The sequence below is a fragment of the Hippocampus bargibanti genome, linkage group LG04 (genome assembly GCF_051943395.1).
Source record: "Hippocampus bargibanti isolate YZ-2025 linkage group LG04, ASM5194339v1, whole genome shotgun sequence".
Classification (NCBI taxonomy): Eukaryota; Metazoa; Chordata; class Actinopteri; order Syngnathiformes; family Syngnathidae; genus Hippocampus; species Hippocampus bargibanti.
The window spans coordinates 15,241,542-15,527,128 of NC_142737.1; the positions used below are offsets into that span (position 1 = coordinate 15,241,542).

At 41.8% G+C, this 285,587-nt stretch overlaps 18 protein-coding genes across 24 annotated transcripts; 12 read left to right on the forward strand and 6 right to left on the reverse strand.

Moving 5' to 3' along the window:
• Positions 1-33,479: 33,479 nt before the first annotated feature.
• On the forward strand, positions 33,480-38,057 carry riok2 (RIO kinase 2 (yeast)). The gene is made up of 10 exons (XM_088994274.1): positions 33,480-33,680; positions 33,962-34,100; positions 34,694-34,810; positions 35,225-35,400; positions 35,526-35,614; positions 35,699-35,890; positions 35,995-36,087; positions 36,711-37,160; positions 37,289-37,388; positions 37,522-38,057. Exons 1-10 carry the CDS (start codon positions 33,615-33,617, stop codon positions 37,681-37,683), a joined length of 1,584 nt encoding a protein of 527 aa, XP_088850400.1. The 5' UTR covers positions 33,480-33,614; the 3' UTR covers positions 37,684-38,057.
• A 144-nt stretch (positions 38,058-38,201) lies between these two features.
• LOC148899196 (protein limb expression 1-like) lies at positions 38,202-43,856 on the forward strand. Its single transcript, XM_088994275.1, has 6 exons — positions 38,202-38,847; positions 40,618-40,829; positions 41,887-42,027; positions 42,142-42,237; positions 43,100-43,177; positions 43,250-43,856. The coding sequence occupies exons 1-6, from the start codon at positions 38,772-38,774 to the stop codon at positions 43,721-43,723; spliced, it is 1,077 nt and encodes a 358-aa protein (XP_088850401.1). The 5' UTR covers positions 38,202-38,771; the 3' UTR covers positions 43,724-43,856.
• Positions 43,857-51,398: 7,542 nt separating this feature from the next.
• Positions 51,399-52,232, forward strand: LOC148899197 (protein limb expression 1 homolog). The gene is made up of 2 exons (XM_088994276.1): positions 51,399-51,539; positions 51,612-52,232. The coding sequence occupies exons 1-2, from the start codon at positions 51,465-51,467 to the stop codon at positions 52,083-52,085; spliced, it is 549 nt and encodes a 182-aa protein (XP_088850402.1). The 5' UTR covers positions 51,399-51,464; the 3' UTR covers positions 52,086-52,232.
• A 2,188-nt stretch (positions 52,233-54,420) lies between these two features.
• On the forward strand, positions 54,421-80,761 carry epg5 (ectopic P-granules 5 autophagy tethering factor). Its single transcript, XM_088994277.1, has 45 exons — positions 54,421-54,958; positions 55,598-56,215; positions 57,573-57,833; positions 57,931-58,129; positions 59,016-59,152; positions 59,251-59,358; positions 59,432-59,505; positions 60,173-60,281; positions 60,619-60,733; positions 60,834-60,984; positions 61,094-61,255; positions 61,338-61,495; positions 61,956-62,107; positions 63,206-63,346; positions 63,433-63,594; positions 63,670-63,792; positions 63,876-64,138; positions 64,215-64,355; positions 64,448-64,592; positions 65,438-65,635; positions 65,722-65,829; positions 65,898-66,020; positions 66,112-66,278; positions 66,887-67,114; positions 67,192-67,315; positions 67,416-67,560; positions 68,404-68,575; positions 68,651-68,813; positions 69,950-70,092; positions 70,186-70,342; positions 70,580-70,774; positions 70,859-71,072; positions 71,585-71,769; positions 71,903-72,110; positions 72,183-72,258; positions 73,706-73,809; positions 73,893-74,068; positions 74,364-74,591; positions 74,675-74,884; positions 76,390-76,534; positions 76,612-76,854; positions 76,933-77,146; positions 78,919-79,137; positions 79,210-79,324; positions 79,403-80,761. The coding sequence occupies exons 1-45, from the start codon at positions 54,911-54,913 to the stop codon at positions 79,583-79,585; spliced, it is 7,710 nt and encodes a 2,569-aa protein (XP_088850403.1). The 5' UTR covers positions 54,421-54,910; the 3' UTR covers positions 79,586-80,761.
• Positions 80,762-85,085: 4,324 nt separating this feature from the next.
• dnajb5 (DnaJ heat shock protein family (Hsp40) member B5) lies at positions 85,086-98,735 on the forward strand. The gene is made up of 5 exons (XM_088995499.1): positions 85,086-85,179; positions 85,453-85,579; positions 87,553-87,798; positions 88,591-89,240; positions 95,099-98,735. The coding sequence occupies exons 3-5, from the start codon at positions 87,588-87,590 to the stop codon at positions 95,330-95,332; spliced, it is 1,095 nt and encodes a 364-aa protein (XP_088851625.1). The 5' UTR covers positions 85,086-85,179; positions 85,453-85,579; positions 87,553-87,587; the 3' UTR covers positions 95,333-98,735.
• A 1,951-nt stretch (positions 98,736-100,686) lies between these two features.
• akr1a1a (aldo-keto reductase family 1, member A1a (aldehyde reductase)) lies at positions 100,687-110,115 on the forward strand. Of its 2 annotated transcripts, XM_088994279.1 has the most exons (9): positions 100,687-100,773; positions 102,212-102,301; positions 102,415-102,534; positions 105,008-105,159; positions 105,230-105,425; positions 105,728-105,777; positions 108,328-108,477; positions 109,066-109,225; positions 109,308-110,115. In XM_088994279.1, exons 2-9 carry the CDS (start codon positions 102,221-102,223, stop codon positions 109,371-109,373), a joined length of 975 nt encoding a protein of 324 aa, XP_088850405.1. In that variant the 5' UTR covers positions 100,687-100,773; positions 102,212-102,220; the 3' UTR covers positions 109,374-110,115. The 2 variants fall into 2 exon arrangements, with proteins under 2 accessions (XP_088850405.1, XP_088850406.1); XM_088994280.1 differs by lacking the exon at positions 105,728-105,777.
• A 536-nt stretch (positions 110,116-110,651) lies between these two features.
• On the reverse strand, positions 110,652-118,693 carry vcp (valosin containing protein). The gene is made up of 17 exons (XM_088994278.1): positions 118,542-118,693; positions 117,228-117,339; positions 116,973-117,145; positions 116,757-116,899; positions 116,538-116,668; positions 116,346-116,477; positions 115,660-115,762; positions 115,246-115,379; positions 114,965-115,100; positions 114,757-114,869; positions 114,491-114,655; positions 114,285-114,407; positions 113,970-114,182; positions 113,571-113,879; positions 112,263-112,418; positions 112,024-112,178; positions 110,652-111,013 (listed from the first exon to the last, which is right to left on the reverse strand). Exons 1-17 carry the CDS (start codon positions 118,556-118,558, stop codon positions 110,908-110,910), a joined length of 2,421 nt encoding a protein of 806 aa, XP_088850404.1. The 5' UTR covers positions 118,559-118,693; the 3' UTR covers positions 110,652-110,907.
• A 513-nt stretch (positions 118,694-119,206) lies between these two features.
• fancg (FA complementation group G) lies at positions 119,207-126,314 on the reverse strand. 2 transcript variants are annotated; one of them, XM_088995500.1, is made up of 14 exons: positions 126,177-126,314; positions 125,564-125,642; positions 125,355-125,480; positions 125,118-125,290; positions 124,901-125,039; positions 123,393-123,523; positions 123,156-123,302; positions 122,920-123,080; positions 122,677-122,740; positions 121,575-121,888; positions 121,468-121,508; positions 121,225-121,398; positions 120,166-120,277; positions 119,207-119,871 (listed from the first exon to the last, which is right to left on the reverse strand). In XM_088995500.1, the coding sequence occupies exons 1-14, from the start codon at positions 126,258-126,260 to the stop codon at positions 119,769-119,771; spliced, it is 1,848 nt and encodes a 615-aa protein (XP_088851626.1). In that variant the 5' UTR covers positions 126,261-126,314; the 3' UTR covers positions 119,207-119,768. The 2 variants fall into 2 exon arrangements, with proteins under 2 accessions (XP_088851626.1, XP_088851628.1); XM_088995502.1 differs by having other exon boundaries at positions 126,183-126,304.
• A 5,134-nt stretch (positions 126,315-131,448) lies between these two features.
• LOC148899203 (neurofilament medium polypeptide-like) lies at positions 131,449-136,845 on the forward strand. Its single transcript, XM_088995503.1, has 6 exons — positions 131,449-131,729; positions 132,181-132,821; positions 134,275-134,395; positions 134,973-135,172; positions 135,267-135,391; positions 135,475-136,845. The coding sequence occupies exons 2-6, from the start codon at positions 132,189-132,191 to the stop codon at positions 136,397-136,399; spliced, it is 2,004 nt and encodes a 667-aa protein (XP_088851629.1). The 5' UTR covers positions 131,449-131,729; positions 132,181-132,188; the 3' UTR covers positions 136,400-136,845.
• Positions 136,846-138,737: 1,892 nt separating this feature from the next.
• thoc5 (THO complex 5) lies at positions 138,738-147,901 on the reverse strand. The gene is made up of 20 exons (XM_088994281.1): positions 147,869-147,901; positions 147,550-147,670; positions 146,727-146,870; positions 145,363-145,476; positions 145,170-145,267; positions 144,893-145,039; positions 144,684-144,798; positions 144,410-144,542; positions 144,238-144,315; positions 142,218-142,261; positions 141,866-141,965; positions 141,225-141,333; positions 141,050-141,151; positions 140,850-140,964; positions 140,044-140,155; positions 139,866-139,969; positions 139,501-139,588; positions 139,302-139,417; positions 139,032-139,222; positions 138,738-138,934 (listed from the first exon to the last, which is right to left on the reverse strand). The coding sequence occupies exons 2-20, from the start codon at positions 147,646-147,648 to the stop codon at positions 138,871-138,873; spliced, it is 2,073 nt and encodes a 690-aa protein (XP_088850407.1). The 5' UTR covers positions 147,649-147,670; positions 147,869-147,901; the 3' UTR covers positions 138,738-138,870.
• Positions 147,902-149,145: 1,244 nt separating this feature from the next.
• On the reverse strand, positions 149,146-155,741 carry tfip11 (tuftelin interacting protein 11). The gene is made up of 15 exons (XM_088994282.1): positions 155,584-155,741; positions 155,118-155,324; positions 154,840-155,005; positions 154,181-154,337; positions 153,965-154,092; positions 153,698-153,859; positions 153,400-153,591; positions 153,099-153,278; positions 152,189-152,323; positions 152,009-152,112; positions 151,755-151,923; positions 151,258-151,501; positions 150,211-150,353; positions 149,951-150,116; positions 149,146-149,829 (listed from the first exon to the last, which is right to left on the reverse strand). The coding sequence occupies exons 2-15, from the start codon at positions 155,321-155,323 to the stop codon at positions 149,483-149,485; spliced, it is 2,499 nt and encodes an 832-aa protein (XP_088850408.1). The 5' UTR covers position 155,324; positions 155,584-155,741; the 3' UTR covers positions 149,146-149,482.
• Positions 155,742-155,941: 200 nt separating this feature from the next.
• On the forward strand, positions 155,942-157,557 carry srrd (SRR1 domain containing). The gene is made up of 6 exons (XM_088994291.1): positions 155,942-156,178; positions 156,269-156,309; positions 156,492-156,658; positions 156,751-156,849; positions 156,941-157,092; positions 157,164-157,557. The coding sequence occupies exons 1-6, from the start codon at positions 156,036-156,038 to the stop codon at positions 157,414-157,416; spliced, it is 855 nt and encodes a 284-aa protein (XP_088850417.1). The 5' UTR covers positions 155,942-156,035; the 3' UTR covers positions 157,417-157,557.
• Positions 157,558-158,869: 1,312 nt separating this feature from the next.
• LOC148899207 (clustered mitochondria protein homolog) lies at positions 158,870-182,609 on the reverse strand. The gene is made up of 30 exons (XM_088994283.1): positions 182,593-182,609; positions 182,371-182,501; positions 181,493-181,622; positions 178,938-179,047; positions 177,311-177,482; positions 170,291-170,428; positions 170,036-170,190; positions 169,800-169,954; positions 169,601-169,717; positions 168,400-168,532; positions 168,217-168,309; positions 167,983-168,149; positions 167,695-167,874; positions 165,609-166,040; positions 165,448-165,521; positions 165,264-165,368; positions 165,081-165,181; positions 164,788-164,940; positions 164,637-164,699; positions 164,315-164,547; positions 164,136-164,220; positions 163,428-163,581; positions 163,206-163,345; positions 162,506-162,586; positions 160,797-160,922; positions 160,610-160,719; positions 160,434-160,527; positions 160,236-160,361; positions 160,086-160,159; positions 158,870-159,971 (listed from the first exon to the last, which is right to left on the reverse strand). The coding sequence occupies exons 3-30, from the start codon at positions 181,545-181,547 to the stop codon at positions 159,422-159,424; spliced, it is 4,176 nt and encodes a 1,391-aa protein (XP_088850409.1). The 5' UTR covers positions 181,548-181,622; positions 182,371-182,501; positions 182,593-182,609; the 3' UTR covers positions 158,870-159,421.
• A 16-nt stretch (positions 182,610-182,625) lies between these two features.
• On the forward strand, positions 182,626-195,363 carry ddhd2 (DDHD domain containing 2). 4 transcript variants are annotated; one of them, XM_088994284.1, is made up of 20 exons: positions 182,626-182,752; positions 183,123-183,275; positions 185,564-185,759; positions 187,907-188,094; positions 188,174-188,263; positions 188,348-188,468; positions 188,981-189,070; positions 189,157-189,298; positions 189,410-189,618; positions 189,695-189,762; positions 189,845-189,964; positions 190,050-190,145; positions 190,560-190,724; positions 190,817-190,843; positions 191,240-191,395; positions 191,680-191,782; positions 191,929-192,090; positions 192,292-192,396; positions 193,514-193,691; positions 193,787-195,363. In XM_088994284.1, the coding sequence occupies exons 2-20, from the start codon at positions 183,156-183,158 to the stop codon at positions 193,866-193,868; spliced, it is 2,418 nt and encodes an 805-aa protein (XP_088850410.1). In that variant the 5' UTR covers positions 182,626-182,752; positions 183,123-183,155; the 3' UTR covers positions 193,869-195,363. The 4 variants fall into 4 exon arrangements, with proteins under 4 accessions (XP_088850410.1, XP_088850412.1, XP_088850413.1 ...); XM_088994286.1 differs by lacking the exon at positions 190,817-190,843 and having other exon boundaries at positions 182,627-182,752; XM_088994287.1 differs by lacking the exon at positions 192,292-192,396 and having other exon boundaries at positions 182,628-182,752.
• Positions 195,364-195,922: 559 nt separating this feature from the next.
• Positions 195,923-220,371, forward strand: LOC148899209 (transforming acidic coiled-coil-containing protein 1-like). Of its 2 annotated transcripts, XM_088994290.1 has the most exons (14): positions 195,923-196,041; positions 198,440-198,554; positions 207,264-207,355; positions 211,040-211,400; positions 214,427-214,481; positions 214,566-214,644; positions 216,948-217,000; positions 217,668-217,802; positions 217,867-217,943; positions 218,007-218,050; positions 218,216-218,376; positions 219,306-219,412; positions 219,512-219,632; positions 219,706-220,371. In XM_088994290.1, exons 2-14 carry the CDS (start codon positions 198,499-198,501, stop codon positions 219,772-219,774), a joined length of 1,410 nt encoding a protein of 469 aa, XP_088850416.1. In that variant the 5' UTR covers positions 195,923-196,041; positions 198,440-198,498; the 3' UTR covers positions 219,775-220,371. The 2 variants fall into 2 exon arrangements, with proteins under 2 accessions (XP_088850416.1, XP_088850415.1); XM_088994289.1 differs by lacking the exons at positions 195,923-196,041; positions 198,440-198,554 and adding an exon at positions 204,443-204,909.
• Positions 220,372-221,229: 858 nt separating this feature from the next.
• Positions 221,230-229,467, forward strand: LOC148899210 (uncharacterized). The gene is made up of 3 exons (XM_088994292.1): positions 221,230-221,601; positions 224,584-224,724; positions 226,285-229,467. The coding sequence occupies exons 1-3, from the start codon at positions 221,445-221,447 to the stop codon at positions 226,503-226,505; spliced, it is 519 nt and encodes a 172-aa protein (XP_088850418.1). The 5' UTR covers positions 221,230-221,444; the 3' UTR covers positions 226,506-229,467.
• Positions 229,468-237,781: 8,314 nt separating this feature from the next.
• On the forward strand, positions 237,782-256,645 carry plekha2 (pleckstrin homology domain containing A2). The gene is made up of 12 exons (XM_088994293.1): positions 237,782-238,033; positions 243,387-243,547; positions 243,665-243,721; positions 247,926-247,974; positions 248,116-248,213; positions 251,943-252,074; positions 252,212-252,271; positions 252,361-252,429; positions 252,515-252,585; positions 252,927-252,990; positions 253,516-253,593; positions 255,335-256,645. Exons 2-12 carry the CDS (start codon positions 243,407-243,409, stop codon positions 255,770-255,772), a joined length of 1,257 nt encoding a protein of 418 aa, XP_088850419.1. The 5' UTR covers positions 237,782-238,033; positions 243,387-243,406; the 3' UTR covers positions 255,773-256,645.
• Positions 256,646-259,552: 2,907 nt separating this feature from the next.
• LOC148899212 (decapping and exoribonuclease protein-like) lies at positions 259,553-264,550 on the reverse strand. Its single transcript, XM_088994295.1, has 7 exons — positions 262,941-264,550; positions 262,600-262,654; positions 260,915-261,086; positions 260,448-260,664; positions 260,220-260,355; positions 260,052-260,146; positions 259,553-259,853 (listed from the first exon to the last, which is right to left on the reverse strand). The coding sequence occupies exons 1-7, from the start codon at positions 263,237-263,239 to the stop codon at positions 259,745-259,747; spliced, it is 1,083 nt and encodes a 360-aa protein (XP_088850421.1). The 5' UTR covers positions 263,240-264,550; the 3' UTR covers positions 259,553-259,744.
• Positions 264,551-285,587: the final 21,037 nt, after the last annotated feature.

Below are 285,587 nucleotides of genomic sequence, written 5' to 3' on the forward strand. Positions count from 1 at the left end.
ATATAATCTTGGCATACAAACTAGTTTTCGGGAAACACACGGAGCGCAACAATGGCTGGTGGACTAGTTTTCCACACCTCCTTTGAGTGCAGACGTGGTTTGCTAGCAAGTGGAGTACTTTTGCTATTATGGGACCGAAAAAGACCCTACCACAGGCTAGTGTTAAGACGAAGAGGACACAAGAAAATTACGGTCGAGCAGAAGAAGGAGATAATCGAAAAACACGAACGAGGTGTGCGTTTGTGTGACTTAGTGTCCCAGTATCAGTATGCTAAGTTGACCATTGCTACGTGTGGTTAAGGGTGTTTCTGTGTTGTCTAAGCAACGGTCTCAGGCAATTGAAATTCTGTTGATTTGGATTAACGAAAAGCAGCTAGCAGGGGACAGTGTGTGAGGGTATTATTGCTGAGAAAGCACGGCAACTTCACTCAGATATCATCAAGAGGCAACTACATCAACGTCCATCACAATGGTAAATAAAACCACATGATTATACAGTACAGCTTATTTCTTTAATTACAATACAATAGTACATTTATAATACATAAAATAAGGTATATTGTGTGTAGTTTTAAGGCTTATTTAGTGGAAAATTATGTTTTATGGGGACCTGGAAACGGATTATTGTCATTTTTAATGGTGTCTTATGGGAAATAAATGTTTGGCAGACGAACTTTTCGCCTTACACACACTTTCTGGGAATCAATTAAGTTTGTAAGCTGAGGTATCACTGTCATTTGAATCAGAATGCCATGGGTAGTTTCGTCGGACTGTAAAGAATTTATGTTAAAGAATATTTAGAGGTCGACCTCTTCAAGAAAAAGTGAAAAAAAGAGAAAATATGACACAAACAGCTTGCATATTCAAAATGAGTGAATTGTTTATAGGTTTTAATAACATCAGGGGTTCATTATTTTTAACACTATGACAGTATGACATGATAATGCTTGTAATGTTCAAACTGGGGAAATTGTGAAGGCATAGTTTCCTTTTTATGAGTCAAAGTTCCAAATAGTGTAACAACTCCAGAAATGTGGTACTGCATGTGCTTACTACATTCATCCACAGTTTAAAAAAAAAGTAATTTTATTTCCCAGATGTGCACATTTTGCCCCGCGGGTTGTTCACGCAATGAATGTTTGTGCGAGCAGACAGCAAATGTTGAAGTAACACCTCGGTCTCAGCCTGGTCGTTGTTTATTGCTAATCAATTTAAAGATAGGGACCTATAATTTTTTTACTACTACTTCTACTGTCAGATCACGCTGATATGTGACAAATAAAATAAAAAGTGCAAATTTTCAAAGCTGCAAACTACCCCCCTTAAAACCAAGAGGGTTTTTCACCATGATCCACAGTATGTTTTATGGACTGTGAACATGAGTTTAATCACAGAGTTCGAACCGAAAAAAGCTCCTTTTGTTTCTCAGACACTTGTTGTTTTCCACACATTATCTTACAATGTGAAACAGAGCAATTTCGTGGAATATTCTTTGCATTCTGTTATGACTACTTTATTGTTTCCAGGAGTCTTACACAATCGTTGTGCAATTTACTAGTTGCTCAAAAATAAAAACATGCACAGGGCTACAATTGAAATGAAATCAGATCTGTGGCCCTACAGTGTCTGGCTGGATTCTTTACCACAGCTGCATTTTATTACATTTTGGAAATATCTCCAGCCCGCCACTCATCCTTACTAAAAGTGTAAAAGAGAAAACCTGCAAAGATAGTGTGTGTTAGTTGTGTGCAGTTGTGTGTTGCTTTCCTCCTGTTGTGGTGCTCCCTGATGTGTGTTTTCGTATTTAAGCATTTAACCAGTCAGCCATCATTTGTTACCAGGGTCAGAAATCTGCCTGGACGCATTCACAATCACTTCTGTAGGCACTGGAGTATAAATAAATGTTGATGAAACTGTTGCTTTAACCAATCAGAGTTTGAGTTGGTAACCCAAGGGCTGCTGGAAGGAGCTGGAAACATCAGAGTTTTCACAAACCATGATTGGCTAGCTAGTAGTGAGAGCATACTGGCCAGAGCTAGCACACTGGATTGTAACGAGCTGCATAAGCCTATATATTGTTGTGTTGATTTAATAGCGCTTTTTCACCCACAATGGCTGAAGGAGGGGAAGAAATGGATTTAGTTGCAGATTTACTGTTAACGCCATTTTCAAAACAAACGTTGCAAGAATATATGGACATCATTAAGAAAGGTTGGACAACTCGGAAGCTAGCAAAAATAGCAAATAATATAGCAATTTTATGAGGTTGTCATGAATCCACACGTCCATAGAAAAAATTCTAACAATTTAATGACAGTATTTCTTAAGTCACAAGTTATTTTCTGGCATATGATACCCTCTAGTGGACGTGTTGTAAATCACACCACACTCGCAGTTGTGTATTGATTCAGACGTAGCACTCTTGAAGGCCTAGGAGTGACATGCACGGCCCGCCACTGGTTGTGTGTGTGTTTGACTCATCTGGGTAAATTGTTGCCTTTCTGTTACCTCATTTCATTTGCAAGCATATAAATGAAGCCCATGCATACCACAAACACACGTAAACACACACACACACACACACACACACACACACGCACACACACACACACACACTCACGCATACGCACACACGCGCACATACATGTAGACCAGGGGTGGGCAAACTTTTTGACTCGCGGGCCGCATTGGGTTCTAAAATTTGACAGAGGGGCCGGGCCAGGAGCATTTGGAGGGAGTGTTTGGGCCGGAAATACTCTGAACAAGTTATGTCCATAATTTATAAAATCACTTCAAATGACTTCGACTGAGCGTATTTTACAAAGATTCCACAGCATATAGCTATAGTTTACGTTTTAAGACTTGCGGCGAATATTCATGACGTTTGGACCGCCCCTGACCGAGAAAGCGACATACAATGCATTTTGGGTACTTTGTTTGGTCTGAAAACTTCATGTTGATCCGTGTTGATGGTGAAATTAGAAGGAAAACACATAAATAACGCCATGGTGAATCATTGTGTGTTGCACCAACACAACTATTTGATATTCGCTGACACAAATTCCCAGCAGACAAATCAGCCCATTTCCAACGGAGCTTGGGCGCAATCTTCTGTATTTTCTGGGTGCTACATTGCTGTCATTGACGGGTCGAATTGATATGGGAGGACTCCTTGAATCAATTGCAAACATTTATGCTTTCCTCTTCAGAACTATTTGAATCATATTCATAACTGGATGAGTAACAAGAAAACATCTTCTCCGAATCTGAAGCAATTGTTTTGATTCTCGATCAAAGGCAAGACGTCTTGGCGTGACGTCACGAACAGGGGGGTGGGACCTTCTGAAACTGACCATTTCCGGATTTATTTTGAAGTCATTTTTATTGGTGTTTTTCATTTCACTAAAAATATCAGCCTGCCTGATTTGGGTATTTTAGATGCTATAAAACGTTTTTCTCATGTCAGTGGGAAACAAAAAAAATGGTGCCGGTTGTCCTTTAAATGTAGTATGTACAAACCTCATAGCACAGTAAGAACACTACAACCCAATTTATTAACTGTCTTTCAAATGTGAAAAATATCCCTGATCAGTTAATAAATTTGTCTCAATGAATATGGCGTTTACATACTATTTCGCAGATACTTGGAGGAGGAAATGGAAATAGATTAAAATAACATATGCACTGTGATTTATCAAGATTGCGTCTGTTTTTAATAAGTTTCCATCGAAGGGGCAAAGTTAAAGAAATCAACATTTATTGAAAAATGGAATCACTTTCAACATTCAAAACATATTATTACACAACGAAATATTCAAGCTCAATAATACCTACTTGTGTTAAATTCCGCCAAATCATAGATGGTTTGTCCTGACCGCGCGCTCAACAAACTCCTCATAGACGCCCTCGCCTTCACGCGCAAACAATACACGTGTACCGTCGCCGAGCACACAAACATAGACAACCTGCAGTGAAATTTGCATACTCGGCACGGCAGCCAATCAGAAGCATGCTTCTTTCTTCCGGACTTTCGCAAGCGTTATAAAGTCGTGCAATTGCATGTCATTTTCCAAAATAGATGCACAGAACCTCAGCCCAGAAGAAAGATTCAAAAGAAGCTAACAAGATATGTGACGCTACAAAACGTAAATTTACATTAAACCGTGACTGTAAAGTGTACGTGAGACTTATGAAAGGGGCTTAGTGGCTAGTAGGAAGCAATGCAAACGTTGCATTGTGCACCTCAATGACAATCAACTACTGCAGCAAAATCTACAGCCATGCACATTTACCGTAAATTAAGCAAGGTAGCAATTATAGTAGGTTCATTCTTGATTTAAAAAAAAACTTTATGCTTTGTGACAATGTTTTTTAATGTGATTAGTTGTCTCATTGTGCTTCAAGTTGTGAAAAATGGGGCAGGCAACTTTTCAGTTATCTGCCCTGTTGTTCGCTAACTTTTTGTAATGAGTTTTAGACACTGTTTGTACTATAATTTGGGCAAGTTCGGCGGGCCGGATTAGAAAGCCTAACGGGCCGTATGTGGCCCGCGGGCCGTAGTTTGCCCATGTCTGATGTAGACAGTCAAAAAGTGAAGGGTACAGCAGAGTTCATAAGCTAGTGAATAATACAAGCCCCGTATCGGACACTGTAAAATGGCCTGTGTGTGACATGCATACGATGTTATGCATGTGCGCATACATGTGTGTGTGTGTGTGAGTGTGTGGAGTGTATTTGCTGCAGTAACAAGATGAATTATTCAAAGTTTACTGATGAGGAGGCATTTTAGGCTCCCAGGAGTGGCGCGCAGACACGGGCTTCACCTCTCTGCTCTTTCGCCGTCATCTTTTATTCACCTTTTGCCTTCTTCACCGCTCGCAAAGGTTCTGGTTTGAATTGTTCTAATCAGATGCCTTTGCGAATGGCAATAAGAGTTATGAAAATATATACAGTAACTAGATAAGACTCGTGTAAAAATGTGCTCCTCTAATCTCAATCCTGTTGACGTAGTTGAGAAACAGGCCTCTGATGTAAAATGTTTGATTGTACTCTGGTAGAATATATTTGCATCTTTTATGTCAAGAAAGGGTGGCTTCTTTGGAGCTGGCTAGACGCCTCACCTTTATTTGATATTTGGCACCCAAAAATGTCTTGAATTACAGGTACTTGTGAAACAGTGTAAGACTGTTTCAAAAAAGAATTGAGCTATGGTGTATTATGGCTCCATCTCTCTCACTCTCTCTCTCTCTCTCTCTCTCTCTCTCTCTCTCTCTCTCTCTCTCTCTCTCTCTCTCTCTTTCTTTCTTTCTTTCTTCTCTTGTCATGGAAAACATTGATTCAATATTCAAACAAATCAGAGGTCAAGCATAAGCTTCTTGGGAACAGATTGTATTGGACCGCAAAGCTTACATTTGGAGAACCAATAATCAAGCTTCTTATACCAGAAGGGGGATTACACACCTGAGGACCACACGACTCCTTCATCTAATTGGTCTGCTGAGAAAAGTCTGATTATTTTCAGATTTAGAGGAGCAGAAATTCACATCTGCGCACACAAATGCAGACACACACACACACACACACACACACGCACACACGCGCACGCACACACACACACACACGCGCACACACACACAAACTTGGAATGAGCCTATCAGTGCAGACATCCTGTATTCCCTGATTCATCCCTCACTTTCGGGTCCATCAGTCCCAATTACCAGGGCCAAGAAACCTAGTCAAACACACGCATAGTTCACTTAGCCTCTGACTTAGTTCAGTCCAGCTTCGACCGTAACAAAACCACAGCTCCGGGTCCTTTGGCCCAGTGTGCTAGTGTGCGTGTGTGTGTGTGTGTGTGTGTGTGTGTGTGTGTGTGTGTGTGTGTGTGTGTGTGTGTGTGTGTGTGTGTGTGTGTGTGTGTGTGTGTGTGTGTGTGTGTGTGATTGTGTGTGTGTGTGTGTGTGTGTGTGTGTGTGTGTGTGTGTGTGTGTGTGTGTGTGTGTGTGTGTGTGTGTGTGTGTGTGTGTGTGTGTGTGTGTGTGTGCGTACTTGCGCGTATTTGTGCGTTCCCTCGCCCGTGTATGTGTGTTTTTGGAGTTTCCCATCCGGTACAGCCGTTGTGCTGCTTATTAAATAAAGCCTGTCTAAAGCCATCCTAATCCTTTCCCATGGCTATCACTCAATGCACATATAAGGCACATGCACATTTCTGCACGCTTGGGTTTGAAAGCTGAGCAACGCTCTTTTTTTGTGTGTGTTTTGTCAACATGAGCAAATAGAGACTGAATGACAATTGGAGAAAATAGGGATAGTTGTACAAACACGTGCACTCTATGGATTTGGCTTTGTGTACCCCTGGTACAGAATGTTAGCCTGCAGTTCATTTTCTCTACACTACAAATCACAGGCAAATATGACATTTAAAATCTGCTACAGAGCTACGCTTTTTCTTTATGCAATTTAATTCATTCACTGCCAGACGTGCAAAAACGTGTCCACCCCAGTGCCAGGGTCATTTCATTGTCACTTGAATTCCAGGATCCACAGAATATTGAGTTTTAGGATTACATAAACATTCAGTGCAGCGTTGGAAAGCTTAGACTCTCTTCTTTCATCAGAAAAAAAGAGTTAATTTCTAAATTATATGGGGCTGGAGTTATATGAGGTTGAAATGAGGGTGGCTGTCCAAAATACAATGCAACCATACATATTGCATATATGTATGTATGTATGTATGTATGTATGTATGTATGTATGTATGTATGTATGTATGTATGTATGTATGTATGTATGTATATTGTACATATACACCTTTTCCAGCTACTCCCCTCAGGCAGGCGCTACCGATCCATGCGCACCAAATCCAGCAGACATTTAAACAGCTTCTTCCCCCAAGCCATTAACTCTTTGAACTCTTTCAACAGTAGCCAAAATGGAACTGTATAGTGCCACTTAGCAGTTTTTTTTTTTGACAACGATACTAGTGCAGCGTGTTCTACCGGAAACAAATTCCTTGTGTGTTCTACATACTTGGCAATAAAGATGATTCTGATTCTGATTCTGATTCTGATATTGGTTTATATAGCACTCTAACAACAGCTGAAGCTGGAATAAAGCACAAACATGGAAAAAAGGGAAATACTGCACCCTTGTGGAAAAGAAAAAATATTGCCAGAGGTCATGGTCAGCACTTTATCGGCACCCAAGCATGAAAAAACAAAACACAAACAAATTCGGGAATGGTTCTCTATGTCATATTTTGAATTCCCAAATAAATTTGTGAATGGCAGTGAATGAGTTAAAGCTGTATAAAAAATGCATTATATTTGCATCAACTGGATTTTCTGTTGTTTTCTTTTCTTTCTTTTGTATTGTGTGTTGTAAGTGTAAATGGAAAATTAGGACTGAAAGGTCTTTGTCTGTATGAGTTGGGGTAACACGTCAAATATATTCTATAATTACACCTCAATGTTTCTGCTCTACAAAATTATGACTTTTGATTACCTCCATGCATATGCAAGAGAACACTCCTGCACCTGACACATCATCACGTAGACACGCACACATACGTGACCCCCACACACATTCTAAACCAGGCAATTAGAGGGTAGGTTGGAGGTGTGAAGAGCCTCTTGAGACACACGTCACCAAAAAATTCATTCGCATTTCAATGAAGGGTCCTCAAAATGCATGCAGCTTGTAGAGAGATGTGCGCGTCACGTACGTTCAGACACACACCTCACTGAATGTGTTTGTGACAATGAAGAAGTATTTCTTGGTTTCAGGACAAAGAACAGGTCACAATATCATTACTGTTGTTCATGTCTGCAGGATACACCCCTATGACTTACCCACACACAAACACGCACACACCCACGCACACACACACACATATGCACATACACACACATACACAGACACACACACACGGAGATGCTAATAGATTTGCTTGTAGGGCTTCTGGGCCCCAGTGAGACTCTGCAGGCAATCATCACTGTGAGTACAAGCTGGTCTCTCTGGCTCAGGCACATGAAAGTACAATACATTACACCCCCCGGTGACCGAAAAACTGGCATTTATGGGGGTGTAAGGAGAGAATGTAATACAGGTAATTTGTCTACAAAAGCGAAATGTTCCATTTTTTGTTGTCATGTACTGTTGGGTACCAAATCTGTTTTCTATGCCTTTACATTAACTTGTCGATATAGCTTTTTACCATTTGGGATGACTCAGCCTGGCAAATTTGTTGTCGTGTGTACATGACATAATTTTACTTGTAGATTCACGTCCAGTCGATAAGAAAAACATGCAGAGCTCCAAAAAAATAGATGATTTTAGTTGACCTGGTGCAAAAAAAAAAAAAAAAAAAAAAAAAAACACATCGGGCATAGGTGTGCTGTTCTGAAAAAAAGCCATTAGGTTGTAAATTAATTGACTTCTACCTGGCTCCCATCACATTACCGTCAACTAAAAAATAAAATAAAATTAATTAATTACGACATTTCTACACGGCAGTCATCAAATCAATCATGTGTTCTTCCATCACGGTTTGGTTCGGGGCCCCCACAAAAATGGACAAAATCCGACTTCGACGGACAGTTAGGATGGCAGAAAAAAAACATTAGCACCGGCCTACCCACTCCCACACTGCAGGAATCAAAACAAGAGCGCGGAAAATCTTATTGGACCGTCCGTACCCTGCCCGCCACCTTTTCCAGCGACTCCCCTCGGACAAGCGCTACCGATCCATGCACACCAAAACCAGCAGACATTTAAACAGCTTCTTCCCCCCTCGCCATTAACTCTCTAAACATTGACCATAAACAAGTGTATAGTGCCTCTTTGCAATTTTGCACAACCCTGCGGAGCAGCATCCCGTAATAATCATTGTAGCTCCAGCTCTGTATTCACTTGAAACACTGTCTGCTTGATACTTTGCACGTTGTCTCACAGTTGTTCCTGAGAGGTACCACTTGTATTAAGGAATTCAATTAGATTAGATTAGATTAGATTAGATTAGCCTTTATTAGTGTCCTCCATACTTATTTGTCATGTATTTTATATGATGATACTAGTGCAGCGTGTTCTACTGGAGACAAATTCATTGTGTGTTCTACATACTTGGCCAAAAAAGATGATTCTGAATCTGAATGATTATTCAAACACTACTTAACCTATATAGCCATCCATTTTCCGTACCGCTTATTCCTCATGAGGATCGCGGGGTTGCTGGGGTCTATCCCAGCCGTCTTTGGGCACGAGGCTGGGGCACCCTGAATTGGTTGCTAGCCAATCACAGGGCACACAAAGACATACAACAGTCACTTTCACATCCACACCTAGGGACAATTTGGAGTGTTCAATCTGCCTGCCATGCATGTTTTTGGAATATGGGAGGAAATCGGAGGACCCGGAGAAACCCCACGTGGGCCCGAGGGGAATATGCAAACTCCACACAGGGAGGCCGGAGCGGGACGCGAAACGGCGACCTCTGCACTGTGAAGCCGGTGTGCTAACCACTCGACTACTGGACTTAATGTAAATTAAATAAAAATAAAATGTCTTCTTTTTATTATTATTAAATTAGAGACACCCGCCAATTAATATTATTAAATTAGAGACACCAGCCAACAGTGCTTTTTTTCTGAGCATGATGCAGCTTTTGTCAGTAGTGTCACAAGCCATAATGGCGGGGGGATGGCGCCTGTGAAAAAGGAGCTCACATGTCCATCCGTAGATGCATTGTCAGCAATTAGTGCCCTCCGACAAGTATTTTCTTTCACAATGACATTGTCCTGTCAAATTATCTGACTGCACACGGTCGCTCAATGCTCCTGCCTTTGTTCTCTTATAAAGGTATCGGTGGCTTTGTGCTGTATCTACTGTTAAGTCACAATGAGTTGTAGCCAGGACTTTCAAGGCTTGCCCAAATCTTGCCCACTACCCTTATGAGGATAAGTGAAATAGAAAGTGGATGATTTAAATGGTAAGAATTTATTGCCTTCGCCTCATCATATGTGTCTTCCAGTCATTTGTGTCTTTTTTTTATCCAATCAGATTTTGGCTTTGATGTATTCCCCTAACACACACACACACACACACACACACACACACACACACACACACACACACACGCAAACACACACACACACACACACACACACACACACACACACACACACACACACACACACACACACGCACACACACACACACACACACACACACACACACACACACACACACACACACACACACACACACACACACACACACACACACACACACACACACAATTTATTTATTTTATTCATTTATTGAAACCAAGCATATTTTAGATTTCCTATCCCATGCCTTTGCAAAGGCTCATAGTGACATCAGCATATTTACATCTTCTAAAATATTTCACCAAAAAAATCGGCTATGTTTATACTCTGATTATTGGTGCTTAATAAGTGTGCCGAAAATTGATTTACAGAGTAAGACAGCATCGTATATGATTGAAACTGTATTTCCAAGATGTGCTTTTGAAGGAAAGATGCACTTTATGAGGCTGGATTGAGCAACATTTGTTGCCGACCGTCTGGTTTCAATTTTGAAATGTATTTTTGAGCACTTTTAGAGTAAGCAGAAAAAGACATATATCGTCTTCTTTTCCTTTTGGCTTTTCCCTTCAAGGGGTCGCCACAGCAAATCAGTGTCCTCCATCTTTAGAGGTTTGATCCGCATATTTGTTTTGGCATAAATACGTAGAAAAAAGATCTGCATCAACATCTCTCGTGAGTAGGATGCATTTTATTTTAGGTTTTTATAATGATTGTGAACTGCTATATTGCAGTGTAACAGTTAGCAGTGCTTTTTAAGGGAAATGATGTATTGGAAGATTGATATAATGAAACTGTATAACTACACATTTCTTGATTTTCACACACAAATGTGTAAAATAATGATTTCTCCCTTCATTTTGGCTCGATAATGTCACGCATATTTATTAACATTTTTGTGCATTATTTTGCAACACGGCGGTGTTATAAAAAGGTGGATAATGAGTCAGAACCGTTTAGTCCCCACCAAAGACCCAAGTCTTTGACTCACCATCCTCCTCAGCACTGTTTAAGCTCAAATGGTGTAATTTTACTAGATCTCTGTGTCTTTTGTAAAGCTATAAAACCAGTCTCATAAACACAGATTAAAAAATAATAATAAAAGTGACTTTATTCAATCAGGATAATTAATTTCACTACCTTTTCATTTTACCATGGCGTTTTTGACCTTGGCGCTCTGCATGACTGTGTTGTGTAACTTCAGGTCAGATGAGAGGAATGCTCTGGTGTTGTTCTGGTGTCTGAGCCTGGACAAAGCAAAGAGCAGGGCTCAGACTCATACACATAAGCACACACAGAGGAAACGATGTGTGACTATAATTCCCGCAGGGTGGTGCGTGTCGGACCGAGCGAGGTAGGTCGATTAGCCAAAAAGTAGAGTGCTGTTACTTTAGAATATTGGATCAGATTGGATTGGATTTGCCTTTATTAGTCTCGCAGTGGAGAAATTTACATTTCACAGCAGCAAAGTGATAACAGGAATGAAAGTAGAAAAACAAAATACATGAGCTGCTGGAAAGGCAGCCACTCTCGCGGCGCCGTCTTGAAGTCAAAAAAAAAAACAAAAAAAAAAAAACAAATAATATGACAACACAAAGACAATATAACACACAAAGACACAGAGAGTCATTCATTCTTTAGCACTGTCTGTACCCTATTTGTTACATAAAGCAGTTCGAGATGAAAGAGGAGAGGTTCCATACATACATACATACATACATACATACATACATACATACATACATACATACATACATACATACATACATACATACATACATACATACATAAATACATAAAAACAATAATCACTAATCTAGTCAGTATTTTTTATGCCTTGGGTTTTGTTCTTGTTGTTTGTTTGGTGATGTTATTTAAAAGAATAATCTGTACATTAATGAACATGTAAATATGCCAGACTGTAACCGTTGATTTTACGTATTAAGTCCCTTTATGTTAAAAAAAAAAACACATTTAAAAATATAATCCTGTACCGGCCATCTTGAATCTAAAACTGTAAAGATTGTGTTAGGTCATGTTGCCGCATGACTCTGTTCTATTGGTGACATGGAGTTAGATGTGATTACTCGTGATGACATTTGAATGGTGTGCTACAGTACATCATGGCAAGAAGAACTCCTCCCACCCCCACCCCAAAAAAAATAAAGCACCAGCTATAGATGAAAGAAATAAAATAAAAATAAGAGTATCGATGAGAAGGTTTCTTCAGCCGTCATCTGTACAAAAGTGAAGGTTTCGGACGTTTCGCCTCCTATCCAAGAGGCTTCGTCAGCGAACTAAAGTCTGACTGGTCGTATCGGCCCCATTTATATATCCCTAATGTCCAGACCTGGTGGCGCCGGACACAGCTATGATAGGTCCCTACTCTCAGGTTGGGGGAGGCGCGGGACCCCCCCCTGTGGCCCCACTGATTGTTCCTACATTCCTGACTAACGAACTTCCTCCGTCCAACATAACATTAGAAGAGAGAAAGGCGTTAACTACTCTACAAAAAGACAAAAATATTACTATTTTGCCAGCAGACAAGAGCAGATGCACAGTGCTGCTCAACACATTGGATTATGAAGACAAAATAAATAGGTTAATCAGTGATTCTAACACGTATGAGCAACTAAAAAGGGACCCTTCCAATAGATACAAGAAAGAAATGATTGACTGTCTCCAAAAGCTAGAGAAAGGAAAACATATAGACAAACAGATGTATTTTAGATTATACCCGGGAGAGGCCACGCCATGTATCTATGGCCTGCCAAAAATACATAAAGAAGGGTTCCCCCTCCGACCCATTGTTTGTAGCATTGACTCCTCTACATACAATGTAGCCAAATATTTAAAAACTATTTTAGCTCCGTTGGTTGGTAACACAGAATACCACGTAGAGAACACCACAGGGTTTGTAGAGAGGATCAAAGACCTCATATTGGAACCTGAGGAAACTTTGGCATCATACGATGTGACTTCTCTCTTTACATCTGTCCCAACCCCAGCAGCAGTCTCAGTGGTGAGGACGAGGCTGCTGGCGGATGTTTCTCTGCATGAAAGAACCAAACTGAAACCGGATCACATCTGCCAATTATTAGAAATCTGCCTTAATACTACGTATTTTCAATTTCGGGAAAATTTTTATAAACAAATCCATGGTTGTGCTATGGGCTCACCAGTTTCACCCATAGTGGCTAATCTTTACATGGAAGAGATGGAGAAACAGGCCCTCGCATCCTTCCCAGGGACAAAACCTAGACACTGGTTTAGATATGTGGACGATACTTTTGTCATAATTAAGAAACAAGAAATTCAATCCTTCACACATCATCTCAACTCTGTAGACTTCAACATTAAATTTACTCGTGAGGACATTCAAGAGAACCAACTAGCCTTCTTGGATTGTAAAGTAATTATAAAAGAGGACAGAGCGCTAAAAACAGAAGTCTTTAGGAAGGCTACGCACACTGACCAATACTTACCTTTTGACTCTAACCACCCTTTACAACATAAACTAGGAGTTATCAGAACCCTCCAGCATAGGGCTAAACTAATACCAACTAGCACTGAAGGTAGAGAAAAGGAGTCAAAACATATCAGGAGAGCACTCACTAACTGTGGGTACCCTCAGTGGTCATTCAACAAATGTCAGAAAGAAAGAATAGCGAACGAAACCAACAATTCTCAAGATTCTAAAAGGAGAGGAGTAGCAGTACCGTACATTGCAGGAGTTTCTGAAAAATTACAAAGAGTCCTTTGGCAACATAAAATTCCTACTTATTTCAAACCGATAAACACGTTAAGGCAAAAATTAGTGCATCCAAAAGATAGGCTACCAAATGAAAAACAAAGTAATGTAGTTTATTCCATACATTGTAAGAATGAAAATTGTAAAGAGCAGTACATTGGGGAGACTCAACAAATTCTCAAAAAAAGACTTTATCAACATCGCAGGGATAATACTAGTGGGCCTCAATCGGCAGTACATTTGCACCTAAAAGCTAGCAACCACTCATTTGACGACAATGAGGTTAAAATCTTAGCGAAAGAACATAGATGGTTTGAAAGGGGGGTAAAAGAGGCGATTCTTATAAAACAACAAAATCCTTCATTAAACCGGTCTGGTGGTGTGAGGTTCAATTTGGATCGTTCATACAATAGCCTGCTCAGGCAAAACAGGTTAGGCAACTTTCGCAATGCTGATGAGGGTCGTTATGCTGATGAGGTGATACCGGGGGGAGTGGGTGTAATAGGCCAATCGTTAGTCAGGAATGTAGGAACAATCAGTGGGGCCACAGGGGGGGGTCCCGCGCCTCCCCCAACCTGAGAGTAGGGACCTATCATAGCTGTGTCCGGCGCCACCAGGTCTGGACATTAGGGATATATAAATGGGGCCGATACGACCAGTCAGACTTTAGTTCGCTGACGAAGCCTCTTGGATAGGAGGCGAAACGTCCGAAACCTTCACTTTTGTACAGATGACGGCTGAAGAAACCTTCTCATCGATGGACCACTCCTGTACGACTGAGAGCTTACACAAAAATAAGAGTAGTAAACAGAATGTAGCTCAACACAATGACATAAAAGTACAGTTTCTTCTTCTTAGCATACAGCCTACATTCCAGTAAAAGAAAAGTGTGCATATAAACTAATTTGACAGTTTGAGTAAATGTAACAGAGGAAATGTAGTGTCTTACCCACCAGTGGAAAACCACTGGAGAAAAGTGATGACAAAGAGATGTTCTACCTCCTCAAACCTCCCATGACTCCCTCCCCCATCATTCATTCCAGCGCAGCATAGTCAGACTGGGTTACAAATGGGAGACTTCTCTGGTCTCTCTCAACTCAGTATCCACACACACACACATTTCTGCCTCTGTTTCTGCCCCACATTGTGACAACTTTTCCGATTCTCAAACCCAGACAGGAGAGCCCACAAATAAACACAAATTGTGAGTGTCATGGTTGATGGCATGCAGTGATTGGAAGATGGATTCTGAATAATTACGGAGATAATTGTGAAGACTCGGGGGAAAGGTCAGATCAATGGCTGATCATTTGTTTGTGAGTGGGGAGGGATAGAAGTGGGAGGAGAAAGGCATGTATCGACTGCCTGTGAGATCAACATCATTAATACTTTTGATGTAATGTCACATTGACAAATGTGCAAATGAATTGTGTTTTTTGTTCACAGACAAGAGACAAACCCTCAATAAATACTTGCACAGCTGCAGCGTATGATATTTACACTTACTGCAGTGCCACATAGCATGACATATGCTAAGTTATCACTGTACAACGTAGACGCATGTCGTCGTTTTTTGCATCACATGACAATCTAATTGGATCCATTCGAAACGTGTCAAAAAATGATGTTTTGCAAAGAACACTTAACTGCATCATTTGGAAAAAGACACCAAATTAGCCATGTTTCGTGAAATAGCACTGGGTAATAGTGGTTAGCATGACTCATTTATGGTTTCATCTCCCGGGCATCCTAAAAATGATACGTGGAAGAAGAAATGCAGGGACAGAATGAAAAATTGTACATCCCCAATATCATTTTGTGACTACATACGACCAGACATTTTGTGGTTGTTTCACTTCTATTAAATGTGACACCTTGGGAGACCTCTGCATTAGGCCAATGATCTTTGATACATTTCCTATCCTGGATTTCATTCGATTGCACAGGTGTACTAAATGAAATGCCAAGTAGGTGTTTCCAGAGGCAGTTAAAACAATGGCAGTGATGTCATAGAAATAAAAGTGAAATGTGTTTTGAAGTCATGCACACATAATAGGCAATACCGAACCAGAGGAACATTTCATCCGGTGTCGTGCTCTGGTCTGACATCAGCAGTAGGTCACTTGCTTGCCTTTGTTTGGTCGAGCGGAGAGTGAAGCGAAAAGAAATAATGGAGGTGTGGGCGTGGAGTGCATGCTGGGTCAGATTGCACCTGCAGGGCTGCCAATATTTGTATGGTGAGCGTTTGTACCCTCATTCTATCTCCATTTGACACACATTTATTCACACACAAATCTCCCACAAAAGCATTCTCTTCAACATCTACTTTTAAATGTCTATTCTTTGTCTCGTACACATTCCTATCAGCTTGGACTTCAAATACACACAACATACACCCACAAACCAAGGTCCAAGATGGGTTGACTACACCTGCCCAGGCAGCCAAACAATGGGATCCACTGACATTCATTGCACATCACACTTATCTCTCAGCAGACAAGCAAAACACCGCCGTCCTGCTATCTGGAAGCCCTTTTATGCTCATTTTATCTGCAGGATGCATTTACATTTCAGGCCTGTCGCCGCATGCCATTTTCACACTCTCTGAATTGTAAATAATTAGTCTCTAGGCTACCAACAAAGACAAACAGTGTCAATATCGCCACTCTCATAAAGAGACAAAAAGGCATAATAGCGTATTTATGCCGCACAACTGGTTTACAAACACTAAAAATGCCTTATTATTAATAGGTGCTGAAGATCCAACACAATGCACATTAAGGTGATAATAACTAAAAACGGAGACTAGTCGAAAACATCTCCATATGAAAGGAGCTCTGTGCCATTCTCCACAACGATATGCATTGGTAATACTGTTCAAACAAAGGTGAGGGAATTCTTCCATGCATGTTGGGATTGTGAAAGCAGATGTTTACAGAGTAAACAGGAATCAATAAGAATTCAACTGGCCCTGATTCCACCTGGCACTTCCTTACACATCAATGAATGTTACATCCCTGAGGAGGAGGATGGTCAATTATTGGCTGACGGGAGGAGGGGGGCTGTATCATGCAGCAGTATGAGCTTTGATGATTACCAAATGCGTCAACCCCCTTCGTTACAGCAGCTAAATGAATGTCAAGCAGTGACAGTGTGATGTCAGATTTAACGTTTCCTATCATACCATGTCCCTGTGTTGTCACTAATACAAGGGCTCATCTCTTGCAGTCTGAGCCTGACTGACAGTTTATCAACCATTTTGATGTGGAACATTGAAGACCAGATGAAAACTGTCAGATAATTGACAGCTGGGGTTAAAATGGTGAAACATTTCATGTTTGGGTATATCCTGAAAGACAACAACAAGGGGAAAGGGGAAATTAATTTGGACTCTCCTTTACTCTGTTTTGGCTTGGACACACGCCATGTCAGAGTGCTTAGAAGTGTCGCAGTATCATGAGGTATTGTGACTTCCTGCATAATTAATTGCATTTTCTCGTTTCACTGTATGTCAACTTTCAAATCAAAAGTGTGAATGTGAAGTATTTTTTTTTTCAGGTTCCCTCCGATTGTTGGCCTCTTACCCGAAGTTACCTGAGAAAAGCTCAAGTTACCCCATAACCCCGAACAAAGGAAAGCAGTACAGAAAATGGAAAAATGTCCTGAAGCTTTTCTGGAACACCTCATATCAAAGTATGCACATGCTCAAATTGAGAAATATCTTCAGGGTCCATAACAATATACAGTCAACACAGACAAATGGCTCACTTCAGAGCGTCAGAAATTGTGTTAGTCAAGAGTTGCAAACTTTCTCCTGGGGGTGATTTATTGCTTCACTGCCAAATACATTTACATACATTTTCCAGTCATACGTTTTTTGCACATATATGCACCGTGGCCACTTTCACCAGCGGCTCAGTTTTACTTGTCTGGAAAATGATATTTACGGCAGAGTAATGCACACAAGTAGACTGTGCACATAAGTAGGAAAGATTGTGACCGCAGTGACAAAAAAGAGAAATATTCTAATGCAATTATGTATTCTCTGCAAAACGCAGACCACCATAATAAAATCATCAGCCAGACATATTTACGAAATTATCCATTAAGTCAAGATTTCACTGTCACAGAGTGGTTTATCTCCAACTGCTGTCAATTCTTCCTAGTACAGTCATTTTGAAGACGCACTTTCGTTGAGATGATTACGTGTTTGCATTTTTGCGAACTCTGCTTGACTAAATCTGTCAAAACAACAAAGCATAACAGAGGAGTAAATCCAGTAACTTTGCATCCGCACGGGGAATGACCTGCATTTGATCATGTGCAAGTTGAGTGCATGTGTGCATGTTTAGATCGGGAGTACAGAATCGGGTGCGGTTAAAGCGAACAGAGAATTCAGTGATCGGGCATTATTCATGAGGATGAATCAAAACATGTTCAAAAATTCGACAAAAGATGGGGCACAACAGTGCAAGAGAGTGAGTGAGGTCAAAGTAAAGTATGACTTCACTGAGGCGGTTTAAACCATTTTGGTTCGAACGTTTTGGTTTTTACATGTTGTTTTTGCTCAGGCATCATGGTTTCAGTAATGTTACAGGCAACCCAAGGAAGAAGACAAAATAAAATTGACTTTAACTATCATATTGTGTGGACAATTCCAAAACCCCGAGCGCCGTTAGACCACCCATGACTCAAATGGTGACGTATAATGCAAAATTGTTCAGTTTTCCATCACTGCACACTATTTTTTTAATCTCATAATGCATTGGTTTTGACAAGCTATGAGTTCATAGATTTTAGAATTTCAGCAGGTACCTGCAATGGCACAACATGTAGGTTTAACACATTTAACTGTGCACACAACTGCTAATACATACAGCATCTATGCATGGTTGAGTCAAAACAAACAGACATCAGACTCCAACAACTATTGCCCGCAAATATGATATTGGTCTGCCTAAATCCTCTGTGATCCCAAAAACAAAAACTGGCACTTGAGATGAAGTCAGATGTTGTCTGACTTGAAGGGAAAACCAGAACCGTTATTTACCTTAAGAGATATTTACACCATTCATAAACCCACTGAGGTAGAAGCTCCAGACTCCAGATGTCTGTCTGATTAAGATGATACTTTGTTATGCTGCTTTACTCTGCCAGGGGGATCTGGTGAAGACGCGTCTTCTCGACTCTCATTGGTTGGCCTCTGGGTGACCCGGACCAGAGAGGAGGCTTGAGATGTCACACTGGTTGAAATGCAGAGTGATTGGTTGAAAGAAATGTTTTTGGAAAGGATTTTTATGTCATGGCGAGAGAAAGTGGGTCAAGGGTCTCATGATCATCATCATAGTCCCTTGCATATCTTCATTGCATTCAGGTGGACCAGGCTGCATCCCCCCAAACAAATTTTGCCAGACTTTATTCATCACCAAAAAGCATGGTGTCTGGTCAATTTCAAACGCAAGCAGGAAGCTCTCATCTCAAGTGTCTCTGCAGAGCCGGAAGCAATCAGTAAATCACAACAGAGAATGCATCAGCAGCAATCTGACAACACAGACACAGATGTCAAACAGTGAGAGGGGGTGGCAGTTAATGGCATCAATATGTCACTACAAACAACATCATTATCAGTGCCAATCCGACTCGTTGGATGTGAGTGGGTGTAGGTGAATGACTGCTTCAGCGGATCTCTGGATTATAGCTGGAAAGATAAACCTCCATATCCAAGAACACGTTTACTCTTTCCGGTATAGATATAAACCAGGTGATTTATGAACTAATTGCTTGTCAAAGCCAATGCATTATGAGATATGTAATAGTGAACCCCAACTGGTCACCAAAGCAACAGTCTTCGCTGGAAGGCCCTGAAAACCATGTCAAATCGAAGAGGCAATCCCGGACAAGCTAAACAGGCCACCATACCCCCTTCATCGGATGTTTTTTCATAATGATTCCCTCCTTTTCCTGCTCAAGGTCCTTTTGTTTCGCATTTATTCTATCCGTTATCATTTCCTACTGTTTGTAGCCGCCGTGTGATTATGTCTGACAGCACTTTGTGTGTGACACAGAACACAACAGGGAAGAAAAAGTCTGCTGTGACCAGGACAGATGGAACAACACCTGCTCTGTAATTGGGTTTTCAAATCCTTTGTCTCTCTCCTGTCCTAAGAGAACCTTGTCCATATGCACGGACACACACACACACACACACACACGCAAACGCACTCGCACACATCCGTGCATGTGTGCATTTAGTTCAGAGGCAAACTTGGGCATGACATGAAGGGATTCCCCTCCTTCCATTGTCCACAATAGATCTAGGACACAGGTGTCAAAGTCAAGGCCCGCGGGCCAAATCCGGCCCGCCACATCATTTTTATTCGGCCCGCGAAAGCAAATCAAACTTGTTAAATTCCATGATTGCTAAAATCTGAGCCAAAATTTCATATTTTTGGATGTCAACCACAATAAAAGTAATTATTCTTGACTTCAGATTTGAAAATGAGTTATTCATTAATTTGCTGTGTGCTCTATATGTAATATTTGAAGGGATTTAAACATTCTAATGGGTTCCCCAAATTCATAACGGCCCTCGAGAGGAAACCATAACTACAATGTGGCCCGCGGCAAAAAATGACTTTGACACCCCTGATCTAGGATAATGATAGAATGGAATGAAAACTGGCCACAGATTTAAAAAAAAAAGTATATGATATGGTGCCATGGTGTTGTGCCCGAAAGAGGAGCTGGAGGAGACGACACAAGGAGTGGATCACATGACATCACATGATTCCTGTGACATCACGCAATTCCTGTGTGAAAGTAGATGTGATAAATCCAGATGAGCGGCCTCATGAGTGTTCACCTGTGGGCCTATTCATCACAGACAGCTGTCTGTGATGAATTTTTATCCTGTGGGTGTGGACATATATTTCAGAAAACATGTGGGAAAGTGACACCCCATTTGGTAGACTTGCACAATGAAATAAGAGCCATTGAAGCGGTTCTCCCTTTACAAAGAAAGTAATAGGACATTTTAAATGATATTAATCTTGTTTATCACTGCCGTTGGGATGAAACCTTTTTCCTCTTAAATAGTCACTTTTCAGGAAACCTCCAACTCGCTATTTTCGTTCAGTCATTAACTCATTCACTGCCAGTCGTGCAAAAATGTGTCCACTCCAGTGCCAGGATTTTAATCATTTTCACTGAAATTCCAGGAATCACAGAATATTGAGTTTTAGGACATAAACATTCAATGCAGCGTAAGAAACCTTAGACTCTCTTCTTTCATCAGAAAAAAAGAATTCATTCGTAAATTATATGGGTCTGGAGTTATCTGAGCTAAAAATGGGGGCGGCTGTAAAAAAGGCAAATGCTTCCCCCTCGTGGAACCTTACCAGCACTAGAAAAACCAAAACCTGATCAAATTCGGGAATGGCGCTCCACGTAATATTTTCAATTCCTGAATAAATTCGGGAATGGCTGGGATTGAGTTAAAATTAAATAAATACAGTGAGACCTTGGCTTATGAACTTAATTAGTTCCCAGACAGTGTGTAAGGCGAAAAGTGTGTATCCCAAAAAAATTGTTCTCATAGGAAACCATTGAAATGAGAATAATCCATTCCCAGGTTTCCATAAAGTATAATTGTCAAGTAAATAAGCCTTAAAACTACACACAACTTACCTTATTCTATGTATAATAAATGTTCTATTGTATTGCAATGAAAGAAATACACTGCACTGAATAATAAAGTCACTTTATTTACATTTGTGGTGGTCATTGATGGCTTGATGGAATGGCGTTGGAGGTCGTATGTCAGAGGGAATTGCTGTTTGGAAAGAGAGTCACATTCCATAAGGACTGTAATTAAAGAAATATGTTCTATTACAGGATACATTCAGTGCTGAATTTGAATAGTGGATTTGCTTTGGGAAATGAATCCCAGACATGAGAAGGTGTGGATAAAAATATATATTGTTACCTTCTGTGATATCTCTCAGATAAATCATTGTGAATAGATAAATCCTATTTTATTCCTGTCATTTGTTGAGATGTTTATCGCTGTACTCCTGATCTGTCTATGCAAGCTCTCAGTCGTACAGGAGTGGTCCATCGATGAAAAGGTTTCTTCGGCCGTCATAAATGAAGCCTCTTGGATGAGAAGCGAAACGTCCGACACCTTCAAAGAAGTACAGATGACAGCTGAAGAGACCTTTTCATCCATGTACTCCTGATCCTTTTTCCTGTCCTTTCTATGCTGTGTGATGGCGCACAGTGCTCTTAACCACGTTTCCAAGGTAACGGCATTGCGACAGGGGTCCACTGAATTTTGATTGGGTTTTAGAGCAAAAAAAAGACGGTGCCCCATGAGGTTAATTGTAATGCTTTATCATAAATCACAGTGACTTTTTGTGACCTGATCTGTTTTTTGTATTGCAGTTGGAGGAATTAGAATTAATATGTGCTCCAGGTATATGCAGTCTAAATAGATGGTTGATTTTTTTAAGCACTTTTTGAATCAGAAAAAAAACACAACTAGTTCATTACATTGTTTTTTTACTAGAGGAAGAGCAAACCAGGGCTGTAAACTGAATATGAAAAAAAATTTGAGTTCATTCAATGGAGCGTGGCACATCATGGCAGACAAAGACAGCAAAGCCATTAACAGGAGTTAAAATTAAGTTTCTGCACGGTTCATGGTGTTGACGGAAAGCAATAAAGCAATAGACTGCACACTCCATAATAAAAAACAGATTAGATTCACATAGCACTGTGCCACTTATTCTCTCACTGGGCAAAAACAATACATGTATAGCCTACAAGTGTCATTAAAATCAAATAATACAAATGTGCGTCCATGCGGTGCTGGTTTTCCATTCCTGGTGTTATACAAACAGAACGAGACATATTTTGCCTTGTAGCAAGCACGGAGACAACAAATGGCATCCAATAATCTTAGCTTCTATTATTTTTTTTTTCTGAGCCCGTGTGTTCACTGGCCAACCGTGATAACCGAAAGGCTCTTACATCATCAAAATCAATTCTTCAGGTGACGTAATCACAAGGCGTGGATGTTTCTTTGGAGACAAATGTCTCGATCACACCCAGAGGAGAACGATGTGTACGGTGTTTGTAGCGGGAATATGAGGTCATCAATCAGATCACGCCTGAGATCAGGGCCGCATTGATCTGATCTCAGCTTTGACAAAAAACCTATAACCTGGATAAATTCACTTGGACTCCCTAGAAAATATTGTTGAATTGTCCACCTCGCATGCCCGCCCAGGAGTATGCGAGGTATGGAGTATGCGAATATGACTATTTACTGAAAACCCTACACTGTGACACAGAGTGGCCCCTAAACAGCTGGCTTTCAAGATGCAATGCTATTCCAAGCTGATCATTTGAGTGCTTCTTTCACCTTCTTCACCTGCCTCTCATGCTTTGTTCAATAAATGATACACATTTTGTCTGTGAGTACATCAAAAGGTCAAAGGTTTTGCATTCACATCAAGATGTTTGTTGCAAATTGATGGTTGAACTAGCTCCGGGTGAACCAGTGGTTGCTCTTCAGTCACCATTAAGAAGTAATTGGCCAACAACATGACCTTCGTATCCATGAGTACGGAAGCAATTGGAAAAATATTGTGGAATCAAACTACACATGTCAGAATGACGGAAGCTGGAAGTGTACCTTGAAAGTGATGCACTTATAATGTCATCGTTAGCACTCCTCTCACAATGAGTGGTGGTGTGATGGAGTTTGTGTTTGAAGAACTCCAGCTGTGTGCCATGCAGTGTAACAGAAAAAAATCAGGGCCTTAAAATCTGTGGCTCTATTTTCATGACTGGTGTAAATCCTGCACAGTACGTGGCATAACGGAGTGAAAGTGCTTTGGAGCCGATCGTGGTGGTTTTGCAGATCAGTGCAGGTTAGCAGATTTGCTAGGTTCCATAGCTGCTGGAGGGCTCAGGGTTAACAGTCATGGCCAATCGAAGCATCTCCTGATTTGACAGCTATACTACACTTATCCAAAGTGTAATGAATCAAAATGAAATCCTAGATGGCGCCCGAGTAAGTAGCTGTCAGCAAGTGCTCTCACGAGCCTTGCTTTTTGTGTTGTTTTTCTGTTTTCTTTTGTCAGTTTGTGTTATTGTGTGTCATGTGGAACAGATGTGGATTGTTTTTCAACATTTTTGGCCACGACACTCAACAAGAAGTAGACTATACTGAGCTGTTGCACCTTTTCAGCAGCACGAATATGCCAGCACCGATTTTGATTGGGAGGCATGTCAGAGCCATTTGACTGTAATCGCTGGACAACTCTGGGGTGATTGTGCTTTTTTGCACCTGTCATGGGCAGCATTTTCACAGCCACTGTGAAAAGGTCGGTGCTGTTGGACACTCTGCGGTTGAATGGATGCCTGCCTTGAGGAGCCCGCCATGAGAAGAAAGGAGCGTCAGCACAGAGCGCCGATGCGTGTATGGAACTGTTGTGGCTTGGAATTGAAGCGGATTTACGTGGGACAGGAGATTGAGACAATCTCTTTCGTCAATAGCCGCGTGTTTGCTGTCAACATTTTGCTTGTAGCAGACATGCACATTTCACCATACCTTGCCTGATTCACTGGTGAAAAGTATGTTTTAATCATCTCCTCTTTCATCTAGAACTGCTTCATACGACAAAGTTGGTGCAGAAAGAGTTTAAGATTGAATGTCTGTCTTTCGTGTGTGTTTTACTTCAAGATGGCGCCGCAAGAGTAGCTGCCTTTCCAGCAGCTTCTGTATTTGGTTGTTGTACTTCTTCCTTTCCTCTTCCTTCCATAACTTTGCTGGTGTAAAAATAAATGTCTCCACTGTGAGGCTAATTAAGGCTGATCCAATCCAATCCAAAGAATCTGATGCTTCAAGTTCGCATATTTATGAATAAAACACATTGCGTTAGTCCTGCTGCCTACCTTGTGTTAGACATGGTCTGCGCAGATGTAAGGTTTAGGTCAACTTTTTGCCACCAAATTGTTGTTTTTATTGATTTGAATGTTTGTTTTTGTTTCAAATCTACGATTATTCCTGTAGATTCTACACATCTACATACATACATCTTATTGTTTGAACAGTCAGTTACATTCAGAAAGCATTCTCTACATGGAAACTTTACAACATCCACTTCGCTATTCTAACTAGCAAGACGAGAGCGAGCGTAATGCGGGAAGAACTGCTTAGTAACAGGCAGGCACAGGCAGTCAGGATGATAAGGAACTATTGAAACACTTGGAGCAGGAAAATGAGCCAATGAAAAAACAGGGCTGATGGAAGGTGATTTACGCTCTTGACATTTTTAACCGAATTACCCAGTATCCTTTGCGGTGTGATTACTGTGATACAGTCTTGTTGCATGAGTGTTTCATTTCTCCTCTGTCCCTGCCAACTCAGAGGTCAAGAGAGAATTTTAGAACAAAGAAGATGATATCAAAATACCAGAAAGGAAAATGTTGCTTTTATTCCCCCCCACTTTCTATCGTATTGTGCAATCCGTTTTCCCCGAGTCGTGTTGACAGTCACGATGCTAACTGCAGGTGAGCCTTAAAAAACAAGTTTCAACCGCCAGAGCAAACAGGGAGGATCATTTTTTTTTGTGCTGATTCAAATAAATTTAAAACAGCTGTTACAGGAAAATATTATACATTCTGTATGTGCAAGCATGCATGTTTTATCGACTCCCCCACTGCCAGAGCAAAGGCATTAACTATTCCCAGAATCTTAAATGAAATATCACACACATTTATTCTTTGTGCACATTAAGACTGATATCACAATCAAACATGTCGAGCCTCGCCCCACTTATTCAGCTCAACGTCAAGCAGTGTGAAAGGCTTAAACCGCATATTGGCTTCGTTTCACTCAGCTCCTAAAAAGAGATTGAGGGGGACGGTCTCATTTCACGCTTACGGGAGTTAATGTTATTGAAGCGAAAAACAGACACACACACACACACACACGTGTGCGGTGATTTCGACACACACAAACACATCAACACCAATGAGTATGCATGCACGACATACCTACACACACACACACACGCACACACACACCCTATCAGATAGGGGCTATATGATTATCTTCAGTCTTGAAATGGTTTGTGTGTGTCCACATGAAGTGCGGGTTCATGAGTGTGTTTTGGGATGGTTGTGCACAGTTGCAGCTGTAGTGTGACTGATGCACGACCAATCACTCACTGATCCCATTCCCATTATGCTTGTGTGTGTTGACTGTTCACTATACTCAATCACTCTGACATGATATACAGTAAAGTCTCATTATATCGATACCCAATGGAGTCCGAAAAAATATCGATATAACCGGGACTATCGATATATCCGACCCTGTTTGCATGTAATTTTCTCCGTGCGTGCATAGAAATAGTATCGATATAACCGGGACTATCGATATATCCGATATCGATATAACGAGACTTTACTGTAGTATTATCTATAAGGTGCTGCTACATCACTTGCTCTTAAAACACACCTGCACAAATTTTAGAATTTTTTTCTTCTTCAAAAACCTTCCCTTGCATTTAGTCCATCATTTTTGTCAACAGTCAAGGGCAACAAAACATGGGAAGATAATAGAACTTGACAAATGTTTTGAACAATTTGAAAGTATGTGTAACATCACTAAAACAGGAACCAAAAGCATCTCTCTGTGTGATCATATATGAGGCTATACATTTGGGTACAGTAATTCCCTGTTTTTCTTGAGGAATATGGACAACCCGCAATAGTCGAACATCTGCGAACTACAGTTATATAATAGCAGTGTCTGAAACTCATGACAAAAAGTTACCGGACACCAGGGCAGACAACTCAGAAAAGTTGCCTGCCTGGCCATAAAGTTGCCTGCCCCATTTTTCACAACTTGAAACAAAAACAACAACAGCAACTGTACACTTGTAAATATGGGTTGATGCAATATATCAATATGCCTTTCTTGATACTTGCACTATGTAGTTTTTTTTATGAAACGGTTTTGCACATTTACATTTTCACAGTAGACAGTTGAGATTTTTATTTTGTTATGCTTCGAATATCTTGTTTTCTATCCTTTTACCCCCCACACCCCATCCCCTTTCAAATTGCTGCTGTGGACTGCAAATTTCCCCACTGTGGTACGAATAAAGGTTTTCTGATTTCTGATTTTCTAATAAGACGACTAATCGCAAAAAAAAAAAACACGTACCTACCACAAATGCTCCCTTGCTTAATTTACGGTAAATATCCCTTGCTGATGATTTTGCTCCAGTTGTCGTTTGTCCATACACTTTTCGTCATGTTGCACAATGCAATGTTTGCGTTGACTGCTAAAAGCCACATGAACTCCTCTTTCCACGATGCTTTTAATAATAATAATAATAATAATAATACATTTAATTTCTAAGCGCATTTCAAAACTCTCAAGCACACTTTACAGTCACAGGATAATGTACGTTTATGTTTTGTAGCGTAATACATTTTGTTAGCTTCTTTTGAACCTTTCTTCTAGGGCTGTGCATCTACTTTGGAAAATGATATGCAAATGCACGACCTTAAAATGCTCGGGAAAGTCTGAAGCACAAAGCAGGCTTCTGATTGGCTGCCGTGCCGAGTATGCAAATTGACAAATGAACCGGTTTGTTTTCTTCCTTCAGCGATCGGTATTCGGTGAAATTTTAACCCGGATCCTTTCACAAAATGGTTTGTACAGCCAACAACCACACACGATAACACCATCATACTAAAACGCGACAATTTTCATTCATCATAACTGAAAATGAAACGCATAAGCTTACAAAACAATGATCGCAGTCGCTGACAACTGTTGTTTCCTTGGCTTTCTGCCTACCGGTGTCATGATCTGGTTGACGACCAACGGGGGGCGCTGTCGCCCCCGCCTACACCTCACAGGTGCTGGTCGTCCCGATCAGATTGGCGACCAGCGGGTAGCGACGTCAGCCCTGCCTGCAGCCTCGCAGGTGCTGGTCATTATAATCAATGGCACTTAAAAGGACACCGGGCACGATCATCCGGTGCCGATTCATTGTTTGTTTGCTGCTTGGTTGCAGCATGCATCGTGTACGTGTTTGTTTAACCTTGGCGGGCTTTTACTTTTGGTCTTCTTTTGCTACTTTGTAATTTTTCCATTCAGATCATTTTGATGTTTTACATTTTGTTCCTGCTGACTTTATTTTAATACAATTTGTCAAACAACCTCCTGCTCCCTCCTGCCTGCTTTTTGGGATCCGAACCCGCCATCACCACCTCGCAAAACCGTGACAGAATGAATCGGCCAACCATCGGATCCCGCAGGTACATCGGACCCGTCTCATTTCCACCCTGTGCCTGGCAATGCTACGTCCACGTTAGCGAAAGCCTCGGCGCGTTTGAATCGCCCTCTCCACCGACCGTTCCCTGGCGAGTGGACCTTTTTGGGAGACTGTTGGGACTTCTGGAAGCAGCCCCTTGAAGGGGGGGTACTGTCATGATCTGGTTGACGACCAACGGGGGGCGCTGTCGCCCCCGCCTACACCTCACAGGTGCTGGTCGTCCCGATCAGATTGGCGACCAGCGGGTAGCGACGTCAGCCCTGCCTGCAGCCTCGCAGGTGCTGGTCATTATAATCAATTGGCATCCGTGCCGAGTATGCAAATTAACAAACGAACCGAAATTCCGAAATTTCCAAAACAAACAAAGAATTTGAAATTGGAACAATTTATTACGATTTCGAAATCTTTGTTCAAACGTTTGCTTTTGAATAAAGCAAACGTTTCATTTGAAAAAAAAAAGTTTTTTTTTTTGTCTTGAAGAAGTTGTCGGCCACCCGTTTTGTAAGTTGTACACCCGACGTAAAAGTTTCACGCCCCAGGCTTCTGGGCAGATGTTATTTCAGACACTGATCATAGTAACCCATGTGCACCCCCTCTGCCATGTGGCAGAGGGGGTGCTGGGCGGGACTGAGAAGCTGCACAGCCAATCCACATGGCTGTAAACCATGAGATATCGTGCTGTCATTGGGTGATGTCAGCACTGGGAACCAATCAAGCTATAGCCAGGAGGCATTCAGCATTTTTTTGTGAACATTGTTTTTTTTTCCGTGAACCGTGAAGTAGTGAGGGATCTCTGTATTCCAATTTGATAGCGGAGTTGGATGGAGAATTTTAGCCAGTCTAAAACGTTGGTTGACTCTTACTCATGGATTTGAATCAAAAACACATATGAATGTCATTTTGGATAACCTAGAAAATATCCTCTTTGTCATTACCATGGAAACGTTGCCCATCTTAACTCATTCACTGGAATTCACAAATTTATTCGTGAATTGAAAAACATGATGTGGAGCGCCATTCCCGAATTTGTGTTTTGGTTTTTCTTGCGGGGGGTGCCTATAAAGCACTGGTCAGACCTCTGTCAATGTTTTTCCCTCCTACAAGGGGGCAGCATTTGCCTTTTGTTGAGTCGCTCCCACTTGCACCTCATATTACTCCAGATCCATATTACAGCAATTACATTTGTGAGTGGAAGGTTTCTTACGCTGCATTGAATGTTATGTAGTCCTAAAACTCAATATTTTGTGGGTCCTGGAATTTGAGTGAAAATGACATAACCGCGGGCACTGGAGTGGATACATTTTTGCACATGTCTGACAGTGAATGGGCCAATGGAAAAAAATGAGTTAAAGGTGACAATGTGCTTTTGCCCAAATAACCCAAATGTTACATCACACAATTCACCCGTTTTTCTGACAAGCCTATTTTCAATGGGCAGTTCAGTTTTGTGCACACGCGCCACAGTTCACCATGATTCTCCCTCGAAGAAAAGTGTGCATTAACTCATTCACTGCCATTCACTAATTTTTTGGGGGAATTGAAAATATGACATGGAGCGCCATTTCTGAATTTGTTCGGGTCTCTACTGCAAAATGTGCCAACATTAAAAAAAAGTATTTTGTTACCATGGTGATGAGTGGTAATGCTTGGAGCTAGCAACGAGTGCTACAAGTTATAAAGGTGAGTGCAATGTGTAACATGTTTCCCCAGAAAGGGCATTTGTTGTACTTTGTCATCAAGCTGCTGACTGCATTTCGTGATTTAAATGCAAAAATGAAATGTATTATGAGGCATTCCCCCTCATTTTTCACATCAAACTCCTTGTTTACTAGCTTCTGCTTTGTCACTCGTGACAGTAGAATGTTGTTTCAGGAAGGGGGTTTCCATCAGAACAAAACAGCATAAGTGGATCTGCTATCCTGAGCTCTAATCTAATCATATGTAATGTTTCCAAACACAGGCACACACACAAACACGCACAGCCGCTGGACAATGACAACAGCAGTGATACCATTAAGAAAGAAAGCCTACTCTTGTTGGTCAAGACTTACCTGAGCTTCTCCAGTGTCCTCCATTTAGTATTCTTCCAGCATTTCTCACTGCTCGAAGACAAAAAACAATTTAATGGATCATCCCCACAAATGAGTCAATATGTGTATACTAGCCTTCAAATTGCTCATACGTGTCTATAAATGGTGAAAACTTCCTCTGTAATGTAGGGATGAGACACATAAAAAGACATTCATTCATCATTTGTAAAATATTTAATAAATAATACTAATCCTATAAATATTAACTCATTCACTGTGAGACATGTAAAAATAATAATTAAAAAATAATAATAATAATAATAATAATAATAATAATACTTTCCATTTATAAGCGCCTTTCAAAACGCCCAAGGTCACTTTAATGTGCCCACTCCAGTGCCAGGGTTTTTGTCATTGTGACTTGAATTCCAGGACCCCCAGAATATTTTTAGGAGTTTTAGGATTACATAAACATTAAGTACAGCGTTAGAAACCTTAGACTCTCTCCTCACATCACAAAACAAAGAGTTAATTCCTAAATTATATGGGTCTGGAGTTATATGAGCTTGAAATGAGGGCTGCTGTCCAAAATACAATGCAATACATACATATTGGTTTAAATAGTGCTTGAACAACAGCTGAAGCTGGAACAGAGCGCTAATATGGAAAAAAGGAGAATGATGCGCCCTTGTGGAAAAGGAAAAAAACATCGCCAGCGGCCATGGCCAGCGCTTTATTGGCACCCAAGCATAAAAAAAACAAAACCCGAACAAATTCAGAAATGGCGCTCCATGTCATATTTTCAATTCCCCCAAAAAATTAGTGAATGGCAGTGAATGAGTTAATGCACACTTTTCTTCGAGGGAGAATCAGAATCAGAATACCTTTATTCGTCTCACAATTCGTCATCATAAAGATGGAGCGCAGAGCTCCAAATAACAGTCAATTTGGGCCAAGAACCTTAAGCTAAAGTTCACCTTTAGGCATGACAAATATCCCAAACACACCAGCGAATCAACAAATCAATAACTTCACCAGACTGAAGTAACTATGAGGTCAGTATTCAAGAGATGTCCCTGCAATCTGAAAGATTTTGCTCGGGAGAATGGCCACTCACTAGTTTGGAATGCTATATCATGACCATATTTTTACATTGGAGGACTTGGAGCATTACATACATACATTGGAGGACTAAATAACCCACACTGGTTGCATTTTGACGCTTGAGTGGCACTAAAATGAAGAGACATGTTCAGCAAATTACAGAACGTCATTCAAAGCATATATGTGTACGGTTGATTTAGGATTCAGCAGAGTTCATGCATTATGAACATCGTATGCCCACATATCCCTTTCATGGTTTGAATGAAATGACATGGGGAAAGGTTCCGTCGTTCATCTACATGAAAAAAAAATCGTGATCACTTGACTTCAGTTGGATCACTAAAGACTCTTTCATCACTTTGACCTATCTAGCTTACACTTTCATCCACAGCTAACGAGAGGCTCATTAATTTTTCATCAAAGACCACTGGAGGTGCACGGTGGATTTTCACCCTCCCCCACTTCCCCCTGTGGACCAAAAATGGATAGGGGTCAAGCACATTTTAAACAATAAACGTAGGATGAAAGGTCACAGATGACTGCATAAATACATGAATACATCTCAGGCTGATCTACAATTGGATGGATTATATTTTAACATCAGAGACAAAAGAAAAAAACAAAGAAATGGAGGAAGATGACGAAATTGTGAGTGAAAGGCAACTACTTTATGTGCACGGTGGATTTTCCACCATTTTCACTTCCCTATGCCTGCTGTCCTTTCCTTAATCAACGAAAAACATTTTGCCACTCAATGTTGAGCTGAATAAAAATCATGACATTTATTTATCAGTATCGTATCTTCAGTCAAAAGATAAAAATATCTTAACAAGTGTATTTGTAACAGAAATCTTAACTGACTTCCTGTGGCATTTGAGAATTTAATCAGGAATCAGCACCAGACCAAATTGAATCAAACAGTGATCATGCGCTCTCATTTCTGCACCAAAAGAGTGAATGTGAAGATTATGTAAAAAATAAAAATTATGGAAGAGAAAAAACAGGGACTCATAGATTGTAAATAGCACAGCCACCGTATGTAGAGTAAATACAGTTACATCTATCATATATGTTTTATGTTGTATTTTTATACTTTGCACTATGTACATTCCTTTTTATGAAACATGTTTGTGCAGTTGTACAAGACAGTCATTTTGGTGTACATGCAATATTTCGTTTTCTCCCTCGCACCCACCCAGTTTTGCTGCTGTAGATTGCAAATTTCTCCACTGTGGGATGATTAAAGGTTTTCCGATTCTGTTAGCATAATGAATGAAGCCTGATGAGCAACATGAAAATCCACATGTGGAATACTATAGATTAAGTACATTCAAATCAACATGTTTGATGAAAAGGCTTAAGAATTTATTTTGATTCCACCCCAAACATTATACTGAAATTTCCACCACTTATAGGGTGTTTTTTAAACAGTTTCAATTAGTATATTTGTCGGTGATGCTTCTCACTGCCAAATATCAAAAAGACCATCTGGAATATTAATCAAACAACAGGCCACCCAGCAGGTATATGAGCACAAATTATTTTCTAAATTTCGAATATAAATTGCGGCAATAATGTAACAAAGGCAGTAGTTTTGGATTCACTCAACCTGTGTCGCATCGCCATCTAGCATCCGTATGGCTTCCTACAAGAAACATATCGGAACAAAGAAACACATACAGTACAGTATAAGGAACAATAAGGAAATGAATATATTAGGTACACATACACATAACACATGTTAAAATAGATAGGTTGACTTACTGTTTATTTTGTATTTGGAGGACATTATTTTTGTATGTCTAACACGATGACGTAGGGAACTTTCTATTTCCGGCCTGTTTGCGTGAAAATTGCATGTTCCTCCCTTTACGCCCGTGGATTTTCTCCAGTTTCTTTCCACATTCCAAAAATAAGCAAACTCCAGCTCACCAAATAGTAGCAATAGCACATGTGAGGGAGCCAAAGTTGTTCAAAATGGACCGGTTGGACGTGTCAGGTTAAACTATCTTTGCAGCACCAGGCAAATCACATCCGATCAAAACGGCGAATGCCACAAGGGGGTGCTCGATTTTTTTTCTTACCTACTCACCACTTCACCATAAAAAACGTTGTTTCCGCTTCTCGACTTCCGATACGTCCATGTGTTTACAAAAAAATGTATCTTATTTTGGCATTCATCCATCCATGATCCGAGCTGCTTGTCCTCACGAGGATAATATTTTGAATAATTATTCGACACAGACTCACCGTTTAAAACATGGGAAAGCTTAATGTGGTGGTGTTGAGATACTTGTCTCGGGATGACTTTCGGGTTCTCACGGCGGTAAAGTATATTTATCATGTTCAAGCTACGTGCTATTTCCAGCTGAGTTAGCATTGTCGAGGCGGATTTTTTTTCAGGAAAACCGTTCTTAGACTTCGAAACGTAATAATATAAAGAACAAAATACATTACTTTGAATTTCGTTAAAATGTTTGAAATAATCACAATTGACACTGACTCAACCTTTTATTTGACAGTGGCAAACTGTTTTGCACTGACTAACAAATGTAACTTTTGAATATTTTGATAAATGTGAACATATTGTCACATCTGTGCTTTTAGGTTGAGATGGGAATGAAGAACCATGAGATTGTTCCAGTGAGTCTCCTCTCATCCATTGCCAGCCTCAAACACGGTGGCTGCAACAAGATCCTCCGAGAGCTGGTCAAACACAAACTTGTGGCCTACGAACGCACAAAGAGTAATCTCATTTTTTTATATTTCTTTGTTCACCTTTTTGAACAAACGAAAAGACTGAAATAACAAAGGAAAGCCATCTTGCAAAAAAAGTACATTCAATTCTTAGAATTTCCAGTTGCGAAAATATCGACCAATCCTAGTGTTTTTTGTTTTTTAAACACTTTGGGGGGGGGGGGGAATGTAGTCTTGGATTCCTAAGGGGAAAAAAAAGTTAATTTCTCCATAACCTAATGTCTGGTTGTGGTTTCGTAGTAAGAACTATGGATACTCGACTGAGCTGCCTATAGTCCAGACCCGTCTCCCATTAAAAATGTGTGAGGCATTCTGAAGAATAAAAATGACAACTGTACATTTAGGGTCCTCACTTCGCAAATAATTCTTGAATGTTGTCAAAAGAAGTGTTGATATAACACAGAGGTAAATCGAACATGTTACAGCCAAAATATTCTAAGTTCGTGATTAGCATTCCTAACCAGTGAGTGGCCATTCTCCCGAGCAAAATCTTTCGTGATTTGGTAATCATTTTGTACATTAAATATTTTGTCTTTGTAGTATATTCAGGTTTTTTTCTAATGTGTGTGTTTTATTTTTCAGCTGTGCAAGGCTACAGATTGAACTTTGGTGGATATGACTACTTAGCTCTCAAGACATTGTCTTCCAGAGATGTAATTGCTTCAGTTGGAAACCAAATGGGTGTTGGAAAAGAGTCAGGTTAAGTTTTCATAGTGTACAATGATGTGCTCAAAGTCAACGTTGATTAATTAATGCAGTTTCGAACTATTTGTGTGGTTTTAAATGAAGACATGTTTTGAAATTTGTGCAATTAATATTTGGGGCCATATCATGTCACAAGGCAAACAAAAAGATAAAACAGTTCTCATTATGGCGTAGTGCAGTGGTACGCCGATACAAACACCAGGCATAATAATGAACACAAACGCATTGCTCAACAGTATCCATAAGAATTGCAAATCGTTGTATTTGTTTATTCTTTCACGTGTTGTATTGGATCTCATCAAATTGTAGATTTCAACCTCATGAAACATCCATTGACAGTATGCCGGCAGTGATTTGTCTTGTGCACCTATGCAGTGTTTGAAACAGATCTATTTGTGATTCCTTCAGATATTTATATTGTGGCAAATCAAGATGGGGACCAGTACGCTCTGAAGCTTCACAGATTGGGTCGCACCTCCTTCAGAAACCTCAAGAATAAGAGAGATTACCATAAACACAGGAAGAACATGTCCTGGCTCTATCTCTCACGCCTCTCTGCCATGAAGGAGTTTGCCTACATGAAGGTAATGAAAACTATGTCACACTCTCAGTCTTGTTATCCAACTTATGTGGAATATAATTGCTCATCGGATTGCAGTCGAAGTTCAGCTGATTTTGTTGCATTGTGTATATGAATGTATTCTTCCAGGCACTCTACGATCGAGGCTTCCCCGTACCTAAACCTGTGGACTACAACAGACATGCAGTCGTAATGGAACTCATCAATGGATATCCCCTGTAAGAAAAAAAACTGCTGTCTTTCTGTAATCACTTCTGTTTGCAGCGCTTATCATGAATTGACTCCATTCTCACTCATATCAGGTGTCAGGTGCATGAGCTGCAAGATCCACCCAGCCTGTACAACGAGTTTATGGAGCTCATCGTCAAACTGGCCAACCACGGCTTGATTCATGGAGATTTCAACGAGTTCAACCTGATGCTAGATGACCAAGACCACATCACGATGATTGACTTCCCTCAGATGATATCCACCTCACACACGAATGCTGAATGGCAAGTACCAGTGCTTGCAAACGCTTCATCTCACAGCTTTTTCAGGTTTTTTTAACAATTACAAACCCTTGACATTTCACTCATCTCTCTGATCTTTGATTCAGGTACTTTGATCGAGATGTCAAATGCATACGAGATTTCTTTGCAAGACGGTATAATTACGAGAGCGAGCTGTTCCCAACCTTCAAAGATATCAGGTATTGTCTCACTGGCAACTTGAATACAACTGCACTGTTATTAAAAATAAAATGTGTGTCATATTTTTGTTCGTTATTTATCGTTTATATATTTTTGTCATTTTCACCCAAATTTCAGGACTCCCAGAATATTGATTTTTAGGGCTACATAAACATTCAATGCAGCATAAGAAACCTTATACTTCTTTCATCAGAAAAAAAGACTTAATTCCCAAGTTATACGGATCTGGAGTAATATGAGGTGCAAGTGCCAGCGGCTGTACAAAAGGCAAATGCTGCCCTCTTGTGGAAGGGACAAAATAATACCAGAGGTCTGGCCAGCGCTATATCGGCACCCACGCAAGAAAAACCAAAACCCAAACAAATTCGGGAATGGAGCTCCACATGTTTTCAATTTCCGAATTAGTTTGGGAATAGCAGTGAATGAGTTAACACTTAATTCCCTTTACGAACACATAACTTTTTCATGTTAAGCTTCAGATTTGTTCAATCAACATATTTGATTGAGGTTTCCTCTGCCTATTACTTTGCTATTACTTTTCCACATTACTTTGCATTTTTATGTGTTTTTATCTTGTGATGAAGTGACCTCTGTGTATCCAACCCTATTTTTTTTCTTCTAGGCGCTCGTGTTCTCTCGACGTTGAAGTCTCAGCGAGTGGTTTCACCAAAGATCTGGAGGAAGATGCTGCAGTCTTCCATCCAGCTGGACCCGAGGGAGAGCCAAACGATGACGACGAGGAGAGTGACATAGAGGAGACGGGCGAGGAATTTGAAATTGAAGAGCCAAATGTGGATGTGACCGACTACAATAATGCACTTCTGGAACTCGAGGGCCTAAAGCTGAGCGACACAAATGGTGACATGCGGGAAGAAGTAGACATTGACAAAAAAGAAGAGGATGAGTGTGACAAAAAAGAAGATGAAGAGTGTGACAAAAAAGAAAAGGAAGAAAGAAATCCTGAGGGTATATGCACTGACAAGGCTATGAATGACCTGGCAGAAGAACTGCAGGACGAATTCACTGAACTCGCAGACCTTTCTGCATCAAACAAAGAGTTCATACCTTTCAGGTACTGAGAGCATAAAGCCGTGATGTCATTATTTGTGTATTATTAGCATCGTATAGACCTACCAGTGTTCTTTCATCAGTCTCTCAGCAAAATGACTCATAATGTAATTATTGTTTCATGTCTTGCAGAGACTCTGAAAGCCTTCTACAAATGACTGAATACAGGAGAAGGAGAACAGACAGTGAAGCTACATCAGGCAGCATGAGAAGCTGCTCAACCATCCCATCCGTAAGTAAGAAATAAAGCTGATGTCCAGACACCATCAGTTGTGAGTTGGTTTTGCCAAATAACCGTTCCACAGCGAAGTCTGGTGTCTGGTTAGGTTGCGTAAGTAACCAACTGTTGCTATTGTGTGTTGCAGGACGTGGTCCGTCAGAAGGTGCGTCGACAGCTCACCAAACAACAAAAGGCGGCTCAGAGGAGACGTCTGCAGAAGGGGGAAGCCAACTTGGTGACAAAATCTAGACGAGAGAATGAAAACAACATTAAGTCTAGTTTGGAGAGTGCCACCTTTTGGGGCTGAATGCTCGTCTGTTGAAAGAAGCTCAATAGGATCACGTGTTCAACAATCTGGAACAGATCCCATTAAGTCCAAGGATGGACCATCCCCAGTTTGGTCAACTGTCTGCCGACAATTCCATGGAAATATGGACTCCTCCAACAAGGATGTGATCAGCAATATTGACATTCAAAAAACGATTTAATGTGTATTTCTCTGGCTTTTTGATACAACGAAAATGGAGGGAAATATGATCATTTTGTTGTGATTTTTTTTTTTTCATTTTGTTTTATATTCCATGTCAGGAATTCGATATGGTGCAAGCTAATCAACTGTTCTAGCTTGTATTTGAGTCAAATCACGAATTGCGAAACAAAATAAATTCCAATTGAAGGATATGAACGACGTCCAAAAAGATGTCGGAAATGGTCACTGATCTCAGCCAAAACGGAGTGAATCTGGCACTCCAATGAGAATTTGGTCCATTTTTGTTCGAGGTATTCAGAAAGCGAATGAATTCCTACTTGAACAAAGGCTATTCATTTCCAAGAGGATGAATGGAGCTCAAACCCCAAGCTCAGTAGGCTCAAAAACGTGGGACAAATGTTTTGTTACTCCCCTTCCCACACTTGGCGGACTAAATTAGCATGATGATGATAGGGCGTGGTGAAAACGTTAACGCAAATATACACACCCTCGATAACATGAGCTTTGTTGAGTTGTCTTATGTTAATGATTTTGCAAGAATGTAAATGAAACTTTTCAAGTGAGTGCTTAGGGATTACCAACTGCACAGCTTGATGGGAGGGGCTCAGCATTCCAGGGCTGCACCTCTGAGTGTGGACAGAGTGAGGGGGCCTCTCGGCTAATTGGCAGCAAGAGTGACAAAGGTGGTCTGCTTCAAACAACAACTAGAGTGAAACTGAGTGGACTCACAGATGGAGGAGGGGGAAAGGCAAAATGAGGTTTAGTAGGTGGAGAAAAAAAGGGGCTCGACATGAGATTTTGTGTTATTTCCATGTGTTGCTCCAGGCTGCATTGGCATGGCAGTGGAGCCTGAGACAGGTGAATGAGACAAGTGGACTGTTTTTTTTTAAGGACTCTGAACAAAGATGAATAACGTGGGCGATGAGGACAGCATCATGTCTCACTTGTCAATGAGCTACATCAATCTCAGCCCTAAAGACCGTAAGTAAACTTCATTTATAGTTCACACTTTACAGTGTGTGTATTAAGACTATATTCTGTATCCACTTTCTTTATTTGTTAATATTTAAGATTTACTGAAACCCATATTCAGCTCTTTGTGATGTAGTATTGAATTGGACTAGATTAGCCTTTATGAGTCTTGCAGTGGAGAAATGTACATTCACAGCAGCAACGTTATGGAAGGAAAGGAAGAAGTATAAAAACTGCATGAGCTGCTGGAAAGGCAGCCACTCTCGCAGCTCCATCTTGAATTCAAAAGAACATAGGAACAAAATAATATGACAACACAAAGAAGCAGTCATTCAATCTTAAGCATTTTCTTCACCCACTTTGTTGTATGAAGGAGTTGTAGATGAAAGAGGAGAGGATCAAAGTGTCCTTTTCACCAGTGGATCAGGGACGTCATGGTGAAATGTACACATCTGCTACAAGCTGAATGTTGAAAGCCAACACAAAGCTGCAGCATCCAATAACGACAGAGATTGTTTGACATCTGTACCATGTAAATTCCCTTCAATACCAAGCCGCGACAGTTCCACATTGGCATCGGTGTCATAAACCCATGCCCAATACGAATTTAATACAAGTTATTATGATGGAAAGTTCATAACATGCGTTCTTACTTTTCATCTTGCTACATTAGCCGGTCCAATGTCAGCGATGCTTGTTCAGTTACCTGATTGTCAGGGCTAGTTGTAATTCTGTTGCACAGAAGCCTGCAAACAACAATGGTCAGTTTTAATCAGAAGTGGCTTTGTATGTACCTGAATGGCACTGATGACTTTTATTTAAAAAGTATCATTTTTTTCTGTCACATCAGGTTAGTCAGGTGTTTTCATGGTTTGTTTTTATCAAATGTAGCCATCTTGTGTGCAGTGAGCTGCCTTCAGTATTTCAGGCTGACCCATTCCGTCGGCGTCTGAACAAATTTAACCGGTACAACGTCGCAATCAAGTGCAACACACCTGACATGCAGCCAAATACAGAAAAAAGAAAATAAAACCACATTGCATCCCTTTCAGTCACTTAGATTTCAATGACATATGTATGTGCATGTGTCCGACATTTTGTTTTTTCCAGCAATTTTCCCGGTGTGTATTTATATCTGTTGTGTTTAATTTTATTTGGTTGTATATCTGCTTTCCTGAAATACTGACGCAGAGAGTGACACACTTCTGTCATTCTGGTGGAATGATGTTTAACTCATTTACTCCCATTCCCAAATGTATTCGGGAATTGAAAAGCATGACATGAATTTGTTCGGGTTTTGTTTTTTATTGTGGGGGCGTGCAAATAAAGCTGCGCTCAGACCTCTGGCAATGCCTTTCCCTCCCGCAAGGGGGCAGCATTTGCTTTTGTACAGCTGCCTCCATTTCCATAACAGATACTAACTGTAGAGCCAAATAAAATCGACAAACTATTTTTTCTGATGAAAGAACCAAGTCTCAGATTTTCTTACACTGCATTGAATGTTTATGTAGTCCTAAAACTCAATATTATGTAGGTGCTGCAATTTGAGTGAAAATGACCAAAACCCTGGCACCAGAGTGGACACATTTTTGCACATCGTCTGGCAGTGAATGATATCAATTTGGTCTGTCAAGTGTTACTCACTCTGGATTTTTACCGTGTGTTGTAATGTATAGCTATGGCATTTCATTAAAAAAAAAATAAGAGCGGGAAATCGGCAGGAACAAAAATACTTTTTCTTTTCTCAGTTTGTAATGACTCGTCATTTTGTGTGTCCAGTCCAAGTCAATGTAGTCGCCATGCTCCATAACTTCTGGGAGCAGAAGGCGACGGGTCAAATGGATGGCTCCTCCACTGGATCAGATACTTCTGGAGCAGATGCAGCAGGCCAGATGGAGACCCTGATCCTGTATGAATCTGCTGCTTCCCCGGGCCCACCGTTTGTCTGCTTTGTTACACTGCCAGGAGGAAGTTGCTTTGGGAACTATAAGGTGTGTCATGACAACAAAACATATCCCTCTTGTGTAGCAAACTGACTGTATTTCATGACACCGTGAGTTCCTTTTTGTGGGCTTCTATAGATACTTATAGCATGTATTAATGAGCTGAGCATCTGGGTATATCCTGTATAAACATGTATTTTAGTTTAATATTACAATAAGTATAATACAATATTCTAAATGGAAATATTTTTTTATAAGATTTTCATTAAAGTTTAAATTACACATCTTTACTTTGGCTGAATCAGAGTATTGCATTGTTTTACACTGAAAGTGTAAGTAGAGATATATACGTATATTTTGCTGATGATTCACTGCAATTTTAGGCCATACAAGCCATACATATTCAACGATGTAGACGGCGGGTGTGAAAAATATAGGCTCAGGGTCCAAATCTGGCCCACCACATCATTTTATTTGGCCCACGAAAGCAAATCAAACCTGTGAAATTCCTTAATACTGTATTTGCTAAAGTCCAAACCAATATTTCAAATTGTCCCATGTAAACCATATTAACTCATTATTTTCTACTTAAAATTTAAAAAATAGCCATCCATTAATTTTTCCTGCGCTCTACATGTAATATTTGGAGGAGATGAAACATTCTAATGGGCTTCCCCAAATTCATAACGGCCCCCGAGAGGAAACCGTAACCACAATGTGGCCTTCGGCAAAAAAATAAGTTTGACACCCTTGATGGAGACTGTACACATTCTGTCCAGTTTCTCCACTGACCTCAGACCAAGATATGTCCAATGGAAGGGGTATATCCAAAGTTCAAAAGAAAAAAATGTCCAAGATGAGATTTTTATAAATTCCCTCCAAACTCATCTAATTGAAAATGAAAGCAGGTTTCATTTTCCTGGTTAAGGGGGTGTGGGTGACAAATAGGCCACCCTCGCCAAATTGTTCTTAAATGTTATTAAAGTGACTTTAATCCCGTGGTGTGTCTCACGACTGCATTGTGACTAAGACTGTAGCTGCCAGCGCCATGTGATTGCAGCGTGCCTGTTGGACTTGAGAAAGACACTTCCCTTTTCCTCCCCAGCTGTGCAACACTCAAGCAGAGGCTCGTCGAGACGCTGCCCGAGTAGCCCTGATGAACTCACTTGTCAATGAGCTGCCTTGTCGATGCATCTGCCCTCAGTTCATTGCTGAAAGTCTGCAACAAGCCACCCAAGACAGTGATGTGAGCTTTAACGAATCTGATAATTAACACTTTACAGTCATTCGGGCAACAGGAGAATAATATTTGCTTAGGTTGATAAGATTTGTGTAAACCTTCCATGTTGTCGCTGACCAGGTTTCTATAGAAGATGCAAAAGATTCAAGCACGCATATAGGAACATACAGTCTGCTTCTCCACTCTTACATGGGAAGGACCATGCTGGAATTCCAGGTGAAATATCTCTACGAAAAAGTCACTGGTGTACCTACCTGATTTGTGTGTGACTAGCGTGGAATCGGTGACAGTGTGGATGTGAGTGTGAATGGTTGTTTGTTTCTATTTGTTCACTGCGACGTGTGCAAGGTGTCATCTGCCTTCCGCCTGAAATCATCTTGCACAGGCTCCAGCAAAACTCACAAGCATTGAGTTGATGATGTTCTATTGAACAACATCACCCGATAGTATCAACGTAGAGCGCCGATGCATATGTGAAACTGTCGCGGTTCCGAATTGAAGCGGATGTACGTCAATGGATGCTACAGCTTCGTGTTTGCTTTTAACATTTAGCTTGTAGCAGACGTGCACATTCCACAATGACATCTCTGATCCACTGGTGAAAATGAAGATTTGATCCTCTCCTCTTTCATCTCTAACTGCTTCATACAACAAACAGGGTGCAGAAAGTCCTGAGGATTGAATGACTCTATGTGTCTTTGTGTTGTCATATTATTTGTTATTTTGTTTTTTGTTCTTTTGACCTCAAGATGGCGCCGCGAGAGTGGCTGCCTTTACAGCAGCTCCTGTATATTGTTTTCCTACTTCTTCTTTTCCCCTTTCCTTTCATCTCTTTGCTGCTGTGAATTGTAACATTTTCCAGTGTGAGACTAATTAAGGTTTATCTAATCTAATTACACATCAGTCATGCATGATCTATTTTACCTACGATCAGCACTACACCTTCACTCTCTTGTTGAGAGAGGTTGTTTGTTTACTTAAACACATATGCGGATGTCTTGAATAAAAAGCTACTCTTAAATAATGACATAAGAAATGGAACAGCCTTGCATGTGTAACTTGTGTTGCCCAACTCCAGGAGATGATGACAGTTTTTCAGTTGCTGCACTGGAATGGAACACTAAAAGCTCTGCGACAGAGACAGTTCTCTCGTCAGGTAGGGACAAAAGACAACTTATTTTTCTTCAAAGTAATATTTACTGCAAAAAAACATGTTTCTCTCATTCAGAGCGTGATTGAGTATTACACCCAGCGAGGTCTTGATGAGTATATGCGGAGCAGCATGGCTCTGGATTGGCTTAGGCGGGAACAGAGGTCACCGGGCCAACTGGGGCAGGAGCTGCACGCAGCGGAAAGGGAGCTGCTGCTTGCTCGACGGCGAGGCATCGAGCTGCGTTTCTACAAAGAGAAGACGGGCATCCTCACCTTGGCTCTCAGTCAAGCATATATTCCCCACACACCTGAGATCCACAGCCACACACATGATTGCAAGAAGGAAGAACTCCCATTGCAAATAATGTGCTCCCATGATAGAGAACTGTCAATAACGCCATCCTGCAGTCCTTCACCACCCTTCTATGAAAACACAAATCCATCAATTTGTGAAAATAGTAGCAGGAACATTGCCACTGATTGCTACCCAACTTACTCACTTTTCACTCACATGCACGCAGTAAACAAGAATTTACCAGAGGACACATGAAATGTAATTTCAACAGCCTCTTGGATATTTCTGTTGGTATAATAATGTCATCATGCAGTACTAAAACGGTATTATACATGTATATGAATAGCACTGTATGCAATCACAGTTTAAGTGCTTCCGGTCTTTCATTTAAGGTAAAGTGAGGGAACAAATCTAACGTTTTGATAGCTCAATAAGATTCAGAATGAATATGGCTTAAAAACGGCATTCTTTGTAAAATATTGTATCATTTTAGCTGAATATCGAAATTATACATACAAGCTTGTAGCACTCTATAAGCAACTAACTGTAATTTTTTGCATTTCTTTTGATGTCAATTTACATGTTAGAAGTTTATTATGAATCCCAAGTGTAACTGTGAAATATGGTTCAAGGCAGGTCATTTATTTTCCATAGATATTAGAGTTGTTAATCTAAATAATGTGATTGTGTCATTTTTGAACATCAGGCCATATGATTCCTCTTATTATATCGAGGAAAGGGAAAGTGTATGTGTATAGATTTTGTCACTCAGCCGGTCTCTGTTTAAAACATCATTATTGTGGATACATACATTTATGTGTTTGGTATTTCATTCAAAATATTGAATAAAGAAAACTGGATCAATATTTGTATGTCATATTAATTAGTTAAAGCATTGACTGATGCTGTGAACGTTATGTTGACTGTACTGCCAACAACAATCCTACGGAAAATGACAAGGCAAGGGATTTAGTTTTCACCAATATTGACATTATAATATATTGTACAGTGTATCCCAATAAATTAGAACATTTTAGAAACAGTTGGGTTTGCTTGGAACAATGGGATTGTTTATGCATGCAGTAAAGTTCAGGTTTTATTTTGTGCAATGTTCTTGCACAAATGTCTTCTCTTATACATTGTCATATATTTTTTCAAATTTAATGTACCCATTGTTATTGCTGAAACGACGAAAATGTCCTCATTGGAGGCTAATATATGTTATCTTATTTTAGAAAAATTAAAAAGTTAAAAAAAAACGGAAAATATTTACTTCAGTATGTGGTGTTCAGCGTGATTTTGGTTAATTTCATAATAAGAGTACAGTAACAGTATAAACACACACATTTCCCAAATTCATCGTCTGGACAGTAACTGTACGCTTCGTAACAAAATACAATTTAGGAAACAATATATATATATATATATATATATATATATATATATATATATATATATATATGTGACGGGTGTCACAACAGTGACTGTCTTCATCTCCACGATGCTGCCGTATTAATGAAGACGAGACGCGTGGATGTGTCTTTTTATTTCTTTTATTTCTGCAACACAGTATGGCAGAAGGGATGGGTGAAGTCGCATGGGTTTCGTCTTGTGATTAACCTGAATCTCCTCGAGATTGTTCTCAAATGCAAAACATTGTAGATAACAAAACAGAATTAACAACGTGTGATCGTATAGTGGTTATTTACAGAAAAAGAGAATACAACACAAGTTCACTGTTATTTACAAGATGTCCCTGAACGCATCATGGGCGGAGACTCAGCAGAACACGCGGTGCGCTTGTAATGGCTGGCGCACAGTTCAACCAGCCACGGACACTCACGGGCAAATGAGACACGACACAAGAAACTAAATATTGTTCAATAAAAACGAAATGAAACAATTATTACCTGCAACACAGTATGGCAGAAGGGATGGGTGAAGTCGCATGGGTTTCGTCTTGTGATTAACTGCGATAGAAAAGCGCATATTCCTAAATTCCACTCGACAAAACGTGAAGTAAATAATGACACAAAAAGTAATCTGGACTCGAAATGAATAAGGGAACTAATTAGATAACACTAGACAGTACAAAAGGGGAAACAAAATAAGATATTGTCATGAAAATGCGCGTTAATCAAGACCAACAGAAAATTGCGACTCACCCTGAATCTCCTCGAGATTGTTCTGGAAACTATGGGCGGGACATAGTGCCACACTGTGCGCCGTTGCGTCACTTCCTTCATAATTTAATAACCTAAGTGTACAACTCCGTTACATACACCCCCCGTAAATTATGCAGAAGTGAGGCAACATACACACGGAAGACAACAGAAAGACCAACAGGCAAAATAGACAAGGTTATCGGGCAAGGATGTACAAGGAAGTCAATCATAGGAATTCTTCTTTCAGAAGTGTGAAGGAATAGGGTGGTTCAAAACCCATCCTATCACAGACTAGTAGAAATGCCATTTACATTTCACAAAACAGCACATAACAACACCCGTTACTGAGAAGCCATAAAGATAATGGCGACAATTGGCACACAGCACAAACCCAAAAAAAAAAATCAAATGGTCATATTAAACCCACATTAATGTTGGCATCCCGACTCTCTGATAGGACATTTCACATATCAGCCTGTCAGGGGGTTTAACTGTCCTACCACATCTCGTGAAATTGATGGGGCCCTGTGTGTCTTGTGGTTGTGTGCAAATTACCGCCTCAAGTTCAGTCTCATCTGGGGGTGAGTCAGGGGTCGAGCGTGCTATGTCAAACACCGGGTCTGTGGAAAGTTCAGTCTGTGTGTGGATATCATGGCCTGCTGACAGACTTCTCTCACTGACATCCCCTCGACATGCATCGGCGGAATCATGCTCTGAAGAGAAGTGCTCATGTTCCTCTGTCTGAGCTGGAGACTGCATGACCCAGTTCTCAGTGCGCAGCTGAGTGTCCTCCTGATCATCAGGGACTGAGCTTTTGTCACTCCCACAATGTGCGTCCATCTCTGACCCCTCTGAACACGAACCAGGCTCCACCTGCCCCGAGAATGTCAAGAAGTCAACCGGGAGCAGTAAGTTCCTGTGTACGACCTTCTCTCTGCCTGTGGCATCATCTCGGATCCTGTACACATTGATCAACGGCTTCACAGACACCACGTCATAAGGGGTTGACTCCCAACGATCCGCAACCTTCCGCTTGCCCTTCTCGCCTCGATTGGCTAGTAGCACCTTGTCACCAACAGCCAATGGCGACCCCTTGACTTTGCGGTTGTAGATCTGGGCGTGGCGGGTCTGTTCCTTGGCTGCATGCTGTTGAGCAATTTGCACGGCTTCAGAAAGGTCTCTCTTCAAGGTGCTCACAAACTCATTGTGACTGACAACATTGGCGTTCTCCAAGACATGATGGAACATGATGTCAATGGGCAAGCGAGGGACACGTCCAAACATCAAATAGAATGGCGCAAAGCCCGTCGTCTCATGTACTGTGCAGTTGTAGCAGAAAGTCAACATATTCAACATTTGTGGCCATTTGGACCTAGACTTTAGGGGAAGTGTTCTGATCATCCCTCCAAGGGTCCGGTTGAATCTTTCTGCGATGCCATTACCCATGGGATGATACGGTGTTGTGTGGGACTTATGCACCCCTGCCATCTCAAGAAGATCCTTGATGAGTCTACTCTCAAAGTTGGCTCCCTGATCCGAATGGATCCTTTTGGGGAACCCATAAATGCAGAAGAACTTGTCCCACAGGCAGCGGGCAACTTGCTTTGCTGATTGGTTCCTGCAGGGGAAGGCGAGAGCCAACTTTGAGAAGTGGTCGGTGACGACGAGGACATCGGTGGTTTTCTTGTCGCCGGACTCTGCTGTCCAAAAATCAATGCATACCAGTTCCATTGGAGCCGAAGTGCGGATGTTCTCCAGGGGTGCCCGGGCGTCTGGCTCGGGAGTCTTACCCAAGATGCACCTCTGGCACTGCCTTACATGTTTTGTAATGTCTTTCTCCATCCCTGTCCAAAAGAACCGTTCACTAGCCAAGGAGAGTGTCCGAGAACAGCCCTGATGACCAGCCGCGTCATGCACACCATGTAGGACTTGGTGTTTCAGAGACCCAGGTATGACGAACTGAAAGACTCTTCTGTTCATGTGGCGATCTTTCCTTACTCTGTAAAGAGTCCCGTCACGAACTTTCAGCTTCTTCCAGTGCCTCAGCAACAAAAGAACACAGCTCGTCTCAGCTGCTCTTTCATGTTTGGTAGGTCTCATATGTCGCTGCACATAGAACATGACTCGGCTGACTGTTGAATCTTGGTGCTGCAGGTCACGTAACTGACTATGGGGAATGACAATGGAAGGGTCTTCTTCAGGTAGCTGTAGTGACAATGGGGTTGCTCCAGGGAGTCGAGAGGTCCCGCCAGTCTGATGGACGTCTAAAACTGCAGACACCTCCTGCGCATCAATTGCACTTCCAGAAGACTGATCAGGAGCTTCTCCCTGGGAAACTTCTCCATCATGATCACCAGCCATGTGGACAGCCTGACAGTTGGTGGTGAAACGGAAAGCATCCTGTACAGTCTCATTCACGACCCCTTGGACTCCATTGAGTAGGTATTGGTAGGGTTCTTTCACCAGGCGATGGCTCACGCAAGACTGAACGAAGGGTTCTCGACTCAGTGCATCAGCCACTATGTTCTTGGGCCCTGGGACGTACTTCAAGTCAAAGTCATATGCTGCCAGCTTCGACACCCACCTCTGCTCGCAGGCATCTAGTTTGGGCTTCGTCAGGATATATGTCAAGGGGTTGTTGTCAGACCATGCAGTAAAATGTCTGCCTTTTAGCCAGTGGGAAAACTTGTCACATACGGCCCACTTTAAAGCAAGAAATTCGAGCCGATGTGCAGGGTAGTTCAATTGGGCTCGTGACAGCGTTTTACTCGCAAATGCCACTGGTCTCGCAACCTTGTCATCAGGCTGAAGCTGGGAGAGGACAGCTCCAATGCCGTCAAACGATGCATCGACTGCCAGGATGAAAGGTTTCTCAAAGTCAGGGTGGGCCAACGTTACACTGTTTGACAGATCGTGCTTCAGAGTCTCGAAGGCAGTTTGACATTCAGTGGTCCAGTCCGCCGGTGTCAACTTCACATGACTTGATGCATCCGATGTGGGTTTCGACCTGCGTCTGGCCTTACCACGGGTTTTCTGGCCTGAAAGGAGCTTGAAAAGGGGCTTGGCCTTGATGGAGCAGTCCTCAATGAAGTGCTGATAATACAACACCATTCCCAAGAAAGATCTAATTTTCTTCTGCGAGGGAGTGAGGCCATCACTGTCCATTAGGTCTGGTACCTGTACACTGTTTATCGCTTCCACCTTTTCAGGGTCTGTCCGTACCCCTGACTCTGAGACAACATGGCCAAGGAACTTCACAGATCTCCGAAGAAAGTGACACTTCTTCGGAGCAAGCCTCAGATTATGGTTCTTCAAGCGGGAGAAAACCATCTCCAATCGCTCAAGCGCAATCTCTTCTGTCGGACCAAAGACCATGAGATCGTCAAGATAGCACAGGAGGCTGGTGAAGTTCTTGTCCCCGAAAATGGAAAGCATCATCCGCATGAATGTAGCCGGGCTGTTCGAAAGGCCTTGTGGCATCCGGTTATATTCATGTAGGCCAAATGGGGACGAGAAGGCGGTGTACTTCTTATGGTCCTCAAACAGGGGCACATTATAAAATCCCGAGGTGAGGTCCATGGTGGAGAAGAAGACATTTCCTCCAAGTGCGGCAAGAGCGTCAGCCTGATGGGGCAATGGGTGAGCATCGCGCTGTGTCCTCGCATTTAGCCATCTGAAATCCGTGCAGATGCGCAACTCCCCATTCTTCTTCCACACTAAGACCAATGGAGATGCATATTCACTCGTGGATTTCCGAATAATGCCTTTTTCTTCCATCTCATTGAGAGTCATTCTCAGCTTTTCATATTGACTTGGTGGCACTCTTCGATAAGGCAGGCGGAATGGTCTCTCATCCACGAGGTGTATCTTGTGCACAAATTCAGAGGCCTCTCCACAGTCCATCCTGTTCCGTGAAAATACTGCTTCATATCTCTCAATGAGTTGGAAAAGTCTGTCCCTCCACGTATCGGAGACAGCACATGCATCCAAGTCCAGATCATGTAGTCCAAGCTTGTCCAGTGCTATTTTGATGTCTTCTTTGGACCTTGGCCTTGCGGTGGCATTCTGAACAGATTGGGACATAATTTGGATGTTGTCAGGTTCAGACAAGTCTTCTGTCGCAATGCAGGGAAATACATCTGCCAGCTTTGTGTTTCTTCTCAACACCACTTTTTCAGTCGAGGGGTTGATGACCCTCACTGGGAGCCATCCATCGCCCCACATCGGTGTGATAATCCGGCCAACCAGAATCTTCCTGGATCTGCACTTTGCTTGAGTTGGTTCAACTATGACCGTGCTGCCAACTGACATTGGCGCGCAGGCGGGAAGCTTAGCCCAAACAAGATGTTCACTCTCTGGTTGCAACATCACACATTGCTGCAACTTCAGCGTGCCAACTTTGTCAGGAATCGTTCCACCCCTCCATTTCTCTGTGTTGGAAAGCAGTGAGAAAAAGTGGTGGGAGTCATCATCAATCGAACTACCGGGCTCTGACATGAGCCGCCAATAGCCTTCAGTCTTCCGCATCAGGTGAAGGATTTTCTTAATGGCATTGCTGCCAAGAATTATGTCGTCGGTTTGTCCAGGCACCACAAACATGGGCACAGCTAGCTTGCAATTGTACACGATTATTTCCAAATCACATATGGCCGAAGGCGTCACCTGATGACCACCACATCCTACAATGACAACGTCATCTGCAGAGTAACGTTTGATGTTAGGGTTGCACACTAACAATCGTGCCATAGCCGACTCACTCAATGTGCAACCAGTAGAGCCGCTGTCAATCATTGCGGTCAGGGAAATGCCTGCGACAGTGGCAGTGGTGTAGAACAAGCTATCTGACTTCAGGACCTTGTGTGTGCCTTGGAAGATAACAGTCTTCTCCGTGGGGACACTGGAAGTGAGGGACTCTAATATCGAATCAAGATCATCTGTCGAACTGTTGGGAGGGTCATGAACTTCATCCGCATCATACTCCCTTGGATGCGGAGACATTAGTTTCCCGACAGTAGTGATCTTGTGGGCTGCACTTGTGTGGGGCAGTTGCGTCTGGAGTGATCAGGTGAAAAGCACAGAAAACAAAGTCTTTTTTCGCGGCAGTGAATAAGCGCAGAATGGTCAGCGCTAGCACAGACAGCACATGGTAGCTTATTCAAACCGTCCACCATTGGAAGCCTTGACTTGCGTCTACCAGAGGCAGAGGGATTGTTAGCTCCTTGCAGCAAAACTCTTTCCAGCATGGAAATGACACGCTCAAGATTTGCGGAGTCGGGTGGCCTGGCTGAGTGGGATATTTTATCGTTGTCCTGACATGCTGTATTCTGAAGCATTTCACTTTTATTTACATGAATGGGTTGACTGTTCGCCGCAGCTGGAGTGGCAGTCCTGGGACTCATTTCTGTCTGGTACTCATCCAGGATGGCTTGGACCTCAACTGCCGACCATTTATCCACTGTTTTTGACCTAAATGTCATGGAAAGATCTTTGGATGGACAATTTTTAATAAACATCCGTGTTACGTCGAGGGAAGAACAGTCGAAATCTCTGCCCTGTTCTTTGAGACGATTGGTGGCAACTTCAGCTGCGTTGTTAAGCCTCAACCAGTAGTCATATGGGGCCTCCTTATCCCTGGGCAGCGTGGTGTAAAAGTCTGCTAGAGGGAGAGGTGAACAAGGGGCAGTAGAAAAATGCTTGCGAAGAAGGCTATAGATGGCATTTGGGTTCTGGGTTACATCAACTCCACTGTTGAATAAAAAGCTACTCTTAAATAATGACATAAGAAATGGAACAGCCTTGCATGTGTAACTTGTGTTGCCCAACTCCAGGAGATGATGACAGTTTTTCAGTTGCTGCACTGGAATGGAACACTAAAAGCTCTGCGACAGAGACAGTTCTCTCGTCAGGTAGGGACAAAAGACAACTTCTTTTTCTTCAAAGTAATATTTACTGCAAAAAAACATGTTTCTCTCATTCAGAGCGTGATTGAGTATTACACCCAGCGAGGTCTTGATGAGTATATGCGGAGCAGCATGGCTCTGGATTGGCTTAGGCGGGAACAGAGGTCACCGGGCCAACTGGGGCAGGAGCTGCACGCAGCGGAAAGGGAGCTGCTGCTTGCTCGACGGCGAGGCATCGAGCTGCGTTTCTACAAAGAGAAGACGGGCATCCTCACCTTGGCTCTCAGTCAAGCATATATTCCCCACACACCTGAGATCCACAGCCACACACATGATTGCAAGAAGGAAGAACTCCCATTGCAAATAATGTGCTCCCATGATAGAGAACTGTCAATAACGCCATCCTGCAGTCCTTCACCACCCTTCTATGAAAACACAAATCCATCAATTTGTGAAAATAGTAGCAGGAACATTGCCACTGATTGCTACCCAACTTACTCACTTTTCACTCACATGCACGCAGTAAACAAGAATTTACCAGAGGACACATGAAATGTAATTTCAACAGCCTCTTGGATATTTCTGTTGGTATAATAATGTCATCATGCAGTACTAAAACGGTATTATACATGTATATGAATAGCACTGTATGCAATCACAGTTTAAGCGCTTCCGGTCTTTCATTTAAGGTAAAGTGAGGGAACAAATCTAACGTTTTGATAGCTCAATAAGATTCAGAATGAATATGGCTTAAAAACGGCATTCTTTGTAAAATATTGTATCATTTTAGCTGAATGTCGAAATTATACATACAAGCTTGTAGCACTCTATAAGCAACTAACTGTAATTTTTTGCATTTCTTTTGATGTCAATTTACATGTTAGAAGTTTATTATGAATCCCAAGTGTAACTGTGAAATATGGTTCAAGGCAGGTCATTTATTTTCAATAGATATTAGAGTTGTTAATCTAAATAATGTGATTGTGTCATTTTTGAACATCAGGCCATATGATTCCTCTTATTATATCGAGGAAAGGGAAAGTGTATGTGTATAGATTTTGTCTCTCAGTCGGTCTCTGTTTAAAACATCATTATTGTGGATACATACATTTATGTGTTTGGTATTTCATTCAAAATATTGAATAAAGAAAACTGGATCAATATTTGTATGTCATATTAATTAGTTAAAGCATTGACTGATGCTGTGAACGTTATGTTGACTGTACTGCCAACAACAATCCTACGGAAAATGACAAGGCAAGGGATTTAGTTTTCACCAATATTGACATTATAATATATTGTACAGTGTATCCCAATAAATTAGAACATTTTAGAAACAGTTGGGTTTGCTTGGAACAATGGGATTGTTTATGCATGCAGTAAAGTTCAGGTTTTATTTTGTGCAATGTTCTTGCACAAATGTCTTCTCTTATACATTGTCATATATTTTTTCAAATTTAATGTACCCATTGTTATTGCTGAAACGACGAAAATGTCCTCATTGGAGGCTAATATATGTTATCTTATTTTAGAAAAATTAAAAAGTTAAAAAAAACGGAAAATATTTACTTCAGTATGTGGTGTTCAGCGTGATTTTGGTTAATTTCATAATAAGAGTACAGTAACAGTATAAACACACACATTTCCCAAATTCATCGTCTGGACAGTAACTGTACGCTTCGTAACAAAATACAATTTAGGAAACAATATATATATATATATATATATATATATATATATATATATATATATATATATATATATATATATATATATATATATATATATATATATATATATATATATATATATATATATATATATATGTAACGGAGTTGTGCGCTTAGATTATTAAATTATGAAGGAAGTGACGCAACGGCGCACAGTGTGGCACTATGTCCCGCCCCTAGTTTCCAGAACAATCTCGAGGAGATTCAGGGTGAGTCGCAATTTTCTGTTGGTCTCGATTAACGCGCATTTTCATGACAATATCTTATTTTGTTTCCCCTTTTGTACTGTCTAGTGTTATCTAATTAGTTCCCTTATTCATTTCGAGTCCAGATTACTTTTTGTGTCATTATTTACTTCACGTTTTGTCGAGTGGAACTTTGGAGCGCATGTGCTTCATAGTGCTTTTCTATTGCTCAGTTAATCACAAGACGAAACCCATGCGACTTCACCCATCCCTTCTGCCATACTGTGTTGCAGGTAATAATTGTTTCATTTCGTTTTTATTGAACAATATTTAGTTTCTTGTGTCGTGTCTCATTTGCCCGTGAGTGTCCGTGGCTGGTTGAACTGTGCGCCAGCCATTACAAGCGCACCGCGTGTTCTGCTGAGTCTCCGCCCATGATGCGTTCAGGGACATCTTGTAAATAACAGTGAACTTGTGTTGTATTCTCTTTTTCTGTAAATAACCACTATACGATCACACGTTGTTAATTCTGTTTTGTTATCTACAATGTTTTGCATTTGAGAACAATCTCGAGGAGATTCAGGTTAATCACAAGACGAAACCCATGCGACTTCACCCATCCCTTCTGCCATACTGTGTTGCAGAAATAAAAGAAATAAAAAGACACATCCACGAGTCTCGTCTTCATTAATACGGCAGCATCGTGAGGATGAAGACAGTCACTGTTGTGACACCCGTCACATATATATATATATATATATATATATATATATATATATATATATATATATATATATATATATATATATATATATATATATATATATAGGACTCGTACTTATTGATACACTATTGATTAAATGTCACCACCTGTATTTGACTCTAAGTCTATTACGATAAAACGCGGAGGTTTGTTTAAATAAAGTTTGACTTCTCTCGACTTCCGTTGTAAGGTGGAGTTACCACGTGATTCAGTCCGGTTCTGAGAAAACAAAACCAATGACAACTGAAACCAAATGAGACTACCGGAACATGTCATTCGTACTTGATCGTGTTTTCTTATTTCAATGACACGTAGTACAAAACATTAATATCGAGTTAGACTGCGCGACAAACAAACAAGACGATTCACGTTAGCATTATAGCTTAGCCTTGTCTACTTTTTTTCTGGGAGGCTTTTCTTTTTTTATGTCAACTTTCATGTCTACGTTGTGAAGTAAACACGTCTGTAATAGGCTTCTTGAATGTGGTCAACGAGCTTCTAAATGTTTGTGTTGAAACGTTCTGTCAGTATTTTATCTTGTCAGCACAGCATGCCTCTTGCTGCTTATCAAGAATAACGTCGCTTGCTCCTTTGACCCATGGGCTGATATCGATTCTTTGAGCATAACATCACTTCCAAGACCGTCTCCGTTGGTAAATTGTTTACTGCAGGAATTGTTATGTGAAAAACGGCTGAACGATGGAGGCTGTGCGACCCAAGAAGACAAAGGCAAAAGTCGGTGGAAAGGTGACTACTGCTTGTTTTATTTCGCATTCTTTTTTGGGTGGTAAAATAAGTCATAACATTGTCACGGTATGCAAGTTGCAAACGTACTGGTGCGTGGATACCTTGTCTTGCGCTTTATAATTTGGCTGTGCTGGTGGGCCATGGTATTTGACTGGATAGCTGTTAGCATGTCAACTTCATGACACAGAGTTCGTGGGTTTGAATCCAGCAGGTGTGGGTTTTGCTTTTCTCGTACCAGTGTGGGTTTTGTCCACTTACCCCGGTTGCCTCACAACCATGCATGACAAGTTAATGTAACACAAAATTGTCCCTAAGTGTGATTGTGTGCACAAATGGTTGTTGTGCCATGCCTACATTGTTTTTCTTCTGATTTGCTCCCACATTCCAAAAACATGCATGGTAGCTTCACTGAATGCTCTAAATAGTCCTTAGGTGTGATTGAGTGTGAATGGTTGTTTGTCTTTGTGCGCCTTGCCATTATCTGGCAACCAGTACAGAGTATACTCTGGCTTCTGCCCAAAGACATCTGGGATGGAAGACCCTCATAAGGATAAGCACATACACAAATGGCTAAACTGACTTGATCAGACCTATCATCTATTTTCTGAGGAGATCATTCTCTTTTCTTTCTATTCCTAGCTGGCCAGGAAGCATAAAACAACAGAAGACAAGCGAGATATTGCCCCTTCAACTGAGTGTGTTGATGCTTCCACCTCTGAATTCACCAGTATCCCCCTATGCCTTCCACCTCACAAGCCACAACAAGAAAAGCATGAGCCCACTGTACTCGCTGAAACCAAAGCCCCGCCTTCAGATCATCCTGCAAAGGCACACGAGACCTCCTTGTCACAAACTGGATTAACAGCAGCGTTAACTGAAACTTTACAACCCCCTCCAGATTTGTCACAGATTTCGCAAGCCACAGTACAACGGACTCCGAAAGAAGAAACAGAGGGAGCAAACGTTATAGTGTCTGAGCTTCAGGGCACATCAAAAGTGTCATGTGTCTCAACGCATTTTGACATCAAACATATCCCCAGCGCTCCTTCACTATACCCATCGGTCCCGACACTGGAGGAGGGATCCTTGCTTGAATTTCATAGAGAAGCTGTGAAGAATTTGGGAAAGGGACCTGCAGTTTTAACCATTGCTGAGCAGGAATCTTCTCCTCCAAGTTTGCAGTCTGTGGAGTCTTTAGCTGAACTTTCCAAGAACAAATTGTATCCTGAATTACCAAGAATCACAACAGAGATTCAGGTATTGTTACACACGAATTAACACTGGTGTATTTAATAATCTTCTAAAAATCTGTTTTTAACTCATTTGCTGCCATTCTCAGATTTATTTGGGAATTGAAAAGTGTGAGAGTGAGCGCCCTTCCCAAATTTGTTCAGGTTTTTTTTTTCTTGCGGGGGTGCCGTAAAGTGCTGGTTAGACCTCTGGCAATGTTTTTTTTCCCTTCCACAAGGGGGCAGCGCTTACCTTTTGTCCATGTTAGTGGTTTGTTACAGCTTCAGTTGTTGTAAAAGCGCTACACATATGAATATGTATGTATTGTCTTGTACTTTGTATAGCCGCCCCCTTTTCAAGCTTGGATACCTCAAAACCCATATAACTTAGGAATTAATTTTTTTCTGATGAAAGAAGAGAGTCTAAGGTTTTTAATGCGGTATTAATTTTTTTTATGTAGTCCTAAAGTCCTTCAAGTCCCATCTCAAAACCCACCTATTTAAAATTGTATTTTCTGTGTAGCTCTCTCTATTGTTTCTATTTATAATTGTATTTTATTTATTGCATTCTATTTGTGATTATATTTTATTTATTATAGTACCTATGCTTGTCTGTGACTGTAAAGTGTCCTTGAGAGCTTTGAAAGGCGTTTAAAATGTAATGTATTATCTCATCTCATCTCATTTTCCGTACCGCTTATTCCTCATTAGGGTCGCGGGGGTTGCTGGAGCCTATCTCAGCTGTCTTCGGGCACGAGGTGGGGGACGCCCTGAATTGGTTGCCAGCCAATCGCAGGGCACACAAAGACATACAACAGTCACTCTCACACTCACACCTAGGGACAATTTGGAGTGGTCAATCTGCCTGCCATGCATGTTTTTGGAGTGTGGGAGGAAACCGGAGGACCCGGAGAAAACCCACGCGGGCCCGGGGAGAACATGCAAACCACACAGGGAGGCCAAACCGGGACGCGAACCGGCGACCTCTGCACTGTGAAGCCGGTGTGCTAACCACTCGACTACTGGGCCGCCCCGTAATGTATTATTATTATTATTATTATTATTATTATTATTATTATTATTATTATTATTATTATTATTATTATTATTATTATAAAATTCAACATTCTCTGGGTCCTGCAATTTGAGTAAAAATAACAAAATCCCTGCCACTGGAGTGGACACATTTTTGCACATCGTCTGGCAGTGAATGAGTGAAAGTCTGTTTTTGTTCATCTCTCTCTCTCTCTCTCTCTCTCTCTCTCTCTCTCTCTCTCTCTCTCTCTCTCTCTCTCTCTCTCTCTCTCTCTCTCTCTCTCTCTCTCTCTCTCTTGCTCTCTGGGATAATACTGTGATACCATCTTCATATTTTTTTTCTTTTGCAGCCATTTTCATTGGAGCAGTTGAACTTTTGGGAGCCTGGAGGAGGGTTACAAGCTTGGCTAGAAGGCGTAGAAGTATGCACGACCCAGTTCTGTGCACTGGCTCGACAGGAGGGCCACGAATTAGCCGAACTTCTGCAGAATTACTGGCGCTGTCGCAGACAGCTGACCCAATCTCATACCCAGTTGCACACGCAGTCGTCCGACTGTAAAAGCACTCAAAATCGTCTGTGGGGCTTCAGAGATGAACAGCTAACACGCCAGGTTCAGGTTTTTCTAACCTACAACAAATACACATATGCAGTAAAGTCAATGATTTTTTTTTTGAAAAATGTCATGATTTTGAATTTCCCCCTTTTAGGGCGTGTGTGCAGATCAATCCAAAGTGTGTGGATATCATCGCTTCCAACAGGCAGAGTTCAGTCAGAGCGTGCTGGCTGAGCTTACCAAACTTTTCGAAATACGCAGTGAACTGCTCCATCAGAAGGTGGCCTTGCATGCATATACTACTTCGCTGTCACGCCTCCAGGTGGAATCATACTTGTACTGCCTCTTAAAAGGTGATATACTGTATGCTTACACTGTGAGCCAAAGCACAGTACTGTACATAGCACGTTGTGAACAGACACTCCCCACCTTATGAACGAAATATGTTCCGAGCGGTCATTCATAAGGTGAATTTGTTTGTAAATTGCTTCAGTGCTATATTTTGTATGGATTGTATGTTTAAGTCAAACACTGAACGGGGAAGTATAAAACACAGACGGTCTAACAGTCATAAAATAAATTCACACCTACTATAGTACGACGACACATATCCTTGGGTCTTCAGTAAGCCATTACTGAAGCTACTGGCAGATAATTACTGAATTGCTTGCCAGCAGCCATTACTTTTTGTTATGCCTCGCGTCCTCCTGGAGCGACAACTGGGAAGAGGGATTTCCTCCCCGCCCACATCCTCTACACAGCGAATTGTAAGCCAGCTCGGTGGATCGGGTCCTGAACTTGTTGGCAACACTTCAGCATAGCCGAGCGCTGACTGGTCAGCCTTGGTGTCCGTCGAATAAACATCCAGCCCTTGAAACCTCCAATGTGTATGTGTGCGTGAAGCACAGTACGGAGCCAATCGCAAGCGAGCTCGGCCGTAAAAAGGGGCGCAATACAAAATCTAACTTGCGCCATCTCTGTCCAAACATTTTTCGACATACTGTCCCCCAAAAATGTTCGTATGTACCGTTATTGGTAACTCAAATGTTCGTAAGTTGGGAAGTGTCTTTATTGTACTGCATATTTGATCCTAAATATGAAGATTTTGTCATACAATGCATATTGAAGCAGACTCGCAAGGAAGCAACTGTACTTGCCATTGATGGGGTGTGCAAACAGTGACTGTGCCCCTGATCTGATTTATTTTTCTTTCTAATGTATGTGTCTTGTTCTCATCAGATATTTCAGTTGTCCAAAGGCAGCCTTGTTCCATTCAGCCATTGAAAGATGCCATTAGTGTCCTTTTTAGTTTCACTAGAAGAGTCCTCGATGACACGCAGTTCCAGGGAGATATCCGTCACTGGTTGGAAACATTGGTAATAATTTAGACCACATACACATCCAAAAAAAGCACAAGCATACACAAAACACACACATTCCATCTTCACTGCTCAATCCACATGTGACTCTTCAGGTGGCAGTGCTGCTGCATGTCGAAGGGTCAGGCGAGCACCTGTTCGTGCTGTGTCATCTGCTGTGCTGTCCAGCTGGGGTGGGAAAGTGGGCTGCTCCTTTTCTTCAGGTTGGCTTCGAAAACATTCTTCTATCAGTTGTCATATATATACAGTCTTGTAACTACATTATTATCTGCCCAGATTGAAGTATTAGGTAACACCTGTGGAGTGCAGGACTTCATGCAAGCGTTGGCCATTCTAATGTCACCTGCTCGGTAAGTTAAGAAAGACATCCCGTGCCCCTGACATTCGGTTCGCCTTTGCATGAAAATATGGTTTTAAGTAGTCTTTCCGTCCAAGATATGGAGACTCCGCAATTGTGCGAGGTTAGATAACTTATTATTAACTAATTCACTGCCAGACGATGTGTAAAAATGTGTCCACTCCAGTGCCTGGGCTTTTTGTCATTTTCACTCAAATTGCAGGACCCACAAAATATTGATTTTTAGGACTACATAGACATTCAATGCAGTGTAAGAAACCTCAGACTCTCTTCTTTCATTTAAAAAGTTCATTCCTAAGCTATATAGGTCTGGAGTTATCTGAGCTTGAAATAGGGGTGGCTGTACAAAAGGCAAATGCTGCCCCTCATGAAATGGAAAAAACATTGCCAGAGGTCTGACCAGCGCTTTTCGCCACACAAGATAAATCAAAACCCAAACAAATTCGGGAATGATGCTCCACGTCATGCTTTTCAATAACCGAATAAATTCGGGAATGGCAGTGAATGAGTTAAGGGGGAGCAGACTGCATCTGCTCTGATATAGTTCTTGTAATGAACTGATACAGGTGTAATGTTCTTGGCAATTTATTGAATTACTAAATGATGCTGTCAAATTAAAAGCAACACATTTCGATTACTTGATTATGTTTGTGTTCTAGACACCGTGCAGAGTTTTTGGGTCATATGAAACCATGTGAGAGTCTTAATTCGGCTTCATCCGGACCTGAGTCAGGCAACTGGACTTTGGTTGATGAAGGAGGGGAAGAGGTACCAGTAGCTAGCCTGTTTGATCTTTCACACAAGTTTTTTCCCTACATTGCTGCCTCAAAGCCGGAGCAGCAGATCCAAATTTCTCTCAACTCAGAATGGTGGATGATATTTATGACTGTATGCTTCCTCCACTCAGATAATTAAAAACAAACATGTTAAATTATATTTTAATCTTCGTTCACGTAGACTAAATCACACTCAAAGCTAATCAAAAAAATACTAAATGTTTTATGTTTGTCTCGTATACCGTAAATTTCAGTCTGTTCACTTAGCACTCCATCTGCTGCTGTATTTTCAATAAACTGTAAACCAAATACTTGGGCTTCATTCTTAGGATGAGGACCCAGAGAGCAATTGGTTCCTGCTGTGTGAGGACGACCTTGTCTCCTTTATGTCCCAGTTTCCGTTCCAGCAGCTCTTTTCACACATGCTGGGGATGAACAAGAACGGTAAATGTTTGTAATTTTCCTTTGTCTCGTAACCTAGTAGTTATGAAAACCGCCTGTCACCGCAATGAGTAAAACATACTCTCACTAATTTTATTTGCAGGTGTCTATGAACCTCAAGGGTACTCAAGTCAGAAGATGATGCGCGTGTTTGCTTTTGCTTCCTCTGTGATTGAAATTCTCGCCCTTGGCTTACAAACCTACAACAGGGCCCGATACAGACAGCTAGTGAAACGAATAGGACACATCATACGGTCAGTACACCAAGGGGCTCATGTGCTCGATACGCCCACACTTGTTTTGCCACATTGCACACAATTATTGGCAGAAATTGCGGTCATTTCATTTTTTTTTCTCTCGCAGGATGACACTGTGTTATGTCAGTGATCACTGGGCACAATATGCCAGTGTGACCGGTATCAGTGGATCCAGCTCTCATGTCCACTCTCTGCCTCTGGAAAAGCTGCAGGTGGAATATGACCATTTTTTTCTCAGGGCCGTACTTCATGTTCTCAGAAACAAGAGGTGTGGTACTATTCTAAAGATTTTCTCTGAAGAGAAAGGGAAAAAAGCAATTCTTCTTATTCCTCTGCTATTTCTTTTAAAGGTTAGGAATTTGGTTGTTCATGTCTGAAATGCCATACGGGACGCTATCCAGCTCCATGCTTTGGAGGATCCTTTACGCGATGCAATGTGCCGAAACCGCAGGATTGGAAGCGCTTAATAATTCGAGCGACACGCTGTCCTGCATTCAGGCTCTAAGAGGTAAAAAAAACAACAACAAATCAAGCCAAAAAATTGGTCTCAATCTCTTGACTCTACCTGGTGTCAATATATGTATATAAAACACAATCAGAATCACAAAGCCTTTATAGTCCCACAGTGGGAAAATTTGCATTCCACAGCAGCAAAATTGAAAGGGGTGAGAGAGGGTTGAAAAGAGAAAAACAAAGTATTCTATGCATAATAGAAATGTCAGAAGATTAAAATGTATAACTGCGCAAAATGTTTTATTAAAAGAACTGTACTTAGTGCAAGTATAAAAATACAGGATAAAAACATATTTGATATATGTAACCGTATTGACTCCACATAAGGTGGCTCTGCTATTTAAAATGTGTGAGTCCAGGTTTTTTTTGTTGCCATTTGTAAATCAATCACTATACAATGAGAGATCCTTCAATGAGATCCACTGGTACTCATGGGCTGCACATCTTTGTCACAGAATCAGAACACCAAGACAGGTTTGAGCTGTGGTTGTGTGAAGTGAACAGTTCTGATGGTATCTCCCTGCTCACTGCGCTCGCCCACATGGCTACTTCCTCTCAATACTCTGATCCCGCCTTTGTCACCACCATCGCTCTCCTGATTTACCAGGTATAATAAGAATATGCACAGGGATGACATATCTGTTCATCTGGGATGACATGAGGCAACACCAGCACAATCCAGTGAGATGCGGCACAAGACCCACAGTTATAATTTTGCCTTTGTGAGGATTATAATGCCAGTTCTGGACACTTCAAAAAGCTTTTTATTTGTATTCAAGATGAGTAAGAATGGATAGTGTTGTTTGGGATTGAATAGTATAGAGCAAGGGTGTCAAACTCATTTTTTGCCAAGGGCCACATTGTAGTTACGCTTTCCTCTCGGGGGCCGTTATGAATTAGGTGAAGCCATTGGAATGTTTAATCCCCTCCACATATTACATCTGGAGCGCACAACAAATGAATGAATAACTAGTTTTCAAATTTGAAGTAAAAAATGACTTATTGTGGTTTACATGGGAAAATGTGAAATGCAAGCATCATGGCACTTGACATGCTTGATTTGCTTTTGTGGACCGAATGAAATTAAGTGGCGGGCCAGATTTGGCCCCCGGGCCTTGACTTTGACACTTGTAGTATAGAACAAGCTTGCCTCATTTTCTGAAGTATTGATCATATCATGGTGACCCCCTATTGTTCATATATACAGTCTGCAGTGCACATATTAGAAGTCCATTTCAATTTGACACAGTCCATATTGACCCAAACTGCACCTGCATAATCTTACTCACAGTATATTAACCCTTTCACTGCCATTCCCGAAGTTGATTGGGGGGGCATTTACCTTTTGTACAGCCGACTCCACTATCAATGCAGATAACTCTACAGCCAAGTATGTTTGAAATAAACTTATTTTTTCTGATGAAATAAGAGAATTTAAGGTTTCTTACGCTGCATTGAATGTTTATGCCGTCCTAAAACTCAATATTCTGTGGGTCTTGCAATTTTTGAGTGAAAATGACAAAAACACTGCCACTGGAGTGGACACAGATTTGCACATTGTCTGGCAGTAAATGAGTTAAAACGTGAAAGTCATTGTCTCGGCATAATTTTGCTACTGCTCATGCATCAGATCTCATATGACTGACTGTAAATGTATCGAAAGTTATAAAACTGTGTCACATCATTTTTTTATTTTGTTTTACAGGTGTCTTATGTAAGCATGTCCACTAGAGAAATTTACTCAAAGGTTGGAAGAGAGTTGTTGTCTACGATAGCATCAGCCCATCCCTACATTATCTCTGTGCTTCTGGAGAGGCTGAGAGAAACCATACAAGATGTTGGCATGGTTAGTTTTATTGTGTCCTGAAGTTTCACCAAAGAACAATATGTAAAGTTTACGTCTCAAACCCAAACTAAGCTGGTTTTTTTTAGGTGGCACTGTACTTGTGTAAAGAGCTTCCTCTGAGCCTGTGGCATCCACAACCAGAGGAGATATGTGTGATCGGAGCGTGGTTGCTCCAGCATCCTCTACCTGCTGTGGAGAATCGACTGGCCTGTGTTATACTGGAGGGTCTGAACTGGGGCTATTCACAGGTGGTTTCCAAGGTTTCCCGTATTGTCTCACGTCGACTTCAGTTCTAAAATGACATGGCCAGTATGGTTTTTCAGGGTGGATCTTTGGCCTTGCCGTCATCACTCCACAGTAAAGTGGCTCTTCTGGTGGCTGAGGCCTATCAAAAGTACCTGACTGACAAACCCTATAGTGGTCTCATTTCAGAAGGCATTAAACAGGTTACTCACAGGCAGACTTTTGTTCTACTTTATTTTGACAGACTTACACTGAGAGGTTCTGTTTTCCTTTTTTTCTCCTTTAGGTGTCTTATCTTGCAAGTGTCCTTCGCTTAGGCGTGTCCCCAGAAGCGTCTTTTAGTCAATGGGCGTGGCAGCTCTTACTAAGGCTGAAGCTTCATGCCAATGTACAGAACCCAAAAGGGTCCTGGGCGGTACCTGCGTTAGTGTCCGTTCCACCTGCAGAACTTACGCATTCTCCCAGCATGCACTCTGTTCTCCGGGCTGTTAAAGCAGGCATCCCTATCGGAGCATACCTGTCGATTGCCATGACAACAGTGGGGCATAGGTATGGAGTTATGCATTTCATGCCATTTTTATGGATGCGAATGAGATACATTTATGTGTCTGATTTTCTTCATCAGCCTAGAGCACTTTTGTACTGATGGAGTCGGCTTGTTAAAAAGTCTGATTCAGTCTCACCACCTGCGAGCTGCTGTCCATCTTCTAGATGCCATCCTTCCTCAAACCTACCCGCTCAGTTTCTACCTTCTCAATAACTCTCAGTAAACATTTTTGACCAACATTGATGTACTCTCTCTTTTCATTAGCTGCATCGTTTACACTTTATATATGTTTGTTTGTCTGTTCTTGCCAGGTTTGTAAGTTGCATTCAGTTGTTCTTGCAGTACGACAGTGTATGTCCTCAGGGTGTGACGCAGCAAGTGACGCACCGGGTAGCACCGCTCCTCACTCGAACAACCTATGGAGACAATGTCCGATTGCTGAACAGTGTCATTCAGGTAAATTAAGTACAATAAAGACGCTCCCGTACTTACGAACATTTAAGTTACGAACGGAACAGAGGAACATTTTTGTAGTAACATTTGTAGTCTTCTCTCCAGTTGTTGTACATATCTTTCTAGAGCATATGTTTTATAAAATATTTATTTTTCAGTTCAACCAATACAGGTTACTTATGCATGCCTTAAACATACTTTTTTTACTTTTTACTTTATGTTACTTCCGGGTTGAGTGAACGCTGGCGCGTGTGGGTGCCGCAGCTCGCCCGCAGAAAAAATATCCTGTGACTAAAGTGTACTTGAGAGTTTTGAAAGCCATTTATAAATGAAATGTATTATTATTATTATATAAACCTTAAACATACTTATATAATTCTTAGAAATACATTCCATACAAAATATAGCATTGAACCAATTTACAAACTAATTCACCTTACGAACAACCATTAGGAAACGTATCTCGTTCGGAAATTGGGGAACATCTGTACTAATTGCTTTTAACGGGGACATGTCTACAATTGACTTTTCAATTCATTGTACATTATAGAAACAATTTGAAGCCTATTTAGGTGTCTTATCTTGCAAGTGTCCTTCGCTTAGGCGTGTCCCCAGAAGCGTCTTTTAGTCAATGGGTGTGGCAGCTCTTACTAAGGCTGAAGCTTCATGCCAATGTACAGAACCCAAAAGGGTCCTTTCCTTCAAAATGTGCCCATGAGCCAGCTCTTCTTTATTTAGGGTCTACTGTCAGGCATGAGTAGTGCTAATTTACATAATACAGTCACTGCCTCCACGCAGTGTTTCACCAACCACGATTCATAAAAACGCATGTATATTTTGTCCATCAGAATCATGTGGCTGAGAGTTCACTGCCCGGTCATGTTGGTGCTGCAGCCGTGCTGGAGTTTTGGGTGGGGATTTTGACACAGCAGAATTTATGGTACAGGGACAAAACAGTGTTGTTCCTCATGGATCAGCTCTGCTGTGCGGCATTCATACATCAGCAAGAGGAATGTCTGCTTAAGCTTCTGCGCCAACAACATAAGGTATCAGCGACTGTTTGAATTCTGTGGCTGATCCACCTGGGAAAGGATTGAAAGAAGTAATGCTGTGGTTTGAATGTCAAATGTAGAATGCTTTGGGTTACCATGGAGATCGAGGTCTGCTCTCCTCTCTGGTAGGCTGGATCGCTGGAAATGCCACACCTTCTTTCATAGAGGGCCAATCACTGAGTGCGGAGGTAAGGGTCTCTAAGCCCAAACTAAATTTGTTGATTTCACTTGTTTACAAGATTAGTGTTGTTGATAGGTTTGGTTTGCCTGGCTGGTGCTTAATATGGAAGGCACATTTGAGGAAGACTCTCAGCTCAGACGATGTGTTGAAAATGAGCTCCTATCAGAGCCTAATGTTTCTCCAGAGCAAGCCTTGAAGGTACAGAAGTGAATTACTTTATCTGAAGAGGTACAATATACAGTATGTATGACCTTTACTTAACATTATGTCAATATTGTGCTTGCGCCAGAGGGCCCAGCAGAGGCTGAAGTTGCCAGTCACTCCATCTTCGCAGCGGCTCCAAATTTATCGTTGGGCTTGGCAGGCATTAGCCACACCCCCCGACCATCCCCTTTTGCCTCTAGTTTGGCAGAATTTCCTCCAGCTTTACCTCAGACAACCTGGTCCGGATTATGGGTATGATACTCACATCTTTTATTCAGAAACATTTTCAGCAATCTATGCAATAACAACAAAAAAGACTCTCACTGTCAAAATAATGTCACAATCTCACAGTGTCAAGTCAAAATACAATGAATCCAGTATTTTTGTGTTTATCCATGTGGTTAAACATGTTGAACACAACTAGGAGATAATATGATCCCACTCCCGCTGCAGTACAATATGGCTCATCACTGTGCCATTTAGGACTGACAACTATAAAAAAAATCATACCAGAACAGCAGAGTGTCATTTAATTTGTAAATTTGAAGTGAGCAAAAATATTTCAAATGTACTCTTTACTCAGAAATCCACAGTATTTTTTAAATTGTGCTCTTTGCGTTCCTGCTACTGTGTTCTTGTTCCTTGACAACTAATCAAGACGCTTGCTAATATGTGGGATCGACATTAGCATTCTGGTCATGTGCCTCCATGGTTGTACAGTCTGTGGTTTTTGTGATACCCTTTAAGACTTGTTTCCCCCAGTAAAAATGTCTGTTGACTATAATATATATGTACCTGACTATAATGGTTTGTGGAAAATAAACTCAAGGAAATGACAGATGACCTCCCCCACTTCCCAGACTGGCTGCAGGTGGATGCATTGGCCGACGATTCTTCCAAGCTTCCTCTCAAGCCACTTTGCTGCGAGACTTGAGGCAGAGAATACAAACTGTTTCTCATTTCCACCATGCTGCTAGCCAGGCTTTGAAGGTGCCCCCAACCCTCACCACCTCAGGTGACCACCAACGTCCCCATAGCCTCTGTCGCTCCTACTTCACATCACCTCAGCTACATACAGAGTTAGTCAGGTAAGTCACCTTCTGTACTACAAACAACATCACAGCGATATTCAGTTTAAAAAATAAGATCATTTCTTGTCTCGCAGGTTGTTTAGCGTTTTTGCTGTGTGGTTGGATGATGAAACTCTGCAGAAGCAGGAAGTTTACCTTCCCTCACTTCCTCCCGAATATTGGCCACACAGACTTGCACAGGTTATGCAGCAGCAACAGGTCTGTCTCATACTTCTTGAAGAAGGAGTTGAATATTTTAATTTTATTCGTCACACATTTAAACACGATCAATTTAAAAATCAAATACATTTCTGTTTAGGAACTGTGGCTGGAGTATGTAGACCAAGAGCGTCTTCAGTGTGACAAGAAAGAGGTACTGTCTCTGTGGGAGAAGGTGCAGAGTGAGCCAGCCTTCCTTCAAACTCAAAACTCCAGCTTCACGGACTATACAAGCCTTAGCAATGGTACAAAAGAACACCACAAATCATTTCATTGAAGTAGACTCCGTTGTGACTTCTGAGCATTATTTCTCACAAATGACCAGTTTAATCTGTGCTTTTCACCAAATTCATTCTTGAAAATGGAATCATTGAATAATTTTCCTCACCTTGAAATTAAAAGGTTTGCATTGTGATATAGCAACTAAATAATACTAAAACAAAATTTCAAACTCAGATCAACTTTTTACTCATTCACTGTCATTCCCGAATTTATTTGGGAATTGAAAAGCATGACATGGAGCACCATTCCCATATTATTTCAGGTTTTGTTCTTTCTTGCGGTAGGGGGATCAAGGTCCGGCCCGACCTCTGGCAATGTTTTTGCTGTTCCACGAGGGGGCAGCATTTACCTTTTGTACAGACATCCCCTCTTTCAAAGCACATAACTCTACAAACAACTAAGCTCGAAATAGACCTTTTCTTTCTGATGAAAGAAGAGAGTCTAAGGTTTCTTACGCTGCATTGAATGTTTATTCAGTCCTAAAACTCAATATTCTGTGGGTCCTACAATTTGAGTGAAAATTACAAAAACCCTGACACTGGAGTGGACACATATTTGCACGTTGTCTGGCAGTGAATGAGTTAAAGTTGACGCAAAACATTTTTAATGAATATCTCGTTGCATGAATTCTCCTTGAAATGTTTAAAATATTTATTTGTGGTGTATAATTTGATCATAGCAAATCAAAGTTGATATCTAGATTGTACATAAAATGGCCACACAAGAAAATGTACTCATGCCTTTTTGAATGAAGTAATTTTTTTTGTGTTGGCAATTAAAATGGGGGCGTTTCCCTTATTCCGCAGCAAAGGAGCGAATCCAATCCAACTTGCAGAAACATCCAGTTCCACATCCACCTCCTGAACTGCACCACTTAAAGAATCCAGTGGCAGAAGTTCCCAGCGTATGTCTCTCTGACTCCAAAGCCGCTGCTGAACTACTGCAATGGGATCTTAGTATCCTGCAGAACCATGCCAGGTATCTTGAAACCATAAAATTCCTGACCATTCCTGCAGCGGAATGGTCAAACCAAAGGTCTTGATATGCTGTCAGGATTGCAGTGTCACGAGAAGCCCAGCAGGTAGCGATGGAACAGGAGCTTCTTGAGTCTCTCCCTCAGCTTTACAAAAACCGACCAGAGCAAGTGACCATGAGCCTGGAATGTAAAGGGAGAGGAGGGCAGCCATGTCAGGGTCCTGCTAATATCACCGTCACGGTATGACGGCAGTTATCACACTCCAAAAACAGTGTTGGGAATGACTATGCATGCAATGACAAGTCGCAATCGCGCAAGTTCAAATAAATGCCAAATGTTATTAGTGGCGGGCCGTGGATTTCATTGCTTGGCCTTCAGTAGTTCTATGTCTGAATCAATCCAGATTGAAAAAAGTGTAGTGTGATTTACTACAAGTCCACTAGAGGGTACCATTAGCCAATAAATAACTGACCAACCTTTCTTAATGATGTCCATTTTTTTCTTGAAAAGTCCATCTTGAAAATGGCTTTAACAGTAAATCTCCAACCCAATCCATTTATTCTCCTTCTTTAGATATTAAGGGTTGACAAAACTGCTATTAAATCAACACAATATATTTGCTTATGCGGCTCGCTACTGATACAGTGTGCTAGCTCGAGCCAGTATGCTCTTGTCACTCGCGGCATGTGATCAGAGCAGTTTTCGCAAACTATGTGACTGGCCAATCATAGTTTGCGAAAACTCTGAAATTAACCAGCACTTTCAAGAAAGCATTGTTACCCCTTCTGGGTTGCCAACCTGAAATCTGATTGGTTGAAGCAACAGTTTCATTGAAGCTTATTTTATGCTCCAGGACCTGCAGAACTGATTGTGAAGGCGTCCAGGTAGATTTCTGACCCTGGTAACAAATGATGGCTGAAATGTGATTCATTAAATGCTTAAATGCAAAAACACATGACTGGAAGCAGCGCAACAGGGGAAAAGTAATGAAAGGAAACTGAAAGACAAATTGGAATTATTTAATCAGAATTCATGGGCAAAATATAATTAACGTCAGTCCGTGAATCTGATATTTTTAGGCCAGCAGAGAAGGCTTTGTAGGCCTTGACGGTCCGCCACTGTTTATGTATATTGTTTTTATAAGTCATTCATTACAAACTTGAGGTACGACCTAATAGAAAAAAAGTTCATTACTTTGCTGAGTAAGTAATTACTTGTAAATGTTTGTGACAAATTAGTTTTTTGGAAGAGCTAAATTGTAACTACAGCTAATTACGTTCTTAAAGTGCCCAACCCCATGCAGATGCTTTCTGAGATGCATTGGCCTTGCTTTTAATACGTCACCCGTATGAGTTTGTGTGTTTTGAATTGTGCAGTGTGAGAGTGTCCAGCGACAGGAGGCAACACAGACTCAGATAACATCCCTACGAAGGGACATCAAGAACCTTCAAACTGATGCCATGGCTCCACCTCCTCAAAGCCTGGCAGATGCTGCTGTCCACACAGAGAACTTTATCACGTACATCTAAACAAATACCCCTATGTCTTCTGAAACTATAAAGTTAAAGCAAAAGTGTAGAAATGTTTTTTATTGTGTCTATTATGTGTGCAGAGCTCTGGTGAACTTGTACAAATCGCAAAAATCCCCTTCAGTGCACCAAGTTGGCGTGTCAGCCTTCTACCAGGTGGTCTCCTTTGTGTGTGAAGACACACTACGTCATCCACCAACACGCCAGTATTTCTCCTCGTGTGTGGAGATACTGGGACAGGTACGCACACAGGAACATTGTTGAAGCTGCCCATTTACAATAATGCTGTACTCATGAAGAATAGCATTGAGTAGAATACAAACCTCTGCCAACAATTGTAATACAACCCACGTCCATATGCTGAAAGAATTTAAGATTCATGCTTTTGTAACAGATACGTTAAAAGTGATGAAACCAAAAGTTAATAAAAAGTGAAAATAGTTCCACTCAATGCATTTTGTCTTCTTTGATCTCAAGGTGTTCATCCAGGGGAATGCCGAAGAGTGTAGCCGTGTCCTGAAGACCATTTTGGAGCAGAGACGTCTTTGCCATCTCATTTCTCCTTTTTTCACGCCTAATGCAGCGCCTGCCAAGCTGGTCTTCCTTTACCAAGACGTGGCGACATCACTTCACTTTGATAGTGCAGATGTCATTTTCATGCTGCTCACCAAGGTTAGTTTCAACTTGTGGGTCAATCTCAAGTCCCGCCACAGCCGTTCTATTACAGTTTCCTTTTTCATCCTTTTTTTCCCCCAGTTTGATTTGTCCACCTGGTTGAATGAAGCGCATCCCGTCTTTTCGGAGAGGACACATTTACTGGAATTAATCCATGGAGGTCTATGTGTCTGTGGCCGAGATCCCGATCCAGAACTACTCACCCCTTTTCACCTTTTCACCAAACATTGGACCTTACTTTTATGCCACCACTTCCCTGACCACTACAGTGACTGTCTGCGTCTGCTTATGACCAGTAAGTGTGTCTCTTTTGTCGTGTTACAAAACGCAGTGGTGAGTCAACGTCAGGTACTCAGACTGGATTTTTTTAAAATATATTTGTCAGCTATTATTTTGAATTTAATTGGTTGCAACATGGATGGATGAAAATATTTTTATTATTCATAAAAGAAAACTGCTTGTTTTTCCCTTTTCTCGCTTATTTGCATGGAAACGTTCTTTGGAGTAGGCAGAGCACACATCATCCATGAACGGCTGCCATCCACTCACAATTCATTCTTGCAAAATCGTAAAATGTGTGGAATATTGCCGCGGCGGTGTGAAGGGATGTCTTTCTCTAAATGCATCTGCGACTGACTGCTGACAAGTTCAGGATTTCATAGATTGTACGCTAGTGATGACTTTCCACCTCTTACAACCATCACATTAAACGAAGAAAGCTCATGTCAACGATTGTAACATCAGTCTTATTTCTTTTTCTAAAATTTAGTAATTGTTCTAAAAATCTTTTTTTATTATGATGAACAGGCTCCTCAAACCAGTTACTGAGTCCAGATTGCTGGAAGGTGACTATGCGAGTTCTCGGTTGCTCACCTCCATCTCGCAGCAGCAAAAACAAATGTGAACAAGGTTTCACCTCTGACATCTCGGTACATGCATCGGCATCTCAAGGGTCTCCCTACAGGTCACCCATCACCCTTTCTCCTCAGCAGGTGACCACTGAAACTGTTATGTTGATCATCGAATCAAATCTCATCTGTAAAAACTCAAACGGTAGCTAAATTCTGATTCTTTCCTTGTATTGATCGACATTTTTTTATATTTTTCGTTATATGTTCCTAACAGGTGGATGAGACAATAGACTGGCTAAGTGATTACTTCCTCCGCAGTCGTCTCAGCAAACCTGATCTTCGCAGTTTTGGCCTTTATTCTGCCTGGTCCCCTTACATCAATGATGTTGTTTCTTTCTGGGACTATTTGGTCAGCTGTCGAAGTACTGTGTCACTTAACAGCTGTGCCAGAGACTCTGTGGGCAGCAATAGAATCATGAAAGGTAAATTACAATCACACGTCATTCAACGTCATGCTTTGTTCTCATCCTAACACGAATGTAGCACTCTTGCAGCTCTTCAGGACCTGCACAGTAAGATTGTGAAGTTATTTAAGCCTTGGATCTTTCCGCTGAACATTGAAGACGGAAGGTATGTCGACCTAATTTTCACCACTTGGTCCTTCAGTTCAACTAACTGGTGGGAGTGTGTCGGTGGTATTTTATAGCTGTATAATTCATACTGTTCCATCTATTCATTATTTGTTTTTAGTAGTTATTTGAAGGGTGGGGTTGTTGTCATGGATATGCCATATTTTCCAGTGTATAAGGCTGACTCAAAATCCTTGATTTTCTTCAACAAATAACCCTGCGCCTTATATGCCACTGCACCTTATATGTGAAGTACCATATTTTCAGGTGTATAAGGCGCACCCCCAATGAATGGTTTATTTTCAAACTTTTTCCATATATAAGGCGCACCGGACTATAAGGCACATCTTCAATGAATGAAAAAGGTTTTCCCAAATATTAAATATAAACATAGAAAAGTTTTCCAAATATCAGACACACCACATTATAAGACGCTACAGTGGAGACTGGAGTGACGCACTACTTCTTCAACAGTGGGAAATGGAGTCGTGGCTGCTGAAATTAGTTGTGCGACCTGTTGTGGCTCAATATGCAGTAAAGTCTCGTTATATTGATATTCAAGAGAGTCCGGAAAAATATCGATATAACCGGGACTATCGATATATCCGACCCTGTTTGCATGTAATTTTCTCCGTGCGTGCATAGAAATAGTATCGATATAACCTGGACTATCGATATATCCGATATCGATATAACGAGACTTTACTGTACTTCACATATAAGGCACACCTGCATACAAGGCGCAGAATCATCTTTTGAAACCAAATCCAAACTAGGGCGCGGAAAATCCTACTGGACCCTCCGCACCCTGCCCACCACCTTTTCCAGCTACTCCCCTCATCCATGCGCACCAAATCCAGCAGACATTTAAACAGCTTCTTCCCCCAAGCCATTAACTCTTTGAACTCTTTGAACTCTTTCAACAGTAGCAAAAATGGAACTGTATAGTGCCACTTAGCAGTTTTTTTAACGACGATACTAGTGCAGCGTGTTCTACCGGAAACAAATTCCTTATGTGTTCTACATACTTGGCAATAAAGATGATTCAGAATCTGATTCTGAAGAAAATCAACGCTTTTGGGCGCGCTTTATACAGCGGAAAATAGGGTCATATTGAGCCACAAAAGGTCAGACAACTACTGTCAGAGGCCATTGACTCCATTTCCCCCTGTCGAATAAGAAGTGCGCGGTCCATGCTGGAATCAATAAAACATAACCCCAGCCTCTACAGTAGCGCCTTATAATGTGGCGTGCCTTATATTTGGAAAATGTTTAGATATTTCTTTATTATATTTGGAAAACCTTTTTCATTCATTGAAGGTGAGCCTCATAGTCCAGTGAGCCTAATATATGGAAAACTTTTGAAAATACACCATTCATTAGAGGTGCCCCTTATAGTCCGGAAAATACCGTAGTCCTTTTATGAAACATCACATTTTTGATCATAGCAATCTCAAGTGCTACCCGTGGCTGGAGACAGATGCGAGTGAGGCAGGCCGTCTGGTCACCCTCTATGCTCAACTCACCGACAGATTGCATCAGAGATTCAAAGGTAGGCCTTTGGGTGCTCATTCTTCCATTTGGATCTGTTGTGTGGGATATCCAACAGCATTGTGCTTACGCATACGTTTGCAGACCGCCTACTCCCTGGCCAGAGAGGAGCCCTGTGGCTTTGTGTGATGCAGTACTGTGAAAGCTGCACCTCTCCACGTACACCAGAGTACCTGTTGTACCTGTACCACTCTCATCTGCGCAACTTGCCATGGAGATATTTGCAACCTGACACACTGCTTATGGAGCACTTCTTTAATGTGAGACAATAATGTCACCTTCAGTAACCATGCTATTACTTCGAGCCTGTATTGATCATCTCCAAAGTAATTTCTCATGGTCTCCTTTGTTTCTGGCTACAACAGTAGAGATTTGGCGCATTTTCTTTAGCTTTCAAGAAAATTCATCATGAGTTATTTGACATATTTTATATGCTTGCGCGTTATCGATACATTCCCGAGATTAAACGTTTTATGCAAGTCATCCGCGGGTGAAACGTCTTGTTTGTTTTTCCCCGTCATATTTGTATGTTCTCATTCGTCAACGTGCATTCAGGTGGAGAGAGGAAGTCCCAAGAGCTGCTTCCTGTTTATGGGGGAGATTTTATGTGAAGTCAACTGGATCAGTGTCCTAAGTAATCACTTACAGCCACCTCCAGAAACCCGAACAGGCCCACTTCAGGCCAATGTTGAACTTCAGAAGAAGGAATCGCACACCATGCTGGTGTATCTATTATACTTGCTGGTCTTTCTGGCAAAAGAGGAGCAGCTCCTCAGCCAAAAGGTGGTCCAGAACCTCTAATAATGTTCGACAACTACATTCTCCATGGTACAACACTCACTTATATTTTGTCCCTCTTTACACAGGACTCCGCGCTTCTCAATCTCTTGATTCAATGCACATCTCTGCCTTGGCACCAGCTCGATCTGTCATCCTACCAAGGGGTTTTGGGATATGTCGACACTCACTACGCTCCCTCCCTTTTGCTTAGCACTGATTCAGCATTGGAGTTGTTGTTTAAATCACTGCGTAGTGCTGCTGGACTTCACCCCCGCCCCTATGGAGCTGCTCACATTGTAAGTCCGTTTCTGTATGTATTGTGCACATTTTTCTTCAATGCCAAAGAGTCTCATTAACTCATTCACTGCCAGATGATGTGCAAAAATATGTCTGTCACTTTTTGGATTGCGACCAACGGGTGGCACTGTCAGGCCCCGCCTTCAGCTGCACTGGTGTTGGTCATTTTAATCAGCGGCAGATTAAAGAACTCCCGGCACGACCGTTTGTTTCACCTTGTCATGTTTTACTCATGGTTTTGTTTGCTACTTTGGACCCTTTTGTTCCGATGACTTTGTTTTTTGAGTTTTTGTTCCTGCCGACTTTAATACAATTTGTCAAAAGCACCCTGCTCCTCCCTCTTGCCTGCTTTTTGGGGGTTCACCAACACTACCACCTTGCAAAGCGTGACAGTGTCCACTCCAGGGTTTTTGTCACTTTCACTCAAATTGGAGGACCCCCACGATATTGAGTTTTAGGACGACATAAATATTCAATCCAGCCTTATAAACCTTAAACTCTCTTCTTTCATCAGAAAAAAAAAGTTAATTAGTAAATCATATGGGTTATCTGAGCTTGAAATGGGGGCGGCTGTCCAAAATACAATGGATTACATACATATTGATTCATATATATAGCACTTTAACAACAGCTGAAGCTGTAAATCAGTGCTAACATGGCCAAAAGGCAAATGCTGCCCCCTCATGGAAGGGAAAACATTGCCAGAGGTCTGACCAGCGCTATATCGGCACACCCGCAAGAAAAACCAAAACCCGAACAAATTCGTGAATGGTGCTCCACGTCACACTTTTCAATTCCCGAATAAATTCTGGAATGGCAGCGAATGAGTTAAATATGTGTGTTTATATACAATGTATACCTTGATGGGCAATTTATTTTGGAATGTTGCAAACGATTTAATATTTGAGTACGGCTAAAGCTTTTATTTTTTTGTTGATAACAAACAGATTACTATGCTCTGGTGTTTTCTTCTTTTTCCTCTCAAACACCAATATCATAAATTGCATGTTTTTAGAATATCATGCAACCCCAATTCACAGAAAATGTTGGTAACTAAGAGGGGGAAACACCCCAAAAACACATAAAAATCTATTTTTAAAATACCTGGGAATCACTCGGTGCTGAATCACAAATATGCAGAGATCATTTCATAACTTTGCTGCTGTGAAATGTACATTTCTCCACTGCGTGACTAATAAAGGCAAATCCAATCCAGTCTGCTGTATTGCTATTTACTGTACACTTTGAATTAATCCTCCGCCACCTCTCCAAACGGATGCGCCTTCTGACGTCACACTGGAAATTAATGAGAGGGAAGTGTGCTCTGCAATGCTGTACGGTGCCTAAAATTATGTCTTTTTTAAGAATCCTATTTTCACCATACCTTTTGTGCACTTTGCTCAAAACCAAGACAAGTGACATTTGTGTTTCTTTTTTCCTTCAGAAGCCTCTGTAACAAGTTGTATAAATCAGTCACCACAAAGTGTGATGTCGTTTGTGCCAGGAGGAGACGCTGAAAGCAGCCGCGTACGTGTGCTGGTGTGCGCGCTGTTTAGTGGCTCTGGAGCAAGCAGGCAGCATTAGTTTGAGCATCCTGGAGACACAGCTGGAGACGCTGTTGGAAAGCATTGTCACATTCACCCCACCGGGTGAGCGCAACTTCTTCCACAAATGTCTCCGTCGCACGTTATTACTTAAGGCACCATCTGGATCGTCTTCTCCACAGAAACGGATTTGGAGCAGAGGCACATGGCGTTCTGCAGCCTTTTCAGCGGCGCACTTGCTGTGCTCAATGGCGTCGGCGTGTCTACCGGCGAGGCCCTCGCAGTGCGTGTCATCACCTGGCTGGACAAGAAAGGGAGGGGCTTTCCGATTCTGCCTCTGCTCACTGCTTGCTCCCGCTGTCTGGCTTCAGTCAATCACATGACGCGTATCATGGAGGCCTGCATCACCGCCCACTTTAACCATGGTAAGTGAGCAACCTTGCACTTGCACACCCGTTCGCTTTAATTGTCAATCTAATATAACGTCACGTTTCGTTGCTCAGCTGAGGATGAATGTGTTGGCTGGGGTCCCGTGTTGGCATCACTGCAAGTGCCCGAGCTCACAGTGCAAGACTTTCTGTCTGAGAGCCAATCGGGCGGCAGCTTCCTCACACTCTATGCCTTCATCCTGCAACGCCTGAACTCTGAACACACAGCCGTCAATGAGAGGAGGACTCTGGCTCTCATCAACACCTGGACCAATCAGGTTTTCCCCAGGTTGTTTCCTCTCTTTCGAATATGGTGTGGTCAGACAAAATGTCTGCACAGAAATGCATGAAAGCAATTATGTCCCAAAACTGAAAAACAATCTCACAAACAAGGAATCGCGACAAAGCCGGTGGAACAATACCTCACCCTCTTAATAATTATATATTATAATCAGAATCACACTTCTTATTATTTTCCTTTTGGCTTTTTTCCCTTCAAGGGAATCTTCAAAGGTTTTATTGGCATGTTTGTTTTGGCCAAGCTTTTATGTCAGATGCCCTTCCTGATACAACGCTCTGTATTTATCTGGGCTTGGGACCGGCACAAGAAGACTTATGTCCCCTTGTGGCTACAAAACAAGCAACTCTCTGAACTTAATAAAGATGAAGATCCTCAGTAAAAGGCTCCCAAATACAAAATGGCCATCGGCACAGCAACATTCAAAACAGTAAAACTATACTCACCATTTGATGACAATCCTCTGATCTTACCGTGAAATGGGCATCTCTTTCCCTTTGATGTGAAATCAGAATCACACAATGGGGAAATTTTTAAGGCGCACCCAAAAGCCTTAATTTTCTTCAAAAGATGGCCATGCGTCTTATACGCTGGTGTGCCTTATATGTGAAGTAATATTGAGCCACAACAGGTCTTGCAACTGCTGTCAGCAACCACCGACTCTATTTCCCTCTGTAGAATGAATAGTGCGTCACTCCAGTAGTCTCCACTGTAGAGCCTTATAATGTGGTGTGCCTTAGATTTGGAAAACTTGTATATATTTCTATATTATATTTGGAAAACTTTTGTCATTCATTGAAGGTGCACCTCATACTCTGGTGCGCCTTATATATGGAAATAGTTTGAAAATACACCATTCATTGGAGGTGTGCCTTATACACCGGAAAATATGGTACCCCTAAAATGAAATATTTGCAATCAGAATCAGAAAGCCTTTAATGGCTGGCTATCTATTAGCTAGCTATCTAGTTGGGTATCTATGATCCATCTAGCTGGCAATCTATTAGCTAGCTATCAAGCTTTCTATCTATTTGAGTTACTTCCTGGTTAAGTGAACGCTGGCGCATGTGGCTTCCGCTGCTCACCCACAGATAAACCTATCCTGTGACCTTGAGAGTTTTGAAAGGCGCTTATAAATGAATTTTATTATTATTATTATTATTACAATGGGGATATTTGCAATGTAGAACAGCAAAATTGAAAGGGGAAGAGGGTTAAAGATAAAACAAAGTATTCTTTGCACAAAAGAAAATGTCAGGAGACTGAAATGTACAACTGCACAAAAAATGTTTCATCAAAAGAACTGTAAATAGTGAAAAGTATAAAAAGCATATTAGATACAGTAAAGTCTCGTTATATCGATATTCAAGGGAGTCCGAAAAAATATCGATATAACCGGGACTATCGATATATCCGACCCTGTTTGCATGTAATTTTCTCCGTGCGTGCATAGAAATAGTATCGATATAACCGGGACTATCGATATATCCGATATCGATATAACGAGACTTTACTGTATATGAAACAGTATTAACTCGACATAAGGTGGCTGAGACCAGTTATTTTTATACCTAAGCATGAAACATATAACAAACGTCTCTTTATTTATATATCAACATATACTTCCTCTACCATTCACTCGTGTGTTGCCTCTATTTTAAATCAATCTTTTTGTCCACATTTTTTCACAAATGTATCCGATGTTCCAAAGCAAGATCTATAAAACGAATAAACGTGATTGTGTCTGTCATATGTCTCAACAGCGGACCAGGCAATGAAGCCAAGCTGTTTCTGTGGTGGCACAAAGCTTTGAATCTGTCACTGGAGCAGCTGCGGCCTCAAGCGGGCCTCGGTGAATTATCAGGGGTGGTCGCAGGTCTGTTGAGATTGCAAAGCAGGCTGCTTCACTTGGGAGAAGAAAGACTCAATTCTGGACTACTCGGGGCCATCGGTCTCGGGAAGAAATCCCCCGTTTCCAACAAGTAAGCTCCCCCCATTGTTCTGATGATTAAATTAGCGAAGTCTACGATAAAGCGGTCATACTCTACATCCAGATTTAGGGTGGTCGTTCGCAGCCTGGCAACATTCCTCGCAGTGCAGATACCAACTGAAAGTGAACTCCGCCTGCAGCCCACCGCTGACTTGCAGCCCTCCGCAAAAGCACAGCAAGTAGGAAGCTCATACAGTCACCAACCCTTTCAAATTCTTTCATCATCTCCTTCTTATGTCTATTTTGTTTGTGCACAGTCACTCGGGATGCTTGAAGCCATGACCAGCAATAAGCAGTACGCCGAATTGGAAGACCCCTTGAAAAAAGCCCTCCAGTTCATCCGCTACCCAGGCCACTGTATTAAAGATGGACCTCGACTGCTGGTCCTGCTTACAAATATGCTCTACCCTGACCTCAGATATTTTCAGATTATGCATTGATATTGATTTACCTTGACTCGAATGCTGCCTGGTGGAGCCACAATGATCCGGAAATTGGGACGACTGTGAAGTGACCATGATCAAGAAACGTCTCAACAGAAAGCTGTCGATGGAAGAAGCGCTCCTCCTGTGTTGCACTTTGTTCGTCCTCATATCAGCAAGACTTTTTCCATTTTGAAATGACTCATCTATTGATCGTCCCGGAGTATTCATTGAATTGAATATCTCACCTCAAGTCTGTGGTACGGACCGTTCCAAAAGGAAAATTTACCAAGAAAAGACATGACGTTGAAAGACATACGGAACGAAAAGTTCTAAAGAATTGTGTGAAGAATACCCACAAAGTAGAGCCTTTGTACTTTTCACAACAAGATCGCTGCCTTCCAGATTAACTCGGAACCGATTTTTCATACATTCATGTTGAACCAAAAGTGCATTCTAAGAGACAATATTTAGGGCCACACTAAAAAGAACCATAATAGCGTTGTATTACAAGAGTAAAGTGTCTTCATTAATATATATGGAGGAATAAACAGAACTTATTGAAATCTGAACCGATAAGGATATTGTACTTCAACTTGTTCTCATATATTATAAAGCACAATCATTTTATTATAATTGCGGGAACCATATATTGGCACCTGAGAATGAACAAGTCATTATAGAATTTTTTTTTCAGTTTGGCTGTAACATTCCTTGGTCGCTTTCCTTTTTTTGCCAAAGACATTTTTTCCTCCTTTTGCGCACGATTATTCAAATTGTGTCATGTGGCACAAAAACCTACATTACGGCACTTGTATGGTACATGAAGTGCCACTTCCTCCCTCGGAAAAACTATACTCATGTGCACAAGAAACTGTGTTATGTAATAGTCTTATGTTAAGATTCACATGCCCCCTCACACTTTCTCACTGTTTATCATACAGTGCCTGTTTATGTTAAAGCATTTCTTTCTATGACTCAATGCTCCGAAACGAGTTTAGAGAGGACCGAACGTCTGACACGTTTGTTACAACATTGGGTATAGAGAAAGCACGGACAATCTTTCCAAGAGGAAAAATGCAGCCCCCACTGTGTCCTAAGATTCCCTGCAAACAAAGCCTCACGTTGTTTTCTCCAGGAACATCACTACTGGAGGTGTCTGAACTGCAAAATAAATCATCTCTGTGTAAGAAATGGTGATTCACTGTGTCTTTGTGTGAGAGAGAGAGAGAGACAGAGAAGGAGGGAGGGAGAGAGAGAGAAAAAGAGAGGGAGGGAGGGAGAAAAAGAGAGCGAGAAAGCAAAGGCTCACATGTGCATACATTGAATGTCCTCGTCTGACACAACTTCAGGTCACAGCTGGTCACTATGGTTACACAAATTGTGTAAGTGAGAGAGGAGGTGTAGAGAATGAATTTCTCTAAAACAGATGTAGGGGGAGAGGGGGCTGCACATGCTCTCATTTCAGCATCTTTCCCATGCGTGCATTCGCGGAAAGGGACTGTGGTCTGATCGCCCTTCTGTTTGCTTGTCTTTCAGATCAGGTGGCAGATGAGATGATGAAGCATGCGCAAATTATGTAATTTGCCCATGCTGGGAAGCACATACTGTATTATCATCCAAACACAAAACAAGCACTCCTGGCAGACACATTGCCGTCTGGCACATCATCATCATGGAAACCCAGCATCGGGTCAGGAATTGTTGGTCCTAGACTCATGTGACGCAAAAAGGTGTACTTTCAGAAAAAAAATATTTATCTACTATACAGCCTTTGTCCTGAACACAATCTGACACGTGTATTATTCAACACTTATAAGGACATTTATTGGAATGCTTACAAACTCAAAATGTAATACAACCCAATGGGAGCAGGTACAGTGAGAACGGCATCGGCCCCAAAATTGAGCCCTGAGGAACACCATTTGACCGAGGGGCAGTACTTGACTCAGAGCAGCCAAGGTGAACACAAAAGGTTCTGTCAGAAAGGTAGGACCTAAAACAGTAAGCAATACACTGCTGATGCTCCCCAATTACGAATGAGATACGTTCCGAATGGTCGTTCGTGTGGTGAATTTGTTCATAAGTTGCTTCAGTGCTATATTTTGTATGGAATATATGTTTAAAGCTTATATAAGTATGTTTAAGATATGTACATGTACAACTACATAGAATACTACTTATGTTACTACAAAAATGTTCATGTTTGCAAATTTGCAAATTTGCAAATTTCCCCATTGCGGGACGAATAAAGGTATTCTGATTCTGATTCTGATGTGTACCTTTGTTCGTAACTTGAATGTTCATAAGTAGTGTCTCTACTACTTTCCTATACTCATATACAGTGAGACCTCAACTTACAAACACCTTATCTTACAAACTTTTCATCTTACAAACGTCAAATTTATGAAAATTAAACCTTATAATAAGCACTATTTTCATAATACACACCCACCACGGCTGGCGGGGTGATCTTCGGCGGAAGCACACGACCGAACAGCACCAGAGGTTAAGTTACCAACAGTCCCTATGGAAGGTGACTCTCCTTCCATAAGCCATCAATGACCAACAAAAAGGTAAATAAAACTTTATTTTACAGCACAGTTTATTTCTTTAATTACGGTCCTCATGTAATGCGCCTCTCTTTCCAAACAGCAACTCCCTTTGACCTTCGATCTCCAACGCCATTCCATCAAGCCATCAATGACCATCACAAATGTAAATAAAGTGACTTTATGATACAATGCAGTGTATTTCTTTCATTACAATACAATAGCACATTTATTATACATAGAATAAGGTATGTTGTGTGTAGTTTTAAGGCTTATTTAGTTGAAAAGTATATTTTATTGAAACCCGGGAACAGATTATTCCCATTTTAATGGTTTCCTATGGGAAATTCATTTTTGAGATACACACTTTTCGCCTTACACACTCTGTCTGGGAACCAATTAAGTTCGTAAATTGAGGTCTCACTGTATCTGTTTTTGCCACTTAGTTGAGGACAATCAATTCTGATCTAAAGCAAATTGAACATCTCTATAATACTTTTTGGGTGGTATTATTATCAGCATTTGTTTTCTTAACTTTAGCCCTTTTTTACAATGTGGCAAAATTGGTACGGTAACATAATTGGTAAATCTGGAATCTTCATCAAAAATATCTGTTTTTGTGGTTTAAATACTGCATTAAATAATTGTACTTGGTCGCAATATGGGGCTTAGTACTACACAACATATGTCATTTGCCAGTTTTTTGAAGCCCATTACCAACGTCGTGCACACACTGGTTGCGTGTGTGTGTGTGTGTGTGTGTGTGTGTGTGTGTGTGTGTGTGTGTGTGTGTGTGTGTGTGTGTGTGTGTGTGTGTGTGTGTGTGTGTGTGTGTGTGTGTGTGTGTGTGTGTGTGTGTGTGTGTGTGTGTGTGTGTGTGTGTGTGTGTGTGTGTGTGTGTGTGTGTGTGTGTGTGTGTGTGTGTGTGCACAAGTCAAATAGATGAAGAGGTGAAAAGGTGCCCAAATGACTCAAGCTTGCACTTGCGTCAAAGTGACCCATCAGGACACTTTGCCCTGCTGAGAGCGCCTTCTTGTTCACTTGACACTTAAAAGTCACCAGTAATGACTCAGACCTCTAACGGTGTTGCATTCTGAGTTCATGTTTAGAAAAGAGTGGGCTGCTTGTTGATCTGCATCACAATATACATACAACGCTGTACCGTATGTGTTTATCGTGATATTATTTCTTACCGCTTGACAGTTAAAAGCGCAGAAAAGCAGAAACAATAACACATCCATTAGAACGTTCCATTAGATTAGTCATACGTAGCTATATCATAAAACTACACCCACCATGATGGGGTATGCTTCGCATCAGAGAATCAGAGTCATTTTTATTGCCGAGTATGTAGAACACAAGGAATTTGTTTCCGGTCGAACACGCTGCACTAGTATCATCAAAAAATTGCAAAAGGCACTATACACTTAGTTCCATTTGGGCTACTGTTCAAAGAGTTCATGGCTTGGGGGAAGAAGCTGTTTAAATGTCTGCTGGATTTGGTGCGCATGGATCGGTAGCGCCTGCCTGAGGGGAGTAGCTGGAAAAGGTGGTGGGCAGGGTGCGGAGGGTCCAGTAGGATTTTCCACACCCTCGTTTTGATTTTTGCAGTGTGCAAGTCCTCGAGAGTGGATGATTTTTTCCGCCGTCCTAACTGTCCGTTGAAGTCGGATTGTGTCCATTTTCGTGGCGACCCCGAACCAAACGGTGATGGAAGAACACAGGATGAATTCGATGACAGCCGTGTAGAAATGTTGCAGCACCTCCTGTGGCAGGCCATGCTTCTTTCGCAGCCTCAGGAAGTACATTCTCTGTTGCATGCAGTGTTCCTTTTCCCTAATGTCCTTCATTCCAATTATTCAACACAAGCTACAATTTGACCTTAGTTTCTTCTGTCCAAAGTTGGATTTGACAAAAAAGACCTTTTTTTTTCCTGTTCTTCAATATCACTTGTGAGTAATTTCCACTTTGTAGCAAATTTCTTTCACTGAAATGCTGTCAGACTACTGAAATGTTCATATGCCATAGGTACATTAAATAAGAACATTATAGCAGAATGTTTTGAGAACATTTCAGAGTGTTATATGAGTTATTGACGTTGTTGTTACTTTCCGGGTTTCACCACAGCAATTCACTTGCATGATTTCAATTGAGCGGACCAGTGGTTAGCGCGTCAACTTCACTGTGCAGAGGTCGTGGGTTTTGATCCTGGCTCCAGCCTTTCTGTGTTGAGTTTGCATGTTCTCCCCGGACCTGCGTGGTTTTATTTTGTTCCCGCGGTTTCCTCCCACGTTCCAAAATCATGCATGGCAGGCGGATTGAACACTCTATTTTTAATTGTTCCTATAGGATGAGCATGGATATTCTTATCTCTCTGTGCCCTGCGATTGGCTGGCAACCCATTCAGGGTGTCCCTTAGCTAATGGATGGATGAATTGCAATTAAACGTTTTTGTAGGGGCACTTCTGTAGAGTGGGAGTGAGAGCGAGAGAGAGTGAGAGAGAGAGAGGCAGAGAGACGAGAGAAAGAGACAGAAAGAGGGGGATTAAGGGAGGGAGGAGGAGAGAAAGAGAGAGAGGGGAAAGGGGGAGGAAGAGGGAAAGAAAGAGAAAGAGGGAGAAGTAGGGAGAGGGAGAGGCAGAGGGTGAGAGAGATAGAGAGATGATGAGGGGGAGAGAGAGATAGGGAGCGATAGAGGATGATAGAGTTAGAAAGAGAGAGAGTTAGAGAGAGAGAGTGAATGAGTGAGTGAGTGAATGAGAGAGAGAGAGAGAGAGAGAGAGAGAGAGAGAGAGAGAGAGAGAGAGAGAGAGAGAGAGAGAGAGAGAGAGAGAGAGAGAGAGAGAGAGAGAGAGAGAGAGAGAGAGAGAGAGAGAGAGAGAGAGAGAGAGAGAGAGAGAGAGAGAGAGAGACTTAATCCTGAATTGTGCTCCTTACGTCCTTTTAATTCACATGAGAGGACACAGACACGATGTGGGCAGAACCTGGGGGATGAGATTGCACATAATTGACACGACATTGTCACACTTCGTCAGAAGCAGGTTTTGAACAACAGACAAGGTAAGTAAATTAATCAGTAATATTTATTGCAAAAAAATCTCGTTTTAAAGTTTTTTTCAACACCTGGGAGACGGTGGGGTTATTTGAGGGAGGGGAACTTGGATAGCTGTCGTGGGATTCACTGCGGATTAATCACGCTGTGAGTTATTTTAAAATAAATCGCCGGTAGTGTGTGTTGTTGTGCCCGGAGGAATGAGAGGAAAAGAGTTGCTATGTGGAGGTATTCCACCCGGCTCGCCTCACACGTTATTTTCTCTCCTGACGTCACGGAAGACGGAACCGGCGGTTCGTCAAAGCACACACCGGGAAGGAGCAACACGGAACCGGACTGGAGCAAAAGGAGCAACCGGGAAAGCCGAAGCAGGGTGATGTGAAGATCACTAACCTCGTCTTTTTTTCGGTACAATTTTCATATAGCCTTCTTTTAATGTATCTCTTTTTATTTAATCGCATACTGTGTATAGATGAACGCTGCATTCACGATATTAGCTCATTTACACTAACGAGTGCGGCATAAAAATCCTTTTTACCAACCCTTTTTTTATAATTCTGTATCTACCGATTTGCATTTACTGGATCGTTTGTGCTTTTTGTGCCTACTGCCTGTACACTAAGTGGAGGCGATAACTGCAATTCCGCCGGTGTTGTGTATATTTACTACTATTTACGAAAATCATTCATGTGCTGTAAATGCTGAGCAGGTTGGGAGAAGCCCTTTGACAATGCAGGTAATGGGAATTCCTCCTCTGTGTATTATACCTGACTTCAGGAACACTGAAGCAGCATCACCATGGCAACACTATGAGGGTTGTCTCTTTGGCCACTCTATTGACTTGGATTGGAAAGTCCTTGAGTGAACTCCCTGCAACTGAATATTTTCTGAGTCGCTCCACACATTTACCTTGTAAGGAAATATGAGGAGTGGGGATAAGAAAATTGCACACAAAAAAATCTAAAAACTACTAAATATTACGTCAAATATTTAAAAGTGAAGCAAAGTTAACATTTGTAGTGATTCACAGACACTTTATAAACACCCGCCATTTCGCGCAACAATTAATTTATTGGTGGTGGTTTCATCGTTGTGTGTTGTAAATCAATGTTTCACTTGCTAATTTTTTTTGCCACAGCTGCTTTGTGATGGTCAAGATCAATTACTATCAAAATTACCCTCATATGCACTGCCAACAAATTTGGAGACAATTATAAAAACAACTATGTAAAATTATCTATTTTGAGGTGGATTTGTGTTTGCTTGTCATTCATTCGTCTCCTGACTTCCCTTCTGGCAGCTTTGGTCCATTGGCCATGAAATTTGACCTTGGATTTTTGCAGTGGCGGGCCGTGGATTTCATCATATGCCTTCAGCCGTGCAACGTCTGAAGCAATCCAGCCTGAAAAAATGTGGTGTGATTTACGACTAAGTCCACTATAGGGTACCATTAGCCAGGAAATAACTGGCCGACCTTTCTTAATTATGCCCAGCTATTCTTGTAAAGTCCGTCTTGAAAATGGCTTTAACAGTAAATCTCCAACCAAGTCCATTTCTTCTCCTTCTTCAGCCATTGTGGATTGACAAAACTGCTATTAAATCAACACAATATATTTGCTAATGCAGTTCGCTACCAATACAATGTGCTAGCTCTGGCTAGTATGATCTTGTCACTAGCGACTTGTGATCAGTGCAGTTTTCGCAAACTATGATTGGCTAGGGACTAGCCAATCATATTTTGTGAAAACTCTGGCGTTGACCAGCGCCTGCAAGAAGGCGTTGATACCCCTTTTGTGTTGCCAACTTGAAATCCGATTGGTTAAAACAACAGTTTGATCAACACATTTGATGCGACAGGGCCCGCAGAACTGATTGTGAAGGCGTCCAGGTAGATTTCTGACTCTGGTAACAAATGATGGCTATAATGTGATTGGTTAAATGCTTAAATACGAAAACACACACCTGGAAGCAGAACAACAGGGGGAAATTAATGTCAGGAAACTGAAAGACATTTTGGAATTATTTAATAAGAATTCATGGACAAAATATAATTAACATCAGTCCATGATTCAGATATTTTTAGGCCAGCAGAGAAGGCTTTGCTGGCCTTGACGGTCTGCCACTAGAGATTTGACTGGTGATGATCTCTGAAACAAACAAAACAAACTATGATGGATATCTTGTGTTTTTGTGAAAGAGTGGAAACACTTATAGAAAAATAATGGATGCTTAGAGACGTGAGAAATCCAAACTCAATCCATCCATTGTCAAAATCAGATAATGGATGGATGTTCAAAAATTATCGGTCAAGAATGGGAGAGAATAATCCTAAACCTGCAGAGTCAAACGTGACAATTGTGTCTGCACCTCCACATCCACAGAGAAGGTGGAGAAAGGCTTCTAAGTGCATGCAGCAATGGGGAAAGACTACTACAAGATCCTGGGCATCCCCAAAGGCTCCAGTGAGGAAGACATCAAGAAGGCTTATCGACGCATGGCCTTGCGCTTCCACCCTGACAAGAACACCGAGGCCAATGCTGAGGAAAAGTTCAAAGAGATTGCTGAAGCCTACGAGGTGCTTAGCCATCCCAAGAAGAGGCTCGTCTATGACCAGCTCGGGGAGGAAGGTAAGCGGAGGCTTTATGGCTTGGAGAAGGACATACAGGGTGCCCGAATGGAAAGACTGTGAAAGAGAGTTTATGATGGATTGAACAGGTAGTGATATACATGTACAATCGAATGAGTTCCAATAGAAAAGCAGTTCTGACATTAGCTCATCTGTTTTGGACAGTGTCCCTCGTCAATGCCTCATGTTAATAGTGGGGAGTAAAAGAGTATAATTCCAAAAATTGCTACATAGAGTAAAATAGTTTAAATATTATAACATGGAAACATGTATGTCTGTGTAGGCTCTCAGTCGTACAGGAGTGGTCCATCAATGAAAAGTTTTCTTCAGCCACGATCTGTACTTCTTGGAAGGTGTCGGATGTTTCGCTCCTCATTCGAAGAGCTTCGTCAGTGAACTAAAGTTGTGCTGGTAACTCTGGCTCTATATATATCCTTACTGTCCAGAGGTGGCAATGCCAGACCTTTGCTCTGATAGGTCCCTGCTCTAAGGTTGGCGGAGCAGCACTTTAGTTCGCTGACGAAGCTCTTTGGATGAGGAGTGAAACGTCTGACACCTTCAAAGAAGTAAAGATGATGGGTGAAGAAACCTCGATGGAAACGTATTCTATCTTTTGGAGAAGAAGGCAGTGTCACGTTGGTTTTTTGGGGTCCACTACTACCATGCATTCTGGACACCTTGAGTCAATAGTTGGACTTGGAGAAAGGAAATGCTACTCTGCTATTGCATTGGAAGTGCATCATTAAAATTACCCACGGCCAGTTTATCAAAATCTTGTATGACATTGTCACAGGTTTCAAGACAGGAAACAGCAGCTCGTCCGGTGCCCCTGGTACCTCAACGCATCACTACACTTTCCATGGAGATCCCCACGCCACCTTTGCTTCCTTCTTTGGTGGATCCAATCCCTTTGATATGTTTTTCAGCGCGAACCGCAGCCATGGCCGCGCCAACGGTTTCCACAACGACCACAACAACGATGCTGAGCAGGACATGGAGGAAGACGACCACTTTGTTCACTTCGGGAGGCAATTCGGCTTTGGCGGAGGGATGAAAAACGGCTTCGCAGGAGAAGGCCGGAGACGGAGCGGTGGGCTTTCAGATTGCCCGGGGGGAGCTCGAAGACAACAGGACCCGCCAGTGATCCACGAGCTGAAGGTGTCTCTGGAGGAAATCTTCCACGGCTGCACCAAGCGCATGAAGATTACGCGCCGCAGGCTGAACCCGGATGGGAGGAGCTTGAGGACTGAGGACAAGATTCTGAACATCGTGATCAAGAAAGGCTGGAAGGAGGGCACTAAGATCACCTTCCCCAAGGAGGGCGACCACACCCCTGAGAATATTCCTGCCGACATTGCCTTTGTCCTCAAAGACAAGGACCACGCCCACTTCAAGAGAGACGGTTCCAATATCATTTATAACTGCAAGATCAGCCTGAAAGAGGTAAGTCGCTCAATTTTCAGTTTCATCTTATTCATTCCTTTCATTGTTTATTTTTCAATCTCAAAGAAGATCCTATATCAAATAAATATCTTTATTTTATGCAGAAATGATATGCGCTCATTCTGCAATGCCTCAAGATTCCGCTCAAACGGTCAGATGTTAGTTTTCATGCTGGCGTGAGCCTCATTTTCTCATTTGAGAATTGGGCAATAGAAATCTGTTCAGTGAATTAAGTATTACTGTCAGTTTACTGACAAAATCGACCACAGTACAGCGATGACTCCAGCAAATCAATTGATTCTTTCACCTCGTTGAGGGCAATGTCTCAATTTTAAAGGGAATGAGAGTAGCTGCTTTAATTGGCGGGGGAATCAAGTCGTCGTTGTTCACGCCCACAACGCAGCATCATGCCAGTTTTTAACCAAACCAAGGTTTGTGCATCCTTAAAAAAATAAGCAGATTTGAAAAATGGTCATGTACCAGCCATGTGTCACTTAGTCAAAATGTAAATGGCCGAATGGTCGAATGGACGGTGTGAATCGGTACTTTTGTGAATTGCAAAGCGCCAATTTATACATCAGTGTCCTCACACGACTGCTGCCTTTTTCCCGAAATCAAATACAGTAATCTGTAACTATCACGTTGTGGTTTGCGATGGGTGGCACTTTTGGGACCCGACTGCAGCTGCACAGGTGTTGGTCATTTTAATCAGTGGCAGTTAAAAGGACTCCCGGGATGACCATTCAGTGTCGGGTTATTGTTTGTTTCACCCTGTCAGGTTTGTTTCATCTTGTCATGCTTTACTCATGGTTTTGTTTGCTACTTTGCACCTTTTTGTTGTTGACTTTGTTGTTTGGGATTTTGTTCCTGCTGACTTTATTTAATACAATTTGTCAAATACACCCTGCTTTTCCCTCCTGCCTGCTTTTTTTTGTGGGGTCCACCACCACTACCTTGCAAATCGTGACAGTAACCAATTTATTTCTCAATGGTCATGTTGCAAGAGGAGTTTGTCATAATATTTCAATGTTTGGTGGTCATATTTAAGGTATATTTAGGGTTGAAGCATAAATGGTAAGGGCTTGATTGTCTTGTTGAATGGCGTGGTGTCAATCACCACTGTAAAAAGTAGAATGAACGTGTGGCATCCAAATAGACTCAGTACCTAATGTTATGAACACAGGGTGTATTTTTAGATCCACTTAAAAAAATTGAGGGGTGACTGACTGTCTGTCTGTATGTTTGTGTGTTTGAGTGTGTATCGAATCAGCCTTGCCGAGATCCTCTGCCACAATATTGTGGGGAATGTGACGTCCTTGTATGACCGATGCGGAACCGCCTCGCTTCTCTTGCTCAGAAACGCATAGCAGTCAACACCGTAGAAATGTGCGCATGCCCGATGTAAACATGCATTCGAGCAGCCTCTGGGTTTTGTGTGTGTGAACCTTATTTCAAAGTCAAAGACAGATTGTGGTGTGCGCTTGTCTGATATTACTGACTAGCAGCACTTTTAATTAAGTGATCTCACAAGTTCAAGGAGGGCAGCGTGACTCTGACTGCTTCATATGTGAACTACACACATTGAGTCTTTCAAATAGCCTTGCGATTTCATGGGCCAAAGTGGAAGAGGCTCTCAAATATGTCGGAGGAGTTATTTGGACTAGAGTCAAGATATCATTGTACCACTTCCTTTTGGCAAAAAGGGTGTTTGGGTGATGATTCGACTGCTCACATCCCATAGCCAAAGTAGGCAGCTCATGAAGGGATTTGGAGGATGTGGGATGGAAGGATGGCAGCTGTAACTGGGAATAGAGGGGAAGTGGGTCCAATGCTTGAATATCCAAAGCAAAGAGAAGTTCTTAATCCTTCCCTGAAGATGTGATGATAATAATAATAATAATAATAATAATATTACATTTTTTAAGGGCCTTTCAAAGCTCTCAAGGAGACTTTACAGTCACAGACAAGCATAGGTGCTAAAATAAATAAAATACCATCACAAATAGAATGCAATAAATAAAATACAATTATAAATAGAAACAAGAGAGAGAGCTACACAGAAAATGCAATTTTAAATAGGTGGGTTTTGAGATGGGACTTGAAGGTGGGAAGATAATTGATGTTACGAATGTTGGGAGGAAGTGAGTTCCAAAGTTTGGAGGCAGAGCAGCTGAAGGCTCTGTCACCCATCGTGCTGAGACGGGCAGGGGGGGCACACAGAGGCTGGGGGAGGAAGAGGATCTGAGGGAACCAGAGGGAATAGAGATTTGAAGAAGGTCAGATAGGTATGGGGGGCAAGGTTATCAATGCCTTTAAATGTATAAAGAAGAATTTTAAAGTTGATTCGATAAATAACTGGGAGCCAGTGGAGCTCTTGGAGGACGGGGCTGAAGGTGATGATCCGGGCTGAAGAATTCTGGACGAGTTGAAGTTTGTGGAGAAGTTTCTGAGGAACACCAAAGAGAAGTGAGGTACAAAACAAGCACCCCATTCCGTATTAAATCTTGGAATACCATCAATGGAAATTGCCATCAAAGTCAAACGCAACGAAGAGTGCACTCAACCTCAATTGTTTACCACATTGCAAGCAGCAGTGATTGAAAAAAGTGTTTGCTATGTCTACTTCACAGCATGTCAAAATAGAAGGAAAAGTTGACCGATCATTTAAATTCATTAGTAAAAACAATAGTTTGTATACACACACCCGACTAAATAATACTATGACTAAATACTGTGCAACGGGAATGCAGTAAGGAAAGAAGGTTGCTTAAAATTTCCTAACTTTTATGGAGCCACAGTGTTGTCAGTGGATCAGAATCAGAATCAGAAAACCTTTATTCGTCCCACAATGGGGAAATTTGCAGTCCACATTCTCAGATCTCATTAGATGGCACAGATGCACCCAAAGGTCGTCATATTGTGCTGCTCAGCTTGTGACCGCCGTCTCGGGCACTCAGAGATAGAGGAGTGAAACACATTGATTTCACTTTCGCACGCTCTGTCCCTTGTCTACAGTTTTGACATCCATGAATAGGATTGAAATGGACAGACAATGTACGAATCAGGTCAAGTGTGACTGCTGTGTTTCGTACCTGTCAGCTTGGAAAATGAGGCAACTGACAATAAACCAGAACTGAAGTGCTAAAACCTACTGATTTATGAACTTCAAAATAGAATGCTTAATCAGTCGTGGATAAACTGCAATGATAAAGGGCTTTTGATATTCGTCACAGTCACACACACTTACTCTACTATAGCATCGTAGATAAAAAAGTGTCTGATGTCATGTTTGGAAAAATCAGCGTGTGCTCTGGTGGGCAAGCAGCCGCTTTACTGACTTGAACCTCAGCGCAAGATCACAAGTCTGACCTTGGTTGTTAAAATTCCCACCAGACCAGACATTAAAATCCCCTTAAAGTAGCACCACATTGTGTGAGTGTAATGACAGTGACTGGTTTAACTTGGAACATAAGCAAGTGTCAGAATAGCCCAAATCACTATTAGATCATAACATGACACAATGTCTGGTTGCCTTGGATGAAATGGCCTTAAATATAAACCCGAACTAACATAAACATTTTTGACAGTGTGTACAAGAGCAAGAAACCTCATTTCAACCTTCATATTTACTTTAAATTGTGTCAGCTGAAAACGTCTCCATTCGAATCTTGGTTTCCGTCTTCCTATGTGGAATTTATATGCATTATTACATGTATCACCATCACAATGCTGCAGTCGCTTTGAAGACATCCATGTCGTCAAAGTACAACACAAAGCTATACTATGCTAAAAGCGCATGCAAAAAAAATGCAATAAAAGCAACAGTGGGAAATATTGAGAAATAAAGTTTTTGGGAGCCAGCATGGCTGTAATGTCACACCTACTTGGTACCATTATCCTGGTGAGCTGTATTTTGATGGTTAAAGGATCTTTCTATGCTTGTGTGTTGAAATGTGTCCTCTTGTGAAACGGATCTGCGACACAAAGAAGGTCAAAGTGTCAAGGACCGCTATAAAAATTATGACCCGTGTGATCACTGAAATCATGTGAAACTCAACTTTCGCAATCGCGTCAACTCTCCCTCCAGAAATCTTAACTTGTTCGACCCCGCATGTATTTAATACAACTAACTTCATTTATGGTACATAATTTGATGAATTTCCAAAGGCAGATAGGAGCCTTAAATTCTCATGTTTGTGTTTTACTATGGTCCTTGGGAACTTTCAACTGCGTTAGCATTGTACTTTTACATTTTGGCGAGTTTGTATTGACTTCTGCATTTTTGTGACATTTTTCTCCTTAACCCTCATATTATGTTGAAAAAAAAATACAGTACGTAAAAATCCACACAAAACAGTGAAATAATAGGTGACATCAGCAACAACTGTTTCTGAGATATTATAAACATGCTTGACAACAGAGGCAACATATTATCTATCCCATTGGGATATTTTAGAACTGTTTTGAGGAAAGGAAAAGATATCCGGTGCTTCAGTAAACACCTAAAGGGAAACGGGTAAAATTGACCCCTTAACATAATATGAGTGGTAAATGGGAGTTGGATAGAAAAGTATGTCTACAATTTCATTTTTGGGGAAGTTTGTTCATCTTATAACATGCTGAGGGATCTTCACTGAGGGATAAGCGAAATCCTAATAAGCAACATTGTAATCACTTGAAGTCAAATATTGAATTTATCAAGCATTCTGATAAGGTGACAAAGCTTTAAGTGTGTGTGTGTGTGTGTGTGTGTGTGTGTGTGTGTGTGTGTGTGTGTGTGTGTGTGTGTGTGTGTGTGTGTGTGTGTGCGTGCATGCATGTGTGTGTGTGTGCACATATGTGCGTGTGTATGTGTGCGTGTGTGTGTGTGTGTGTGTGTGTGTGTGTGTGTGTGTGTGTGTGCGTGCATGCGTGTGTGTGTGTGCGCATATGTGCGTGTGTGTGCGTGTGCGTGTGTGTGTGTGTGTGCGCATGTGTGTCCATGCTGCCATACCGTGTGACAAGTCCTCCGACTATTTGCGAACTCAGCCGATTCATGCCTCTCTTCGTTAGCACTGGCCATGAGAAGGTTGCTAAAATTAGTGTGTGTGCAATGTGTATCTTCTCCACACATACAGACATATACACACACACACACAAACACACTGCACAAGCCCCCCGAAACGTTTTCCACTACATGCCTTGTTTTTCTTGCCCACATTGTTTCTCCCAAAAATATATGAGGCCTCTTTCACACATTTAACTCATTCACTGCCATTCACAAATTTATTCGGAAATAAAAAATATGACCTAGAGCGCTATTCCCGAATTTGTTTGGGTTTTATTTTTTCATGCTTGGGTGCTGATAAAGCGCTGGCCATGGCCTTTGGCTGTTTTTTTTTCCACAAGTCTGTCTGCATTTCCCTTTTTTCAGTGCTTTTTACCAGCTTCAGCTGTCATTAAAGCGCTATAGAGACTAATATGTATGTATTGCATTGTATTTTGGATAGCCACCCTCATTTTAAGATCATATAACTCCAGACCCAGATAATTTAGGAATTAACTTGTTTTTTTCTGATGAAAGAAGAGAGTCTCAGGTTTCTTACACTACATTGAATGTTTATGTAGTCCTAAAAGTCAATATTCTGTGGGTCCTGGAATTCAAGTAACAATGACAAGAACCCCGGCACTGGAGTGGACACATTTTTGCATTTGTGGCAGTGAATGAGTTAATCTCGACGCTTCATCATTAGCATCAAGCACGGATGGAATGTTTTTTTTTTTCCGTTCTTGGAAGCATGAAGTCATCCATATACGTGTGGCTTTACAATTTCATTCCTTCCAAGAGTATTCATGGGTGTCTATTCTTTGCCCCGCAGGCGTTATGCGGCTGCACCGTTAGCATCCCCACGTTAGAAAAGCGGATTATCTCCCTTCCCTGTCATGACATCATCAAACCCGGGACGGTGAAGCGACTCCGAGGCGAAGGCCTGCCTTTCCCCAAGAACCCTGCACAATGCGGTGACCTCATCGTGGAGTTCTCGGTGCGTTTTCCCGACAGGATCCCACCACAGTCCAAAGAGATAATCAGACTACACCTCCCTTCATGTTAGTCCATGCAGCATATTGTCGGGTACTTTTCTGGATTCGCAGACGGGAGTTGATGGAATGATACGCTCACCGGACACTTTATGAGGCACACTTGCACAATCTAACCAGATCCGGCACGAGAGCTGCAATCAAACATTCTGCCTTGACTGAGGTTTGACTGATGCTGTCAGAAACACTGTGTGTGTTGTAATTCTTGCGATTTAAAATGGCTTTTAATTACACCAAGAAGTATTTCCAACACGTTGCAGAATTGCCTGAAGCAACAGCAGCAGGGGAATGCGACATGACCGAACTTCATAACCTCATAAAAACGTTGCGTCTCAAGTTATTGGTGGCTACATGTCACATCATTGACCTCTGAGCCAAATTAACCGTGTTCTTAGTAAATCTTAATTGTTATTACGATTACAACGGGGCTTTTAACTTATTCACTGCCATTCCTGAATTTATTCGGGAATTGAAAATATAACATGGAGCGCCATTCCCGAATTTTTTCAGGTTTGGTGTTTCTTGTGTGCTGATAAAGTGCTGGTCAGACCTCTGGCAATGTTTTTTCCCTTCCGCGGGGGGCCTGCATTTGCCTTTTGTGCAGCTGCCCCCACTTGCACCACATATTACTCCAGACCCATATGACTAAGGAATTAACTCTTTTTTTCTGATGAAAGAAGAGATTCTAAGGTTTCTTATACAAACATTCATTGAATGTTTATGTAGTCCTAAAACTCAATATTCTGTGCGTCCTGCAATTTGAGTAAAACTGACAAAAACCCTGGCACTGGAGTGGACACATTTGTGCACATGGTCTGGCAGTGAATGAGTTAATGTGGGGCTGGGATTTAGTTGTTAGTTGCAGAACTAGATCTACTCTGACATAAACTGTTGGCCACCCCGAAAAATCCCCAACTATTTGCCTTGCCTTTTTAATTCTTTTTTTTATCTCAATAACTTTTTAATTTGTTTTCAAAACATACATTGATATCAGTGGTTTTCAATGCACCATTTGTAGTTATACAAAGACGTTTACCACAACGCCTTGGATTTCTTCCTTGACCATACCAGCAGGCTGGCATTTCTGTCGATCTAACCAAGAGCATCTCGTTTTTATGACGTCATTATTTAATCTGCCTCCCTCACCATCGGTTGTCCCCACGCTTCATATTGCAATACCACATGAGAAAAATCTTATCATCTATCTAACTTTACAACTGGAACTGGAATAATTACGGGGAACGACAATCACATACTGAAACAGCAGTATAAGCTCAAAACCGGTGCTTTCCGTTTAAACCACATAGCCATGCTCACTATTTATGTGCCTTAGCCAGGTATTGTATCACTTCAGATTCGGAGAAGATGCTTTCTTGTTACTCATCCAGTTATGAATATGATTCAAATAGTTCTGAACAGGAAAGCATAAATGTTCCAAGCTCCGTTGGAAATGGGCTGATTTGTCTGCTAGGAATTTCTGTCAACTACAGTAAAGTCTCGTTATATCGATATTCTCGGGAGTCGGAAAAAAACGGACTATCGATATATCTGATCCTGCGGCATGTAAATTTTCTCCTTGCGTTCATAGAAATAGTATCGTAATAAGCAGTACTATCGATATAACCGATATCGATACAACGAGACTTTACTGTAGTATCAAATAGTCGTCTTGGTGCAACACACAACGATTCACCATTGCGTTATTTATGTGTTTTCCTTCTAATTTCGCCATCAATACAGATCAACACGAAGTTTTCAGACCAAACAAAGTACCCAAAATGCATTGTGTGTCGCTTTCTCGGTCAGGAGCGTTCCAGACATGACGACATGTCAGGCATCGTCATCAACTCGAAAACAAGACTTGCTGAATATTCAGCGTGAGTCTTAAAATATAGCTATATGCCGTGGAATCGTTGTAAAATGCGCTCAGTAGAAGTCATTTGAAGTGATTTTACAAATTATGGACACAACTTGTCCGGAGGCGTCGGTTGTCCTTTCAGAGCAGTCAACACATTGTACTGTATTACACACAACAATAGCAATCCTGAGGAATCAGCAACCTTGTGTTCAATACAATCCAGCACGAGTTGGACTTCCCCAGTGGAGTTCAAGTATACCATACAACTGAATGGAGACGGATTATACATAGCGCCGTGGAGATTCCTCCTGTGATGGCACTTGTTTTATTTTGCTCTCTCCTGCCATTTGAAGGCCATGTCTCAGTGCTACTGTGAGCATTACCGACAACATAACAACTGAGTCGATGAAAAGGTTTCTTCAGCCGTCATCTGTACTTCTTTGAAGGTGACGAAGCTTACATTGACTAAGCTTAGTCGTGCTGATGAGGTGATACCAGTGCTAATGGGGCAATCAGAACCCTGTGTAGACCATTAGAGGTAATCAGACAGACAAAAGTAGTAATCAGATTAGCTTCAGGGAGTAGTCTACTGCTCCCCCAGGAACCTATCAAAACAGAGGTCTGGCACCGCCACATCTGTCCATGAGGGATATATAGAGCAAGAGCTACCAGCACAACTTTAGTTTACTGACGAAGCTCTTCGGATGAGGAGCGAAATGTCCGACACCTTCAAAGAAGTACAGATGACGGCTGAAGAAACCTTTTCATCAATGGACCACCTGTACGAACGAGAGTCTACATAGACGTATAACAACTCAGTGTTACTTTGTTTTTCTTCTTTCATAGGCTATTTATTGATTAGTATTTAAAATTCGCTAGTGCCATTCGTACATTTATGTTTGCACTTTTTTTAGAGCAGAAACCCTTGTATACTGTATAAAATATTATAAGGGCACATTTGCTGTGTCATATGTCATCTATAGAGGCACATTTGACCTCGCCTACTGACTATTTGTACAAGACTGCCATGTTGAAATGAGTGTATGGTGATTGGACATAACATCGGGTACAAACTGCACAATCTTTGAAGATCCAATCTCCTTTATTTATCGAGACTGTACTCTATTCAATCAATCACAAATTTTGGTCATAGATGGTTTGATACGTCCCTTTCTGCACTTTATACACTCATTTTAATCTTTCCTTTTGTTTCGAGCGAGTCAGGTTTTTGAGATATTCTCATTTCTGGTTTTTAAGTTTGACGATATGGATTTTACCATGCTTTGTAATAAGCTGTTGCTGAACTTTGTAAATTTTACAAAATCCATGTATACTTAATTGCCTATTATATTATTGTCAGTATGATCATAAGAACTACTGTATTATTATTTGTTATTGTTGTAAAATCCTCATCCTTGAGAAAAAAAGAAGGGCAGATTGGACTTTTGATCAGCCTGAGTAAAAAAAAAGAAAAAAGGTGTGTCCTCATATGACCTTGGCTCCAACCAGAATGCACAAATGCCTCTGCTGAAAGACTCACCACTTGTGTGCATTTTCCAAGATTCTTTGTTATAAAATAGCAACAAATAAATCAAATGTTTGAAGCTGATGGTTTGGTGTGTTATTATAGAGATGTGTCAAAATTGTCTGAAATAACAGATTCAAAATCATTCCTATCGCAAACTGCATTGTAATAACCATACTATGTTGGTGAAAATAATGGTGGACATTCTATAAAAGGTTATTATAACATTAACATGGTATTTACATTAATATTAATATTAATTATTAATATTAGAGTTCTGGACAGCGACTCAAACAGATGTTTTTTTGTTTTTTTAGGGAGAACTTTCTTGGCGATAAGTCGTTACCTGAGCCTTGAGCAACTATGATGTCATTTTCAGTCAACTGCAAGTGGTAAAAAGATGGCTCAAACTGGATGTTTTTTTTTCAATTCATCATCCACAAGGGGAGAGCTTGCAGTTTTTCTCCTTTCACAATGACAAGCATGGCGTGTGCTTCGACCCGCCCTCATTTTTGATGGAAATGATGGGAGGCGCTTAGATTGACGGGCAGTCGAATCTGTTCCATTCCTCAATAGGAAAAATGGCCCAAGAAGCCCATTTCTCCACATGCAAAGTCCAGAAAAATATCAAAAGAACAAAAACTTCATCCAAGCGCACAGTTAAAGGACAACCGACGCCTCCGGACAAGTTGTGTCCATAATTTGTAAAATCACTTCAAATGACTTCTACTGAGCGTATTTTGCAAAGATTCCACCGCATATAGCTATATTTTCGGTTGTAGGACTTGCGCTGAATATTCAGGAAGTCTTGTTTTCGAGTTCATGACGATGCCTGACATGACCCTGGCCGAGAAAGCGACACACAATGCATTTTGAGTACTTTGTTTGGTCTGAAAACTTCGTGTTGATCCGTGTTGGTGGCGAAATTAGAAGGAAAACACATAAATAACGCGATGGTGAATCGTTCTGTGTCGCACCAAGACTACTATTTGATTCTAGTTGACACAAATTCCCAGCAGACAAATCAGCCCATTTCCAACGGAGTTTAGGCGCCATCTCATGCATTTTCTGGGACGCTACATTGGAGTTCAGACGCCTCAAAATGACATGGAAGGACTTCGTTAATCGATTGCAAACATGTATGCTTTCCTCTTCAGAACTATTTGAATCATATTCATAACTGGATGCGGAACAAGAAAGCATCTTCTCCGAATCTGAAGCCATTGTTTTGATTCTCGAGCAAGGCAAGACGTCTTGGCGTGACGCCGGGGTCATTTTGAAGTTGTTTTGGGACACTTTAAATCATTTTTATTGGTGTTTTGCATTTGACTAAAAATGTTTATGCGTGCTTTGGGTATTTTAGATGCTATAAAACATTTTTCTGATGTCAGTTAGGAAACAAAAAAATGGTGTTGCTCGTCCTTTAACTCATGCCTTGTGCTAGACTTGCACTTGATGTGTGATGAGTAAATGTTTTAGTCGGTTTCTTTAATTGTCCTTGACATTTGCATACCAATAAGTTTATCAAGATTTTGAACAAATAGTATGACATTTTGGCTACCTACAAAAGCCAGCGAGGCTTAAAATTCTTTGTTCAGCTCTGAAGTCAGTTGAGTCATGTTGCCAGTATAATAATGTACTCGGAAAGGATGTATGATGTTAATAATGGCTAAGGTTTTACTTTTAAATATTCTGTGTGGATACTCTAATTTTCTGGAAAGGAGAAATGTAAACGTTGGACGAGAAAAAAAACGGACCCGTTTTTTTTTTTTTTTTATACTGCATATGCACAATTGACACTACAATACCCAAATTGCCAAAGTAGTTTTGCAAATTCCAATTCAGTTCTGAGAAATGTACTAAAGTAACTGAGGAAAACCTGTAACAATTGCATCCCAAAAGTTTTTGACACCCTGCGCGCTGATTTGGTAAGCTCCATGGAGTTTGGACATCAGCGTTGCTTACAGATAAACTCGTTTGGAAGACTTTGACCCTGGTCTGTTAAAAACCACACCGACAACGTTTCCTCTGAGTGGGATTACAAAAGTACCAAAGGAAGATAGTAGATTCAGGTAAAACCCTTCCATTTTTTATCACATTTTTAAATCCAAAGCAGTCGGATGGAACATGTGACTTGTGTTCAGACCAATTCAAATTATGTGCTTCTGAGTGGAGATAATTACCAAAGCATGAGAAATCTGTTAAGATGAGCAACACTAAATTGCCGTCACAGATGCCTTCTTGCTGCTTCAACTATTTCTAGTGAGTAAGCAGAGTTCACTGAGGTTGCAATTATTTTAAGTCCACTTGGATCTCCAAAACACGCAGAGTGAAATAAAATGTGCTCTTGCTAGGTTGAATGGAGTTCAACAGCTTTAGGCTTTGTCCAGGGATTAATGGCTTTGCAAATACTATTGTTTCTGTACTCAAGTAGATCTTTCACATGGCCATGTGTATTTTTTCCAAAGAGAAATAGAAAGATCATTAGCATTATTTGTGTGCGTGTTAGTGTGTGTTAGCGTGTGTGTGTGTGTGTGTGTGTGTGTGTGTGTGTGTGTGTGTGTGTGTGTGTGTGTGTGTGTGTGTGTGTGTGTGTGTGTGTGTGTGTGTGAGTGAGTGAGTGAGTGAGTGAGTGAGTGAGAGAGAGAGAGAGAGAGAGAGAGAGAGAGAGAGAGAGAGAGAGAGAGAGAGAGAGAGAGAGAGAGAGAGAGAGAGAGAGAGAGAGAGAGAGAGAGAGAGAGAGAAAGTGAAAGCAAGAGAAAGACAGTAGTGACTGGTTCGTGCATCTGCCTCACATTGAGGAGGTGCAGGGTTTGATTCCAACTCCAGCCTTCCTGTGTGGAGTCTGCATGTTCTCCCTGTGCCTGCGTGAGTTTTCACCAAGTGATTTCCTCCCACGTTCTAAAGACATGGCAGTTTAATGGAGCACACTAAATAGTCCTAAGGTGTGATTGTGAAGGTCAATAGTTGGTTATCTATGTGCCCTGAGATTGTCTGGCAACCGGTTCAGGGTGTCCCCTACCGACTGCCCGAAGACAGTTGGGATAAAATACAGCACACCTCGCGGTGCTTGTGAGAAGGATAATCAGATCAGAAAATGGATGGATGGATGGATGGATGGATGGATGGATGGATGGATGGATGGATGGATGGATGGATGGATGGATGCAATGAATGGATGGATGGCTAGATGGGTCTGTTATGGATGGATGGATGAATACATGGGTGTGTCCGTGATGGATGGATGAGTGTGGTATGGATGGATGTGCTGCAGCCTATAACACTACTCTTTGTCCAATAAGCGAAGTACAACCTGAACTGCTTGCCAGCCAATCACAGAGCACATATAATCAATCAGCCATTTGCGCTCAAGGTCGAATCTCCGGACAATTTTGAGTGTTCAGTGAACCTACCATGCATGCAATATTTTTGGAATGCGGGAGGAAAAAAACCCACACTAGTACGGGGACATAACTGCACACACTTTCACCTTATGTGTCAACTGCACAGAAGTTGAACATGAGCACCTTCATGATGTTGACGACAGGCCAGAAGATGCCCATGGTTGGGCTTGGAACGTGGAAAAGTGCGCCGGGACAGGTAGAGGCAATTATGGACTCAAATGACATTGCACCAAACCTGCTATTGGATGACAAATGTTGCACTTCATTTCGTGTCCTGAATGTTTATTTCTCACAATTGATTTTTTTAAGGTGAAACAAGCTGTGCTGACTGCTTTGGATTGTGGCTATCGGCATATAGACTGCGCGGCGGTTTATGGGAATGAAGAGGAGGTGGGAGAGGCTTTGGCTCTCAGGGTTGGGCCAGGCAAGGTAATCAAGTATTTGATCAAAGTCGCCTATGGTATTTTAATTTGCATATTCACCTACAATACATATTGCATATTGGTTTGTTTGTTATTGCCATATGTCTGTGTAAGCTCTCAGTCGTACAGGAGTGGTCCATCGATGAAAAGGTTTCTTCAGCTGTCATCTGTACTTCTTTGAAGGTGTCGGACGTTTCGCTCCTCACCCGAAGAGCTTTGTCAGCGAACTAAAGTTGTGCTGGTAACCCTGGCCCTATATCCCTAATGGACAGAGGTGGCCGTGCATGACCTGAGCTATGATAGGTCCCTGCTCTAAGGTTGGGGGAGCAGTCGACCACTTCCTGAAGCCAATCTGATTAGCTCTATTGTTATATCCCTGGCTCTGGTTTCACCTCATTAGCCAATCTGATTACCTCTCCAATCTGATTACCTCTATTGTTCTATCACTGGTTCAGGTTTCATCTTATTTGGCAGTCTGATTACCTGGTGACCAGAGCTGCTTCTATCCCTAACCAGGAATTCTATCCCCGGGTACCAGCACGACCTTAGTTCGCTGACAAAGGTCTTCGGATGAGGAGCGAAACGTCCGACACCTTCAAAGAAGCACAGATGAAGTAACCTTTTCCGCGATGGACCACTCCAGTACGGCTGAAAGCCTATACAGACGGACTACTAAAACCGTCCACCAAAACACCAGTCTTCTTTTTGAGAGGACGTGAGAGGACGATACATGATGGGCTACTTTCAGAGAGATCACTTGATGAGTTAATGACGATAGGCAAGTCGGTTAGATTTTCTCCTCAGCTGAGGAGAGAGGGGATGAATCAGTTGCAGGGAGCTGGAGATAAGACATGGGGGTTGATCAACTGCGCAAACTCGAGCATATGCAACATTTCTATGCTGCATATCCTCATGAGTATTTTGGTTGAGCTGGCATTAGATGAGAGCAAAAGTACTGTATTTTCCGGTGTATAAGGCGCACCGGAATACAGTAAAGTCGCGTTATATCGATATTCAAGAGAGTCTGAAAAAATATCGATATAACCGGGACTATCGATATATCCGACCCTGTTTGCATGTAATTTTCTCCGTGCGTGCAAAGAAATAGTATCGATATAACCGGGACTATCGATATATCCGTTATCGATATAACGAGACTTTACTGTATAAGGCGTACCCCCAATAAATGGTGTATTTCCAAACATTTTCCATATATAAGGTGCACCGGACTCTAAGGCGCACCTTCAATGAATGAAAAATGTTTTCTAAATATAAAATATACAGATATAAAAGTTTTCCAAATATAAGGCACACCACAGTGATACCACAATGATACCTTGGCTTACAAACTTAATTGGTTCCCAGACAGTGTGTCAGGCGAAAAGTGTGTATCCCAAAAATTAATTCCCCATAGGAAACCATTAAAATGAGATTAATCCGTTCCCAGGTTTTCTACTTTCTAATTTTCTAAGCCTTAAAACTACACAAAATATACCTTATTTTTTGTTTTATTTTATGTATAATAAATGTGCTATGGTATTATAATTAAAGAAATCAACTGTACTGTATAATAAAGTGGTTTTATATACCTTTGTGATGGTCGTTGATGGCTTGATGGAATGCAGTTGCCGGTTTCATCAGCATTAAACACTTGATGAGGAACGTAACCTTCTTTCACCATCTTGAGGAATGATCCCTTGTAGGTCTTTGTGATAATTTTATCTAGTTCCTCATCAATGTAAATTTCTCCACTGTGAGACTAATAAAGGCAAATCCAATCCAATCATGTACTGTTTAGCTGGGTTGATAGCTTTTTGCATCAAGTGTACAGAGGGCTTGTGCGGGTTTGTGGAGTCGGATTGATGGGATATTTTAACCTTGCAGTCTACACTCTGCCTTTGAACTATCAAAGTTGAAACTCTCTCACTGTCGTCTGCCTGTCTCTTTAATGTTTAAACCACCACCCCTCCCTGCTGCATTCTTGACCAATCACGTGGCTTTAACCAAAGACTGGAGGCGGGGAATAGAGGACAAAAACAGTCGGCTACCATTTTGTTGTTAGAAGAACGGGCTTGTTCACGAACGACACATCACTCATTGAGGCAGCTCCGTGTACGGAAAAAGTTCGTATGCCAAGGTAAAATGTTCATAACTGTAACGTTCGTAAACCGAAAAGTTTTTAAGCCAAGGGGTTCATAAACCGGGGTATCACTGTATAAGGCGCGACAGTAGAGGCTGGGGTTACGCACTACTTCTTCTACAGGGGGGAAATGGAGTTTGTGGCTGCTCACAGTATTTGCGAGACCAGTTGTGGCTCAATATACTTCACATATAAGGTGCACTTGCGTATAAGGCGCAGGGTTATCTTTTGAAGAAAATCAAGGCTTTTGGGCACGCCTTTTACACCGGAATATACGGTAATTGTGAGTTCCATGGCTGCAACAGGAATTGTAACCTGTTTTTTGTTGTATTACCCGCAGGCCTTGCGTCGTGATCAAGTGTTTGTAACATCTAAACTGTGGAACACCAAACACGATCCCTCAGATGTCGAGAAAGCGTGCAAGACCACATTGGCCCACTTGGGTCTCTCCTATGTGGACCTCTATCTGATGCACTGGCCCATGGCCTTTCAGTGGGTGGTTGCAACGCATTCCACCGACAATGTATGTATGACTCATGTTGCGTGTTCTTCATACGTTCAGACCGGGAAAGGAGCTGATGCCTCGACGTGAAGATGGAAGTGTGTGTTACTCTGACACACACTACACAAAGACTTGGGCCGCCATGGAGGAACTTGTGGACAGAGGCCTGGTCAAGGCCATTGGGCTGTCCAACTTCAATGCAAGGCAGATGGATGACATCATTAGAATGGCCAGACACCAGCCTGTGGTCAACCAGGTAAACCACAACCGTTACTACCGATGGGTTAAAAGCAAAGCAAAGTCGTTGAAATTGCTAACCCAACATTGGGTCCAAAAGGGACTGAGTGAGCTAAACTCAGTTTTTTTAAATATTATTCCGCTTATTTGTTCAATTGGTCATTTTTAGTATACCAAGATCATGGGTTGAAGATTTGGGTTAAAATTATCAATCTAACCGTGGTTAAAAGTAGTGATTTTATTCAAAACGAATGTCTCTCGGAACTGTTAGATGCTCAGGACATTGTGATGATGTGTAGTTTTGTGCCTCTCTTGCTGCAGGTGGAGTGCCATCCGTATTTATCCCAAGCAGATTTGTTTGCTCACTGTCGGTCAGTAGCAAGATGGATTTTTCCCCCTTTGTTTTCTACTTGTCTGTTTAACTCATTCACTGCCAGAAATGTGCAAAAATGTGTCCACTCCAGTGCCAGGGTTTTTGTCATTGTCGCTCGAATTCAAGGACCCACAGAATATTGAGTTTTCGGACTTCATAAACGTTCAATGCAGCGTTAAGAAAACCTTAGACCCTCTGCTTACATCAGAAAAAAAAGAGTTGATTCCTAAATTTTATGGGTCTGGAGATATATGAGCTTGAAATTAGGGCGATTGGTCGAAATACAATGCAATACATACATATTGGTTTATATAGGGCTTTAAAGACAGCCGAAGCTGGAACAAAGCGCTAATATGGAAAAAAATGGAAATGCTAGTGGAACGAAAAAAACATGGCAGGAGGCCATGGCCAGCGCTTTATCAGCACCCAAACAAGAAAAAACAAAACCCGTACAAATTCGGGAATGGCGCTCTACGTCATGTTTTCAATTTCCGAATAAATTTGTGAATGGCAGTGAATGAGTGAAACAAAATAACTCGATTCGGGGAAGATTGTCTTTGTAGCCGACGGGAGCACGATTTCCCGGAGCAAACAATGACCATTGCTCAGTGCTCCTCTTTGGACTTTTATTTGCATATGCAAAATACAAGAAAAACACTGTTCCTTGATACTTGCATACCACACCCATAGTTCAGCCTCACATTTGATTGACCTTTATCAAGTTTTGAACCAGTTACTCTAACACACTGGTTTCAAAGTCAAGGCCTGGGGGCCAAATCTGGCCCGCCACATCATTTTATTCGGCCCACAAAAGCAAATCAAACTTGTGAAATTCCTTAAAGGACAACCAACGCCTCTGGACAAGTTGCGTCCATAATTTGTAAAATGGCTTCAAATGACTTCTACTGAGCATATTTTACAAAGATTCCACCGCATATAGCTATATTTTACGCGCTGAATATTCATGAAGTCTTGTTTTCGAGTTGATGACAATGCCCAAAGTGACGTCACATTCAGAACGCCCCTGACCAAAAAAGCGACACACAATGCATTTTGGGTCCTTTTTTTCATCTGAAAACATAGTGTTGATCGCGAAATTAGAAGGAAAACTACATAAATAACGCAATGGTGAATCGTTGTGTGTCGCAGCCAATTGCGGTAACACACATAAAGAAGGTGTAAGTTTACACAAATTCCCAACGGACAAATCAGCTCATTTCCAACGGCGCGTGTACGCCATCTTGTGCATTTTCTGGCCGCTGCATTGGAGTCCAGACGCCTCGAATTGATACGGAAGGACTTCTTTAATCGATTGCAAACATTTATGCTTTCCTCTTCAAAACTATTTGAATCATATTCATAACTGGATGAAGAACAAGAAAGCATCTTCTCCGAATCTGAACTCTTTGAAGCCATTGTTTTGATTCTGATATGTGACCCATAGTGACGTAACGAACAAGGGGGTGGGACTTTCTGAATCTCCCAGGTTTCGAGCTCATTTCGTGGCAGTTTTGGGACACTTCAAGTCATTTTTATTGGTCTTCAGCCTGCGTGTTTTGGGCATTTTACATGCGATAAAACGTTTTTCTGATGTCAGGAAACAAAAAAAATGGTGTCGGTTTTCTATTAATGCTTGCTAAAATATGCAAATTGTCCCATGTAAACCACAATAAGTAATTATTTTTTTACTTCAAATTTGATTCGTAAGCTGCTATAGATACTTTTAACATGCATTAATGAATGAGCTGAGCATGTGGGTATAACAAACATGTATTTTAGTTTAATATGACAATAAGTATAATACAATATTCTGAGTTGAAATATTTTTATGAGAGGTTCATTAAAGTTTAAATTATACATACAGTAAAGTCTCGTTATATCGATATTCAAGGGAGTCCGAAAAAATATCGATATAACCGGGACTATCGATATATCCGACCCTGTTTGCATGTAATTTTCTCCGTGCGTGCATAGAAATAGTATCGATATAACCGGGACTATCGATATATCCGATATCGATATAACGAGACTTTACTGTATTTACTTTGGCATTTGATGAATCCAAAGGCTTGTGTTTTTATCCTCCGTCAATGGACACAGCATTGGCATTAAAAGTGTTTGTAGAGATATCTACATATATTTTGCTGGTGATTCACTGCAATTTTAGAACATTATAAGCGATATATATTCAATGATGTAGAGAACTGGTGCAAAAGTCTAGGCCCGGGGGCCAAATCTGCCCCGCCACATCATTTTATTCAGCTCACGAAAGCAAATCAAACTGTTTATTTCTCCTCCCAAGCTGAGACTAGCCTTCTTACAGCATCCGTGCTGTAATGTGATTACTATGGACTTCAAAAAGCCCTGCGTCCAAGAAGGCCGACACCCTTGCACATAGACATTTGAGGATCCAAAACATCTAAACAGGCCCAAATTACACGAAACTTTAAACATATAGTATATATTATAGAATATTATTTTATATATATATTATAGAATTCTCTATCACTACTCTAAGCAGAGTTTCACGCTCAAACATGTTCCCTAGGTCAGTGGGAGTTTGCTTGATAGCCTACAGTCCTCTGGGCAGCGGGGATCGACCCTGGGCTACCGCCGAGGAACCTTGTCTGCTGAAGGATCCCCGACTGGGCGAAATAGCTCAACGATACCACAAGACACCTGCTCAGATCATACTCAGGTAGGAAGTTTTCATTTCAAACCATTTGCAAAAGCCAATGAGACCCCACACCAAAGATGTGCGGAGATAAAGTATATTAACTCATTGACTGCTATTCACACAAGGGCTGGCCATGGCCTCTGGCCATGTTTTTTTCCTTTCCACAAGGGGGCTGCATTTCCCTTTTTCCATGTTAGCGCTTCCTTCCAGCTTCAGCTGTGCGCTATATAAACCAATACTGTATGTACAGTAAGTATTGCATTGTACTTTGGACAGCCGCCCTCATTTCAAGCTCATATAACTCCAGACCCATATAATTTAGGAATTAACTTTTTTTTCTGATGAAAGAAGAGTCTAAGGTTTCTTACGTTGCATTGAATGTGTGTGCAGTCCTAACCCTCAAAATTCTGTGGGTCTTGGAATTCGAATGACAATGACAAAAACCCTGGCACTGGAGTGGACACATTTGTGCACGTCTGGCAGTGAATGAGTAAACATACATGTTACATCACGAGCCATTTTCATACCTTTTTTTAACAAAGAATATTCACACAATGTGACAGCCAGGATGTATACGCGTGCCAAGTTGTTGTCAATTGCTATCTGCAGGTGGCACATTCAAAGAGGCGTTGTGTGCATCCCCAAAAGCGTGACCCCTTCCAGGATTCAGGAGAACCTGCAACTATTGGATTTCGCCCTGTTAGAGGAGGACATGAAGCTGGTGGACGCCTTCAATTGCAGCCAACGTTTCATCGTCCCAACAGTCGAGGTGAACGCCGTGCATGTATTCACCCAAATGGGAGTGTCTATGTTGACTTGAATACAAGGGTGAGCAATTTGCTTTTCCACAGAGGGACAACAAGAAACTTTGGCGAGATGCTGAACACCCTCATTTCCCCTTCAATGACCCGTACTGAGTCAATAGTCATCTTTTGCCTCCAAGCCAATTCCGATGGGACATTGTGTGACACAAAAACAGAATCCAATGATTTTACAAATCCTGGTCAACCTATTTTCAAATGAAGGCATGACAAAATATTTAATTCAAGCTGATAATTTTGGCAGCACATAATCATGAATGTAAATGTTATGGGCGTATCACATTCTGAAGAGCTAGTACGAGGTCATGTTTAATGCCCTTTTTACAAAACGTTTGGGGATAGTTGAAGCTTTGCAGTCGGAATCCTTTGCTATTCTTGTTTAATGCCCACCATTGGCTGTTCATCAATCTCATTTGAGGAGTTTCACAGCACAAACATATTGAATACTAATTACACATTACATTACAAGTTGCAAAGCAGTGGTGGGAATACTTAACTTGGTGTTAACACAGTATGAAGATCAACCACATGTTAAGTCTCAAGATTTGGTCTGGAGACTCATGATTTTGACCACTCACGATAATTTCTAAGATGAAACAAAAGAAAATGTAAAAAATAAAATGCATGTTTATACTACAGTAAAGTCTCATTATATCGATATTCTCTGGAGTCGGAAAAAATATCGATATAACCGGACTATCGATATATCCAATCCTGCGGCATGTAAATTTTCTCCTTGCGTTCATAGAAATAGTATCGTAATAAGCAGTACTATCGATATAACAGATATCGATATCACGAGACTTTACTGTATTTGAATGTATAAACTATGAAGGCATGTTTGTGTTTTATTGACTTCTAATTTACACTTTTGTAACACTCACATTATTTTAACACGCACTACAAACTCCAAGTATGAAAATCTCCCGATTTCTGAAACTTAACATGTTGCAAACTTCCAGCCTGCCCAAAAAAATGTTGGGAGTTGGCATTGTGGGCCAAATGGTAATTGGGAGCAACGGAATAGACATTTCAAATGCCCCTGATCAAACCCTAATGCAGAGTGACACTGTGCTGTCAGCAGGGGGATTGCCTGCAGCACAGTCTCAGACCTCTCGTCAGGAATACACCAATCGAGGCTACACATGATGTGTCATTAAAATCATGGGCACCCAAAACATGTTCAACACGTGTGAAACTTTATTTTCAACAACATAACCTTGACAAATTTAATAACATTATATGCTACTGTTTTATTTTAAAAAACAACAAAGTAAATTTTGCAACCCCCCCCCCCCCCCCCCCGCGTCTCAAGGTCAAGCATAGAATCCCACCACTAAATGTATCATAGTATAATGAAAACGAGGCAACTCAATAAGCCCCCCACCCCCCTTTCCCCACTGGAAAAACTCCATTGCAGTACTCACCTTCCATTTGCAAACATCCCCTTCCCCGCCTACAACAAAGCCAGGGCAAGCGAAGTGGCAACATGCTGTTTCCAAGGGAACTCATACAAAAAAAATATAGTAACACAAAAAAAGAAGCACAAAGTCCTAAAAAGGTGGAATCAGGTGAGAATTTGTACAGGTATCATCCCTGTGCTGAACAATATGGGGCACTGTGGGGCATTTTATCCGTAAAGGTCATCGTCATTATCTTCATTGAAAACGGGACCTGTGCCACTTCCTCCTGTGCCGTGACTTGGGCCGCCCCCGGCTGTGGTACTGTTGGGGAACCTGAAAACAAGATGGAAGACCAGGTCTCATGTGAAAAACTGGACATGGTAACACGCTAATCTGTCGTATTCAATATGAATCTCACGTCTTGACAAAAAGCCGGAAGTTAGTCATTAAATCAAAATTCGAAGCAGTCATTTAAAGGACAACCGACGTCTCCGGACAAGTTGTGTCCATAATTTGTAAAATGACTTCTAATGAGCGTATTTTAATAAGATTCCACCGCATATAGCTATATTTTCCGTTTTAAGACTCGCGCTGAATATTCAGGAAGTCTTGTTTTTGAGTTGGTGACGAGTCCGTACGTGATGTCACTAAAGGACCGCCCCATGACCGTAAAAAAGACGCATTGCGGTCCTTCCATCACGTCAATCTATTTTGCTTGTTTGGTCTGGGGACCTCGTGTTGCACCCGAAAGCCGCCGGAAGGCCAGAAGAGGGCGTCCAAGCGCCATATAAGGAATTTATCAGCCTGTGGAAGCGACGGTGGCCACAGGAGGTCGCCATTTTGTGCCTCTTTTTTGTGTTGAGAGATTTCCCCCCAATTTTGCCGCAAAATGGCCCGAAATAAATTATTTAATCGATTGCAAACATGTATGCTTTCCTTTTCAGGACTATTTGAATCATATTCATAACTGGATGTGTAACAAGAAAGCATATTCTCCGAATCTGAAGCCATTGTTTTGATTCACTAGCAATGCAAGACGTGTTGGTGTGAAGTCACGAACTGGGGGCGGGACTTTCTGAAAATGCCCAATTTGCAGCTCAATTTTTTGCACATTTTGGACACTTTTATTGGTGTTTTGCATTTGACTAAAAATACCAGCATGCGTGTTTTGGGCATTTTAGATGCTATAAAACGTTTTTCTGATGTCAGTTAGGAAACAAAAAAGTGATGTCGGTTGTCCTTTAAAACCGTTGCATTACTCTTGTAAAATGATGCTCCTCTCGAAAAACAAAAAAAAACAAACGGAATCTAAACCTGTTAACGAGTGAAGTGGTATGGTTTACCTGAAGCTGCCGAAGCCACGACTCTGCTGCAGCGTCTGTGCAAACATCTCATATTTGCGGATGTCGTTGTCGCTGACGGAGCGGCGGGCGAATCGCATGGCCTCCTCGAAATGGTCCTTCCTGATCTCTGGCACGGGGTCATCTTCTTCCACCTCCTACGACATAAATATGTGTTGGAAGTACACTGAACATCGTGAATGGTGGCTGAGAGAAGGTGAGGACAGTGGAGGTTGTCTGACCATGGCTAAAGGATTGGTCTGCCTCTCCCTCTCTCTGCGGATCTCGTTTTCGATGCTCTCTCTGATGGCTAGTTTACACGCCCGCTGGCAGATCTCTGTGAGGTCAGCTCCAGAGAAGCCATTGGTCATCTTTGCCAGGTAGTCCAGGTTGACATCCTGGGATTACATTGAAAGGAAACAAAACTCAGATGAAGGAAGGGATTTATCCAAGATGCAGACAACAGAATTTCCAATTTGGTTCCCCTGTGAGACTCAATTTTTGTCCTATTTAAGATTTTTTCAGTGTGATTGATATTCATGACCCAGGAATGTTTTTAAAAAAAATTAACAGATCTTCTATTGTGTTGGTTCGTAATCCATGCACGGTCCATGCAAACTTGCATATAAGCTTGGTCCATGTCACCACCACTGGAACAGAAATCTATTTTAAAGCAAAGCCATGCTGTATTGTAAAATATTTAAAAAGTAGGCCAAGTCAAAAATTTATAAATACTGTTTTATGCAACTCCCACCAGCGTGAACATGGCATTGAGGTTAATATTGTGTGTGTGAAATTTGAATTGCAAACCAATCTCCGCCTTTTTCTTTTTTTTAGCCATCTCAGGAACATCTGGCAAACAGCACATGACGCATCTCCAAAAACAAGCGAGCTGCGATCGGTCATTACGCAAGCCTTTTGTCGCCTTGATTTGTCATTTTCAGGATGATCGACATAGATATTGGCAGCATCACCAATAGTTTTTAATAACTAGATGTTTTAAACTTTATATTAACTCATTCGTTGCCATTCCCGAATTTATTCGGGAATTCAAAAGTGTGACGTGGAGCACCATTCCTGAATATGTTCGGGTTTTGGTTTAACTTGCCAGGGTGCCGATAAAGCGTTGGCCAGACCTCCTTTGCCTTTTGTCCATGTTAGCGCTTTCTCACATCTTCAGCTGTTGTTAAAGCCCTATATAAATCAATATTGTATTTGATTTTGGACAGCCAGCCCCATTTCAAGCACAGATAAGTCCAGACCCATATAATTAAGGAATTAACTTATTTTTTCCTGATGGAAGAAGAGAGTCTAAGGTTTCGTATTCTACATTCAATGTTGATGTAGTCCTAAAAGTAAATATTCAGCGGTTCCTGCAATTTGAGTGAAAATGACAAAAACCCTGGCACTGGAATGGACACAGTTTTTGCATTGTCTGGCAGTCAATGAGTTAAGTTAAGACTATTTTTAAATATCTTTTTATGCATGTCTCCATCCCCACAATTTTCATCTTTTAATGTATTTTCACTTTCACTGATGATAAAGTTCACCTTGCTGATGGGACTCTTGCGAAGGTTGGCCTTGAGGATGCTCATTCGGCTCTTCTCGTCAGGCAGAGGGATGTAGATGAGTTGGTCCAGACGGCCAGGTCTCAAGATGGCGGGGTCAATGATGTCGGGTCTGTTTGTGGCACCGATGATGAAGACGTTCTTCTTACTAGACATGCCATCCATCTCAGTCAGGATCTGGTTGATGACGCGGTCTGCCGCTCCGCCGCCATCTCCAACGTTGCCGCCGCGAGCTTTTGCTATGGAATCCAGCTCGTCAAAGAAAAGAACGCAAGGGGCCGCTTGACGAGCCTGGATGTATACAGATGGGGATTTTTTTAAGGACCATGAACATTTGCGAAGATGTGAAATCATCTTGATGATGGCAAAATGCTCACCAACCTTGTCAAAAATCTCTCTGACGTTTGCCTCAGACTCTCCAAACCACATGGTGAGCAACTCTGGTCCTTTAATAGAGATGAAATTTGCCTGGCACTCGTTGGCAATAGCTTTGGCCAGCAGAGTTTTACCACAACCGGGTGGCCCATAGAAAAGCACGCCCTTGGAAGGGGTCATGCCAAACTTGAGGAACTTGTCCGGGTGCTCCACTGGGTACTGAATTCAAAAGGTTGGATGAAGACATGCAATTTATGACAGCTTACAAAGGGCACTGCTTCTGGCGGTTTTTTGTTTGTTTGTTTTATGGGGTTTCCATACCTGTACCAACTCTTGCAACTCTCTCTTGACATCTTCCAGTCCACCAATATCCTCCCAAGTAATGTTAGGAACTTCGACAACTGTCTCTCTGAGAGCTGAGGGGTTGCTCTGGCTCAGAGCCCACTGAACATTTGATTTACTCCAGTTAGTTGACATCATTAAAAATAAAATAAATCCAAATGTTGCCATCGATCTAAGATCCTTACCTTGAAGTCATCCATAGTCACAGCAAGAGAATTCATGACTTCGGCATCAATAGTTTCATCCTCCAAATCAATCAGGTCCATCTTCTTTCGAATAGCTTGGAGGGCCGCCTCAGAGCACAGGGCAGCCAGATCGGCCCCCACGTGACCGTGGGTCTCATTGGCTACCTGCCAAAATCAAACACACACCTCAATCACAGAGTATATTCCATTCACAACAATCTTAACAATAAAACTAATTGTGTTGGTACATGACTTGAAGTACAAACCTGTTCCAAGTCCACATCATCAGCAAGCTTCATGTTTTTAGTGTGAATCTGGAGAATCTCGAGTCTGCCAGTGGCATCTGGAATGCCAATGTCCACTTCCCGATCAAAACGACCTGAGAACAGTTCAGAAAAATCATATTAGTTCACCCAAATCTCAAATTAAATAACATCGGGAACATGAAAACTGCTGCTTTGTTTTGTTTGTTACCAAATCTCCTCAAAGCTGGATCGATGCTGTTCGGTCTGTTTGTGGCGGCCATGACGATGACATGAGCTCGCTGTTTGAGGCCATCCATCAGAGTCAGCAGCTGTGAGACAATGCGCCTCTCCACTTCTCCATGGGTCTACAAAGACATTTCACAGCATTTAAAAGCAATAAAGGATTTATATACCACTGTTTTTTGTTTTGTAACAGAGAGAAAGTGAGAGACAATGTATGCCTTCTTGATGGCCATTTCGATATTATAATACTCCTTCTCTTCAGCTCACCTTCTCTCTCTTAGGAGCAATAGCATCAAGCTCATCAATGAAGATGATGGCAGGAGCATTTTTCTCTGCTTCCTCAAAGGCTTTCCTCAGGTTACTCTCGCTCTCTCCAGCCAGCTTGCTCATAATCTCAGGGCCTTCAGAAACAAACATTCTCATGAGAGGAAATGCAGATTTTTAATCAAATGACAAACATATCTTCAAGGTGGCAGGAATATTTTAAAGTAGTCTGAGACGTGCATGATCATAAGAGATCCCACTGACATTATTTTGATGAGACAAAAAAATTGACTCATCTTGTCACTTCGAATGACAATGCACACCCATAAAGTGATGCACCAAGATTGATGAATTCCCCCCCCCCCAAAATGAAATAGTGCGAATAAAGTTAAGATTTAATCTAATGTGTCTCCATACCATTGATCAGGAAGAAGAAGGCTCCAGTTTCATTGGCCACAGCCCTGGCAATCAAGGTCTTTCCAGTTCCAGGAGGTCCATAGAGAAGAATTCCACGTGGGGGCTGGAGAAACCAATAGATTAACAGAATGTGGGCGAAGTATCAAATAGGACATTACTCAAATTTACTAACTTTTGCAATAATGGCAGTGGTGTCGCCAACTTTTTCAGTTGGTCACACCAAATGCAGCATGACCACGTTTACTGATAAACGGTCAACTAAATTGACATAATGTAGATTAATGTCACAAGAGCCATTCATCCATTTTGTAATCCGCTTTGCGTTTTCTCACTCATGTGAATAGATGTTTATTTCTTTTTACCAGTGCGGTAGAACAGGCTAAAATTTGTGGGCATAATGCATTGTAAGTGAATTTCAATATAATCCAAGCGCTGTTACTTGTGTGGAGTTTAACGCAACACCGAGAAGTGAATGAACTTTTTCTTTGTTGAATAAAACATTTAATAAACTTCAAACTTTCAACGACAATGCAAGGTGTATTTTGGTAAATTAGATTGTATACTATGACCAATATACACTGTAGCTTCGCAGTACAAAATCATATTACATTTCCACACCTACAATCAAGCCTAAACCAAGATAAAATTGTAACAGCAGTAACAAGGACCTCCAAGTAAATACATACCTTGACACCAATGGCCTTGAACAATGCAGGGTGCCGAAGCGGTAGTTCCACCATTTCTTTGATCTGAGCCAGTTGCTTTCTCACTCCACCAATGTCATCATAACCAACCTCATTCAAAGACTCCTCTTCATCCTGAAATTGTAATCAAAATTAAGAAAATAGGAACAGACAGCATAGTGATTTAATGCCTACCTCTCTCCTGATAGGCTCGCCTTCACAATGAATGACAGTGTCAGGAGCAACGATGCAGTAGGGAGAAGGATCAGTTTCAACCACTTTGAATTCCACGGCGCGCATGCCTCCACGAACGAGGAAAATATCACCTTTCAAATAAATTGGGTCATATTTATTGAAAGTTACAACTCAGAGAAAATAATTATAAATTAGTGATCAGGTCTGGCTAGCACTAACCTCTGCGAATAGGTCTGTAAGCCTCAAGAAAGTATGGCTTGAGATAAACCTCAAACAGGTTGCCAGTGATTCCCTCTACTGTGTCATCTATTGGAAGAACATGGATCCTTTTTCCATACTTTACATCAGGACATGGCTGAATGCTGAGGGAAAATATTGAACTCTTTTTATCCGATATTAAGGAGAAGCCAAGACAGTCGTGCACCAATCCCCCACCTGATGACATCACCCAGTCGGACCCTTAGGTTGTTGCGGACCACCCTGTTCATTCGAACTTTTTCATCAGAGCATGTATCATCAGACAATACAATGCACACAGTCTCTCGTCTCTTTTTGCCCTTCATCAGTACTGTGTCGCCACGGAACAGCTGCAGCTCATCCATCTTGGTCTGGAGGCAATATTATATACATTTAAATCTACCGATAAAGTTCATAACATTTAAACAACACTCATCTTTCCAAACTGTGTACCTGAGAGAGAGACACAACACTGTTGTCTTCATTAATAGACTCATCCACAATAAGTCTGTTGGGCCTGTTCTTCTGTTTCAGAATTGCAGTCGCTAGGTCATCATTTTTTGATCTAGAAGAGAAAAACATGGGTTGTAATAACACAGTAAATACAATTTAGGTTTTAGCGTGTTTATTGAAACAATTTTAGTAAAATAAAATAAAAAAAAACAATTGCACTCAAGTCGAAATTTGTGGAGTGCACATTGTGCATTCAATGATTTTGACATTCATCCAAATGAATTTTGTATCTTCAACTTTAGAGAATGTGAGGCGAATTACATATACACTGGCTGACGTTTTTAAGTAGGATACACATTCATTGAATGTGTCAACAAACTGTTTTCTCCCGTTAGCCTACGTTTGAGATGACTGGCATAACTGATGGGTGGTAAAAGAATAACTTAAAACACCAATATTGCCAAAATGGTCTTTTTGGGTAGCCGTGGCTTGCTTTTAGAATCCGTTTCCAGGTCGTTAGCTCGCCAATGTTAGCCTCGACGCTAAGTGACGGGCGAGCGAGCGAGCCCGGATGACACAGCAAAAGAATCGCGAAGAAAACTTTGGATAGCTTTCTCGATCGAAAAAAAATATAGCTAAATGTACGTTTCTAACTGTCCATTTGTGTCGTTTCCCACGTTTGCTTTCAAGGTGTGTCGTACATTCGCCAAGTGAAACACTATTACACAATTAGTATTAACTTGGTCGCTCAGTATAAATGCTAAATGTGCTAGTTAGCTTTGCGGTACTATTGAGAGTGGACGTGACGCCACTGGCTATCGGGTTACCATTGATTGAAAGCATTAATTGGCGTAACATTAACATCCACTCCTCCTCATTTCGGGGCCGTTATAGACGGGCTCTGAGCAGTTAGACAGTGCTTGGGTAGGCGTTAAAGGCCACCTCTGTGTAATGGTGAATGGCTTTGGCCTTGAAGGGGTTGCTAAGCTAAGACGCGCAACAACCCAACACCAATGACTGTGCTTTGTCAAGCCGTTGTCACATCACTGTTACCGAAAACGTATAACTACGAAACGACAGCGGTGGGAATCGCACGAACGTGACAGACAATGTGTAAAATGTGTTCGGGATAACCATTCATTGTTTGAAATGTTGTCGCCAACGCAACCAATGGACAAGTAACTGACCCCGATAGCTTTGTCGCTAATTGTTAGCAGTCGAGCTAACTTTCATAAACTTGTATATGCTGATGACACGTTTGTATTGCTGTTCGATAAATAATGTTTAAAAACATAGATTAATGTGTCTACTTACTCCCCTCCCGATGCCATGGTTGTCCACCGTTACAACAATAAATACCAGAAATCTAGCTAAATTTGCTATGCTTCACCGGCTTTCGTTACACTACGTCGCGTAATATCACACGAACGTCCAGAGGTTTCCGTGCTTTTCTATTCTGGTGTACAGATCGCTTGATGCTCCATTGATTCTAATTGGTTGATGCCGTCCATGAAATTAGTTGACCAATAGAAAACTAGATATCTGTGACGTCACGTTGATAAGCGCATTCAGTTGGCCAATAGCAAAACAATAAACTGTTCCTATGGTCCGCCTACTTTGATATAATTGGTCAATCAAACTAGTGGGTAAACAATATGGGAAACCAATGAGCGTATACCGCGTGAAAGAATTGATAAATCTTAAAACACCCCCACCCTTATTTATCCGCAGTTTTGCGATAAAAATGTTTTGCAAAATTAAAAGAAAACTAATAAACGAAACGCGTTTCCGACCAAACGGTGAAACACCTCTACGATAAGCGTGTCAATTGCGGGGCTCTGTCATGTCGCATACGTCAACATAACACGAGGTCTTTGATTGGTGTGTATCTCGTGGTCAACGTGGATGTGCCGGTACGTAAGAAGGACTCTGACTTCCTGGCGAATTGTTACAAAACAAAACAAAGAGTAAAATAATGGTTCAGTTCCAAAATCATGCCTCGAGACCCTAAATAATTGAGGCAACGTTTATTTGCTAAGAGTCTACGAAAAGGAACACAACAATTGAGTCAATTGAAGAACACACATGAACATCCGATCTGCTTGTCCTCAAGAGGGTCGGTCCTGTCGTAAACAACACTAGTGCATGAATATAGCCATCTAAGTGTCCATTTATCTCGTTATGTTTTTCCTCACAGCACTCAATATACATTTTATCCCTCACTTGATTCAGCAAGTGAACATTTAAGATCATACACACACAAAGCAGAATGTATTTATTATTTTTTTTGTGATGCCCCAAATGTATTTTTCTTATTCTTTTGTGATGCACCAGTCATACTGTAAGGAGCATGTGCTAGAAGGTGGTGATACACAGATACAATTAAACATAAAATGTTATATCACCGCAGTTACACAAATAAACAAAAAACAAAAAAATACAATGAATGTATCTTGTAAGCCAAGCATATATTTACACAAACCACCTGGAAGTTTTTTTCTGTCAAGATTTGACAAAACCCAAAAGGACAATTGTCATCGCTCAAGGTGGGCTAGTTGGATCAAGTTCTCGTACTCTGAGACGAAGCTCAGCAGAGTCCAATATGGGTAGGGACTGGGGTTTCTGCAAGTACACAGGAATTTTCCTGCAGCACACAAAAGAATACAGATTTACAACATGTATAATTTTTAGAATATTGTACAAAAATACAGATATTTATTTCAGAATCAGAATCATCTTTATTGCCAAGTATGTAGAACACACAAGGAATTTGTTTCCGGTAGAACACACTGCACTAGTATCGTCGTCAAAAAAAACTGCTAAGTGGCACTATCCAGTTCCATTTCGTTGAATCATGTTGGGTACTTCCAAATGGCTAAGTATCGTAACTCTGTCTATAAATGTATTGAAGAATAAAAAAGGATGCTGGGTGTCTTACTCCACTGAATGTATGTTGATACTCCATGTCTTTTTCCACATTGCAGCAGCCTCTTTTTTCCTATTTAGCCTCCACAACACCTCTCCACACCACAGTCCTGCACCCACACACTCTAAACAGGGAGAGATGCAGAAAGAATAACTTCAAAAGGTTCTAGTAGTAGTTGGCGTATCCAAATCTCACAATAAAAAACAACATTGCTCCTTTTTCAGTCACTATGTCAGTTAAACATTTAACATTGTTTATTAAGGATGTCATTTGGTGTGCACAATTGAATTGCTTAAAATTGAAGAGTTTCTAATCGAGTATTTTAGACACTTGACATGATCACAATACTAAAAATACTTCACAATAACACAGTCAATTATCATTTGTTCCTTTAGCCTCAAGTGCAATAAGAAACCCTACAGAAAGTAGGGTTTCTTATTACAATTTATTGTTTCGATGTGTTCATGCAACAATCCATATACCGTATTTTCTGGTGTATAAGGCGCACCCAAAAGCCTTGATTTTCTTCAAAATATGACCCTTCGCCTTATACGCGCTGCACCTTATATGTGAAGTCATATTGAGCCACAACAGGTCTCGCAACTACTGTCAGCAGCCATCAACTCCATTTCCCCCTGTAGAAGAAGTAGTGCGTAACCCCAGCCTCTACTGTCGGACCTTATAATGTGGTGTGCCTTATATTTGCAAAACTTCAATATATTTTTATATTATATTTGTAAACCTTTTTTCAGTCATTGAAGGTGCGCCTTATGCTCCTTAAAAATGAAAAAAAGTAAAAACAATGCACCAGTCATTGGGGGTGTGCCTTATACTGCAGTGTGCCTTATGCACCGGAAAATACTGAATTAAAGTGGGGAAACCACAAACTAAATAACGGTAATAATACAAAACCAAAATGTAATACCAAATATCTCAGCGACCGGTATCGATCTGGTACCTTGTAATATCAACTGTATACAGGTATGATTCAGAAGCAGCGGTAAAACGACTAAGTATAAATAAAGCCAAATAAAAATGGTTACGTTATGGCTCCATTTAAGGCTTACACACCTTCAAAAGCCTGCAGGCTTAGCTGGAGATCTCTCAGTGCATGTCCAAGCTGGTCTGTGTGTGCAAAGCTAATGCCCCTCCCAGCTAAGGAGAGCCCCTTCATCCTCTGTAAGATCTGAAGATCTGTTCTCTTCTCATCAACCATGTCTGCACTGGGTACTTGAGGTATGCCCCCTATAAGTCAACATGTAATTAGTTTTTTCTCCACAATTTGTGTGAAGGTCCAGCTAGTAAAGTACTCGCCTTTCTCTTTAAAGCGCACCTTCACAAGCAAGTTCATACACCTATAAAGTACAGCAGAATCTGTAGTTGGTCAGATGTAGAGATTCACTAAATCCTGCTTTACCAACCTTGTGTAGTGAGTAACAGCTTGCTTCCAATCCTGCATTTGACAGTAGCAGTGACCTTGGACAAGGTACGCCGCACCCGTCCAAAACAGCATTGCCACCTGATTGTGTTCACCTTCAGCGCACACAGCTGGTGCCTCAATTCTCTCCTTTGGCTCTTCGAGCACCACACGCTCTGGCAGCAGCTCAGCCGTCGTGGAGATGACTTCGTCACATAATGTCAGACAATCAACGGGCCGCTTCGCTAAGAGTAAGGAGGTCCCGGCTTCCAGGTAAAGTTCAGGTAACCGGGGGAGTTGAGGGTCCTCAGACCATACCTCAAACAGAGAGAGAGCTTCAAGTTTTATTATAAACCATACAAGCCTTTGAATATACACCATGTGGAACATAGGATTGGGGCTCACAGCTTAATAAACTCATATCAGGACAGCAGACTACCATCTTCACACCAAGCAGAATGGTTTTATTCCCCGGACATTTTAAAGTCTCTTTTTTTCATCAATCTCCAGTAATGTGTTAAATTGTTGTTTAACCATACCGCGAATAATAAAAACAAAAACATATTAAATACACATTTACCTTTAGTAGATGAATTGCTTAACTCATTCACTGCCAGACAATGTGCAAAAATGTTATATTGAGTTGTAGAACTACATAAACATTCAACGCAGCGTAAGAAACCGTAGACTCTGAGCTTTCATCAGAAAAAAAAGTTAATTCCAAAGTTATATGGGTCTGGCGTATTATGAGGTGCAAGTGGGGGCGGCTGTACAAAAGGCAAATGCTGCCCCCTCGTGAAAAGGACAAAAAACATTTCCAGAGGTCTGACCAGCGCTTTATCAACACCCTCCACCCGCAGGAAAAACAAAAAACCCAAACAAATTTGGGAATGGCGCTCCACAACATATTTTAAATTCCCGAATAAATTTGTGAATGGCAGTGAATGAGTTAAATTACAAATAAAATACAAATGACATTGCCCATTTGTCTGATTGAATGATCACAAAATTCAACTTCATATTTCTCAAAGAAAAATGGAGACTGCGCTACCTGCAAAGGAAGACTCCCTATTTACAGTCTAAGTGTGCAAAGTGTTTCGCCTTACCGCATTTTCTTCGGAACGAATAGCAGCCAGCAGGTCCAGATAATGCTCCACAGCTTCAGAAACCCTAGAGGATTAAACATACATCTATTTATTACGGTATATCAACAAGAATAAGTATCATTGAAAAATGACCAGAATTAGATAAATTCATAATCAGAGTGATTCCGGAGTGAAAAGGTTCACGGCTGCATTATTACACAGAGCTCCTTTAACAGTGTTTAAGCAGCAGGCATTCAGATGAACCTTGAATGTAGCAAACACTTCTGAGCCAAACAGTGAAGGACACAGAGAGCAGTTGGGACAGGGAGCAGGCTGTGCAGAGCTTGACTGCGTAAAAATACGGACCAGGAGATAATCTGATCACAGGTTTTTTCGTGCTCAGTGATGGAGGGCGACATCAGAGTCTGTGGGAGAAGAATTGTTGTCATCCTTTAGAAGGATTTACCTCGAGAAGCATGAATATCTGATAGTTCACCCACCGAGTGCAACAAACCAAGCATTTGTATCTCCGCTTGTGTGTTGCCTTGGCGCCGGAAGATGAGTAAACTTTGATATAAAGCACATACACTCGGAAAATCTATCTCCACTGCTTTCCTGAAACACTGCAGTGCCATCTGAGGGCGGCCCTATGAAAAAAAAGGAAACATGCAAACAATTATGGCACATATGCATACTTGCAACATCATTCACAAGTGTACACTTTAAAGGGAGGCTACCGTGTGGGCTAAGCAGGAGCCAGAGAGCAGGTGTGTGTAGGCCACAAGAGTTCTGGGAGCTGGTAGAGAGGAGGCAGCCTGAAGACATGTTAGTGCCTCTGAGCTTCGACCGTCATTTATTTTCTCGGCACCTTCACACAGCATAGTAAGTAGCAGAGCAACATTAAAAAAACACGGTGAAGCAGAGCATGATGATATTATGGTTCACTGAAACTAATATTTAACCCTATTATTATGCTAAGGGGTCAATTTGACCCGTTTCCATTTTTGTGTTGACGAAAGCACTGCATATCCCTTCCTTTTCCTTTCTTCAAAACAGTTCTAAAATAATCCCAATGGGATAGAAAATATGTTGATATTATGGTTCACTGAAACTAATATTTTACCCTCATATTATGTTAAGGGGTCAATTTGACCCGTTTCCATTTTTTTGTGTTGACTGCATATCATTTCCTTTTCCTTTCTTCAAAAAAGTTCTAAAATATCCCAATGGAATAGAAAATATGTCGTCTCTCTTTTCAAGTATGTTTATAACATCTCCGAAACAGTTGTTGCTGATGTCACCTATTATTCGACTGTTTTGTGGGGCTTTTTACATGTGGGTAAAAATGACCCACGATATAATCAACATGTTTTTTTTTTCAACATAATATGAGGGTTAAACATAAACGCTTTTTTTATTTAACTCATTCACTGCCATTCCGTAATTTATTCGGGAATTGAAGATGTGACGTGGAGAGCCATTCCCGAATTAATCGGGTTTTGGTTTTTATCAGGGGGCGCAGATAAAACACTGGTCAGACTCTGGCAATGTTTTTCCCTCCCATGAGGGAAAAACTTCATTTGCCTGTTGTACAGCTGCCCCCACTTGAACCACATATACTACAGACCCATATAACTTAGGAATTAACTCTTTTTTCTTATGAAAGAAGAGAGTCAAAGTTTTCTTACACTGCATTGACCTTGAGAGTTTTGAAAGGTGCTTAAAAATTACATTTATTATTATTATTGAATTTTTATGTAGTCCTAAACTCAATGTTCAGTGGGTCTTGGAATTCGAGTGAAAATGACAAAAACCCTGGCACCGGAATGGACAATCTTTTGCACATGTCTGGCAGTGAATGAGTTAATAGAGGTGATATCAGATAAAGCAGAGAGATGTGTTTCATCAATGTGTGCTGTAGGTGGTAAGAACCACCAAATCTAAATCTGGGTTTCATATGTATGGACCATTGCTATGATACAACCCTATCTATATGAACTACTTTTTTTGAGACATGTTTTTATTGGGTGTCCAAATTATACAATATGTGCATCTGAATAAATTGGAATTAAAAAGTGAAAATAGATACTCACTACACACAGTTAATTATTTTATGATTACATTTTAATAATTTAGACTAGTGTTTGTAACAACTTATGAAAATCATAAAAGCAATTAAATTATTTTCACAATCAAAATTTGGTAGGAATTGACCTTCGGAGGATTTATTTCAAATATGTCAAACCTTGAGTGATGAGAGTACACATTTCCAATAACTGAAGAAGATTTTTTGGTTCCATCACCAAAAGTGGAGTGTTTGAAGATATTTGCCTGGCTTCACTTGTCAGGTCTTGAACTCTTGTAGAAAGAGAGGAAAACTCTACCTGCATGAGAGGAGGAGAAAAAAATATTCAAGACATTTTTTTTGATTGAACCAAAGCTCAGAACAGAGGAAGCTGTACCTGAAGTCCTTCAATGGCTTCAAGTGAACAGCTGGCCAACCAGATAGCCCACTGCACACACAGCAAGTTCTGTATACCAGAATCGACTGCTTTGTTCTTCGTTGATGTCAAAACTGTATGCCAAACATCTCGTGGTGAGGAGGCCTTTGATTCAACACCTGTCATCTGTAAAACTAAAGGAAAGAAAATCAGGTTGCCTTGAGAGTGAACAGATAGCAGGAAATTCACAAGACTGACCTCTGTCCACAGTTTGTGCCAGGAGAATCTCTGCCTCTGATACCTTTGACAAACCGATAGAAAGCAAGCAAACATTGTACACCACACACAACTCCAATTGAGCATAATCTTCAAGCGGAGGAAGACCTGGAGGAGCATAATGTGATAAAAGAAAAGTATTATTTCTTCACCTCTACAACAGCAAACTCACAACAAAAATCTAAACTAACCTTGTATTTTTTGTACAAGTTTCTGGAAGTCAGATGACAACAACAATAAGGTCTGCTCTCGACTTGAAACATCCCTGTTCTGGAAGTCAGATAAATAAAATTATTTGAATGAGACACCATGGTTCAGCTGTTCTGAGATTATAAGCATTATTGGCACTGCATTTTTTTTCAAATTATTTTCGTTAAGGGAAGTTACAAGTACAATACAGTACCTGTACATATTGATCCCCTCCCTACCCATCTTTAAAACTCGCCTTAAAACTCACTTATGCTCTTTGGCATTTGACTCAGCATGACCCAGACTAGATTTTAGTTTTACTCCCTGGTGGTTTCTACTATCTTTGTGACTGCTTTATTTACTGTATATGATAATTGTCCATGTTAAGCGCTTTTTACAGCTTCAGCTGTTGTTAAAGCACAATATATATCAAGTCAACACTTTCTTCCATTGATGAAGCCATAATTAATGTATGGAAGGGGAGAAAAAATACATTACCAGTAGAATTAAATGAAAAACATCCAATTATCCCGTGTGTACAGACTTTGCGGGTACAGTACTGTACATCGAAGCAAGGGCGCTTTAAGCAAGAAGACTTAACAGGAAATCAGTCACCTTTACCCTCCATTTGTTGACAAATTCGTTGTTTTCCTGTATCCATTTGTCTGATAACGGTGATTGTTGTCTTTTGGTGGACATTTTTCAGTCCAAATGGTTCAACTTTCCCTCGTTTGTTGTACAACCGGAAATGTATTGTCAGAGTCAGCTTCTTCTGCCCCCTTGTGGCTGGCAGTGACAATGACAACTGCAATTACAAAAGCTTCCGTGAGGGGACGCCAGAGACATCCATCCATTTGACAATCTCATTGGACACACCATTGACAAATGTAATTTGGTGGGTTGGTGATGAAATGCTGCATCCATGAGTGATGGATGGTCAATCAATGTAGATATGGTGAATTTGGTATTAGCTTCTATCACACAGCAGTAGAATTTTTTATATGGAATAAAAGTATGCTTTTTGCTCTTTATAACACAATGGAACCAACGGAGGCAAAACTGCATAGAGTTTTACATGATTGTGTCTTCCTCTAAATAAGACCAGAGATGGTTCAACCAATACTACTGCTGTAGTCATATTACTGCTGAGTCATCGTGTAACTGCCATTGAAGCCATTTTTTTTAACTGTCCATGTGAAGGTGACTCTTATTTTCCCCTTTATTTCCTGCCATCTCACTTCTCTGACCACACTCTTTCCCTGTCACCAATGTGTCACTCTCTACAAAGCCATCAGCTTCTGTCCCCCATTGTATGCAATCTCCTTTGAGTGTTTGGACAGCTCTCTGCCCTTCAATTCCTCCTTCCTATCATTGTATCCAATTACAGTGCTCAAAATAATACGACAGTGAAGCTCATGACACATGCATAATAACATAATTCTGCATACCTTTTTAGGTCATTTAAGCAGATTCCTGTGCTTTGTAGATGTTCTGTTATTGCAGACAGCAAAGCAATGAAACTCTTTTTTTTTTCCTCATGATAATGACACAAACAGTTCAAAGTGTGCTTCACATGAGCATTCAAGGACATGATGCAGACATGGCTGACATTGTTGTCCAGCACTGGGAGCAAAGAATGGCTGATGCAGAGAAATTAGCTTATATGTGCTGATCCACTTAACCTTCAACAATATCAAACAATGTTGTGTTATGGTTTGAAGAATTAAGTCACAAGCATAACCTCTTGTCATAGCAAATAAGCTGAGACACCTTATTTTCCTGTATCCCCATCCTGTATAATCACAATTTATTGCACATCATGATGGTCATACTACAGTATTTCATATCTGTAGCCAACCCATTTGGAACAAACCACGAACCAATAATTGGAAAATGATCAATACTCTGGGATGTAAGGATATGTAGCCCAGAAACAAAACAATGAACTGGCTTTATATGTACTTGTGAGCGTGGGGCCAAGACTCCCTGTGAGACTGGTGTGGATCTGCAAACTCACACTGCAGCATCAAATTACTTTCATTCCTTTCATCACTTTGCTGCTGTGAAATGTAAATGTCTCCACTGTGAGACTAATAAAGGCAAATCCAATCCAGTCCAAAAAATCCAATCCAAAGAGTTTATGCATCAGCAGAATGCACGGTGGTGCTATGTCTTCAAGACTTAATTCAACACGAAGAATAACAATTTTCTTATCATATTTACCAAAAACTTTAAATAACAGCATCGTTGATTATCCAAAATAATTTTACATTTTTGTATTGTTCAATACACCAGTATAAAGAAGGCATTTAATGTATTATCGTTAAAATCAGGATCATCTTTTTTTGGCCGTGTGTAGACAGTGTCTGAAACGTTATCTGCCCGGACGCCCGGGGCGTGCAACTCTTACTCGGGCGTACAACTTACAAAAGTGTCCAGCCTGGGTGGCCTACAACTTCTTCAAGAAAAAACAAAAACAAAAACAAAAACAAAAACGATTTTTTTTTTTTAATCAAACGTTTGCTTTATTCAATTAAGCAAACGTTTCAACGAAGATTTCTAATCGATTTGGTTTGTCAATTTGCATACTGAACACGACAGCCAATCAGAAGCCTGCTTCCTGCTTCCTGCTTCCGGACTTTCCCAAGCGTTATAGGAGATCCCAGCGTGACGTCATTTATTATGATCACGTGATCGGCCGCTAACCTCCTGGAGGCAGAAAGCCAAGTAAACACGACAATTGTCAGCCAGTGTGATAATTGTTTTGTAAGCTTATGCATTTCATTTTCGGTTTTGATGAATGAAAGTCTTCAAGTTTTAGTACAATGGTGATATCGTGTGTGGTTGTTGGCTGTACGAACCGTTTTGTGAAAGTATCCGGGTTACAATTTCACAGAATACGATCGCTGAAGGAAGAAAACAAACCGGTTCGTTTGGTAATTTGCATACTCGGCACGGCAGCCAATCAGAAGGCTGCTTAGTGCTTCCGGACTTTCCCGAGCGTTATAGGGTCGTGCGTTTGCATATCATTTTCCAAAGTAGACGCACAGAACCTCTGCCCCAGAAGAAAGATTCAAAAGAAGTTAACAAAATTTATGACGCTACAAAACGTAAACGTACATTATCCCGTGACTGTAAAGTGTCCTTGAGAGTTTTGAAAGGCGCTTACAAATTAAATATATGATTATTAATATTAAAAGCATCGTGGAAATAGGAGTTCATGTGGCTTGTAGCAGACGACACAACGCAAACATTGCATTGTGCAACATGACGAACAGTGTATATAGACAAACGACAACTGGAGCAAAATCATCAGCAAGGGATATTTACCATAAATTAAGCCAGGGAGCATTTGTGATAATGATGTACCATTAAAAAATCCTTAATGCTTTGCAACAATGTTTTGTTTTTTTGTGTGATTAGTGTTTCATTATTGTGTTTCAAGTTGTGAAAAATGGGGCAGGCAACTTTTCAGAGTTGTCCGCCCTAGTGTCCGGTAACTTTTTGTCATGAGTTTTAGACAATGGTGTAGAACACACAAGGAATTTGTCTCGGGTAGAACACGCTGCTGGTATAAAACCTTATTATTTTGAAAAATAGTCAAGTATTTAGTAGTAATTAGTAATAAGTAATTAGTGAAATTGAAAGACTGCATTCAATCACTTCCTGGTGCTGCATGGTCTGTTCCGAATTGTATGACAGGTGAGGAAAAAATAAGTACAATACACGAAAAATGAATGAATAATTATTTTCTGATTAAGGAATACGGGTATTTGCGCCCATCCCTCCGTTTTATTTTTCAATCAGTCAAAAAAAAAAATCCCAAAAACTTGACAAATGTGTTTATTTATTTGTGTTCAACATTTAGCTTGTAGTAGACGTGCATGTTCCACCATGATTGCCCTAATTAATCCACTGCTGAAATGATGCCTTGATCCTCTATTTCATCTAGAACTGCTTCATATCACAAAGAGGATACAGCAAGGCCTGAAGAATAAACGACTCTGTGTCTTTGTGTTGTCATATAATTTGTTATTTTTATTTTTTTTCCCGGGATGGCGGCGCGTGAACACACAGCGGCCCCCCTCCCTCTCCCGGCAAATTGGCATTTTCGTGTTTATTATGTTTGTTAAAGTTATTATAAGTGCCCTGCACGCTGGGTCCAAGAGGACAGTAATGTCATTTGTGCTGTATGTCAGGCATATTAGCATATCAGAATCAGAATCAGAATCATCTTTATTGCCAAGTATGTAGAACACACAAGGAATTTGTTTCCGGTAGAACACGCTGCACTAGTATCGTCGTCAAAAAAAAAAAAACTGCTAAGTGTCATGATCTGGTTGACGACCAACGGGGGGCGCTGTCGCCCCCGCCTACACCTCACAGGTGCTGGTCGTTTAATCATTGACATTTAAAAGAACACCCGGCACGACCATCCGGTGCCGATTCATTGTTTGTTTGCTGCTTGTTTGCAGCATGCATAGTGTACGTGTTTGTTTAACCTTGGCGGGCTTTTACTTTTGGTCTTCTTTTGCTACTTTGTATTTTTTCCATTCAGATCATTTTGATGTTTTACATTTTGTTCCTGCTGACTTTATTTTAATACAATTTGTCAAACAACCTCCTGCTCCCTCCTGCCTGCTTTTTGGGATCCGAACCCGCCATCAGCACCTTGCAAACCGTGACAGAATGAATCGGCCAACTATCGGATCCCGCAGGTACATCGGACCCGTCTCATTTCCACCCTGTTCCTGGCAATGCTACGTCCACGTTAGCGCAAGCCTCGTCGCGTTTGAATCGCGTCATTCGACGAGCCGCAACGTCCACGTAAACGTCCGGCCGAGACCTCCTTCCAGGTGGCCGTCCAGGGTGACCCTGGGTGACTGGCATTGCACGCCCACGTCCAGCCACGCTGTCGTCGTGCATGACGAATTGAGTCTCATCCACGACGAGCCGTGCAACGTCCGCGTCAATGTCAGTCCGAGACCCCACTCACCGCTGGATCCCGGAGCGGCTCTGGACTGGTCTCGTTCCCCCGGAGCCGGGCGGTTCACGCCCATGTCGGCGTCCGGCCGAGACCTGGTCCCATACGGCCGTACGGGGTGCCATTCGGCGCCTGGCAGTTCGACGTCCACGCAGAGCCATGCGCCGTCGCGTGAACGTGCGAGAGGGATCGCACTCACGCCCACGATGATCCGTGCCGCGTCTTCGTCCACCCCAGGCCGAGTCCCGTTCCCATCAGGCCGCCGCCCGTCGTATGCTGGAGAGGCAGCGGTGGCCCTCTCCACCGACCGTTCCCTGGCGAGTGGACCTTTTTGGGAGACTGTTGGGACTTCTGGAAGCAGCCCCTTGAAGGGGGGGTACTGTCATGATCTGGTTGACGACCAACGGGGGGCGCTGTCGACCCCGCCTACACCTCACAGGTGCTGGTCGTCCCGATCAGATTGGCGACCAGCGGGTAGCGACGTCAGCCCTGCCTGCAGCCTCGCAGGTGTTGGTCGTTTAATCATTGACATTTAAAAGAACACCCGGCACGACCATCCGGTGCCGATTCATTGTTTGTTTGCTGCTTGTTTGCAGCATGCATAGTGTACGTGTTTGTTTAACCTTGGCGGGCTTTTACTTTTGGTCTTCTTTTGCTACTTTGTATTTTTTCCATTCAGATCATTTTGATGTTTTACATTTTGTTCCTGCTGACTTTATTTTAATACAATTTGTCAAACAACCTCCTGCTCCCTCCTGCCTGCTTTTTGGGATCCGCACCCGCCATCACCACCTTGCAAAACGTGACACTAAGTGGCACTATACAGTTCCATTTGAGAATAAAGCTGACTTTGACTTGACTTATGGTATTTCCAATATTAAGAAAGTTAGATTGTCTCCTCATTTTATGTAATGCTGTAATACTGAGCTGATCTGGCAACCCAGCCACTACGCGACATCACGTGACTTGACAGCGATAAAAGCCAGTTTATGTCTACATGTTTTTAAACTTCTCGTACGACGATGAGCGCAGCGGCTTTTGTTGTCTGTGCTGCGGCAAATAAATATCCTACTTGTATGATCTAAACAAGAGAACCTTCTCGACTCTTTATTTTCCCAAATGCATCGCGAAAGCGCTGAAGATCTCAACATCCCACGTTGTGTGCCATCGAATCGCTGTCCCAGGTACAGTTTATTTGTGACCAACTTTTATGTTAGACATTTCCATTAAATATTTAAGAACCGATGTTTTGAAATATTTATTTTGATATTTTTATTTAACTGCTCTATTTAAATGATTTTAAATGAATGATACAACTTTAATTATTTTTTCCGGCATCCAAACACAGTGTTTGTTCAAACAGTGCAAAATGTTAACACTACTTTCAATAAAATCGAACATACTTTGATTAAATAAAAAATGTGACTTTTTTACTAACAATTGTGTTGGGTTAGAGATGGAACTGTTTTAAATTGTAATTGGTGTAAAAACTCTGGGAATAACCGAATTAGCGTAAATACAAGTGGAGAGTTGGTTTCAGAAGAAAAGGGTGTCTCTTTAAAGAGTTGGGGCGCTGACTAGTGGCTTTGCCTCCCTTCATATACAAAGCGGTCGCTTCCCCCATTTTTGCTGCAGTCCAGAACATGAGTTTCACCGTTGAGAACAACTACTTCGGACCAAGCGGGCTCCGTAGACCACGGTTAACCTCGGTGTCCTCCATCGGCTTCCACTCCCAGCGTCGCCGCCTCACCTACAGCAGCCAACCGTCCTCCGGGAACAATGTGGACAACTTTAACGGAGACAGGTTCCGCAGGAGCGAAAAGGAGATCCTGCAGGCGCTCAATGACCGCTTCGCCGGCTATATCGACAAGGTGCGCAGCCTGGAAATGCACAACCGCAACCTGGAGGAGGAAGCGGCAGCCCTGCGGCAGTACCAGAGCGGTCGCACCTCGGTGGTGGAGAACTACGAGCGGAAACTGAACGACCTTCGGGGGCTCATGCGGCAGCTGAGCAGGGAGAAAGGTCACACGGTCGTGGAGTACCAACGCATGAAGGATGACATCCAGCAGGTTCGTGCCCGTCTAGAAGAGGAGGCGCACAGCCGCGAGGAGCTGGACGAGGCCGCGCGGGCTATGAAGAAGTATGTGGACGAGTGCCAGCTGGCTCGAATGGAGCTGGACAGGAAGCTCTGCGCCCTGGACGACGAAGCCGCGTTCCTCAAGAAAAACCACGAGGAAGAAATGGCTGAGTTGCTCGCTCAGATTCACGGCGTGCAGGTGTTTCAGGCCATTTGAATACCAGTTTGCTGCACTGTACTTCCAGTGCCCCCTTTGTTCTCACTAGTAAGGCAATTTGGTTTTTAGCTCACTAACTAGGCTCCGGGTGTTCAACAACTGTTTTAGGAGTGACCTTTTGACGCGTGAGAACGACAAGGGCATACAGGATAAATGTCAATCAGTGCTTTACTGTATAACAAACAGCACTACAGGGCCTATTTTCCATAATGCTTTACACAGCTGTATGAAATTTCGACACACAGTTAAAATGATTCAAGTACACTAATACAATGACTGTTTTATGTACAATTTTAAAATTGCATAGATGACGGCTGAAGAAACCTTCTCATCGATGGACCACTCCTGTACGACTGAGAGCTTACACAGACGAATGACTGTTTTATGTTACTATTCTGATGGTTTTCTCTCTAATCCTTTCAACTACATCCCAGATACGAGCAGAACTAGGGTGCACCAGTAGAATGACTGGTCCTTATCAATCAAGTTTTTTGTAGACTAATTGAACACTAAAACAAACAGATTGAGAAAGCTTCATAATACTGATATTTTTCTCAACTGTTTTCAACATTTCTGTGGACTATAAGTTATGTTTTTTTCTCAGTAGTGGTTTCCACTAGACATAACATTTCTGTATAATATAGGATGACTAACTTATAGTGGTAGACTGACTTCTTTTCCTTTAGGCTTTTCCCTTCAGAGGTCGCCACAGCGAATCAGTGTCCTCCATCTTCAGAGGTTTGATTCACGTTTGTTTTGGCCAAGCTATTACCTCGGATGCCCTTCCTGACACAACCCTCTGTATTTATCCGGGCTCGGGACCGGCATGACTGACTAGAAATAGAAAAAAAATTGTCTTATGAGTATTGTTTGTTTGTTTTTTTTCCTCCTATTGTGAACACAAGTTCAGCAAAACCTTGCACCAGTTAACAACTTACATGCTGCTTGTATTAGTGAGATGATGGCATGCTTCACTCATTGTACCTTTATGATGCAAATGTTAACTAAATGATTTTTGGGCATGGTTCTTCTACTAGTTGACAGGATTTGCAAGCTGGTGGTGGACCCCAAAAATGCAGGCAGGGGAGAGGAGCAGGGTGTATTTGATATTTGACAAAACCTCAAACAACAAAGTCATCAGAACAAAAAGGTCCAAAGTAGCAAACAAACCCACGAGTAAAACATGACAGGGTGAAACAAACAATGACCCAACACTGAATGGCCGTGCCGGGAGTCCTTTTAACTGTCACTTATTAAAACGACCAACACGCGGGACCCTAGTGTGCCACCCGTTGGTCGCAAAGCGAAACGTGACATTAGTGCACTCAATTGCCTTACTAGTAAGTACAAAAAGTCCACTGGTACTTGGTACACTCATGATTCTGTTTAATCAGACTGCTTAAATATAAAAGCTCTAACAGATTTCTATATTTAGGTGACTTTTGACCTGCCTAACTCACCCAAAGTGGACGTGACTGGAGCCTTACGGGAGATCCGTGCACAGCTTGACCACCATGCGTCCAACAATGCCACACAAGCTGAGGACTGGTTCAGAGGTAAGGCTAGTCTACGTTGAGTAAAAATTCCCCCGAAATACTATATAAGTGATCACAGTGCAAAAGGGATAACAGTGGTCCTGAGGTTTTGAACTAAATTTCATCACAGGTCACAGCAGTATGTTTCATTAATATCATCAATATTTTGCTATTATAAAATCAGAAGACACCCTGAACTAGTTGCCAGTCAATCGCAAGGCACACAGAGATGAACAATGAATCACAGTAACGATCACTCAAGGGACGATTTCGAGAGTTCAATTAACATACCATGCATATTTTGGGAATGTGGGAGGAAACCAGCAGACACGGGAAGGCATGGTTGAAGTTGTGTGGAAAATAATACTCTGCTGCTGATCTCTCTGGTTGGCAGTATGACCTTGACTTTTGGATGTGATGTCATGCTGACTGCAGCAGTGATGAGACTCATTCACGCTTACAAGAGGGGAGCTGGGTGTGATGCTTGGTCAGACACATGCAGTACATTCATTAGGAAAGCTACCTCACATGAAAATGTAATATGTATAGTGTCGGATTGGATTTGCATCATGATACAACCAAATCTCGGTTGGTATAGTGCGCTCGGAGCGTCTGACAGAGACGGCCAGGTCCAACCAAGATGCCATCCGGGGGACCCAAGAGGAGATCGTGGAATATCGTCGCCAGCTGCAGAGTCGCACCATCGAGCTGGAGACTCTCAGAGGAACCAAGGAGTCTTTGGAGAGGCAACGTATGGAGAGTGAGGACAGACATCAGGACGACCTTGTCTCACTTCAGGCAGGACAATCACAAACTCAGACACCTCATCAGAAGGAAATTAAAGACAGTGATATGTTAAATCAGTTTATCTTACTATGTGTTCATTCTGCAGGACACCATCAATGATCTGGACTCCGAGCTGAAAAATACAAAATGGGAAATGGCGAGCCAGCTAAGGGACTATCAGGACCTTCTGAATGTGAAGATGGCCCTTGACATTGAAATAGCGGCTTATAGGTTGATGCCTTGTTAGAATCATGTATGTCGATTATTCTACTTCTCATGATAATTAAAGCTTCCATATTGTTGCCCAAAAATAGGAAGCTGCTGGAGGGTGAAGAGAGTCGTCATGTGCCAGGAAGTCCCTACTCCTATTCCAATAAAAGAATTTCAGCCCATCTAAAAGTCAAAGAAGATAAAGTGATTGTTCAAGAGCAGACAGATGAGACCCAGGTCACAGAAGTGACCGAGGAGGCGGAAGATGAGGAAGAAAGTGACGAGAGTAAAGAAGAGGAGAAATGTAAAAAGAACGAAGAGGAGATTCCCAAATCGCCAGAGAAAGTCCCAAATACTCCTCAGCCTAAATCTCCTTCCAAATCACCAGAAAAAGCCCCAAATACTCCTCAGCCAAAATCTCTCCCCAAATCACCACCAGCCAAATCTCCCATGGCCAAATCCCCTGCAAAGTCACCCAACTCCAAATCTCCTCCAAACAAATCCCCACGGTCTAAATCTCCCCCTCCCAAGACACCGGAACCTGCAGAGAAGGTCAAGCCCACACCTGCTTCCAAAGATGAAATGAAAAGCGACGAAAAGGACAAGACTGTCAAAGATGAAAATCGCGATCCATCCGTTCAAGATGAACAGGTCCAGCAACCAGTAAAGGAGAACGAAAACAAGGAGGAAGAATCAGTGAATAAAAAGGAGAGGAATGACAAACTAGATAAAAAAGACGGTCAAAAGGCTGAGGTGCTCAAGAAGGAAGATACTCAAAAGGCCGCTGAAATCAAAGTTTCAGCCTCCAAACCTAAAGAGGAGGCTCCACCCTTGGTTGAAGAAAAACCCTCTGCTCCTAAACTGGCAAAAACAGAGCCAGCTAAAAACCAAGACAAGAAACCTACTCCTAAAGTTGAATCTGAGAAACCAGAAGAGAAAAAGGAGACCACAGACGAAGAGAAGACGAAAAAAGTGGCAAATACTCCTGGCACAGAGTCCAAAGAAAGTACAGAGAAGGCCAATAAATAATTGAAGAGTGGACTAAATATAAACTTTATGGGTGACATCAGGAAGTATAACTAAGCAATCTTTCTTTTTATTGACCTACTTACTATATACGCACCTTTCATGCTATCACGTCTGTTGGCAACACTGTTTATCAAGATCCTTTGGTGAATTTGGCAGCTGCCTTTCAATATGAAGTGCATTTATACTCTACCTGCACTAACCCCGAAGGAGAGATGCCAAGTTGAACATAATGGTCCAAAATAATCTATTTAAATATACCGCATACTACTATCAATATATTATATTTGCCATGTTAGAAAGATTAGTCAGAGACTTGGCTGCTTGTGCACTTTAAATGTTTCTCTTCACAGGTGAGGCGTCTCTCTCTCCTCTGGCCTGACTGATATGTATGAACCTGCTAAATATGCAACACAAAACAAAAATAAAGAATAACAACAAAATTGTGTGACTCAAGTTGGCTGGGGAAGGTATCATGCAGTAATCCGAGATGTAGATTAGTGAAATGAAATGTCAAGTCTGAAAGATAAATGCAGCAGGACTTGCCTGCATTGCAGTGGAAGAAGGGGTGGAGACACCGCATCCGTCCCCCTGTCACGCAAGCCTCGCTCATGGATAAATGAGGCGCAGTGCAGTATATTTTCTATTTCTATTCTACCGTAATATTGACTCTTCCCACTTTCAAATCCCACCTCAAAACCCATCTGTTTAAAATTGCATTCAGTTTAGCTTAATCACCTATATATCATTTTATTTATGGTTTTACTGTTCTGGTGTTCATTGTTCTTTTAATTGTAAAGTGCCCTTTGAGGCTTTGAAAGGTGCTTGTAAATTAAAGGTATTATTATTTGGTCACATATTTCCATCACACCCGCCACTCTCCTTTTATTGTTTTCTAATAATCAGTCATTAACTAAGTTTTGGCACGGAAGTTAAAAATATATTTCTAGATAATAACAGTGTCTGAAACTCATGACAAAAAGTTACCGGACACCAGAGCAAACAACTCTGAAACTCTCATTTTTCACAACTTGAAACACAAGACTAATCGCAAAAAAAAATATTGTTGTATTAAGGATTGATAGAACAGAACAACGCTTTAAAATGTACCTACCACAAATGCTCCCTTGATTAATTTATGGTAAATATCCCTTGCTGATTTTGCTCCAGTTGTCGTTTGTCCATACACTGTTCGGCATGTTGCACAATGCAATGTTTGCATTGCGTCGTCTGCTACAAGTCACGTGAACTCCTTTTTCCACTATGCTTTTTTTAATGTACGTTTACGTTTTGTAGCGTCATTTTGTTAGCTTCTTTTGAATCTTTCTTCTGGGGCTAGGACACTTGGGAAAGTCTGGAAGCACGAAGTTATTCGATGCAGGCTGCTGATTGGCTGCCGAGTATGCAAATTGCCAAATGAACCAAAATGAAACATTGTTTTTTTTTTTTCCTTGAAAAAGTTGTCGGCCACCCGGTCGGAGACGTTTTGTAAGTTGTACGCCCGACGTAAAAGTTGCACGCCCGGGCTTCCGGGCAGACGTTATTTCAAACACTGATAATAACCTTCAAAAGGACAAATCAAGAAGGGTAGGCTATGGCTGAGATTTTGGTACTGGAGACAAACTGACATTGAAAACTGCATAGCATTCTGCTTTCTGCCTTGTCCGATCTATTTATCGGATCTGTGTTCCCAACTAATACAATGCCATACAGGGTGCCATTAGATTGTCATCGATGGACACCCCTGGGGCGATCTTTTTTTGCGCCATTTCCACAGCCCCGCTTTGTTAAAGCGGAAAGGTAGGTGCTGTTGGAAAGTCTGCGGCTGAATACATGGTTTGAGGAGTCTGCGATGAGAAGGAAGGAGTGTCAGCGCAGAGCGCTGAGGAGTATGTGGAACTGCCGTGGCTTGGAATTGAAGCGGATTGACGTGGGACAGGAGATGTGAGACAGTCTGTTTTTGTCAATGGATGCTACAGCTTTGTGTTTGCTTTCAACATTTAGCTTGTAGCAGACGTGCACATTTCACCATGATGTCCCTGATCCACTGGTAAAAACGACGCTTTGATGCTCTTCCCTTTGATCTAGAACCGCTTCATGCAACAAAGAGGGTGCAGAAAGTGCTTGGGATTGAATGACTATGTCACATTATGTATGTTATTACCCGGTAGATTTTTGTTGTTTTGATTTCAGGATGGCGCCACGAGAGTGGCTGCCTTTACAACAAAGTGTATGTAATTGAATTGTCCTGGATAACCTTTGCAATCAATGAACACGGTAAGTGTATCAAAGTGAAGAATAATTTGTTCGATCAACAAATCAGAACCTGGACACGTTTTGTTCCCAAGCTAATGAGGTATTGGTTTATTTTCAAATATTTTTTTTTTTTGGTTTGTCTTTTTATGTCTATGCTTGTCTAAAATGTTTCAAATAGTGTTGAGTTAAAATTTGTAAAAGGAATCGCAAGTCAACTTTTAGCGATGACTGAAGAGCCCCAGAGGATGGTTGTATTTGAATGGCTTCAGACGATTTGGTCCCCTGGAGGAAGGGAAAAAAAAGAAGAAGAAAAAAAGACGACAAGTCAGATATAAGTGGACGTCAAAGATTGGGACATTTTATTCTTTTAAGTACACACTTGACAGTACGCAGACACATCTTTTCACGGGGGAACTCTCGTGGTCCTTCCACGCCATCATCCTGTTCTTCTGTCTCCAGGTACACATCCAAGCAGACACACAGGCGTGAAATCTGATTGGTTAGGAGCTGGTAGCCTGGACGTGGACCCTGCAGTTCGTTTTTGAACACGTTCACCTCACTCTCCATGGCCTAGAACCAAGCGACATGAGTCAGCTCATTTTTGGTGCGTGTGTGGGGGAGATTAATATTAAATATGAAATGCTTTTACCCGAAGGTTGTCATCAGTGTGCCCGCTGCGCTCTCCATTCCAATTGAGGGAGAGAGAGAAGAGAGGCGAGATTTCTGGGTAACGCGGATTCAGCACGACTGCAGCCTGAAGGCGAGCTACAAAAGTAAACATTATTGGACTTGTTAAATAAATCTAAAGATAAAAAAAACAGGATGAAAACAACTAAAATTATGCTTACCTGTCCCTCTCTCAACAACTCCGGAGAAGTACATATCAGTCTCTTTTGCCAGACCGGCATCAGTCACATGCCGTGTGAATGTCAAATTCTAGCAAGGAAGAGATTGTAGGTCGCTTTTAAAAAAATATGAGTTGATAGGCCTGGCTCTGTGCAGTGGAACTTTGGAACATAGTCAAAGGGCTTTCTAAAACTATTCCCTTCAAGCTTAGTGCATACAATTACAAAATTTATCTTGGTAAGATCATAAAAGCATCAAGTGATATGTGACACTGTATACAGCATGTAACACCAAAATTCTAAAACGGATTCAATGAAATTCACTCCGTTTGTGTCCATATAGTGTATTTCTAATCTTGAGTGCATACCACATAGTCCTCTTGGGTGATGGCGGTCCATTGAGTTAACCGAGAAATAATCTTGGCTGGAAAGAGTTGCAAACACTCGCTGGTAACAGGGATGATGTTGTGCTCTGTGGAGAGAACAATCTCAGTCATAAGTGAACATTTCTTTATTAAGACCGCTTCGATGGTAACTTTATTTTACCTAAAGAGGCAAACTGCTTATGGAGAGCCAAGCGAGACAAGACACGCCCCCGCAGAAGCTTCATGGTGTTTTCCATATGGCTGGCACTCAAAGAACTGCCCACAAGCATCCCCTGGAGAAAATAGCAACATTAAGACAAACATAATCAACCTCGAGGACTATGATCAAGTTACTTTTGAAGTATTACTTCCTAAAAAAATGTAAGGTTATACTGCAATTCATTACAACAAAAACAAGCCTCCCGCTAAAATCTAATACAACCTCAGCGTACTGCTTAGCTCAGAAACAGCAACAGCAAACACTACACTGATTTACACATGCACAGTAGGACAGGAAGTATCTGTTATTGTTACTTTCAGAAGTAGCACAAATGTTGCATTGCTAAAACGGCTACAAAACAGACCCTTGTAGACCTAAGAGCGAAAAAAAAAAAAAGATTTAACGCTTTAATGTAAAAGTATTATACTGTAAAGGAAAGATGGAGGAAGCAAAGTAAAAGAAGTAATTCAAGACATTGATATAAGTTAAAGTGAATGCTGCTTGTACCTTTCACAATTTATTTCCCTTTTTTCGCTACTGGCTATATGAATGTCAAATAACTGTATGCTCGTACTTATGCACTAATGGAATAAAATAAAGGGTACACATCCGTGTGTGTGTGTGTGTTTGCATCGGAGATAAAATTTGCTAGAGTAAAAGGTCCCTTGTTGTGAAAAATGTCTTGCTGCTAACATATTTTCATTCAAGAGGAATTTAACTGTATATGCAACCGGGACAATATTAGAAACATCAAATGCAGGCAGTACCATATTGTCTACACCCAACTCTGAGGTATCACTGGGAAAATGTAATCCACCAAGATTCTGAACCCACTTGTAGGGATGACCCAGCTCCTCCACATAGTCGGCAAAAGAACCTATCCTATGAACGTGACATGACAATTGTTAAATGAAAAGAAGTGAAATGTTTTCCTCACATCTGGTTAGAAGCGCAATGGCCTACGTACCCAACTTTATCAAATTGATAGCGATTGGCTGGATTGGGTGTTTCTCTTCCATGATCGTTGGAATACAGACAGCTGAGAAGTGTCTCCGCTCTGACCAGCTCCCTGTAAATGGAGGGAACATTTTATCAGGAGCAGAGAGATGGAGACTGATGTCTACCTGCACACTTGCACATACCCTGCACTGATTGCTGTGGTGAGATCCACGGATGCGGAAATCTGAGCTTTGACTGTCATGATGTTTAGATTCATCAGGTAGTAGAAAGAGAGATTCAGGATGCTGCCATCTGCAAAGACAAACTGACAATTAGATTATAAAATCCTCCTGACACTGGGTTTATGACCCACTAGGAGTAATTTTCAAACAGGATGCGGTGGTGGGGGCACGCAATAGAGTCATAGAGGTCATCCTCCACGATAAATCAAATGAGGTGTGAAGCTGGGAGAAGACCGCTGGTCAGAGGAAATGTGTGAGTGTCCTCAGCAGAGTTGGGCAGAGAGCACTCCGTAGAAAATGAAATGATGCAGAAGCATCAGGGTGAGTGCACATCTCTCATTTCTCTCCCACCCTTTAGGTTAAGTAAACCCTGCAATGCAGCTCTTTGTGTCTTCTTTCAGTAACAAACAGAGGGACCATGAGATTCAAGAAGTATGAACTAAGCACAACAATCACTTCTCACACGCACACATACTTTTACACAAATATAACCAAGTGATTTCACATGCCGTACAGCCACGGGGTGTCTTTGAATGTGCAGGTATTTTTTTCCATGTTGAATTGCCACTTCAAGACATCAAGAATGGGGAAGGGGGGTTTACCTTTACACATCAAGTCAAAAGAGAGGGACAGTGGGTGCCTCTTGAGCATCTCTCGTCTTTTGTCATCCAGCTGGCCGCCGGCGGTTGACCGTCTCCTTTTCTGTAAAGAACATCCACATGAACTGTAACTGATGACAAACGCTTCTCTGATATTTCATTTACAAAGAATGTGGAACATATTTTGCTCCAGGAAGTGGGTCAATATTCCTTTTGCGTCACCTAACTGTCCTCGCAGTGACAATTAGAGCCCAGAGGACACTTAGGCTGACAATGTCAGAGATGAGCATCTGAAAAACTGGGTGACAGAATAAAACAGTGTGGGGGTGCGTGTTTAAGAGAAGCTGAGACGCACCGTTTTTTCCTGCTCCTCCTCTGCATCCGAGTCACTGTCATCATCTGCATGAAATAGGACGTGAGAATCCCTTTAACAGGAGTGCAGTGTCTGATTTCTTGTATTGTTTGTGTTTATATGGTATAAGCATACGTATTTCATAACTGACAACTTTTGAAACCAGAAAAGCCTAGTAATATGCCGGGGACAGGGGGAGGGGGGGGCATATACATATTTATTTATTTAGTCATTTATTTAAAGTGTCATGCAAAAGACAATGAAAAAGTGCACAGGCACTGTGTTTATTATATGACTCTTGTTACTCTTAATAGATATTTCGTCGGTAAGCCGATTTTTAACATTACAGGGACATAAATGAGGTTAAAAGAATGATGAAGATGAAGTCCAAGATGGCGCCCGAGTAGGCAGCCTCAGCAAGTGCTCTCATGAGCCTTGCTTTTTTTGGTTGTTTTTGTCTTGTTTTGTGTTTTCTTTTGTCACTTTGTGTTGTTGTGCATCGTGTGGAATGCATACAGATTGTTTTTCAGCATTTTTGACCACGACATTCATCAAGGAGGAGACTGTGCTGAGCGGTTGCGCCTTTTCGGCAGCATGAATATGCCAGTACTGTTTTTGAATGGGAGGAATGTCGGAGCCATTCGACTGCCATCACTGGACACCAAAGGGGCCATTGTGCTTTTTTGCGCCTGTAACGGGCAGCATCTTCACAGCCCCGCTTTGTTTAGCGGAAAGGTCAGTGCTGTTGGACAGTCTGCGGCTAGATGGATGCATGGCTTGGGGAACCCGCGATAAGAAGGAAGGAGCGTCAGCGCAGAGCGCCGATGCGTATGTGGAAATGTTGCGGCTTGGAATTGAAGCAGATTTATGTGGAACAGGAGATGTGAGACAATCTCTTTTCGTCAATGGATGCTACAGCTGCGTGTTTGCTTTCAACATTTAGCTTGTAGTCGACGTGCACATTCCACCATGATGTCCCTGATCCACTGGTGGAAAGACGCTTTGATCCTCTCCTCTTTCATCTAGAACTGCTTCATGTCATCACAAAGAGGGTACAGCAAGTCCTGAAGAATGAATGTCTCTCTGTGTCTTTGTTTTGTCATATTGTCTCTATGCTGTCATATTATTTGTTATTTAGTTTTTTTTTTGTTCTTTTGACTTCAAGACGGCGCTGCGAGAGTGGCTGCCTTTCCAGCAGCTCATGTATTTTGTTTTTCTACTTTCATTCCTTTCAACACTTTGCTGCTGTGAAATGTAAATTTCTCCACTGTGAGACTAATAAAGGCATATCCAATCAATCAATATCCAATCCAAAACACCATACAAATAATGATTAATGTCAAAGATATACTTGTGAAAAAATACCTATATTTCAACTTGTCAGTCATGAAAATAAAATGTTTGCTACTATTTTAAGAAAACAAAACAGTAGTAGTATTTTACAATCAACCAAACATTTAATAAGCAATCTTGTTTGAAAAGTACAATGAATTGTAAGACATTGTTAGTAACTTTAAATACGCACATCTAAACTACATGCCTATGGGTTGACAAAAAGAGCTATCAACAAACTCAAATTACAAACTCGCGTAATTTTCACCTTTTCTTAACCGAAGTATAACTCCTGGAAACGCTTGAGAGTATTCTCAGCAAAAACGACTGTAGTTTTCTTTTAGATTTCACACTTTTTGTTGCTTTTTCTCCAGCAGATGCCATTATAAGACAACGCTAAAAACCTACCTCATGACTCTTGATTCCAGGAATGACCCGTAGCATGCGGAATTCATGTAAAGGAGGCAAACATCTGGCACGATCGCCAGTTCTAAATGTAGATACGATACATAGCAATCTCGTGTTTTGAATGAATGTTGAGCATTTACTATTTTGCCAAATTTTTTCTTTATTGTTTTTATTGGAAACTGCAATTTTCATTAATAAACCCTAATCTGGGATAATGAAAACCGTAGTCATTACGGCAAAACCGGAGTAGTTGGCAGGTATGGTATTTATTCATGTCTTTTACCTTGAGAATCCTCTGGAGGTTTGGACATAGCTTTGGCCTCATCCACATCCCCACTGATTGATACGGTGATTTTCTTGTCTGATTGAAAACATAAAATCACTCAGAATAGGACTTTCCACTTCAGACTCCAAGTTTCGACACTCATAAAAACATAGTGGGCTGTGTTCCTCACCGCATGCTTGGCCGTAAGCATTGGCTTGAACAAAAAGGACATAGAGAGGCGGTGGCAGGTGCTGAGCAATCTCCGTGTGTTTCTGGGTCTGTTCTACAGGCACGGCAAGGTACTCTTGCACTGGGAGCGAGGCCTGCGCAAATGGAATTGGGCACAAATTACAATGACATTCAAGGAAATAAAAAAATGCAGCCATGGGACTGGAAAGGTTCATATCTCAGTCACCCCAAAACTATAAGAATAATAAATAATACTTATTAGCAGCATGTTATACCTGCATGATGGCATTCAGACCGGGTTGCAAGCTTCTCAGGTGTTCCTTCTTGACTTCAATACTCTTCTGGATCTTCTCTTTGGTGGCCTGAGACTCTTTGTACGTCTCGGCCAACCTGAATAAATCATTGAGTACATCTTTAGAATGCAGTGCAGAATTTTCAGAGCATTGTGAATCAACTGAGCAGTAACTGACAAATGTTTGAGCACCTTTTCCTCTGTTCAAGCTCCCAGTCTAACCGTGCCAGGGTGAGTTGGTGCGGATCATTTTTGGTGAGTTGTGGCCTGGAAATGTCCTGCGGTGCATCCTTGTAAAACTCTTCTTCGGTCACGAGGTCTATTTCCTCATGCTTAGACCTGAGACAACAACAAAGATGCTAATTATATAGTAAGACACATTTCTCGAGACACAAACGATTACCCAACAAGATAGAGTAAGAATAACAAGTGACTTGAACAAATACACCAAAAAGCATTTCTTGCTTACTTGAACTCCAAACATTTGCTGATTTCCTTCTGAAGATGCAGAACTTCATACAGAAGGTTCTGCAACTGAAGATGCAGCACATCCACTTTCTGCTTTGCCTGTTGAACAAACCAGAGCCTTGACATTTATGTTCATCAACACACTGCATAATTTTGATCAGCGATAGTATGTGAATCAAATGGCACATTGATACCTCATGGGTCTGGTCTCTGCCTCTTTTGAGCCGCATATGAGCCAAACGGTTGAGTTTTTTCAGAGTCATAAAGTGGTTACAGCTCTGCAAGCGTTTCTGCTCAATCTCAGCACACTGCAAGAAACATTGCTAGTGAGTCAGTCGCGTTTGCAGGTTAAAAAAACAACAGCACGGTACTCAACATAAATTAATACACATCAGAAGATCCAAAAAATATTTTTGCCATGAGACATGTAGTTAATTCGGAGGCCAGTAAACAATATATTCAATCATTTTAAGGAGCGGTAGTTAATTAACAACAAATGCTTACAATATCTCATATTTCATCAATGAAAAGATTTCTTCAGTCGTCATCTGTACTTCTTTGAAGGTGTCGGACGTTTCGCTTCTTATCAACTCCGCTAAGATTGAGTGGTTGCTAGCTTTTTAACCACTCATTTGATGACAACGAGGTTAAAATCTTAGCGAAAGAACATAGATGGTTTGAAAGGTTAGTAAAAGAAGCGATTTTCATAAAACAGCTAAATCCTTCACTAAACCGATATGGTGGTGTGAGGTTCAATTTGGATCGTTCGTACAACTGCCTGCCTAGGCAACATAGGATTAGTAATGCTGATGAGGTGATACCAGAGCAAATAGGTAATCAGGCCAGTCGTTAGGACAATAGGAACAATCAGTGGAGCCGCAGGGAGTAGACCTCTGCTCCCCCCAACCGGATAGCAGGGACCTATCATAGCAGAGTCCGGCACCGCCATGTCTGGAGAGTAGGGATATATATATAGGGCCGAAACTACCAGTAAGACTTTAGTTCGCTGAAGAAGCATCTTGGATAGGAAGCGAAACGTCCGACACCTTCAAAGAAGTACAGATGATGGCCGAAGAAACCTTTTCATCGATGGACCACTCCTGTACGACTGAGACCTTACACAGACGTATCTCATATTTCAGTTATAAGTGAAGACCATATGAAAGAAACCGAAAGCCAACACGCATGATTTGCCATCACGGGTCACATAAAATGATGTTTTTGGACAAATCTGGCCGTAGGGCTTTAAATTTAACGTGAGTGGTCTATGCTGCTGGCCACTGAATAATTGAATGCTGTAATTTCAATAGGCTAAATTTAAATCATGCAAACCTTTTATGCCACCCCCACTGACAGAAGCAAAGTTAGAGTCGTTTTGAAGCTGAATGAGCATTCTAAAGTGGAACAGGAATTGCTCAAATTCATACAATGCGAAATCCAAGTCACAAATTGGTACAAGTTAAAAGGAAAAAAGTGTAATTGTATACATGAGGTACATGTGATTCCCATAGCCGTCAATGCACATTTAACTGATGAAGTGAATACATTCATATCTCACCCCCTCTTTTGCCCCACTGGCTTTGAGCTTCTGTATTTCACCCATCAGAGTGGCCAAACCTTCGCATGACTCTTTAAACTGGAGGAAGTCCTCCTCATGGTCCCGGCCATCAAGTTCCACCTCCTCATTGTAGACACGTATGTCCTAGAAACATGTACAGAAATTAACAAGGGAAGAACGCAATTGCACAGAGGGCAGTAAAGCTATGGTCCTGAAAACGCAAGTCATGAACTTATTTGACTATTCTACAAACATGTGTTGAGTGTAAATTGTATAATCCAGAGCGCTACAGTGCTAACCACTCATCAATTCAAGAAGTCCAACATCTGGTAGGGGTTTGGGGGGACATCTCAAGCTTCACTGTGTTTTTTCATTCACTGTGACCATATGAAAATTCTACAACACTTTATCACAGTAATGTGATTTTCGCATTAATAAACTGTTTTGGGGTGTGTCTGTAGATGGAGTTGCGCTGACTGCCGTAAAGATGAAAATCTATCAGCGACATGACTGAATGATAAAATACTAAATAACTACTTGACACCACGTTTAAATTGAGCAAAAAAACTGTGCGTATGTGAAGCATAACAATACTTACGCCCAATGCCATATCAAATGTGTACTTGTGTAAAGGCTTGTGGGGCTTATCCACCCCCAGTGCTTCAAGACCCATGTAACCTATTTCTCATCACCACGTTTACGAGGTGTTGTTAAACACCAAGCTTCCCAAATAATAAATATATTATGTTTGAATGGCTGCCAGTAGTTGTAAAGAAACGCAAATTGAAAAAATGTGCAAAAGGTTTTAGTCAGTTTCAGTTACCTGCTGGTCTCCGTCCCCTCTGCCTCGTTTCACTTCCGTAGGTCCTGCTTCGTTGCGAAGAACCTTCGCCTTTCGCTTCTTCAGTGCTTCCGAAGACATTTTTAAAGATGGAAAGCACCGGCTAATTTACGATTGGGGAGGTGTGGAGAAACAAAAACATTTAGTACGCTGTACATCCATGACCCATTATTGTTTACGCTAACAATGCAGCGATGGCTAAGCTAGTTAGCTAGCACATTTTCTAGGCATCGTTTGACTGTCGACATAAATAAGTAAAACACCGATATATGCAGCAAAACAGTTATGATTTCATACAGACCTGCGTGCCCTTTTGATGAGCAAACCCAGCAAATAATGAAAAGGCGGAATTAATAAGAAATGTTTCCGGGAGTGCGCGCGGGGTGCAGACGGGAAGAGTATGCAGACGGAAGGAAGCTTTTCGGTGCTGTAGGTTCGCAAAATCGAAGACATTGGCTCTCCACTGCCACCTGCTGGAAGGTTATTTGCAGTCAACAGTAGACAAGTCCACCTACCCCGCTGCTCTGTTTGTTAATTGTGGTTGAGGGGCTTGGAGTGACATCTTTTAGTGGGGATTTGCGGGGACTCTTGTGGTTGCAGGCAGGGCCGGCTCTACCCAATTTGGTGCCCTCGGCGAGATTACATCCCGGCGCCCCCAATACAATTCAATGACAACAGCCAACTGAGCAATCACAACAGTTTAATTTGAGTAACAACAAACTCAACAGTAACAACAGTTACTTTGTCCAGTGTATCTTTTAACTAAAGACTAAAATTTGACACGTCTGGACTTCCTGGCAGCAAAGGCATCTATAGTGTCATCAAATGACACCTGCCGAGACATCTCACGGTTTATACTCATCAGGGCAAGTCCATTTAAACGTTTGTAATGTTAATATATTTTTTTCTAGACAGAACACACTAAGTGAGGGCACCAATGGGCATAGAAAATTATTATTTTCCCTCGAGGCCAAGAGGGACTGGCGGCGTGGCGGCGCCCCTCCAGCAGATGGCGCCCTAGGCGTCCGCCTATATCGCCTATGCCAAGAGTGGTTCCTGGTTGCAGGAAGCAAACATAGCAGTTGTGAATCAACACGTTTGGGCTCAGTGGAAGGTAGGGATCCACTTCGCAGGAGGTCACGTCAAGTATTGATTGTGTATGAAAACAAAGCAATATTAGTAAAAAAGTGTTAGTCAGACAGGCCGTCAAGAACTCCTTGAGGGCTTCACCTAATGCTGCCATATTTGATTACCTTGTTCCTTTATCCCAATGGTTTTCCACCTCTTGCAGTTAAGCCACCACACAAACCCAAAATGTTCCTTTGTGTCGTCCAAAACTATGCTATTTCATTTGCATGTGGGAACATCTTTGTACCATAACAATCTACCTACTTGTTTGGATTTAGTACATATTCTTGGGGAAAAAATAATGTGATTATTATCATTTAAAAATAAATCCAAAGCTGTTCATTGTGTCAGTTGTTGTAATGATCACTTTACTTGGAGTATCAAAAAACAAAAGGTTGTCCAGTTCCTTACAGCTGTACATGTTGGCTTCTAAAATGAAGGCAAATAAGATTAAAAAAACCTACTGATTTATTTGTAATTCTCCATCAGTGTAAAAAGTGAACAAACATTTCGACTATTTGATGAAGTTACAAAAAAAGAACATTTACTTATCCTTTACATCATGGGTGCCCAAGTTCAATCCTGGGAGACGTCCTATCAAGCCCGTTTTGGTTGTCTCCCTCGTCCAAGACACCTGATTCAAATGATGACATTATCAAGCTTCTGCAAAACTTGCCGATAAACTGATCATTTGTCGGGAGAGGTAGACATCAAAAAGAGGCAGGATATGCATTTTTGAAGACCCGACTTGAGAATTCATGCTTTACATAATGACCGGTTTTCATAATCACTTTGCCATATCTATCAGACTCTGCAGAGATGTGGGGACCCACGTCTTTTCTCCTTGCACAAATACCACCCCCCTGTCTATGTAGATGACAATGCGTCCAAATGTGTACAGCTGTTTGCCCTCATGCCGTTTGGCCACTATGGGCATAAACACAATATTGTTCTCCTCTGCTTTGGTCTGGATGAGATCTTTAAAGCTTGTGGGTACACTTGTACTGGCACCCCTGTGAGCGACGTTTTCAGCATCCCTGCGCTCTTGCATGGCTTCATAGTGGAAGTCCTTTCTTCTCTCTGTCTGAGTGAGATATGCAATGTTTTCCCTTGCACCTGGTTGCATGTATCCACCTGTGGATACACGTGAAGAGCGCATTATAGTCAGTTATATCACACCTCTTACATTCTTAAAAAAATTATAAATGTTGAGTTGGACGTGTGTGTATATATATACGTATTTTCCAAAACACACCCATGCCAGAAGATACTGCACGATTCATGATGTCCAGCGCTTCATTAAACTTTTCCTTTATGAGTGTCTGTGACAGTAGGAAATCACTGAACATGGTTTTCCAACCAAGGTACCATTTTGTGATTTCCTCATAATTAGGACTGTTGCTCAACCATGAACACAGGACCTATTGTGAACAGAGACAAGAAAGTCAAATGTAAACTAATTAGTTATGTTCCATTGTTTCATCGACAACTACATTGATAATGAAAGTTCCTTACTTGGAGCCATTTTGGAAAGAAGTTTTTGTCGAGGAGGGACACCAGACTAGATGGGGATAGCATACCCTCCCAGTCTGTTACCCAATGAAAGGGCTCCATTTGCTGCTGGTGAGGGTTAATAACCAGCTCTTCCAAACACAGAGCTGTAGGGGAAAGTAGTCACAATCACACCTCAACATAAAAAAAACCAACAACAGGGTCTTAAAGGACAACCGACACCTCCGGACAAGTTGCGCCCATAATTTGTAAAATCACTTCAAATGACTTCTACTGAGCATATTTTACAAAGATTCCACCACAGCATATAGCTACATGTTACGTTTTAAGACTCGCTATGAATATTCAGGATGTCTTGTTTTCAAGTTGATGACGATGGCTGACGTCACGTCACGTCTGGAACGCCCCTGACCGAGAAAGCGACACACAATGCATTTTGGGCACTTTGTTTGGTCTGAAAACTTCGTGTTGATCGCGCGAAATTAGAAGTAAAACTACATAAATAACGCGATGGTGAATCGTTGTGTGTTGCAGCCAATTGCGGTAACACGCATAAAGAAGGTGTAAGTATACACAAATTCCCAGCGGACAAATCAGCCCATTTCATATACTGGACGAAACGCAGCTTGTGCGCCATCTTGTGCACTTTCTGGCCGCTACATTGGAGTCCAAATCGTCACCAGTTTCATCGCTTGCCGACGGCTCGAATTGATACGGAAGGACTTCTTTAATCGATTGCAAACATGTATGCTTTCCTCTTCAGAACTATTTGAATCATATTCATAACTGGATGAGGAACAAGAAAGCATCTTCTCCGAATCTGAACTCTCTGAAGCCATTGTTTTGATTCTGATATGTGACCCATAGTGATGTCACAAACAACACTTTACATCCTTTTTATTGGTGTTTTGCATTTGACTAAAAATATCGGCCTGCGTGTTTTGCGTATTTTAGATATTATGAAACGTTTTTCTGATGTCAGTTAGGAAACAAAAAAATGGTGTCGGTTGTCTTTTAAGAAGGCATGAATAAGAAGGGGAAGTAGATTACCTAGTTTAGGGATGATATTTTTCACCATGAAGGCCTCCCAAGCTCCTTCACTAAAAACATCTTTCCACGGCTGCAGAATGAGACGTGCTGAGGCATCACTGGGATGCCACCGCTGCAAAGCATTGGCTAGTTTGCTCCTGATGGGTGCATACAGAGGTTCAAGACGTGATTGGAGCATAGGTAGCCAAGGGTGGATCCACGAGTGAATTGGGACCGTGTCTGTTAAGGGGTTCCATGCGTCAACCTGTTAATCACAAAATAGGCTTTTGAGGTGGTGCACACAACCAAAGAAATATAAACATTTTATTTGTACAGCACTTCATACATAATCACAACATGCTGTACAGAAGTCAAAACGTTTTGAAGGGCGCTTAGAAATGAAATGTATTATTATTATTATTATAAAAATAATCAACAAAAAAAAACAACATCAAATACACCAAAACCCACCGCTCTCATGAACCATAACATAGATTTGACATATAAATATGTCTTGCCTCTCGCTGTAGCCGGGGTAAAATAAGCTGCTCGAGCAGGTAATCTGAGATCCAAAGTGGAAGAAGAGGAGACCACAGATCAACACAGTCCACCATTGGGCCGACCATGCGAGCCTGCCAGCTGGACACACAGGACCGCATCACTGGGATCCATACTTCCCACAGCAGCCTGAAACAACACAATGAAAACAGGTTCTAACTTCAAATTAAAATATATGAGGCTGTTGAATGTGTTGATTTTATTTTAGTTTTACCTGTGATAGGGGTCCATGTTTGAATCATGACCACTATTGATCAAGTTTCTAGATTCAAGAATTGCCCTCCATTTACCGACCTCTTCAAAGCAATAAGAAGAATCCTGAAACAAACCACAACAGTTGGGGCTAATCAAAGCTATGGGGCTAAATGATAGCGAGTGAAAGGATTAAACATACCTTCAATGGATTCCAGGAAACAAGTTTGTCTTTGAGTAAAGGATGAACTACAGCGACGGCCAAGTCAGCCAAACCCATCGTCTTGTATTCTTCATAAAAGTCTGTCTGTAAAGTCTCAAAAATGTGGACGCACTCCTAAAAAGCAATTGAAAACAAAGCTTAAATAACGGAAGAGTAAAACAAAGCAAGGCAAGTTTAATGACCGGTGAATAACACATTTCATATGTAAGGTGGACGGCAGTTTATGAGTTCAAGACAAGGTCCGGCCTCCCTGTGTGGAGTTTGCATGTTCTTCCGAGGCACGCGTGGGTTTTCTCCGGGTCCTCCGGTTTCCTCTCACATTCCAAAAACATGCATGGCAGGCTGACTGAATACTCAAACATTGTCCCGAGGTGTGAGCGCGAGAGTGAGTGGTTGTTTGTCTCTGTGTGCCCTGCGATTGGCTGGCGACCAATTCACGGTGTCCCTCGCCTACTGCCCGAAGACGGCTGTCATGGGCTACAGCACCGCCCGCGACCCTAATGAGAAATAAGCTGGATGGATGGATGAATGAATGGATGGATATATAAAGGTAACACTGTGTTTCACAAATGGTAGTTACAAAAGAACAGTTGAGGCAAAAAACAAGACATTTAGAAGCAAAGTGAAGAAATAACATCCAGTGCAAACGCACAATTTTTAAAAAACTGATTATAGAAATGCTCTAAAAGACCTTCAGTCACAGTTATGGCGGGGGTGGGGGATCTTTTTAAGATGAATTGAAAAGCACTTACACAGGGGACTAACTTCAGATCTATTGGCATTTTATTCCAATAACAGGCAGCATAACATCAAGAGGCTGATAGGCTAGACTAATTACTCCTGTTGACCTCAAAAAGCTTATGAAAAAAAAAAAAAAAAATCAACATACCTGCAAAGTGGGTCCCTCGCCCGGTGCAGTCTCTCCAGTAGGAAAACGGTCTACCAAAGCCAGCACCGCTTCCATTCTATGGATGGCATCTTGCTCTTCTTCCAACCTGGTCTGCAGTGCCCGGGACTCATGACTCAGCGACACAACCACATCCTTTTCATGCTGCAGGCGGCGGGCTGACTACACAGTTGGATGTGGGACCAGAAAATAGATATTGGTGTGTGATTTAAGACAACAATTGATCAATAAATTGAGCAATAAGTTTTGATGTAAAGACTTGGCGTAAGAAGTTCAGTTGTACCTGTAATATGTCTTGTTCCGTAAGGTCAATCAAAAGTTGAAGGTTATGTTCAAGCTCAGGGAGTGCAAAGGCGGATCCCTTCTGATCTCGCATGGACGTGCTTGGCGGACCATCTTCTGGCATGCTGTGCTTGTTGGACATCTGACTGTAACTGGAATATACCCTTTGCTCTCTTCCAGTCATGTCAATTACCTACACATAGAAAGATATTTTTCATGTGGACCATGTTTTTACTTTTGCAATATAGCATTCAACGGTCATGTTATGAAACACTCTGTAAGCGGTATTATTAGTTAACCTTGACTTGTGCCAGCTCTCCTGCTGATGCTCTTGTGCTGCGTCCAATAAGTGTGCCTTTCGCCTTCAGTTCCTCGACAGTTTTGAATGAGTACTTGGGTTTCTTTTTTGCTCCGGTGGCTGCCGGATCTTTACGCCACTGACCCAGTTCCTTCTGAAACTCCTACAGAGACAGATAATTTAGACTGTCATAATTATGTTGATTTGCCTTTAACTTGCACAACTATTACGAGTGAAGATCTCAATGCCGTGACCGTTAATGTGTTACCTTTTCCTCCTCCTCATCCTCATCAACCACAGGAAAATCTTGGAGACTCTGTTGGGTTCGTTCATTCCCATAAGCACCCACGGCTCCTTTTCCTTTCCGAACCTTTGCCTCAATAGGATTGACAATACCTGAAGCATTAAAAAGGCAAATGGTCAGAAATTGTACATTGTCATTCTCACTCCAAAAATCACAGCAAGTGCTCATAATTCGGTGCACCTTGTGCATTCTTGCCCAAGCCTCTGCCTGCTTGATAGCCCATTTTCTGCAGAAGTTTTTGACCAATTCCTTTGGTGTGTTTCTCCCAGGAACCAATTCCTTGTCCAGTCTGTACACCCCCTGCAAACCTCTGAGACTGGTTTGCACGGAAATTACCCTAGACACACACATTTTTTTTTCCTTAAATAAGACGATAAATACCACATTCCAAACTGTTGTCGCACTCTGATTCATATCTTCCTATTGTTGCAAATTTATGACCCATTTTATAGAGATAAAGGGCAATAATGCTTTTTTAAATTAGCCTTTGCACATTGTTTCATCTTCAAGCAGTTTTTAGTGGGAGTGTGTCAGAGAGACGTAGCGCTAAAGCATATTGCTAACTGTGATGTCCACAAATTTTTCACTCGATTGGTTTACGGTGTAGCAACAAGACAAGAGTGCTTTTCTATGTGGGAATTTGGAATACCTCTGTACTGTTCTGAATAAAATTGGGATACAAACAAATGCAATTTATTTACTTGCTCTACGCAACCCACGCCAAACGGGTCCATCATAAACTTGTGGGTCCTGACCCACCAGTTAATAATCACAGTACGATACAACCTTTTGAGAATATTCATACCAATGAACAAACAATCCCTCAATCTGTAATTCACCTTTTGAGGCTTCCTAGTGGTTGTCACTCGAGGAGGTGGAGGTGCAGGAGTGTCATCATCAGAATTATCCGAACCTTCTTCATCTTCTCGTTCCTGTTTCTCATCAGATGCGTTTTTTCTTAATCCAGCACTCACAAAGTTCACTGGAGCGGTGTAATCTTTAGATCTACACAAATAAGTACAGTACTCAGTTGAATGTATTACTAAAAAAAAAAAAAAATTTTGCACCTTTGGACGATTATAGAGTGGCTCAAAATGGAAACAAACCCACGATTTACCTCTTGCCCCCAAAACTGGGCCTCTCATCGTCATCAGAGTCCCTTTCTGCCCATATGCCATAAGTCATTTGCTCCTTCGTCTGTCTGTGTCTGCGACGGTCTGGGTTGAACTCATTGGCTAAATCCCAATCTGTGATCTCAAAATTTTCAATCTCAACGCCATCCTCCTCTGCGCTCCTCCGTCCATACAGGTGTGACATTGACATTCTGGAAAGAATGATGATGAAAGAAGCAGTCAGTCAAACGACAAATAGGATCACGATTACAAACATTCCAAATGGTTCGAAAGCATGGATACATTAAATCCATATTAAAACGACGGGCGTTTTGTTGTATGAATTAAAAATGATAAAAATAATCTCGTATCTGTCTGAATTGTTTATTATTAACAGTAGGCGTCACCAGGATCCTGCACGCAAATAAAGCATTGTAAAATAGTAGAGCGTGAAGAAATAATATTTTTCACCTTCGGTTTTGTTGTATCGGCAAATAAAATATTTTAAAAAACTACAATTGTAGTCTTTTACTTCGTCAAATCCATTACTTTTCGCTGTTTAGTCTAAATTAACACGACTAGCTAACATTAGCACTTTTCTTGACGTATGCACAAAGAACATTTCAACTACTTCCGGGCGAAAAAGTACTTCCGCTGCTGCGCACAGTTTTAAAAACTAAAATACAGTTCTTATTACTAAGGAGGAAAAAATACTAATCCTAAATTTTTGCTGTACATTAAGGTCATTTAATAACAAGTCATTAAAAAAATAATTTGCTTCTGATTCGGACATCACCCCGGAAATAGAAAACTGGTGTCACACAAAAATATTCCCCATGTACGTTATAAGAGACAGGGAAATTAGTTTAGTAAAAATAATGGTCAGTTTTCGTTGCTTATTTATGTTAGATTAAATAATCTAGATGTCTGATTTAGGCAGTGAATGGCAGGTGCAACGCCGACGAAAGGGCGCATCCAGAAACTTCAAGTCATTACAAATGTCGCCAACACGTTGCAATGAGCCACTGGATGTTGGGAAAACCCTTAAAAGGATCAAAGAAATCGTGTAAGGTTACTAGTTATAATTAAGCTAAACACAATATGTTTTGTTAAAACTATTTCAGACTTTTATGGAAAAATTGTCTCGTTTTTTCAGGGCTGAAATGAGATGTGAGGAGTTTTGGAATGAATGGAAAGGTGAGTTCCCTGTAAAGTGTCCTTGAGAGCTTTGAAAGGCGCTTAAAATGAAATGTATTATTATTATTATACACTGAATAATAACAATCCATATTTAACAGCAAGTGTTTTACTAAAAGGCCAAAACAGCAGAATCGAACCACCGTTGTTGTCTCCAATATTATCGCCACTCTTCTCTCCAGAGCAGATGTTGGGGGCAGTAACGTTGAACCAAAAAGACACGGAAGAGTGTTTGGATACCAAAACATGTTCACTTGAGTGTGTATGTTATGGGCTGGGCACCTTTTCCTCGTGCGTGTCTGCTCGTTATCAGCTTGCTATAATGCTTCTTCTCCTGGAAGCAACAAAGGTGAAAATATATGTTAATTTTGTGTTCCATGTAATGTCATATACTGTACATATTTGCAAACATACTAATGTAACTAAATGTGCCTTTGCCAGATTCCATTGAAACACTGTCTAGTTTTTGATCCCGCTTTCTCGCCTGGAGAAAAAGATGTACTCCGGGGGTTAGGCCTGACTGTACTTACAGAAAATGAGGTCATTATATTTAGGCAATGATAGTTTTTTTTTAGTAAAAGTAAATTCGTCAATATTGTTAACTTCATTTTTTTCACTTGATGAAATGCAGGAGGGGAAGCGATTGGCGACAAAACCCACGGTCTTTTATCTCGTGCATTGTGGGAAAGCCCTATATAACAACCTCCTGTGGAAGAACTGGAGTCCGAAATGTCTGCCATTTGTGGTTATAATTGGAAACAGCTTCAAGGGCATGAGAGAGAGGTTTGTGGAAGACATGTTGGAATGGAAATCATTTGACGTGATATTTATAAGTAATTTTCCCGTTTCAACAGGATGATCGAAAGGGAGTTCAAACGAGACTACAGCTACATCAACCAGGCAGTGATGATGTGCGAGGAGAGACAATTGGCCTGTCCATCTCATCTGACGGATGTCTTTTGTGACACTGCACTCATAACCTTTAATTCTAGCACAGTAAACACCCTCAACCAGTCAACCTGGATAGAGCCACCTGAACCACAATATCAGCACTGCGCTGATTTGGAAATAATACTCAGAGAATCTCAGAATGGAGAAAGCACGTGAAGTATGGGATTCACTTACTTTGATCAACCTTGTCCCAAAAGGACAGGAAGGTGATGTGGCTGCTGTCCACCTGAAGGACTTTATAGCCAACGCCGTGTCTGGCTGTCCACCTTATTGATTGGAATAAAAACTTCAACCTGTGTTCTGTACTTTATCCCAACTCCACAAAGGCCCACATTTGCCCAATACGACATTTTACAATCCACTTTTCCTCACAATGGTCGTTGGCAGGGTACACCCTGTACAGTATTGGTTGCGATCCAATCTCAGGGCACACACAAACAACAATTTGCATTCACAATCACACCTAAGGACAATTTAGAGTTCCATGAACCTGCCATGCATGTTTTTGGAATGCAGGAAGAAACCGGAGTACCCGGAAAAAAAACATAGCCACATGCAGATAATTTCAAATTCCACATTTGAAAGGTCAGACAATCAGACCCTGCACCTCAGCATTGTGAGGTGGAGGTGCTAACCAGTTGACCACCGTGCCGCACCCAACCTAATCTGTAAGTAAAAAATATTGACTCATTGAAGCCATCAATGTGGCAAAGTGGGCTACAACTGTCTGGAACTGAGCACCATGGCAAACAAACTGGCTGAAGACTGGACGCCCTGGGGAAATCTATGCAATTGTCTGATAATATGCATACTTGACACAAATGTTTATCGAGTTGAAGAAGGCTGTTATGCTAAATATTTGCAAAAAAAACAAAGACTTGAAAGTATTAGCAGTTGTTTTGATTCCATTCTTGGCACGCTTTGCCATTTCTGGCATTGTACAAATAGGTGGGGTATAATCTGTATACCCGTTTTATGCGTTAGACAGGAGTAGGAATAAGTGGGTGTGTTGGCACCTGTAATTACAGTTAACGTTTGATCACAAATTTTCACTTTAAAATTTGAACGTGTGTATTTCTGGTTTATAAAGAACTTTAAAGCGACTGGAAGTTGTTGATTTCTCAAACATATCACAGTCAGTCTTTTGACAGTTTAGTTTTGTAGAAAGTGGTTATAATAAATTTGATGAATACAATCCAACAGGAATTTTAAATGTATACATGTATGTATTAAAACAAAAAAAGGTATACTGTACTTAACTCATTCACTGCCATTCACAAATTTATTCGGGAATTGAAAATTTGACAGAGTGCCATTCCCGAATTTGTTTGGATTTTGTTTTTTCATGCTTTGGTGCCGATAAAGCGCTGGCCATGGCCTCTGAAAATGTTTTTTTCTTTTTCACAAGCGGGCAACATTTCCCTTTTTTTCCATGTTAGCGCTTTGTTCCAGCTTCAGCTGTGGTTTAAGCGCTTTATAAAACATGTATGTACATGTATTGCATTGTGTTTTGGACAGCTGCCCTCATTTCAAGCTCATATAACTTCAGACCCATATAGTTTAGGAATTAACACTTTACTCGTGAAAAAAGAGCCTAAGGTTTCTGAGGCTGTATTGAATGTTTATGTAGTACTAAAACTCAATATTCTGTGGGTCCTGGGATTCAAGTGACAATGACAAAAACACTGGCACTGGAGTGGCCACATTTTTGCACGTCTGGCAGTGAATGAGTGAATTAAATCCACCCATTCATCCAATTGAAGGACACACTAGCATTAGCATTCTCATATATGGACACTTTAGAAGAATAAATTAACATGTATGTTTTGGTGATGCTGGAGGAAGCTGCAGTATCAGGAGAAAGCCTTTCGTGTATGTGGAAGAGCTTGGCAGAGATTTGAATCCCAAAGTTCATCAGAGTAACTGTCCATCTTCAAACTATTTACCTGAGCAATGTTTTTTTTTTTGGTAAAAATGTGAATGCTAAAAAGATTCAAGTCAGTTGAAAAGGGAAAAAGCCCCATGGTAAAAAGTTTATTGTTAAAAGAAAAGTAGCGCTGAGGCATACAAACATACCCCAGCATGCATACATTGTAAAGCTCAGCACGTCTCAGTTTATCTTTCAGTGGGTTGCTACTCTAATTTCCTTGGTCTGATGTTTTCAAACTGAATCGGTTCCGTTTACAGATATGTTTTCCACACCATTGCTTCCTGATTCACCAGCTGCGGTCATGCTTGAGACAACATCTGCCCATGTCCCTTGACTCTTCGGGCTCCCAGTAACTTCATCTGTCTTCGTCACATTTTGTTGGTCACACGGCATTTCCTCAGTGGCTTCTACCCCATTTGTTGCAGTTGAGTCATCTTGACCACAATCCTCCATTTTGATTTCAGCATCCAAAACCACCCTTTGTCCAGGTTCTGCCTCGCCACCGTCCACTTCTGATTTCTCCTCGACCATGTGCCCATTCGCTGCACCGACGCTGTTGATTGAAGTTTCTTCCACTCGCTGAGTCTCTGTAATTTTCTCCACAAACAGGCTTTCTCTTTTCAGAACTTTCTCGCTGCTTCCTTTTTCTTGAGCATCTTGAGCCAGCACCTCTTGCCCGTTCATAACCTCAAATAGCTCATTAGCTGCTTTAGCTGCCAGCTCTTTTGCCACGGCCGCCTTCAGTTCCTTATGTTTCTGCTTGTACTCCTGGAACTTGTCACTATAAAAACAGAAATTATTGAATTTATTTGAAGACAGCTCGCTATCAGAATACTGAGATTTTGTTGTTTTAAAGCAGATTAGCTTTTTCTTTTCCATGACAATAGCCATTTACCTGACTCTAATGTTCCTGATCCCAGTGACGAGAACCATCTGCTCAAGAACTGTCTCACTTGTAGGAGTTAGGCACTGGAAAAAATGTAATAAAAGGGAGAAAGAGGTGATTAAACTATCCCCTCAAATGTGAAAAGAAGTTGGTTCCTACCTCCACTGTTTGCTCCGTGACATTAGCTCCTGCCTGTCTGAGGGAGCGTTCTACCTGCACTGCCTGCTTTGTGATTGTGCAGAGAAAATCTTTACTGCATCGTGTCTGAGGGTGATCTTCATCAAACTGCGGAAGAGAAAATCTGTGCCATTCAATCCAATTCATTGTAATTGTGTTACCTAAGAGAATGATGCTCACCAAGGATGTAAAAGCGGCGAGGGCCTCCTTTTCGTGATTCATAGCAGCTCGGTAGTCTCCTTTACTGCACAGCCATTGGGACACCAGATGCTGACTGCACAAGAAAGAGGGGGAAAAAATCGTTGAAGGTTTTGGACATGACACCAACCAATGTGCTACAGCATAGGTTATTTTACGTGAGGGCAGTGTGCAGATTTTTTGGACCGAAGAAGGATGTATTGAGTTTGAGGGCGTTTTTTAAGTATTTCCCAGCTTGGTCCCCTTTTAAGAGTAAGCCGAGACAACTCTGCAAGAAGAATACTTTTATAAATAATTAGAAGAGTGATAGGTTCAGGATAACCACAATATTCTGAAATAACCTACATCGAGCCTGGCAATGTATGGGTGGTCCTCTCCGTGGATGGTAAGCAGAAGTAGACGTGCTCTGAGCAGGCACTTCTGGGCCAGGTTGGTCTCCCCTCCAGCACAGACGTATACAGCCAATAGGGCCTAGAACACAGGTGTCGAAATCAAGGCCCGCGGTCATATCTGGCCCGCCACATCATTTTATTCGGCCCACGAAAGCAAATCAAACTTGTGAAATTCCATGATGCTTGCTAAAGTGCGAATTTTTAAATTGTCCCATGTTGAAAACTAGTTATTCACTAATTGTTGTACACTCTATATGGAATATGTGGAGGGGATTAAACATTCTAATGACTTCCACAAGTTCATAACTACACCCGAAAGGAATATGTAACTACAACGTGGCCCGCGGCAAAAAAAAATGAGCCGAGAGAAACAGACATTTAAAGGACAACCGACACCATTTTTTTTGTTTCCTAACTGACATCAGAAAACCGTTTAATAGCATCTAAAATACCCAAAACACGCAGGCTGATATTTTTAGTCCAGACATCGGCAACCCGGTGCTCCGGAGCCGCATGTGGCTCTTTCACCCCCCTGCTCCGGCTCCCTGCGGCTTTAGAAAATAAATAATGAGTATTTAATTCAATGTATATTATTTTAGTTCGTTCGTGTTTAAAATGTAATTCTCAATTTGAAGATTATGGTGATTATAAATAATACAAAATAAAACGTATTCATTTTTTTTTGTCGCTCATAATATACGTCACAACCATCGACAGTGGACGTATATCCAGTCACAGCCGCCAAATTGCGCACGATTTCTTGAATTTTTTGACCCCCAGGTCGGCCAACTATGGATAAATCTAAGAAAAGTGTCTGAAGAAAACAGAACGTTTAATGACACGTGGGCAGATTCGTTCGCCTTAACTGCTGACGAGACGGGTTTATGGTATGCTTAATATGTCATGAGAAGTTAGCAAACAACAAAAAGTCAAATGTCGCAAGACATTTCCAGAACAAACACACAGCTTTTGCTCAAAAATATCCGGATGGAGATGAGAGAAAAAGAGCCGTTTCGGAACTGACGCGGAAGGCTGATCAGAGCAAAAATAATTTTATGAAGTGGATGAATTCTACAAATTCAGCTACATATGCTAGTTTTGTGGCCGCTCAGGAAATAGTCAGGTACGGGAAGCTGTTCACAGACGGAGAATATATAAAAGAATCATTCATTAAGATGTCAGAACATCTATTCACAGACTTGTAATTGTCTTGGTGCAACACATAACGATTCACCATCGCGTTATTTATGTGTTTTCCTTCTAATTTCGCCATCAACACGGATCAACATGAAGTTTTCAGACCAAACAGAGTACCGCAAAATGCATTGTGTGTCGCTTTCTCGGTCAGGGGCGTTCCAAACGTGCCGTTACGTGGGGATCGTCATCAACTCGAAAACGAGACTTCCGGAATATTCAGCGTGAGTCTTAAAACATAAAATATAGCTATATGCGGTGGAATCTTTGTAAAATACGCTCAGTAGAAGTCATATGAAGTGATTTTACAAATTATGGACACAACTTGTCCGGAAGCGTCGGTTGTCCTTTAAATCAAGACAAAAATCATTGTCACCCTATGTCTCTGTACAAATACACCAGATGATTTGATTTGGTTATTTAACAAATATCATAACGGATGAAAAAGGACGTTTTTCTTCCACTTACATATTGATGGATAGTAATGGGGTGGTCAAACCCGAGCACCCTTTCACTGATGACCACTGCTCTCAATTGGACACTGCGCGCCTTTGGAACAAAGAAAGGTGTTTAAGAACAATTCTCCAGAAAATGTTACCGCTAAATCAAGTGCTGATACTGTATTGTAGTTATGTGGTGATCGAATTTTAATTTGGGTACTCACACTGTTATACACAATAAATTATGTTAAGTTGTGAATTAATGGGAAAAACAATTACATTTGGTGATGATAAGGTGTAGTGAAATAGCACAATGGTCCATAAAATCCCATCACAGGACCTTCATGCATTCAAAATTCCATCAGTAAAATGCACTTACTATTTGTCTTTAGCATACACTCCCCATTCCATAACCCCCATGGCAATACCAGCGAGGCAATCCACCCACAGTTAAAGATGTTCAGTGTGAAGGTCGAGTTGTTCTTTTGCTTACACACGGTATGCGGTTATGAGACCAGTTGGATATACAGCTAAATTCTTTTAAATGCCTCTTGAGACTGCAGTTTAGAAAAATGAGCTTTTACTTGACAAGCAACAACTCCCGCTGACTACTTGGGTAGTCAGCGTGCCAGCCACGTGGTCTCAAAACTTGCAACATTTTTGTTATGGTGCTGTGATTGTTTAAGAATGGCATTTTATAGTGGACAATGACAAAAGTTGCAACTTACCTCAGCAGTTTTGCCCTGCAGAAATGCTAACTTGGCCAGCATGCTGTGGCAATAACATGCCTCAGGATGGAGATCGTCACACACTCTACCATACAAATACGCAGCATCTTTTAGTTTTTCATGGGCTGATTCCAACAGGCCTGTTGTTGGGAACAACATGAACTTTGCAGTTAAACGTTCGAGACTGTAAACAAAAACCAAAGTTCAGGTGGACTGTCCCACCTTTCTCAAAACAGGCCTGTGCAGCACGAAATGCCTTTGAGGCATCTGTAGTGGGCATCTGAATGTGTTTGACAACAGGGAAGATGTTGATAATGTCGTCTGGTCCAATGGGAGCTTTGTTGTGGCTGTCGAATGAGTAGTCCCGTAATCTCAGCTGGTGGCAAAACAGAATAAACATCAATGAACAAACAGCTGAATTCTGTGTTGATCAAAATTATGACAGGTTGTGCTTTGGCGGTGCTTTTGGCAGTTTATTAGCCGATTTAATAAAAAAAGTATTTTCTGATTTTTATCCATCCTAACTTTATAAAACGGTGAGGGCCATCATGGCTCAAGAAAAAGCCCGTTGCATTTTAGTGTAAATCTAAGCTAAGGACCATTGCATTGCAATGCTGGCACTAACAAGAACATAAATTGCTTTCACATCATTCTATGGGACCCTCAACTGCCACCAACAGATATACGTATTTGCGCATAATTGGCATTATCCATCATGTTGAAGTAATATAAATACTTCTTTCATGTTAATTTTGTCAATGATAAGTGCATCTCCCAGCATTCGCATGTGATCCTATTGGATTTTTTTAAGTTGCACAGTCACATCTGACAACTATGGTTGTTTTGATGTGCCAGTTATCAATCTAAGAAATTTCCAAACAGATGATTTTTTTTTACAACAGTGGTCTTTTGTTTTTTTCTTATACATACCTGTACTCCAGTCTTTAAACAGAACTCTCTTAGCAGGGAGATCTTTTGAAGCTTGCAGCGTTCAACCAGTTGGTTCAGGCCAGAACTGTCAAAAAGAAAAATAGCAGTTGTTGTAACATTAACAACAGGCCTTTTGCATGACAAACTCTGCCAGAACAAACAAAAAAAATGCCTTTTACCCAAGACTGTCAGAGAGGCTGTATGTTTCAACAGCATCCTGGCAGACCTGGTTCCACAGCTCGCTCGCAGTGAGCGTGCTCCAGGGTGTACTCTCAGAGGCTCCAGGTCCTCTGCCACGTCGCCTTGACTTCTTTTTTGTTTCCTCTCCCACTGCGGTGGATGTGAAGTGAGGAACCAACAGGCAGCACAGGAAGTGACTGACAGCTGTAGCAAGACAAGGCATATCCACCCCCTGCAACGATTTAAGTTTAAAATCGCAGCTATTTCTTGATGCACGTGAATACAGTATATAACAGAGTAATTCAAAGCAATTAAAAGTACCTGAAGGAAACTGTTGAAGACTCTTCTTGTTGAGCGCATTAATATTTCACTCGTGACTGTTCTCTGGTGAAAGCATAAGGAATTTCAGCAAATAGGTTTTGGAAAGCATTTACTTTATAAAGTCTAACTGAATTGTGTTTGCTAAACATACCATTAAATGCCTTAGGCGCTCCTTATGTTTTGACCGGTTGATGGTTTTGATCACATGGCCCAGATAGCGTAGGTTGACGCCCTTCTCGTGTAGTGCTGCCTTTAGAGAAGCGCCATCCATTGGGGTCTCATTGCTTTGTAGACAAAACTCCACCTGCAAATATGCAATTATTATAATATAATATTATGCATATATATTAATTTGTTTTATTTGAAGCAGATAGACTGTGCCTATCCAACCATGGAGCTTTACACATTATGGGAGCTTTACACATAATGAATGGATGTACATACAAAGGCTGGTATCTGATGAGTGATCATGAAAGCCGCAGCTTCTCGTAGTAACTTTTCATGCATTTGTACTGACTCACTTTCATTGTTGGGGAATGATACTCCTGAGTACACAGAACAAAAAAACTATGATGCTGAGGCAAAATTGATTGCTTTTATCGATATATTCCAGTTTTGACTTGGTACCTGAAGAGAAGACATTGGGGCAAAATCGCATTTCAAAGATGATTTCACTCAAGGAGCCCACTTCCTTACAAGCAGCCCGTACTGCATCAGTGGCTCGAGAGTCACCTGCAAAGACAATTCTGTGTGTAAATTGTCAAGTTTCCACTGACTACGCGTTTTTATTTTAATCAATGTGACTTCTTACAAGCTGTGGCACATTCTTCAAAGCCTCCATTTTTATCCAATTTCTCCTTGACAAGCTGTGTGAACTGGGCGTGTCTAAAATATGACCCATACACAACTTTAATCCAAAAAAAAAAAGAAAAAAAAAGAAAAATAGCCTCCATATAATTCAAGATAACTCACTTGTACTGGATGAAGAGCTGCATCAACTCTGGCCTCAGCCTACACAGGCTGTGTGGAAAACTCTTGGGAAGGCCAAAGTCTTTCTGATAATTCAGTGGCCAGACTTCATTTACACTAAGCGACTTCTCCTGAGCTCCTTTGCAGCTGTCTTTCTGCATCTCTTCTCCACATATATTCTCACCGTTGCCTTCTGGCCAATAGTTGGCATCGGCTGGGAAAGTCCGAAACACATCCAATATATAGAACCGACCGTCAGCTCCAAGTAGTCCTTGTGCATCCACCGATGTAAACAGTGGTACCCGTTGTCCATTGGGTGATAAGACAACATGTCTCTGGAGAGAAAGAGCTTTAGCGGAGTGAGCCAGGAGTTCCAGGATGCGTCTGCGATGGGGAGACTCCTGCAATCCAGCATTTACTCCGTAGAGCAACCCCCTGCACCAAGGAAAATTAGATTTATCCATTAAAGTAAATTGAATCGGAGACCTTTACCAAGGCTTTAAAACTTTCAGTACTGCGATCGATAATGGAATGGAATGTTTAGTCCATAATAAGACCCTATTAGCACAATTAAGTATAATAATATTCTTCTTTCTTCTTTTCCTTTCGGCTTTTCCATTAAAGGACAACCGACACCACCGGACAAGTTGTGTCCATAATTTGTAAAATCGCTTCAAATGACTTCTATTGAGCGGAAAATGGATGGATGGATGGATCTCATTGAAACTATTCCTGAAGCAACAAAGTTGCTCCAGCTCATGCTCACTGTTCCAGCTACTACAGCCTCAGTGGAGTGGTCATTCTCAGCACAAAAGACTGAACACAAACAGTCGAAACAGGACTCATCAAGGACGACTTTCTTCACTGCCAGTGATCTCCATTGCGACAGAGAAACTTGGACTTCATTTATAAGTAAAGGTAACACGATAATAACGTTTTTTAAATTCATTTTTTCTATGCTACAGTTTGTATACAGTATATAAAGGATGCTGACATGACATTTGAAACAAAACACGTCAATTGCCAATCAAATGGTGAATAAGCTACTCTGTGGAGTTCATATGTTTGTAAATCTGACTGTGATGACGTTAGTGCCTCACCAGCCATGAACATCACTGTCTTCAATCGATTGCAAACATTTATGCTTTCCTCTTCAGAACGTTTTGAATCATATTCATAACTGGATGAGTAACAAGAAAGCATCTTCTCTGAATCTGAAGCCATTGTTTTGATTCCAGAGCAAGGCAAGACGTCTTGGCGTAACATCACGAACAAGGAGGCTGGACCTTCTGAAACTGACCACTTCCGGGTTCAATTTGAAGTAGTTTTTGGTCACTTTAAGTCATTTTTATTGGTGTTTTACATTTGACTAAAAATATCAGCATGCGTGTTTTGGGTATTTTAGATGCTATAAAACGTTTTTCTGATGTCAGTTAGGAAACAAAAAAAGTAGTGTCAGTTGTCCTTTAAGGATAATAATAATAAATAGTCATACATTTAATTTTAAAGTGCATTTCATCACACTGTAACACGCTTTACAAGAGCTTAAAATGCAAAATAAAATGTACGCCTGAAGACAAGCATACATAATTGACATCAAAATAGATCTAAATGCAAGCATGGGTAAAAGAGACTAAAATGTTTTGAAATCATTGCAGAAGGTGAGTTTTTAGTGCTGGTTTGAAGGATTGGAAGTCGATACAGTTGCGGATGTGTTGCGGGAGAGCATTCAAGATGGTTATATTTATAATTAGGACCTGAGCCGTGAGCAACTAAACCCATTGAACGGGGTTTTCCATGGTGACTTTAAATTGATTATAAATGCATAGTCTGGATAGGCCATGCAGAAAGCCTGATTTGATATTCCAGCAATATACCACCTATAATACTTCAATTTGACCGAGATGCAGGACACCCAATTGCTACTGCTTCAAATGAGTTGAATTAAGATAATTTATAAAGAACTTTAGTTAGTAAATTGCACAGAAATAAACAACAATAAATAAAACCTACTGGACAGAATGAACGAAAGATATTGATTCATATTGAAAGGGGTGATGTCCATAGAAACAGAATGAAAATCACATACCGTGAGACAGGAGCGGTTCCATCCTCCTGCTCTGTGCCTTCCAAGCCAGGAGCTAAACCTTGGGCTGACAGGCGCACTCCTCTGTAGTCTACAATGGCTGTAGGTAGAGTGTGCAACCCATGCAGGCCCGGAAGATCAGTGTAGAGCTGCACTCCTTTCAGTTCCAGTCTCTGAGAAGCCCTGCAATTGCATAATGTGAATCAAATCATCTATGAGGAGCAAAGCCCATTGAAATACAACAGTTAATGGCTTTTACACAGGACATTGTCACTTGTATCATGTCCTGACCTGCGGCCCCTCTCCCCACCAAACACCATGCTAGCTGCCCCCTGGCTCATGAACAGTCCACCAAAAAGGAAAGCTGGATCCTCTGGGTTACCATTGACTGGCTCAGCAAAACCTTCAATGACAGTCTCGGCCCCCTGGGACACAGTCCTCACAAATGCACTGTTTACCTGAGAAAAGGATGGTAATGTGTAAATCCGAACAATAATTGCGTCTGAATTTGTGTATTTAGGTTACCTGCAGGAGAGCTCGCTCTCTTTGCAATCTCTCCTCCAGACTTGCTTGTGGACGATCTTTGGCAGCTTGCAGCTCCTCATTCCAATCTGGAGCCTGTAAAAGAGATGGATGCCGGACTCAGGATGACTTGCCTTGGAATACTATTCAGAATACTATTCAGAATTTAAACATGTTGTAAAGAACCTGGTTCGCTGGTTGATCATCTACCCCTAGCCTACTGAAGGTGTTTCTGTGGGTGCGGGTTGCACAAGGGGGGCCGAGCCAGCAAAGGGTTTGATATGGAGTAGGCGTCATGTCTACTTGAGATGTGTGGTGCCTTAAAGAAACCAGAAAGGACTCTCAAAATACACAGATAATAATATTTTGACGAGCAAAATTTTACTTTGTCGGTTAACATGGATTTGGTTTCTCAAGTACAAAAAAAACCACAAGATCTTGTCGGTTGGTTATAGCATTTCTTCTCTTTGTACCTTAAGTGACATTGAAATCATTCCCTTGATAAAAAATAAACAAACAACACACACAAATAAATAAATAAATAAATAAATAAATAAATAAATAAATAAATAACAAATAACTAAAGGAATAAACAAATAAATAAAAGAATAAATACAGAAATAAGTAAACAAGTAAATAAGAACGGGGCTCGAGCTAGTTGGTTGGCTATCTAATAACTAGCTATCGTTTTACTTATTTGAGTTATTAAGGGTTGAGTGAACGCTGGGGCGTGTGGCTGCTGCTGCTCACCTACAGACAATTGATCCTGTGACTTACAAATAAAATGTATTATTATAAATGAATAAATAAATATATTTAGGACTACATAAATATTCAATGCAGCACAAGAAACCTTAGACTCGCTTCTTTCATCAGAAAAAACAAGTTAATTCCTAAATTACATGGGTCTGGAGTTATATGAGCTTGAAATGAGTGTGGCTGTTCAAAATAAAATGCAATACATACATACATATTGGTTTGTATATGGCTTTAACAACAGCTAAAGCTGGAACAAAACGATAAGGAAAAAAGGGAAATGCCGTCCCCTTTTGGAAAGGAAAAACATTCCCAGAGGCCATGGCCAGCGCTTTATTGGCACCCTAACAAGAAAAAACAAAACCCGAACAAATTCGGAAATGGAGCTCTATGTCATATTTTCAATTCACGAATAAATTCCTGAATGGCAGTGAATGAGTTAAGTGGCTGTTAGGATCTGGAGCCCTGCAAAAAACTGTATGTTTGTGTCTTTTGTCAAATAAAAAAAGCTAATGTTATTCTGTGGTGCCTCTGTCTTGCTGCTGATTTCAGAACCTGCTATTCACCACTGCAGTTTTTATGAAAATACAAATGTTGGGTGTTTTTCTATTTCACACACTTGTAGTTTTACCTGTTTTTAGTAAAAGCGAGTTTGAAGGCGGGGCTAATGTGACAGAGCAGGTCAGTGAAGCAGTGGCAAACTGGTGATGATTGGGAAGGGCGTGGATCAAATGCTTCTGGTGTAGATCTGAGATGAATTAAGACAAGAGTTAATTTATGTGATCTTAGATAATTACACCATAGAACTGAAAATAATGTGAAATTGTTACCTGTTAACAAAGAAACCTTTCGGACATGATGTGACGTCACACCTTTGTCCCTCTGTCGTCACCACAGTAATGTACAGAAAGTCTCCTTGCAGTTTCCTGTGTCCTGGAGGAGGGTCCCAAGAGCTAAGAGACAAGTCTCTAAGGGAGCTTGGGACCTAATGACAGCAAAATTCAGCAGGTTATGAGTTAAATATAAAATGGTGCCATTAAATTTAATGTATCGGTACATCACCAACCTGTGGCTGGGAGCTATGTGGTAGGAGGGCCATCAGTGGACGGTCGGAGGAACCAGGTAGGAGGTACTCAGGGGGTGTGCAATCATTGTTGGCTGCTTCTGGTTTGGGGTTGCTTGCAGAGCGTTTCAGGCTCTTTGCAGTTGGAATGTTTGTTTCTGAAGCAGCAATAAATATTATATAAATACTATTTTAGGGTTGATGTTATTCCCGCAATGACCTTCTGAAATGAATACACAGTGAAGTGTGTATGGCTACCTGATGTTTGTGCATGCGTAAGTGTTTCCAGTAAGCTCGGTGAACGTCCTTCTCTCAGGGCATCCTGAGGTCCAGATGCTCTCAAAATTTCAAGGACCTGAGCCAAATGTTGCCTTGCTGAGCGGGCAGTGAACGGTTCTGGATGGTACAGTTAGTGGAAAAGTCACATTAACCTTCATGAAACTGATCTGTAAAGTACAGTGGAGTAAACATTTGTTTGTGAGCAAATCAAAATCATATAAGCTATTGCATATTTATTTCTGACAGTGTACCCCTAAAGGAAAACCGTGACTGCAAATTAGTGGTTGGTGAGAGTGTAGCCAGACAGCATAGGTTGGTGGTGTGTAGGATGATGCTGGCAGTGAGGGAGATGAAGAACCCAAAGGCTGAAGTGAGGACAAAATGGTGGAAGTTGAAAAAGGAAGAGTGTTGCATGACATTTAGGAAGAAGGTAAGGCAAGCACTGGGTGGGCAAGAGGTCCTTCCAGGTGACTGGCAAACTACAGCGAACATAATCAGAGACACAGGTCGGAAAGTACTTGGTGTATCAAGTGGAAGAAGGGTAGATAAGGAGAATTGGTGGTGGAATGGGGAGGTGCAGGAGTGTATACAGGGAAAGATCGATGAGAAGGTTTCTTCAGCCGTCATCTGTACAAAAGTGAAGGTTTCGGACGTTTCGCCTCCTATCCAAGAGGCTTCGTCAGCGAACTAAAGTCTGACTGGTCGTATCGGCCCCATTTATATATCCCTAATGTCCAGACCTGGTGGCGCCGGACACAGCTATGATAGGTCATATAAGCTATTGCATATTTATTTCTGACAGTGTACCCCTAAAGGAAAACCGTGACTGCAAATTAGTGGTTTAGTAGCTTTTAGGTGCAAATGTACTGCCGATTGAGGCCCACTAGTATTATCCCTGCGATGTTGATAAAGTCTTTTTTTGAGAATTTGTTGAGTCTCCCCAATGTACTGCTCTTTACAATTTTCATACTTACAATGTATGGAATAAACTACATTACTTTGTTTTTCATTTGGTAGCCTATCTTTTGGATGCAGCCTTAACGTGTTTATCGGTTTGAAATAAGTAGGAATTTTATGTTGCCAAAGGACTCTTTGTAATTTTTCAGAAACTCCTGCAGTACGGTACTGCTACTCCTCTCCTTTTAGAATCTTGAGAATTATTGGTTTCGTTCGCTATTCTTTCTTTCTGACATTTGTTGAATGACCACTGAGGGTACCCACAGTTAGTGAGTGCTCTCCTGATATGTTTTGACTCCTTTTCTCTACCTTCAGTGCTAGTTGGTATTAGTTTAGCCCTATGCTGGAGGGTTCTGATAACTCCTAGTTTATGTTGTAAAGGGTGGTTAGAGTCAAAAAGTAAGTATTGGTCAGTGTGCGTAGCCTTCCTAAAGACTTCTGTTTTTAGCGCTCTGTCCTCTTTTATAATTACTTTACAATCCAAGAAGGCTAGTTGGTTCTCTTGAATGTCCTCACGAGTAAATTTAATGTTGAAGTCTACAGAGTTGAGATGATCTGTGAAGGATTGAATTTCTTGTTTCTTAATTATGACAAAAGTATCGTCCACATATCTAAACCAGTGTCTAGGTTTTGTCCCTGGGAAGGATGTGAGGGCCTGTTTCTCCATCTCTTCCATGTAAAGATTAGCCACTATGGGTGAAACTGGTGAGCCCATAGCACAACCATGGATTTGTTTATAAAATTTTTCCCGAAATTGAAAATACGTAGTATTAAGGCAGATTTCTAATAATTGGCAGATGTGATCCGGTTTCAGTTTGGTTCTTTCATGCAGAGAAACATCCGCCAGCAGCCTCGTCCTCACCACTGAGACTGCTGCTGGGGTTGGGACAGATGTAAAGAGAGAAGTCACATCGTATGATGCCAAAGTTTCCTCAGGTTCCAATATGAGGTCTTTGATCCTCTCTACAAACCCTGTGGTGTTCTCTACGTGGTATTCCGTGTTACCAACCAACGGAGCTAAAATAGTTTTTAAATATTTGGCTACATTGTATGTAGAGGAGTCAATGCTACAAACAATGGGTCGGAGGGGGAACCCTTCTTTATGTATTTTTGGCAGGCCATAGATACATGGCGTGGCCTCTCCGGGTATAATCTAAAATACATCTGTTTGTCTATATGTTTTCCTTTCTCTAGCTTTTGGAGACAGTCAATCATTTCTTTCTTGTATCTATTGGAAGGGTCCCTTTTTAGTTGCTCATACGTGTTAGAATCACTGATTAACCTATTTATTTTGTCTTCATAATCCAATGTGTTGAGCAGCACTGTGCATCTGCCCTTGTCTGCTGGCAAAATAGTAATATTTTTGTCTTTTTGTAGAGTAGTTAACGCCTTTCTCTCTTCTAATGTTATGTTGGACGGAGGAAGTTTGGCACTACTGAGAAGAGCTGATATTTTAATGCGTAGATCATCTGCCTCTGCATACGAAAGTTTGTTATTTTTAATAGCCGATTCAGTAGCTGTGATATAATCTATTGTAGGTATAGTTTTAGGAGTCACTGAGAAATTTAAACCTTTGGTAAGTACCGCCTTTTCTGTCTCTGAGAGATCTCTGTCTGACAAATTTTTGATCCAATTCTCCCTTGCAAACTGTTCATACCTAATTTTACGCGTGTTTACCAGTAGCTGAGATTGTTTCAGTAAAAGTAATTTTTGAAATTTACCCTTTTGTCTCTCTTTGGTTTTGCTGTGGTGCCTCATATAACCGGATTTAGTAAATTCACACACTTCCTGATAGATTTTGTGGGTAAGATTAGTTTTTAATCGCTGATAATAAGTTTCTATTTCTGACTGTTTGTTTTTTATCTCTATGTTAAGTCTCCTAATTCGCAAATTTAGAATTTTCCTGGTATAATTTTGTTGCATTTTATCGGCTAAGTATCCGGGTTCCAGGGGTGCTTGCTTCAAGCATTTAGGAATTAACCGGCTCTGTCTACATCTAAGATTGAATCTGAGGTGGTTCTTTAAATCAGCTAATTTAAAGGAGGCCTTTTCTAAGTTACGTACCAGCAGAAGGATGTCTCTCCCAAAGTTGGCAGCAATACGTCTGTGTAAGCTCTCAGTCGTACAGGAGTGGTCCATCGATGAGAAGGTTTCTTCAGCCGTCATCTGTACAAAAGTGAAGGTTTCGGACGTTTCGCCTCCTATCCAAGAGGCTTCGTCAGCGAACTAAAGTCTGACTGGTCGTATCGGCCCCATTTATATATCCCTAATGTCCAGACCTGGTGGCGCCGGACACAGCTATGATAGGTCCCTACTCTCAGGTTGGGGGAGGCGCGGGACCCCCCCCTGTGGCCCCACTGATTGTTCCTACATTCCTGACTAACGATTGGCCTATTACACCCACTCCCCCCGGTATCACCTCATCAGCATAACGACCCTCATCAGCATTGCGAAAGTTGCCTAACCTGTTTTGCCTGAGCAGGCTATTGTATGAACGATCCAAATTGAACCTCACACCACCAGACCGGTTTAATGAAGGATTTTGTTGTTTTATAAGAATCGCCTCTTTTACCCCCCTTTCAAACCATCTATGTTCTTTCGCTAAGATTTTAACCTCATTGTCGTCAAATGAGTGGTTAGTAGCTTTTAGGTGCAAATGTACTGCCGATTGAGGCCCACTAGTATTATCCCTGCGATGTTGATAAAGTCTTTTTTTGAGAATTTGTTGAGTCTCCCCAATGTACTGCTCTTTACAATTTTCATACTTACAATGTATGGAATAAACTACATTACTTTGTTTTTCATTTGGTAGCCTATCTTTTGGATGCACTAATTTTTGCCTTAACGTGTTTATCGGTTTGAAATAAGTAGGAATTTTATGTTGCCAAAGGACTCTTTGTAATTTTTCAGAAACTCCTGCAATGTACGGTACTGCTACTCCTCTCCTTTTAGAATCTTGAGAATTATTGGTTTCGTTCGCTATTCTTTCTTTCTGACATTTGTTGAATGACCACTGAGGGTACCCACAGTTAGTGAGTGCTCTCCTGATATGTTTTGACTCCTTTTCTCTACCTTCAGTGCTAGTTGGTATTAGTTTAGCCCTATGCTGGAGGGTTCTGATAACTCCTAGTTTATGTTGTAAAGGGTGGTTAGAGTCAAAAAGTAAGTATTGGTCAGTGTGCGTAGCCTTCCTAAAGACTTCTGTTTTTAGCGCTCTGTCCTCTTTTATAATTACTTTACAATCCAAGAAGGCTAGTTGGTTCTCTTGAATGTCCTCACGAGTAAATTTAATGTTGAAGTCTACAGAGTTGAGATGATCTGTGAAGGATTGAATTTCTTGTTTCTTAATTATGACAAAAGTATCGTCCACATATCTAAACCAGTGTCTAGGTTTTGTCCCTGGGAAGGATGTGAGGGCCTGTTTCTCCATCTCTTCCATGTAAAGATTAGCCACTATGGGTGAAACTGGTGAGCCCATAGCACAACCATGGATTTGTTTATAAAATTTTTCCCGAAATTGAAAATACGTAGTATTAAGGCAGATTTCTAATAATTGGCAGATGTGATCCGGTTTCAGTTTGGTTCTTTCATGCAGAGAAACATCCGCCAGCAGCCTCGTCCTCACCACTGAGACTGCTGCTGGGGTTGGGACAGATGTAAAGAGAGAAGTCACATCGTATGATGCCAAAGTTTCCTCAGTATACAGGGAGGTGATACCGGGGGGAGTGGGTGTAATAGGCCAATCGTTAGTCAGGAATGTAGGAACAATCAGTGGGGCCACAGGGGGGGGTCCCGCGCCTCCCCCAACCTGAGAGTAGGGACCTATCATAGCTGTGTCCGGCGCCACCAGGTCTGGACATTAGGGATATATAAATGGGGCCGATACGACCAGTCAGACTTTAGTTCGCTGACGAAGCCTCTTGGATAGGAGGCGAAACGTCCGAAACCTTCACTTTTGTACAGATGACGGCTGAAGAAACCTTCTCATCGATGGACCACTCCTGTACGACTGAGAGCTTACACAGACATACAGGGAAAGAGGTTAGCAAAGAAGAAGTGGGACACTGAGAGGACGGACGAGAGTAGACAGCAGTACAAGGAGCTGCAGCGCACGGTTCAAGTAAAGGTGGCAAAGGCCAAACAAGAGGCTTATGATGACTTGTATGCTAGGCTGGACAGCAAGGAAGGCGAGACTGATCTTTACAGGCTGGCGAATCAGAGAGACAAAGATGGTAAGGACTTGCAGCAGGTTAGGGTGATTAAGGATAGAGGTGGCAATGTATTAACAGGTACCAGTAGTGTAATAGCAAGATGGAAAGAGTACTTTGAAGAATTGATGAATGAGGAAAATGAGAAGGAACAAAGAGTAGAAGACGTGACTGTTGTGGACCAAGACGTAGCAAACATAAGCAAGGATGAAGTGAGGAGGGCGCTGAAGAAGATGAAGGGGGGAAAGTCACTCGGGCCTGATGATTTACCAATCGAGGTATGGAAGTGCTTTGGAGAGGTGGCGGTGGTGTTCCTGACTGGGTTATTCAACAAGATCTTAGATTGTGAACAGATGCCTGAAGAATGGAGACAAAGTGTACTCGTGCCCATTTTTAAGAACAACGGAGATGTGCAGAGTTACTAACTACAGAGGAATAAAGTTGATGAGCCATACAATGAAACTATGGGAAAGAGTAGTTGAAGCTGGACTAAGAGCAGAAGTGAACATTTGTGAGCAGCACTATGGCTTCATGCCAAAAAAAGAGTACGACAGATGCAGTGTTTGCTTTAAGAATGCTGATAGAGAGGTACAGAGACGGTCAGAAGGAATTGCATTGTGTCTTTGTAGATCTGGAGAAGGCGTATGACGGGGTGCCCAGAGAAGAGCTGTGGCATTGCATGAGGAAGTCTGGAGTGACGGAAAAGTATGTCAGAGCGGTGCAAGACATGTATCATGAATGTAAGACAGTTGTGAGGTGTGCTGCTGCTGTGGTGGAGGAATTCAAGGTGGAGGTGGGACTCCACCAGGGGTCAGCTCTGAGCCCCTTCTTATTTGCTATGGTGATGGACAGGCTGACAGATCATGTTAGACAAGAATCTCCTTGGACCATGATGTTTGCAGATGACACTGTGATCTGTAGCGAGACCGGGGAGCAGGTGGCGGAGAAACTAGAGATGTGGAGATATGCTCTGAAAAGGAGAGGAATGAAGATCAGTCGCAGCAAGACGGAATAAATGTGTGTGAATGAGAGGGATCCAAGTGCAAGAGTGATGCTACAGGAAGAAGAGATAAAGAAGGTGGAGGATTTTAAGTACTTGGGGTCAACTGTCCAGAGTAATGGAGAGAGTGGAAAAGAGGTGAAGAAGCATGTCCAAGCAGGCTGCAGCGCCTGGAGAAAAATGTCAGGTGTGATGTGTGATAGAAGGCTTTCAGCTGGAATGAAAGGAAAAGTGTATAAAACAGTGGTGAGACCAGCCATGATGTTTGGACTGGAGACGGTGCCACTGAAGAAAAGACAGGAAGGAGAGCTGGAGGTAGCAAAGCTGAAGATGTTGAGGTTTTCTTTGGGAGTGACCAGGTTGGATAGGATCAGGAATGAGTACATTTGAGGGACAACTCAAATTAGAGGCTTTGGAGAGAAATTCATAGAGGCCAGACTGAGATGGTTTGGACATGTCCACAGGAGAGAGAGTTACTATATCGGGAGAAGGATGCTGAGCCTTGAACTGCCAGGCAGGAGACCGAAAGGAAGACCGAAGAGGAGGTTTATGGATGTTGTCAAAGAGGACATGAAGACATGAGAGAAGAGGATGCGCATAGATGGAGGACATTGATTCGCTGTGCCGACCCCTGAAGGGAAAAGAAGCAGAAATGCTTTGCATTTTAAAAGTCTACTTGGTATCCAATGACTGCTGACAAATCCCCGATTAAATCATGATACAAGACATTCCATTTGATTGCAGAAAAAACCCCGTAGATTCACATAAATCAATATATTTGCAGTAAATAAATTCTGTTCAATCAAAAGTAATGACAGCAAAAAGGTGCTGTACCCTCAACCAGACGCAGAATGGCTCCAGGTTTAAGTCCCTTGACGTTTTGGAATCCTGCCAGAGGGTCAAGGGGTACACCAGCAAAGGCCAGTGACAGGTTGGTGCGCGGAGCGACCTCATCTCTTGAGAGCAAAGTCGTTAAGGCATCTTGAACCCGCCAAAATCCATAAATCTTCACACACAAAATAAACCAGAAATGAATAGTCACACACTGACCAGACAAACCGACACACAATACTTCTCCTATATGTTAATTTAATGTTTGTTGTATTTTTCTTAAAGGACAACCGACGTCACTTTTTTATTTCCTAACTGACACCAGAAAAATGTTTCATAGCATCTAAAATACCCAAAACACGCAGTATGATATTTTTATTCAAATGCAAAACACCAATAAAAATGACTTAAAGTGTCCAAAATCTGCAAAAAAAAGATGAGCTGCGAATTGGGCATTTTCAGAAAGTCCCACCCCCGGTTCGTGACGTCAAGCCAAGACGTCTTGCATTGCTTGAGAATCAAAACAATGGCTTCAGATTCAGAGAATATGCTTTCTTGTTACACCTCCAGTTATGAATTTGATTCAAATAGTTCTGAAGAGGAAAGCATCCACGTTTGCAATCGATTAAAGAATTTATTCCATGCCATTTTGAGGCAACATTGGGGGGAAATGTCTCACCCAAAAAGAGGCAGAAAATGGCCACCGAGCTGTTGTAAGGAATGAATCAGCCCGTTTCCACAGGTTGATAAATTCCTTACATGGAGCTTGGACGCCCTCTTCTGGCTCTTTCTGGTGCAACACGAAGTTTTCAGACCAAACAAGCAGTGATGTGATGGAAGGACTGCTACAATGTGTCTTTTTTTCGGTCAGGGGCGTTCCTTCAGTGACGTCACGTACGGACTCGTCACGAACTCAAAAACAATACTTCCGGAATATCCAGCACGAGTCTTAAAACGTAAAATATAGCTATATGCGGTGGAATCTTTGTAAAATACGCCCAGTAGAAGTGATTTGAAGCCATTTTACAAATTAGGGACACAACTTGTCCGGAGACGTCGGTTGTCCTTTAAATGAACACCACTCTGACAAGGCCGATCATTCTAAAACCAAACTCTTCTCCATTACGTATGATTTCAGAACCTAATGAGATTAGATACCGAATGAGTAAAACAAGTGTGAAAGTCATGTTATGCCAGGGTAACACAAACTAAATAAAGGTAACATTTGACTTACAACCAGCTCGACTTACGACGAACTCGACTTACAACCACCCATACTTACGACCACAACCTCCAGACCCTATTTTAAAAATGTTAATTATACGCCTGGCCCCGCAACGCGCTAGCAGGCCGGCAACCTGTACGACAATTTTGGCCAGCCAGCCAGCATCTCACTCTCGCACAGCAACCGACCATGTGATGGCACCAGAGGGGGAATTTGCGAGTCATTTAACCTCTGAGGCTCAATTCAACATTTTGAATGGATTTTGACTTACGACCATTTTGACTTACGGCCATTTAGTCGGAACGGAACTCGGTCGTAAGTCAGATGTTACCTGTTCATGCAAAAAAAAAAAAAAAAATAAGACAATTCTATTTAAAAAAATACACTGTAGATATTACTTTGTACCTGAAACTCAAAAGGCTCAACTCCCGCTCCTTGGATCTTGACTGGGAATAAGGAAGTATCTTCTTGCTTGACAGCAGGAGAATCTTTTCCATGAGAAACACTGACCACATCTGTTTGGGCACAGAGACCAGTAAGCCATATCTGTCTTCATACTGTTCAGTTTATGCTACCCATTTGATATAAATAACTGGTAACAAAATTAACGAATTGAGGAACTTCTTCATTAACTCATTCACTGCCAGACGTAAAAATGTGTCCACTCCAGTGCCAGGGTTTTTGTCATTGTCACTCAAATTGCAGGACCCACAGAATATTACGTTTTAGGACTATATAAACATTCAATGCAGCGTAAGAAACCTTAGACTATCTTTATCCATCAGGAAAAACAATTTAATTCCTAAATTATATTGGTCTGGAGTTATATGAGCTTGAAATGAGGGCGGCTATCCAAAATACAATGCAATACATACATATTGGTTGATATAGCGCTTTAACAACAGCTGAAGCTGGAAAAAGTGCTAAAATGGAACAAAGGGAAATGCTGCCCCCTTGTGGAAAGGAAAAAAATATTGCCAAAGGCTATGGCAAGCGCTTTATCGGCACCCAAACAAGAAAAAACAAAAGCCAAACAAATTCGGGAATGGCGCTCTACGTCGTATTTGCAATTCCTGAATAAATTTGTGAATGGCAGTGAATGAGTTAAATGGTATGCCAAAATCTCTTGTCATGATCTGGGGCTCCGTTTCAATCCCAGTGCTGTGTAAGCCTGGAGAGCTTTGTAAATATAGCTCATCCTCATCTTATTGTTTTTCCTCACATATAAAAATAGTGCCTCAGCTGTTAACAGCCAAATAGTGCACTCGATTTTTCCTCGACAGTATCTCTTTAAACACAATTCCAATGTATTTAACTTTTAAGTTCATTACCTTTATATTTCATATTTTTTAATTGTTTGATCTTAAACACTATGGTACAATTTAAGTTCAACTTTTGTGAAATTTATTTGAACTCATTCACTCCAAGACGATGTGCAAATATTGTATGTGTCCACTCCAGTGCCAGGGTTTTTGTCATTTTCATTCAAGTTGCAGGACCCACAGAATATTGAGTTTTAGGACTACATAAACATTCAATGCAGCGTAAGAAACCTTAGAGTCTTTCCTTTAATCAGAAAAAAAATATTATTTTGAGCTTAATTGGTTGTAGAGTTATCTGCATTGAAAGTGGGGGGGGGGGGGGGGGCGGCTGTACAAAAGGTAAATGTGCCCCTTGTGAGAGGTAAAAACATTGCCAGAGGTCTGACCAAAGCTTGAAATGCACCCCCACAAGAAAAAAAAACAAGACCCAAACAAATTTGGGAATGGCAGTGAATTAGTTAATATGATGAATTCCAGAACCTTTTTTGTTTTTACTTTTCAATACAAAAGCACAGAGTTCAGGAAAATCGTTACGCTACTGTACCTATGTTGGTTTTTGGTTGTAGATGGACAGTCAGGTATATTTTTAAGCTATGATTTGGTGTAAAAAGTTTGGTGTCCACCAGTCTAAAGTCGTTGAAAAATAATGAATGAATAGTAAACATGACTCATGTTACTTGCACAAAGAGGGAGAAAAAGCAAGCCCATTGGAGGGTGAAAGTGAATTCAGGCAAATGTAAAAAAGGTGTGTCTTTGCAAACTCATACATTTACCCCCAACACACACAGGGAGAGAGAGCAGGACCTGACACGCATAACCTACAATGTGAGTAAACCTGTTGAATTTGCCTATCAGCCTTCATGTCAACTTGGGTTGAAGGGACAACCACACCCAGCAGTGGCATGTGGAGACTGCAAAGTGCTGAAACACAAACTAATACAGCGTTAGCCTTGCAGCAAAGCATGCATGTGTGCATGTGCAATCTACTACACCTTTACTAAGTACTGCACACACTCATTTAGGAGGAATGTGGCAGTTCTACAATAAAACCCTCGCTGTCAGCGTGGGAGTCCACCATTGGAAAGCACCCAGAGAACAGTTTCTCTCTTCACAATTGGTTGGAGGAAGTTCCCTCCCCTTTTCTGGAACTCAGCCATCAACCTCTTCTCCACTGGAGGTGACTTACTACTGCCGAAACATTTACGGTTGACAAGTTAATTTTTATGCCCCTAACTAAATGTGTTTAATGCTTATCCACTAGGGGGTTCACATATTATCACTTTGCTGTTGAACATTGCGCCCATACATTTTCAAGTGTAGAAAGGCCTTAGGGCACTTTCACCTGCAGACAGGCCAGTACACATTCAACTGTAACTACTCCATCCTGTCCAAGGGGAGTGGCAACGGTAAGAACATTGTGCAAGAATGAAGACTTCTTTATTCCTGCACATCAGGGTCTTTTTTCGCTGTGAGTATTTGCCTTTTGAATACCAAAAGGCAGATACTGTATACTCAGAGCGGCAGTAGCATGTTGAATGTCCCACCCCCTTTCACTCTCCAACAGGGAGGCACCAAAGAAAAAGAAGGGAAGGAAAGGAAAGGAAAAGGAAAAGACACAAGCATGTTTGCATTTCTCACCACTGGTTTTGGCTTGAGTTCTTCCCGCTGCTCCTCTCCTCACTTTGTCCTTCATGTCTGTGTGTTGATTCCTTTTTATTTTTGAACACTGGCTTCACTATGCTGAAAACTGCGGCAGTCTTGCCTCAAGCTGAAATGCAATGAGATTTCCTGAAAATGTGCTGTTGGACGACTTGTAAACCCAGCAGAATGAAAGTAAATGACTGGTAGGGCTGTGACTCCTGCCTCTTCTGTTCTGCAAACTCAACTTATCTGTTCACACTGTGTATAAAAAAAAGAAAAAGAAAAAAAGCCCCACCCTCTTGTTGCTCCACAGTCTACTCTGCGTGTCTCCCACACTTTTTTTTTGTTAGCAAGTCTGGGTGTGTCTATGCATTCTATCTGTGCTCACTTTCCTACCATGGCATGTTTCACCCCCTGGAGGAATTGTGGAAATTAAGTGCACATTTTGATTGGAAGTGGTCCGGCCTCTGTTAGCCCACGAAACAATCAATTTAAAATACTTATTGCCTACATTAGGTGACAGGTATGACTAAGTGGAGTCATATTGAAATGAAACTACGTACTTAACGTAATACTTAAATTGTTGCCTTTTCCCCCACAAATGGATGCATCTGTTTCCTTGTGATGTGGTTACTCACAGGTTACAGAGATATTCATTTACAAATAAACACCGTGAAAGACGGACAAATGTCGTTGTGTCTTGGACTCGGATTCCACAAGCAAAACCTCTCAAGGCAAGAGAAGTCACGCATGTAACACATTAAGTTCATTCTATACCAAAATATGCTAATAATGTAGGCAAGAGCTGCATAAAATAAATGAAGACTTTTATAAAACCATTGAATGTAAACATCGTTTAAAGTACAGGTACTCACCGTGGATTCCGAAAACATTTACACTCGTCACGTAGGCGTATAGGTTTGGGTGATGGAATGGCGCCTTTAATATTCCTCGTAAATGTCAGCATTACATTATTTGAACTGCAAGTTTCCAAATTCACTCAATCCTAAAATATAATAAGACCAACATCAACAATAAACACAATATAAATCGATGACTATTTATATATTTATAGTTATTAGAAGCGAATATATTACTTATAATATCCAAACTCTTATGGATATTCAAATTCCGGAGAACTTAAAGAGAGCACCGTTTGACAGGAGATCGTCCTTGGCTAATGGCTAACCCAGCCAGTTGGAGTTAGTACAATAAACAATACGAAACCTCTTCGCCTGAGCATTTTGGAGATTGTCGGTGAGTTCAAGTGTAGGTTCCTTGTCTACAAAATAAATAAACAAATAAAAATAGCATGTGATACTCATAAACCTCGCCGTCCCTCGTTACTTACCCAAGCTAGCATGTAAACAAACATTATGTCTCAAAGCTGTGATGGCGGCCAAATAAAGTTTCATTCAATTGTGTTTTTAATGTTTCAACCTGTGAACTGTGGGGTTCTGCGCTAGGTCGCAATGACAGTATTAGCAAACCTTACATAGTTTGTGTCCTTTAACCCAATTTAGTGATGATGTAATGCTCGCGTCAATGTAAACACTTATTTGTGTAGCTCCAGTAGTCCGGTTTGACAGATAGGAGTGCATTTATGTTGCCCAACCCCTTCCCCCAGGCCACGGCGGCGGCTTGGGATAAGATTGAGCGAATGTCCCTTAGTTCTGCTGACCAGGGGGTTCTGTCTCCGACTGCCTCTTCCACGAAAGACGAGGAAAGGTTGAGCAGCCCCGATCTGGCAGAGACTACAGAAAACACACATGTTGACCAGGTGAGTTCAAACGGGACTTTTTGTTTATTTCTTTGAAAGTTGCTTTGCTCTTGTCGCTCATTCCATTTCGGTCAATTTGGTGTGAGTAATAGTTGCCCTTTGGACAGAGTCACCCAACCTTAGATCTCTGCAGTTGATCCAGAGTTGCATGGGCATCTTGACTGTATCTCTGATCAGTGCTTTCCTTGTTTGTGCTGAATGTTTCAAAGGATGGCAGAGTCTTGGTATGATTGATCTGATTTGCTCACGGTTTTAACGTGATTAATCGAACAGTTCTCTGCAAGATGTTTAAATCTTGCGAAATCTTTTCATATCCTAATCCTTCTTTAACAACGTTATCCAAAACCTTCTTTGGATTGGATGTACCTATATTTGTCTAGCAGTGGAGAAATTTACATTCCACAGCAGCACAGTTATGAAAGGAAGAGGAAAGGAAAGAAAGAAGTACAAAACAAAATACAGGAGCTGCTGGAAAGGCAGCCACTCTCGCGACGCCATCTTGAAGTAAAACAAAAAAAAAACTAAATAGCAAATAACATGACAGCACAAAGACACAGACAGTCATTCATTCTTCAGCACTTGCTGTACCCTCTTTGTGACATGAAGCAGTTCTAGATGAAAGAGGAGAGGATCAAAGCGTCCTTTTACAGTAGTCTTGGTGTGTTCTTTGGTATTTAGGATGCATCTCACTCCCCAGTTGTCTTTTAAAAAAGCTCTGTGACCATCACAGAGAAAGTGCATTTATATTGAGACTAGATTATGTACATGTGGGATCTATTTATCATCATCAACCATTTAGGTCAGCATTGGATCATTCTGAAATCCCCAGAGGACTTCAGCAGTGAGTTAGCTGCATCTACAGTAAAATGGTTGAATAATATTACACTCCCCGTTATTCTTTTTGTTATGTTTTATTTCTAAGAACACCAAATTCATAGTAACATATGAATTTTGTTTGTTTTTGTTGTTTTTACGGTTGTGTCCCACAATTAAATTTTATATATATGTTTGAACCTTGCGACACAGTCTTTGAAAATAGATGTAACATGTTGGGCTCACTGAAATACTGGGCCTGATTCCGGTTGTGTCCTTCCTGTGTGAAGTTCTCATTGACTCTGTGTGGGTTTTCTCCCTCATTCCGAAAATTTGCATGGCAGGTTTGTGGATCCCCCTAAAATGTTCAGAGGTGTGAGTGTGACCTCAAATGCTTGTTTGTTTATCTGTGCATTGCAATTGGCTGGTGACTAACTCAAGGTGTACACTACATGCTGCCTGAAGACCATACGGCCTGGGACCCTCGTGAGAATAAGATTGGAGATAGATGGAGAATGGATGGATTATTTTGTTAAGCCTGAAATGTGTAAAAAGGTCAAGAAGTTCATATTTTCACAAGTCACTGTATGTCAACAGTAATTAGTCAAATGCAAATTTGTGAAGAAACACACTAGCAAGGGGTATAATCCTTTGCCTGCCAGCCTCCCCTGATTGAGCTATAGACCACATGTGATAAAAGTAACAATGGGCCTCTCTGCAACAACTTCTAACACCTTGCCCAACGCCAAGGCAGTGATAGGCCTGAAATAGTCTATTGACTCAGCATTGTCGCAATTCGCACCACTCAAGGTCAATCAATCTCAGTGCTCGGTAATTCTTATTTAGTGTGAGAGTTGGTTTGTGCTCCTATTGTAATGGACAAAAATAGCTGCTACATTCTTTCGCTGCTGAGCGCCAGCATTGCAAAATGAAGACACTGCCCTTGTGTCTTGGGGAAGAAATATTTAGACTATACGTGGAAGTCACATACTGTTCCTCTTTATGGTTTCACACACTCTTAACGTTTGGTGACAGGTTATTGCGTTGACCCTACGAGGTTTGGCAACTATCTTCAATAGCTCTTCGGAAACACATATCCCAAATTATAAATCATTTTTCTGGAAATGTCAACACCCGCTTGACTTGTTTCCTGACTTGGCAATTTGGTGATTTTGTGTCAAGCGATGGAAGGCTCCGAATGGTTAAAATTCAAGGACGTTGGGCTGTTTATAAGATGTGTTTGTCACTTGTACAAAGAGGGGAAAGCTGGATGAATGGAGGGCAGGGTACAACAGCGCTTTGTCTCTGTGACCAACTGGAAAGGAGGGTCGGTGCTTTCGAGCCTGGTGTTCTTTACTTTGCCGGCTGGCCTCTCGATCCTTTGATTCGGAGCTTAATGGATCAAATCGGACTTACCACTGACTTCTATGTTTCCTCACTTGCATACCAACACTTTGGATTTTTTTTTTCTACAGGTGCTGTTGGCAGTGGATGAAGCCTGTCCTGATTTGACTTCATCCTTCCAGATGCTCGATACAGAGCATGTCCCGCCTCCTTACCAAAAAGTGCAGCCTCACTGGTTCTACTACAAACAGGGCGGCGATGATAATGCACGCTGGCTCCCTTTTAGCAGAGAAGACTCAGACAAATTAGAGAATGCTGACAATGCACGTAAGCATGAACAATTTATGCCATGACACACAACTACTCACTGAAATGTCGAATACAGTAATACTTTTACTGCTACTACTACTACTACTGCTACTACTGCTACAACTACCAAGTTTTCCGGTGTGTAAGGCCAGTGTTTGAAATAACGTCTGCCCGCAGGCCGGGGTTGTCCAACTATTACGTCAGGCGTACTTTCAAAACTTCAAGAAAAAAAGTTTTTTTTCAAATCAAACATTTGTTTTATTTAATAAAGCAAAAGCTACAAGCAAATTGCTACAAACCACGTGGACTCCTCTTTCGAAGCGCCTTTCAAAACTCTCAAGTACACTTGACAGTCACGGTATAGTCCGAAGCACGAAACAGGCTTCTGATTGGCTGCCGTGCCGAGTATGCAAATTGCCAAACGAACGTTGTGCACATTGTGCACCATGACGACAAACGACAACTGGAGCAAAATCGTCAGCAAGGGATATTTACCATAAATTAAGCAAGGAAGCACTTGTGCAAGGTACTTCCTTAATTAAAAAAATCATTTATACTTCGCAATAATGGTTTTTTTTGCGCTTAGTCGTCTTATTATGTTTCAAGTTGTGAAAAATGGGGCTAGCAACTGTATGGCCGGGCAGGCAACTTTATGGCAGGGCAGGCAACTTTTCAGAGTTGTCTGCCCTGGTGTCCGCTAACTTTTTTGTCATGAGTTTCAAACACTGGTAAGGCGCACCCAAAAGCCTTCATTTTCTTTTCAAGATGACCCTGCGCCTTACATTATTTGGATTCCTTTTATCAATTCATATATTATGTATGGAAATCTTTTTTCTTTAATTGAAGGTGATCCTTATAATCCGGTGCACCTTATATATGGAAAAAGTTTGAAAATACACCATTCTTAACTTTGCATTTCATAACTTTGCTGCTGTGAAATGTAAATTTCTCCACTGCGAGACTAATAAAGGCAAATCCAATCCAATTCAATCCAATTCATTGGGGGTGCACCTTATACTCTGGTGCACCTTATAAACCAGAAAATACGGTACTACTGCTATTACTGCTACAAACACATTAATATTCATTATTGACATACTTGAACTCAAATTCTCAATTCTTCGTATGTACGCTTAAAGGACAACCGACACCATTTTTTTGTTTCCTAACTGACATCAGAAAACGTTTTATAGCATCTAAAATACCCAAAACATGCAGGCTGATATTTTTAGTCAAATACAAAACACCAATAAAAATGAGTTAAAGTGTCCCAAAACTACTTCAAAATGACCCAGAAGATGCAGTTTCAGAAGGTCCCGCCCCCTTGTTCGTGACGTCACGCCAGGATGTCTGGAATCAAAACAATGGCTTCTGATTCGGAGAAGATGCTTTCTTGTTACTCATCCAGTTATGCATATGATTCAAAATGTTCTGAAGAGGAAAGCATAAATATTTGCAATCAATTAAAGAAGTCCTCCCATACCAATTTGAGCCATCACGACTCCAATGTAGTGTCCCAGAAAATGCATAAGATGGCGCAAAACCGCCATTGGAAATGGGCTGATTTGTCTGCTGGGAATTTGTTTCAACTAGTATCAAATAGTAGTCTTGGTGCAACACACAATGAATCATCATCACATTATTCATGTGTTTTCCTTCTAATTTCATTTTCAGACCAAACAAAGTACCCAAAATGCATTGTGTGTCGCTTTCTCGGTCAGGGGCGTTCCAGACGTGACGTCACGTCAGGCATCGTCATCAACTCAAAAACAAGACTTCCTGAATATTCAGAGCGAGTCTTGAAACTTAAAATATAGCTATAATCTTTGTGAAATACGCTCAGTAGAAGTCATTTGAAGTGATTTTACAAATTATCGACACAACTTGTCCGGCGGCGTCGGTTGTCCTTTAATGTTTTATTCACAGTGCATTTACATAGGAGTGACTTGTTTTTGCAAAAGGTCGGTTATCATTCATTTCACTTATTTTGTTAATTACCATAAACAAATCATTTAATGATATATGTCAGTAAATATACAAATGTAAAAAAATGAGTTACCTGAAAAGTCAAATGCTGTGGGGCTGGATTAAAAAAAAGACTAGATTAAAGCAGCCTGCAGCCAATCTTTTACCCACTCCTGGTCTGATGTCTAACTGGGTGGTAGGTGGTGATGATGAGGTGGTGGTGGCTGTGGAGGGCGAACGCTACGATGTCCATGTCAAGGAGAGGAAATTCTATGCTGTGTACTGGGAACAAGCTCCCACTGAAGTTCGCCGCTGCACGTGGTTCTTCAAGGGAGACAAAGACATGAGATTCATGCCGTACAAAGAAGACTTCGGCGTCATCCTAGAGGTACTCTGAGACAAGTGAAGCTCCTTTGCATCAAGCCTTTTTCTCAAGAAGAAATAGTTGACATGTTGCAATTTTACAGGATGCTTATATGATCGCAGTTACTTTAGATGAGTGGAAAACAAAGTTGGATTTTCCCACAGGAGAGACGGTCATTTTACACAATCCCAAGGTGATTTCTGGACCATTAACATCACCGTAATTCATCTTCATTTTTTTCCTAATGCTGTCCACTTTTCAATTGCTCCTTTTTCAGCTGATAATGCAGTATCAGCCAATAGGATTCCAAGAAGATTGGGTTTCCTCACCATCTGAGAATACCCGTCCACGAACAGTCAAACGTGGGATTAACAACATCCCTGTGGAAATACCCGATGGTATGCTGTTAACTCATTCATTGTCAGACGATGTGCAAATATGTGTCCACTCCAGTGCCAGGGTTTTTGTCATTTTCACTCAAATTTCAAGACTGACAGAATATTGAGTTTTAGGACTACATAAATGTTCAATGCAGTGTAAGAAACCTTAGACTCTCTTTTTTTATCAGAAAAAAATGCTCATTCGTAAATTCTACGGGTCAGGCGTTATCTGAGCTCGAAGTGGGGGCGGCTGTACAAAAGGCAAGTGCTGCCCCCTCGTGGGAGGGAAAAACATTACCAGTGGTCTGACCGTAGCTCCATCTGCACCCCCGCAAGAAAACCAAAACCTGAACAAATTCGGGAATGGCAGTTAATGAGTTACATTCCTTTATCGATAATATTGACACACTGGACACTTTGTTAGGTACCCCATTGGAAACGCTGTGTCAAAGAATGTGCTAGCAGGTGCTTATTTTGTTTTTGTATTAATGGCAGCCACATTTGGCATTGAATTATTGATTTGTTTGAAGGTGAACCGGACAAGGTGGACCACCTTGTGTTTATGGTCCATGGCATCGGTCCTGCATGTGACATGCGCTTCAGATCCATTATACAGTGTGGTATGTATATGTTTGTTTGTTATTGTGCATTTCATACACTGTGCGGAAATATATTTTTCATTCATAGTCTATTCTTGTCTTTCCAGTGAATGACTTTCGCAGTGTGTCTCTGTCCTTGTTGGCTTCTCATTATAAGAATGCCCAGCTAGAGGGCAAGGTTGGCAAAGTGGAGTTCCTCCCAGTGAATTGGCACAGTGCTCTACATGGAGGTGCCACTGGTGTGGATGAGTAAGTGTATATACACAGTCCAAGTATGAACATGCAAACACAATTCCTCTCCCTTAGCAGCCACGTTTCGACTCATTGGATTTGATGTGATTTGCTTTTTCTCCTTCCCAGGGATATCCATAGGATCACTCTGCCTAGCATCAGCAGACTGAGACATTTCACCAACGACACACTGCTCGACTTGTTTTTCTATAACAGTCCCACCTACTGCCAGACCATAGTGGACACGGTCGCCTCAGAGATCAACAGACTACACATTCTCTTTCAACAGCGTCACCCTAAGTTCAAGGGGGACATTTCTGTCGTGGGTCATAGCCTTGGTTAGAAACACATAGACTTAGACTTATCGATTTAACAGTTGCCTCAAATAATAAAACACGTAATGTCTTCCAATAGGTTCATTGATCCTGTTTGACTTGCTAACCAACCAGATAAGTGGTTCAGAAGAGTCAGCAAAAGAGGAGGTACAGTTGTGTCCACGAAGATTGCTTTCTCAATAAGTGGACCGATCAAGTGAGTTGGTATATAACCAACTTTATGTCGAAGGTGCTGCCTGATAACTCCTGTCATCTGGACCATGACACACTTGAGCTGGCTCTCACCCAACTGGGCCTGCAGCAATACTTGCCCATATTTAAGGCAGAAAATCTGGACCTGGAATCACTGGTACCACGCAAACACAGGGGGAAAAAAAGGAATAGTTGTATGCAGTACGTGTGTAAGCTTTCCGAAACTCTTTATTTTCCTTTAGGGTCTTTGTCAAGAAAATGATCTGAAAGAAATAGGAATTCCTCTTGGACCCCGGAAGAAGATCCTGAAATATGTCAGGAGAAAGTATTTTTCAGAGGTCAGACACAGCTACTTAATGAGATTTGGTGTGTCTCGCAGTAGAGAAATGTACATTTCACAGCAGCGAAGTGATGAAAATAAGAGGAAAGGAAAGAAAGAAGTAGTAAAACAAAGAATACAGGACCTGTTGTGAAGACAGCAACTCTCGCGGCCTCTTGCTGACGGCTGCCTACTCGGGCACCATCTTGGACTTCTTGTACTTCTTCTTTTTGCGGGAGAAACTATTTTTATCCATCAAAGATAACGAATAAGACTTGAACAAAATGTGGGAAAAGTGTAGTGCAGTGAACACCTTCCTTATTTCATGTATTGTACGTTCTAACATCATTTATGTTTGTCCAGCATATCATTAGATTCAATTTGATTTGTCTGATTATATTTCCGAATGCAATAAAACAATGTGTTCACTTAGGATCCCAAAGACGGACATGTGTCTCGAGTGCAACAAGTTCAGTGCCACTGTGAAGACAATGGTAACCAGTATGCGGATTCTGCAATCGTAAAGGGCCAGTTCCTCAGGACACAGTCCAGCACCAGCGCTGTAGATTATGAATATTTCAACATGGGGATCGGACAGGTACCACACATGCATGCATGGAAACGATTACCTTTGCCTCCAGCCTTCATGCATCACCCTCCTGCTTCTCTCCCACCTGCTTGCCCGGACAGACCAGTGGAGGCATAGCCCAGGGACAGGTTTGTCTCAAGTGGTAGTATTGAAAAACAGTATAGTTCAGGGGTCACTAATATGATGCTCAGCGGCACTGCCTCGTTCCTAAGGAGCATATAATTCTATAGCAGGTGTCTTATAAAAATAGCTCGCCGACGATTGGATATTGTGAAAGAAGTTGTAGAACCTTTGCAGGACCCAAAAGTACTTCTCAGTTCAAAAAAAAAAGCCCTCTTTCGATTTTCATCCTGTCCTGCATGTGCGACAAGCTCTCTTCCTTGCCTGCGCTCATTCTTTCCCAAAGTTGTCTCAATATTTTTGAAAGTAATTCAGCATGATTGCACCCACTGTGTGATTTGTCTAACTCTAACACATCAACATATTTGCAGTTTGACTAGTCTGATGAAATCTTCTCTCTCCAGGTATCCGTTGATTACCCACAACTGGCGTTCCAGCCGCAGACCTTTTTTGCTTTTGGATCCCCCATTGGAATGTTTCTCACTGTCCGGGGACTTAAACGCATTGATCTCAACTACAGCTTCCCAACCTGCAAGAGCTTTTATAACATCTATCACCCGGTGCGCAACTACAAATATTCACACTTTCCTTATGAACAGCCACTTTTATCTGTCACTTGGTTGGTTTCACAATGTCCGATGACACTCCGTTTTCATTTAATAGTGTTTCTATTGTTTTTTTAATTGTTTGCTAGTCTGTTTATTTATGTTTTTATTAATAAATCTGTGTGATTTTGTTTGTTTGTTTTAATATACTCTCAAAATAATCTGATGACAAATTTATTTATTTATTCATTCGTTCATTTGGTTATTTATTTATTTATTTGTTTATTTTTATGATGCAGTTTGATCCTGTCGCTTACCGGATCGAACCCATGATTGTTTCAGAAGTTGACTTAGAGCCCATGTTAATTCCACACCATAAAGGCCGCAAGAGGATGCACTTAGGTAAGGATTTTGTTTTTCTTCTTCTGCATCACTTCTGCAAATTTCCCCATTGTGGGACGAATAAAGGGATTCTGATTCTGATCACATACTTTTGAGGCACGACTTTATCTTTAATAATCATGAAAATATGCATTTTTATCTTCTAGAACTGAAGGACAGCTTGACCCGCATGAGCATAGATTTGAAAAATAATGTACTAGGATCATTAAGGACAGCTTGGCAGTCACTTTCCAGACTACCTGTTGCTGCATTACCTCCAGTAGATGCGGGAGACGGTGGAACACAAGGAAACCTTCAGGAGACACAAGGTAGGTTGGACTTAGGAAGTATACTGTACAGTACGTACTGTAAATATGTAAAGTGTGTTGATGTGCGTATGTGTCTGTCTAACCCCCCTGTCCTCATGCTCCTCACTCTCTGCTTGCCAACATCTTGCCTGTTTGTCTCAAACTCTGTCTGCCGCTCACACCTGCTACCCGCGCCTCTTTGCACTTTATTGTGACCTTTAGCGTTGGCTGCAGTTTGTGCCTCTGCTCAGAAGGAAGATCAAAAGGGTGATTTTTGGATTAAAGTATTTGAGTGGCCCAGGGCCCTTCATAGGCATTACTTCCAAGGTAAGACAGGGTAGTAACCCAGCTTCCATTAAAAAAAATATGATTTTAAAAAATGTTTTACGTTGAGTGAAAACCAACAAAGTAGTGAAAGGTTGTGATTGATCGTTACAATTTGAAATTATTTTCCTTTTCTGAACATAATAATAATAATAATGTAATTTACAAGCGCCTTTCAAAGAAATGACTAGAGCAGTGGTTCTTAACCTCTTTGGAGGTATTCACCCGCAGAAAAATGTATCCTGTGACTGTAAAGTGACCTTGAGAGTTTTGAAAGGCGCTTAGAAATGAAATGTATTATTATTATTATTATTATTATTATTATTATTATTATTAGACGCACATTCAATGAACCCTTAGTAAAAAATATTATTAATATTACCGTGATGGAGAGGTTTGTGTGTCCCAATGATCCTAGGAGCTAAGTTGTCTGGGGCTTTATGCCCCTGGCAGGGTCACCCATGGCAAACAGGTCCTTGGTGAGGGACCAGACAAAGTACGACACAAAAGACCCCATATGAAGAGAAACATAAACCTGTGTCAACCGGGGTCACAGAGCAATTTTGTTTGCAGCTTTGGAGGTCCCGCTGTCATTACTTTGGATTCCCGCATTATTATTGTCACTGAGCGTCAAACGGGACCTGTTCTAACTCTTTGACTGCTGTATGCTCCCTCCTGCACCTAACCTCTGCTCTTTTAATTAAACTGTTGCGTTGTATAAACACTGCCACTGAAGAATTCTGCAGCACTGTATACGGCAATTAGCCAGATATTGTCGTTCAGGACTGTGGATGTGGCGCTCCCCCTGCAGGTGTCATTTTTATGCATGTACAGTATGTCTGTCCTATTATTCCAGCAAGATTGGGTATTCAAAAGGTGGAAATATCCGACACCATACACACCAGAGATGCTGAGAATTGAATCTATTCATGATAATGTCTGTTTTGAGACCAGGAGGTCAGATCAGATTCGTTCTCACATTCTTGCTGACTTTTTACACTTTTAGGAATTTGAGCTGACTTGTGTTTTCAAAATGGATTCCACCACACTTTTCTTGTCACAGAAAAACAAATCATCCTCATAAGTGGATGTCTAATTGGTGTTTCCGTTGTCTCTGCAGGCAAGTGCGAGGATGTGGAATTCTCAGGATCAAGAGAGCCGCCAGAGCAGGCGGAGCAAGCAGAAATAAAAGTGGGGATGTTGAATGGAGGGCGACGGATTGACTATGTGCTTCAGGAAAAACCAATAGAAAGCTTCAATGAATATTTGTTTGCCATTCAGTCTCACCTTTGTTATTGGTAAGTAGGACTTGGATATAAAGAAGAGCCGCCTGCGTCAACTGCCCTTGTGTACGTTCATTTAAGACATTTCTTTGTGACTTTTGGTCTGTCAGGGAATCTGAAGATGCTGCTCTGTTGCTGCTCAAGGAGATTTACGACAAATTGGATGTCACAGTGGAACAGACTCAACAGTAACTCGTTTTCTCGATAAAATCCACTTCAGCAAACTTGAGAAGGAAAGTTAGCAGAGGTTGTGTAATCGTCCTCCAGAATGTCTTTAAGGTCAAGTGATCTCTGGCCAGCGATATCAATCACGATTTCAGTCATCACCCAATCTGGGTTTGTGTTTACTTATTGATTCTCATGTCATGTTATGCGTTGCACTTTTCTTGTCTACTTTTCCTTACCTTGCACTTTTCATTATTATCAATACAGTAAAGTCTCGTTATATCGATATTCAAGGGAGTCCGAAAAAATATCGATATAACCGGGACTATCGATATATCCGACCCTGTTTGCATGCAATTTTCTCCGTGCGTGCATAGAAATAGTATCGATATAACCGGGACTATCGATATATCCGATATCGATATAACGAGACTTTACTGTATATCAAGCGCACAACTCTTACTAGGTGATGCAGAAGATTTTACTTCACTATGACCACAATTTCAGGATCAGAGGTGGAAAACCCAGGTGCGGAGCGACCGGTTGAGTCAAAACACCTGTGGTGATAGCCAAATGTTTGGCAGTTTTTTACTCCCTATGCACATGGATTAGCCACCTCTGTTAGCATTAAAGAAAAACATATACAATTGCTCAAGTGCAATTTATGATACAGTAGAACGTGTTGAAGGGAGCACCTGTTTATCCCCTTAGCTTTATTAATACTAATTTTAGTTTGGCTCACTGATTTTTTTGTATATTCAGTAAATGGAAGTTTTGCTGTGTCTGTTCCAAAATTCTCATCCTGTTCACCCAAAGAAACAAAAAGCTGCTGATTATACAATGTGCAATTTTCCCTAACATGCCGACATTACTCCTTTTCCATTCAAACATCCTCTTCTTTTTATTTCACTCCCATCATATTCACACGAGGAGTTGTGAGTCATTTAATCGTAAATCCATCCATTTTAGATGTTGCTCTTAAAATACAGTATAGAGGAATAAGATGGCAAGATACATTTGTAGAACCCAAGTTTTATCATGCCAAAGGACAAATTTAACCTTTCTATTCTGCATTCCTGCAAATCGAGGAATTGTACAAGAGTGTGTCTCACTATGTACAGCAAAACAAATGTTTGATCATCTCTGTGGTTTCTTAACATGTATGTGCAGAAATAACATAACTGCCGCATTGTCATCAACAAGTGCTTAATCAACATTAATTGAAAATTTAAGATTGTCTGAGGTAACTAAGTTTTTACTCGTGTTCAGATAACCTTGTTTGCCCTCTCCCAGCCACCTTGTTGACTGGACAGTTTCAACTCTACCAGTAAAGGTTTATCTCCAGTTTTTGCACCTCAAGTCTCTTTGTGTTAAAACAACATGTTATACTCTCCAAAGAAGCACTGAACATATATGATATACTTGACATCCCTGCTGAAGCCATGCGTCCTTGGTGATGGGACAAAATTAATGGTTGTTTATATCTCTTGTGTGCCATAATAAAACAGCGTCATGCATTCCATGGGTATGTCAGCATTTTTATTTGGATTGTACAGCTGAGGTTGATATGGGCTAAACTTCGTAGACAATGTCAACATGCCATTCTCCCTGTTTAATGAATAGTTTGCTTGTAAACTTCAATTTGGAGACATTAAAAATATCTGCCGAAGTCTTTCTGTCAAACTCGTTGTTGTTAATTGAGGTTATTTCACTGTTGTTTACTTTGACAAAAGACAAGTTTCTCATTTACCCCCCGACAACAAAACCTCATCTTTCTACAGGTCTGTCGATCTCTGGGATTATTGTGTATCTCAAAATTCCAACGGGTTTGAGAAGGGTGGTATAACAAAAAGCCATTCCCTTGCATTGTGTCTCATTTTCAAATGCCTAACAATAGAGTGTCTTTCTTTTGGGGATAGTCACCTCCATCCCCCACGCCCTCATGCTCTCTCGTCCCCCTCCTCATTTGTACCCCGCCTCTATGTCTTTTCTTCTGAGCGACTGTAATCTGCCCCGGTGGGATAGAGAAAGAGAGCTAGGATGAGGATAATAAGTGAGTTAGGGAGGAGGAGGGACTCTCACGAGTGTTTATGTGTGATCTGTATGGAACATCCAGGCAATGGGGTGGTCACGTGATCTTAAGTGACAAACAGAACCTAAAAGACCTGTTTTTTTTTTCTGGAGGAGAGCCGAACTGACTACATATGTGACGGGTGTCACAACAGTGACTGTCTTCATCTCCACGATGCTGCTGTATTAATGAAGACGAGACGCGTGGATGTGTCTTTTTATTTCTTTTATTTCTGCAACACAGTATGGCAGAAGGGATGGGTGAAGTCGCATGGGTTTCGTCTTGTGATTAACCTGAATCTCCTCGAGATTGTTCTCAAATGCAAAACATTGTAGATAACAAAACAGAATTAACAACGTGTGATCGTATAGTGGTTATTTACAGAAAAAGAGAATACAACACAAGTTCACTGTTATTTACAAGATGTCCCTGAACGCATCATGGGCGGAGACTCGGCAGAACACGCGGTGCGCTTGTAATGGCGCCACTCGCCACGGACACTCACGGGCAAATGAAACACGACACAAGAAACTAAATATTGTTCAATAAAAACGAAATGAAACAATTATTACCTGCAACACAGTATGGCAGAAGGGATGGGTGAAGTCGCATGGGTTTCGTCTTGTGATTAACTGCGATAGAAAAGCGCATATTCCTAAATTCCACTCGACAAAACGTGAAGTAAATAATGACACAAAAAGTAATCTGGACTCGAAATGAATAAGGGAACTAATTAGATAACACTAGACAGTACAAAAGGGGAAACAAAATAAGATATTGTCATGAAAATGCGCGTTAATCAAGACCAACAGAAAATTGCGACTCACCCTGAATCTCCTCGAGATTGTTCTGGAAACTATGGGCGGGACATAGTGCCACACTGTGCGCCGTTGCGTCACTTCCTTCATAATTTAATAATCTAAGCGCACAACTCCGTTACATACACCCCCCTTAAATTATGCAGAAGTGAGGCAACATACACACGGAAGACAACAGAAAGACCAACAGGCACAATAGACAAGGTTATCGGGCAAGGATGTACAAAAATGCTGTCTAATTATGTCACTCATCTGACCAACTACGTCAGGTGACTGGAGTAAGGGATCTGTCGCCGGTGTGTCAGGGTCTGTGTGCTCGTCGGAGATGCACTGTACTGGGTCTGGGAAGGAACTCTGTCCCCACTAACATAAGTGGCCTCAGCTCGCACCTGCCCATTCCCCTCTGTACAAACTACATCACCCTGCATAGCACTACATAACTGTGACAGACTGGAGAAAGGTATCTGTTGCTGGTGTATCAGTTGTCTGTGCGCTCGTCGTAGATGCACTGCACTGGGTCTGGGAAGGAACTCTGTCCCCACTAACATAAGTGGCCTCATCTTGAACCTGCCCATTCCCCTCTGTACAACCTACACCACTCTGGATTGCACTATACAACTGTTACACGGTTGGGAAGCCTCTACCAACACACTCAAAGGTGTGCTACTTGTTACATGTAAGGAGCTCATTCTTAGACTTAACACACGAAAACACGTACATGAAAAAAAAAACACACTAATTGCAAAACAACAGGTCAGACAATTAACACACTACATGTATTTTCAAAACGGGGGTCGACACACCGTCCACCGAGTGATGGGACTGCACAGCGTCTTCATTGTGCAGCATCGCGGTCCCGGTCCGAAGTGGAGAGTCACTTGTGAGTCCGGGTCACGGCACCAATGTGACGGGTGTCACAACAGTGACTGTCTTCATCTCCACGATGCTGCTGTATTAATGAAGACGAGACGCGTGGATGTGTCTTTTTATTTCTTTTATTTCTGCAACACAGTATGGCAGAAGGGATGGGTGAAGTCGCATGGGTTTCGTCTTGTGATTAACCTGAATCTCCTCGAGATTGTTCTCAAATGCAAAACATTGTAGATAACAAAACAGAATTAACAACGTGTGATCGTATAGTGGTTATTTACAGAAAAAGAGAATACAACACAAGTTCACTGTTATTTACAAGATGTCCCTGAACGCATCATGGGCGGAGACTCGGCAGAACACGCGGTGCGCTTGTAATGGCGCCACTCGCCACGGACACTCACGGGCAAATGAAACACGACACAAGAAACTAAATATTGTTCAATAAAAACGAAATGAAACAATTATTACCTGCAACACAGTATGGCAGAAGGGATGGGTGAAGTCGCATGGGTTTCGTCTTGTGATTAACTGCGATAGAAAAGCGCATATTCCTAAATTCCACTCGACAAAACGTGAAGTAAATAATGACACAAAAAGTAATCTGGACTCGAAATGAATAAGGGAACTAATTAGATAACACTAGACAGTACAAAAGGGGAAACAAAATAAGATATTGTCATGAAAATGCGCGTTAATCAAGACCAACAGAAAATTGCGACTCACCCTGAATCTCCTCGAGATTGTTCTGGAAACTATGGGCGGGACATAGTGCCACACTGTGCGCCGTTGCGTCACTTCCTTCATAATTTAATAATCTAAGCGCACAACTCCGTTACACATACAGTACTTGGAATTTTGGGAATACGTCCAGAATCCAGCTGTCTTTTTTTAAATCATGGGGGGCTCCCTCAGCCAGCACGGGAATGGTTCACCTCACAAGAAGAACAGCATGTAAGAGCTTCCATTATTTTATGTGTTTGATGAGGATGCGCAGGAAGAGCTGAGTCATGGGAGGATGCAATTGATACAGCGGAATCGGCAGATGTCCGAGGACTATTTTGAGTTCGTCACAAGGCGTGAGCAGATGAAACAAAGTCACATTCGGCCTGACTATAACGCTCTCCACAACAAAACGCCATGAGATTCCTTCTTTTCATCGGTATTATTTAAAGCAGATTTTGTGAAGAAGGAAAAAAACAATTGAAGTCACGATATGAAACATATGCGGCCGACTTTTAATTAATCGCACACGTAAGGTTTATTTCTGTGAATGTATGTGTTTCTGCTTTACATGTTGTGATGTGGTTGTAAAAGCACAAACCTGAACTCACTGTGTTTTAAGACTTTATAATGCACAGTGAGTACGTTCGCATTGTCCCAACACGGCTCATCCGAGTACTGTACTGCTTATTCCCAGGGGGTGGCTTTTAAATCTAAAAACCGCATGTGCACTCTTCCGTGACTAATATTAATGCACGTGTCACAAAACAGGCGTGCTTGTATAAATATAACGTAGAATAACTTGTATTTCAAAGGAAACTGACCTAGATTCTGAGTTTATTTCAGTATTGAAAACTCATCAGCGAGGGTAACTGGTGTGACCTAAAAACGTACATTATTTATGCATGAGAACAAACACCATAGTTGAATTATGCATATTCACACACTGATTACGTTTGCAAAGATGAAAATGAAACACAATAAAGTACGTATACAATACTTGAGGCGCACGGTGTTCTTCGACAATGTTATTGGTGGGATGAAATAGTCTTTATTTCTAGTATCACATTAGAGAAATTTGTAATTCACAGTAGCAAAGTTATGAAATGAAAAGGAAAAAATAAAAAGTAGAAAAATAAAACAGGTGCTGCTGTCAAGGCAGTCACTCTCGCCCAGATGTTGATTTCTCCATCTCGCTTTCAAATATTCAGCAAAATGTCGAATCGAAATGAATTTTCAGAGTTAAATGTGGAAGCATATTCGGAGCAGCACGACGGGAAGTGTATTGCCCGACTGCTTTGGGCATTGACGTGCCCCCCCTGGGAATTGTGCACTGTGTTGTCCCTGTTGTAGTTCAAAACAAAAGCTCAGTTAGTGTCTTTGTGTACTGAATCCCTCCTTTTCTTTGGCGGCCAAATGTAAGTTTTTGACATCACTTCCTTTCAAGGCGCGAACTACCAGTAGATAAAATGTTACTCGACAATAGTCGTGTGGGACCATTTTCCCGAGCTAGTTTTTAAATGCAAAGCAAACTTCCTGTTTACTCTCACAAATGACAAAATGAACGTAGGCAAATCATTCAAGTAAAGTTTGTTTCACCATATCTGCGTCTCCACCTACGAATTTATTTGTCAGGTATCCTGAATATTTACCTTCATGTTGATGATACAAGTACAGTAGTTCAAAGGTAAGGCCACTAGATAGCAGCACGCTGCAATGCTTGAGATATTTAGCCCTCATGATGTTGAAAAAAATCACGGTGATTATGTTGTAGGTCATTTTTACCCGGATGTAAAAATCCACACAAAACAGTCAAATAATAGGTGACATCAGCAGCAACTCTTTCTGATATGTTATAAACATACCTGAAAAGAGAGACAACATATTTTAAAAGCTCAGAATAAGCACACGTGGTGCTTTCAGTCACGGTGGAATAGATGATTAAGGATGGGCATTCTTGTTGGATTACGTGGCACACGTGACCGCGTGGGTCTCATGTTTACTGTACAGGATACGGTTTGTGCGTTTCAAAATATCGAATGTGATTGTTTTTTTCTCTTCTCTGAGTTATTTGTGGTGTTATGGTATTACATTCCGCCCTCCCAATATTTATTGCAGTTTTTTAGCTTGGAATAAAGCAGAACAGTCCATTATGTCTGCCATGCGTGTGTAAATTGCCAGGATTTTGGGCCCATATGTGTGGTTATACAAGCAAAGCACATTCACGTTGGTCTGTTTGACATTGATGGTCTTTTGTCAGCATGTCCTTTTCAAGAAAGACAGGTTTGCCTGTCATGACTGACATAAAGATAAAAAAAGAGAAAGGCAAAAATGTTAGGAATTTGTAGGCAGTATTAGCCTCACTTCATTAGTCGGTTTGGGGAATAATCACAATCTTTGCAATAACATTCTATCGGAAATTGATGTTATTCATGAGCATGTTTACAAACAAATATAACCGTGGTAACCTACTACATCCTCCTAATGATGAATACAATACATGTCTCATATTTACTTATGCTGTTAACAGAAAAGAACTCTTTGTTCCAATTCACACTGTGAACATTTTGAGCCTCCCTCTTGTTGGTGGGTTGTTAATTTTTCAAAGAGTGTGTTTCATCTGCCCCAGTTTCTGTGTTTGTGTGCGTCTGCGCTCGCGCATGCGTGGGGGTGCGTGCGTGTGAATCAAACACGCAAATGCTGCCGAGCCACTTACATAAGTGAGCCCTGATCGGTGTGAGTGAGTAGGCAGGAAAGATTTTGTCAATGCGTCGCACTGTTATTGTTGAATGTTGGTTTGCTACATTGGCGTTGACATGCTTGCTGTCTGCCCTACATGTAGACAATAGACCCGATGTGGCCGTTTTCCGCACATGAGTGAAGAACTAAAGGACTTTGTTCGCTGTTACAGACCAGGGAACAGACAGACCACACTTGGAAACGTTATAGGAGTATGAAAAATGAAAATCATAATGATATTAATAATAATAACACAAATAATATTAATGTGAAAAATAATAATGATGTGAAGTTATGACATGGTGGATGATAATGCTCCAATCCATTCCTGAAGGTGGTGGTGCTGCAGACGTACATTGGTTTTAACCACACCCATATTTTAAGTGGAGCCTCGATTTACAATCCGTTAAGATTGATTGCCTGTTAAATTGAAATACTTTTTCCTATGGCTCAAAGAAACACTCAATACAATATGAGAGAAAAAAACAGCAGTCAATTTTGGAAATAACAACCACTGCTTCTGTCCATTAAAATCTGAGGTTAATTGGTTCTGTGTCTGTTAAATGAAGGCATGGGTGTCCAACCAGTCAGTCGATCACAATCGACCGACAGCCCATGAACTTCAGTCTTTTTTTTAACCCCAATGCAAGTGGAGTGTAATGGTCAATCGTAATAAATTCTATTTACCAGCATTAAAATAAAATAATTGCATTCATTCTTTTTCCACCCCAACACATATCCAATATTGAAGTCCATGTATATATCCCTACTGTCCAGACCTGGCGGTGCCAGACTCTGCTATGATAGGTCCCTGCTCTCAATAAGGTTAAAATCTTAGCGAAAGAACATAGATGGATTGAAAGGGGAGTAAAAGAAGCGATTATACATAAAACAGCAAAATCCTTCACTAACCCGATATGGTGGGGTGAGGTTCAATTTGGATCGTTCATACAACAGCCTGCTTAGGCAACATAGGATTAGTAATACAGTAAAGTCTCGTTATATCGATATTCAAGGGAGTCCGAAAAAATATCGATATAACCGGGACTATCGATATATCCTCTTTGCATGTAATTTTCTCCGTGCGTGCATAGAAAGAGTATCGATATAACCGGGACTATCGATATATCCGATATCGATATAACGAGACTTTACTGTACTTCTTTTCCTTTCAGCTTTTCCCTTCAAGGGGTGGTCACAGCAAATCAGTGTCCTCCATCTTAAGAGGTTTGATCCGCATGTTTGTTTTGGGCAAGCTTCTACGTCGGATGCCCTTCCTGACACAACCCTCTGTATTTATCCGGGCTTGGGACCGGCACAAGAAGACATATGTCCCTTTGTGGCTACAGAACAAGCAACTCGCTCAGTTAAAAGGCTCCCAAACACAAAATTTTCATCGGCACAGCAACATTCAAAAAAGCAAAAAACTATACTCACCATTTGATGACAATCCACCTTATATGTGGATCAATATTCTGATTTCTTGGATGTCATTTTAAACGTTCTATAAAGCGCTTTGTTACAGCAGCAGGGGTTGTGAAGGCTCCGTATAAACAACATTGTATTGTATCGTATACCTTTTAATGTAGCTCCATATATTGCATGCATAAATCAATTGCAGACCCTGTTGTAGCTTCGGTTTTATGTGCCTTAGATTGCAGTGCGCCCTATGTATGCAAATAGTTTTGAAATATGTTATTCATTGAAGGTGCACCTCACACCCCAAAGTGCCTTATAATGTGGAAAATACAGTACTCTTCTGCAATTACACTCAGCAAATGTTTGGGTCTTTCAGGTTACTCTGACACTAAAATAAATGCAAATGAAAATGAATTTAAAAAAAAGAGTCACTGATGAGGTGATACCGGAGGAAGTGGGGCAATCAGGCCAGTCGATAGTCAGAACAATAGGAACAATCAGTGGAGCCGCAGGGCGTAGTCCTCTGCTCCCCCCAACCTGAGAGCAGGGACCTATCATAGCAGAGTCCGGCACCGCCATGTCTGGACAGTAGGGATATACACATAGGGCCTAAACTACCAGTAAGACTTTAGTTTGCTGACGAAGTTTCTTGAAGAAGAAAGAAACGTCAGACACCTTCAAAGAAGTACAGATGACGGCTGAAGAAACCTTTTCATCAATGGACCATTCCTGTACGACTGAGAGCTTACACGGACGTATTTGTTATTTAGGTTTTGTCACGTCACTCGAGGCTCGAGGGCTGGGCTCGAGTGACGAAAGGACAGCGGGGAGTGTGGATCCAAAATACACGGCGAGACAGATACTCGGATACAAAAGTCTTTACTGAGGCACGCATGAAAAAATAACAAACAGGGAAGAGTGGAGGAAGATAACTAAATGACAGCAGACCTGGCAACACGGAAGTGGAAACGGCAATGTCCAAAAATACTCCGACGGAGACGGTAGTGAGCGACAGACAGATATAGGCAGAAGGCACAATCAGTGAATGACAATCAGCTGTGGGAACCCAGGTGAATGATGATTGGAGGGGCCGTCTCCCAAGATTGGCGGAGGAGGTGACAGGAGGGGCGGGGCGCGCCCCGGATGGCAACGAGATGTGACAGGTTTTTTATTTTGCTTTGACTTCAAGATGGCGGCGCGAGAGTTGCTGCCTTTCTAGCAGCTCCGGTATTTGTTTTTCTACTTCTTCTTTTCCTTTCCTCTTACTATCATAACTTTGCTTCTGTGAAATGTACATTTCTCCACTGCAAGACTAATACAGGCTAATCTCACTCTCATACTTTCTTGCCTGGGCGACTCAGTGTCACACCTGATGATTTTTCACAACACAATGGATGGGAATTGCAGCCCTTTAAAGATGGAGGACACTGATTTGCTGTGGCGACCCCTTGAAGGGAAAAGCCGAAAGGAAAAGAAGAAGAGGCTACGGGCACAATACTGATGACATCAGAGAAATGTTATTGGATATTTTGTCAAACTGTTGATGTCATAACATCACAGTGATATCGTTGCTTTTTTGTTTATGATTTCATCTTTGATTACTGTATTGAAAAAGGCCAACATTTGTCTATTTTAAAGCATTCGCAGCTACATTACATGGTTATACACTTTTTTTCCTTGTGGATAGATAAATAAAAACATAAGTTGTTTCGTGGATGCTTGAGAGTACAGTGGCTTTCTATCGTATTAAATAGTAAGCACCTTCAAAGTCAGACAAGAGCGTTTGTCTCATGAACGTAGATTTTTATGGCTTTTCTATCCTTTTTGGTCATCTGTCCCGGAGTAACCCGAGTCGGTCGTCTCATGGCCTCATAAACCGGGAAGCTTTGCCTCTTGTCCTTCACAAGGAGGAGGTGCCACGAAAAAGGGAGAGGCCAACTCCTGAGGAAGTCATGCAAATATGAGCGAGCAGCACAGCAAGCTGCGTCTGTTTGACCAGCTGATCATTCCTTTAGAGGAGCGAAAGGAGGGAGGGAGGGGACGAGTGATCACCGATGCTCCACTAATCTGCATCACAGAGCAAAAAGCAGACGACCGAAACAGCAGCTGCAGTGGGGAAAAGGAGGACGGACACCCTTTCCATGCACAGGATGGGAAGACTGGAGAGGAATTGACACATTTGCAGGAGCGAAAAGCTTCAGCGACATTTTATTTTTAGAAACCCCCTTGTTCGAAACAGGAAGAAAGACTCATAACCAACCGAGAAGGAAGAGGAACCTCATAGACAGTCGCAGCAGCAGATTGTTTTGTTTTTCTTTAACTCGCAACATTGTGCAAAGATGTCCTGGATGTCTCCAGTACAGTGGGCCAAATGGACGTGGTCAGCGGTGACAGGGGGCTCAGGAGATGACGAGCTCAATGATGACAAGTAAGAGTCACACTTGTGGTTGGTATGACACAAAATAAAAATAGAGGCAGATGGACTCTAGGTTCGTCTACTAGGGACGGACATCTCATTTGGACTTTGTGTTAATGTGATGCCTTAGTCTGCTTGACAGGTGGATGGATGCACGCACATGTGAATGGTGAGGGTGAAATAGCAGATTACTTTCAACCCAGAATTTTATTTAAGAATCATGATTGATTAATTTGTAAATTGCTATTTTACCAGGATCAACTTCACATGCAGCAACTGATTTTAACTAATTCACTGCCAGACGTGCAAAAATGTGTCCACTGCAGTGCCAGGGTTTTTGTCATTGTCACTTGAATTCCAGGACCCACAGAACATTTTTAACAGTTTTAGGACTACATAAACATTCAATGCAGCGTAAAAGTACAGAAAAAAAGTGTTAATTCCTAAATTATATGGGTCTGGAGTTATATGATCTTGAAATGCGGGCAGCTGTCCAAAATACAATGCAATACATACATATTTTATAAAGCGCTTTAGCAACAGTTAAAGCTGGAACAAAGCGCTAATATGGAAAAAAGGGAAATTCTGCCTCCTTGTGGAAAAGAAAAAAAAATCGGAGGCCATGGCCAGCGCTTCATCAGCACCCAAGGATGAAAAAAGAAACCCCCAACAAATTCAGGAATGGCGCTCTATGTCATATGTTCAATTCCCAAATACATTTGTGAATGGCAGTGAATGAGTTGAAAGTGAATGTGACAGTCTTTTATATGAAGCAAATAAAGGGAGGGCTTTGAAGTCTCTCTTTTGATTATAGAAAGTTGGGGGATGGTTGAGGAGGAATTGCAGTTTCCAGTCCTTTATTCACCCCTCCGTCCCCACCCAATCCACTTGTAGTTTCTAAGTAACCATCCAAGACCGCAACCATTGGGGCCATCATTGGGACAGGCTCCAATTTGTGTGTTTGTGTGTGTGGGAGAGAGAGGGAGAGTGAGACAAAGAGAGAGAGAGAAATATATTTGTGTATATTGGATGTGAGGCTGGTGTATCTATTAAAGCTAGCTGTCAAGGGTGGAAGTTTATATCAAGAGTGTGGTTGGGTTTGGCTGCTGCAGCTCTGTTTCGAGAACTGTTTCTCATTAGATTGTGGGTGTTTTAATGTATATTTTCATGCGTGGGCACACTTGCACTTTCCCACATCAACTCTCAACTCTTTCACTCCCGTCCTTTCTACACACTCACCACTCTTGAGGCAGCCAAAAGACAGAAAGAGTGTGTGTGTGTGTGTGTGTGTGTGTGTGTGTGTGTGTGTGTGTGTGTGTGTGTGTGTGTGTGTGTGTGTGTGTGTGTGTGTGTGTGTGTGTGTGTGTGTCTGCGTGCGTGTGTGTGTGTCTGCGTGTGCGTGTGTGTGTGTCCTTATTGAAGGGCGAAGGATGCAGGTGGTCTGCCTGAACCCTCGTCACTATTTCCTTACCCACCCCCTGACTTCCCTTGAAATAAAATTGTCTTATTTTGAACTCCCCTTTCTTTTGTTTTATTTGTTTTGTCAAGAAAACCTTGAAAGCCACAGCCCAACACTTTTAATCAAGAAAGTGTTCTTAACTCATTCACTGCCAGACCATGTGCGAAATGTGTCCACTCCAGTGCCAGGGTTTTTGTCATTTTCACTCAAATCACAGGACCCACAGAATATTGCGTTTTAGGACTACATAAACATTCAATTCTGCGTAAGAAACCTGACTCTTTTCTTTCATCGGAAAAAAATAGTTAATTCCTAAGTTATATAGGTATGGAGTTATCTGAACTTGAAATGGGGGCGGCTGCCCAAAACAGAATGCAATACATACAGATTGGTTTATATAGCGCTTTAACAACAGCTGAATCTGGAACTAAGCGTTAACATGGAAAAAAGGGAAATGCTGCCCCTTATGGTAAGGGAAAACATTGCCAGAGGTCCGACCAGCGCTTTATCGGCACCCCCGCAATGAAAACCATAAACCCGAACAAATTCGGGAATGCCGCTCCACGTCACACTTGTCAAATCCCAAATAAATTCGGGAATGGCAGCAAATGAGTTAATGTCTTTTTCTACTCTAGCGTTCAGATTTTGGGGGCCTGGGTTTGTTGAGTTTGACGTTTCTAACATAAAAAATGGGTTCGACATTTACTGTATGTTTGTGTACACTTTCAGAATGTTTCAGAGGTGACTCTTGCTTGATACATGCGTAACCTTTATTGGTCGCAAGATTATGGATTATTATCTATGGCCTACGGCTTCTGCACCGTTCTGTTACGAATGAGTGATTTGTTCCCTTCTATATCACCCGATTAACCTGCCACAACAAATAAATGGTCATTTCTCTTTGTAGGTCAGACTCGGAAGGGACTTATGAGACCCCAGAGGCAGAATCTCCAGGTGTTGTGAAACTGCTGAGTCAGATGGACAACTCTACGCATACAGGTAATTATTCCGCTACTCTTAACTCAAATTCTTGTTTTGTTTCAGCCAAATAGAACATTTGTTTTTGTAGCCGCTTTCCTCCAAAGTGCTCTGAAATCCCGCAACTCAATCTCTGATTTTCATAACATCGATGAATAGCCCATCCCATTATGTAAAAGAATGACATTAGTTGCCAGTGTGACTTCCTTTGATTTCATCCACTTTTTTGTACTTTAACTTAGAATGTATGTCAATGTATTAAATAAAAAATGTTTATTATGGTAAAACCATTACATCTACGTCTACGTTTTTGTACTATTGAATAATATTTGACACTTTTTTTACCAACAAATAATGATACCTGCACATTTCGAGAAACGACAACCATTTACAATCACAGTCACATCGCTGTGTCATCACGGCTTGCCTCGGAGGGCCGTTATTGTGTGGGAAAACAAATAAATATTTAGTGGTAAATATCTTGCATGATAAACAACAGACAGGCAGGTGGAAGCTAAAGGAGCAGATAGAAGCACCTGAGTTGAGATTCAAAAAAAAAAAAAATCACTGGCTGTGTGGCACACATGCTAACCACTATTTCAACATGGCGCCATCATTGTTAGATTACTTATCCATACAGTGTATATTTTGGTTCTTAGAATGCTCGACGCTCAATATGGGATCACCGCAGTTTTAAATACCACTGTAACAGCTTTACAGATGCCATGTCGTATATGCGACTCTTAAAGGACAACCGACACCATTTTTTTGCTTCCTAACTGACATCAGAAAAACGTTTCATAGCATCTAAAATACCCAAAACACGCAGGCTGATGTTTTTAGTCAAATGCAAAACACCAATTCAAAATGACTGAAAGTGTGCTAAAACTGCAACAAATTGAGCTGCGAATTGGAGATTTTTAGAAAGTCCCGCCCCCAGTTCGTGACGTCACGCCAAGACGTCTTGCCTTGCTTGACAATCAAAACAATGGCTTCAGATTCGGAGAAGATGCTTTCTTGTTACTCATCCAGTTGTGAATATGATTCAAATAGTTCTGAAGAGGAAAGCATAAATGTTTGCAATCGATTAAAGAAGTTCTTCCAGGTCATTTTGAAGCGTCAGGAATGATGTGTAGCGTCCCAAAAAAGGGCGCCAAAGCTCCGTTGGAAATGGGCTGTTTTGTCTGCTGGGAATTTGTGGCAGCGAATATCAAATCGCTGTCTTGGTGCAACACACAACGATTCACCATCGCGTTATGTATGTGTTTTCCTTCGAATTTCACCATCAACACGAAGTTTTCAGACCAAACAAAGTACCGCAAAATGCATTGTGTCGCTTTTTCAGTCAGGGGCGTTCCTTCTGTGACGTCACGTGGGGATCGTCATCAACTCGAAAATAAGACTTCCTGAATATTCAGCGCGAGTCTTAAAGCATAAAATATAGCTATATGCGATGGAATCTTTTTAAAATACGCTCAGTAGAAGTCATTTGAAGCGATTTTACAAATTATGGACACAACTTGGCCGGAGGCGTCGGTTGTCCTTTAATATGATGTGGTACCAGTCCCAGTAAACAATTTCATGAAGGGAATCCAATTAGGCATTGATTTAACACAGGCTAATAAAGTGGGTGACACATGGCGGCGACTTGAGCATTGGCCGTTATTCAAAAAGTTACCATCCGTATCTTTGATTAGGAACCTTGGATTGGATTGTATTGGATTAGATTGGATTCACCTTTATTAGTCTCGCAGTAAAGAAATTTAAATTTCACAGCAGCACAATTATGGAAGCAAGAGGAAAGGAAGAAGTAGAAAAACAAAATACAGGAGCTGCTGGAAAGGCAGCCACTCTCACGATGCCCTCTTGAAGTCAAAAGAACAAACAACAAAAATAATATGATAACACAAAGACAGTCATTCAATCTTCAGCACTTTCTGCACCCTCTTTTGGTGTATGAAGCAGTTCTAGATGAAACAGGAGAGGATCAAAGTGTCCTTTCTGTTCAGATCATTTTGACGTTTTACATTTTGTTCCTGCTGACCTTTATTTTAATACAATTTGTCAAATAACCTCCTGCTCCCTCCTGCCTGCTTTTTGGGATCCGGACCCGCCATCACCACCTTGCAAAACGTGACAACACCAAGGGTGTCAAACAATTTTTTTCTTGCTGTGTGCCAGATTTTCGTTACTGTTTCGTCTCGGGGGGCCATTATGAATTTGGGGAAGCCATTAATAATAATAATAATAATAATAATAATAATAATAATAATAATACATTTCATTTATAAGCGCCTTTCAAAACTCTCAAGGACACTTTACACTCACAGGATATTTTTTCGGCAAGTGAGCAGCGGCAGCCACACGCGCCAGCGTTCACTCAACACTCCACAAAGGAGTCTCGCAACTACTGTCAGCAGCCACTGACACCATTTCCCCCTGTAGAAGAAGTCGTGCGTAACCCCAGCCTCTACTATATTATATATATTATAATGTGGTCTGCCTTATATTTGGAAAAAAATACATTTAGAAAACATTTGGCATTAATTGAAGGTGCGCGGCTTATACTCCGGTGAGTCTTATACACCGGAAAATACAGTAACTAGTTTTCATTTTTGAAGTAAAAAATAATGCCTGTTATTGTGGTTTACACGGGACAATTTGAAATTTTGGTTCGGACTTTAGCAAGCATCATGGAATTTCACGTTTGATTTGCTTTCGCGGGCCGAATAAAATGATGTGGTGGGCCAGATTTGGCTCCCGGGCCTTGACTTTGACACCTGTGCACTACACTGATGAACAAGGTTATTTTTATTAAGAAATACTATTATAATATAGTGTATAGAGTATTATTGTGTATAGAGTATTATAATTAGCCTGATGCCTCTGAGGGTACATGTGATTGTTTTTGTTTTTTCACTTAATATGGCAACATTCTGTTCTTATTTTGCACTGCCTTGTTTTCTCCTCTCCTGCTTCAATTAGCTAACAAAAAGCAATAAAGGCCCGTTGTTGACGTTGCTAGGCCACATGGTGCTGTGAACTCTATTTGACTAGGCGGGGCTGCTCAACAGCTGTTCTCCCTCAAAAGGGCTGCACATAAAGTCTCACATTAATAATTCTTTTACGCCGAGATACTGCAAGTTCCTCATTCAGGATGAGTGTGACAAATTGTTCTTTTATTTTCCTCTATAGTGTGTGCTCTACACGTTCTGTTTGTGTCTGTGAAGGGGACCTTTTAACTATTTTTTTTGCAAAACTCCGCAGTGCTCCTCAAATGAGAAGTATGACTCAAGGGAAGTCGGTCTGCTGTGGTCGTTAACTTGCTGTGCTTAGGATGTGAGGGCTATATGCGAGGAAGCCTGCAGCCATTTTAAGTGTTCTAACAGAAGAAGGGAGAGTCACCACTTAAGGGTCAAATGGCAGGATGACAATTTTTAAAAAAAAGTATTGCATAACCAAAGACGAGTGGACAAGTATATGGTTTTCACATCAATGACCAAAACGTTTGGAACATCTGCCCGAATCTGAGTCAAAAGCTTTTCGAAAATAACACTAGTTTTAAGGATTATTGATTGAGAGTCAGAGAGGTTGCAATAAAACATAATGTTATAAATATCCATCACTGTGAGGAAGTGCAGAGATGAAGTGAACAGTGGGTGTAAAACATGTTACATAAGAACTGTTTTTCTCTCTTTGCTGAAGTTGTCGACAAGAATTCCAGCCAGAATGAGGTTGACGCCCTCAACAACCCGACTGGCTCATCCCCCAACAACAACAGCCTTGGTCTGAACCAGAATCTCAATCTGACTTTAATTTCCAAGACCTCATGCCAGCCAGACACCGCATCACCAGCGCAGAGACCTCCATCCCTACCGATCCACTCCCCGTTGAACACACCGGATCCTTCAGAGGTGGATGATGAGGCGCCCTTAAACACTAACCTGAGCCCCGACTCAAACCTGGCCCCCAACCATGACCTCTCCGTGCATCACGACTTGCTCAATGGCAATGTGAACTACGATTGTGCAAAACCCCACCGCCACCAGGAGGGAAGCATTATTATGTGAGTAAAATAGAAATGTTCCCATTGTTCCAACTTCCAGTTACTGTTGACTGTGACTCACATTTTCAAACTGAACAAACGCAGCCTTGTCTCTAATGGCTGAAGGGAACACGCAAGAATGTGCGTTACTGTGTGCAGTGAACCTGAGCTCATCAAAGTGCGTGTTTGCTTTTTGTGTACTTCTGAACGTGTGTCAGTTCCAGCAGCCCATACACCTGCAAAATCAAACAGGAATTACAACATCAATCCATCCATGTATCTATCCGCACTAGTTTGAACACCTATGAAATCGAGAAAATCAGTGGCGGGCCGTGGATTTCATCACTGGGCCTTCAGTAGTGCTACACCCGAATCAATCCAGATTGAAAAAAAGTGTGGTGTTATTTACTACAAGTCCACTAGAGCAGGGGTCAGCAACATATGGCTCGTGAGCCATATATGGCTCTTTTGATGATTGCATCTGGCTCGCATATAAAAATAAATACGTATTTTTGCTGTTCATTTCATATTTGGGCTGCAGTTGGCTGAATGTGCAATTTCGATTGGATGATACTGACATATGGCCGTTGATGTTGAAACAGGTAAACGCCCCCTTTTAAATTAACCTGCCGAGTGGAAAAAAATGCCGAGTATCATACACTCCACGTTGAATGGACCAAAGGATTCGCCTTTGTGAAGAGACCAAGTTCTGCCGTCATTCTAACAACATCATCGATGAAAGAGTTGAATGTCAGATGCACTTTGGCAAAGCTCCATGCTACGCTAGCATCAATAAACTTCTTTGAGAGACAGCAGAAAGCAAGCGTGCAAGCTAATGAACAGTATGCAGGCTAGCTAACAGTAACCTTGTGTATGGACCCAGCATGTTGACTTTCATTCCGATAGTTTGGATGGATTTTTACCAACCATGAGGAACGGAAAACCATTCATATTAATGGTGAGTATTATCACAAAATTATTTTAAATAATACATTCTGACATTTTGTATAAATCACCATACTGTATATATATTGTGTGTGTGTGTGTGTGTGTGTGTGTGTGTGTGTGTGTGTGGCTCTCACAGAAATACATTTCTAAATATTTTACTTTTATGGCTCTCTTAGTCAAAAAGGTTCCCGCCCCCTGCACTAGAGGCTACCGTTAGCCAGGAAATAACTGATCAACCTTTCTTCATGATGTCTATTTTTTCTTGAAAAGTCAATCTTGAAAATGCCTTTAACAGTAAATCTACAACCAAATCCATTTTTTGCTCCTCCTTCAGTCATTGTGGGTTGACAAAACTGCTATTAAATCAACACAATATAATTGCTTATGCAGCTCGCTACCGATACAGTGTGCTAGTGTTCTTGTGATCAGAGCAGTTTTCGCAAACTATGATTGACTAGTGACAAGCCAATCATAGTTCGTAAACTATGATTGACTAGTCATTAGCCCATCATAGTTCAGAATAATTTGTTCATTTACTTGAGAGAGAGAAAGAGGAAGAGAGAGAGAGAGAGAGAGAGAGAGAGAGAGAGAGAGAGAGAGAGAGAGAGAGAGAGAGAGAGAGAGAGAGAGAGAGAGAGAGAGAGAGAGAGAGAGAGAGAGAGAGAGAGAGAGAGAGAGAGAGAGAGAGAGAGAGAGAGAGAGAGAGAGAGAGAGAGAGAGCGAGCACCTGGTACTCAAACATGTGCAATCAATTTGACATTGATTGACATTTATGAAAGGAACGTGCTTGGTTGCCTGTGTACACAAAACATTGTATTTCTTTTGGGTGCAGTTTACATATGTATACATCGGCCCCTAGTGTCTGTCCTAACTTTATTTGGGCAAACAGCAAACCGCCTTGGACTTGTTGTCAATCAATCAGAGGACATATGCATTATTGAGTGATAATCCACACTCGGTCAAGTCACACTGTCACTGAGTGGGAATTGAATGTATGCTGCCCACATGCAAGTCAGGCAAGTCAATCACTACTACAGTCGTTGAATTTAAACGTTATTCTGCTTTCACGAAGGCAAGGAATATTAAAAACATATGTCGGTATAATGGATTGCATTTTTTAAAGTACAGCTGCAACGACATTTTTAACAATTATAATTTATGGCGAGTGGGCATGATCTATGTGAAAGCAGAATTTTTGATTGTGGTTATGTGTAATTCGGTGTCCTGCATGTTTATCGAGTGCGAAGACTGGATATTATTATAACGATTGACACTCCCATATGTGTCAAGAGTGACCCCAAATATAAATTATGAGGGGGCTTTATATTTGTAAGTAATTTTCTATTTAGACGTTAATCCAATCGCAGCATTTCGGGTGACTTTTACACGTCTTTCGCGCTTTGCTGGTAACGTAAACGGAAATGTAAATCGTCTCCCCCGCGTGGTTTGATTGAGTTGTTTAAAAAAAATCGAAAGTGACTTACCCGCTGACAAATCACTATTTGAAGTGGTGTCCCAATTCTGCGTGATTGGGTGTTCCTGAAAGGTTCGTTCCGGAAATTGGATACTGAAGTCTAGTTCAGTTACATTACACAAACTCACCACGAGAGGGAGCCACTCAACAAGTTGAGTCAATTCAATCAACATTTATTGACTTTTTCAACGTCTATCCTAAAAATGTCCTGATTACGTTTATAAAACAATATAAAAAAACAGGAAACATGTATTTTTAAAATATTTCAGTTAATATTTTTCCTATAATATTCAAATATAGTAGTAATGATGCTCCAGCATTTCAGAAAATGGATGGATGGTTATAATGAAATACAGTATTGCTGGCAATTTGAATCGTAAATTTACAAAGGAAAATTTCTTATCTTGAAGAGATGAGAATGGGTTTACTTTAATTAAAAAATGTTTTGTTCATCCATTTATTAAATGTATGCGTGTATATTAGCTTGTCATTCCATCTAACGACAAGGAGGTTTTCACTCAAGCACATAGCTTCTGAGAAATTGCCATTTCCTGTCATTATTCATGTCTGAAGGTAATGTTGTCTTTTTTTCACATTCACTTTGCTTTTGTCTGTTAACGTTCAGCGACTCGTGTAAAGTAAAGCCTGAGCAGCCAACGCAGAAGGACCTCGGTTGGCAGGTGATGATTGCAGTTCTTAGTAGGAACATCGCAAGGTTGTATTTATTTATTTTGTATTCCTGATCCTGTTTGCTCTTGATAAAGGATGATCATGGTGACCATGCTACTGATGAGGAGAAGTTGGCCACCAGCACATGTGTCAAATCGGACAAGGACCAAAGCGGTGAGGAAATTAATTTATTTTCACTTAAAAGCATTCAGTTCTTCCATTTTCAGTTACTTTAGGTAGAATGATTATTTGTGCAAATGTTTGTCTGGTAAAGAATTCCTATTGTCCTCAAATCAGATCGCTTTTAAAGTTGAGTCGACATGTTTCAGCTCCCCCACATGTCCCAGAGGCAAACAATCTGTCGATCATTCCAGTGAGAAGGTCGTTAGTCCTTACTGTTACGCATTCAGCCAACATAAATGATTAACAGGAGCGACTTGGTTGTGCTGCAGGAATACACTGTGAGTCATGTGCGCCGTGACTGTACCGTGCTGTCAGCGCTTATCTGCTTAAGAAGACAAACAAGCTGTGTCTTGCCATGTAAACATACTTTCTCGGAAGATAACATGAAAAAAGAGGCCTTTGTTTGGACTTGTAACAAAATCACCACTTTTCAAGAAACCCAAATACACAGTAGGTTACATACGATCTCCATACATATTTTAAAGGACAACCGACGTCTCCGTACATGTTGTGTCCATAATTTGTAAAATGGCTTCAAATGACTTCTACTGAGCGTATTTTAAAAAGATTCCACCACATATAACTATATTTTACGTTTTAAGACTCGCGCTGAATATTCAGGAAGTCTTGTTTTTGAGTTGGTGACGAGTCCGTACGTGACGCCACTAAAGGAACACCCCCTGACCGAAAAAAAGACACGTTGTAGCAGTCCTTCCATCAGGTCAAAACCGTGTTGCACCCAAAAGCCGCCAGAAGAGGGTGTCCAAGCTCCATATAAGGAATTTATCAGCCTGTGGAAACAGAGGTGGCCACAGGAGGTCGCCACTTTGTGCCTATTTTCTGGTGATCGTTTCTCCCTAATGTTGCCTCAAAATGGCATGGAATAAATTCTTTAATCGATTGAAAATATGTATGCTTTCCTCTTCAGAACTATTTGAATCATATTCATAACTGGATGTGTAACAAGAAAGCATATTCTCTGAATCTGAAGCCATTGTTTTGATTCTCAAGCAATGCAAGACGTCTTGACGTGACGTCCCAAACTGGGGGCGGGACTTTCTGAAAATGCCCAATTCGCAGCTAATTTTTTTGCAGATTTTGGACACTTTAAGTCATTTTTATTGGTGTTTTGCATTTGAATAAAAATATCATACTGCGTGTTTTGGGTATTTTAGATGCTATCAAACGTTTTTCTGATGTCAGTTAAGAAACAAAAAAGTGACGTCGGTTGTCCTTTAAAACCATTACCGTATTCACTTCAGTGTATAAATTATATTTTGGGAGTAATTATTTTTTCAAAAACTGAGACCAAGGATAGTAGATCTCGGACCTGATTCCCCAATCGTGGATGTATTTGGAAAAATGTTCCAAGTGCGCATCCTTCACTCTGATTGCTTGGAACTAGTGTTGTTCAAATGTGTCATTGAGTTCTTCAGAGTGACCCCCAAAAAGAAGTGCCCAGAACCTAGTGCGCCAGGAAGTACAAGACAGTACCACAGTTCAAGCACAATCTGCTAATTTGTAACATGGGCAGTGTTAAAAAATGAATGGGAGAGGAGCGCACTCTTCTTCGAACACAAATTCTCTTGAGTGTTATTCGGGGTGTCTGTCATTTTTCAAAAGTACCCCATGTTGACAGCAGTGATGAAGTTGTTTTTGAAACTTAATTTCTATCGATGGAAACATTTTTCATTTTAGTTCAACATGCCATACTTTAATCAGAATCAGAATCAGAATCAGAATCATCTTTATTGCCAAGTATGTAGGACACACAAGGAATTTGTTTCCGGTAGAACACGCTGCACTAGTATCGTTGTCAAAAAAAAACTGCTAAGTGGCACTATACAGCTCCATTTTGGCTACTGTTGAAAGAGTTCCAAGAGTTAATGGATTGGGTTGGGGGAAGAAGCTGTTTAAATGTCTGCTGGATTTGGTGCGCATGGATCGGTAGCGCCTGCCTGAGGGGAGTAGCTGGAAAAGGTGGTGGGCAGGGTGCGGAGGGTCCAGTAGGATTTTCCGCGCCCTAGTTTGGATTCTTGCAGTATGCAAGTCCTCGAGAGTGGGTAGGGCGGTGCCAATGATTTTTTCCGCCGTCCTAACTGTCCGTTGAGGAATTTAACTAGAATCCTTCGACCTATTCAATGGAAAAAATGAGGAATTGTCCAAAAAACACAGTAGATCGGCGAAATACTGTCCACAGCTTGTAATAGATCCAACTTCAATGCTATTTTATTCAAAGATATTTTACTGCAAAGCTCTAGTCATTGTACCCAATGTAAAATGATCTCTTTCAGTCCCAATTTGCCATGCGTCTTCCACACCAGAAGAACCAGACAGCTGCACACCGGTGAGAACTGCAACTTTTGCATTTATTTGATTGATTTCTGAATTTTAAAAAATCCTCACATTTGCATTAAATATAATCTTAGGTGTCTCAACCGCAAATACAGTAATCCCTCGTTTATCGCGGTTAATGCGATAGATGAAAAACCGCGATGTAGGGACCGCGTAGTATCAAGGGATTACTGTTGTGAAAGTTGCTGCAACACATTTCACAATGTTAGCCACACTTTACACTTGCACTTGTTACCACGGGACAATGACCTACCACGTGTCTCATGGTAGGAAATCTGAGTTCCACTTATCAGGTGACAAATGGATTATGATTATCACCCGGGTGATTAGAAAGGCCCTTTTTTAAAATCCAAGCAAGGGCAGAGGCCGCAAGGAGTGGGGGGAGGGGGGGCTAAGGGGCTAGAGGAAGAGGTGAGCATGGTGTTTCGGGAAGAATGGTTTCAGAGAGAATTTTGCTTTCCAGTAACAATTTAATTTCTTCAAGGTATTAAAAAAAATCCCTTTTTTGTTTTTGTCCACTGTCTGATTTTGCCAAATAGTGGATCTTGAAACCAGTGTACTTTCTTTGTTCATGATACGAAAGTAGGTTCCACACTGTTTAGATATGTTTGTTTGCATATGCTGAATGACGCAACGGTTTGGTTTTCCTCTTCCTCCAGCACAATGAAAACCTGACAATGTGGAAGAACAAATCAGAAGGAAGTAGCGTGCAGAAAACGGGAAACGAGGTGCTGAATTCCATCTGCATCAACGAGGAAGAGAAAAAAGCTGTTCTCACCTTAATCCGAGAGGAGGTAGCATTGATCACCTTGTGTGCATGTTCATTTTCCCAATCACATCCAATGTTTTTTTTAAAAGATCATTACAAAAGAGACGGAAGTGAACGACTGGAAGAGGAAGTATGAAAACGGCAAACAGGAAGTCAATGAGATGAGGTGATGAAGACGCAGACACAAATGGACAGACAGACCAGCAATTAATATTTTGTGCTTTTACAGAAAAATTGTTGCGGAGTATGAGAAGACAATTGCTCAGATGATTGGTGAGTTAGGCCAAACTAATTCGACCAGAAAGCATTCAAAAATACAACTGGCTGGGACAAACCATGCATTTTCTGCTTTGCCTGCAGGAATAATGTCCTTGCTTATTCATTATGTCCTATTAACATTTGCTAGAATCATCGATTTTTGATCATTCCTTTTATCAGAGGATGAGCAGAGAAACATCCTGAGCTCCCAGAAGGCTTTGCATGCTGTAACCATGGAGAAAGAAGCGGCTTTGACAGACCTCAACTCAACAGAACGCTCTTTGTCTGATATTTTTCGGCGCTACGAGAACATGAAGAGCACTCTTGAAGGCTTTAAGAAAGTAAATGTTCATTTTTTTGCTTTTTTTTCAGACCGTACACCAGTGTCTGACACTCATGACAAAGGTTTGGACACCAGGGCAGACAACTCTGAAAAGTTGCCTGCCCGGCCATAAGTTTGCCTGCCCGGCCATAAAGTTGCCTGACCCATTTTTCACAACTTACTCGTATGTATATATGCATACTCTGCACGGCAGTCAATCAGAAGGCTGCTTATTGCTTCCGGACTATACAGTGACTGAAAAGTGTACTGAAAGTTTTGAAAGCCGCTTAGAAAAATGAGTCCACGTGGCTTTGAGCAGACGACGCAACGCAAACATTGCATTGTGCACCATGACGACAAACGACAACTGGACCAAATTCTTCAGCAAGGGATATTTACCATAAATTAAGCAAGGGGGCATTTGTGGTAGGTACTTCCTTAATTTAAAAAAATCCTTTATACTTCGCAACAATGGTTTTTTTTGTGATTAGTCTTATTGTGTTTCAAGTTGTGAAAAATGGGGCAGGCAACTTTTTAGAGTTGTCTGCCCGAGTGTCCGCTAGCTTTTTGTCTTGAGTGTCAGACACCGAAAATAGGCTGATTTGTTTTCCTCCCCTTCCATGATTCAAAACAAAAAGGACTATGGTGACCCAAAGGGGTCAAAACTAGTATGAGTCAAAGATTTGTGCCCGAAATTGGCAGTCTATTTGGCAAGCAGGCAGAACCATTTTCCCCCAATGTCACGCCACAAATGTGTTTCCCAGGATTCTGTTTTCTCAACATGGAGAAATGAATCATTTATTCGTTGAAGTGAAAAAGAAAAAAAACACATACACTAACTACTCAGATATCTTGAAGCAAAAGGCTCCGATGTTCTGCACAGCACAATGGAGAGAGATGGAAGGAATGCAAATAATTCTGCAATTGTCATGGGTGCCTCATCTACAGAACGAAGAGGTGCTGAAAAAATGTGCTCAAGAGTATCTGGCCAGAGTCAAGCAGGAGGAGCAGAGGTACCAGACGCTTAAAGTCCACGCAGAGGAAAAACTAGACAAGTGAGACCTCTTCCTCGAACAAAATATGCTCTTTAAAAGGTGAGAACTTGCTGCAGAAAAATGAATATGCCTCATTTTGCACTGTCTGACCCCGCTCAGGGCCAATGAAGAAATTGCCCAGGTGCGCGCGAAAGCAGGCTCGGAAAACTTGGCTCTGACTGCCAGCCTGAGGAAGGAGCAAATGAAGAACGAGTCTCTGGAACAAGCCCTGCAACAAAAGGCAAGCTTGATAATGCTTCACATTTTGGTTGTTTAAATGAGCACGTTGTCATTGTGTTGGCTTTGTGTGACAGAATCAAGAGATTGAGGAACTCACAAAGATCTGTGATGAGCTCATTGCCAAAATGGGCAAAATAGACTGAAACAAGCATCTAGTGATTCACTCATGACAACTGTGCATGCCTTCAGCCAACGAGATATCCAAGCTCCTCCTCCCACCGTGCCAGCCTGTACTCGAAGCTGCCTCCACACAGGTGTCTCCTACGACTTCCTGTTTCTGAGCTCATGCTGCACGGACTGTATTTTTTTTCCTTTCATGTGTTGTCGTCCGTTTTGATTGTATTATGTGGACCCCTCGTGCTTTTTGGAGAACAATGATGCAATTGTGGTTCAATCTAACAACGTAAATGTCATGCAACTCCTCCTTGGAGGGTGAAATTGTATTTAAGGCAGGCTGTGGTCAATTTTGACTTTGAAGTGTGCTCAGAGAATCACGGACAAAGATTGTTTTATGTTAAAGCAACCATGTAAATAATTTATTCTTCTGAATCTCTTCGCATCAGGTTGTTAGGAAAGCTGCATCAATGACAAGAGAGATTGGAAAAAGGTGGATTATTATCGTTCAGGTGGAGAATAGCATCTGGATGGCTTTGCACTCCTTTCCACCGTTTCAAATTCACTACGGCATAGTGTTTGCACATCATTTCATTAGAAAAATAAAAATGCAGATCAATCCTTTACCTGTGATTTTGTAATTTTTTTTTTTGCCTTGAACGATGCCATTTTATTTTCCTTTCTTGACACAGTAGCATTAGCTAGATTCAAATTTGAGGTCAAGGCCGATTATGGCTCATTGATGACTCCTGCATCTATCTTAATATAGAAATGACAACACGATTTATCAAGCAATTTTTATAGCGACCACTATAACAGCCCTCTGTCGAGCACATACCATTAATCAAAGGTCAGTTGGTGCTGAATTTGCTTATATTAAATTCATTTGACTCTAGGAAAGGAAGAGGGAATACTACCACTCCAATTGGATTTTTTTCTTTTTATTCTTTTGTGGTTCCATGACATTAGTACCCAGCTTACATATAGTTTAATGCAAACTGACATTGATGAGTCCACTATTAATCGTATTAGCAGTCTGTTGTGTATGCTTTCGCTATCATGTTGACAAGTGCACTCGCAAGTCACACTGTTTTTTTGTCCTTTGGTTTAAATGTGAATGCAACTAATCCCTCCCATCCCAAAAAAGCACCCAACATGAAATGACATTCTATGTTTGAATAAAAAGACTAACCAGAACTTGATGTGAGCTTTGTAAAGGCATAGCGCAAACCTACAAATGTATCACATTGATTTCCAAAGTCTTTTTTTATTGCATTAGCATATCTGAAATTTGTGTTGAGCTACAAATAAATGGCTAGTAAAATGTGTTATTATCACGAAATCACCTTTTCTATTCTATTAAAAATAAAATCCACCAGGAAACTTTATTTTCAAAATTGCAAACACAAATCCTGTTTGTTTTGATGAAGGTGCCCTGAGTGACACAAGCGTCATAGTGACAGCTGTTTGCATTCCCAGTATGCATTGCCACTATGTACAATACGTCATATCTCAGTGATATTATTCATGACCCAACACCTTCATGCACATCCCATCTGACGCTTGAATTATTTGGAAAGTTCACTTTTAAAACTCACTCGGCCCACAGAAAGACAAACTGCTAAGAGGTTCTTGTAAACCCATTAGTGCAGGCTTCTTGCTGCGCAGCATAAATTGAGATTAGAGAGATTAGACTTTAATGCTTCCTAATGTCTGCGGCGTCCAACTCGGGCATACCCTTTCCCATCTCTGTTACTGTTACTGTCTATTCTCAACTGCTTGCTCTCTGGGCCCATTGTGTGCTACCATGAAGGCTCCTTTTGTCCTGCTGCTGGTCCTCTCCCTGGCTGGCCACAGTAAGTTTTGATTAACACTGTGGAAATGGTCCCTTACTATATTGTGGTTCACTTTTCGCTATAATGTGCATTTTATTTTTAAATACAATCCTGAATTCTGCTCACTAATTGACTTCCTCTTGTTTACATAATGTAGTTCTGCATGCTGTTTTTTGCAGCTCACAACCTACATTGTGTCCTAATTGACGTCCTGTAATTTTCTTTACAGTGTAGTACTTCTTTTTTTGCATTGCTTTGCACTACTTTTTTACACTGCTTTTTTTGCAGTGTACGACCCCTTCTACCCTTAACACATTATTCTGCATCCTGATTGGCTAAAAATACCAATTCGAATCCATCTGCTCCACGCCATGTCTCCTATACAGCACGTAATTTGACGATTCGACTCACATGACAGGATGATTACAACAGGTTTTGACTTGTTTCATGAAAATAACACATACGAAAACAATTTTACTGTATTTTTTTTTTTGCAAAGCAAGTGAGTATACAATGTGTGTCACAAAATTGTTTCAGCAATATTGGATAAAATTATGTTGGTTAAAAGAGGGAATCTCTATTTCGTTGGATGCTTGACAAATGCCTGATAGGGTTTATATCTGGAGACAAGTTTAGTCAGTCCAGCAAATTTAGCAAAGCAGTGGCCATCTGGAAAGTGAAGTGTGTTTTCAAGATAATAATAATAATAATAATAAATAATAATAATAATAATAATAATAATAATAATAATAATAAATTTCATTTATACGCGCCTTTCAAAACTGTCAAGGTCACTTTATAGTCATCATGCGGCAATACTGCCCTGCTGTCCATATTCCAAATGAAATAATCATGCATGTCAATAGTCAGAGTAATCATTGGAATTGATTGTCCTGAACTGCTGCTGGCGGCATTTTATGCAAAATCATGACATTCCCATCAGCATGCTTGACAGTAGGTAAGACACTCTTTGTCTTTCCTTACCTGGTTGCTGCCACACATGCTTGACAGCATGTAAACCAAAGTTTATCTGGGTCTCATCAGATCACAGGACTTGATAAACTGCTGGTTTTCTTGATCATTACAGTTAGAAGAGGCTTCTTTCTGTCAAAGCCATGCAAAAAAATCTTGAAGCACTGTGCAGCATGGATGATCTTCTTAGAGTCAAATTCAGATGCCATATTAGTTGTCCGTCTTGGGCACATCGGCTCAAACCAAAATGTTCTCCTCAAGTTACCAATGCAAATCAAAGCTGCTGTATTGTGGTGCTTGTGTAGAGTATTTTCATTGTCAAGTTCTGAGAATTGTTTCTGAGGAAGGTAACAGAAAAATGCCCGCAAGGCTGAGTCAGTTTTGATCATTGTGTTTTTTTTTTCCTCCGGAGAATGATTGTATCTTATTTACTAAACGGTTATTTAAAACAGTCTTTCAACCTACAGTGCTTTCAATTTTACAATTTGACAATAGTTTCAAGATTTTACTCGAACCAAACCTCTAAAGATGGAGGACACTGATTTGCTGTGGCGACCCCTTGAAGGGAAAAGCCGAAAGGAAAAGAACACTCAAATAAATACAGTAAAGTCTCGTTATATCGATATTCAAGGGAGTCCGAAAAATATCGATATAACCGGGACTATCGATATATCCGATCCTGCGCCGAACTGCATTAAACAAAAGCCGCCAAAAGAGGGCAGCCAAGCGCCATATAAGAAACGGAGCTGGCCATTAGCTCCCTTTTTTTTGGGTCAGAGATGTTCCCCCAATGTTGCCTCAAAATGGCACATATAATTCTTTAATGATTGTAAACATGTATGCTTTAATCTTCAGAACTACAGTGTATTTGAAACATATTCATAACTGGATGTGTAACAAGAAAGCATATTATCCGAATCTGAAGCCATTGTTTGGATTCACAAGCAATGCAAGACGTCTTGGCGTGAAGTCATTTTTGTTTGCATTTGAATAAAAAGTGACATCGGCTGTCCTTTAATACACAGTATGGAATGTTAATAATTTTCAAAATCATCGCGCTTCAGCAGACAAAACAAGAAACATTGTTGCAAAAAACGATTGCATTCATATACAGTACAGTGGGCATGTACATAACACAACAGGGAAACTGCAACGCTTACATCTTACTGTATTATGTATACAATTTAAAAAAGTCATCAATCTTCTTCTGCTTCCCATTTTTACCTTTTAACACAAACACTTCAATCTCGTCTGCTACACACGAGCTAGCGTCTGAAAATGAAAACGGCTCTGCTACACGGGTGCTGGGCATGTAACCAAGTCACCTGACCAAGTCGACCAATGGCGCGACTGATGGCGTGACACGTAACCAAGACACGTGACCAAGTTGACCAATGGCGCGACCGATGGCGTGTCACGTGACAAAGTCACACGGCCAAGTCGACCAATAGCGCGACCGATGGCGACTCATGTGACCAAGTCGACCAATTGCGCGACCGATGGCGGCTCACGTAACAAGACACGTGACCAAGTTGACCAATGGCGCGACGGATATATCGATATAAACAACAAAAATGGCCGGCGGGGGATGAAAAGGAGCACCGTAATAACCGGATTATCATAATAACCGGGTATCGTACTAAACGGTACTAATTATACATAAAAAGACTAGAAATGTGCAAGGGAAATGAAAATAGTATCGTAATAAGCGGTACTATCGATATAACCGATATCGATATAACGAGACTTTACTGTATATATTACATGGGTTGTAGTGACTCATTGTCCTTTATGGAAATTTTTCCATATTGAGAGTATATATATATATTTTTATCACTAGACAACACTTGTCAGGTCAGTTCTATCTTTAAAAATATGACAATGCTCTCTGTTTGCTGATTGTAGTTTGCTGCGTTGTAAAAAAAAAATACAAATAATTAAAAAAAAAAAACACTGTACTGGATGTCATGAGTTTGTGCACATGTACCTAATGAAGTGTCCGGTGAATGTACATGCTTATTTTCAAATCAGCTGTTCTCCCCTGTACTGTCTGCAAAGGCGGTGCCCTGAAATGCCACATGTGTGCTGCATCCAGCGAGGATGACTGCAACAAACAAGGCTCTGCCTCCTGCCCGCAGTACGCTGATGCCTGCGCCACCATCACTGGACCTCGTCAGTAAATACTCATGCAGTACATCCGCATGACCAAATATTTAAAAATATTGAATAAATCTTTCCTTTATTCAGAGTAGTGACGATGGTTAGCAAGAATTTAGGATGCAACAATTTCCCAACCCTTCCACAGTGTCCCAAACTGTGTGTATCTGAGGATGACGCCTTATACTTATGTCCAAAACGTTTATTGTGGAACACCGTGAAAACTAAAATACATTTACAACAATAATCGGCATTTCTACAATATGTTCGACAAGACATACAGTAAATAAGCAAATTAACAACGTACAGTGTGCATCATGTAAACCGAAAGTAGACAGACTTTAATAACGCTGAATTTATCGTTCTTTTTCTCTGGCGATTTCTCCCGAAATGTCTCTCGTAGTTTTTCTCTCGCACATCGAACACGTAACACGGAACCGGAAGTGATCACGACAAAATATGCCAAACAAAGTATTGAGGAGGATTTTAAGACAAACGTGAATATGAATGTTCACCTAGAAACATTAAACACTTTTATAAAACAACAAGACCAAATAAAGTACATATATGTTGTCAAGGCAACCAATGACTCAATATTGGCGCCAGTTACACTGTCTTCTAGTGACGTGCAGTGAGGTTCATGGCTGGTGAGGCACTGACGTCATCACAGTCAGATTTACAAACATATGAACTCTACAGAGTAGCTTATTCACCATTTGATTGGCAACAGTGTTTTGTTTAAAATGTCATGTCAGCATTCTTTATATAAACTGTAGCATAGAAAAAAATAATTTAAAAAAACTTTATTATCGTGTTACCTTTACTTATAAATGAAGTCCATGCGCCGCTCCTTCTGAACAAAGGCATCTATACCTTCTTTGTAGAAGCCTTCCTGATCTTTCTTCAGTTTTAAAAGTCTCTCTATTTCTTTCAATTGAGATATGTAATCCTCCATTCTGAAAAAATGACTGGATGTTTACCGTAGCTTGCTGTCACTAATTCGATTATTCTGCAGCCGAGGTGCAAGAAGAATCTCTGTAATCACCAGCGCCCCCTGTCATGAGGCAGTAGAACGGTGTGCCTCACCTATGCACACAGTTTTGATACAAATAAAATAAAATAAACGCTGTAGTACAGTGTTTATAATGTAAAGTGACTCTACATTATATACACCAGCTAAACTGTAGAAATTTAGTTCATATACTAAACGTGTTTGAACGCTTTAATAGCGATATGCAGAGGGACAGCAATGCGGTCTCACTGTAGAGCAAGCCAGCGCAGTTAGCATAGTGATTGTGCAATCCATGGTGAGGCTCAGCCGGCTGCTGCCTCACCGCTCGTCTCGACTTAGTATTTGAACGGTAAATGTGAAAATTCAGCGATTTGGAAAAAAAAATCCAAAAATGGTGAAGTTAAATGGAAAATAACTTTAAAGTACAAATCACTCAATAAATATAACAGTTTCATTTATTTTGTCATTTGATATTTCCATGATGACAGGTGAGGCTCCCCTGACTGCACGTCACTAGTGTCTTCCTATGGAGGATCTTGAACTATGGATTTTTTTTCTTTCAGACACCGTACTCAAGTCATGCAGCTACAAGGCTTTCTGTGACAAAGCTCACGGTAGCAACGCCGGTGCCAAGATGGAATGCTGTTATGGCGACAACTGTAACAGCCCGCACAGAAGTCACAGTCAGGGAAACCAGCACCGGAGCGGCACGGCAGCTCTGTCCAGCAACCCTGTGTTGTTGCTCAGTGCCGTGCTTTTGCGTATATCCTCCAGCCACATGTAAACGCTCTTAACAACACTGTTTATTGTATTCGCCTACGGTGATTGTCTTTTATCACACGATTCACCCAAGCGCTCCCACCCGCTCTTTCTGTGGTGTCCCACTGAGATTTTTACAACGTCTTGAATGTTAGGATGAGTTCCTGCGTTCCTGTGGTTATAGTAATTTCAATAGTGTGAGCTATTAAAAAAAGGGGTTTAATGGTAGTCTTCCAAGGTTAGTCAGTTCGTTGTCGCCTCATCAAGGTTGTTTTCCTCTACATTTGTGATTTGTGGGCTTCTTCCGAAAACCTGGATCTTTATTTTAAACATCGACTTCTATTACGTTTGATAGAGGTTATCATCTCGAAATGATCAAATTGGTCAATGTGTCATAGACTGCAATGTTTTAAACATCTGTTAACACATTCACTGCCATTCACGAATTTATTCAAGAATTGAAAAGCATGACCTGGAGCGCCATTCCCAAATTTGTTCAGGTTTTTGATTTGAAGCTTTGGTCAGACCTCTAGTAATGTTTTCCCTCCCACGAGGGAGCCGCATTTGCCTTTTGTACAGCCACCCCCACTTCCAATGCAGATAACTCTAGAGCACAGGTGTCCACGTCAAGGCCGTGGTTCTAAAGCCGACCCACTACTTCATTTTATTCAGCCCGCGAAAGCAAATCTAACTTGCTGAACTCTAAACCAAAATTTCAAATTGTCCCATTTAAACGACAAAAACAGTCATTATTTTTTACTTCACATTTGAAAACTAGTTATTCATTATTTTGTTGTGTGCTTTGTACATAATATGTGGAGATGATGAAACATTTATATGGTTTTCCAAAATTCATAACGGCCCTCCAAGGGAAACAATAATAACAATAATACATTGAATTTCTAAGCGCCCTTCAAAACTCTCAAGGACTCTTTACAGTCACTTAATTTTTTTGTGCGGGTGAGCAGCAGCAGTCATTCGCGCCACCGTTCACTCTACCCGGAAGTAACACAGTAGCAAAGGAAGAGGAAAGGAAAGAAAGGAAACAAAACTACGATGTGGCCCGCGACAAATATGAGTTTGACACCACTGCTCTAGAGCTCTAAAGTCAGCTCAAAATAAAGGTGTTTAAGGTTTCTTACACTGCACTGTATGTTTATGTAGTCCTAGAACTCAATAATCTGTGGGTCCTGCAATTTGAGTGAAAATGACAAAAACCCAGGCACTGGAGTGGACACATATTTGCACATCGTCTGGCAGTGAATGAGCTAATATTTACTCGATCATATTACTTAGTCTTAACTATATTTTGGAAAGTCCAAGATCATGGCTACATTCACACTGCAGAGCTTGATGCCCGATTTGAAATTGTTGATATTATCCAATATTTTTGCTTATCGCTCGCGCTAATTTTTAACACCAGTCCTTAGTTGAACTCTTCCACAAAACTTACAGTATAACACATAAAATAAATATCGGATAGTAAGGCCATATCACATTAATCAACAAACAGTAATCCATTATGGGTCCTTGTGTACACTATTTACCCGCCCAAGGACCCCATGAGTATAGCCAAGCAGGCCTGTTATAAAATTAGGTAATGCATGATGGGACATGATTAGTCAAAGTCAAAGTCATCTTTATGATGCATTTGTAGGAATGTTGTAGAAGTGATCATTCGAATATGTATCCTTTTCAGAAGGGGAGTCAATTGAATATGTTAATACTATAAGCACTGCATTCAAATCTCATTTGTTCAAACTGTTTTTAGTTTCTTGTCCTTGGCATGTTTTTTTTTTTTTTAATGTTTCTATCTTGCTTTTCTGTCACGTATTTTTAGTGCTATGCACATTATAATAAGCCGGACTGTGTTTAGTGCTTTAATTATATTTATTTGTTTCATGTCAGCTTGTGTAAATAAAAGATACATTGACAACCATACTATTTGACACAGTTCACCCCCGGTGCATAACCCACAAGGTTGTCTTGAAGTAACAGGATATGAAATGAACAGGGTGGATCTGGTCATGTGATGTGCTGCAACTTCCTCTAAACAGGCAGTCACAGTTCTTCCCTAGGCAAAAGATGAGCATGATGGAAGACAGCTGGCAAGTATCGAGCAAGGAGCGTAGCCTTCATTAGGTGTCTGTCTCCAAATGCTCAAAGACATAATCAAAGATGAAGGGCATCCATGTATTCTCTGTGTTGACTATAACTCAAGCTTTCATCCCCTGATTGTGTGCTTAAGGATGCAACGCGACTCCAGCAACTTTAGTTCTCTTTTTGCATAATTCACAATCGACTTTCTTCTTCAAAGAAAATCAAAGTAAGTCAATGAGTTAAGAATCAAAAACACTCCATTTAGTACACCAGCAGTGAAGACTGATTTTGCCTTTATCCACCATTACAATAATTAAATAAAACAAATGGATGTTACTGATGGAGAAATTTAGCTTGAATGTCAAAGGATATAAATGGCCACCACACTCTGGAATGACACGTATTTTACACAAAGTAAATTTCAGAGTCTGAACCACTTCAAACTAGTGTATGTGGCCATACCATCAGGTTTTCCTGTTTGTGCATTCCAAAATGAAAAATGAATATTTTGCCAAAGCTTAATCAAACCACTACATCTTGTTTTATTTACAAACCACTGACATGGTGTGCAAGGGCAAAATCACTAACATTTCCATGTCTGTGTAGTGCAATCATTATAATTTAATAAAAATCATATGGACTGTAATATATCACTGTCCAACTAACCTTCAACCATTAGTGATCTTTGTGACAAACACAAGCCAACAGCACATTTTCATCTGAGATAGCTTTATGTGTTTAAAACAATAATTTGGAAAGTCAAAGATCTGCACACTGCAGTGCTTGATGCCCAATTGGTTTCACTGATAAAAGATTGCCCAATAAAAATTTTTACCGTGATGTAATTTACAGCTATTACATTCCCTCAAAAAAATAAAATCCTTATTCATAAATCTTGGTGGGTCAATTATTTTATGTTAATATCATTACAAAAAATTTATTTGAAGGGAAAAAAACAAGGAAAGATATGGAATGAGTGCAAAACAAAAATGATTAATAAAATATGAACATATGTCAACCAGTCTGGTTGTTCCACCAAATATGCATTTGGTGGAGCTCTCTTGCCAAACAGGGACACGGGCCTCGCATTGACCAATATTTCTTATAACGTCAGACGTCAAATAAGTCGAGTGAAGCACAGCGACGGGACGAAAACCAAAGTTCGCGGAGCGTCAACACCCCTGTCAATCAGGATGAATGGTAATGCACTTACAGAACGAAAGGTGGAAGAACCCACCCAACCACAGAGACCTCCCAAGGAGGACAAGATCTAAGGGCACAGAACAAGTGTGAAGTGGCCAAAAGCTATCGAGAAAAGAGAGTGGGAAACCGTCAATAACGATCTGACCAAAATCTTGGAGCAACAAGTGGGCACAGCAGGGAAAAAGCTGGAAAATGTTGGTGACATCATCTATCACTACGGGGAGGAGCGCTTTGGAGTGTACATCCGGAAAACCACCAATGCAAGACCACCACCAACCAAATCCAGGAGGTAGCAAGAGACAGACTGGTCAGAGAAAGAAGGGACCTGCGAAAACAGCGGAAGAAGGCCTCTGATGCAGAGAAAGAAGGTCTCATGCTCCTCTAGGGGGACATCAAATGCTGGTTGGCAACCTTACGAAGGGCAGAAAACTTGAGAAAACTTCGCAAGAACAAGGAACACACAAGAACACGGTTCTATAAAAACCCCTTCAAGTTTGTCAAAGACCTCTTCGCTAAGGACAAAAGCGGAATCCTGAAAACCTCAAAGCAGGAACTTGAAAAGCATCTGGAAAAGGTCCACTACGACACAAAAAGGCAGGAAAAACTAGCTATCCCACATGAAATCCCCCGTACAGAATTCAACCTCGAGAAAGCCCCTCCAAAATGGAAGGGAGTGGACAATACAGTACGTCGTGTAAGATCAGCATCAGCCCCGGGGCCAAATGGAGTTCCACATAAGCTCTACAAGAACGCACCAGATGTTCTGCACTATCCTTGGAGGCTCATGAGGATTGTGTGGGAGAAAGGGATAATACCAAAGGCATGGCAAAGATCCAACCTGTGACCTCTGTCGAACTCCAGGAACTCTCAAACACATCCTGACCGGTTGTAAGACCAGCCTCACACAAGGCCGCTACACCCGGAGGCACAACCTGGTCCTGAAGAGTTTGGCAGTTGTCCTTGAGAGCAAGAGGAATACCATCAACTCCTTGCCAATGAGAGCCACCACTTCCAGCACAGCACCATTGACTTTCATCCGAGAGGGACAGAAAAAGCCCAACCATCCTCCTGCCAAACACGAAGTTGGACAGCTATCGCGGGCCCGCGATTTGGAGATGCGGATTGACATTGGCCAGCAATTGGTTTTCCCAGCGGAGATTGCAGCCACCACCCTCAGACCAGACTTGGTGCTCTGGTCCCCTTCACTCAAGGCTATCTACATCACAGAACTCACAGTCCCGTGGGAAAACTCGGTTGAAGAGGCCTATGAGCACAAGAAGCTGCGCTACACAGAACTCGCAGTGGATGCGCAACAGCGAGGATGGAAAGTCAAGGTCCATCCAATTGAAGTTGGATGTAGAGGCGCTGTGGCTTCCTCCACCATCAGACTGCCAAAAGACCTGGGCATCCTTGGACAGGCTCTGCGGCACACAGTTAGATCAGTCTCTGAAGCGGCAGAAAGAAGCAGCCAGTGGATCTGGATGAAGAGGAAGGACCCTTGTTGGGCTCATAGAACAGCAACCTAAGACCCCCCAACATCTGATTGGGCATGGGACACAAGCGTGGGCGTGATCAACCTGTCGCTGGCCACCATCAATGAGGGTGTCTAGCGATGAAAGGCCGAATGATTCTTGGGCGCACTACTGACGATATGTCCCAAATTCACAACCTTCCCATCCCTGAGGCACAGCTCCCACACCACTCTCAACATCAATCTCATGTGAGGACCATCCATTGGCACAAACGGACAGAACAACATCACGTCCAGTGTTTCATGATTCTATTCTGCTCTTAAGTCTTTGTTCATCTGCTTTTTAATTTGTAATTTATTTATCTATTTATTTTCATTTATTTATTTATTTTCCTTTATTTAATTGAGTCATATTAATACATTGTATTTGTAAGTGCCTTTCAAAACTCAAGGACACTTCACAGTCAGAGGATAAGTTTTACTGCGGGTGAGCAGCGGCAGCTCGACTCGTCAGTGTATTTATTTATTTATTTATTTGTGTGTGTTTGTGTGTGTGTGTGTGTGTGTGTGTGTGTGTGTGTGTGTGTGTATGTATGTATGTATGTTTGTGTTTTTTCATTTATCTGTTGATTTATTTATTCGTGTGCGTGTATGTAGGTATGTATGTGTTTCTTTGCTTATTTATTTGTTTTTATTGATTTATAATAATAATAATAATAATAATAATAATAATAATAATAATAATAATAATAATAATAATAATATAGTGTATACAAAACACAAGGATACTTTACACAGTCACAGGATAAGTTCTTTTCTGCGGGTGAGCAGCGGCAGCTAGACACGTCAGTAGTATGTATGTATGTATGTATGTATGTATGTATGTATGTATGTATGTATGTATGTATGTATGTATGTATGTATGTGTAACGGAGTTGTGCGCTTAGATTATTAAATTATGAAGGAAGTGACGCAACGGCGCACAGTGTGGCACTATGTCCCGCCCATAGTTTCCAGAACAATCTCGAGGAGATTCAGGGTGAGTCGCAATTTTCTGTTGGTCTTGATTAACGCGCATTTTCATGACAATATCTTATTTTGTTTCCCCTTTTTTACTGTCTAGTGTTATCTAATTAGTTCCCTTATTCATTTCGAGTCCAGATTACTTTTTGTGTCATTATTTACTTCACGTTTTGTCGAGTGGAACTTAAGAGCATATGCGCTTTTCTATCGCAGTTAATCACAAGACGAAACCCATGCGACTTCACCCATCCCTTCTGCCATACTGTGTTGCAGGTAATAATTGTTTCATTTCGTTTTTATTGAACAATATTTAGTTTCTTGTGTCGTGTTTCATTTGCCCGTGAGTGTCCGTGGCGGGTTGAACTGTGCGCCAGCCATTTCAAGCGCACCGCGTGTTCTGCCGAGTCTCCGCCCATGATGCGTTCAGGGACATCTTGTAAATAACAGTGAACTTGTGTTGTATTCTCTTTTTCTGTAAATAACCACTATACGATCACACGTTGTTAATTCTGTTTTGTTATCTACAATGTTTTGCATTTGAGAACAATCTCGAGGAGATTCAGGTTAATCACAAGACGAAACCCATGCGACTTCACCCATCCCTTCTGCCATACTGTGTTGCAGAAATAAAAGAAATAAAAAGACACATCCACGCGTCTCGTCTTCATTAATACGGCAGCATCGTGGAGATGAAGACAGTCACTGTTGTGACACCCGTAACATATGTATGTATGTATGTATGTATGTATGTATGTATGTATGTATGTATGTATGTATGTATGTATGTATGTATGTATGTATGTATGCAGTGACGTGCGGTGAGGTTCATGGCTGGTGAGGCACTGACGTCATCATAGTCAGATTTACAAACATATGAACTCTACAGAATAGCTTATTCACCATTTGATTGGCAGCAGTTAACGTGTTTTGTTTAAAATGTCATGTCAGCATTCTTTATATATACAAACTGTAGCATAGAAAAAATAATTTAAAAAAACCTTATTATCGTGTTACCTTTACTTGTAAATGAAGTCCATGCGCCGCTCCTTCTGAAGAAAGGCATCGATAACTTCTTTGTAGAAGCCTTCCTTATCTTTCTTCAGTTTTAGAAGTCTCTCTGTCTCAATGAAGATCACTGCCAGTGAAGAAAGTCATCCTTGATCAGTCCTGTTCCGACTGTATGTTTTCAGTCTTTTCAGTGCTGAGAATGACCGCTGCACTGATGCTGTAGTAGCTGGAACAGTGAGCACGAGCTGGAGCAACTTTGTCGCCTCAGGAACAGTTTCAATCAGATCCTTCTGGGCCAAAAAGCTGAGAAGCTGTCCAGGAGATTTACATGCATCCCTCACTGGTTGTGAGCTATACAGTCCAATGAGATCTGCCTTTAGCTTCACAAAGTCGAAGAACCTGGCATACTTTGACAGGCTTTGCAGTTTCGCGTCATCAAAATGTTTCAACATTTCCCCAAATTTTGCGCAGTCCACCAAACCAAGAAAAGCCAGCTCACCAAAATGATCAAACCTGGCCTTCATTTGACAGTTTATGCTCTCCAGAATGTTACAGAACACTCGTTCACATCTAATCGAATGTCTGTCTCCACTCTCTGTCAGGCCTAGTGCGCTGCATTTCTGCTCAAATTGGTCACAGAAACTGTTGAACTTCAATTTCATACGCACGAGAGCAGCAACAGTGTCGCGGATGCGTGCAAGACAATATTCAATGTCCATCACTTTGTTTTGTAGCACTCTAAAAAGTGTGTCAGTTTCGTTGAAAAAGTCCTCATATGCCATGAGGAGAAAGCATGGATTGGATTGGATTGGATTTGCCTTTATTAGTCTCACAGTGGAGAAATTTACATTTCACAGCAGCAAAGTGATGAAAGGAATGAAAGTAGAAAAACAAAATACATGAGCTGCTGGAAAGGCACTCCCACTCTCGCGGCGCCGTCTTGAAGTCAAAAGAACAAAAAAAAACTAAATAACAAATAATATGACAGCATAGAGACAATATGACAAAACAAAGACACAGAGAGACATTCATGTTCATGTTGGTGCTTTTGACAGCCACCGATTGTATCCTGCTGCCATCATCAGCGTGTCATTATTCCAGCTGTCGGGATTTTCCGTAATTACCCGAAATCGGAGCCATTCGACTGCCATCGCTGGACACCAAGGGGCCATTGTGCTTTTTTGCACCTGTAATGGGCAGCATCTTCACAGCCCCGCTTTGTTTAGCGGAAAGGTCAGTGCTGTTGGACAGTCTGCGGCTGGATGGATGCATGGCTTGAGGAACCCGCGATAAGAAGAAAGGAGCGTCAGCGCAGAGCGCCGATGCGTATGTGGAACTGTTGCGGCTTGGAATTGAAGCAGATTTATGTGGGACAGGAGATGTGAGACAATCTCTTTTCGTCAATGGATGCTACAGCTGCGTGTTTGCTTTCAACATTTAGCTTGTAGTCGACGTGCACATTCCACCATGATGTCCCTGATCCACTGGTGGAAAGATGCTTTGATCCTCTCCTCTTTCATCTAGAACTGCTTCATGTCATCCCAAAGAGGGTACAGCAAGTCCTGAAGAATGAATGTCTCTCTGTGTCTTTGTTTTGTCATATTGTCTCTATGCTGTCATATTATTTGTTATTTAGTTTTTTTTTCTTTTGACTTCAAGACGGCGCCACGAGAGTGGCTGCCTTTCCAGCAGCTCATGTATTTTGTTTTTCTACTTTCATTCCTTTCATCACTTTGCTGCTGTGAAATGTAAATTTCTCCACTGTGAGATTAATAAAGGCATATCCAATCCAATCCAAATAATGTGCGCAGATCATTTTGGTGCATGCTTATAGCTTGCACACCATTAAGTTCTGAGGCCATTACAGCGGCTCCGTCATATGTCTGAGCTACAAGATTATCAGCACAGTCATATTTCTTCAACACTCCGAGGATGTACTCAGCAATGGCAGAAGCGCGTCTGTCCTCACTCACATCGTCAAAGCCCAAAAACGCTTCCTTCACCTCACAGCCTGCTTCAGATGTAGCTACATACCGTAATATGACCGAAATCTGAGCTTGGTTTGTAACATCTGTGGTCTCATCTACTTCTACAGCAACAAATGAGGCTGCACCGATCTCCTTTTTAATGTCATTTCCAATGACATCACCAACTGCGTCAATTAAATCGTCTGTATTCTGTTTGACAGGCCAGAAAATACAGTGGATGCCTCCAAATGTCTCGCTAGCCTGTCATCTTTCTCAACGAAAGCATGTAATAGTTCAACATAGTTGCCACGATTAGCAGAGCCTTTACTTTCATCATTTCCACGAAATGCCAGCTGTTGTTTGGCAAGGAAGCAGGTGGCATCGATGAGATCTTTTAAAATATCCCGGTTCTCCACTGTGAGACTAATAAAGGCAAATCCAATCCAATCCAATCCAATTCTCCTTTACCTTAGCATTGTGGATGCTGATGTTGAGTCTTCGCTGTTCATCCAAAGCCAAGTCGATCCTGGACATCCCGAATGTTTTTAGCGCGATTTGACACCTGGATGTGCGCGGTCAACCGCTCATGTTTGATGAGGCTCCGTTGTAAATTTTTTAGGTCGCAATATCCCATTTGAGTCCAGACATTGTCATAAATTGAGAACAGAAGGCAGGAAAAGCAGAAAAGGCGGTTTCTTGATGGACATCCACACAGCCAGCCTTTTCGTGTGTACCACTCTGTCTGAAAAGAGCGAGTATTCTGTCCCGTTGTCTGAAGCAAACCTTTTAGCTCCGGTGTTGGTCTTCCTTTAATTATTATCTCCTGCTTCGATTGAAAGTCCAGTTTAGAAAATTATTTAAATTTATATATGTCATCCTCTATTCTGAAAATGAGGCCAAGCAACACGAACAAAATGACTGCAGGGTTACACTGACTTGCTAACTGTTTACTGTAGCTTGCTCTCATTAATTCTATTATTCTGCAGCCGTGGAGTCGCAAGTATCTCTGGAATCACAAGTGGCCTCTGTTATGAGGCAGGGGAACTGAGAGTTTTGATAAAAATAAAACAAAATAAACACTGTAGTACAGTGTTTATAATGTACAGTGACTGTACATTATATACACCAGCTAAACTGTAGAAATTTAGTTCATATACTAAACATGTTTGAACGCTTTAATAGCGGGACAGCAATGCGGTCTCACTGTAGAGCAGGGGTGCTCAATACGTCGATCGCGATCGACCAATCGATCTCCAAGGTTCGATTGGTAGATCGCGTGACATTTGTCATGAACTGACGCTATACAAATAAATTTCAGTTGTTAAAAACTCGACGTTAGCCAATCAGCTTGATTGGCACACCGGACAACCAATCATATGACATCTCATTATTAGGTACACTGCGTGCTCAAACAACGCAAAGTTAACAAGCTAGTCGTTAGTTACATCCTCATTTTCGCTCGGTTTTATCCTCTTAAACGTAAGATGGGGTATAAAAACGAGTGGGGGAGCTAGACCAAGTCCGAAGAAAAAAAAGCATCACTTTCATATGGAATGGGAGTGGGACTTTTTTTTCCCACGCTGACAATTTCCAAATGCGTTTGTCTCGTCTGCCAGTTATCGGCATGAACTCAGGTAATGGCAAAAAATGTACAGAATTATGTTGTGCTACATATGCGGTTATACATCAACATAAGTTGCAAGAATCGTCGATAAATTTCTTAATAAATATAATGGGTAGATCATTTTGATTTGGTCATTTCAAAAGTAGCTCCCGTGTTGAAAAAGTGTGAGCACCCCTGCTGTAGAGCAAGCCAGCACAGTTAGCATAGTGATTGCGCAATCCATGGTGAGGCTCAGGCGGCTGCTGCCTCACTGATCGTCTGTAGTTAGTATTTGAACGGTAAATGTGATAATTCAGCGATTTTGAAAGAAATCCAAAAACAGTGAAGTTAAATGGACAAGAACTTTAAAGTACAAATCACTAAATACATATAACTGTTTAATTAATTTTTTTTCATTTGATATTTACATGATGACTGGTGAGGCACTGCCTCACCTGCCTCCCCTGACTGCACGTCACTGTATGTATGTGTTTGTTTGTAATACACGTATCGTGACAGGCAGAACAGCGAAATAGTCTTCCACTAGATGGCAGAAGGTACATCGTTCATGTAACCACCTTTTGTGACATTTGCATTCAGTTGAGTGCCTTCAGATTTCTTTTTTTTTTGGGGGGGGGGGCGTAAAATACGTGTCTTGGCTCAAGGTCGGGAAAACACTGAAGTGTGTTTGTGCCCTACTTGGGCAGCGTCAACAACAGATAACAAACGAGCACATACCGCGCGCACGGTCAACTCCCAAAAACTGCACGCAGACTGCGGTTACACGGATTAGCGGCATTAGCCGGTTGAAACGCAGGGTTGGGGTTAAAGAACGCGCCATTTAGTGGAGTGGTGTCTGAGAGTTCCTCATACGAACAGTGCAAAGGAGGAGGAGGAGGAGGAGGAGGAGGAGGAGGAGTCGGGGATCACATTCGGGGTTGGTTTTATTCTAATAACGAACGTTCAACCCGGAAAGACGAACAAGAACAGGACTTTTGTTTTATCCGTTCACACGAATACATAGGCAAGGCGGCCAGGGTCTTCTTGTCCACGCTTGACTTCAAAAAGTTGTTGCTGACACTGGTTGGCTTCCGCCATGTTGGTCAACTGCTGTCACAAGTGTTGTTCCTAGCGGTCCTGGGAGCTGCGGTTTGTGTTGGGACAAGACTGCGAATCGGGTGAGTTCACCCCGTGGTGCTGCTGCGTGCGTGTGCGCGTGTATTAAACGTCTGTCGAAGAAGCATATCAGGTGTCGCGGAATAAAGTCTGCGTGATGGCGTTAAAAGTTTCCATCGTAATCACCACCACCGTCATCATCATCACCACCATTATTCTATTCATCGTCACGTTGTGCATGCACGCGCCAAGATGACCCAATTTGTACTTCCTGTGAGTACCCGACAATTTTATCAATACTTGCGCCAAATTGTACCTAATACTTCATGGGAAATCAAGCCTGGCATACGAAAGTGGTCTGTAATAACTAAATGGCTGTCATCTGACATTATGGATACTGATCATGTTTATCAATAAATTCACAAATCGCAACTTGGGTTCGTCCTAGTACCATGAACACATTGGAAACGTTTGGCGTGTAAGACCTCAAGTGCCCTGTCCGTTCACTACAGCAAATACTTTTTCAGTAATTTAACTCATTTACTGCCAGACGATGTGCAAAAATGTGTCCACTCCAGTGCCAGGGTTTTTGTCATTTTCACTCACAGCACCCACAGCATATTGAGTTTTGGGGCTACAGCAACCTTGAATACAGCCTAAGAAACCTTAGACTCTATTATTTCATCAGGGGAAAATGCTTTTTTCAAGCGTACTTGGTTGTAGAGTGGATGAGTACTTGGGGTCAACTGTCTAGAGCAATGGAGAGTGTAGAAAAGAGGCGAATAAGCGTGTCCAGGCAGGCTGGAACTGCTGGAGAAAAATGTCAGGTGTGCTGTGTGATAGAAGGGTTTCAGCTAGGATGAAAGGTAAGGTGTATAAAACGGTGGTGAGACCAGCCATGATGTTTGGACTGGTGACACTGCCACTGAAGAAAAGACAGGAAGCAGAGCTGGAGGTAGCAGAGATGAAGATGTTGAGGTTTCCTTTGGGAGTGACCAGGTTGGATAGGATCAGGAATGAATATATCAAAGGGATAACTTATATTAGAGGCTTTGGAGAGAAAGCCAGAAAAGCCAGACTGAGATGGTTTGGACATGTCCAGAGGAGAGAGAGTGACTATATCGGGAAAAGGATGCTCAGCCTTGAACTTCCCGGCAGGAGAACGAAAGGAAGACCTAAAAGGAGGTTTATGGATGTTGTCAAAGAGGACATGAAGGTAGCTGGTTTGAGTGAAGAGGATGCACAAAACCGGGTTAGATGGAGGACACCAATTTGCTGTGGCGACCCCTGAAGGGAAAAGCCGAAAGGAAAAGAAGAAGACTTGGTTGTAGTTACCTGCATTGAAAGTGGGGTAAAATCTAGCTGTTTTCATACAACCCAAGGAACACAAGCCATTTTGCCATCAAACAAAAATGACATTACACTAGCGTCAGGCTTCGGAATAAAACAATCACGCCTCATCTGCGTTTCGAGTTTGGTCATGTGACATTCAAAAGATGACTCGTGAATGGTCGTCATCTGAGCCTTGAGCTACTGTGGTGTCATTTTCAGTCAATGGCAGGTGGCAAAATGGCTGCCCCTCTGAGATGGATGAGAATGGGTAGCTTTTGTTGCTTTATTTATATTCGATAAGCACAACATTGGGGTGTATCAAGGATATAATAAAAAAGCATCAACTTGACTTCCTCTTTAGAGGTAACAAAAGAAAACCAATCGATTCTACATGGCCTCAATTTCCATTCCCTGGGTGATCTCATTGACACCCCTGGTTATTGGGCTAAAGCCAAAATAAAAAGATTAGATTGGAAACAGTAAATGAAGAGGAACAAAAGTTATATCATACACTCTAATGCAGGGGTGTCAAAGTTATTTTTTGCCGCGGGCCACATTGTAGGTATGGTTTCCTCTCGAGGGCCGTTATGAATTTGGGGAAGCCATTAGAATGTTTAATCCCCTCCACATATTACATATAGAGCGCACAACAAATTAATGAATAACTCGTTTTCAAATCTGAAGTCAAGAATAATGACTGTTCTTGTGGTTTACATCCAAAAATATGACATTTTTGTTAGGATTTTAGCAAGCATCATGGAAAGTTTGGTTTGCTTTCGCAGGCCGAAGAAAATGATGTGGCGGGCCAGATTTGGCCCCCGGGCCTTGATTTTTGACACATGTGCTCTAATGCAATTAGGATGTACTATTGTATTGTAAGATACAATTACGATGAAAACGAGTCTTATTTGAATCATATCTTGTTTAAAAACACAAACTATTTGAACATTCACTCAAATATCACACTGTATAATGTAATCCCTGGTTATTACTGATGTACTAAATTTAACATGCAACACAAAGCATTTCAATTGCAATTGCAATTCCACAGCCACGCACCATTACGTACCCGCATTTCCAGATACCTGTTCACTCCAACCACAAATGGCAGCTGAATATTCAGTATGCTCTGTTTTCATTTATCCTCTGTGGTGTGTTTGGTAATTTCATCAATCAGATTTTACAATACAATAATATAAAGTGACATCAAGTAGACAGGATGAACTTAGTACGAGTATAAAGTGACCTTGAGAGTTATGAAAGGCGCTTATAAATCACATGTATTATTATTATTATTATTGTTATTATTGTTATTATTATTATTGTTGTTATTATTATTATTATTATACAATAAACAATTGTATTATTACACAATAAATATTATTACTAATTAATATATATATATATATATATATATATATATATATATATATATATATATATATATATATATATATATATATATATATATATATATATATATATATATATTAATTAATACTTATATAGCACTTTAACAACAGCTGAAGCTGTAACAAAGTGTTTAACATAGACAGCTATCATATATGGGAAATAAAGCAGTCACAAAGATAGTAGAAAACACCAGGGAGTGAAACCAAGATCAAGTTTATGAGACTACGGCTAGATATATTGACGCCTTGAAGCGTGTCACTCAAAATTGATAAATACATCGTTTCACATTAAAAAACACAGCTTTCAAAGCGAAAAAGTAGGGGTTGATAATCTTGAAAATACAGCCGTGTTTTATTAATCATCATTTCAGTATCATTACAAATAATTAAGAAGATGTTTTTCCATAATTGCCCAGTTCCAGTGTATGAGCAACTACTCAATTAAAAATAGATGGATTGAGCTGAAAAAAAATGCACGAAATAACCGGGGCTTCATTGAAGTGTGAATAGTCAGTCAATGGCAAAGTCAGAATCTCTGCCTCCATTGCATCACTTTGGGGCCTTCCTGTGCCGAACTTTGATGAGGTTCCATGTGCTTCCAGTCACTATGTAGTCTCACAAAATCTAAAGATGAGGTTGATCAAGTCCTTAAAGTAAACAGATGTTCGGGACTATTATCACCGCTTAAATGAAATATAACTTGTGTCCATTCCCGAAAATGCCACCACCTCTTCCTTGTTCCTTCCCTTAATGGTTGGACCAGATGTTTATGATCCTAACATCTCGTGCATTTGTGGGGCATGTGTGTGTCAATATATGTGGGAGTGAAACTACTGCAATGGCATTTTCTTTTTTTGGGCTGTGTATTTATCCTCCCAGGCTTTCAGCCATCAACTGTATTTTGGGTGTCATCTGAGAAGCACTGAGGTAGCATATTCATGGTTTCAAAGCTACTAGTTCCACTTGGCCATGACGATTATTACTTCTCAGCATTTTAGTGGTAATGTTGATAATTGGTGTCTTCTAACCGGTTTGAAGGCAAGACTGTTGTTTTGGAGCTCTATATCTTCTTGATTGTGTGTCTCGTGCAATAATTGGTCTTTGACTGTGTGTGTTTTCAATGGACTGCATGTTTGCACGGAGGATGAAGAAGAAACAAATTTCATCTATGCTGTATGTTGTACATAGAGATATTGGACAATAAAGATGACATTGACCTTGACTTGACCGCAACGCAAGGCACACTTGCTTTTACATATTGTACAACAGCTGCATTCAAAGTCAGTATTAACAGACATAATAGTTCATGTGATACGGTAATGTAAGACATTGCATGACAATGAACATGGGGGATGCCAAGTCAAACATTTTTTCTTGACAATAACATGCATGTGGCCCCACTTGTCTCAACACAGAAGTCGTATTAATTTTGTCTTTGAGGAATATGAACAAAGTGGGAAAATCCACCCGTTTTTATCCATCTTGAGGGGTGGCCATTTTGTCACTTGTTGTTGATTAAAAGCTGTGATGTCAGTGTCATGATTTGCAAGGGGTTGGTAGTGGTGGCGGACCACAAAAAAAAGCAGGAAGAAGGAACAGGGTGTATTTGGCAAATTGTATTAAATAAAGTAAGCAGAAACAAAATCTCAAAAAACAAAGTCATCAGTAGCAACAAAACCATGATAAAACATAAGACGAAACAAACCTGACAGGGTGAAACAAACAATGACCTGACACTGAATGATTATTCCAGGAGTCCTTTTAACTGCCACTGATCAAAACAACCAACAACTGTGCAGCTAAAGGCGAAACGTGACATGCAGTCCCCAAGAGCTCAGGTAACGTCCATCACGGCTCACCTGTTTTCTGGGTTTGGCCATGTGACATTCATAAGCTGAGCTTTTTTGCACCGTGATGTCATTTTCAATCAACAGCGAGTGGCAAACCCGCTGCCCCTTGAGAAGGGTCAAAGGTCATCCGTTGTGCTGTTGAGTCCATATTCCGTAAAACACAATATTTATCAAAACTATGTTTCGAGACAAGTGGAGCGGTATTGTATAGAGCATATTGTTATCAGTATTGTTTTTATTTGACTTCACCTATAAATAGGACGACAACATTATTAAACGCTCAACTCTTGCCACACTCATCTGACTCGTTTTTAAAAAATGTGTGCATGCGCGTATGTGTGTGTGTGTGTGTGCGCGCGTGTGTGCGTGTGTGTGTGTGTGTGTGTGTGTGTATGTGAGAGAGAGCACATGTCATTGACAGGATGACATTGTGTGCTGCACACCACGAAACATCTTGCGCAGACGGAAATTTCAGAGATGAATGACTCGCTGATTGACACGCATGGCATCGTCTGAATGAATACATATTACGATCTATGCGCACCCACCCAGGACACCAGGCTGGCCAGGGGGAATGTGTGCAGATCTTGAGCGCAGTCTGTAATTTTTGGCTTTGGTGGAGGGCCTCAACTTTGGCTCAGCCTTTAGCGACCGCTGAGCCTCAAGCATGTCACATGAAAAACTGCTGAGTATGAGATGCTCACTCTCTCGCTTCCTGGGTGTGTGCGTGCAAGAAACACAGGGCTACTTTTATTGTACGTGCATTTATCTCAGGTCTTCTTTCCATTAATCCCATTCGAATGTGTGTGCGTGTGCCTCAGTGATATGTGATAGCAGCAGCATGCCGTACGTCGACCGGCTGAACCGCGTGTGTGGCTTCCTGAATATCGAAGAGAAAGAGAACAGCTGCCGCTTCCAGAGGCGTTACTTCATCCTGGACACTCAGGGGAATGCTTTGCTGTGGTACATGGACAACCCTCAGGTGCTTTGTGCATCACTGTATGACGCAACACACTTGGACAAACAGCAAAAGGAAGTGACCAATATGAGCCTGGTTAACCTTGGACTGTGATCATGTATGTGTGTGTGTGTCATGCAGAACCTGCCCAGTGGAGCAAGTTTCGTCGGCAGCCTGAGACTAACATATATCTCCAAGGTAAACTACTAGATTAGTTTTCACTTCCCTTGTGAGAATTTGAAATACACTCAGTCGTCACTAAACAAGGAACACAAGGTAACCCACGGGTATCAAAGTTAAGGCCCTGGGGCCAGATCTGGCCCACCTCATCATTTTATTCGACCCGCGAAAACAAATCAAACTTGTACAATTCCATATGATGTTTGCTAAAGTCTGAACCAAAATTTCAAATTGTCCCGTGTAAACCACAATAACAGTCTTCTTGACTTCAGATTTGAGAACTAGTTATTCATTAAGTCATTCACTGCCATCCCCGAATTTATTCGGAAATTGAAAATATGACGTGGCGCGCCATTCCAGAATTTGTTCGGGTTTTGGTTTATCTTGCTTGGGGTGCTGATAAAGCGCTGGCCAGACCTCTGGTAATGTTTTTTTCCCTTCCACAAGGTGGCAGCATTTGCCTTTTGTACAGCCGCCCCCACTTGGACCTCATATTTCTTCAGACCCATATAACTTAGGAATTAACTCTTTTTTTCCCGATTGAAAAAAAAGAGTGTAGGCCCTAGACTCTAGGGTTTCTTACGCTGCATTGAACTTTTATTGTTTTTAAAACTCAATATTCTGAGGGTCCTGCAATTTGAGTGAAAATGACAAAAACCCTGGCACTGGAGTGGATATATTTTTGCACATCGTATGGCAGTGAATGAGTTAATTTGTCGTTTGTTCTGTGTGCAATATGTGCAGGATGTGATACGTTATAATGGTTTCCCCATATTAATAACGGCCCTCGAGAGGAAACCGTAACTACAATGTGCCCTGTGGCAAAAAAATGAGTTTGACACCATTGATGGAACAAGATCCAATTCAATCATGGTCACAAACATTCTACCTTTACAAAGATGACGTTGAGGTGGACCAGTAAACTTGGTAGACGATAACTACTCCATTAATAAAATAATATTTTTTGTAATTAACTAATCGTGAGGAGACTAATGGTCCAAATCTTCCTGCTTGAAAGCAGATTTCTTTTCTTTTTGTTGAGTCAACATCGAATGTTTGTTTTACTTTGGAAAACAATGATGGACTTTCTTGCCTATTTTCTTACATATTCGTGACAAAACCAGTTACTCAATCAAATTTTATTGAATTTTGCACTGTCAATTTGAAATAATCTCATCTATTGGACTCTAGCAATGGCAATAAAATTAGCTTTGTGGATTGATCGACAAGATAATTGACAGATTCATTGATTTAAAAAATAGTTGTTTGTTGATTCCTGATACTTATGCTTAGTTTGTACCGTTTTTGATGGTATCAACCACAAACTGACCATGACTGTACACACTGGATTAATTGTTGTTGACTCTGCATTTAAGATATCATACAAAAACCTTTTTTTGTCTCACAATAGAGAAATTTGCCATTTAAAATCAGTAAATTTTGGCCATGACTCGCCATGACTTGATAAATTGCTATTTATCAACCTCCACACTCGCCACAAGCTGTCTCAAAAAGTTTTGTTTTTTTCCAAGATTCATGTTTTAGTTCATACATACCTCACCCATAGTGTCCATTCTCTTTGTGACAACAGAACGTTTGTGATGCTTTTTTTCTCCTTCGTGCGCTCCCACATGATCAGAAACAGGCTGATCTATATGCAGCTTAACCTAATGGTCACATGCAGAGTTGAGCCTCAGCAGAGTTGCTGACGAATTCCAGATGTTTGACCTGAGTAGAGATAATCACATCTGGTCTCAGCGCTGACAGCTTCTCTCTGGACAGTCACATTCAAGAGATGTGAACTTCTAACTCCGAAATCACGTATTCCACTTTTTGAAACTGGGAAATAATGGGCCGAATCTCAACCGCCCTGCTTTTAGTGAACTGATTTAAATACATTGAGATAACTGAAGCCAGTGATTATCTCATTCACTGCCAGACGATGTGCAAAAATGTGTCCACTCCAGTGCCAGATTTTTTTGTCATTGTCACTCGAATTCAAGGACTGACTGAATATTGAGTTTTAGGACGACGTAAACATTCAATGCAGGGTAAGAAACCTCAAACTCTCTTCTTTCATCAAAAAAAGAGAGTTACAGTAAAGTCTCGTTATATCGATACGCAAGGGAATCCGATAAAATATCGATATAACCGGGACTATCGATATATCCGATCCTGTGGGGGGGGGGTGCGTAAATGCGGCATCTTTGTTATGGCATGTAATTTCATCATTGGGTTCATGGATTGCGTATCTAACATGTTTTTTGTACAGTAGTGAAGTGAAAAATAAAGTTGTGCATAAAATAAAAACGTCTTTACACTTTTTAATGACTATTTCCTTTCAAAAATGCAACCAACCAATGCTAAATCGTCAAGTTCTATTCACACGAAGTCACGAACGCCAGCATGTACAATCATATGAAAAACAGTGATTGTTGCAAACAATAAAGATATCTGGATGCAACACAATTAAATACTGTACATGGATGAAAAACTGCAACGTTTACATAACTTACGTGACGTTCGAGAGTGGCTGAATAGAATGCCGGCGCGCAGCTGTGACGTTACAACAGCTTTTTGACTGACTCAAGAAACACAAAAAGTGATGTTGGTTGCCCTTTAATGCACAGTATGGAATGTACAGTCATTTTCAAAATCATGACGCTTCAGCAGACAACAAACATTGTTGCAAAAAACGCTTGCATTCATGTAACAGTACATGTACATAACACTGCAATTAGTATGTATGTAAGCTATTTAAAAAAGTCATCAATCTTCTTCTGCTTCCCATTTTTATATTTTAATATGAACACTTCCATCTTGTTTAACGTTTCTAAAAAACCGGATGCATTTTCTACGGATTCAAAGAAAGATCGCGTGTCCGCAACCCCTTGCAACGCTTTTGTCGAAGTTGCAAAAGGTGTGCATTCAGTCGCTACTTCTTCATCGTCATCAGCATCATCATCATCACGGGAATCTACTGTGGCATACTTGGCTTTGACCTCCGCTGCGACATCCGCATCTGATGAGCTTGGGAATGTCGCAATGTCTTTGTCGACTGCGACATACGATGCAATGTCGGCGACTTTTAGCTTTTCAGCCAACACTGCAAGAGGAATGTTGTCGTCATCCTCTTCGTTAGCTGCAGATGTTTCCTCACTGCACCCTGGATTTTCAAATTTGCAGTGACGGAAGCAGTTCTTGATGGTGTTTTCGGACACCGTGCTCCACGCTTTGGAAATTGCTCTGATGGCATCCAAAACAGTCCATTGTTGAAGACACACGAGCAGCCGTCTGATACACACGAGCTGCCGTCTGAAAATGGCGTCTGCTCGGGAGAGCTGCCACGTAACAAGACACGTGACCAAGTTGACCAATGGCGCGACGGATATATCGATGTAAACAACAAAAATGGCCGGCGGGGGATGAAAAGGAGCACCGTAATAACCGGATTATCGTAACAACCGGGTATCGTATTAAACGGTACTAATTATACATAAAAAGACTAGAAATGTGCAAGGGAAATGAAAATAATATCGTAATAAGCGGTACTATCGTTATAACCGATATCGATATAACGAGACTTTACTGTAATTCCGACATTATATGGATCTGGAGTTATACGAGCTTGAAATGAGGGCAGCTGTCCAAAATACAATGCAATACATACATATTGGTTGATATGCTGTAACAAAGTGCTAAAATGGAGAAAAGGGGAAATGATGCCCCCTTGTGGAAGGGAAAACATTGCCAGAGGCCATGGCCCGCGCTTTATCGGCACCCAAATAAGAAAAACAAAACTTGAACAAATTCAAGAATGGCGCTCTATGTCACATTTTCAATTCCCAAATAAATTCGGGAATGTCAATGAATGAGTTAGTGTACTTTTTAAAGGTATTCTCTTTGTCTTGTGTGAAGATGATGTGGGTCAAAGTTGAATCATTCATATTTGCTTTCAGGGAAAAGGTTGTTATGATCTGTGATTATAGAGCACGGTGTTAAAACCTCCAATGTTGTGTGACTTTGCTTTTTTCCAACTCAATCTTGTTTTTACTTGCTTATCATTCATCACACGGATCACATTACAGAGAGTAAAGCAAAATATTGTGTATGTTATGCTCCACAGTACGTGACTATGTATGTGTGCATTTTATTTTTCATTGAAACGTATTCACCAAAACCAAATAATGCATGCTTGACATTCAGTCCGTTTTTCTGTCAGGTAAATGAAACTACAGGGAAGCAGAAGCCAAAGACAGAGTTCTGCTTTGGTGAGTCCTCAGGAAAATACTGAGTCATAGTCACACACACTGGAAAAAAAAAAAACATTATTTATACATTTGCTAAACTGAGATAAAGCGGTAACTATAGGGATATATGGTACAGTTATTGTTTTTTTGCCTTTCCCGCAGTCATCAATGCAGTATCCCGGAGGTACTTTCTCCAAGCCAGTGATGTGACAGACCTGAGGGACTGGGTCACTGCTCTCAACCAAGCTAGCAAGATTACGGTGAGTGTAGCGCATAACAAACAACCTCCACACTCCCCTAACCTAACAACCTCCACACTCACCACATGTATATTTTTCAATATTTTATGCCCGCCACTTTTTAAATACGATACATAATATTTGATTGACAAGTCAAAATCAGGTACAAGACACGAACGACATTGGTCTGGTTGGTTCAAAATTGAGCTACCTCAGTGTAGTCTGATGGTGGCTTTAGTTTTATTTTTTTCAGAGCTTCACAGTATTTTCCAGTGATTATCTTCAGACTTGAGGAATTTGTTCCGTTTTAACATCGTTGATTACCAGTCTCAATGTTTAACCAACCTTGCTTATCCTGATTTTCCTTTCCACAAGTAATTACAGATTGCTTCGAATAGATTATATAGTAGTATGTCATGCTTTCTTGTTTTATTATGAAAACAAGAAATGAATTTCATGTCAATGGCTGAAGCGCAAAAATCTTGAAAACTACAATTATAGTTTTGTTCCGAAATGGTTTTCTTTCATGATACTGAATTCATTTTTTTTAATTGTCTAAATTTCCTAATGAGGAAAAGGTTTCAACTCCCTGTGGCAAATTATCACATGATAGTATTGTTCTTTACAGCATATTGTCTGCTCTTCATTATAACTCAAGTGGTTGTGTGAGTTGCGTCTTCAATCACCTCAAACCGGTTTGGCCATTTGTGTAATAGCTGTGCCATTAAAAAGGCTTTCCAACTGCCACACGCTGAATGTTTTTATGCTGCTCTGCCAATTCTCCATGCATCTAGGAACACTCAGAATGCTCGTTTCGAACCACTTCTTGAGACACCGACATTAAGATTCTGGAATTAAAGTTTGCCATTTGTGCTATCTCTTATTTGTAGGTAGTTTTCTTTTTAAAGTTAACCCCTTGTTAAAGTCTGTTTAGCGTGACAGAAAACCAGCACAATCTGATGTCGTGCTATGCCAGGGTTATACTGTAACATACATTCTTCCCTTATCGGATAAGGGCCCATTTAGATGAATACAGACATTAATTTAACACATTGTTTATTTATTGTGTGGGACAGTTGTTTTAAGAAAGCTTTGCTTCTTTCATTTAGTGAATTGAGGTTACCCAAACATTTTCATTTAACTTATGTGTGGTGCCTGGACGGAAATTTGGTGTGATTTACTACACGTCCACTAGAGGGTACCATTAGCCAGGAAATAACTGACATCATTAAACGACAACAGACACCATTTTTTTCCCTAACTGACATCAGAAAAACGTTTTCTAGCATCTAAAATACCCAAAACACGCAGGCTGGTGTTTTTAGTCAAATGCAAAACACCAATGAAAATGACTTAAAGTGTCCCAAAACTGCCACAAAATGAGCTCGGAAATGGCGAGATTCAGAATGTCACGCCAGGATACTCCTCCACAATCAAAACAGAATCAGAATCAGAATCCAGAATCAAAACAATGGCTTCAGAGAGTTCAGATTCGGGGAAGATGCTTTCTTGTGACTCATCCAGTTGTGAATATGATTCAAATAGTTCTGAAGAGGAAAACATCGTTTGCAATCGATTAAAGAACTCCTTCCGTATCAATTCAAGCCGTTTGGCTAGTCCCCAGAAAATGTACATGATGGCGCACAAGCTCCATTGGAAATGGGTGATTTGTCCACTGGTAATTTGCGTAAACTTACACCTTCTTTATGCGTGTTACCGCAATTGGCTGCGACACATAACGATTCACCATTGCATTATTTGTGTAGTTTTCCGTCTAATTTCGCGATCAACACTGTGTTTTCAGATGAAAAAAGTACCCAAAATGCATTGTGTATCGCTTTGTCGTCAGGGGCGTTCCAGACGTGACGTCACGTCAGGCATCGTCAAGACTTCCTGAATATTCAGCGAGTCTTAAAACGTAATATATAGCTATATGCAGTGGAATCTTTGTAAAATGCGCTCAGTAGAAGTCACTTGAAGTGATTTTCCAAATTATGGACGCAAATTGTCCGCAGGCGTCGGTTGTCCTTTAAACTGTTTGAAATTTTACGATGAATGTGTGGATTCATGATAACCTCATAAAATTGCAATATTATGTGCTAGCTTTGGAGCTGTCCAACCTTTCTTAATTATGTCCATCTATTTCTGAAAAGTCCATCTTGAAAATGGCTTGAACAGTATATCTGCAACCAAATCCATTTCTTCTCCTCCTTCCGCCATTGTGGGTTGACACATTATTGGTATTAAATCAACACAAAAACATATTTGCTTATGCAGCTCGCTACAGATACAGTGTGCTACCTCTGGCCAGTATGCTCTTGTCACTAACGGCTATAGTAATGCTATGATTGACTAGTGACTAGCCAATCATAGTTTTCAAAACTCTGACATTTCCAGCACCTGCAAGCAGGCCTTGGGTTGCCAACTCGAACTCTGATTGGTTAAAACAAGTTTCATCTGCTTTGATTTTTATGCTCCAGGGCCTGCAGAACTGATTGTGAAGGCATCCAAGTAGATTTCTGACCCTGGTAACAAACCATGGCTGAAATGTGATTGGTTAAATGCTGAAGTACAAAATACATCTGTAAGCAGCACAATAGGGGAAAAGCAATGACATGAAGCTGAAAGACCATTTGGAATTATTTAATAAGAATTCATGGATACAATATGATTCATATTAGTCTGTGTTTCAGATATTTTTAGGCAAGCGGAGAAGGTCTTGCAGGCCCTGACGGCCCACCACTGATTTTAAGTAGATTTTTACATAATTAGCTCTCATGTAAGTTATAAAGTAAGATACATCACCTCGTTATCTGTTGGTTGAAAAGCCCCGCCCCTCTGACACCTGGCTGTCAGATTATTAAACCTTGCTCAAGACTCGGTTTCCAAGAGCTTCAGTTTTTTTGTCGATTTTTGCCTCATAGTTTGGCTGCGTACTTCCTAGTATTTTTCTTGTATTTTTTAGACTACTTTTTAGATTATCTTGTCCATTTTAGTCAACTATGTATTGTATTTTTCTCATTGCTTGAGCTTTATGTTTGTTGCACATTTTCCTGGTTCTTTGTTACCAAAGACCTGAGTTGTAATTTGTTGGTCCTGCGTTGTTTTGGTGAATACAACCTATTTTGACGATGATGAGCTATTGTTGCATCATATTCAACTATAGTCCACTTTGGTACAACGCAACACAATTGCAGTTTGGGCAAGGTGCACTTAACTCATTTGCTGCCATTCCTGAATGTGTTCGGGTTTTGTTTTTTCTTGTGGGGGTGCTGATAAAGCGCTGGTCAGACCTCAGGCAATGTTTTTTCCCTTCCACGAGGGGGAACCATTTGCCTTTTGTCCATGTTAGCGCTTTGTTACAGCTTCAGCTATGGTTAAAGCGCGAAATAAATCTATATGTATGTATTGCATTGTATTTTGTACAGCTGCCCCATTTCAAGCTCAAATAACTCGACTTATAAACTGTAACTTAGGAATTAACTTTTTTTTCTGATGAAAGAAGAGAGTCTAATATTTCTTATGCTGAATTGAATGTTTATGTAGTCCCTAAACTCAATATTCTGTGGGTCCTGCAATTTCAGTGAAAATGACAAAACCCCGGCACTGAAGTGGACACATTTTTACACATCGTCTGACAGTGACTGAGTGAATAATGTGGCTCATGCATTGCGTCATATGTACAGTACCCGCTGTGTGTGAGTGTTTGTGCCTTTGCCAGTGACACCATATTTATTGTTTGCTACTTAGGTTCCTAAATCTGGTCCTGCACCTCCAAGATCTGATGTGGCTACTGTTGTGAGTGACTCTTACGGAGGGGGGAAACAGCAAGCATATAAGACAGAGATCCACGGAGGCGTAGTGGTGCACACGCCCATCTTGGTAAGCGCACCCCCCTAAAACCAAACTTGTGATATAGTGAACATGCACAAAGCAGACTCGCTGTGTTTAAAAACATGCATGCAGATGATGTTTTGACCACACTTGGTTGCTATAATAAACCCATCACAATGTTGCAGAATGACAGCATCAAGCCTAATGTGTTGAGGTTCGGCTACTGTGTCAAACAAGGCAATGTTGTAAGTACACCGTCACCTACTTGCAAAGTGTGTTTGAATGGAAGCGCTGCATGAGGAACTGACATCGTGTCATGCGACGTGAATTTCAGAGAAAAAGCTGGAAGAGGCGCTTTTTTACCCTTGATAACAACGCGGTCAGTTACTACAAGTCTGAGATGGTAAGGGAGCGTACGCTGTCCCTCACGGATCTTCATCCGTGTCCTTCTTCCGTCTGCTTACCTCTGTTGTGCATGTGTGTATCAGGACAAAGAGCCTCTGCGAGCCATTCCCCTTCGAGACATTCAGAAAGTTCACGAATGCCTCGTCAAATCAGGGTGAGTCAGTGTGACCGCAAAGTCCAACTTGCACTCTCCCAACCCCTTCTCATGTGCTTGTAATTGATTATAAACGCACGCATTATGTGCTCGGCCAGATAACTCTCTCTGTCTAGTGTTTGTAACATAAACACACTTTTTTGTCATCGTTTTGAACATGCCACAGCGGAGTAAGAGCACTGATCTATTCCAAAAACTTTTGACCTAGACCCTGAAACCACCCCGTTAGGAAATGCTTTTTGCCAAAGCTTTTACCAAGTACTTTTCCACTTAACTGCCTCAACAAATAAGACTGATGTGGAACAATTTGTAACATTGTGCAATACTTTTATTTCCATAAGAGACCTCCTACAGCGTGACAATCTATTTGAGATCATCACCGGATCCCGAACCTTCTACATACAGGTAAACTTGTGTTCTCATGCGGTGCCACCCCAGCTTGATGGGATGACTCCATAATAGGCTGATTGCACATAATTACACTCGCGCCTTCGCACAATAAGGCATCAGTCAAGTTGGCGTCTCAAACCACGGGGAAGTCATTTGGTGAAGACGTCGGGAGGTGTTTGAGTGTTTTGAAATGCTGCGCTGCTGAAGTGAAGCACAAAGGATTGTTTTCGTGAAGCAACCGCAGCCATCTGTTACCATAACAACAAAAACATCCTGTTGATTCCTTCCCATGGGAGGACAGCTGAGACAAATGGCAAGCATAAGCACATTCGTTTTTCGGTTCGAAAAAAAAAGCGTAACAGATCGCGTTCAGTAAACTGAATGCAAGAACGCCTACTTAATATTTCCAACAAATGCCACACTTTTTCACACATTTTTTCCTAAATTTGAGTTCACGATTTCATATGCATCGTGTCAAGAGGGTAATATCAATATTATGTGTTTATAAATCTTTTAATGTGTGGCCTTTTCTGTCCATAGACTGACTCTCCAGAGGATATGCATGGCTGGATCAGGGACATAGAGATGAAGATTCAGGATTTCAGGGGCCCTAGCAAGGTATCGTTGTCTTTTCTTCTCAACACTGAAAACAGTTTGGGTATTCTTTGTGTTCTTTTTTCCCCATGGGAAGATGTTCGTTCATTTCCTTTGACATGTATCATCAGGGAAAAATCTGTCAAAAACAGTCAGAATCAGAATCAGAAAGTTTCACAGGGGGGAAATTTGCCATCTACAGCAGCAAAATTGAAACAGGTTGGGGGGTCGAAAAGAAAAAAAAAGTATTGCATGTACAAAAAAATGACAGAGGACTGAACTGTACAACTGCACAAAAATGCTTCATAAAAAGAACTGTACATAGTGAAAAGTGTAAGAATACAGTATAAATGTGTTTTCATTAAAATTTGGTGCGTCTATGTAAAATTTGACTGCAATTTATATGTAAGTTTTAAAGGACAACCGACACCTCCGGACAAGTTGTTTCCATAATTTGTAAAATCACTTCAAATGACTTCTACTGAGCGTATTTTACAAAGATTCTACGGCATATAGCTATATTTTACGATTTAAGACTCGCGCTGAATATTCAGGAAGTCTTGTTTTCGATTTGATGACGATGCCTGACGTGACGTCACGTCAGGAACGCCCATGACCGAGAAAGCGACACTTAATGCATTTTGGGTACTTTGTTTGGTCTGAAAACTTTGTGTTCATCCGTGTTGATGGCGAAATTAGAAGGCAAACATAAATAACGTGATGGTGAATCGTTGTGTGTTGCACCAAGACTAGATTTGATTCTAGTTGACACAAATTCCCAGCAGACGAATCAGCCCATTTCCAACAGAGCTTTGGCGCCATCTTCTGCATTTTCTGGGACGCTACATTGGAGTCCTGACGGCTCGAATTGATGCGGAAGGACTTCTTTAATCGAATGATATCTCGGTCAAATTTGTCATGGTTATTTTTACCTCTCCTAAGCATGAGCGGTAAGAGATATTTTGGGGAATTGAAAGGTGCTTTATTATTATATTCTAATGTATTTTTTGAATAGAAAGATGAAACAAATCGTTTTTGTGAAAATTAATGTAAAAGATGCAAAATAAATAGAAATGCTTGGTGCAAATTTGCATGAAAAAGGTCAATCGAACCGAGCGTTGTCCTTACCCCAGAATCAAAGATGCCACCTATAGATATTTTATAGCATCCTACGTGTACCACATATTATGTTTTGCAAATGAGTTTGCAAGCTTGGGGCACCGCAGTGGATCATCACAGTTAAGAGGCTCCGGTTTCCGATCTCGTTTTCCTGTATGGACTTTTCATGTTTTCATGTTGTGGCTTGCAGGGGTTTTCCCCCTATTCTCGGGCTTCCTCCCAAATCCCAAAGACATGTAAATGACATTAGATAAAAACTTAGAGTTGTCCGTAGGCGCAAATTGTGTTTGGTTGTTTGTTTCTTTTCTGTGAAATGCCCTCGGATAAGCTTGGAACCAGTGCATGATGTGATAAGCCGTAGCCTGCTTGTAAATTGGATGATAACAACATTTGTTGCACCTGGAGTTGACCAGCAATCGGCAGGACAGAGGTTTGTGTGTTTAGGTGGGGCGTCACAATGAAGGCCGTATTTTGCCTCATTCTTTCTTTGATGATTCCAAAAACGTGGTCAGACAAACAAGCATCTTTTTTTTATTGGCTCACATTTGATCCGTGGTGAAGGTCAGTGCTCTGGGTCCATCGTTCTTGTTTAAAAATCAAAGGCTTTTACAACTATTGTGGTTTTTGTGTCATTTGTTCATTCTAGGGATTTTCATTTAAAAGAGCTTCATCTCTCTATCGGAGTCACAATCCTTCCACAAGTCGAAGTCACAGAGTCGTCGAACAGCGGCCAACTCTTGTCAAATCGTGCTCCGTGGCACCGGGCTGGCAACCGTGGACACCTATCCCTGCCAATGACGCCTCCATCTTGGATGCGGAGGACAATGACAGCGCTTTTAGCACGGTGCCCACATTGGCCTCACTTTCCTCCTCCCCCAACTCTTCCTCCACGTCCTCCTCCTCCAACTCTCTCTCAACTCTAGCTCCGTGCCCCAGCATGCCCAGTAGTGGACTGGGCATCCTCACGGCTTCCGGAGATGTGGCGTTCGGCCGTCGCAGGCATCGTTCGCATCCTCAGTCTCACACAGGCTGCATGTTCCCCTTTAACCTGGATGATGACAGCATCCGCACCACTGATGTTTAGGTTTCGTGGTTTTATGTGTTTTTTTGTTACGTGCTTTGACATGTATGTGACTGGTCATTGTTGTATTTCTTACTAACAAGGTTGATGTCATGCGTTGATGTCATGACCAATGATGAGGATCCACAGATAGTCATGTCGATGTGTTATAGATAATATGGGTAGCAAGAGGAACTGTAGTGTTGAATTGTCAAAGGGGTGTTTAAAAAAATCGTTTTTTTCATGCAGCTTCTGCTAAAAACTTGAATTGTGATTGTTCCTGCAGGGCTAGAAATGATGGCACATGTATTGAACCCTTTGCACTTGACTTCAATTTAATGTTCAACAAATCTCAAGGTTCTCAGGCATGTGTATTTTGATAGTTCACATGCCTTCTCTTTAAAACATTATTTTAAGGAGAGATGTGAGACACAGCAACCTGCAACATTCATCAAGCATTTCCGGGCCACAAACGAGACATGTGAAAATGTTCCATCAACCTCAAACTCTGAACTGAAAAAAAAATGACACAACCCTAAAGGTTGAACCATCAGCGCTTTGTTACACAGGAAGTGGTGATGCCATAATAAATAATACTCAACATGGTACTTGATGAAGAATAGAAAACTGGTGAACAGGTTTCTGGGATTCTAAATGTGATTTCCCCCGACGTACAACATTATGGGGATGTAAACGCTGCCACTTCTAATTTATTAGCGATTTTGCACTTAGGTTATTTGCTACCTTTTTATATGCTTCACCACTTTCACAACTTCCTCACGGATGTTGTAACGCCTGAGGCTTCTGCTCGTATCTGAATGGTTTGTTAACGCGTTAGCCTGCACATGCGGTTGGTTTTCATTCTTGATAATAAATTCTTATTTTATATTTGTCTTACACAGTATTGTAAATTATTCTACGGAGTTGGGGTTTTATGCATGCAGTACATCGCTGTGTCCAGCAGCTGTCAGCGTATGTCTTTTGGTCTACAGGTGATTTCTCCGGCCCTTTTTTGAGAGCGTTTTTCGAGAAAAATATGACGTGCTGCAAACGGATTAACCCCTGACAGTCTTTGTCTGAAACTCAAATGTCGTCGAATTAGATGAACGTTATATTTGGCAGAATTGTCAATTGGATGAAGACGCCACCTTGAGGCCTTCCCTCATTAGTACAGTACAGGAAACGTCAACAAAATTATTGCGGCCTCAAAACAACAATGCGGTAGTTGAGTATGCTTTTTGATGATCTACTTGTAAACCTATCGGTGGGATTTGGCTCTCAACTGTTACTTTACTGAGGAAATAACGATAAAACGGGCTGTTAAATATAGGTCACAAGAGTTCAGGTTCAGAAAATGGCAGAAATTCCAATGTACTGTGCGCTTTCACTGAGTTGCGTCAAAACAAAAAGTACAGTAGATACTTCAAATATACACAGTTGGCTAAAAGTTGCCATACATTTTTTAACATCACAATTTAATTTATTAAACATGTTACGGTAATTTGGTAGATATCAGATAACATTTTTTTTTAGCTATGTGAAGGTTTTCAGTTAGGGTTTCAATTCCAGGTATCTTTGTATTGGTCTGATAGTGGTCAGTTCTTTTAAGTTTCAATAACAAGTGAATCAGGATCCAAAATGTATGTTCTTAGAAAAGATGTTCTTTTGCCATTGGACATCAATGAACTCTGGAGGTCTACGGACTATTTTGGAATATACAGCAGGGCAACACATTTACAGTTCTAACTTAAAGGTTGAGCTTTTTCTGCCTCGGAGCATTCATGCCGAGGCCAATTTGTTTGCCCTTTCACCCTGTCGCCTGTTAGGTTAAAATATTACATGGTTACATTAGCATTAGCCGGTTATATTAGCATTTTACGGTTATCTTTAAAATTGTAAATATTATGAACGGAATTAAATATTTACCTTATTGCGCAACGTTGTAACCTAACAATTGGCATGTTCGTTTTGAGAGAGATCACCAAAGAAGCCGGCAAGTTACTCACAGATGATTTATTCCTAACAATTTGATGTAATGCAGAATTCTGGGTCTCAGCTCCCTGACACAGAAAATATTTGTGTGCCCCAAATCAGTAAGAGAGACGAAAAGAGAAAGACTTCGACTGAGCAGCCCAGATTTAAAGGTGTCCCACATGCATATTCAAATTTGGCTCAAGCAAAGAAATCAGCAGTGGATTGGATCCCTCTCTTCTGATGTCGTCATCCTTCTGGCGGGATGTCGCGGAGACTGCTCCAGTTGCCTTTGCGTTGGTTTATGTTGTATCCCTTCACCTCCTTCCTTCAGCCTTGGTCAGGTCGTAACTTTTCCTCTCCTTTTGGTGATACGAATCAGCGGACCCCTCGACTCCCGATTGCCTGCAAAAACACAACTCCGACACATATTCCACATCTGCTCCCTGACTCATCCACTGAAAACAAAGCACAATCGATACTGATTAACGCACTATTTTAATGTTCATCATACAATGTTAAAAATGGCTAACTAAATGTATTTATTTCCTTCACGCCTCAGACATGCCCATGGTGATGACACAAAGAAAAGCGTACGCATGTGTCCAGCTAAGGCCTGACACTTGTGATAAGTGAAGTTTTTCACACATCTTGTACAATGCTCCATTAGGTAAAGAGCCTCAAACGGTGTCCTGACCTCTGACCATGTCCTCGTCATCGTCCACGGGGCAGATGGATGTTAAATGTCTCAGTAGAACAGTTTAAATTGTGCTGCCCAATGACTCGAGTCCCTGTGAAATGTCAGCTATGTTAAAATGAGTTTTCAGTCCCCAAGGTATTTTGAAAGAATGGAAGGCAGTACCTGGGATGAAGGTAAATTAACTGTTGAATTTCGTTACAACATGGTTGTTATTTGTACAATGAACTATTTCCCTTCTCAAAAATGAATATTAATGATCATAAAAATACAGTACAAGAAAGTTTTGAGGATGAATCGCTTGTCTTTGCATTCACACAACGTAAAGGTCACTTGACACTTTATTTTAACGCCTTTGAGTGACAGCGTCTCTTGAGGCAGCCAGACACTCTGAATCCTCAAATGTTAATCTTACTACATGAATAAGCAGCACCAGACTAGAATTGAGGAGCCCAGATTTAAAGGGTACTACATCTTCTTCTTCTCCTTTCGGCTTTTCCCTCCAGGGGTCGCCACAGCGAATCAATGTCCTCCATCTAACCCGGTTTTGTGCATCCTCTTCTCACACACCAGCTACCTTCATGTCCTCTTTGACAACATCCATAAACCTCCTCTTTGGTTTTCCGCTCGGTCTCCTGCCTGACAGTTCAAGGCTCAGACATCCTTCTCCCGATATCGTCACTCTCTCTCCTCTGGACATGTCTAAACCATCTTAGTCTGGCCTCTCTGACTTTCTCCCCAAAGCCTCATTAAAAATACTGTATGTGTTCTATTTGTGACAGGAAGCACGGTGTTCTTAGGCTGTCCAAAGGCCTGGAGCCCAAGCTGCTTTCAGACCACACTAACCGCCGCCCTTTTTAATGGTGATACGAGTGCAGCATGTTCTAATTCACAAATTCCTTGTGTGTGCTACATAGTTGGCCACTAAAGTTGGTTCAGATTCTGATTCTGATTACTTGAGCCAAAGTTGTAATTAATGACCAAAGGAAAAAAATAAATAATATGAAGTGCTCTTTAGGCATGTTTATTGACACAGTGGTATTTTATATCAACGTTCCTTTACTGACATTACTGTCAGTAATTGTCACTGAAACTAACGCGGGTAGTAAAACACAAAGACCAATTATTGGATTGGATTTGCCTTTATTAGTCTCACAGTGGATTAATTTACATTATTACATACATTATATGCACTTTTATCATTTATACTTTTTTCTAAGAATGTCTCGCTCCCATCCATTGAAGGGAGTTAAAACAAGATAAATGTTGCAAAATTTTCAATGAGAATCTTTGCTGAGTGTATCCGGGAACCTCACATGTGAGATTCTTCAGCTAAATTCATTCACGTACCAGTCAGGCAGAAAAGAATAAGAAGAGTCCTTGTGGACCGAGTAGGTCACGTTACAGCCTGAAACCCAGCGAACCAGATACACCAAACTGAAAGACAGAGAATATAGTTGAAGGAAGAATTTCGTGTGTCAACATTTTCAAAGAAATTTCAGATAGCTTCTAATGATTGGTCACAGCAATAAATGTGAATATTTTGAGAAACTACATTGCAGTAAACCAATGGGGGTAAATTTGGAAGAATTGTGATTTCCAGCTCATTGGGCCATGAAAATGCTGGGAACTCACCAGGGATCGTCTTCGGTTGCCACGCTTTTGACAAATGTCAGGAAGGCGTTGCAGAAGTTCTTGGCGACTGACGGCTCCCACCACCCGTCCTTGGCCTGCTCCACAAGACGCGGATGCGTTATTGCGATCGTTTGGTTCACGCTCGACATTGCCAACTGCAACAGCTACCTTGACGAGCGGCGGAAAGTCTGAGATCTGGTAGGTCTGAACGGAGACAACAACTCCGTCATCATCACGGAAACCAATCACGATGCGAGGGACTCCAGCGAGGAAGGACTGTGCCCACCACCTGAGCAGCTTCCACCTGATGAGGAAACAATCCAAGATCTTAATCTAGGGCAACCCATAACGCAGTCATTTCCAATCTTTAGTGAGCACATATTTGACAGTTTTCACCGGAATGAGTTCCACTGCTTCTTGGGTTCTGTGATCTCTCTGGCCGTCTTGACCTCTACATAGCAGCCGGGAGGCACGGCGTTGGAATCTTTGTCCCGGCAGTCCACTTCGGCTGAAAACAGCAGCCTGTGATCTGAGAGACGAGTTTGGAGCACCGTGTAGAAGGCCTCGTTGGTGTTGACCACGCCGCTCGGATCGGGGGAGCCGTCCATCTTGTCTTTTGAGAGAGATGTATTGTATGTTGGAAAGGCAAAGGAACTTGCCAGAAAGTGACCCTAATGAGGATGGTTGGGTTGCCAAGTTATCACATCAAATGCCATATGTGATAACCTTTTTATTTGGCCTTAGAAGTCTGTACTGCCCGAGCTTCCCATGTAATCCCAACTATCCTGTAGATGCTAATAAAGGAAACATGATACTGGAGGTGTCTGACCCTGAAAAAAAGACTATCAAACATGAATTCCTACCTGCGCACATGAACTGCTCAAATTTGAATCCACAGTATATCATTTCAAGATTCTTGTCGTTGAGAACCTCACGAGCCTTGCAAGCAGCCTTAGTTTCCACTTCGCCGACATAAAGTGTCCCCTTGAATTTGGTGACAGCCAATAACCAGCCGTCTGTCCTTTTGTAGGGCGTAGTCAGTGTCATGATCTGGTTGACGACCAACGGGGGGGCGCTGTCGCCCCCGCCTACACCTCACAGGTGCTGGTCGTCCCGATCAGATTGGCGACGTCAGCCCTGCCTGCAGCCTCGCAGGTGCTGGTCATTATAATCAATGGCACTTAAAAGGACACCGGGCACGATCATCCGGTGCCGATTCATTGTTTGTTTGCTGCTTGGTTGCAGCATGCATCGTGTACGTGTTTGTTGAACCTTGGCGGACTTTTACACTTGGTTTTCTTTTGCTACTTTGTATTTTTTCCATTCAGATCATTTTGATGTTTTATATTTTGTTCCTGCTGACTTTATTTTAATACAATTTGTCAAACAACCTCCTGCTCCCTCCTGCCTGCTTTTTGGGATCCGAACCCGCCATCACCACCTCGCAAACCGTGACAGAATGAATCGGCCAACCATCGGATCCCGCAGGTACATCGGACCCGTCTCATTTCCACCCTGTGCCTGGCAATGCTACGTCCACGTTAGCGAAAGCCTCGTCGCGTTTGAATCGCGTCACTCGACGAGCCGCAACGTCCACGTAAACGTCCGGCCGAGACCTCCTTCCAGGTGGCCGTCCAGGGTGACCCTGGGTGACTGGCATTGCACGCCCACGTCCAGCCACGCTGTCGTCGTGCATGACGAATTGAGTCTCATCCACGACGAGCCGTGCAACGTCCGAGTCAATGTCAGTCCGAGACCCCACTCACCGCTGGATCCCGGAGCGGCTCTGGACTGGTCTCGTTCCCCCGGAGCCGGGCAGTTCACGCCCACGTCGGCGTCCGGCCGAGACCTGGTCCCATACGGCCGTACGGGGTGCCATTCTGCGCCTGGCAGTTCGACGTCCACGCAGAGCCATGCGCCGTCGCGTGAACGTGCGAGAGGGATCGCACTCACGCCCACGACGATCCGTGCCGCGTCTTCGTCCACCCCAGGCCGAGTCCCGTTCCCATCAGGCCGCCGCCCGTCGTATGCTGGAGAGGCAGCGGTTGCCCTCTCCACCGACCGTTCCCTGGCGAGTGGACCTTTTTGGGAGACTGTTGGGACTTCTGGAAGCAGCCCCTTGAAGGGGGGGTACTGTCATGATCTGGTTGACGACCAACGGGGGGCGCTGTCGCCCCCGCCTACACCTCACAGGTGCTGGTCGTCCCGATCAGATTGGCGACGTCAGCCCTGCCTGCAGCCTCGCAGGTGCTGGTCATTATAATCAATGGCACTTAAAAGGACACCGGGCACGATCATCCGGTGCCGATTCATTGTTTGTTTGCTGCTTGGTTGCAGCATGCATCGTGTACGTGTTTGTTGAACCTTGGCGGACTTTTACACTTGGTTTTCTTTTGCTACTTTGTATTTTTTCCATTCAGATCATTTTGATGTTTTATATTTTGTTCCTGCTGACTTTATTTTAATACAATTTGTCAAACAACCTCCTGCTCCCTCCTGCCTGCTTTTTGGGATCCGAACCCGCCATCACCACCTCGCAAACCGTGACAGTCAGAAGTTTGGCCAAATGGCCTCGACACGTCACAAAGTCAAAATCCAAACCTCTGAAAAAGGTTAAAAGGAAAGAAAAGAAAACAAAAAAGGTTAAGTGTGGTGACGTGGTTGTCTCAACTTACTGTTTTGTATCGACACACATACACTGTAATAAGACATGTTTTTTTCCACCCCATTGCATTTGTAGAATGTGAACTGAGCAATCCCCTGCAGTTTTTAGTCATCCCAGGGCCCTGAGCAAACGTAAATGGCATTTGAATTAACAAAATGGCTGCCCGGAAGTATTGTGATATCAGTTGGATGACAAATGAATGTGCGATTCCCACCACTACTTACAATGAAGACGAGGCCTCTGCGTTCTGTGTGAGCTTCGTTCTGTTGGCCAAGATCCATTTGAGGATGTGGTCAAGCTTTTCCTTCACATTTTCATCCTTTGGTTTGTAACGGTCCTCATATCCGTCCCTCAGGTTAAAATGTGGGGTTTCTTCAGATTCCACATAGTACCTCAGCTGCCTGCTGTCATTGAAGAATTCACGTTGAGAGTCCAGAGAAAAGAAGCCCACTTCAACAGGTTGCTCGTACTGGTGGGATTTTCCATTGTAAGGGGATCGTTCGGTGCTCAAACACTGATTCATGCTTGTGTAACCGGCCTCAGGCCTAGGGGATACCTGAGTCGGTCCAAACGCGTCACAGGCAGGTAGCCCTGTGAACGACGAGGAAAGACGACACGAGACAACCGTGTTAATCAGCTTCACACAACGGCATTTATGACCATTTACTCATCAAAACATCAATTCAGCAATTTCAATATCAGAATACATTCATGTGTAGATCTATACATTCAACATCTATACATTATATATATCCTCCACATTCGCACATGCTTATGCACGTCTGCCCGCTCGTGTGTGTTGTACTGGGAACTACAATTGACATCCAAAAATCCAAATTCATCAAAGCCACAAAACAAGGTTTCATATCTAGCATCGCCCAATAAGTCCCCAATTACTTTAACATCTTGAGAATGTCTAACACTTATTATTTTGAATACCTGTGAACGACGAGGAAAGACGACACGAGACAACCGTGTTAATCAGCTTCACACAACGACATTTATGACAACTGCGCATGCGTGAGCTGAGCCTACATCGCCTTCCTCTGTTCCATTCACAGGTGCGTAGAGCCCTCTCCTGACTTGGTAGTCTAATCGACTAACATACAATAACAGAGGTCGTTTCTAACCCCCTACACTCTCCCCTGTTTTAAAAGATGTCCCCCGACATCTTGACTATACCAACAAGTAGTCAAGTACCAATAGAAGCACAGTCATCTGTCTGATCTCCGTAGGGTGGTGTCAATCACATTGTACTGCAACTACATTCAAGTCCATACCGTCGGGGTAGAGTAGCAATAGTGTTCAGGTCGCACTAGATAATGAGTCGTGGGGTAAGGCATGCAAGTATACAACACATTTGCCTCAGGTCTCCAAGCCTGGTATGATGGATGACCCAAGTGTTCATATGTGAATATCTCTGTGGGTCTTCGAGTACGAGTCGACCTTCGTGGCAGCGATTCCATTCCACTTTGTGACGCGGTGTCCAATTCCACCAACTCCGCCGGCGCTCCTGCATCACCCTCATTATCATCCATTACAAGTTGTTCCGGGCTTCCCTCAGCAGGTAGGCTGTCAGCTGGTGTTGGTTTTGGTAATGATGCTGGTACGACCAATGGAAACGCTTCCTCTACCTGCTGCCCATCCTCTGGTTCCGTAGTTTGTGCCTGGGGGTGGAATTCTGATGCCACCGCTCTTAAATTGTGCGGTTCAGGTTGACACCTGATGACTGCCTGTCTTCCTTGTATACACAGGTAATACGTCTGTGTAAGCTCTCAGTCGTACAGGAGTAGTCCATCGATGAGAAGGTTTCTTCAGCCGTCATCTGTACAATTTTGAAGGTTTCGGACGACCCTCATCAGCATTACGAAAGTTTAGGCAACTTTCGTAATGCTGATGAGGGTCGTTATGCTGATGAGGTGATACCGGTGGGAGTGGGGGTAATAGGACAGTCGTTAGTCAGGAATGTAGGAACAATCAGTGGGGCCACAGGGAGGGGTCCTCTGCCCCCCCAACCTGAGAGTAGGGACCTATCATAGATGTGTCCGGCGCCACCATGTCTGGACATTAGGGATATATAAATAGGGCCGATACGACCAGTCAGACTTTAGTTCGCTGACGAAGCCTCTTGGATAGGAGGCGAAACGTCCGAAACCTTCAAAATTGTACAGATGACGGCTGAAGAAACCTTCTCATCGATATACACAGGTAACCGTCGGAGATTGTATGAACATCCCTCCTCTTCATCTGAATACACACGATGCTTGTGTCATCACTGTGCTGGTCACGGGTGTTGGTGTGTCTTCATCACACTGTCCCCTGACTCAGTGTTCAATTTCTCAGTGGCTTCAAAACTCCGTAGCTTCGTCTTGAAATCTGCAAACTTGATTTCATCATTTGAATGCGCTACATCAGAATCAGAATCATCTTTATTGCCAAGTATGTAGGACACACAAGGAATTTGTTTCCGGTAGAACACGCTGCACTAGTATCGTTGTCAAAAAAAAATGCTAAGTGGCACTATACAGTTCCATTTTGGCTACTGTTGAAAGAGTTCAAAGAGTTAATGGCTTGGGGGAAGAAGCTGTTTAAATGTCTGCTGGATTTGGTGCGCATGGATCGGTAGCGCCTGCCTGAGGGGAGTAGCTGGAAAAGGTGGTGGGCAGGGTGCGGAGGGTCCAGTAGGATTTTCCGCGCCCTAGTTTGGATTCTTGCAGTGTGCAAGTCCTCGAGAGTGGGTAGGGCGGTGCCAATGATTTTTTCCGCCGTCCTAACTGTCCGTTGAAGTCGGATTTTGTCCATTTTTGTGGCGGCCCCGAACCAAACGGTGATGGAAGAACACAGGATGGATTCGATGACAGCCGTGTAGAAATGTTGCAGCACCTCCTGTGGCAGGCCATGCTTCTTTAGCAGCCTCAGGAAGTACATTCTCTGTTGGGCCTTTTTCAGGATAGAGTTGGTGTTGACCTCCCACTTCATGTCCTGGGAGACTGTGATTCCCAGGAACTTGAAGGTCTCAACGGTTGACACCAGGCAGTTGGATAGTGTGAGGGGTAGCTGTGGTGATGGATGTTTCCTGAAGTCCACCATCATCTCAACTGTCTTGAGCGTGTTCAGCTCCAGGTTGTGACGGCTGCACTAGAGCTCCAGCTGCTCCACTTGTTGTCGGTACGCAGACTCGTCGCCGTCTTTGATGAGACCGATGACCGTGGTGTCGTCTGCGAACTTTATGAATTTGACAGCTGGGTGCGTTGAGGTGCAGTCGTTCGTGTAGAGAGAGAAGAGCAATGGAGAGAGGACGCATCCCTGCGGGGCTCCAGTGCTCGTGGTTCGTGTTGTGGATGATATATTTCCCAGTCTGACCTGTTGTGTCCGTCCTGTCAGGAAGCTGAGGGTCCACTGGCAGATCGTGGGGGACACACCAAGCTGGAGAAGTTTGGGGATGAGGAGTTCTGGGATGATGGTATTGAACGCAGAGCTGTAGTCCACAAACAGGATCCTTGCGTAGGTTCCTGTGTTGTCAAGGTGGTCGAGGATGTGGTGCAGTCCGATGTTGACTGCATCCTCCACAGACCTGTTTGCCCGGTAGGCAAACTGAAGAGGATCTAGCAGAGGTCCGGTGATGTTCTTTAGGTGGTTCAGCACGAGGCGTTCAAAGGACTTCATGACCACAGACGTCAGAGCGACAGGTCTATAGTCGTTCAATCCCGAGGGTGCTGCTTTCTTTGGAACTGGGACGATAGTAGACTGTTTGAAGCAGGATGGGACTTCACACTGCTCCAGGGATCTGTTGAAGATTTGTGTGAAGACCGGAGCCAGCTGGTCAGCGCAGACTCTCAGGCAGGAGGGGGACACTCTGTCAGGTCCTGCAGCTTTCTTGATCTTTTGCTGCTTGAAGAGCCGTCTAACGTCCAGTTCGTGGATCTGTAGGGCAGAGGGCGGAGATACGGTAGTTTCTGGTAATGGTGGGCAGACCGGGGAAATGGTGGTGTCCTTTTCAAATCGGCAAAAGTATGTATTTAATTCATCAGCCATACCATTGTTGTACACTGCTTGGGGGGAAGGTAAACGATAATTTGTTATTGCTTTCAGGCCATTCCACACCGATGCAGAGTCGTTAGCGGAGAACTGTTTGTTAAGCCTCTCCGCATAACTTTTCTTTGCGATGTTAATTTCCTTCGTCAGCCTGTTTCGGGCGAGTTTGTAAACTGCTCGATCGCCGCTTTTAAATGCGGATTCTTTCTCTTTCCTAAGCTGCCTGAGTTTGGGAGTGAACCATGGCTTGTTGTTGTTGAATGAGCGGAAGGACTTTGTTGGTACACACATGTCCTCACAGAAACTGATGTATGATGTTACAGTGTCTGTGTATTCATCCAATGTGCCCGTTGAAGTTTCAAAGACGCTCCAATCAGTGCAGTCTTGGCATTTGTAACCGGCCTCAGGCCTAGGGGATACCTGAGTCGGTTCAAACGCTTCACAGGCAGGTAGCACTGTGAACGACGAGGAAAGACGACATGAGACAACCGTGTTAATCAGCTTCACACAACGGCATTTATCACCCTTACTCATCAAAACATCAATTCAGCAATTTCAATATCAGAATACATTCTTGTGTAGATCTATACATTCAACATCTATACATTGTATATATCCTCCACATTCGCACATGCTTATGCACGTCTGCCCGCTCGTGTGTGTTGTACTGGGAACTACAATTGACATCCAAAAATCCAAATTCATCAAAGCCACAAAATATTCATCAAAGCCACAAAACAAGGTTTCATATCTAGCATCGCCCAATAAGTCCCCAATTACTTTAACATCTTGAGAATGTCTAACACTTATTATTTTGAATACCTGTGAACGACGAGGAAAGACGACATGAGACAACCGTGTTAATCAGCTTCACACAACGGCATTTATGACAACTGCGCATGCGTGAGCTGAGCCTACATCGCCTTCCTCTGTTCCATTCACAGGCGCGTAGCGCCCTCTCCTGACTTGGTAGTCTAATCGACTAACATACAATAACAGAGGTCGTTTCTAACCCCTTACACTCTCCCCTGTTTTAAAAGATGTCCCCCGACATCTTGACTATACCAACAAGTAGTCAAGTACCAGTAGAAGCACAGTCATCTGTCTGGTCTCCGTAGGGTGGTGTCAATCACATTCTACTGCAACTACATTCCCAAGTCCATACCGTCGGGGTAGAGTAGCAATAGTGTTCAGGTCGCACTAGATAATGAGTCGTGGGGTAAAGCATGCAAGTATACAACACATTTGCCCCAGGTCTCCAAACCTGGTATGATGGATGACCCAAGTGTTCATATGTGAATATCTCTGTGGGTCTTCGAGTACGAGTAGACCTTCGTGGCAGCGATTCCATTCCACTTTGTGACGCGGTGTCCGATTCCACCAACTCCGCCGGCGCTCCTGCATCACCCTCATTATCATCCATTACAAGTTGTTCCGGGCTTCCCTCAGCAGGCAAGCTGTCAGCTGGTGTTGGTTTTGGTAATGATGCTGGTACGACCAATGGAAACGCTTCCTCCAGCTGCTGCCCATCCTCTGGTTCCGTAGTTTGTGCCTGGGGGTGGAATTCTGATGCCACAGCTCTTAAATTGTGCGGTTCAGGTTGAGACACCTGATGACTGCCTGTCCTCCTTGTATACACAGGTAACCGTCGGAGATTGTATGAACATCCCTCCTCTTCATCTGAATATCCGGACTCCTGCCCAACTGCTTCCCTGCTACAAGCCTGTCTGTCTAGCTGTTTTTTCTGCTTCTTTGCCTGTCTGTCGAGCTGTTTTTTCTGTTTATTTGGCTGTTCAACTGGCAAATCATTGACAGACATTAGCAACACACGGGTAGTTTTGTCTCCGTTTTCTGCCTGAACCTTGTACACTGGTCCATCTCCCACTCTTTCAGTGACCCTGTGGACCTTTTCCTCCCAGTAAGCCCGGAGCTTGCCAGGTCCACCCCTCTCAGATAGGTTCCTGACAAGTACACGATCCCCTGGCTGGAGTGCAATGCCTTTAACACCACGGTCATAGTATTTCTTCTTTTTTTCAGCGCTCTTTTGACTGTCCTCGGAGGCAATTCTGTAAGCATCTTGCATTCGACAGGCCCACTTACGTGCATATTCCTGTCGGCTTTTTACTTCTTCGTCCGCTGTCAGACCAAAAACTAAGTCGATGGGCAACCGGGGAGACCTTCCATAGAGGAGGAAGAACGGTGAATAGCCAGTGGACTCATGTCTTGTACAGTTGTACGCATGAACTACATGAGGCAAATAGTCTTTCCACTCAGCTTTCCTTTCTTCTTGGAGAGTGCGTAGCATCTGTAACAATGTTCTATTCAGACGTTCGACAGGGTTGCTCTGCGGATGGTATGAGGTGGTTCGGGAATGCGCAATGCCACACAACTGTTGAAGCCTCTGGAATAGACTGTTTTCAAACTCCCGACCTTGATCATGATGTAGTCTCTCTGGATAAGCGAACCGTGGAATAAAATCACTAAAGATTTTCTCAGCAGCAACCTTGCCTGACTTACTCTTAGTCGGGTAGGCTTGTGCAAAACGAGTAAAGTGGTCTACCAGGACTAGAATATACTCATAGCCTCCTTTACTTGGCTCCAGATGGAGATAATCAATCGAAATGAGCTCAAATGGGGCACTAGTAGTGATGTTGCCCATGGGTGCTTTTTCCGGAATGGTGGGGCGTTTCTGTTTAATGCAGGAACACTGGCGAATGACGTAGTTTTCTATTTCGTGCTGCATGAATGGCCAATAGAACCTCTGCCTTGCAAGGTTGATCACCTTGTCAGCTCCAACATGACCCATGTCATCATGCAGGTGTTTAAGCACCGTCGACTTCAGCTTACTAGGGAGAACGAGCTGTTTCCATTTCCCCGCCTGTCTGTATAAAATCCCCTTGTCCAGTTTCAGTCTATTCCATTCGTGTACTAGTCTCCTTGCCTCTGGTCCCATTTGTCTTTTATCTTTGTCATTGGGGTTCCATCCCCTCCTCTTCAGTGTCATTACCTCAGAGATTGACGCATCCTCTTCCTGAGCAGCTCTGATATCATCTGGAGTGATCACGGGGACTGTCACCGGAAGAAAATCCTCACCATCAGAGGTGAGTTGCAACGCCGCCATCCATGGCACATCCTCCTCAGCCACAGCCTTGTCCCCCTGCCATATGGTGGAAACCACGTCTGGGGGCAAAGTTTCAGTGTACTCCTCTGTGTGTCCCTCCAGCTTAACTGGATAACGCGACAGTGTGTCGGCGTCAGCATTCGCCTTGCCTGGCCTGTACTTTATTGTGAAGTGAAAATCCGCCAATTCACCCACCCAGCGATGTCCGGCAGCATTGAGTTTGGCCGTGCTTAGAACGTACGCGAGAGGGTTATTGTCCGTGTACACAGTGAATGTGGGTGCATAGTAGAGATAATCTCGAAATTTGTCGCAGATTGCCCACTTCAACGCCAGAAACTCAAGCTTTCCAGAATGGAGATGATAATTTTTCTCTGAAGGTGAGAGTGTTCTGGATCCATAAGCAACAACGCAAAGTTTATCTCCCTGCTGCTGATAAAGCACAGCCCCCAAACCTTCATTGGATGCGTCCGTATTTAACACAAAGGGCAGATTAAAGTCTGGGTAGGCTAAAATAGGTGGACCAGTCAATACATCTACCAGGCGGGAGACCACAGCACTGTGTTCGGGGCCCCACTGAACAGGGTTACCAGAGGGAAGCTGGCCTAACTTGGTGACTTTCCTTTGGCGTGCAGCGGTGTTGTGAACTGGCCTCTGGTCAGGCTGAGTGGCCCCCTCTACCAGTTTAAACAGCGGCCGTGCAATCCTGGCAAAGTCCTGTACGAAGGATCTATAGTAGCCCAAGAACCCCAATAGAGCTCTAACTTCCCCGACATTGCGTGGTTCTCTCTCTTTTAACTGCAAAACGGCTTCCAGGTCTTTAGGGTCTATGCGGACACCATCACTTGACACGAGACGACCCAAGTACCTCACTTGTCGTCTGAACAGTTCACATTTATTCGGACGTAGCTTTATGCCATGCTCCCGCAGCCGGTTAAGCACTTTCCTCAGGTCCTCTACGTGTTCATGAAATGATTTTGAAAAGCAGAGCACGTCATCCAGATAAGGAGAGCAGCATTCGTCCCTCAGGCCATCAAGAACGTCCTCCATACATCTTTGAAAGGCTGCTGGCGCATTAGTTAGGCCAAATGGGAGGCGGAGCCACTCGTACAGCCCCCAAGGGGTGCTGAAAGCCGTTAGATGCCTGGAACTGTCATCAACAAAGCCCTGGTGGTAAGCGCTGCCTTGGTCAAGTATTGAGAACCAAGAGTAGCCCCCCAGGTTATCAAGCAGATCTTGAATGCGTGGGAGTGGATGACGATCAGGGACAGTTTTGCGATTTAGCTCCCTAAAGTCAACGCACAGGCGCAAGCTTTTATCTTTTTTTCTAACACAGACGACAGGAGATGAGTATGCTGAAGTGGATTTTCTTATCCAACCATGGTGAAGTAGGTTTTGCACATAGTCTTTCACCTCTTGATAAAGGGGTTTTGGAATGGCATTGTAACGCTTTTGCACCGGCGTGTTGTCAGTGAGTTGGATCTTGAGTTGCAGGTTTGGAATGCAACCTATATCAGCATCACCTCTTGCAAAGACATCTGACTCTTCATACAACATGTCTCTGGCAATCGCCTGTTCTTCCTCTTTAAGATGTGACAAGTCAACCGGAGGATGCCACTTGTCTGTGGTCAGAGCCGCGCAGATTTGAACGGTGGGACTGTTTAGTGGCTTTGGATTGTCAGAGCACTCCTTAAAGGGCACGACCCCAGTAACTTCCTCAATTGAGCCGAGAACAGTTCTCTGTGGAAGATAAATGTCATGTTTACTAACATTCTGAATGGGAATTTTTACCATTTTTGTCGGCCCACTGGGTACATGTACTAACGAGGAGACCGGCTCTAGACCCTCAGGGCAGCTGTTCCCTATACTTGGCTCAAATAGCATTGTTCCCCCCTTGGCCCATGCTCTTACTCTGCACTTCACCTCCCATACCTTGCCCGCAGGAATAATGAGTCCCTTCTTCCCAACACACACAGGGTACTGGAGGAATGTCTGATCAGGGCCCGATTCCTGAAGCACAGAAATCAAGGTCTCTACTGTGCGTTCACTGACACTCATGGCTTCTTTCAGTATGGCTCCAATGTCCACCTGTTCATTATTCTCTTTGATCATTTCTGCAATCACATTGCTTCCTAAGAGAGGACAATTCACACAACTCGTACTGATTAGTATGGGCACTTGTATGTCAGCATGTCCATGGCTTCCACTCCGTATCTGCAACCCCACATTTACCCATCCATCAAAGGGAACCGCTGTGCCATTCGCTGCAGATACCTCAAACGGTTGGTCCGGAAATAGAGATGAAAGTGGCTGAATGGTTACGTTGGGCAGTGCTTCCTCTATACCACGCCCTACTCACCACGGTCACTTGAGACCCTGAGTCAAGCAGCATTTGGAGTGGGACCCCATTGAGTGCACAGGAGACCATACATCGCTTGCCAATTAGTTGTGCTACATGTTTTTTTGATGTTGACTGACACTGCGTCGTCAGACTTATGGATGTTACTGGTTCCACCAAGTTGATTTGTACTGGAGGCTTATCATTGGCATTGATCACTGGAAGCCTCACTCCAGTGACCTTTCCCCGTTTCCCAGTGCCTTTCTTCGCAGACAGCCCACAGCTCTATGTCCTTCCTGACCACAAATGAAACAGTGAGGGCAGCTCTTAATGTTCTTCCGCACACAGGCCTGACACCTGCCCCTAGTCTCATTCGTTGGTGTCTGGGGTCGCGTCGAGGATCGAGTCAAGGACGGACCTGGATCTACCTGAGGCGCCGATTCTGTAGGTTTAACAACTTGGGCAAAGTGTTTGGTCAGTGCGGTCACTTGTGCAGTCAGCTCGAGAATGGCAGCACGGTTAGCCTGTAATTCAGAGTCAACTTTGGTCTGGTTAATCTGGTCAGTTTGATTAGTTTGAGCAGCATGGACATTCACAGATCGATTTTTAGTCACAGGACTGAGGCGTTTCACCCTCTCAGCCTCTTCACTTGTGGACTTAGTAAGTTGTTCTAACAGGACATCATCACGAACCTGTAAATCGGTAAGGAATGGGTTGAGATCACATCTGACATGATAATTCTTCTCATTTAGCCCTTGATAGAGTGTGTGCAGAAATGTACCTTGGACAAGTTTTTGATCGTAACCAAAATCTGCACCTGGTTGTTGTGACTCAAACATAATTCTTTGCTTCAAACCCATCAGTCTATATAAAAATTGCTGTGGGGACTCACTGTCTCGCTGCTGAGCGGTACTGAGTTCGTTGAAGAGCTCAGAGCTGCTCTTATCTCTGATATGTGATCGTAATATTGTTTTTAACTGTGACATTGTAAGACCCTCTGTATCACTTAGCATGTCTCGGAATGTTCCAGGTTTAGTTATCTTCGACACAGTGCGGATAACCTCAGACTCGCTAAACCCTTCTTGTAGTCCCTCATCCATTTGTCTACACAGGCTACGGTATGACAGTTCAGACCCGGTGTCAGAAATCTGACCACCATAAATTTTGAACTCCCTCCGTGGAAACAGAGCAGCTACATCTGTGTACTTCACCACCTGCTCCCCCATACCGGAGGACAAACCGGCATGTTCAGGAGGAGGACCACCTGAACTGTTGGCGATGATCCTGCCCGGTGTGTGGATGTCTCTCGGTGGAAGATATGGAACCTCAACTTCTCCTCTCAGGTCAGCTCCTTCCCCAGTAGGTTCCTCCGGGGCATCTAGGAGCTCGCTATGTGTCTTAATTTGTCACCTCTGACATAGTCAATAATCACATCAAACAGTTCTGGTTCACTAAGGGCCGCAAGGTCCTCAGTATCACTCTCATCCACTGCGCCGGCAACAGTTAGTAGCTGATTGACATTCAAAGCTAATAGTCTCTTTTGGATCTTGAAAATCAATACCCGTCGTGGAGTTGTGGGAGCCATCGTTAGCCCCTGAAGCCTCTACTCTCTGGAGAACGGACAGCACTACAGTCTTCCCTGAAGCTTTAGGCACAGGTTCTCTTCGTAGCAGCTCCCAATCTGCCCACGATCCCGGACGAGCCCCCAATTGTAACCGGCCTCAGGCCTAGGGGATACCTGAGTCGGTTCAAACGCTTCACAGGCAGGTAGCACTGTGAACGACGAGGAAAGACGACATGAGACAACCGTGTTAATCAGCTTCACACAACGGCATTTATCACCCTTACTCATCAAAACATCAATTCAGCAATTTCAATATCAGAATACATTCATGTGTAGATCTATACATTCAACATCTAGACATTGTATATATCCTCCACATTCGCACATGCTTATGCACGTCTGCCCGCTCGTGTGTGTTGTACTGGGAACTACAATTGACATCCAAAAATCCAAATTCATCAAAGCCACAAAATATTCATCAAAGCCACAAAACAAGGTTTCATATCTAGCATCGCCCAATAAGTCCCCAATTACTTTAACATCTTGAGAATGTCTAACACTTATTATTTTGAATACCTGTGAACGACGAGGAAAGACGACATGAGACAACCGTGTTAATCAGCTTCACACAACGGCATTTATGACAACTGCGCATGCGTGAGCTGAGCCTACATCGCCTTTGTTCCATTCACAGGCGCGTCGCGCCCTCTCCTGACTTGGTAGTCTAATCGACTAACATACAATAACAGAGGTCGTTTCTAACCCCTTACACATTCTTGTAGCGATAACTTTGCTTCATCTGTCCATGTTTTAACTGTCTTGACTACCGGTTTTACACATTTGAGTTTCTGTTTGTATGTGGGAATTAAGTGGATTAAATAGTGGTCAGAAAGACCCAATGCTGCATGCGCAACAGACCGGTATGCGCCTTTGAGTGCTGTGTAACAATGATCTAGAATGTTTTCTCCTCTGGTGAAACAGTCAATATGCTGCTTATATTTGGGAAGTTCACGGTTCAAACGTGTTTGATTAAAATCGCCCAAAATGATCAGGGGTGATTCTGGATATTTTAGTTCGAGATGGTTTACATGGTCCGCTAGCGTTTGTATACACGCGTTAGCATTAGCTTGTGGCGCGATGTACACGGCAACGAGAATAAAGGAAGCGAACTCACGTGGCGAGTAGAATGGCTTGCAGTTGAGAGACAGCGATTCCAAACCAGGGCTGCAGTGTGCGTCGAGCATCGTGACATCGGTGCACCATTCTTCGTTGATGTAGAAGCATAGTCCACCGCCTTTGGATTTCCCCGATTGCTCCGTATCACGGTCGGCCCGAAGGAGACGGAATCCGGGTAGGTGTAGTGCGGAATCCGGGTGGCGGTCACTGAGCCAAGTCTCAGTGAAGCACAGCGCAGCAGAGCGGGCAAACGTTTTATTGGTCTTTGTGAGAAGCAGAAGTTCGTCCATCTTGTTTGGTAGTGAGCGTAGATTAGCGAGGTGGATCGATGGGAGCGGCGTTCGAAATCCACGCTGCCGAAGCTTGACGAGAACGCCGGCTCGCTTCCCCCTCTTACGCCGGCGTCTCAAAGCTCCGTACAGAGCTGCTACGCCGCTCGCGAGCAGCCCCGAAAAACCTTGTAGATTTTGGTGTGTCGGTGAAAATAGTCCAAGAGTGGATTCCCCAATGCTCAGTAACTCTTCCCTCGTGTAACTGAGTCGCGTAGGATCGCAAAAAACAAATGAAAATGACAAAACCAGGAACAATACTAGGGAGCGTGTCACCGAGGCTGCCATCCGCGGCGCCATCTTGGATCGAATATCATCGAAATACATGGATTGCAAATGGCTTGAAACTTGCTGGTAGTACTTTTAATACCATGGCAACAAGTAGTCCATCTCCCAAAGTTTCACCTGCATTTCGGAGTGCTGTGATGGCGGTTTCGGCTTTGATGATATAGTCTGTAACACTTTCATCGTTCCTCTTTTGAAGTGACGTGAGCGTGGTGTACAGATTTATTATCCGCGGTTTTCCTTTCCCGGCATAATATACTCTCAATATCTTCAAAGATTTTCTTCCATCATCAGGTGCATCTCTCATTATTAGTGAGAGGCTCTTGTCATCAAGCATATTTATCAATTCGGCATACGCATCGGCATTTTTCTCTGCATCCGTAGCCATATCGGAACTCGTCGCCGGCTCGCTTAGCACGGTCTTCTTTAGACCCAATAAATGAAAATGTCCGAGCATTTTTGTTTCCCATATCTCGTACTTATCTTCTAACCCCCTACACTTGCCTAGTGGAGAGAGAGAGGAGGGAGTACATGAAACAAATTTAGCTGAAAGAAAGAAATCAACATTTCAATGGATCCCTCTCATTATCCGGTCTGTGATGTCGTCCTCTGATTGGTTCCTTCAACCTCTTGTCGCCTCGATTACACCTCCTGTAACACAAGTCTCCAGCCAGCAACTACTCTACTTCTATATTCTCTTATTTATCTCTTGAAAGCAGCTTTCCATGAATCGATACATTTGTAACCTGGCTAAGGAGCTCTTCTCGTCCCAGAGCGTACCAAGTACCGTATTTTTCGGATTATAAATCGCAGTTTTTTTTCACAGTTTGGTCGGGGGTGCGATTTATACATCGGAGCGACTTATATATGCTTTTTTTTATTACTGTATATCATTTCACATGTTATTTTCACATTAAACCGCAAGAGCGCGCTCTAGGCCTGTGCTGGTATTGTGAGCGCAGAGACAGTAGCCTACACATTTCTATAACAGGTGTTACAGGGAAATCTGTCGTCCCTGCGGTCGCGGTTTCTGGAGGGTCAGATTTTTCTGTAACCTGTTATTTATAAACACAACTGAGAAGGGCTCAATAAAAATGGCACCGAAAAGAAAGTCATATTCTGCAGCTTACAAACTGCAGATAGTGATATATGCAGCCGAAAACGGCAATCGAGCAGCAGAAAGAAAGTTTGGAGTGAGCGAAAAACTTGTAAGGGACTGGCGAAAAGCAGAGGTTACGCTTACTGAAATGAAGAAAACAAAAAAAGCTAATCGCGGGCTAAAAGCTAGGTGGCCGCAGTTGGAGGAACGAGTTCACGCATGGGTGCTTGAACAACGTGCTGCTGGGAGAGGTTTGTCAACGGTGCAGTTGCGTCTCCACGCCCAGGTTGTTGCCAGGGAGATGAATATAAACAAACGGCATTGCAGGAGGCCCTTCTTGGTGTTACCGCTTCATGCAACGCAAACGCCTCTCTAACTTTTTAGCATGTCCTTAGTGCTAGAGTTATCTGAATAACTCTTGTAAAAGACTGTTCTGGGTTACCAAAAAGGAGGTGTGTTCATCGGAGTTGCATAGGGAAAAAAAGAAGTGAAACGGAGCCTGATGTTCTCTATTTTATTTTAATTTAATTAATTTATTTTAAATTGCTTTTGAAGATGACATGTATGTTGTTTGGTGTTGGATTTTATCAAATAAATTTTCCCCAAAAATGTGATTTATACTCCAGTACGACCTATATATGTTTTTTCTTCTTAATTATGCATTTTTTGGCTGGTGCGATTTATAATCCGGAGCGATTTATAATCCGAAAACTACGGTACTCCCTTCCGCTCTGGGTTGGTTATCAATACTCCATTCCAGGCTGGTTCTTGCTCTTATCAAAGTGCATAAGAGACCATTATGTATTGTAGTCACACCTGTTTGGCCAACTAAGCATACAACAGGATTACATTTTTAAACATGATAACTTCTATTCTGTCTGTTCTCCATCATACATCTGTGACGGGTGTCACAACAGTGACTGTCTTCATCTCCACGATGCTGCCGTGATAATGAAGACGAGACGCGTGGATGTGTCTTTTTATTTCTTTTATTTCTGCAACACAGTATGGCAGAAGGGATGGGTGAAATCGCATGGGTTTCGTCTTGTGATTAACCTGAATCTCCTCGAGATTGTTCTCAAATGCAAAACATTGTAGATAACAAAACAGAATTAACAACGTGTGATCGTATAGTGGTTATTTACAGAAAAAGAGAATACAACACAAGTTCACTGTTATTTACAAGATGTCCCTGAACGCATCATGGGCGGAGACTCGGCAGGACACGCGGTGCGCTTGAAATGGCTGGCGCACAGTTCAACCCGCCACGGACACTCACGGGCAAATGAAACACGACACAAGAAACTAAATATTGTTCAATAAAAACGAAATGAAACAATTATTACCTGCAACACAGTATGGCAGAAGGGATGGGTGAAGTCGCATTGGTTTCGGCTTGTGATTAACTGCGCAATAGAAAAGCACATGTGCTCCAAAGTTCCACCACGACAAAACGTGAATCAGAATCAGAATCATCTTTATTGCCAAGTATGTAGAACACACAAGGAATTTGTTTCCGGTAGAACACGCTGCACTAGTATCGTCGTCCAAAAAACTGAAGTTGTAGCAGTTGAGGAATGAGAACACACGGTCGATTGGAGTACGTCTTTATTCCAACTGCTAACAAGGAGAAAGTAAAGTAAAACCGAAACTGCAGTGAAATATATGTGACATAAACCCGCCCCCTCCCGTACACCTGCTGGGTGAGATGCCCGGTCCCAGTGCCCGCCACACAGCCCCCCCCCCCCCCCCCCCCCCCCCCCCCCCCAGAACACCCAGAAGGACAGTCAAGGCGAAAATCTTGCAGGGGGCTTGACCAGCCAGTCACAAGGACTATGCAGTCCGTCGTTCGGTGGTAAAGGTGAAATTGCTCGGGCAGGTGATCCGGGTGAGAACTGAGTGGGGGAACGACACTCAACCCTGGCATGCCGCGGAGAGGCTGGAGGTTTTGGAGGGCGTCCGCGACGTGGGACCTGGGCCGGCGAAACGTCCTCGCCTGCAATTATGTGAGCCGGCTTGAGTCTGTCTATAGAAACACCCTCCCTTCTCCCACCCATATCCAGCACAAAACACTTTTCCCCGTGTTCGAGCACTCTAAACGGGCCATCATACGGCGGCCGGAGGGGAGAGCGGTGGGCATCATGACGCACGAAGACGAAACGGGCTGACCTGAGAGCAGACGGAACGAATATTTTGGGGACGCCGTGGTGAAATGGTGCTGGAGCCAGGGGCTCCCCTGGCAAAAGGGGGAAAGAAGGTGCACCCGAAGCTTCAGGCAGGAATTCACCAGGGATGCGGAGTGGCTGACCGAGTACTAACTCTGCCGGAGCGGCGTTAAGGTCTTCTTTAGGAGCTGAACGTAACCCGAGCAGGACCCACGGAAGCCGGTCAACCCAGTTACCGTCCGATAGTGCAGCCCGTAGCGCGGCTTTAAGTGACCGGTGGAAACGTTCACACATCCCGTTAGCCTGTGGGTGGTAGGCCATAGTGCGGTGTACCTGCACACCCAAGGACTGCGCCATGGCCGACCAGAGCTTGGAAACAAACTGGGGGCCTCTGTCCGAAGTGATATCGGACGGCGTGCCGAAACGTGCGACCCAGGATGACAGAAATGCGCGGGCAATGTCTGTCGAGGTTGTGGAGGACAGGGGGACAGCTTCCGGCCACCTAGTGGTCCGATCGACCATAGTGAGGAGATGTGTGCAACCCTGCGAAGGAGGGAGGGGCCCGACCAGGTCCACATGGACGTGGTCAAATCTCCTGGCCGGAATCGGAAAAGTTTCTAGGTTCGCCCGGGTGTGCCTGTGGACTTTGGCGCGCTGACATGCCACGCATGCAGCTGCCCACTTCCTGACGTCCTTTCTTAACCCAGGCCAGACAAACTTGGCCCCAAGTAGTTTGACTGACGCCCGGATGCCAGGGTGTGAAAGGGAATGAATTGAATCAAAAATTCGCCGACGCCACTCCTGCGGAACCACGGGACGAGTACAACCCGTAGACACATCGCAGAGGAGAGCGGGACCCCCTTCACACACTGCCACCTCCTCCAGTTTCAGGGCCGTGCCTGCTGCCTTGAGTTCGTGGATGTCCGGATCCTCAGATTGGGCCGTGGCCATCTCTGAGAAATCCACCCCGAGCTGGACTGGACAAACGATCGTGCGTGACAGGCAATCGGCCACAGGGTTACATTTGCCGGCCACATGCCGAATGTCTGTTGTGAATTCGGAAATAGCCGCTAGATGCCGTTGCTGTCGGGCCGACCACGGTTCGGTCACCTTGGACATGGCGAATGTAAGGGGTTTATGATCTACGTAGGCGGTGAACCGGCACCCCTCGAGGAGGAAACGAAAATGGCGCGTTGCAAGATAGAGTGCTAACAACTCTCTGTCGAAAACACTATACTTGCGTTCGTTATCTTGCAGCTTCCGACTGAAAAATGCAAGGGGCTGCCATTCGTTCTCCACAAGCTGCTCAACCACCGCCCCTACGGCAACATCAGATGCGTCGGTAGTCAAGGCCATCTGTGCGGTTGAGATCGGGTGGACCAGAAGAGTTGCACCCGCAAGAGCCTCCTTGGCTCGTTCAAAGGACCGCACTCTTTGCGGGGTCCACTCGACGGGGTCATTAGCCTTCTTTTTTCTCAAGGCGCCGTAGAGGGGTTGTAGGAGGTCGGCTGCGTGAGGAAGAAACCGGTTGTAAAAATTTATCATGCCCAAAAACTCCTGCAAAGCTTTAACTGTGGCTGGGCGGGGGAAATTCACCACAGCCTGCACTTTGGCGGGTAAGGGGATGGCACCCTGTGGAGAAATGCGGTGCCCCAAGAAATCGATCTTGGGCAAACCAAATTGGCACTTCACAGGGTTAACGATAAGGCCATGCACATCAAGACGCTTGAAAACCATCCTTAAGTGCGACAGGTGTTCCTCTGGTGAAGGGCTGGCCACAAGAATGTCGTCGAGGTAGACGAACACAAAATCTAGGCCTCGCAAGACTGAGTCCATCAGTCTCTGAAAGGTCTGTGCCGCCCCCTTCAGGCCAAAAGGCATACGGAGGAATTCAAAGAGGCCAAAAGGGGTTATTACTGCAGTTTTTGGCACATCTTCTGCCCGTACCGGAACCTGATGATAACCGCGAACGAGATCAACTTTGGAAAAGATCACGGCTCCGGCCAAACGTGCGGAAAAGTCCTGGATGTGCGGAATTGGGTAACGGCCGTGTGTGGTTACATTATTAAGCCGACGAAAATCACCGCACGGCCGCCAAGAAGCGTCACTTTTGGGCACCATGTGCAATGGTGAGGCCCACGGGCTGTTGGAACGCCTCACGATGCCCAAGCGCTCCATCGTCGCGAACTCCCCTTTCGCCATTGCCAATTTTGCCGCGTCGAGGCGACGAGCGCGGACAAAAACTGGCGGGCCAACCGTGGGAATGAAATGTTGTACCCCGTGTTTTGTATCGGCATTGGAAAAGGCGGGTGTGGTTAACGACGGATAATCGGTCAGCAGGCGTTCATAAACGTTACCTGACGTTAAATAATTTGCGTGCGTCAACGCTCCAAGCCCTCCAGCCTCACATGGGAAAGTGGCGAAAGAGATGGCGTCGATCAAACGACGGTTAGCAATGTCCACAAGCAGTCCATGAGCGCATAAAAAATCCGCGCCGATTATCGGAACTGTAATCGAGGCCACAATAAAGTCCCACTCGAATTTTCGTTCGTGGAAACACACAGTTACCGACCTGGTGCCAAAGCTGGCGATGGGCGAGCCGTTAGCTGCGCGCAGGGGAGGCCCACATCCACCTGCCGTCTTGTCCGAGGCCGTGGGCGTCAGCAGGCTTACTTGTGACCCGCTGTCCACCAGAAAACGTCTACCTGACGAGGAGTCTGTGATAAAAAGCAGCTCGCTTTCGTTGCCGGCACCCACGGCCGCTATTGGGTGCCGGCGCTGGCGTTTCCCGGAGCCTCGTAGGTGCAGGGTGGTGTGCAGCGTCGGGTCTTGGTGCCAAACCGCTGGTGGAAAAAACAGAGGGCTTTCTCGTGTCGCTTCCGCGTGACCACTCCGGCTCCTAGGGTCGGGTCGATGTTCGCTGCCACTCCGCCGAGGGGTTCGGCCGTCACGCTTTGCACGGCGAACCTCCGTGTCGCCAGCAGCACCCGGTCCGCTTCTTCAGCCAAACCTCGGTAGTCGCCGGTGGCTAGGCACGTCGAGTTGGCTAGCACGGCGCGCACAGAGGCCGGTAGCTGGCGAAGGAACACGTGGGGGAACAGGAATCCGCCGTCATCCGAACCCAGTAGCGACAACATTTTGTCCATCAGGTCCACTGCTGTTCCGTCCGGGAAGAGAAAGAAGCCTGTCTGCTCTCTCAGAGGCCGACAACGTGAACCGTCGGAGCAGCAGGTGTTTGAGCGCTGCGTATTTTTCGCTCGGTGGAGGTGCACGCAAGAGAGGCAGCACACGACGAGTCGTCTGTTCGTTGAGAGACGCCACGACCAGATAATATTTCGGCTCATCTGTCGTGACGCCTCGTAGGTGGAAAAGCGCTTCCACATGTTGGAACCACGAAGCCGCGTCGCTACTCCAAAACTCGGGCAGCTTCGCGGCGTAGGCGGCAACTGCGAGCTGAGGCGCCGGTCGTGGCGGCATGGCCGTGGAAGATATCTCTTCGTCTGCTGTCATGAACATTTCGAACGTCGGGGTCACCAGTGTAGCAGTTGAGGAATGAGAACACACGGTCGATTGGAGTACGTCTTTATTCCAACTGCTAACAAGGAGAAAGTAAAGTAAAACCGAAACTGCAGTGAAATATATGTGACATAAACCCGCCCCCTCCCGTACACCTGCTGGGTGAGATGCCCGGTCCCAGTGCCCGCCACAAAGTAAATAATGACACAAAAAGTAATCTGGACTCGAAATGAATAAGGGAATTAATTAGATAACACTAGACAGTACAAAAGGGGAAACAAAATAAGATATTGTCATGAAAATGCGCGTTAATCAAGACCAACAGAAAATTGCGACTCAACCTGAATCTCCTCGAGATTGTTCTGGAGACTATGGGCGGGACATAGTGCCACACTGTGCGCCGTTGCGTCACTTCCTTCATAATTTAATAATCTAAGCGCACAACTCCGTTACACATCGAATACAATTACATCCACAAAGCACCACAATAGCCGAGAAAATAGCAACAGAAATCATTACATTTTAATTTAAAGCAGATTCTTTACTTACAGACAGTGTAGGTGTTCAAATACCTGACATGCTTCGGCGACTACTTCCGCCTTCGTCAGTGTCACTCTGTAATCACAAGAGGGCGCTGCAAGACCACATACGTACTTTATTTACCAGACTTAAAATTGTCTTCAAGGTTACAATAAGGTTACGAAAAAAAGACTACCCAGTACTGCATTTACACCAGTGACGTGCGGTGAGGTTCATGGCTGGTGAGGCACTGACGTCATCGATGACGTCAACGCTCGTCTCTACTTCGTATTTGAATGGTAAATGTGAAAATTCAGCGATTTTGAAAAAAATCCTAAAACGGTGAAGTGAAATGGACAAGAACTTTAAAGTACAAATCACTAAATACATCTAACTGTTTAATTTATTTTTTCATTTGATATTTCCACGACAGCTTTCCATGATGAAATGTGAGGCACTGCCTCACCTGCCTCCACTGACTGCACGTCACTTGGAAAAGAAACACGTCAATAAAATCACCACAAATTCTCGCCCAATTTGAAGATGCATAAATATGCCGTTAACTTAAATTGAAGGTTTGACGCAAACAATGAGAAGTTATGTGAAATAGCTTCAATCTGTGTATTCTCAAACACTATGAACTAACGTAACTTTAAATACTGACACCGTGTGTATATTAAGTAGTTTAATGATACAAACATATTTTTGACATGTTTGTATTGTCCACAACAATTAATTTGATGAATTGAGACCTTTTGATGATGTATATCGTATTTTCATATAGCCATGCATAGTTAACTTTTGTGAGTGTGAGTATGATGTTTAATGGAACATATAATGGAACTTAAATTTTTGGTGGAGTTGTAATCGGGAAGTTTAAGGTAACATTGACTCTCAAATAAAAGGTTACAGAGAGTATATGGATTCTTATTTTTTTATCAATAGTTTTCATTGTTCCTCTGCATTTTTTTACAGAAAGCTCCCTTTGTTGCGGACCACTCATCGTTGCGATTAGTCTCATGAAGAGGTGCAGATCATTCTTGTAAACCAGTGAGGGCCAAGGTCTCCTTACATGTACAGCAATAAAGACATATTAATGTGGACCAGGTTTTCCTGCAGCTGGACGCAGGCCCTGCTTGGAGCACTGCCACCCCAACACCCACCCAAATCTGAGTTTTTCCCTCATAAGACCACCTCACAGATTGGATGCAGTCAAGGGGTGGGTAGGTGGCTGGGGGAGTATGTGGAATGTATTTGGCCCTGTGTGATGTGATTGTTTGCAGAGAAATGAGTTGACCTCGCCCTCCGATGCCACACGCACATGCTAGTCGTGGCCGAGCTCAAGGTGTGTGAGACGAACCCGCTGAGTGCAGGAGGTCTGGGACCCCTTCACCACTTCCTCCAGACAGAGAACAGAGGGTCCAGTCAGCTGAAGGCCGGATGAAACCATAATAATGAGCAGTTCAGCCGCCAGCACCACCTCATTTCAGGTATTATTGAAACCTTCTCCTCACACTTTTCATCTGCCTCACAGGCCAGGCAGCTGCAGCCTCTTTTTTTTTTTTTTTTTTTTTTTTTTTTTTTGGGGGGGGGGGGTATCTACATACACAGACATTTTAACTTGGAGGGGAAAAGAATGGAAAGGAAAGGTCTATATTCTCTAAATTGCAATTCGGAAAATTGTGTCTGCAAATCTTATGATTACCACATTGACGAGTTAAGCAAAGTAGCAAATATGTGCCCAGTAATTGGCTGGCTACAAGTTCAGGGTGTACCGCACCTTCCCAAAGAAAGTTGGGTTAGTCTCTAGCACGCCCCAGGAACCTTGTTTGGATAGGGCAGACAACAAAATGGATGGATAGATGCTACCATAGCAATAGTTGCTACCATCCATCCATACATGTATGGATGGATGGTAGCAGCTATTGTGTTTTTTCTGGTGAAAAGGGTTTTATATTTTTTTTACTTTTGAACACAGACACACAGACACACATCCACACACCCACACCACACACACACACACACACACACACACACACACACACACACACACACACACACACACACACACACACACACACACACACGCACACATATATATATATACATATATATATATATATATATATATATATATATATATATATATATATATATATATATATATATATATATATATATATATATATATTATATATATATATACCGACACTCACACACAAAATTAAACGGCTAGACACGACTGCATTTTGATATTCTTTTCATAAATATTTACATAAATAATTACAACTTGATAACCTGATTTATTACTTAGATTTGGGTAAGATTGTACGCATTATAAATAGGTACGTTTTATTTTTGCACGACAACTGAAATTACTTAATGGTAGCAAATTTGGAGTTATTTGTGACTCATACATATGTTGGAAATAGTATAAAAAAAGTAAACGCAACGATTAGTGTTTTTTTCAGGCCTGATCATTAGATGGACCTGAGGCCTTTTTTGGTTAACCACAACGTTGAGAGTTTCGCGTCAATTTGGACGATGTGATAAATATTTTTACATCTAATTTTGCAATTGATATTTACTAATCAGTATTATGAATTTTACGTGTAATTACACATTTCAACTTTACAATCTTAGACGCGAGCTGTCTGTTCGAAAAGTATTAAATTTTAAATGGAGACGGCGAGCTCGACACGTCTTGGCAGATTTTGGTGTGGAACT

Excerpts from the sequence above, each read along its gene's own strand:
- vcp (XM_088994278.1), bottom strand. Across the intron at positions 116,900-116,972 it reads CGACTGGGTGATGTCATCAG|CATTCAGCCATGTCCTGATG; the intron begins GTGGGGGATTGG and ends ATTTTCCCTCAG. Across the intron at positions 115,763-116,345 it reads TCAAGGCCATTGGTGTCAAG|CCCCCACGTGGAATTCTTCT; the intron begins GTATGTATTTAC and ends TGGTTTCTCCAG.
- LOC148899207 (XM_088994283.1), bottom strand. The coding sequence starts at position 181,547 with ATGAAGGACAAAGTGAGGAGAGGAGCAGCGGGAAGAACTCAAGCCAAA. Across the intron at positions 169,718-169,799 it reads AAAGGTTTCTTTGTTAACAG|ATCTACACCAGAAGCATTTG; the intron begins GTAACAATTTCA and ends AATTCATCTCAG. Across the intron at positions 160,528-160,609 it reads AATCTGCACACTGCCCTCAC|TCAGCATCTGGTGTCCCAAT; the intron begins GTAAAATAACCT and ends TTTCTTGTGCAG.
- LOC148899203 (XM_088995503.1), top strand. The coding sequence starts at position 132,189 with ATGAGTTTCACCGTTGAGAACAACTACTTCGGACCAAGCGGGCTCCGT. Across the intron at positions 134,396-134,972 it reads AGCTGAGGACTGGTTCAGAG|TGCGCTCGGAGCGTCTGACA; the intron begins GTAAGGCTAGTC and ends CGGTTGGTATAG. Across the intron at positions 135,173-135,266 it reads ACGACCTTGTCTCACTTCAG|GACACCATCAATGATCTGGA; the intron begins GCAGGACAATCA and ends TTCATTCTGCAG.
- dnajb5 (XM_088995499.1), top strand. The coding sequence starts at position 87,588 with ATGGGGAAAGACTACTACAAGATCCTGGGCATCCCCAAAGGCTCCAGT. Across the intron at positions 87,799-88,590 it reads TGACCAGCTCGGGGAGGAAG|GTTTCAAGACAGGAAACAGC; the intron begins GTAAGCGGAGGC and ends ACATTGTCACAG. Across the intron at positions 89,241-95,098 it reads GCAAGATCAGCCTGAAAGAG|GCGTTATGCGGCTGCACCGT; the intron begins GTAAGTCGCTCA and ends TTTGCCCCGCAG.
- riok2 (XM_088994274.1), top strand. The coding sequence starts at position 33,615 with ATGGGAAAGCTTAATGTGGTGGTGTTGAGATACTTGTCTCGGGATGAC. Across the intron at positions 37,161-37,288 it reads AAAGAGTTCATACCTTTCAG|AGACTCTGAAAGCCTTCTAC; the intron begins GTACTGAGAGCA and ends CATGTCTTGCAG. Across the intron at positions 37,389-37,521 it reads GCTGCTCAACCATCCCATCC|GACGTGGTCCGTCAGAAGGT; the intron begins GTAAGTAAGAAA and ends TGTGTGTTGCAG.
- LOC148899210 (XM_088994292.1), top strand. The coding sequence starts at position 221,445 with ATGCTTCCTAATGTCTGCGGCGTCCAACTCGGGCATACCCTTTCCCAT. Across the intron at positions 221,602-224,583 it reads CCTCTCCCTGGCTGGCCACA|CTGTTCTCCCCTGTACTGTC; the intron begins GTAAGTTTTGAT and ends TTTTCAAATCAG. Across the intron at positions 224,725-226,284 it reads CGCCACCATCACTGGACCTC|ACACCGTACTCAAGTCATGC; the intron begins GTCAGTAAATAC and ends TTTTTCTTTCAG.
- LOC148899212 (XM_088994295.1), bottom strand. The coding sequence starts at position 263,239 with ATGAATCAGTGTTTGAGCACCGAACGATCCCCTTACAATGGAAAATCC. Across the intron at positions 262,655-262,940 it reads GCAGAGGCCTCGTCTTCATT|AGGTTTGGATTTTGACTTTG; the intron begins GTAAGTAGTGGT and ends AACCTTTTTCAG. Across the intron at positions 260,356-260,447 it reads AAGCAGTGGAACTCATTCCG|GTGGAAGCTGCTCAGGTGGT; the intron begins GTGAAAACTGTC and ends TTTCCTCATCAG.
- LOC148899209 (XM_088994289.1), top strand. The coding sequence starts at position 204,821 with ATGTCCTGGATGTCTCCAGTACAGTGGGCCAAATGGACGTGGTCAGCG. Across the intron at positions 204,910-207,263 it reads GACGAGCTCAATGATGACAA|GTCAGACTCGGAAGGGACTT; the intron begins GTAAGAGTCACA and ends TTCTCTTTGTAG. Across the intron at positions 218,051-218,215 it reads GACAATTGCTCAGATGATTG|AGGATGAGCAGAGAAACATC; the intron begins GTGAGTTAGGCC and ends TCCTTTTATCAG.
- akr1a1a (XM_088994279.1), top strand. The coding sequence starts at position 102,221 with ATGAGCACCTTCATGATGTTGACGACAGGCCAGAAGATGCCCATGGTT. Across the intron at positions 105,160-105,229 it reads CACTGGCCCATGGCCTTTCA|ACCGGGAAAGGAGCTGATGC; the intron begins GTGGGTGGTTGC and ends TCATACGTTCAG. Across the intron at positions 109,226-109,307 it reads TCATCGTCCCAACAGTCGAG|AGGGACAACAAGAAACTTTG; the intron begins GTGAACGCCGTG and ends GCTTTTCCACAG.
- LOC148899196 (XM_088994275.1), top strand. The coding sequence starts at position 38,772 with ATGAATAACGTGGGCGATGAGGACAGCATCATGTCTCACTTGTCAATG. Across the intron at positions 40,830-41,886 it reads GTTGCTTTGGGAACTATAAG|CTGTGCAACACTCAAGCAGA; the intron begins GTGTGTCATGAC and ends TTTCCTCCCCAG. Across the intron at positions 42,028-42,141 it reads AAGCCACCCAAGACAGTGAT|GTTTCTATAGAAGATGCAAA; the intron begins GTGAGCTTTAAC and ends GTCGCTGACCAG.
- plekha2 (XM_088994293.1), top strand. The coding sequence starts at position 243,407 with ATGCCGTACGTCGACCGGCTGAACCGCGTGTGTGGCTTCCTGAATATC. Across the intron at positions 252,430-252,514 it reads GTTACTACAAGTCTGAGATG|GACAAAGAGCCTCTGCGAGC; the intron begins GTAAGGGAGCGT and ends TGTGTGTATCAG. Across the intron at positions 252,991-253,515 it reads CCCGAACCTTCTACATACAG|ACTGACTCTCCAGAGGATAT; the intron begins GTAAACTTGTGT and ends TTCTGTCCATAG.
- fancg (XM_088995500.1), bottom strand. The coding sequence starts at position 126,260 with ATGTCCACCAAAAGACAACAATCACCGTTATCAGACAAATGGATACAG. Across the intron at positions 125,291-125,354 it reads GGCACAAACTGTGGACAGAG|TTTTACAGATGACAGGTGTT; the intron begins GTCAGTCTTGTG and ends TCTTTCCTTTAG. Across the intron at positions 123,081-123,155 it reads TGCTTGGTTTGTTGCACTCG|ACTCTGATGTCGCCCTCCAT; the intron begins GTGGGTGAACTA and ends CTTCTCCCACAG.
- thoc5 (XM_088994281.1), bottom strand. The coding sequence starts at position 147,648 with ATGTCTTCGGAAGCACTGAAGAAGCGAAAGGCGAAGGTTCTTCGCAAC. Across the intron at positions 145,040-145,169 it reads AGCAAATGTTTGGAGTTCAA|GTCTAAGCATGAGGAAATAG; the intron begins GTAAGCAAGAAA and ends TTGTTGTCTCAG. Across the intron at positions 144,316-144,409 it reads TGCTTACGGCCAAGCATGCG|ACAAGAAAATCACCGTATCA; the intron begins GTGAGGAACACA and ends GTTTTCAATCAG.
- tfip11 (XM_088994282.1), bottom strand. The coding sequence starts at position 155,323 with ATGTCAATGTCACACCTGTATGGACGGAGGAGCGCAGAGGAGGATGGC. Across the intron at positions 154,338-154,839 it reads CCACTAGGAAGCCTCAAAAG|GGTAATTTCCGTGCAAACCA; the intron begins GTGAATTACAGA and ends GTGTGTGTCTAG. Across the intron at positions 153,592-153,697 it reads GAGAGCTGGCACAAGTCAAG|GTAATTGACATGACTGGAAG; the intron begins GTTAACTAATAA and ends TTCTATGTGTAG.
- srrd (XM_088994291.1), top strand. The coding sequence starts at position 156,036 with ATGTCTGATTTAGGCAGTGAATGGCAGGTGCAACGCCGACGAAAGGGC. Across the intron at positions 156,659-156,750 it reads TTCTCCTGGAAGCAACAAAG|ATTCCATTGAAACACTGTCT; the intron begins GTGAAAATATAT and ends TGCCTTTGCCAG. Across the intron at positions 156,850-156,940 it reads CTGTACTTACAGAAAATGAG|GAGGGGAAGCGATTGGCGAC; the intron begins GTCATTATATTT and ends GATGAAATGCAG.
- ddhd2 (XM_088994284.1), top strand. The coding sequence starts at position 183,156 with ATGTCCCTTAGTTCTGCTGACCAGGGGGTTCTGTCTCCGACTGCCTCT. Across the intron at positions 191,396-191,679 it reads TTTATAACATCTATCACCCG|TTTGATCCTGTCGCTTACCG; the intron begins GTGCGCAACTAC and ends TTTATGATGCAG. Across the intron at positions 191,783-191,928 it reads CCGCAAGAGGATGCACTTAG|AACTGAAGGACAGCTTGACC; the intron begins GTAAGGATTTTG and ends TTTATCTTCTAG.
- epg5 (XM_088994277.1), top strand. The coding sequence starts at position 54,911 with ATGGAGGCTGTGCGACCCAAGAAGACAAAGGCAAAAGTCGGTGGAAAG. Across the intron at positions 66,279-66,886 it reads CAACCTGGTCCGGATTATGG|ACTGGCTGCAGGTGGATGCA; the intron begins GTATGATACTCA and ends CCCACTTCCCAG. Across the intron at positions 72,259-73,705 it reads CTGAACATTGAAGACGGAAG|CAATCTCAAGTGCTACCCGT; the intron begins GTATGTCGACCT and ends TTTTGATCATAG.
- LOC148899197 (XM_088994276.1), top strand. The coding sequence starts at position 51,465 with ATGATGACAGTTTTTCAGTTGCTGCACTGGAATGGAACACTAAAAGCT. Across the intron at positions 51,540-51,611 it reads AGAGACAGTTCTCTCGTCAG|AGCGTGATTGAGTATTACAC; the intron begins GTAGGGACAAAA and ends TCTCTCATTCAG.